The following is a 285,065-nucleotide window of genomic DNA, read 5'->3' as shown; positions in this document are numbered from 1 at the left end:
CACACTGTATAGCAATCTATAACATGTTGCATGGAATATTTTTGCATGCATTGCTTGTACAGATGTTCTTTTACTAACTTCTTTTAACATGAATTCATTTTAACATGATTCTGTCAATCCAATATACTTCAGGGCATATCGCAGCTTTAGTCTTTATCTTATTTATTTAACCTGCATTTCCTTTAAAACTAATATATTAGGATTCTTCAGTTTTACTTCTATCTAGTCCTTTCACGCTCTATGTGCTCCTTTTGCATATCATCAGTATCACTCTCATCCATTCACTGAATTGGTATGCAGTTTTTGGATTCAAAGGCTTTTCAATTTCATTTCAATCTGATCCCCTAGCAGCACTTTCATGTATACACAATGTTACCTAACATCATTTTTCCCCTAGCTTTCATTTTGATATGACTGCATCTTGGCCACAAGAACGCTGCAAAGCATGAATTGACATTTGCATACACATTTAATATATTTGGCTAGATTAGTATTCCCTTTCGTTGCAGATTTATGCAAAAAAAATCATATATATGCTTTCCATCTTAACCAACTTCACCATATTCTGTGTGTGCTGATGTCCTTTCAATAAAAACAGAAAGATTGAGAGAGGGAGGAGGACTGCACTACAGGATGAATACAAAAGAGGAGGGCAACCGGAAGTGTTGCTATTCCCAGTTCAGCCTGAGAGGGGCAGAAGAGGGCTGGAGATGCCCTCTCTGAGCCAGCACTGTGAGTTGCCTGAGGAAAGTGCAGGTTACTAAAGGACAGCTCAGCTGTTTAGTCATAGAGTTGCAATTCTGATAGTAATTCCAGAAGTTTCCTCAGGTATCTCTAAAAGTGGTAACTGTCAAACTATGATTAGATAGACATAAAATGAAGCATCAAAGCCTTAATCTATACATCAAAGGTTTTCTGTTAATATATAAGTATCGTGTCTTTACCTTTCATAAGCAGTAATGACTTTTATGACTATAGACATTATTGCACGTGTTGATTAAGATACACATGCATGCAGACACACACACATTTCATGCACCAGATGTTCCTGTCTTAAGCCTTGTCCCATGACGCATACCTTTCTGCACACTGTGGATGACATCAGCGCTTTCAACAAGTCACACACCAGTCCAACAATGATTCATCACATCAAGGTCTTCTCACTAATCAACTGAAAACCGGATTAAAGCAACCTTTCAGCCCGTCACATCACTCTCAGAGGATTGAGATGTGGCACTACGATCAAGTGAAAGGGGACATTCCACACAAAATTGTTGCCTTCTTTAAGACATGTGTACAGGCAGAACACTTGACCCTCTAATGAAAGCTTGCTTGTGCATAAAGGTATAAAAATCACAAGGAAAATAAGTAATTAGCTGAACAAAAATACCAACAAATTATTTTGTGAACACAATAAATAACGCCCTGATTCCCACTTGCAAAAACTTGTATTGGCTGCTTAGCAAAAATAGCTTCTTGTAGGCGTCTTGCGTTTAACCAGGCTTTGACACTGGCTTGCAGAAATTTTTGACCACTGCAGAGTTCCTGCAGTTTGAGAGCTTTTTCTTGCATACCAACTATTTCAAGTCCTCCCACAACATCCCACAACATTTACTGTTGTGCTTATGATTATTAATTTGTTCAAAAGCTTTCTTCCGGTTCAACTTCAGCTTCAACTTCAGGCACTCTACTAAACATTTTCTATACTGCAGAATTCATTGTTCAATTAGTCATTGCAAGTCCCTGGTATAATGAAGCAACCACCAAATAATTACCCGTTCACCACCATCATGCTTCAGAGCATGATGTTTGTTCCCTTCAGGTCAGATTTGTGCAGTCTTTGTCAGTTTCTAAATGTTTGCACTTTGGCAAGTTCTGGGGTTAGAAGTGTTGGGATGAATCTGTTGGAGTGGAAAGTCTTGAAGTAGTGTTACATAAATGCAATGGTTAGCATTTATTAGCATAGCAAGAAGATTCTGGATTCTTGCGCGATGATCAGCTTGGGCCTTTCTGTGTGGAGTTTGCATGTTATCTGTTTCACAGTGTGGGTTTCTTCCAGGTGTTCTAGTTTTCTCCCACATTCATTTTAGGTTAATTGCAGAGTCTGTGTTGGCCACCTGCCTCTGGCCTTATCACATCTTTCACCACACATTTCTACAGCCATTAGGACAGAAGTCGAGGAAGTAAGTAAGACATGCTCCATATGTCACTCCCGAAAGAGGTACAAATCACTGACGCCTCAGCTGGAGCCCTTGATTTTAATTTCATGGCTCTGAGACTGCGAAATATAGTTGTTTTCTTTATCTTTGTGTCTGATCAGTTCCATGAAAATGAAGAAACTGACCAGTACAAACTAAAGTTTTTATCAAATATGTACCAAACATAGTCACTTGCCACAATGAAACATTTTTACTTCACCTTATTGTTAACAATGATCTTTATCCCTGCAAATAAACAAAACTGGCCTTAACTTGGTGAAACAGTGAGGGGGAGTGAGTGCGAGGCTATCCAGTCTTTGTGCGGGGGAGTGTGACAGTTTTCAGTGTTTGGGCAGCAGGTTGGAATCATTTTTAGCCCAGAAAACTCATGCTTCAGACCATCCCACAACCTACACTCAAAGGTAGGAGTGGACCGTGTCTCAGCGGTTACTCATTCTACAACTTGTAGTCATGGATCAATAATCAAATAAAAATATGACTTCTGTCTTTTGTCTTATTTTGCAAACTGGGCCCTATTTCCTGCCCCCTACACATTTATTCTCCTACTAAGAAGTGGTGATATCCCAGTGGGCTGGTGGCATTGGTAATGTTTGTATTAATAGTGGCAGCGTACGGACTAAACTGTCTAGTGTGTTTGACGCACTGTTTTGTAGTGACTGAGCATTACTTGTCAGTGCTACTCAGTAGAACATTACACAGGCAGATATTGATGGACCGTCACTATTCTGCTGCAGACAAAGTGCCATCATGGCATTATAAAAAGAATAAGACAAGACTTAGAAGACATTTTGGCAAGAAAAGAGCATTATAGACCGAAAGAAAAATGATTGTTCATTAAAACTGTTAAATGAGAGCTAAATCTAAAAATTCCGCAGCCAGCCGATGAAGTTGAGGAACAAACTGAGTACTTTATGAATTTAAGTGGCTGCAGTCGTAAAAGAAGCTGTTCCAGTTGAAATTTCGTTTTTGAAATGATGGTGGAAAAAACACACAAGAAATTGTCTACTTTAAACACAGTATTTTACAGTTAATGCAAGTTTGAAAAAACATTGTAAGTAAGATAATCTCTTTGTAAACCTTAACACATCGGATTTACTTTTCTAGGTTTTACTTTTCGAGGTTTTACTTTTCCATTTTGCATTTTCCCAGATGAAATATAGTAAATAAGTGGATTGGAATTGCCATAATGCACTTGTGTTGTGTAAACACATTGAGGCTTGTTTATGTGTTTTTTGCCAATAGAGGACAAAATGAGTCATTTGATGTTTGGAGTAGGTATACATAGATTTGTCTTGACAACAAATGCATGTTGGATGGATGGAAAGAGAATAAAGCAATGAAGGAAAAGAAAACAGAACAAAAAAGCCTTCTGCTTAATTTTTGGTTCTCTGCTTTCCTTTCCATTCATAATGCATAGCGAGACCTGAATTTTCACTAGGAACTCTAACACAGCTTTGGGGAATGGTGTTACAGTAGGGCTCTTTCTTAGCCCTTAAATAGTCATGTGAAAAACTATGTACATCCTTACTACAGCCATAGAAATAAAAGAGGGTAAGTAGCAGACAGGTGCTGCTAATGAAATCCACTTGATTAACTGATCATCAGCAAGTGTGAGCACCTCTATAAAAGTAAAAGTTTTTGCAGTTTGCTGGTCTGGAGCAGGTGTGCGTTAACACTATCTTTTGATGAGTGGCCTTCCCAGCAAACTCAACCCAAGGTCAGATTGTGAAATGCTCAGTGAAAAGGTCCACACCTTACCATCTGACCAAATAATCAAGTTGTTCTTCATACCATAAGTGTTGCTGGAGCTTCAACATGTTCGGAAGGGTTATCAGGGAAAAGCCTATTCTCTCTAAAATGAACATGGCAGCATAGTTTAGATTTACCAAAGCTGCATGTGAACGTCGCAAGACTTCTATTACAATGTCCTTTGGACAGATTAGACAGATGAAACCAAGCATGCGTGTTTAAATGTGCCATGTTTGATACCAAACACATCATGTCAGCACAAACACCTCATACCAACTGTCATGTCCAGACCTCAGCCTGGCTGAAATGCTTTGTGGTACATGACAAGAGCTTTGCATAAACAAATTACCACAAACTTCAATAAACTGAAGCAATGTTATAAAGAAGTGCAGGCCAAGATTGCTCCGCAATAATCTGAGAGTCTGATAAAGTTATATAGAAGAATTTTAGTTCATGGTATTGCTGTTAATGGTGGTTCCACACGCTACTGAGCATGGCGTGTACTCAGTTTGCACAGGACTGCACAGAATCCTGTGCAAACTCTCTTCCATGACTGCATGTATTCAAAATACTCAAGAAAGGGGCACTGAGTAAAAAGTAAAGTTGAGCCAGTAAACATGTGTGGTCCTTAGACAGAACATTTGCAAATCTTCCAAGACATGTTTTAACTGTGGACTACACCATCCATACTAGATGCTACACAAAGCATCAGGAGGTTTTAATGGTGAATGTATTGTTCATAGTGTCAGTGAACCCACAGGTTATAATCCTCTGACTGTGCAGTTTCTATCAGCTGTATTGAGTGTCTTTTTCATTGTTCTGTTCATTGTGATGATTCTAAAGTATGAAACTTACTTGTTGAGTCTCAAAACTCTATCAACCTTGCTTTCTAGCAGACCAGGAAGCTGCTTCTGCATTATCTATAGCCTCTTCCAAAGCACCAAACACCTGGCAGACAAAGGTACCAATCCTGGCTGAGCTAATTGAGGTAAGCATTTCACTGCAAAGTGCTAAAACAGAGCTAAATGGACAGCGCATTTTCAGCTTGAATCATCAAGTGGCCAGAAACATTCCTCCAAATGAATGCTGTTCTGTTTATAAGATAATTAATCTGTGTTAATCACGTTGTACTTACCACTTATTATTGTAAGTACAACAAGTGCCCCAGCACCATTTAATTCTGCTTTAAAAAGCATTTCTAACTCGAGCTCTTGAAACTGCAGTCATTAACCATAAAGCTTGCAGTCATTAACCATATTGCTCCTCTAAGACAACTTTGGTTTGTTTTGCCAGTTGTAATGCATACTCATAAGCCTATAAGCACAGCAGAAACAAAACACACTAATAGAAATGTACTGCCTCTCACATATTACATAAAGAAACACACAAAAATAAAATCACACAAGTGATTTGACTTCACAACATGCTGTTTAAGGTCTATTTGTTGCAACCATAAACTGTTGCAAATACTCCCTGCCTCCTTGTTTTTCCAGATTTGTACTGAAATGGCCGGTCAAGCAAAAAATAGCTCCCAAATTATGGCCACCACTTTGTATTTCAATTTTCCGTGCACAATCAATTATGTTGCATTTATCTAGGCTGAGATTGTTTGATGCGAAATGAAAACAAATACAGTCAGGTTAGTGCTTCTATAAGTGGCTCAATCAATGTGTTTTTCAAAGTAAAGTATGCTGATATACACAGACTATTTTCTTCAAACATGAGAAATAATTGAATGTCTTAAATTTGAAAACCCTCTCTCAGAACTGGGTTTGCTAAATGAACTCTATTTTTTGCTATGTTGTAGCCGTGACTTTACCTGAACTAAAAGTTAATGAGTGTCCCCATGCAGTTCCATCTATCTCATCCAAGAATAGAGTTTTTATTATAGGACGTTTGCTAATAAGGGGGAAATATACAAATATTTCCTGTACAGACATGCTGTGGTTTCCTTTTAAAGAGGTTGTAAAAACCTAAAAAGCACTTTTTTTTCCTCCCGGGAATATGATCAGAGCTTCGGCTTTAGACTAAACCCACCTACTATTGCATGTATTTAGTGGACAATTTTTTATGATGCTTTGAGAGTTAAATCATGACCAACATGCAATTTGCTGGTGCATATTTAGAAGAGAAGAAGCAGCTGCAAATATGAGTCACTGGGACGTCACTTTGCTCCTGGATCACTGCTAGAGTACAGATGGGTCAGGCCTATTGTAATTGTTCAGAAGAGGAGGCCCAATAGCAAGATGAGTGCATCCTGCTTTTTTTTTTTTTTTTTTTTGAGAGGAAGCTAAATTCTTGAGCGATGATAACCTCAGAAGAAATGCATCTTCATCTTTTTCTGTGAGAGAGTGAGCATAAGAGGCAGATGGAGAAAGATGATTGGCATCGGAGTCTGCAGAGCTGCCATGTAATTTGCATACTTTTTTTTCATGGATCCCTTTAGTTACTCACTTTTAATCCTCATTCATGGACAACAAGGCTGCAGAATATGTTAGGAAAGGTACTTTTAAGAAAACAGTTAAAATGTCTCATTGTGCATTTGTTTGACTGTTGTCTGATAGTTTGCTGCAGTATAGTTATTCTTCCATCTTCCTGGTATTGTGTTACCACCATAATGCAAGTATATTAATTTCAATTTCAACAACTTGATGTTGTTTGCAGTTGTATAGAGTGTCACATAACACTGTTTGAATGCAACTTTCTGATATTTTTTAAGGAATCAGACATTGACAGCAGCACTGCAGTGCTCCTTTCACATGGAACACGTCGACTGCAAATATTCTATTGTAACTCAGTGGACCAGAGAGACACAAAAAAGCCCGGTAGCTTGTCAGGAAAGGCCAATACTTTCTCACAGCAGGTATTGGATTTTCGAGTTAGGTATTGAACATTTTCTTCGCAAGCTTTTCAAAACCACTAGCAGACACAGAGTGTAGAAAGAACTGCGGTAAACCTTTGGTTCAATTTACTTCGGGTTTATTGCCAAGTCTTTTTTGCACAGACTCCTAATTTCGTGTCTACTTTTTGCTTTCAGTCTCATGTTTGTTAGTTCCCCGAGTTTGTTTTTTCATCTCAGAAACTGCATCACTTCACTTCACTTTAATTACACAGCAAGAAAAAGCAATAAGACATTGAACAAGAGAAATTTGAATAAAAAATAATATACACCTTTACTACAGCTATAGGAATTAAGAGGGTTAGTAGTAGCCAGGTGCTGCTAATAAAATGTACTTGATTAATTGGTCATCAGCAAGCCATTAAGTAATCAACACAATGCCAAGGATGGACAATATTAGCAATGATCATAGAAAAATAGCCTTTGCTGCCCATCAGTCTCACCATTCTGAGACTGATGGTCTCTATGATTATAAGCTGATTTCCAAAGAATTTTAAGTCCATCACTCTACAGTGAGTAACATTATTCAAAAGTGGAAATATTCATGACAGTCTGTCTATGCAAGATGGTCATCCCAGCAAGTTCATCCTAAGGTCAAAGTGTTAAATGCTCAGAGAAAAAAAAAAACAAGAGCTACATCTCAGATTCTGCAGGCCTCAGTTAGCACGCTGACTGTCTGAACAAGTATGGCTTGTTTGGAAGGGTTGCCCAGAGAAGGCCTATTTTCTCTGAAAAGAACTTGGCAGCATGGCTTCGGTTTACAACGGTGCATCTGAACAAACCACAAGACTTCCAGAACAAGTCCATTGAAGACAGGAGACCAAAATGGAGATTTTTAGCCATAATGCACAGTACCATGTTTGTTTGTTTTTCCCAAACATAGAACTGTGCATTATAACTAATCATGGGCTGTAATTTTTTTGTTTTTCACACACTGCTTCTGTATTTTGGCTTCAGGTTATTGGTTATTTGAGGTTAAATTTAAACCATTTTAAATGTTTTTTGGGTTTTTTGGTTTTTTTTCAAAGATTTTTAGCATGTTGTAACACATAAAACCTTTGAATTGAAAGAGTAAAAGAGAGATCATTTGATTTTTTTGCAAAAGTAACACAAAAGTATTCAGAGACCGAGTCTCTTTCAAAAAAAGGAAGGAAAAAAGCAGAAAATCAGGGGTGGAAGGTTTGCAACACTCACAAAAATGAATGTGTGCATCTGTCTTGGTATCTGGTAAGCTGCTCCTTTAATTGACTTGCTTTGCATAATGAACAGTACTTCACATATACCATGGAGAAAGCAGAGACAGGGCTGCACATTTAAGTTATTAGCATTAATAGAAGGCAATGTCATACAGCCAGAACACATATTAAATATGTAGTTGACAAGTCCCGCTGCCTTCAGCTGGAACATTCCTTGAATTTCTCTCTCTCTTTTTTTTCATTTTTTATTTCCTGTGAGAAATTATTAACGTGTCGGAAGTGGAAAATCCATTACTAATACAAGTCCTTGAGAATTCACCACCTGCCTACAGAATGATTTCTGTCCCCATGGAAACCTAATCAGCTGAGAGAGAGAGTGATGGGTACAGACAGGGTGTGAGGAGAAGAGGATGGGAGGGAGACGGAAGAAAAGAGAGAATGGTGAAGGTGTTTCTGGGGTGCAAGACCTGAATCGTTGTTCTTACTTAACATCCCTTTACTTCATTTATCAGTAAGGCAGGCAGTGAAATAAGTTTAGTTTGATGTTTATTTCAAAAAGGACGATGTAAGGGTGCAATAGCCAAGTATCCATAATATGTTATCGTGGTTCCATCTTCCCATAACGTGATACCCCATGTGGAGGTGCTAATGATTACTTAAAGCATGCAAAATCAGTGAGAGCTGTAATGTTTAAAGAGTTTTCAGATAATGACTTGAAAGAAAATATAGCAGAATAATAGGTTAATATTTATTCACAACCTAATCACGATCAGCTGTTCAGGCCTGTTATATAAAGACAGCCTATTGAAGGCATGGCTCAAACCCTTTGGAGAATAGTTGCACCACTAATAAGAAGTCACACATCAATGGCTGTGTTATGAAACTAACTTCACTATCTCCACAATTTGAGTGAAAGGGTGAAGTTTGTTCCAAAGGTTAAGATGTATTTAGAAAATCATTTATCTAATGGTTTCTTCAGACTGCAGGTGGAAAGTCAAATGGGTACAAGCCAGTGTCAGTAGAAGGTGGCGGCTTGAAGCCTGACACTTGTTGCTGAATGACGGGTGTGATGAACAACAAGTCAAAGTTGAGCTGGCCTCAACTTTTTTTAGCGTGCTGATGATGTGGTGGATCATCAGCCAATCACATGTTTCCATGTTTGTTGGAATGATGCCAACAAGTGTTCAAGTAATTCTGACTTGGCAACAATGTAGCTAGCTGTGCTAAGTTGCTGTAGTGGGCTTCATTTGGCCTTTTCTTCTTGTAACTGTTTCTAATTTGATCTAAAGCTTTAAAGAAGAGCTAAAGCTGCTGATTTAATATAGCCAGGTATCATTAGGTCTGTCAAGGATGGTGAGTGCAGTGGTTCATATAATAAAAACACAAAGGCACTAAGATATGAAATAACCTCTCCCCTTTTTTATAAGTCTTGTCATCAGACTACTAGACTGTTTTGTTGTCTGACGTAATAGTCATTGTTTCTACTCTAGCAGGCAGAAAAACAATGTGATCTCTACAAATGGATCCTATCATAAAATTCCTTTAAGCCACACATTGTGTAATCTGAAAACATCAAAACCATAAATGATAATTTTCTCATTTCCCTCTAGGTTTGGTTACAGACTTCAACTTTCATACCTGCAAAACATTACATGCCTGCTCAGTCTCTTCTTTATTCAATTGATGCCAGTGCATAATGCATCTGTTATTGAGAATGGGCTCTTTACCAGTGTGCTGCTCTCTTGTCCTTGATTAGCTCTTTTTTTGCTCCTCTGAGGCCAATTTTTCATCAACACTCACTACATACTTTTCTCTCTTCACATGTCTCTCCTTCCTCCCCTGCAGCAGCTCTCCATCTCTCTTATCAGTGCTTTTCTATCAGTCTTGCACAAATTCAACGTACTGTCTGCCTCAGCCTCGCCCACCACTTCCGCTCGCTCTCGCTCGCTCCCTGTATCTCCTCCCTGTATCTCCTCCCTGTATCTCTCTCTTTTTTCCTTTGGCTGTTGTCTCACAGCCAGGTTAACGTCACCAATAATGTGAGGCTATTGTGTTTCTGCCCACTGCTGAAAGCTGTTTCTTTCTGCTTGTCCATTTCTCCCTTTCTCTCTGACATAATGGTTTGCCTGTCAGCCTGGGGGTCAGTTGGTTTTTTTCTGCAATCTCTGTCTCTCTGATGGTCACTCGACTGACATCTGTATACTTGCTCCCTGAGAAAACATCGTCCCTCTGGCCAGAGTGATTGGAAAGCTATATTCAGGCTATCAGCATGTACTGCATTCAACTAAACAGAGAATATAAATAATAATTTACATTATGTCCTCGTGTGCTACAAATTTGCATTGATGAATTTGTGTGTCAGTGAACCTCATCTTTAAGTATAATCTCAGAATTAAACTTTGTTCCTCATTTGCAAGCTGCAATTGATCTACATCTAACAAATCAGGAAACCTGAGCAGGTGTGAGCTGGGACATGCGAGCAAACACTAGAGTGTAGGATGTGTTAATCTAAAAAATATTTAAAATGCTTATCAATAAATACCATTTGAAGCCAAGTAGAAAGCATATTTATGCAATTCAATATCACACTATGTGTTTAAAGGAAGGTTATTTTGATGCAATCCTGTGCAGCAGGTGATTAATAGCTGCAACAGTGTGCCTGGTATTTTATGTTTCTGCCTCTGCGTGTGTGCGTCATTGTAGCCAAATGTGGCTCTGGAGACCTACTGTAGCAGAAAATGCCAGAAAGACTGTACCTATGGCTACTTTTATGCGTAATCTATCTGTCTGGACTGTCTAGACTTCTGTCAACACAGCATTTCAACTGTCAAAGATGTGTTTGTGAAACTTTATAGGTGTATCCTGAACAATGGGCCCTTGAAGTTAAACTGGGGACCCCCGTCTTTTATATGTATTTGTAACTCCTCACATGTATTTTCATCTGATATATTAGCCTAGCGCAATTTTTCCTGTCCATCTGGATTTACCCAAGTTTCTCCTAAAGGTGCCCACTGGTAAATGTAATAGTTCTGATGTTCCGCTTTTCTACTCTGCTAGTGGGCTCAGAGCGCTCAGAAACAACATGCCTCATTCCCCTTTATACACACACTCAATCAAGCACTTTTTTCTATGCTTAAGTGCTTTCTATCTAACATTAACATGCATTTACACTTCCATGAGCAAGTTAAGGTTCAGTATCTTGCTTTGGCTTGCAGACTGGTGTAGCCAGAGATTGAACCACCTACCTCCTGATCCACAACCACCCCACTAAAGAGTAATGTTACTCTTTAGGGTGTGCAAATAGTACTGCCTGCATGGATTTTCTCAAGGTGCTCCAGGTGCCTCACACAGGAATGCATTTTAGGTTAACTGTTGTTATTACATGTCTAAATGGTCTATTGTTGTGATGGAGGATTGCTAAGTGCACATTTCAACACAGTGGAGCGCAGTGTCTGAAAAATGTTAAAGTAATGGCCAGTCAGCACTCAATTCATTCAAAGTGTCCATTAAAAACAAAAACATAATGGCCTTAAAAATATAGACTGTGTAGACAAAAAGCACTGGGACACCTACACATCATGATTGCAGGAGCTGTCTACCCATACCATAGAGCTCACGGTGCACAGTTTTCTGCTAATGTTAATGCCAGTAGAGGTCTGGAACACCTCAAGCTGATTTAGTCAACAGAGTGTTAGTGGATTTTACACACTACACGCTTCAGCACTCTGTAACTTCACGTGGCCGAGTTGCTGTGGTTCCCAAAATGCCTCCACTGTGTAATTACAAACGGCAAAATAGGAAAGACATTTTTAAAACTGACTTATTACAACAGGTAAATACTGTTACAATACTATTCTGCCGTTCAGTGACCACTTTAGCACGATCCATTCTTTCACACATGTTTCTAAAGGTAGTGTGCATGGCTAGGCACTTGATTTTATACACATGGGGCAATATGAGTGAAAACACCAGAACTCAAAGATTAATAGGTGTTGCGCTCTGAAAGTAGTTTAAGAAAACTTAAATTTTTCTGAATTGTTGGGAAAATCTTTAAAGACTATTCTTATTTAATTGTGTTTTGTTTTTGGACACATTTCTAGTTAATTTTTGTAGTTTACTGGCTCCAGGAGGTCAGAGTTCATATGTGTGATGTCATCAGTAAGCGCAGAAAAAAACAAACAGTGTCTGAGACGTGAGGAAGCGATGTTTTGCTGATGATACGCTATGCTGCCTGTAAACTCCAAACCTGAACTGAGGAGAATAAAGTTGCAAGAAAAAGGAGAATGGAGTCATGTCTCTCTGAGGGTGCAACATAGGCGTCCATATAGTGCAGCGGTCCCCAACCTTTTTTGCGCCACGGACCGGTTTATGCCCGACATTATTTTCACAGACCGGCCTTTAAGGTGTCGCGGATAAATACAACAAAATAAAACTAGTACCGGTACCGAAATAAAGAAGATTTATTCATAACAGACGTGAAAAGACCCAGGAAAACCAAGTTAACGATAAAAACGATAACAAAATAACGATAAAAACCCTGAAAACCATACATTTCACACCTGAGCCTCAACTCTCGCGGCCCGGTACCAAACGACTCACGGACCGGTACCGGTCCGAGGCCCGGGGGTTGGGGACCGCTGATATAGTGGATCTATAGGTGTACATGCAAAATCCTTATAATGTGGCTTTTGCATTTTACACTTCAGAGTGCAAATATTCCCCTTTTTCACTCATTTATTCACACCAGGAAATAAGAAAAGCTAGAAGTCTACTGATTTAATTCTGTCAGACACTTTATGGATTTATGCCTGTATGAATATTGAAATAAGACGAAAAGCCAGAGCAAAACTCAAAACAACCGAAACTGGCTCACATGTCTTTTCAGTTCCCTCAGTCTCACACTTTTTACTCACATACATCCACCTGCATGGTCACTCCTGCGCATCTCTGCTCTGAACTATTTTCAGGAGTGGCATATTTTAGTGTTCTAATGGATCTCAACAGGGTAGGTGTGTGTGTGTACACATTGTTGCACTTTCCAAGCCACTTTTCAGGGTTGCTAAATGGGGGAAAGGTAGACAAAAAGAGTTCACTTAAGTTCACAAAAAGGTGTTTTAGCTATGAATAGCAACAGTACAGTATGAACAGGATGACATGTAGGAGAGGAGGGTGAATGAATGACACCATATTTCTTTATGTATTTATAGCCTTAAAAGCTTAAAGTCTTAACATTCTTTGTGAGTATTGAGGGGGTGTGGTGGTGGTAGTGGGGCAAGGGCTGGAATAAATACCTGTTTCCTGAAAGCATCTGAGGATGACTCAGGTCTGAGTACAACCTCTTGATAGTTGGATACTGTACATGTTTTCTCTGCTGCTCCCCTTTTTCCAGAACAAAACACTCATTCTGTTTCTGTGAGCGTTCACGAGTAGAAAACTGTGTGCCACTGACGTCAGTAAGACTTACACCTCTATTTCTGTCCAGCTAGCCAAACGCCTAATTATTACACTGATAAAGTAATGTGTAATTTCTTTTTTTCTGTGAAGCTGGACAATTTTGGTGATGTGTCACTCCATTACCAAAGCATGATACATAATAAATATAATTCAATGCAAGTGCAACAAAGTGTGAAACTGCGTATCACTGTGGTACAAATGAGCTGACCTGATGGTGCGGCTGACCCGCTGGTGTGGCTGTTGTCACAACACAGTGTGACACTGAGAAAGTTGCCCTGCTGGTATCCGCTCACAGAAGTGTGTGTGTGTGTGTTGTTCTGGGATAGATTTACTCCAGCCTGGAGTGATGGTGAATGTAGTAGAACAGCAGAGCTGAAGACTCCCTCCACAAAGTTCTGCAGCCTGCAGCCGGACATTAATGATGCATATAGATACTTGCAAGACTCCAAATTCTTTGCTTTTATAAACTTATATTGAAATAAAAATTGTGAGACTTCTTTTTGGCATAAATATAGTTGTTAAAGTGAACAAATACGGCATTACAGTGCTGTGCAAAAGTCTTAAGCCACCCCATATTTCTTTATATTTTACTAGGAAAATGGGAAATAGGTGCAACAATTGCGCTGGCAGTGTGTTTGGGATCATTTTCGTGAAATGAAGCTGCTGTCAGTCACACAGTGGAGGCTCTGTCTGGTTTATTGCTGCATTTCCAGATGGTATTGCATGGTGGATCAAAATCTGACAGCACTTTTCTGTGTTCATAATTCCATCAATTTTGACAAGATCCCCCAACATCACCAGCTGAAATGCTGCCCGAAACCATGGCAGAGGCTCTACTGTGTTTTACAGATGACTGCATCCATACAAAGATCTGAACCAAAAACTTTAAATTCACCACTGCATAAGACCTGTTACCACCGATTTTCAGCCCAATTCTTATGTAATTAGCATACCTCAGCCACCTGTTATGTGTCGACACAACACTAGTTTATCCGTTCAATTACGTGCTATTTTCGGTTCAGTGGTTCAGAGAAAGTGATCTCTTAAACTTTACAAGGACAGAAGTGAAAATATGTGAAAATGAAGGTAAATCCAAAGCAGAACTACGGCCTAATACCACTTTAAAAAACTCTAAGACTCCTTGGAAGGAAACAAATTAGTAGTGACTTTCACAGTGACAGTCCTGAATATCAATATTCAACTTGTATCATAGCTTTAACTGACAGAATAGACAATAAAAACTGTAGCATAACATTATAATTGATTGTTTAATATGTAAAATATGTAGTTTTAAGCAGCTTTAGTTTAGCTCTTTTCTTAAGTGCGGTAACCCATATAGCAAGCTGGTGTGACAGATAATGAAAAATGGACAAAGCCTAATTGTAGTATGAAATGTTATGATTGTAGTTTTAATGTTTGACAATGTTGACAGTGACTGTAATAAAAGCAGCCATCAATTATCTCTTAAAATGTCCATGCATTCCTGACATCATATGCTAATAATGAAGCCCACCTATTTACCCTGTCTTTCTGTGACATGTTTTAACATGTGTGAAAATATGTCATCAACAGAGAGTCATACAAAAGAAGAGACTATTATGCCCTGGTAGCAGTCAAGAGCTAAGGGTATGTTTAAGTAGAACGATATAGATGTACTATAATAGTATAAGGAGGAAACTTGGCTTTGTGGTAAAGCGTCAAATAAGCTTCCCCAAAGTGACAGAAGCAATAAGATGTATTTGAAAAGCTCAAAAAACTAAAACAACAAAAACTAACAATACAATTTTTAACAGCTTTGATTAAAAATGTGGCCATACAGGATTTTATTAAATTTACTGACGATGATTGGCGAGTCAGATCACTATATTACAATCCACATAAATGATGCTAACAACAAAGTTTTGTCTATTTTCATTCTAACACAAAGCACTTCACACCCTCTCACAGTGTAAAAGCATTTCCTGTTATTACCTTTGGATGGGAAAAAGAGCTAAAACTGAAAGGAGCTATAACTGAGCTGAGATGCTAATACATAGGATTGAAACACAATTTTACACCCACAACTATTTCACTCCTCTAATTTTTTTACAGCACTGACGATAATTACTTTTTGCTTTTAAAATAAGCCATAATTTTAAAATAACTTCCAAAACTAGTAATAAAGTGTTTACCAAGGCCTCTTCACGTTCAGAACACGGTGTGATTTCCATTAATTGTAATCTGCATATCACAGGAAGTGCTGGTGTGATAGCTTTAACAATATAACAGTGTTTTTAGTATCATTTTCTTCCTCATCATGATCATTATGCATGACCCAAATTACACCAAAATGTATCTAAATATCTAATCAAAAGCCAATTGTCCACTCACAGAGGTTGGTGATATATGCTGTGTATCATTATTAATGAGATTTAATCGCAGGTTTGAGTAGGAGGCAGATGAAATCAAGATGGAAATGTTCTAAATACAGTAAGTGTATTGATTTACAGTGTGGTTTGCTCTGGACTTCATTCATATCTGGCGTATGGTTTGCTAAGTAGGGACTGACTGAATTTGTTTATTTTCTTTTCATGATGAATCATTGATATTTATGAGATTTTACATTATCACTAAAAACAGGGAGGTTTTTTATGTAGCTATTAGAAACTCTTTCAGGGAGAGTGCGCCTTGGGAAAGTCCTTGCACTTCCTTAGTTGGGGTGCCTGTTTTTCATTGCCAGTCACCTGCAGAATAAAGCTCCCATCCTGATCTCCACTTGTAACCAGTTTGTCGTCGCTCCTTGTGTAGTACAGTCTCTCAGGCACACTATTGTCACACAGTTTTTTGTTGGTGTTTAACCCGTCATGCTTTTCTAACTTTACCTTGTCCACCTTAATCACAGTTTACTCCAGTGTCAGTGATCCATCCCGTCTCAGCCCCCTATGCAAGTCTCATGGACTGCTGAAAACCCCTTGTTTTTGAGCTTAGTTGAAATGTGCACTTAGCTTTGATTTGAAGAATCTCTTGGAGCTGTGGATTCCAGCACAATTCACCAGTGATTAATTCTTCTTTTTTTAAGTTTTGGTTTTAAGAAACTTTTTCTATGTATGTCACTTTGTTGTCCTTCTGGCAAACATCAACAAAATGTTTAAGTTTCATCAGATGTTTTTTATCATGTTTTTTCTCTATAATATACACGTAATCCATTATTTCTATTCCTTTTTAAAGCCTGCCAACAACATGCGCTCATGAGCATAAAATTTTAAGGTAATTTCACTGGACATGGAAAATTTGTTCGTAACAAACAGATTTATTCCCACCAGCTGTGGCGATGTTTGCTGTATAAAAAGTGACGCCTCTCTGTGTGCCACCAGTTTTATTTTTGTCCTGCTGATAGCTCATGCCTAGGTTCTCTGCAGGGGTTGAAGTAGAATTTGGCAGGTGGGGGAACCCTTTAAAGATCTGGTGAAGCCTGCACGGCTTCACCAGATCTTTAAAGGGTTCCCCCACCTGCCGGGAAAAGAATCACTTAGAAATGAGTCACATAATAATTTCCACTGGGAGCTCCAGTAGATTTTCCTTTGACAATGGGCTGCAATCAGCTGACCTGTGCTGCTGGGTTTAAGATTTACTAATCTTTGTGGAAACAAATGAATCGGACAAGATAGAAGCAGATGTCATATGAGCCATAACAACAGCTTTTTAACACCTAACCAATATAAAGCCACCCGGGGGAGAACAACCAGAATTTGGCTAATGAAAATAAGTAGCATGATTACCCTAAATTTAAAAGTGCTTTGAGTGCAGAACAGAGATGGGCAGTAACGCGTAACGCGATTACTTTTTTCAAATAACGATTAAAGTAAGGGATTACTATTGCAAAAACGGTAATTAGATTACCGTTACTTGCCCGTAGGAACACTGCGTTACTGCGTTACTGCAACCATGATTTTTTTGCGAGAATGTCTCATGACAGTGACGTAAGCGAGTTCGACGTTCGTGACAACAGCTGTGTGCAGATCAACAATGGATAATATATCGAGTGCGGGACAGAGTATGAGCGTGCAGCGTTTAAAGCGTGGAAGTACTGACCTTATTTTGAGTTTGATTCCATAAAAAGTGACAAAAACATTACTGTCCATTGTGCGTGGGAAGAAAACGTCTTTTTACCCCTAAACTTCCAAGCAAGCACCGAGTGTGCTACGCCGTAATGGGAAATTCACAGAGAATCTCGTGGATTCTTCAACTGACCGCTGCGGCACACCTGCACCAGGGCAAACCTCCGCCTACCCCACTCCTGCTTTACAGGTGAAAATAGAGCAACAGGACTGCTAGTCTTTGATTTTATTTATTTTCTGCTGTGTTTCACTTGCATCTATTTAAAAGACTGAGTGTAAACACAAAAAAAATATTTTATTTTATGTGCAGGAATGTGCAGAAAATAGGTTTAAATATTAAACAAATTTCTTCCAGTCAGAGAATGTTGCATGCAATTAAATTTTTGCTTCATGCATAAAGTTAAAACATTAAAACTAATAAAACAAGTTTTAAAAAGAGATTTTTCCATTTGATTACATTTTGTATGATGGATTATGCAGAAAAAGTAGAATTGGACTGAAAGATCTATCACTTTATCACCTATTCAGGTTGTAAATCGTGTTTTTAAAAAGTAACTAAGTAATTAATTACTTTTGAAAATAAGTAATCAGTAAAGTAACAGGATTACTTTTTTGGGGAAGTAATCAGTAATTAGTTACTGATTACATTTTTCAAGTAACTTGACCAACACTGGTGCAGAGTTAGAGTGCAGTGCTTTATAAGTACCAGTCCATTTGCTATTTTAACAAACAGATGAATGCTGCCCTTGACCTAACCTGACTACATACAACACACCATGCAAGTACTGCAAACAACCCAGGTTAGCCTGCACTAAACTCTACTAAACTAACCAGTAATTATTCATTTATTTGTTTATTTGTGATTTGTAGTATTTTTTTGTAGTTTTGTCCATACAAAAACATTTAAATAAGGTCTGCAACACATGTTTAGATCCGTTGTCTAATTTTGTTTAGCCATTTGAAGTGTTAGACCAAAAATCAAAGAAGTTGTTGGCTAGATGTTGAATTAATGTGACCGTAGCTTTATTGATGACTGCATTAATGAATGCATGTCAGGAATGAGAAGGAAAAGAAGCATACAAACATAAATTCACTTGATATTAAATATTAAACTGCCTGTCGGATTTTATAACTCATTATTTGAAGGTGCTGGAGTGGCGGATCAATATTTGGCCTAAAGCCTTGAAGGTTCAAATGCACCGCACCTTAAGAAAACATCAGTAAATAGAAGTGGTCAGTGGTCTGGTTAGTCTAGTTAAGGTAAAAGAGCAGTAGTAGTAGTAGTAGCAGCCACGTCATTGTGCCACTAATGACAATTCATGAAGAGAAAGCTGCGCCAATGACACAGATTTATCTTGAAGGCTAAACAAGTCGTCCAGCTTGTAGGCGACATTTCAACTCCCAAATAATTCATCTTTTTTGTTGTTTTCTTGTTTGTTGTGTCAGAGCAGGATGCATCATTGCTACAAATCTGTCTGTGAATACAGTCACGTAGATTATGTAAATAATGTCACTGTGATGTGGAACTGGAGGGTAGCTGAGACTGAGGGTTTTGTTATTCAAATGTCAAAGATCTTTTTGACTCTGTCTCACACCCACGTGTAGCAAAAGCTGACGGTCTGATTAAATCCACCTCTGATGATGAGGTTGTTGCTAAGGATGACTAATCAGCTGATAAATAAGCAGATGTTTTGACCTTAGTGATGTAGTGTAATGCGAAGGTTTCTTGTCCTGTGTGTCAGAAGTTAGTGGCACTGTACAATGTTCTGTATGTTTATGAGGACTTACACGTTTCATCTTGTGATGCTCTATGTACTTTCCCCCCCCCACTTCCATGAAATATTCATTTGCTAAATCACACCAAGGATTTTTAGACCAGGAGGTGTAAAAAAGATGTGAAGATTTTCACATATGATCCATTTGAACTTTTACAGATGGGGGGGTGTAGAGTACAGCCTGGGAACTGCAAAGAGTTACTCACTGGGAGCAGATTGGGTCAGAGGGTAGCGTGTTTTTATGTGTGCATGTGTACGTGATGATCTGCACACATGCATGTTCACACATTAAAGTTTTTCAGCCGAAAATCTCACTTTCTCTCCCACACGCCATCATAATGTCACACACCCTGCATGTTATTTTACCCCCTAACATGCAGGGTTGTACTGTATCGCTCTCTCTCTCACACACACATTGGTTTTCTCCAAATTATACTGTCCCACTTACACCACTCCATCTCCTTGTGAACACTGTCCTTCACACTACCACCATCTCACAGAGACATATGTCAGTGATACATGTGCCCGTGAGTGAGAGTGGATGTTCTTAAAGATGGAAATGGTACTCTGACATAACAAATCTTAACTCTGGTGCCACTGAAGCTGTCTTTACATAATCCGATCATGCACACGACCACATGTATATTCCAAGTATCAGGTCTCATAATGGAAAAGTTCGAGCTCCTCGAAGCCTAACATGATAAAGAGGTCAGTGTTGTTGTTTTAGGCTAAACAGCCATATTTGAAATGGGACAATTTGGCACAGCTCAGAAATTTGACTTATATTAGTGAATGTCAGAGGCAAATGTTTGTGTGAATTAAGACAATACCTGAAGAAAACAGTTTTTTTAAAGACGAGATAGATTTTAGTGCTAAATTCAATAAACAGACAATAATCAAAGGATGCCTAATACAAAAATCTAACTAGGAAACTTACTATGAGCAATGGCAGATAATCTAACATAGGCTGTGAGGAACACCGGGACTATTTATACACATAAGGCAATAAAGCAAATCAGAGGGAAACGGATCAAGTAACAGAAGTAACTAATTAAACACCGAAGCAAGACACCAACCAACACAGAAATTTGATACAGAGTAATATTTGGATGGGGGATTACCCAAAACACAAGGAAGTTTATATAAAAAACAAACTAATAAAGAGAGATTAAGGATTAAGGATCCTTGAAGACTAAACTGAGAGCACATAGTCCAAAAATTACTAATAACAAGGAAGATGATAATACAAAACCTAAAAGGAACTCAAAACCCTGAGATGATTTTTAAATTATGTGGAATTAAACAGAAACTAGGAACAAGACTAAAATGACTGAGTCTGTGGCACAAAGAAACACAATAACATAATCCTTTAACCATAAGAGTCTTACTTATAATTACAAAAGTAAAGCAAAACCCAACTGACAGCTGAACCTGAAAAAGCTTTAAACTAAGGGTGCCAAACAACAAAATCCACAGACCGTGACAGTAAGAGATGTGTGACTGCAAAGGCAAGCCAGAACAGTCAGTAAGAAGCACTAAATATAAACATAATTTTGTTTGTTTACAAGAACACCCTACGGGGTGAAAGATTGGGAGTTCACCGAATGAAGCCTTTAAAATTCTTAATCATTTACAGGAAAAACTGCTGGTAATGCCTTAGCTTCGGGGTGCATTCAGAATCAAGCCACACCGGCTTTTAAGTAATCCCTGTAAAATTTACAGAGATTTCCTTCAACTGCAGTGATGCTGCAGTTGTTTGTTCGGTTGTGTAGTTTTTAAAAAAAGTTAGCAATTAAATTAATTATCTTGTGCAAACATTAACATTTTCTTCTTCGTGTATTCAGGTTAAATCCGTGTTTTCAAACAATTCCATGAAAAATCAATTACTACCTCCCACCCAACGCCCTCAGAATAAGCTGATTTTGTTGTTTATACACTAACAGTACTTATATTTTATATTTTTAACTTAATACTAAGACTATTTTCGAAGTTACAAACCCTCAAAGTGCAAAGGGTTGTTGCACTTTATAATTTGTGGCATTTTGATTCCAGTATTATTGAGACTATATTGATTCATAAGCACAGAACGTTTGACCCGAGTGTGCCCCAGCAGATAAGGACACTGAACACAAGAGTCACAGCAAGTGGATGCCCCCTGCAAAAGATTAGTGAAATGGGTAAAGAGGCATTTCACCTTAAGGCAGCAAAATATGAAGAGCTCATCCATTGATCCTGAGACCATCTGTGATCCAGGCCCTTCTGTGTGCTCACATTATGAGGATTTATAAAAAAGTTTTTGAAGACCTAAAGATGTTTGATGAATGGAGTGTCTCCAAACTATGATATAATAAAACATGTAAACAACACAAATTTTTCTCTCTTTTTTTTTCTCTCTAAGTCGTAGGCTACATTTCACAAGTTTCAAAATATGACTATGATAGAAAATGCTTTTGACACACGGAAATCACAGCTAGAATAAAAGCCTGATGTTAAAATGTAGAAATGAGATGTCAGATGTTATACGTTTTTTTTTTTTTGAGCTGCCATCTATCCACATACTGACATGACTCTTAAAAGTTTACCCAAAATGTACTTTTTCAGGTTTTTTCAACTTTTATGTATTTCTCTACTTCAAAGATTTCAGATTAAACTGGTGCAGCTATGGTGACGATACTGATGCAGAAAGTTGCCTAAGGAGAGAAATTGTGATAAACAAAAACAAGATTTTGGGTTGCAATTTAGTTGCAGTTTCTAACTAATGAATAATCTAATGAACTTTTTTATATAGTTGATTTTATATGGGATTGCGTGATCTCTTCCATGTAATGTGAAGGGATAGTAGAATCTGTGTGGCGCTCACGAGATTAAGATTTGCAGTAGAGTGAGCATAATTAACGGCTAATAACAGAGGTCCACACACCACATTTAATGCTTTTCTGATAAACATGCACTTATTATTTATAAAGGTACAGAAGAACTTGGCAGCAATTACTAAGGTTATTGGGAAAAAATGAGAAACAGGTTTCTTTTGATTGCCTTACAATTAATATCTGTGAATAAATATGCCTTAAAAACTACCCCGAGGACAGATTGTACTCTAATAGGCTGCACATCATCTCTAACTATCATCTTCAAAATTGCAGCATCACATGGTGGGTTTTCAGATCCAGATGGCTTTAGGAGAGGTAATCTCCCTATCAGCTCCCCGACTGTACTGACAAACACGCCAAAGAGCATGTCTGGATCCACCGCCGATTCTCTGTTGACACAAGTGGCCTTAACCTCACCAGAACACTCAATCCTGCACAGAAGTTCAAAACTCTGCACAAGCCGTCAGTTTAAACAAATATTTTGCTTCTTTTGCTTTTTGCAGTTTTGCTCGCTCATGAAATGAGAACATGGAGCACACGTTTAAGTAAGACTTAGTTTATAAGTTGCACTGTAGTAAGTGTTTTGGCTGCTGCATTGCTAGCATTTCATAGTGTCTGATACATCCAGTTCCTTCTTATGTTATTTTAGAAACCATGACAATGGAAAAATCTATCATGTCCTACTTACTAAGTGATTCATGCATATTTATGCATATTTATGAAGGAGTAATCCCATTAAACATAGCGGCATGTCTCCACTGAGGACTATTTTGAATGTATCAACATTAAAAGCCACTTTTCAAAATATGCAACCTTTATGCCTTCTCTGAGTGAATACAAGCGAAGGTTTCAGGCTTGAAAATGACACTTAGCACACTCATCACGCAGAATGTTAATGGAGCAGATTACAAAACAATCGTGTGTTATTGATGGATGATGAGTTAGTTCTCAGTTACATGTCCAGAGACAATGACTACAACTCAATCCTTTTCAAAGGCCTCACCTTTGATTTACTTGGGAAACCAGTATTAGTAGTTTCTTTATGACAGTCTTCCATGTCAGTCAGAAGTAACAGAAAAATGATAGAAAATTATTTGCTATATGGCAAATAAGTATGTTCTGCACAACCATAGTTATATCTCATAAGGGTTTGTCACACAGATTTTAGCTATTTGTTCAGTTTTGCAGCAACATCTGAATAACTTTGAGAAACAGAAAGACTTGCCTGACAATCAACAGCTTATTACTAAAAGTTTGAGTGGACAGAAAGTTTGTGGACCTTTTTAAATGTATAAAGAGGATTATATTCACATAAAGGGGGTATGGGGAAAGCTGTGGACCAGATACTGGGCTAACAAACCAAGATCTTATATGGTGTTGGGATGGATGGATAGAAGGATATGACTAGTGTCTCCATTAAATAATAGCACTCTCACTACACTCTTAATCGTCACTACGATGCACAATTATTTTAGACTTACTGATCAGATTTAACAGAACATCAATGTTGAGTTTAATATAATCAGTTATGAAGAAAATCAAATGCTGATGAGCAAATCACAGATAAATGATTTATTACGCTTTGCAAATATTTTATTGGAAGTTTATAAACAATTTATGTTATTAATCATAAATAGTTGAGTGTAATATCCATGATACTGATAAAGACACAGCTATACAAATGTTATTGAAGAAAATCATCTTTATGGCCCCGTTTGTCATTCCCATTGGACTTGTATTCGTCAGACTGATGCCAGCACTTGTTATGACGCACATGAGCTCCATAGAGCACCAGGAGGTAGGCGCAGACTGATGGTTCCCAGGATGGAAGTCGTAGTCTGAAATTTAAATTTAACACAAGCTTTTTCCCAGTTACCAACTCAGACAAAGTGCGAATGTGTTGAAATTTAAGGACGATGACGTAAAAATGTGGGCTACAATATTATGTGCTGTTCCTGGCTGAGGCCAATATCCTCTTGGCTGGTAATCGAAAGAGACACTAAATAGTAAACAGGATGGTTTATGAGGGTGGCAGATGAAGCACAAAATTACATACTGAGCTTGCTGTCAAATATATCAATTTTTACCAGTCTCTTAACTGGAACAGTGGGAGTGGGAGAAACTTCAATGACAGACTTTACAGAAAATTGTGGTAAATTTACATCGTAGACTTTAAGCATGAATCAGAAAACCAGTTGAAGTGGTTATGATGTGGCCTTTGAGTGTTCATGCAGACATCAATATCAAGAATATCAATGAGTGAATGGCTATTATTAATTACTTTGAAAAACATGTTGAAAAACTTTGGGAAGCATTACTATGGGAATCCAATGCTGTAGAGCACCTACAGTCAAGTTTTCATAAATGTCAACCAAACCAGTGCAATCAAAACACAAATTCACACCAACAGCTTTTCATTTGAGAATTTGAGCTCATTGCAGCTTTTATGTACTCAGCCTGTTGTTTAACTGTCTTTAATTTAGGAAACCTCTGTTCAAACTCATTAACCGCAAATTGTATAAAGCATGCAGTGCTTTATTTGTCTTCTTCTTAAGAGAATAGCTCTCCAGGCAGCTATCACTGGCTATTGTTGGCATCTCATTTGGATGAAGAGGCAAAAGTGTGCCAGCTAATGTGACAATCCTTGTTTTTTATGAATGAAAAATTTCCAATTTTTGCTAAAAAAAAAAAAAGAAGAAGAAGAAGAAGAAGAAAAGAAAAGCAGATGTAACAAATTCAAATGTTGCTTTCCTCACACTATGGTATCAAATGAGAAACTCGGTATATCTCAGCATGTCTTTAAAAATTATGAGGAAACTGGAAAAGTGGAGGACAAAATAAGTGGCAGGCCTAAAAACTTGTGGCATCTGCGGCAGATAACTAGCATTTAGCTTTTATGTTTTTAAGAAATAGGGAACAGCAAAGACCTGATACAGAACCTGAAAAATCCATCTGGCCCTGTTGCCTCAGTAGAAGACTGGCTGTCCCTTCCATTCTTAATGAAGAGAATATCATCCATCCATCCATCCATCCAGCTACAACCATCTGTAAAACATGGTGGAGATCCTGTCATGATTTGGGGCTGTATTTCAGACACTGCTGTTGGGGATCGTGCCAAAATGGATCTAGTTATGCAGGAAAGCATCATCTGATTTTCATACACTGTGCAATACCATCTGGAAAAGTTTGGGTAGCAATGGCTTCATTTTTCAGCACAACAATGATCTCAAACACACTATCAATGCTGTAAAAGCATACATGGATAGAGAAAACACACAATGGTCTTCCCAGAGCCCAGACCTCAACATTATTGAAGCAGTGTAGGATCATCTTTACAGAGAACAGAACAACCAGCCACCCAGACCTCAACATTATTGAAGCAGTGTAGGATCATCTTTACAGAGAACAGAACAACCAGCCAACATCCAACAAAGAGTTTTGAGTATCCTTCAAGGAGCCTGGAGAAGTATTCCTGAAGATTACTTAAAGAAATGACAAGAAAGGTTACCTAAGAGCAGTGGCCCTGCCTAAGAGAGTTCAGGGTGTGATGAAGAATAGAAATGGGCATGCAAACTTTATTGTTGCCGTAAATACTGTATTTTATTATCTTTTCCCATTTTATTGAAGAAAAATAAGCACATCATGCAGTTTAGTGTATCTGATTTTTTTAATTTGAGGTACTGATGAACCTGAGATTTCAGATTCAGCTCTTCTCATTTGTTGAAGGTTAAGGTGCACATGAATACTAATGCCACTCTCATTTCTTTCACATGAACCAACAGACAGGAAATGGTTAGTTCAGTGGAAAACAAGTGGAAAAAAGAGAAATCAGCTCACCCTCCTTTATCTGGAGGTTATGAAACAATTCCAGATCTTAAAATTATTATTAAACAAACCAACAAATAATTAAATCAAATAAAAACTTATTAGGTGTGGGATTGTTTCTCCTGCCTTGATTTTCAGAATTCGTCCTGTAACTTGAAGTCACTGAAAGTAGCACAAAGAAATCTGCAGGCCCTTCAAGTGACCAGTAAACCCAAGTGAGGCACGTGGCTCTCACAGATTTTTTAGTTTATTACATCAGCTGGGTGCATGTCCTAATGGTAATGAGGTAATAGCACCCGACCTTCTTGATCAACCATTCACATTATCCTCTTTTGATCCCTGCACACAGAGCTGTGTGGTTGATCTTGCAGCCCTCCCCTTCAATCTTCTGCTCTGTGTACTTCACCGACATTGAGAGCACTGTGTGTTTCCCCCGCTTCTGACTCATCACATGGCCCAGTGTGTGAGTCGAGAGTATGCATATTAAACACGAGCAAAGACAAGGATCAGGAAAGTCTACACAGCTACCAAATCTTTGTTAATAGGTTTAGTGTCTTGGTGACCCTCGGGCAGCGATATCATAAATATATGAGAGGCTGAATTACACCAGGCTGGCGATGAATTGATAATGACAAAGACCAGCACAACAGAGTTGGACTGAAAACCAATTTCTGAAACATGGCTAAAAAGGAGAGCTCATATAAGAATTGAGAGGACAGGAAAGAGAGTGTTAGTCAGCCTGTTCCCTCTCTGCCACAATCATAATTAGGCAGGCAAATGGCATAATGAATATAAATTGCAGGAGAATATATTAAGGCAGACCATCTATCCCACACACTGCCTATGCTAACCAGACTCTCGAGTAATAATGACAAGAAAACAAAGGTAGTGGTTCGGTGTTTTGTTTTGTCAGGCCAGTGAGTATGTGTAGGGTGTAGGAGGTGGACATTGAAGAGCCTCGTCTTTTTGATCCAGGTGTTATGCGAGTGCCCGAAATCATGGAGCTTTCAAACAAAGTCCTCCGTTTTAATGCCATCTAATATGCTCACCTCTGCAGTCTGAATGTGTGGATGGATGACAATATGCTTAAACACAAATTTTGCACCATTTTTACTTTCACAGCATTTAGTGTTTGGTTCTATGCACTCCTTTTTATCCCCCTTACACATGCAGTCAAATCTCATGACTTCGCCTGATATTTGTGCTATACCTTGGCAAATAATGGAAAGTGCTTCTTGTTTTTTGTCTATTGCCCAACGCACTCAGCAGAAAATTACTTTTTAATATCCTTAATGAATCTGTGACCATGTTAGTGTCGTCTAAATGTCTAAACAAAAAGTAATTCAGTTTTCAGGTTCAACAAAAGCTGAAAATGATATGCTTCATAAGTAAAATTTATAGCTGAATTCTTGCATTGATTTACATTAGGCTGTACAGTACCAGCACAGTTTTCTGGAGCAATTATTTGAACATATGTAGCGGATGCCGAAACAAAGGTGCTACAGTTTTGCTCCCCTTGAGATCACCTCACAGTGTCCATTCCCTGCCTCCAGTTGGATTTCCTGTTGCTGAGGTCCAACCTTCTTGCCCAGTGGTTATTGCAGTTGTTTGTTTGATCTGAGTGCATTCCTTCAGCTAACTGTAGATCTGTTTATTTGACCTCTGGCCTTCAGTGTCTCAGCTGACTGTTCATTCCTGTGGCTTGAAGCCTGAAGTTTAACAGAATCGTCCCTAAAGAAGAAAACAAAAAAGAGAATATTAAGAAGTCAAGGATTAGGCATATTAAGTAGACCTTGTTACTTTGAATATTATGTTTTAATACTTCATTAAAAATACTCGAGTCTGTGGTTCTACAGTTAAGAAGAAGACCCTGAACTGTGAGCATGTACAATTTTTGCCATCCAGTATCTACTTCTTCTCCACAGATCTAAGATTTTAAACTTAACCCTACTGTTTGGAGTTGTTACATTTTCCTCTACCACAGAGTGTGAAGGATAGTTTAGTCAGTAACACTGAATTCAAAGTATTTGTAAATCACTCAAATCCTGCAGAAGAATAACTTGATATAGGTAATGAATAAATGGACTTCCTGCATGCAAAAGCCCTACATTGGGCTTATTGGCAGCAAGGATGCTACAATATATAAAATATTCAAATAATGTAAAGTGCCTGAGAAGAGCTTGTAAAAATTCTTGTAGATTTGGTGATAAAAATGTTACTGTGAGGGGGCAAAATGGTTGTTTTATATGATTAAAAGAAACGCAGCTTGAAAACAGGACCTCTAGTTTTTACCTGTTTTTCAAATAAATAGAAGCCTTATTTATTATTTCATTATCTCAGTTAACCAACTTTTACTTTCAGTAGTTCCTTTTTAGATTTACTGCACTTTGCAGGTGATTTTTCAGCCCCGCCGGTACTGTACTGCCACTCAGCTTGTTTACTGCCGTTCTCTGCGTTCTCTCTGAGAAATTCTCATCTTCTTCTGGAGCCATCTGCTTTCTGTTCATTTCTACCAAACCATGACAGTCTGAGTAGGCTTCGTGATAAGCTTCGGTGATTAGCGTAGGTTAAAAAGTAAACAGGCCTCATGTGTACACACTGGAAACTTGTGTTCTGCAGTGTGAGTGCATGTAGTTATGCAATGATGTTTGACAGAAAACACTGAAACTGAGGTCAGGTGAATCAGACGTGCGGTTTAGAAATGAACGGACTGTGACAGTTTGCAGTGTTGATGATCAAATTTGCAATCATCGACAGTTCAGAATGAGGGGGACCTGACCTGTGAGTTTAGGGTGTTATTCTGAGGGTGTTGAAGTGAGAAGGGTGAGTATACTGAACACACAGTAAGGCTCTAGTCACCAGGCAGAGTGTGAAGGTCTCGTGGGAGTGTCCAGATGTTACTGTGAGAGACTCGAGCCGCCTCCCTCTTGTGCTGACATTTTCTAGAGTCTTGACATTCAAAGCTCCAACAAGAACTCCTCAAAGAAAAATAAAACGATATTTGCCTATTTGCATTTAAACAATGGAAAATAAAACCGTAGTGTGATAATAATCCCTCTTTAAACCCATTTGGATGAATCGTCTTGTTTTTTGTCTTTTCATCCATGTTTTGTTTTCAATGATGTGGATGCTGTAACGCTCCATTGTGATGAAAAGAGAGTTAGAATAGAATAGAATGGAATAGAATTCAACTTTATTGTCATTGCACATGCACAGGTACAGGGCAACGAAATGCAGTTTGCATCCATCCAGAAGTGCTTTAGTGATATAGATATATTACAATATATATTAGCAATAATATAGATATGTAAGTATATTACAGAAATGGGTCTATTATGGTATGTTATAATGTACACGGTATGAAGTATGTTGTGAATATTCTATAACTATAGGTATGTACAGGCTGTAGTGAGTACAAGCTATGTACAGGATATGAACAGGATATAAATATGAAAAACTATACAGAATATGAAATAAATAACTTTACAGAAATCTGAGATATACAGTTATACAGAAATGGGAACTATGCAAGTTGTAAACAGTTGTAGGGTTAAAAATTATCGTATGTACAGAATGATTATTTACAGAGCTATACAGTAGTGCAGTTAAGATAAATTAGATATGTGGATAATTTCTACAGTATCTATATAAAGTGCTAGTGGTTGTGAGTGGTGGTTCAGTCCATGTTATTATTGTGTGTTTGAGGGTACAGTTGTCCATTGTGGGTGTGTGTATGTTCAGTCCATGTGTTAACGTGGGTCAGATGTCAGGAGGCAGAGTTCAGGAGTCTGACAGCTGTGGGGAAGAAGCTGTTCCGGTACCTGGTGGTCTTAGTCCGGAGGCTCCTGTAGCGCCTCCCAGAGGGCAGGAGGGTGAAGAGTCCATGTGATGGGTGACTGGGGTCTTTGATGATTTTCCCAGCCCTTTTCAGACACCGCTTCCTGTAGATGTCTTTTATGGCAGGAAGTGGTGCTCCGGCGATGCGCTGGGCAGTTTTCACGACCCTCTGCAACGCCTTCCGGTCCGAGGCAGAGCAGTTCCCGTGCCAGACTGTTATACAGTTGGTCAGGATGCTCTCGATGGTGCAACGATAGAAGTTCACCAGGATGTCTGAGGACAGGTGGTTCTTCCTCAGAGTCCTCAAGAAGAAGAGGCGCTGGTGAGCCTTCTTGACCAGCTTGGAGCAGTTGGTCGTCCAGGTGAGATCCTCGGAGATGTGGACTCCCAGGAACTTGAAGCTGCTCACACGCTCCACAGCCGTCCCCTTAATGTGGATGGGTGGATGTGGGTCAGCATTCCTCCTGTAGTCCACGATGAGCTCCTTGGTCTTCTCGGTGTTAAGCAGCAGGTTGTTTGTGTCGCACCACTCAGCCAGACGATCCACCTCCTCCCTGTAGGCGGCCTCATCGTTGTCACTGATGAGGCCAATCACCGTGGTGTCATCTGCAAACTTAATGATGGTGTTGGAACCATCAGCAGGTCTGCAGTCGTGGGTGAAGAGGGAGTAGAGGAAAGGGCTCATCACACAGCCTTGTGGTACACCGGTGTTCATTGTGATTGTAGATGAGCAGTGGTTATCCAGCCGGACATGTTGGGGGCGGTTGGTCAGGAAGTCCAGTAACCATTTGCACATGAGGGAACTGATGCCCAGGTCTGTCAGTTTCCTGATGAGTTGTGAGGGGTGGATTGTATTGAACGCTGAACTGAAGTCTATAAACAGCATTCTGGCGTAGGTGTTGTTGTTGTCCAGGTGTGAGAGGACAGAGTGCAGTGCGATGGAGACTGCATCCTCTGTGCTCCTGTTCTGGCGGTATGCGAATTGGTGGGGGTCCAGGGTGGGGGGGAGACAGGATTTGAAGTGTGCTAGGACCAGCTGCTCTAAGCACTTGGTGATGATGGGGGTGAGTGCTACTGGGCGGTAGTCATTGAGGCTAGATGGGTTGGAGTTTTTGGGTATCGGGACGATGGAGGTGGATTTGAAGCAGGCCGGTACCACAGCGTGGGCCAAGGACAGGTTGAATATGTCTGTCAGCACTCCTGCAAGCTCCCCAGAACACGCTCTGAGAACACGCCCGGGTATGCCATCAGGGCCTGCAGCCTTGTGGACATTGATCCTGCTCAGCACCGCTCCTACATCGGTGGGGGAGAGAGTCAGAGGTTGGTGGTCTGGCATCACGTCTGCTTTGGTTGTGGTTGTGGGGTTCCCTCGCTCAAAACGAGCATAAAAGTTGTTGAGCTCGTTGAGGAAGGAGACATCAGAGGATGCGGGGGAGGGTTTGGTGGTCCTGTAGTCTGTGATGGTCTGGAGTCCTTGCCACATGCATCGGGGGTTGGAGTTGGAGAAGTGTTCTTCTACCTTCTTTTTGTAATGGTGTTTGGCTTTTTTGATGCCCTTCTTTAGATTAGCCCTGGCTGTACTGTAGGCGTGTGCATCTCCTGACCTAAAGGCGGTGTTGCGGGCCTTCAGGAGGAGACGAACATCCCGGTTCATCCAAGGCTTCTGGTTGGGGTACATGGTGATCCGTTTCTGGGTGGTGACACTGTCTGTGGTTTTGGAGATGTAATCCAGTACAGATGAGGCGTACTGGTCCAGGTCTGTGTGGGTGAACATATTCCAGTCTGTGTAAAAGTTGAGTGTAAAAGAGAAGTTGATTGCAGTCACAATACATCCCTACCCTTGCCTATGATCACAAGCTCAAGGTAGTGGCTGAAAGAATGAGACAGCAGATACAAGTGGAAGAAATAATCATGGCTTGGATCAGCCTTGGAGATTGGGTGAGAAAATTTCAGTTCTTCAGGAGGGACTCATAGAGCTGCTACTCCTCCATGCCAAAAAGAGGTGTTCCGGGCATGTCCTATTAGAGAGAGACCCCAGGGTGAACCCAGAAATTACATTTCTTGGCTGGCCTAAGAATGCCTCAATGTTTCCTTGGATTGGCTGGGCTTCTCTGTTTAAGATTGTCCTGAAAACAAATGAATAAGAGAATGAGTGGCTGGATGACTGGACAGATCTATTTTTCCATTTTTCCTTTCATCTCTTGTTTCGTTAGGGATCCTTTGTGTTCCTGTTTTTTTCTGTTTGTTTGTTTGTTTGTTTGTAATCATTTATTCTATTTGTCGATCTTCAACTTCATTTTGGCTTATTTCCTGCTCAGCAACCTACAGGTCATCCACATAATTTCAGGGTTAAGCCTGGGTTTTCTGTACTTGTGCTGTAGGTCACACCTGCTTGGGAGCAGGTTATGTTTGAGATCGGAATAAACAAATTCACCGAATCAGTTCTCTAAAAAATAACGCTGCCATTCCTGGAATCCCTGAGACCTCTGTGTATGGGTAGTAGATAGGTCTAAAGTTCTCAGAAACAGACAAACACAAACAGACAGGGGAGAGGAGAGCAAAAAATGAGGAGAGACAGAAGATGATGGACTGAAGGACCATCACACTAATATATGATCCTAAAACAAAGCACCTGGACCTTACATCAGATTTATACATAATCTAAGCTCTGAGACTTGCTCTACTTGCGCTGAGATAATTAAAAACCACCAGGGCAGCAGCTGAAAAAAATAAAAATGTCTTTAAAACATTAATTTCAAATGAAATACTCTAATATAATCCATCAGATTCTTTTCTGTCATAATAATACAGCTGTGGTAAGGATAAGTCTGCTAACTCACACAGTCTGCATATTTGATGGCTTTCTTTCCAGGTTTTAAATACACTGAATTATTATTACAGTGTATCCCTCTCAGTCTCACATATTCATACAACACTTTTACTACTAAACTACGACACAGAGCTTTACCTCTCACACACTCACTGCTGATTTCTGCAGAATGTGTGTTACTTTCAGATGGTTTGATCTTCCTCTGTAAAAATTAGCCCCTCTGCTCTTATCCTGATTATGATTGGTCGTGTGAGTCCAGCACCACTTTTTTCATGCAAACACTCAGGAAACTCTGGGTTAAAATATTGAATTCAAAACCAGCTTAGCATGACTGCTTATTCTAATGGCCAACATTACGGTAAGCGATATTGGAAAGACGCCCTGGGTACATTAGCACAGCTCTTGCTTGTGTCCTTAAAGCAGTGATTCTTGCACAAAAATTCATGCTTACACCTCTCAAATTTTATCAGTAATTTACTTGCTGGGACCACATTTTCATTAAGATTGGACAATGGCAGATGGAGAATCATGAATTCAGGCTGTGGTTTGGGGAAGGCCGGGCGGATCCTCATGTACTAATAAGAATTGAATGAATTTTAAAAGGGGAGGGGAGCGTGGCATCAAAATGAAATGTTTGATGAAAATCTCCATCACTTGCACCCCATAACTAACAATGTACTCCATATACAAAGTGAGCAAGCAGGGAATGGCAGGTTGAAAAGACAACAAAGTTGCCCGTCAGACAAGCATAAAAATTGTGGTGATCAAAAATCACTGTTGAAGTGAAAAAAAATCTCCATAAGCTGCATTTTAATTTCCCCTCTTTCTCCCTGCCATAGACCAGTTTTTAAATAAACTAATAAAGAATCAGAAAAACTGTAACCACTTCCAGGAGTCATGTAAACTGGAAAGAAAATTGATGTATGTATGGAAGGTATTTTCTTACATACCTCTGTGTACTTCACGTTATTTGTGAAAAAAGCAACTTTGGAAATCAGATTTTAACAGCTGACCTGAATTTTATGGAGTTATTTGCAGCTGAAAATGACTGCAAGTATAAAATACCACACCTACAGTTTTCACATCTGGTGATAAGTGCTCTAATCAGGGCACAGACAAGTCTGTTCCCGTCATATCCTGTTCCTGACATAAGATCATGACATGACTCAAGCTAAAAGGAAAGCTTTTCTTTGATTTACTTGGGAAAGTATTGCTGTGCGGCTCAGGGACTTGGTTGACGCCATTACAACGTAGGTACAAGGCGTTGCCATGGCAATAAAAGGGATTTCCTGTTCAGCACTAAGAGCACAGCACATATTACCAACTGAGCCCTCCACATCCTCCACAGGTGATCCCCCAAAAAATCTCGTCCCACGTTCTCGTGCAGAAAAAAAAAGCATGACGTAATACTACCAACAACAAACACTGTTTTTTCACGGGTGCATCACCTCGCCTCCCACTGCAGTCTGCTTGGAAGGCCAAAAGTACCCAATTTAATAATTAGTTGTTGGCTTTACTCATTTCTGACGAAAAACATTTTAGTGGTGCACCACTCCGTTGTAAACACTCTCTGCTGTGACATCATTGCAATTGCAAAGACAAAAAGACGTGGTCCACTTAAAATGTAGAGAAAGTGGTACATGTAAACACATTTTACAAAATCAACAGCCAAGGCCAATTGTGGAAAGTAAAGTATAAAGTGCTGTGTAAATGTTTTAATTCACCCCTCATTTTTTTAGTTTTGCCAGGAAAATGGAAAATACATGGAGCAGGTTATTGAAAAATACACAAAAATGCATGAAAATGCAGTAATTAAGGCAAAAACTGAGTTTTTACAATTCAAGCAAGTGTTGAAAGTCTATATTTGGTTTGACCGCCTTAATTCTTCAACACTTCCAACACATAGACCATTTCTGATCTATCTCTCAGGCGCTGTGTCGGGTCTTTACAGGATTTTATTTTTTCCTATTTCTTAAGGACATCATATATGGTTTTATCTTCTGCAGCAAGCTACAATAGATTTTAATAACCAACCAGTAGATATGCTTCTACCAATTTAGACTTGCAAGACCTCCCATGTGATTGCAAAACTTTCCTGTGTTACTTTTACTGCTTAAAAGAATCAGAGAACTTGTTCCCCTCGTGTCCTCAAAGTAAGAAAAATAAGTGATCCTTCTGACAAGTCAATTAAGGTGTCAGTCAGCATGTTTCATATAATTTCAGGATTAAGAAACCGAGGCCTTTCAAAACTCAAACCTATTATAATTGCAAGTACGTCATTATGAGAGCGGAACCTCTTTTCTGAGAACCACTTATTGTAATCATTACGCTACCGTCATGAAGAGAAAGTAACAGGAAGTGAGTTATACAGCTGGATGACACAAATGTCAGGTCTTTGCTAGATTATGTCATTCACTCATTCCTGAGGCCTCTTTCTTTGCTGTCATGCGTTTGAGAATTTTCTGTGAATACTCTGATTGGAAATACAATGTTCGTATGCAAATCCTTAAATTATGAATGCAACATTCAGCATTCAAATCCATCTGTTGGTCCGTGTCACATTTGGTGCCCGGTTCTTACGATTATCATTCCTAACTGTGCGGTCCCAAATTTTCCCCCTGCTGTCCTCATTTCGGTAGAATAACATTTGACTGAGAGGAAAAGACATCTTGCGACATTTGACAGCATTACATAAACATGGTGAAAGACCAGGGAGGGGGCGTTGTGAAGTTTATCAAAGATGTTGACTTGCTTGTTGCCTGTTGAGATGTAGTTGTCAGCAGGATGTCTGGTGCCAGAACATCAGAGTTGCTGAAAACCAGACAGTGATACCAAATACGCTTGTCTGCAACCTCTATGGCAAAAACAGACAATTTATGCTACAGGAGCAACTAATGACTTGTCAGAGGCTAGATGTGTCTTTGTGCCCGGTGTTCTCATTAAAGCCCTGCTCACTTGCCTCAGCTTTTCTCTCTTTATCTCCTTTTTGTGCTTATCTCTCGTTATTCCCTCAGTAAATCACCTCAGTATCATAGTGCCTTGCAAATTAAACACACATTTAGGTGATTGCACGAGGGAGTCAGCTTCTTGGTTTGGGTTTTGTTACACACACAAAAAAGGGTGTTTCTCCTGCAGAAGACTGGCAACCTGTCCAGGGTAGTACCCAGCCTCCTGCCCTATCATAGCTGAAATGGATAAATTTAGGAACTTAAAGTCAGGATGCTTTCAAAATGTTACGTGTAGTTTCAAAAAATTACATTTTACCAAGGGTAGCACTCATAATGAGGCTCATTCGGTAAAGGTGCACTGAGCAATGAAACTTGCCCCATGCTACAGCTCTAATCTTTAAGTGCATCCTTCAAGCTATGCCTTTAATGCATTTAATAGATCAGTGCCATCTCCATTAACTTCGTGATGATGCGCTGAGTCTGAATATCATAACAAGCATCACAAAACCACAACAAATAAAAAGAAAATTTATTATCCAAGCAGAAAGAGGTTGCTTTAATTTAGGTTAACCAAGAATTTTAATTTTATTTGCATGACATAAATTAAATACGTCGCCATGGTAACTTTTCCCTTTGTTTGGTGAAGATAAACATGGCTTCATGGCTGGATTGCATGGCTTCTTTAATTTAAAAGGGATTGTAACTACAGGGGTCCAACAAAGAATGGCCACACATCATACTGATGTGTTCGGAAATTTATTTTTCTCTCTCTCTTATTGTCTTCAGACACCGTGAAAACTGAAGAAACACAAAGTTTACAACATAAATGTCTTTGATCTTATTAAAGTCTCTCATGTTAGTGTCCATAAACATTCGTGAGCAAGCAGAACAGAAAAAATGCAAATGAATGGATATTACTTTTTACCAATGTAGAACAGGTATGCAACATTATATGAACAATATACATGAAACCATACCGTGTGCGCCTCTTGGACCACATACAGAAGAACATTAATGTTGCGGCTGTAGCCGCATCTGTAGCTCTGTATCCATGGTAGCTCCACAATGCCATGCTTGTGCTCTCAGCCAAACTCTGGTCATGTGACCATTACAAACTCTACCTAATACAAACTTTACAGCACTTTACATCTTTAACAAACCATTACTTTCTAACCACAAGTTTTTTAATCAATGCTACACTTTTATCATCTTATCCAATACATTTTTAATTCTTTCCAACAAATACATGAACTAAATTAAGCATGAATCTATCACAGAAACATATGAAATAAACAACTTTATTTTAACTGTCTCAGGGACAGTGATAGGGATTACTTCCCGAAAAGAAGCCAACACTGCAGTTTCCTTCTGCTGGTTTTAGCTCAGTGCTTTTGTTTACCTTTCTTAATCTAGCTTCAGCCACTATCTTCCTTATCTTTATGGTATTGTTCATCATCTTTATCCCTCTGTAGTTGCTTAATCTGGTCAAAGAGTTCACTGCCCTCTCTCCTAGACATCTCCATACCCTTACTAGAATCTTATTACCGCTGCCACCAGCCGTCTTTCCACTCTTCAGCCACTTCGTTGTTACTAATCCTACTCATTTCCCGATTCCCTAACTGCCTTCCATCCATTCTCCTTTCCCATTCATTTTTTTCAATCATCAGTTCCTCAGAGTAGTGCTTCTATCGTCTAAGCGCACTCTCTTCATTCATTACTACATTTCCATCTCGGTCCTTTATCACCCTTACCTGCTACACATCACTTCCAGCTCTGTCGGTGTCTAGCCATTCAATAGAAGTCCTTTTCACCCTTCTTAGTGTCAGGTCTCACTTCACTTCACTTTAAGCCTCTTCCTCTGACTCTCTTTGCTGAACATGCAGCCTCCCAGTACTGTTGTACTTCCTCATTAGAACACCAATTCTCCTTATCGCCTTTCCTCTGTCCAGAGGATACACCAAACACCTTCTTAGCAGTTTTTCTCACCACTTTTGCTGTACTTTTACCTAAAGCCTGCCTCAGCTTCTCCCTGAACCCTGGGCAACATTCTTCCTTCTTCAACCTTCACCATTTAATCCTTGCTTCTGCCTTAACTCGCTTCCTCGTGTTGATTTACAAAGCCATTCTGCAGACTACCAACCCATTCTGACTAGCTACAGTCTTCCATGTCCCGTTTCTTTTAGCTTTGTTTGCAGCTTCTGCATAAGATACAGTCCACCTGTGTATAGCTTCCTCCACTCTGTCACCCTATGTTCCTCCCTCTTCTTGAAATATGCCATTTCTGTCCTTTTCAGAAAATCCAACCTGTGGTGCAGCTTACGCATGATCACCTCCACACTCATGCTCTCGCTTCCCTAAACACACCTTTCTCCATTTCTCTTCCTGCATCTTCAGCCAAGGGTAGCACAGTTTACACCAGCACCCTACTAGCCAACAGCACCGGAGGTTGTCGTTGTCAGACCTCAACCGATCCAGTATGGAAATCTCATTCTTGATGATCTTGGTGACACAATTTTCAGGTTTGAGGTCAAGTGGGAGATGTACTTCCAGTTCACAAACTGACTTATATTAAAGGAACAAATACTACACCACAAAATAACTCACTAAAACAAACCACAAATAAACAAATTAGCATCTACATTTTCTGTCACCTGCCTCTTCAGCTGGGGGCCGCGAAGCCCAGGACACTGTGTTGGGAAGATCAGTCACACCACCACTCTGCACCACAGATTTCCATCAAATGCTCAGGCTTTTAACAAAGACACCGTAATTTCCCGCACCTGTGCATGTGAATGGAGAACGCCTTCCTACAGTGGTGATATTAAACTCCATCAATTGGACAATATTTACTGCAGGTCCTAGCTTTACCATGGCAACTTTGAAAGTGATTTTGCATAATCCCCACGTGTTAGCTGCGTATCACTTTACTAACTCCTGAGTGATACCTGCTGTTTTAAAGTAGTGCAGAGTGACTCTCTCCTACTGGGACAGCTAATCTTACCAGATAATGTCCCAGCAGTTCTTTGCCATTTCTGTTAGGTTTTTGTTGTTTGGTGTCTATTTTTTGTTTTGTATACTAGACATATTATTTTGTTTGCGCTGAATGGCTGCTGCCCACTGCACCAAAACGGAAGCTGCGCATATCCAGTGTTATTTTGACCGGACACTACAACCACAATTTTATTTCTAAACTTAAATCTATTCAGAGCACTCAACATTACGAAGTTAGCTTTCCTGTTCCAGGAAGTTCTCCTGCTGATTTACCTCATCATCAAGTTTTATTTGTACATTATTTTTGTCCTGGTTGGCTTAGCAACAGGATCATGACTAACATCCTTGCAGTTGTTTTAATGGACCCCAGTGGTATTATTATGTTGCCTAGTGAGAGATTCATAAAAGGGCCAGCGAATCATTTTTGCTCACCAGATGGGGACTCTTAAGAGTCTCAACTTTTCAATTGATAAACCTTTTGTGTCTACCAGCTCTGTGAATGGGAAAACGTTTGGTTAAAGAGCATTGATGGGCCTCCCTTTTAAATCCATTACCTCTGTTTACGTAAAATCTAAATTTAAATGCATCGCTTTATTATAATGAGCAAAAATATTCTAAAAGCTGCTCGGTGCTGTCGTCTGCCTGATGGGGCAATGGATAAATGGTGCTAAGGCTTACTGTGACCTACTGTAAGCTATTCTGAGTGTCTGAGGCCAGCCATTTGTGCTCTGAGGTTACAGGCTGCACCGAAAAAAGTTAAAGTGACATCCATCTGTATTGTTCCACTTTTCCAGTTCAGGGTGACAGCAGCTGTCATGGGGTGCAAGAGAGGGTGCACGGTCACAGTCTGTCTCAGGGCTAACACAGAGACAGACTACTGTTCATGCCCGTATTTGCAACTACAACCAGTTTAGAATCACATAAGGAGGAAGACAAATAATGCAAACTCAACCCAGAGAGGCCTCAGGCGACCAGGATTCAAATTCATTACCCTCTCACTGTGAGGCAGCAGTGTTAATCAGTGCACTGTCATGCAGTGCTTCCTTGCTTCTCTCTGTAAACATTTTAGTTTTATAGTCCATTTCTTAACTATTGTTTTAGAGATTCTGCACAGCAAACTGATGTTTCCATCAGGAGGGTTTTTATTTTCAAACATACGAGCATGGATTACTTCCAAAGTAAAATAAAAGCATAAAAGATGTGAATGAGAGCCTTTTAGGCTTTCAGACACCGTTTTGAATAAAATTCTTATTGGTCCCTTCTTTCATGGTTTTTGTAGGAACGTCATGATTCACACACGCTCCTCTTTGGAAAAATATGAGTCTTTCCTTTTCTGCCTTCTGGCTTTTTCCCACAACAAGCTGCTGGAGCAATCAGTTATTCATACAGCAAACTTGCCAGTTCTTTTAAATCCTGGCATAAACAAAATCAGAAATTTGATATGGCAATATCCGCTTTAAAAAAAAATCTATAAAGTATTAGATATGGCAGCAACCTTTAACATTTAAATGTTCCAAACTGAACTTTGGTAACAGACATCAGAGGACTGCAAATGGGGTTATCACGAATGAGTCACCAGGAAGCTTCTATTCTGCCGTTGGCTGTAATGGCCAATAGCTGTGGGGATAGCGCTATGAGGTCATTAAGGAAGATGACATCACTGGGCAAACCCATGAGACTGCAGCAGGTTGTCTTGCTCTCCCTCAGTCTGTCTCTGATTCAGGCGGTGCCACACTACTGGCCATATGAGAAATTAATCACCAGGTGACCCACACCCTTACATCAAACAACCCTCCCTCTGTTTTGTTTGTTAGCGTGTAATAAAAAAAAAATCAAGAAAAATAATGTATTTTTAAAACAAGACACTGTAATATCTGCTTCATGCATGGAAAATAGGTTGCGCTTCCTGAGCTCCCAGTTTATGCCAGCTGACCCCATCACCTGCTTTCTTTCCTCCTCTCCTCCGCCTACCATTCACTTCAACCTGGTAAGCCCTGCATGCTTGCAATACAGAGTGGGTATCACATGAAGGAAGCCCACACATGAGCCCAGATATAGCAAGCACACGAGCAAGCACACGTCTATGACGAATCCCACAACAAGACTAAGGACACCTCATGATAAATGCATGAATGGAGGAGGGTGAGAGGGGAAAAAAAAAGATGTATCACCCTGGAATTGATAAGAAAATGTGTGAGCCGGATATTTCTTTGTATGGTTAGAGCTCCTACACACAATCTGCTTTAAAAAAAATACACTGAATGACTCGCATTTGTCTGATTGTGGGGAGGGATTCCTGTGACTATTTTGAGATTGTGGTTCAGATTAATCACTAAGTGCCGTGCATGAAGTTTGAAGAAAAATACAAGCTGGAGAATGTTATGTAAATGAACTGCCGACCTACAGTAAGTAGGACAGCATGAAGGAAATGTTAATGGTACATTTGGCTGTTTGTAATGACAAAAAGATTTTCCCTTTGAGAATAAAAATCAGCTGAGGAGGGGGAGTGGAGGATCGCCTTAAGATATTTTTATTTACTTATCATATACATGTGATAGCTACAGTTAATGTAGCAGTGACAATTTACATTACCTACACAAGGAAGAGCCGTTGACATACATCCAAATCAACAACTGACTTTTACTATTAATGGAACCAATTTGAACCAGTACCAATTTTAAAAAGCCATGAATATGAACAATAGGCTTTTTATTGGAACACTTAAATGCCAAGCTAAAACAGCTGGTGCCAGACATCAGTGACCAACCTAAGCAATTAAAATAGACAGAGAACTTATTGCAGGGAGTATTTAAAAATAAATAAATAAAGGCACATCAACCTACACTGCAGCACAAAAGGGACAAAATCTGTCAAGTCTCAAGTCACTACCAGAATTCAGGTCCACCACATTAGTCACAAGGAACGATGAGAAAGCCAAACAGCTCAGCACAACATTTCCTCTAACTGGGACAAAGGAAAAAACAAGGTTGGGCCACTCTAACCTTGTCTGAAATTATGATTCTCCGCGTAATTACTAAAAACAAACAGTGAATTTAGAATCTTTATCTTACAGAAAAGACTAATTAAAACCATTTTAAATATCACACGGCAGATGTGCAGCCTTAGAGCGACGTGGGTAAAGGTGCAGTTCGGCCTGGAAATCTAAAGATTTAAGTATATTTAATGATTAAAGAAACAGAGGGTAGCTTGGAGGGACTATCCCTGCTACTTTACAAAACTCCATTAAAATACCTGTCTCAGCATTAGGTAACACCAGAAGAAGAGACTGTGTCTGAGCTTCTGACAGGAATGAAAAATGGGTCCTTCTCGTAAAAATTAAGCACAGTTCTCAATACCAAGCTCTACAAAGATCCAAAAGGAACTTTTTTCCCCCCTGTTGCCCATCTCTTCAGTGGAAGACTACAAAACCCAACTTACTCTATTGAATTCTTTGGTAGATTATTCACATCACCGCTCTGCACCAAGGATTTCCATCAAATTCTCAGCACTTAGCCGGGACCTTAATTTCCTGCTTGTGAAGGAAGAACAGATAGCTAAAATGGCTACACGTGGTTTATTCACAGATTCCAACGTCACCTGTCACAGGTGTAATTGCTTATGAGTAATCGATATAGCATTTATATAAAAAGGACACAATGTATAACAGAGAAAGTTTGCATCTTCTTCATAAAAAGCTAAAACCTGTTGCAGAAAATGTCTCCATTTCAAAAACATAGTAGCGCACACGTGGAAACGTGGAGGGGAAACAGGATATACAATGCCTTTTGAACAACTCTTAATATTTTTTCAACATGCCTCTTTATTGTTCATTTCCAGATTTTCGTGCTGCATTCGATGCAGTCAGATCCACTGTGAGTCATTTGCCAATCAAGGATGGATCAGATGTTAATTTGGCCAGCACAAACGAATCTGAGCTCCAAACACTCATTACCGGAATGACACATTGTGTTCTCATAATGCCACAGTCTGCAGTTTACAGATGGGAAAAGTAATTGCTCTGAAACTCAAACTACAGATACAGCTGTGGAGCAGCTTTGTAAAGGCATAAAAGTGGCCTAAGATGGTTGCTTAGTTCTTCAGAAAAGATTTTTCAGCAGATTACAAAACCTTTTAAAAATTCATTTGAGTTGGAGTTGATAACCAATAGATACAAAAGAAGGATACAAAACAAATGAATGCTATATCCATATTCTTTAACGGAGAGAAATGTGGGGTTTGATCGTACGGTGGCAGCTTTATTATCTCTAAATCAGAACTGGAGTCACCATTAAATTGAGTCTAGGTTGCAGGAGATGTGAATGACTCAGGCACCGGTCAATACTATAATATCATGTGTGCTGCTGCAGCATCTGACCTCCTCATTAGCTCTTGTTACAACAGACTACTCTGTTGATTGAACAGATCGCATCACAGCACAATGTTAGCAACATACGTCACATATTAATAAGGCTTAGTGGTTGGTTTGGTGGAGCGCTGATGGCAACTATGGAAAAATACAAAAGCTGCGGAAGGAAGCAATAACCAGCAATGCTGTAAGCAGAACTGTCACCATGTGCACCATAAATTGTTTATTTGTCAGAAGAATGGCTCCTAAGATCAGGGCGCAGTATCTTATTGTTGATTTATTGCATACCTTCAAGCACAAAAATCATCAGAACTTCTCACTAAAGAAATCAATCACTAAGCTCTTTTAAGAACAAATTACTGTCAAAACTCAGCTTCCAAAAGCAACGAGGATCGTGATTCGCATTCGGAAATAAACAAGGCCATTACCAAAACTGTGTGGGGGCATTACAAACAAGTAGAAGTCACGAGTCTGGATTAGAGTATGTACCTGGTCTTCATGTCATTAGAGGTTTTGATTTCAGCGCTATGATCTGTAATTCGAATACACAATAGCAAAATCATTACAAGTAATCTCGGTGCAAAGCAAAGGCAGCCGCCCTCGCAAAAGTCCTAAATCTGCTGCTTTATACATCTTATCTCCAGCGTAAATAGCTGTAATTATTTGGAATCATTTGTCCTGAGGTTATTCAGCATAACAATTGGCTTGTTCTTTTGAAAACTCACAGAAAAAAAGGTCTAATTTCAGGCACAGTTTTGTAAGACGTTACATATTTGAAACAGGTTTATTTTTCAAGCCCACAAACTAAACCGTTGTGCATTATTTCAGAAAGCTTCTCGACATTTCTTAATCCTTCCAACTGTAACTGGTAGGGCTCCATCATAAGTGATAACCTGTTTTTTAGAAGGACAGTTAGAGAAACATTCACATTTCAATTATGATATTGGAGAGAGAGGGCTTTGGTGAGTGTGAGACGGAGCAATACAAGACCAAGCAAATGAGAGTACCCAGCTGTGGAAGAAGCCACCAGGATTAGCTAGATTATACTGCTAAGCTGCTTCCAACTGGTTCTTTTCCCAGCAAAAACAACTGAATCAAAGCAAAGTCTCTGCTGCGATGCCCTTTGAGTCTCCGCTCCAGTATGTGTTTGAGTTTACTTTGTACTCTGTGTGTGTGGTTGGTTGCATAAGTGGGTGTAGGTGAATCGTGTAAATACAAATGTAGTTATGGAGGTGTGCAAAGGTGTGGGTGTGCAGGTGGGTACATTTACATGCACCAACTGTCTTTTCCTTTAAGAACAAAAGCAAAAGATATATAGGGGTGGTGCACTTAAATTATAACGAGTGGGTTTTTGGCTTCTTTGGACTCTCAAACTGATTTTAAAGAGCAGATAGTAAAAGAGATAAAGTGTACTAACCTCACAACTCTGTAGTATTTATGAAGCAGGAGCCAGCGGCTTGTCAGCTTACTTTAAAGATTTACAAAAAGGCCTAAATAGATCTAAAAGCATCGGGAAAGAAATAATAAAATTCATCTTTTTTTAGGCATTATGTAGCAGAGTATCTCATATGGTCACAGAGGTCAGAATTGTTTGTGTTTATAGTCTATAAAATTGGGAAGGTAATGGCTAAAAATTGCTCTCTATCAGTCTTTATAGTAGTTTGCTAAACGATCAGAGGCTTGAGCTTCACTTTACTTCACAGACATGAGTGTGATACTAATGTTTTAACTCTTAGCATGAGGGCCTTTTTGCAACAAAGTGTCCAACTGATCCTTTAATTTGTCAGTTTTACTCCCGTATGCATTGATCATAATTTTTAAATCATGTGTGAGGAAATGTTTTTTTCTTTTTCATTACACATTTATGTTAGCAAAACTTCCGTCATGTCAGTGAAAGTTTCGCATCATTTTCCTGCCCAATGGGCAAAGCAGTGAGTGGTAAATGGAGACAAGCTCATGTCCGTATGTTTCGTCATTCCCTCTCCTGATACGTGATGAATACAAATAACATGACGGTAAACCAAATGAAAAGCAGTAGGTGGCTTCCAGTGGCATCCTGTCTGCTCAGATGAGTCCATATTGTAGCCACTCATAGTGATCGTGTGGGTGGGAGACCCTGCTATTGTGTGCCAAACCCACTGATGATTCAAACCTCATGCCACTTTCTGCAGATAGAAGGAAGACTAAGTTGAGTCCTGTGCCTCGTATCGGGGACCTACCAGTCGTCAGCAGCCTGTTCTGGGCGTTTGGCCCAGTTATCAGTCATAAACCACATGTAATGAATGATGGGTGCCGTGCAATGTGTCATACAAGTGGTTTTCTGGCTGAGATGGACAGTGACAGTTAGGCCCAAGCCCTGGGCAGTGTGGGAAGAGGTGTAAACGAAATCATCATTAACTCCCCGCTGTGGTGTTTCATCAGCACACAGACTCTTGAGGCAGACATCGTCGTCACTGGTTTTGTGAAACACACGTCTCAGCATGGGCATGCTGTTATTTTAGGCAGTGATGGGATATTCCATTTACATACTGCACAAACAAAAACAAGAGCAAAGGGGAGAGAAGTAAACAGGTAGGACATTAACACAAATAGGGTAGTGAGACAGTTCTGGGGCCTTACTTTGATGGATTTGAAAACTATAGTTTACAGTTCATACTACTGAATCAGGTTATAAACATAGATTATTGACTTGGAACGTTTTTGTAAAGATTCTGAATCAGTAAATGAGAAATTAACTTGGCAAATGCTTTATTATGAGCTACGCTAATAGCTCACTGATGTAAATATCTATAGATAGATAGCCGGGGGGAGGGCGGGGGCACATGCATCGCACAGTTGCTGCAGAATTGTGTGCTGTATGTCCATGCTGTCATGGTCTGTCCATTGGTTTGTGTGCTAACTCTCTGCAGGTCCAGGTTGGGTTGGGCAGGAAGGCTCCACCCTTCTGGATTTTGAGCCAAGACCACCTGTGCCTCAACAAACAGGAAAGGAGGGCCACCCTTTCCTCCCAGTCTTTACCGGATTATATGCCAATTTGGATAGGTAAACAGGGTAAACCAAGTAGGGGTTTTTTATTTAACCTTTGGTGTTCTAGCATAACATTTCCAGTATTTCCCTGCTGGCTGATGGAGTGGACACTCATACTCACCTGTTTCCATCAGGCTGGATTTTATAACCTCGACCCTTCACTGTTTGCTCACCACTACACTTGTCTGTCCATCTTGCAACATTTCCATGCTGCGGATCCAAACCCTTCCTGGATGTTGCCTTCTAATAAATCAAGTAAGCAATCTGAATCAGCCACCTCTACTCGTGGTGGATTTTTCTCCGTGGACAGTTTTGGAATTAACTTACCCCATTTTATACCCATTTCCTCTTCTCTAATCAACTGATGTCCGTCACCTGTGCATTATCCCAGAGCTCCATGAAAGCCCTTTTGTTGTCTAGAACTATCTGCATTGTTTCTGGATGTTGAGCTCACTAGTTTTGCTGGCCTAGCAGTCCTGACACATGCTGCAAATTTCCCATTCAACCACATCCCAAAGCGTCCTCTACTGGGTTTAGATCTGGTGACTGAATATAGTGAACTCACTGTCATGTTCAAGACACCAGTTTGAGATGATCTGAGCTTTGGTACACTGTGGTCATAAAGGTACGAGCATGGTAAGCAACAATACTTAAGGCTGTGGTGCTTAAATGATGATCAGTTGGTGCCAATAGGGACAAATTGTTGGTAGAGAATATTCCCCACACCATTACACCACGTGCAGCCTGAACTGTTGATACAAGGCTCCATGTTATCATGTTGATGGTAGGGTCTTTTTTTTAGTAATCTTTTTACAATTGTGGTGAGGTTATCCAAACTGCAGCTTCATTTTCCTGATCTGGACTGATAGGAGTGGCACCCGGTTTGCTCTTCCGTAACCCATCTGCTTTAAGCTTCGACATACTGTGCATTCAGAGATGCTATCAGTTCAAAGCAGTATGATAATGTGCAGTTTAACCCGTGTGCCTAATGAAGTGGTGAGTGCATCTTTGATCAATCACTCAGCAAATCCAAAATAATTTGGTCTTGTCCAGCTTTGGTTCATTTTCACTTGTCACTGTGCAGGACCTGTTAGCATCACACTAGCTAAAAACACGAGTATCGTTTTTAACCACACACTCTTCAATTGACTGAAAAAAAAAATGGCTGAATGAGCACCAGCTGTTCGGACAGATGTTCTCTGCTTGTGTCGCCACCGTCACAGAACATTTCAATGTAATAACACAGAAAATCGGGGGGAGCTTGTCGCAGATTGGAGATATTTACTTTGAAGCATGTCATTAACCATATGAGACAGTATAAGTATATTTTAACCAAAGCGCTGATCCTTCCCAAAACAGCAGCTGGAAACAAAGAAAAGAAAAGAGCCGTCCAGCGTTAGATGTGAAGTTCTTCTGTTGTAAGTCCTGCAATTTATTTCCCTCATGCCTCATTGTGGATTTTAAGCTCTTCATCTGGCCATAAGCTGAACTGGAGCACTGTCCTGTTCATAGAAAAATTAAAGCAGGGTCCTAACCAATAATTTATGAGTTGGAAATGAGAATGTGTAGGAAGGCATTAACTGTTACTGAAGCCCTTTATAAAGAGGCCCTCATAAGAAATTGGATCAATATATCAGTGATTGGAACGGGTTTTTTTGGTTTTTTTTAAATGGTGCATTTCGGACAAGTAGATGTCTGAGATGGAGCTACTCATGTGGAATATATATCAGTAGAAAGTCTTTTGTATTTGTACCAGCTTTTTCTCTTTGTTTGTTAACACCCTCATCATCTTGCATAGTGGGATAAAAATGTGAATATTTAATGAGGTCATCCGCTGTTTCTGGCTTTCTATTTAGCAGTCAGTACACCCATCGTCTTAACCTTTCCCAGGTGCCGCAGGGCAAGGCAGGGCACATTCACACAGGCCATCCATCCATCATAGGGCTAACACAGAGAAACAAAACAGGCTCTCATACATACCCATGCACGATTTAGAATCGCCAGCCTCACAGAAAGAGCCCAACTGCTTGTCTTTTTCAGCTTTGAGCAGTCATTCTGTGCATGTCAACGTTCCTCCTGTGTTTTTGTGCCCCGCCGTCGACGGTCGCTAATAATCTGCAGAGACGCCAATAAAACACATTTCTATAATGTGCAAACAGAATGGTCTGTGATCAGCATTTGATGTGTGCCACGAACTACAAAAGTAAACCCAAAAGTACTGCACACCTGACAGAGCTGTGAGTAATTTTTTTCCTTGTACCTGGCAAAGAACAGATGACAGCTTTTGCTGACTGTGAAACACTTGCCAAAAGATAGAAGGGTGAGGGGACCGACCAGGATCTTTCTTTACCAAGTGTGAGGAGAATAAGATGTTCTGATTTAATGAATTTGACATTACAGGTATGACATAAAAACAGCTTTAAAAATAAATGAGTAACAGTGAAGTGGTTGTCCACGGGCAGCAGATGTACTAGTGTCCGTGGTTGTCTATCATATTTCCCTTTCTTGGGATTTTCAGCCTTTATTTTTTTGTCTACATAAGTCCTATGTATGGGTAATTTTTGTCATCTTTATATCTTTTGGGTCGAAGCCAAACAGTAAACTAATAGTTTTAGTACAGCATTTCTACAAATACACTGGTAAGCTGTTGAGATTTTATAAAAAGAGTCACCCTTTGAAATATATATTTGGTTGTTAAATGTGTCTGATATTGACCAACATGCAGCGAGAATAGTGGTCACTCCTGTGGACCTTTTGTTTGTGAGGATAAAAGTACTTTTAAAGCCATGTTGGCCAGACTTTCATGACCTTTGATATGTCTGACTAAACAGCATGTGCTGCTGTAACACAGGGCACATACTGTATGTTGTATATTGTGTATGTATACATATATGATAAATGAAATTTCATGTAAAGTTTGTGGGGGGGTTGTATTAGCATTTTTCTGCAAAATATGTAAACAAGGACAGGGCAACATGACTTCAGCTGCAGTTGGGCTTTCAAGAACTCTTAATCAAGTCAGACTGGAGTTGATCTTTGATATAATCTCTTAACAATAGAAAAGCTTCAGTTTCTATTAATCAAATTAAAACCATCATATAGCAGCGACAAAAAGATCCTTCAAAACCCTCGAGACTCTAAAATATTTTATAGATGTAAGATTTTCTGTAATTGCAAATTAGTATACAAGTGATTGCAGAAACCCTGAAATTAAGTACCAACAAGAGCACTTGTCCCCCCCCCCCCCCCCCCCCCCCCTTCAATTATAAGCAAAGAAATTTGCACTTTATGGGATGTGATGGAGTCTCTGACGCACGTTGGCACAACCCGATGACACATTTTAACACAGAAAGTCACGGTGATCTGCATCTGGCCACAGAAGTAAACCCCCCTTCTTGCCTCGTTTAAAGATGCTGTCATACATTTACTGCTCCTGCCTCAATAAAAAGTCTTTAATGGCCAAAACAATTCCCATTCCCCTGCATGAGTCTATGAGCACAGGAGCAACTTAATGACTCAGGAAAGACCAGGAGAGCCATTCAGGTAGGAAGCACATTTGCTGACATTATATTAAAAGGATTTAGTCCCAGTTTGTATGTAAATGAGGGTGGAAAAGATATTTTGGTAACACTTTTGAGTATAATAGCCACCAGCACCTACTGTCACAGAAATTACTGTCGAATTAAATGAAAACCTCCCTGATCCTGCCTCATTTATTCAATTTCTATTTATATAGCGCCCAATCACAAAAACAGTTGCCTCGAGGTGCTTTATATTTTAAGGTAAAGACCCTACAATAATAAAAAGAACGCATTCAAACCTGAGCACAAGCTTCACAGAGGCCGGACTGATTATGAAGGTGTTCAAAGTTTTATTTTTACATTGTGGAAGAATTCCTGTTTTTTCAAATACATGACAGTAAAGCCCTGGGCCTCCAGACTGATCAGTAACACTCTGGCAACCACTAGTTGCTAGGGAAAAAAGTATGTTCCCCAAAGCCGACCACCAGAATTTTGGGTTGCAAGGACATCACTGACCAGCATGTTTGACTGGGCCTTAGATGACAGTGTGAGTTTGCACTCTATTACAGTAAAACAACAAGTGAAGCATATTTTCATTTCATTTACAGCAGACTTTTAACTGAAGTCAGACCAACAACCTACAGTAGAGAAAGTCATGCATGCTTTTATTACATCTAGACTGAATTACTACAGTTCATTACATGTTGGACTGAGCAACACATTAATATCGAGATTGCAACATGATCATATTTTGCCCATTCCTGAATTGCTGCACTGGTTTTCTGTGAAGTACCAGATCAGTTTCAGAATATTGCATCTTACGTATAAGTGTTGCATGGACGTGCTCCTATATACCGTACCATTAGATCCACTGATCTGCATCTCCTGGCAATTCCAAATTCCTGATTGGCGGATACAGCAGGCATTCTTAATTGCAGCTCCAAAACTCTGGAATTGTCTCCTTTTTCAGATTCGGTCAAATCCCACCTAAACCCAGTCCCAACAGCCTTATGTCACTTTCCCCAGAACATCTCTTTTACTAGTTTTACTCTCCTTTCTCATTGTTATTTGCTATTATAACTTTTATTATTTATTTATTTGTTGTTATTGTTCTTAAAGTATTTGTATTGGTGCTTTTATATTGCTGCTGTTGTGGTTAACTGTCCTATATGAATAAGCTGTCTTGACTTGAGTTGTTTATCTTACAACAACAAGCAGTTGTAGCTCCATTGAGACCCACTTTCACCCAGTTTTCTTCTGATTGGCTACCACTTGCAAACAGGTTTGAACAGTAGGTGGGCGGAGCTTATGTGTTCTCCACCACAAGTGTTTAAGCTTATTAATGATATCCAATCTATCTGACATCATGCAGAGCCAAGACTAGAAAATACTGCCTAAAACGGAGTGTTTAGAGCAGGCTGATTGTACTGTGCATACACTGATACACTGTCTTCATTGCTTGAAACTTTATTCTTCTGCACATAGAACAATATGTATCCCAGTGTTGACTGTATGATTTAATAGTGCAAACTGGATGCTTTCCAACACCTTTCCGTGTATTGAGTTGAAACTCTTTGACCTTGCACCCATTAACTCCTTTATCCTATCAAGGATTTAAACAGTCAATACTGAGGATCTTTTATTAGATTACATTGCTCATGCTTTGGGTTAAAAACGGCAAGCCCATGTCTGCATTTATAAACCATGTCTGCTATTTAAAGCATCTTCTCCTACTCCCCTCCTCATCCAGATTTAGGATGTGACTAAATTTCATTCACATTGTGTCTCCATGCAGCCTGACATAGCTGAATGATGAAAAGCTGTGTGGTAATAAGTGCATCACAGATAGAAGCATGTCAGAACGGTATATTTCAATAAAATTGTGACGTGACCATGTTTTTTTGTGAGTTTTTTTTTACAAAAGTGTTTGCACCAAGACTTCAGAAAGCTTATAAATACACATTTCATTTAGTTGAACATGTGATGTTGCAGAAAGAGAGGCGTTTGTCTTGTACAGCAGTGTTACACCACAAGAGGGGATTTCTTAGTAAAAAGAAATCATCGTGAGAGAGACGAATAAACAGAGATAAATGAGGAAAAAAAGAATGTTTTGTAAAAGTTAGATAAGCCCACTGCCCATCAACATTTTTACATCTACTGTTGGCTGATATAAGCCTTGTTTTTCAGTCTCACGCCCCCCTGGTGTTTGTTTCTTCTGATTTTTTGATCCTTTTTTTGAAAACACAAATGTGTGTTGATGTCTTCACAGGTTGTTTTTGTTTTAGTTTTGCATCGTTTTTGTAAACTAAAAACATGCTATCTTAAGTACCGGTTTCAAGGATCCTATGCCTGTCTCTGAAAAATAAGTACATATAATGACTGAATTGCTGCCGCTTTGTGTTATCAGGAGTACTGTTTGTTTTTTGCTTCTGGAAATGGCCATTTTATGCAACTACAGGACATGAACTGAGAATACTGAGAATTGTTGACTCCAGGTGATGAAGTTAAATTCAGTGTTGGCTGACTTTGGTTTAGCCATTCAGGGGTAAACAGCTAAAAAAAAAAAAAAAAAAGTCTAGCCTTACTTTTACATCTTATTTGAGCAGCATTTAAACAGTTGCACCAGTCCATCCACCACTGATGGAGCACTGAGAGTGTTGCACCTGTGACACTTCAGATTTCAAATAAAATACTTGAATAAAATGTCCCACCGCAAACTATATGAGTGAATTCCAAGCACACAGACCAAATTCCCTTAAATCTGGTAAAGCAACAAAACAATAATAAAGACTACATCTTATAAAATAAACCTAAAACAATGCAAATTTGTCATTTTTCATGTATATCATTTAAAAGTTATCAATCTCTTTTCATTCTTCTAAATACAATGAAATTAATGGTCACTCGGTGTGTGTACATACTGACAGTATGCAAATAATAAAAACACAATAAAAAACATAAATGATTAAAAAGAACCACAGGTTTGGATTATAAGAGCAATCATTGTTTCATTTTCAGCCACATGGCGAGAGATTATAAAGCGCCATAGTCCGTGTGTGAAGGCAGGCAGCAGTCTCCACATCTGCTGGCAACGAGCCTAATTAATAGTGTGCGGCCCTAAACGATTGTTGGAATTATGTAATTCTCTTAACAATAGCAAATTAGAAAAAATGTCAGTAAATTTATATTTGTGGATGCAGTGCTGTGCAAAAGTATGGAGTCGAGACTTTCTTGTGGTCTTGAGCAAAAGTTCTCCAGGCTGTATGAAAGGCTTTTCTTTGGACACTGGCTGCTTTTTCATTCGTTTTCAGTCCGGTTCGTGTAACTGAGCATGTTCATAGGAATATTTCTTCATTTGTTTTTTAAGAGACTTAATGCTGATCTCAAGCATAAAAAATGAACCTAACTGAAAACATTAACTAGTGTTGTGTCTACACATAACAGACAAGTTAACAAAGAGCTATTATTTGAAAAGTTGACATATATCAGGTGGGTGTGCGGGGTTTCATTTAGAAATTTTCAAGGAAATTGGACAAATGGGGGACAAAAAAAAAAAAAAATATTACAGCTATAAAACTATTAAACTAGCAGTATGTGAAAGTCATGCCCTTAAGAAAGAGGACAGAATCTGGCCTTCAGCTGACCCATCTATTGCCTCGTCAAAAATGATCTCAGAGGACTGAAAATCAGCAGCAACAGGTCTTACTGATTAATGAATCTAAATTTGAAATGTTTGAGTCCAGTGTCAACAATATATACATTGGAGGTCGGGAGAGAGATGCAACAGTGGAGTTTGAGATTCATCCAAAATGATGAAATTATGAGTTCAGAAAAGCACTACCATATTTATCAGAGCCACCTGGAAAGCATCTGATTGTCAGCTGCTTAATTTTTAGCATAACAATGACCCCAGACACACTTCCAGCCCTGTAAAAGCATACCTGAATAGAAAACACATGATGGGACACAACCAGTCATGGATTGGACCTCAACGCTATTGAAACAGTGTGATATCATCTTGACAGAGAGCAGAACCAAAGGAAGCCACTGTCCAATGAAGAGCTTTGAATGTCTTTAAGACAGATAAGACAGAACAAGTTGGTAAAAACATCTAATATTAAATCACGCCAGCAAACACACAGAAAGGTCACGATGGCAATAAAGCCAGCTTAACAATGCAAGTAATGACTGCAAAACTCAGCAGTTGCTGTGGAGGCACTGAGAAAGACCAGATAGGTACACAACTGGGAAATAAACAGTCTGGCTTATTCTTCAATCGTTTCTTCTTCACCCACTTCACACCAGTATCTGTGAGTGGGTTTAGCAAGGGAGAGCATGCCAGACCGATTATATTTTTACCTCACAGACGTAAAATAATCAGATGACTAAATGTGATATAATCACAGTGAGGAAAATTATGAGTGAAAGTGGGTGTTAGTGGGCTTCAAGATAACAGAAACTGGCATGAACCAAAGTATCACGGGGATACTGTCGCAACACGGGAACACGTGGATACAATACGTGTGCTTAAAGCTGCACTGATCAGTACTTTTTAATCATCAGTGGATCGTATAAACGTGTAAGTCGTGACTGTGGTTGCTCATAGTGACAAAGTGGAAATCATCACCAAACTCTGAGGATTCCCACAGCTCTACACTGAAAAAAAGGCCATGTTGGATTTACTTGATTCAATAGTGGACATTGGTTGCACACAAATGTTTTGCTTTGGCAGAAACTTAAACAACTGAGTTAAATCAACACAACTTATTCATAGTCAATAAACCTGGGAATTTATTGTTCATAAAACGTGACTGAAACATGTTTAGATGAAGTAAGTTGAGCTCTTGGAATATTTTAATCCTTCACAATTTTGTCATTTTATTTCAACACTATTCAATAACCTTTAAAAGTTGAATGGATCTACAACAACTACCATCCTCCTATCTTTATCCTGGTTGCAGGGGGGCTGGGTTAGGAGGCAGGGTACACACTGGACAGCTCACCAGTCAATCACATAGAGACAAACAACCATTTGCATTAGACTAAGGAGCTTGGAAAGAAAAGCGTCTGGACTTCTTTGAGTTGCTTGAAGACGTTTCACCTCTCATCCGAGAAGCTTCTTCAGTTCTAAGGGTCAATTGGTGGAGAGTCCCAGATTTAAACCTAGTGGGAGTTTCCCCCCCAAAGGGGGACAAAGGACCCCCTGATGATCCTCTACCTAATCTGTCTGGGGAGGGAACTCAAAACTGGATTATAGATGGCAGACAGTTGGTGTCGTAAACCACCGCCTCTGTTCAAAGATGGTCGCTCACAGTGGACGTAAATGGCTTCTTTCACTCCTCTTTCAAACCATCTGTCCTCTCTGTCCAAAATGTGAACATTGGCATCCTCGAAAGAGTGTACTTTGTCCTTTAGATGCAGATGAACTGCTGAGTCTTGTCCTGTGGAGGTGGCTCTTCTGTGTTGTGCCATGCGCTTGTGAAGTGGCTGTTTGGTCTCTCCGATGTAGAGGTCTGGGCATTCCTCGCTGCACTGTACAGCATACACCACATTGTTAAGTTTGTGTTTAGGAGTTTTGTCTTTCGGGTGAACCAGTTTCTGTCTGAGTGTGTTGCTGGGTCTGAAGTACACCGGGATGTCATGCTTGGAGAAAACTCTCCTGAGTTTCTCTGATACACCGGCTACATAGGGGATGACAATGTTGTTGCGTCTGTCTTTCTCATCCTCCCTCGCTTGTGTCTGATCTTCTTTTCTGTGCATCTTTGCTGACTTTATAAAAGCCCAATTAGGATAACCGCATGTTTTAAGTGCTTCCTTTACACTTCTTTTTCCCTTCAGGCTTAGAGGGAACATGTTCTGCCCGGTGGTGTAGGGTCCTAATTACTCCAAGTTTGTATTCCAGAGGGTGATGGGAGTCAAAGAGGAGGTACTGATCCGTGTGTGGGCTTCCGGTAAACTTCAATGTTGAGGTTGCCATTCTCTTCAATGTGCACAGCGCATTCACATTCATGTGGAATTCAGAATCACCAATCAACCTAAGCTAACTCTAATAACTGCATGACTTTTAACTGTGGGAGGACACCAGAACATCCAGAGACAAACCAGTGTAAACTAGCCAGATTGTGGATTTGAACCCAGAACCTTCTTACTGTGAGGCAACAGCGCTAACCACCATGTCACCAATCCAGGGTTAACAAATGTAGGAAAGCTATGATTTCAAGGCTTGATGCAGAATTTTCTGTGTTAAACCACAATAAAAAGCAATAGCATACATGTTGTGTGTGTGTAGTTGTCTGCCTCTTATAGCTCCAGTGATTTTCCTGCAGTTTGAAATCTCATGTGATCTTGTTAATTTCATGAGTCCAGCAACTAACCACTCTTACTAGATTGTATTATGTCATCTCAACAAGAATAAATTAAGTTGTTAAATTTCGTACAGATCCTACATGATTTAAATACGTTCAAGATAGAAACATGAAAATTTTGTGTTCAAATTACAAGGTAAAATTTTTTAATGTAACAACCACCCAATTTACTTCTTTCGGTATACCAAAAAAAGTAGAGGCGGCTGCTCGACTTGACTGAGATGGATGCCTTCCTCAAACCACGATCCAAAGCGTGCGAGACTGAAATCCCGTGCAGTGTTGCGAGATTTAACATTGCATTTAACATCATATCATTGACTTACTTCACTCGAACATGATATGAACAATTTAATCTACCCGCCCTGCATATTATGTCGTTTCTACATTATATAGTTACATTTAACTTTAAACCATGAGGCAATTGTGTTAAATACACGCAAGATGCTTACATAAATCCAAGAGCTGGCCAGTCCCTTTTTTTCTTTCTACACTGAAAACCAACACAAACTTTTTGTGTTGGTTTTTCCCTCCACCCTCCCTGCTTTCATCTTCTACATTTAAGTAGCAACAGGCAGCTGCTTTTAAGCTCCAACACCCCGCTGTTCTGAACTTCAGTTTATCAGACGGACAGACAAATAAACTGTAAATCAGCAATTGTTTGCACACTTTTTCCACAGAGACTATTTAAAATGTAAATGCTGTTTGTCCAACATGTTCCACATATTTTTTTAAGTACATGAAATAATTGCTTGGTGCGATGTTTCCTGTTTTCATTCACTCAGAAAACATTCTGGTCTAGTTTGCCAGATACACAGCAAAGTCATCACATCACCAACAAAAAACTTAATAGCAGGACACAGCAGGGAAGAGTTCACAGGTTTCATGAAAAGGAGAAGAAAATCTTCCAGCTATCAAATCCAAGACACGAACCAGACAAACTCAGACAAGTCACTACTTCCAGTAAATTCTTAACTCATCTTTACTCCACAAGGCCAGCTTCCTGATTCCTGTTCTCCTGAAGGTAGTGAGCAAGGCACTACCTGAGGTATGCAGGATGAAAAAAGATGTGCTTCATAGTGTAGTGGCAGCAAGTGCAAAGGTGGAAAGTAACGAATTACATTTACTTGCATTACTGTAATTGAGTAGTTTTTTTGTGTATTTGTACTTTTTAAAGTCATTTTCCAAGTCGGTAATTTTACTTTTACTTAAGTATATTTTTTAAAAAGTATTGTACTTCGCTACATTTTCAATCACACCCGTTACTGAGTAAATTAAAAGAACAAACAAAAAAAAAACAACAACATTGCGCTTCGGAAATACTGCAGGGAATGATGGGTAGTAGAACAAATTAGCGTTGGGTCACGATAAAAATGGAGTCTGACATCGGTGGTACGGATCCAGCGAAAAAAGAAACCCCATCGAATTCTGCTGACCCTGAACTCGAAGAAACCGATGAGAACCCCTGGCCGTATTTAAGGGACCATTTCGGCTTCAAGTGCAAGAAAGGCAACAGCTTTATTATGCAGTGTAAGCTGTGTTTGCCCAGAGAGACCGAGTTAGCAGCTTTTAAAAATTCCACATCAAACCTGCGCAAGCATGTAGAGGTAAGTTAAATGAAACTTGTACATTTATTTTAGCAAAAAAGGCTGTGCTCAAGTTAATCACATTAAGTTAAGACATAAGCTGTTATTGGGCACATTGTTGTCCACGCAACTTAAAATATTTTTACTTGATTGGTAAATTGCCAAAAGAAAATGTGTTCACTTTTCCTGTTTGTTAATAATAATAATTTATTTTTAAAAAAAAAATTAGTTAAATTAGACAGAAGACAGAAGCGGCTACTGTCTTACTTAACCCACATATGTTCACACTGCAGGCAAAAGAATAACATGTGCTATGTGCAGAGGTGTTTTTTTTTCTGTTCTCAAACTGATCTCCCTGTTGGAGCTCAGTCTAGGGGGACTTATTTTTTTCTCCTTATCTTTCCTCACGTGGTGCATTTTCCATCGTTATACCTCTCTGACCTGTCTTCCCCATGTGATGTTTGTGTAATGTATGTATAGTCGGAGGGTAAGATGACGCTGGCAAAGGTCGGCAACCTTAACCCAATTTCCTTCGGGGTCAACCTTCAGGATCAATAAAGTTTTATTGAATTGAATTGCTCCTCAAAATTAACAGAGCAGGGCCAAGTTTAAAAAATTAAAACACATTTTTATAGCAGCTGCCGTACAGCTCAATTCAGTACTTGTTCTCTTATTTGACAGTTTAAAACACATTCACATGTAAAAGAATTATATGGTTTTGACAGTTTGGTTGGTTGGTTTGGTGACCATTATCCATTTTGATGTATAGACTTGCAGTTTAACTGCCACTGCGCTTTAATTTGTAAAGTTTTTCTTTTAATTAAAAAACAACTACTTTGAGATTTATCCCATTGTCTTTTTTGCACTACTCAGAAGAGGCTGTCCTCCTGCTGACAAAAAAGTAACTATGTAACTTTTACTCTGAGTAAATTTTAAATGAGCTACTTTTTACTTTTACTTGAGTAAATTTTCAGCAAAGTAATAGTACTTTTACTTGAGTAAAATATTTTAGTACTCTTTCCACCTCTGAGCAAGTGAAAGGTTGCTGGGTCGAATCCAATCAGGAAGGGCATCTTGTGTGAAACTGTGACATAAACAGTCTGTGCTAATGTCATGTTGATAAAGCTAGTATGCGCGCTGTCTTGTTCTGGGACCAGGTTAGACAAAAAAAAGTGTTTCCCATAATAACATTAGATCTAGGCTTCATTAGTGATATTATATATATTGTAATAATGGGCTTGTAAACTGAAATTTAGTATCATAAAGTCAAAATTGAGTGGGTTTTTCTCCTTAATAAGTACTTGTCTTACTTTGTGTCCTTGGGCTTCACTAATAATCCAAGACAGCAGTAATTTGCCACCTTGGAGATTTAACTTAAGCCTCTAAATTGTGAAGAAACTGTAATAATTCTTCAGGTATTCTGTTTTGTTAATTAAAGATGAGGTTGAATCCAGGACTCCCACAAAGCCTGTCAAACCTTTTTCTTTTTTCTGAGTTAATCTGGTTTAACAGGACACTTTAATCCTTAACAGACATAATTTTTGTCTTGGAAACTTGCCCGAACTATTTGAGAGGAAGCCAAAATTTAACCAAGCAAGTCACTGCCTACTTCTGCTTATTCATGTGCAATGTGGTAGGGAAGATGGAGTCTGCACCAGTGTGTTGGCATATACCAGAATAAGAAGGCATTTAGAGCCTTTGCTGCCCCAGCATGTCTTTATGCTGCAGGTAAGTGGGCAAAGAATTATGAAAGACCTGGCACAGATCAAGTATTTTAACACCAGGCAGTGTAACCATCATGCTGACTTGAATTAAATAATGTTATTCACGACTTATTTGATATTTAACAATCCCATTTAATTCAAAAAACTTACCAAAGACACTGCCTCGCAGGGCATTGATGATGAAATGTTTCATCCGATTCTACCTCCATTTTTCTTTCCGCATTGTTTCGATACCCAACAGTGTCTCTGCCACACACACGGAAGCTGTTTCTGTTTGTTCCACAGCAGGTTGTCTCAGCAGCAGCTTGTTTCTGCAGGATGTATGTTGTGGGTTTTTGAAAACACTGCGAGCTGCTGACCTGCAGAAACTAGGGCAAACCTACCGAGACATGATGCAGATGAAAGTGTCTGATCAAGCTGTCATTCTGACACAAATGTCCTCCATGGTGGGCGCAATGAATGCAAATATGCACAAATAGTAATAGCCCAAAGGTGTAACGGTGCCTTTACTTTTGAAGAGGGAAGACTGCTGGGAGAGAATGTCTTAGATGGAATAAAAACTCAATTTTTGTGTATCTGTGTTGATATGGCACTCTGCCACATATATTCTGGGGACAGCAAAGAAAATCCATTTACACAATCACTTTATGAGGATCCGCCACCCTTTTGGTGACAATCAAGCCCCCATTAAGTAAAAAATCATATTTATTATGAGCGTTAGTTCTCAGTTAGTTAGTTCTCAATGTAAGTCGATGGCATGTCCTCTGAAGTGATGGGAATGCAACTGTGTTTTTGTGAGTGCGAGCATCTGCACTTGCAACAGAAGCGGACAGAAAAGTAAAAGTGAACAGATCAATATGACTTTAGTGCTAAAATCCTTTTTTGTCCCCGCGTCAAGTCCCAAAAATCTTTTGTGTGTGTGTGTGTCCTGTTACTGAAAGAAATCTATTAACTTGCATATTTTCCACCCCACCTTCCTTTCTTTGCTGTCTCCACTGTGTGTGCACACCAACATATATGAGCACAAAAGAAGCTGCATTTCATTTTTCTGTGAAAATCACTGAAATATGGCACATCACTTTTGTCTGCAAGAGCTGAACGTAGATTAATACCAGGCCGACAAAGTGTAAATCTATGAAATGTGAGAAAAGGAAACACTGACGAGTAGGAAACCTGTTGTTTTGTCAAGTTAATCTGGCCTAATGAATACAGTAATACGGGTATTATGTGGTATTAGGTTCATATGGTGTGTGAGTGTGTGTGCCGGGTGGGGTGGGGGATAGACTGAGAGTGTTCATATCTCTGAGAGAGGGAAGATACACATATCCATGACTGATTGATTGTTCATGAAATCTAAAAATGTGAATAATGAAAACCGTGAGGAGCACATGTAAAATTAGCCCCACATTTGTTCACGTGATGATGAACAAACCGGGGCACTTGAATTAGAGGACCATGCTTTGAAAAACAGTACAGAAGAAAAAAGAAAGTAGAAAAGAGCTCATCATGTTGTCTCTGCATTGCCTGCTTCTCTCTGCTACACCAGAAAAATGGATTTCCGGGAAGCCCAAATATGGCCAGGCAACGATGAGGTGTGCAACAGATGAGTCATCCCTCAGACTCCCACACTCCCTAGCCTTGCATGTGTGCAAGTCAGAGAGGGAGAGAAAGCAGAGTGAGACAGCAAGCGACTAAAGAAATAAAAGCACTGCAAAAGCTGTGTAACAGCAGACGTTTAAAACAAGTAATGGTGTTCACATTATAACAACCGCACATTCCCACTGAGGAAGTAACACCGCCAGAGAAGAAAAGCAGTGACTGTGCAAACATTAATCTCTGCACTCTGCAATATAAGCCAGTTTCCTCTCTCCAAATCCACGCAATGCCCTACCCACAGCCCTCAACAAAGCACTGCAGCCTGCTCACACCTGTATGTTTCATGTGTCGTGCATTGAAAAATGCATTAAAAATGTGCATTAAAAATGTATTCTGCAAGTTCTGCACGCAGGGTTTGAAATTAAAAAGCAAATTTTACATTTCTTGATATTTATTTTTTACTTTTACTGCATTATACTGTACATGCAATGGCACATCTTTCAAATGCACAGACTGCAATATACTAACCTTATGTCGTCCTAGAGGCGCTGTGAATATGTTGTTCACAGTGATATTACAATTGAGTGCTTAGAAATAAAATGCATTTACTGAAGAAACTGAAAAGCTGACTCCAAAAAGTGTTTTTTGTACAATCACATGCTAAGCAAGAATCAAACACCACTCGCATTTTTGCTTCATTTGTCCACCCCAGAGGTTGCAATTAGCAAATATACAAAATAAAGCTATTGCTCTTCAGATTATCTGGACCAAAGTTTATGCCAATTCATCTAGAAGTTCCTGAGACTTTCAAACAAAGCAGTCAAGATACCCACTCTGGTCCACGACTAACCTTTTCTTTTATCATGCTAATAGCCATGCTACAGACAGAAAGGTTAATGGAAACATTCAGGTTATAGACTAAATTTATGCCTCTGTGACAGGGAGCAGGGAGAAAAATGAAGTAAATGTATAAAGTAAACAAATACTGCCAGTAAGTGTTGCACAATTAAAACTGTTGCAACACTTTTTACACAGCTTAGCGTAATTCAAGTCTATAATTCAAGTCTGTGGACCCCTCATTGGGAGAGAAGGAGTATAATCCCCTTTAAGACAGAGCTGTTTATCTCTCTGCTGTCTCTGTGTGAGGAGACAGGATTTTACCGAAATGTTAGCAGTAACAAATGTTAACTATATAAGAACCGGGAAAATTACACGGCTGTGACAGGGACAGATTATGCACTCATTAGTCTATGACATTGTGTTCCAACTGTAATCCAGTTATATTCGTTTAAACAGGAGATGCACTTTGAAGACAATGATAAAGGTGTGATATGTGTTTTTTCACTGTATGAAAGCCAAGCAGCACGGGGGGCCGGTTTTAATGTTTGATCTGCAGGTAGCCACCCATAGAGACATGGAGCTGTGTGGGAAAACTCATTAATGGCATTCTTACCACATTTGAATGTTGATATGTCTGTAATATTTTTAGGCTGTCATCGCACCTTCCGTTGAGTATTTTTACTTTCTTGAGAACAAACTGTAAACTGCAGAGAGTTCATAAGATGGAAATAATCTTATGAAATGCCAAATGCGAAGTGCGATGTTCATGTTACGTAAAACTCTCTTTACAGGTTTGCATAAGACTCTTGAACTGTTTTAACTCGAGAAAATGATCTACAAAGGAAAGATTTGACATTTTAAGATAAAATACATTCTCACATTTTCTCGTTTGTCTGATAGAACTTGAACTTCTCAAAATATGTTTCACAGAGGCATAAATGTGTGTCATGTAAAAGGATCATACTCATTTTAAATCATGTAAACATTACACTGACCAGTCACTTAATTAATGCTTGTTATTGTGAAAGTCTAGTCAACCAATTACATGGCAGCAACTCAATGCACTTGGGCATGTAGACTGAAATTCAAATTTGCTGAAGTTCAAAGGCGATTTTAGTGACTTTGAACATGGCATGGTTGTTGATGCCAGACAGGCTGGTCTGAGTATTTCAGAAAATGCTGATCTGCTGGGATTTTCCCACACGACCATCTCTGGGGTTTACAGAGAATGATCTAAAAAAGTGAGTGGCAGTTCTCTGGATAAAAATATTCTGTTGATACCAGAGGTCAGAGGAAAATGATTAGACTTTTCAAGTCAGCTGAATTCATTTCATTTCAGTTATATAGGATTAGGAAACAACAGTCTCCTCAAGGTGCTTTATATTGTCCTGATTTGGTGCTTTATAAATAGAATTCATTTTAATTTAATTCAGCCTCACAGGATGGCAATAGTGGACAACTACAGTATGCAGAAAAGCATCTCTGAACACACAACATGAAGCTTAAATCAAATTGGCTACAGCAGCAGAAGACCACACCCCGCATCACTCCTTTCATTTACGAAGAGGACACTGAGGCTGTAATTTGCACGGGCTCACCAAAAGTGGAAGATTGTGAAAATGTTGCCTGGTCTAATGAGGGTCAGAATTTGGTGTAAACAACATGAAAGCATGGGTCCCTTCTGTCTTACGTCGATGTTCAGGCTGGTGGTGCTGGTGGTGTAATGGTGTGGGGAATATTTTCTTGGCACACTTTGAGCCCTTTAGTACCAATCGAGCATCATTTATAGACCACAGCCTGGATGAGTATTGTTGTTGACCGTGTCAATCCCGTTATGACCACAGTGTTCTCATCTTCTGATGGCTGCTTCCAGAAGGAACATGTACCAAGTCACAAAGCTCAAATCATGTCAAATGTGTTTCAGGGAGTTCACTGCACTCATGTGACCTGATCCTGTTGCGTTTATGCCACAAAGAATTAAGACACGTGTACCTAATAGTGGCTGATGAGTATATGCCATATGAGTCTGTCTCTGCATGCAAAGCTCAGCAAACTGTCCGATGACTGTCGTCTTATATTTAATGGATCGGCATGAGCTTCTCATATTAGTCGTCATAGGATAGCAAGGTTGCATCTGTCCTAAAACCGTCCCTTTAAAGCTACTTACAGTTTCTTTAGTTTCTGTACATTCTTGATTTTTTCTGATGTGGTTAGTTTTACAAGGTAAATGAGAAATGTTATGTCAGTGTCGCTTTGATTCCTCTACATTTATGTCACTCTTTTCAGCAGCTAAGCAAGAAATGAGTCAGACCCTCAAGGCCAGCCTGGCTTTTGTATTATCCAGGTTTTTCATCCTCTCTCTACTTGTTTGGGATTCACCGCACTACTCATCCACAGGTAACACCATGTATGTCTTTCCTGTGGCCAAATCTGTTTCCTCTGAGAGGACCTGTTGTGAAGAGGCCTTCCTCTGGCACTCAGTATAACGAAACTCCTGTGAGTCATTCTCCTGCATGCCTACATCTCTTTCGCGCTCTCTCCCTGGTGTTTATTAAATTCACACCACCTGCCCTATCAGTGCATAATGAATCTTGGCTTTTTCACAGACGTGACGATGACAAAGAACAGTTCAGTGCGTGCTGTTAGCTCACTGTAATTGTTGTCGCTGAGAAAGTCATGAACAGCGGGAAAGCTTCCACTGGATCAAAATGAACATTATGTTCCATGCATATCATTCATTTTGTTGGTATGATCCAACACAAACACACAGTTTTCTTGGGTGCACGCCCTGCCTGTCCACCTCGGTTTGACACGTGGACAGGCAGGGTGATTTTGCTTCTGTTCTTGAGAAAAATCTAGGGGGTTCAATTCAGCATGCGCTAAATGGTAAGGGAGGGGAATCAATTTTCTGTCTCAAGTCAATTTTTTATTCTCTGCCTCCAAATTGATGTCTAAAACGATTCTACTGCCACCCAGTACACTCAGCCGTTGCAGTGAAAAACGGGAAGTGGACACAATGGGGGAGTTAATGACCAGTTGATGAGCCCTGAGGGATATTGATTGTGAGGAGTGAGACCATCTTAGTGTAGTTGAGTGTGAACTGTAAGTACCTTGAGACCTTTAAAACGTTCCTTCATAATCTTCCGTCCTCTCAACCTTGTCTCTTAAAAAAGTATTTATCTACCATGCTGCCATCCCGGATATGTTACTGAAATTGTGTGGAAACTTTAATTAGTTTATTTGGTTAAAGTTGGGGGGAGATTGTTGTCTTGGTTAAATAAACAGTGCGTATTTAGTTTTCTAGTACATAATCTTTCCTGAACTTCAATCTTCCTCTATGACATCTGCGTGTGTCCATGTGTGTGTGTGTGTAGTGCAATATCTAATGAGATTATGCTCTCATGACTACAGAGCTACCCAAATCAAAATAACAATAATATGATGTTATGTAAGGTAGATCACCCAAACAACAACAGCCAGCTTGTGTTTGTTTTCATGCTGCCACTTATTGTCCGTGCGGTACAGTATGTCCTGGTACATCGTACAGTTTTTTCCCTGCTCTAAAGGTGAGTTATGGTTTGTGTGTGAGTGTAGCAGCTTTTGACCTTTAATAGCTATGTTTTATACAGGTTCAGTGAGTTTGTGATGCGCTTTAGAGAAAGGGATGTGAGGTTAACATCCTGCCATCAAACACAAGATTAGCTTTGACACGTGTCCACTCACTATGGTGACCTGTCAGGGGTGCACCCCGCCTCTTGCCCTGTGATTGCTGAGATAGGCTCCAGCACCCCCTGCAACCCTAAATGGGATAAGTGGTAGAAAAAGTACGGATGTGTCCACTGACTGATAGCGGCAATTGTTGCTGTCTTGTCAATCAGTGTTTGAAGGATGAAGACAAAGAAAAAGGCGAGAAAAACGATGAGCAGCAAAAGTCTGACTGGCACATGGCGATAAGAGTGAAAGTGTGGCATGAAAGACACCTTTGAAGATATTCTTTTCTCACTTTTTCTCAGGTTTAGTTGTAAAGGGAAAGGGGTCTCCTTTTGTCACTGAAAGTAGGTCATCGTGTGAAAAAAAAAATTCAATTTTCATGTTTAAATGCAAATTTACACGTATTATATCAAGTACGATCTCTTTTATTTGTAGATGTAAGCCAAATTCTTGAATTGAGAAGTGAGTTTTCCTCACATTTTGCTTTCCTTCACTTTCAGGGCAGCTCTTATCAGTACTCCCACTAATAACGAGTAATTGAAACCATTACTTTAACTATCAGTACACATGAAGTGGCAGTAGATAAACAATGATGGGCAAGTAGGCAAGTAGGTGGTCATTTAGAGGGAAATTATGCCACACTGCAAGCGTAAAGACGTGTTTTTTTTTACAGCAGAACTGCTCATTTTTATGTTTTATACATGTATGTGTGTGTAACTTTTAACCAAGATTTGAAATAAAAACTATCTTCCAGTGATTTTAAGAGCAAGTAGAGCATCGGAAATATCATTAAAGCTACTTTAGCAGAATTTCAAATCCACGCCAAGCATAGCTGTTGGAGGCCTGCCTTGCTCATGCCAGCAGACACCCACCAGGATTTCTGTTTTTGCCTTTTGTTTCAAGCTACTTTGGCCAAAACCACACATACGCAAAAAGAAAAAACTAAGAACTGCATGTCTGGCTGACTTTTAAAAGTGAATTCACACCGGGTGCCAGTACGGCTCACCGGGTCGAACAGGCGGCCTGCACATTTGCTAAAAAAGCTTCTCCAGGAATCCCAGTTCAGGTCTGCCATGGGCTATTTCCCTTTGCTCTCTCTCTTTACTCTACCATTCTGATCAGAATAAAGGCCAAAACATACAGCAAATCAATTTAAAAGCTAGTTTACACATGTGCCAGATTAATGGGCTCAACTTTGTTTTACCGGATGAAAATATGAAAATATTTATTTATGAAACCTCCAGATTAAGATTAAACACCCTGGTTAGGAAAGTGTTCTGTGAGTTATTTATCTGTATCATATAGCAGATTACCAGCTACATCTGTACATATAGTTTTGGATTTGTTTCTGCTATAGTTGTGTTTTATTCTATTTTTTTTTTTACAATAAGAACTACAGCATTTGCTGAACTGTTTACTCTCAGGCACTAAGCATTGTGGGCTTTTTGTTGTGTTTTGTTCTGTTCTGTAAATGCACTCTTTCCACAACTTTTCCAGGTGAATCAGGTGAGTTGAGAAAAGATGAACTGCAGTAGTTCATCTGTGTTGTAGCGTCCACAGGATGTAGACCTCTTTAACAGAGTGGTGTGCTGTCTGCTTTGTGAGGGGTGATTTGCAAGCCCAGGTCATGGTAATTGGTTTTGGACGAGGACCAATCCACCGTATCCTTTTTTCACCCTCTACTGTGTCTGTGTCCTACTTTTGCTCTCCACTGTGAAAAAGGAAAAGTAAATAAAAACATCTGTATCTCCTGTTTTGTGTTGTTCATTGCCTTTCTTTCAAGCTGTCAGGAGTATTAAAGCTACAGCAAGTGTGCAGCATGAAGCAGATCATTTGTGCAGCATCTTATTTAGTTAGAGTCTCAGCAAATACGCTAATTGTACGTGGCAAAAAGCTTCAGCACACAGGCACAGCTGTCTTGTTATGCAAGTACCTGTAGGATGCATGAGATGTTCTTCTTTCAAGCAGACTGCAGCTGAGCACATTTCAGACTGAACGATCAATGTAAGCACTGAGACCAAAGAGTAACAGGGACAAAAAGCCTCTTTAATGTCTGTCTCTCCAGTTTCATCCAAATTTTTGCAGTGCATGTAATGTACATGGATGTCAAGTAGTAACCGGTTTTCAAAATCTTTCCTTTATTTACATATTTACAAATTTTTTAGTATTTGTTTATATAATTTGAGCGTTGCCAATGCAGAAGCCCAGCTCTGTGTTCTCCTGGTTTAGACATGAACAGGAGGCCAGCACAACATGCTGCAGCTTCATCTAAAGACAGCACCATCTAGAGTCCAGACACCTTCATAGCTGCTGGTCCATGAAGGCAAACCAGGAGCTGAGCATGAGAAATAACCTCAGTCATTTTGGTGTAACTAAAGCTGGGCTTAGTCAACACAGGTGCAAAGCTGAAATGGCTGAAATTGGGTAGAAATAAATACCTTTCTGACACTGCTGTGATCTTTGAAAGAGTTGTAAATGTACCTGTTGTAGGTCTTAAAGTACAATCAAACCACCAATTTTTTTAAAAATCACCTGGTTCCTTGAGAAAACTACATCCTGTGAGTCACCTGCATGTGGGGATTTGCCTCTGTTTGGGCGTGATGCTTTTTCTGGGCCCATGCGGTCCTCTCGCCTCTGAAATACTTGTGTAGTAAGAGGGCTGTCCTGGCTCATGTGGAACAGAGTGCGGAGGCGAAAGGTAGAAAGGTGCACTGGTGTTTCCTCAAAACTTTTTTTTCTCTGTTACAATGGCATATATGGGCATTTGTTTATATAACTGTGCCTGCAGCAGCCCACGCCTCCCTCGCAAATGAGCGCCGGCAAAGCAGAAAGCATTCACAGGTTCAAATAACTAAATGGAGCGGTTTGGGTTTTGAGTTGTTTTGAGCTAGATCGCTGTTTATTAGCCATGGTGCATGCTTGTTAATTACTCTCACATTCGCTGCAGGCATGCACTCATTTGCACAGTTGCGGTTATGGCCTCTGAGCAGCTCTACTTTAGTAGCTGGAGGTGAGGAAAGGTCTGGTAAGCAGTAGACAGTGAACAAACATGCTCTACATTTATTTGCCCAGACTGTCTGGAGTCTTCCAATCAGAATTCCTACCACTGTTTACCCTTTTATTCACAACCAGCATCCACTCATCATCAAAATTCACAAACTCTCCTGGCCCTTTAAGTCTGCCATCCCCAGTAGGCGAGCTTAATGAGGGAGGGTAGTTGTTGAACAATGGGTCAAACTTGTCCCCAGCTTCTAATATGCTGGGACGTCTAATGGCTCATTTGATCACACAGCTGGACATATATTTGGTATTTCCACTCAAAAGCACTCTGCTCAGACAGCAGAAAAAGTATAATCTATCTGAATAAACGTGACATAAATGTATTACTGAAGGGGTGAAAAGTTATGGGACAATGTATGCATAGAGGATGCTTGCTATGGGATACAGCATCCACAGCAACAGGAGAGCAGACAACATGTAGCTTTATGACTAACATCAAGTAAATGCAGGTTAATGACAGGGTTACAGTGAACTCAAAGAACTGCAATTACTGTAGACAGTATGATATGATGATAATGGATAATGTACAGTAAAAGGGAGCCCGACTTGTGTTGTGTAACAAGTGGCTTTATAAATGTCGAACATGGCTCGTAATATGATGCACAGGATGTTGTTTTGCAGTGACAGTTTGTGTCACCCATGTGTAAAGAAATACAAACGCTGTTGTTCCTACTCATAACGTCAGCGTCACAAGCCTGTGTGCTGACTTCAGTCCAAAAAACAAATACAATTTTGCTACAGCTGTTCTCGTAACTCTGTGAAATGTCATTAAGTGTAAGTCGCTGAAGGGATTTGGCAAGACGTCCTACACACGCAAAAGAGACAGTTCAGACAGTTTCCGTGAAAAGAAAAGACGCTGCCTTCAAATGTAGAGAGTTTCAAAGCCCTTACAATTAAATGTGTGACACTACACAAAGAGCAAAAGTAGTTTACGAGCCAATTAAAGTCAGCTCGGGTTTTATTTATTGTTGTTAGACGCCTTCAATTTTATTTTATTTCAATTTTATTAGTGCTCTAAAATCCATACATTTAGTTTACTTACATGGAACAGTTATTAAAATTATTCATAATAAAAGCTGAAAACAGAGAATGTTAGGTATTTGTGAGTGGTGAATAATCTGCAAATGATTAATTAAAATTTAAAATTTTCTCCTCAAAAAATTAAAAAAAAAAGGAAAAATAAAGCTTAAGTGATTCAAACAGTGACAAAATCCAACTTTGTCCCAGTTATGCGAAGAGTTATAAAGGTTATTTTTTTAAAAAAAAAAACGTGTTGTTTGGGTTTGTTTTGTTTTTTTACACTGTTTATGATCACTCTAGTCAGTTTTAGTCTCATTCGGAATCCAGTATGTAGGATATTAGTTGCATCATGTCTTTTTAATTGCATTCTGAAAATGTGCAAAACAGACCATATTTCCAGATTACTCATACAAAAAAACACATTCAGCTCTGAAGGTCACCTTAACCACAAAACTACGGGGTCAAGTTGGTCCCTTCCTGACTTGAATATGCGCCAACACACAGCCTTTAAATGTACTACTTTGTAAGTCTGTGGTGACTCCCCACTTAAAGAAGATTCCCATGCCATCACAACACAACTCAGCATGACTCCTCACTCCCACTAACCGCGATGAAACTGCGGGACAGAATTTGAAAAATACAAAAAAGGACAATGACTGATGATCAGTTGTTGTAGCTCCTCTGCTTTACACTTCCTGAATCATGCTGTTTGGGCAGTCATTTATTTATTCCGATCTCTTTTTTTCTGTCATGTAGTTCTGCTAGGAGAGGAATCAAGCCAACATTACACCAACAGGCAGACACCCACATTAGGTTATCCCTTTCACACTTCGAGAACTACCCAGATCCACCCACATCCCCAGAGAGACCGAGAGAGAGCGAGTGAGAGAGAGAGGGAGGGAGGCGACTATTCCTGTGTGTGTGTGTGTGTGTGTGTGTGTGTGTGTGTGTGTGTGTGTGTGTGTGTGTGTGTGTTTTAGCGAGACAGACAGACGGAAAGAATGTGCGCGCCCGTATTTCCTCCTGCATTACCACGCCGTCTGCACCACACCTCGACTTTTAATTGGTCGAGGAGATACCACCGTTTGCATACATCATGTTCGATGCACACGTGAGCTTGCAAAATACCCCCACATGACCGTTTAACAACTTTTACTTTTCCCTTATCTAAAGTAAGGGATCGTCCCTCGATGTGTTTAATGAACGGCTGGATGAGCTTCCGCCACAAATCAAATGTGTCTGACATTAAAAAACATAATCATGTTCGCTATATGATATTAAATGTCATAATATAATATAATTAATATAATATTTATTATTGTAAAGCCACGTTTTTCAAAAACGTATCTTTCAATGTCCAGCGTTCGCGCACACAAAATCTTGCGTTGCGTTCGTGTTTATGTGAGGACAATTCATCTCTTTATGTCGTCCTCGTGGCTGCACACCTATTTCGTTGATCCTCTTTCCGGTACCTTTGGCTCTGCGTTGATATCTGCGTAGTTTGGTGTTCATAATCGTTTGTATCTGTCTCCCTGCACAAATCCCTCCCCTCTCTTCAGGCTCCCTCCCTCCTCCGTGCGCTGACATAGTCACTCTCACACTTTGGCACGAACGCGCGCACGCACACAAACACGTCTCCCCCGCACACTCCCCCCGTCTTGGTGCTGTCTCATTCACTTCAGTACTCCATCCACGCACAAACTCCAACTTGAAGCAGGGGGGGCGGGGTTGGATATATACAACCAAGAGCAGGCCACAAGCTACACTCAGACTGGACCCACTTGCAGTGCAAAGACCACAAGCAAGAAGACTCCGAAGCCGGGAGTAGAAGTACCAACATTTATCCTGGAGCTTAGAGCGAAAAGACAAGCGAGACCACGGCGTTTGGTTCTGCGGACTGTCTGCTGGAGCTCCGATACAACCAATTTGTCACTCCGCTATACACCAGTTTCTCTGGATATAGCAACTAAACAAAGTTGGTAGTAAACTCTTTGGAGTTTGGTTAGAGTCGCTTTATATTTCTTTGCTTGTGAGATTGGACTGCACTGAAACTTGGGATCGACCCTCCTGGGTCGGGCTGGACCTGGCGCATCCTTTTCGCGGCGTCAAACACTGCGAAAGTTTTGGCCAGAGCGCAGATCTCAAGACTTTGAGTCGGGTCAGACTTTGAGATATCCTCAGCAGCTGCTATCCGTGTCCAGATTCCAGATACCTGGGCGATCGGTTAGAGAGCCACTGACCAGACTTCAAAGAAAACGTTTTCAAGGTAAGAAAAGAGCACAAGTTTTTTTTTCGTTCTTTCGTTGCTTCATCTCTTAAACGTGCCTTATGTGAGTGCGGGGTTGTTTTTTCTATGTTTCATAACTTAACATGCTGTTAAGACACTGAACACTGAAAGTTACAAAGTGATTGTGTATGAGTGTTGTCCTCCGGCAGCGGAGTTTGTTGTCACTTGTAAGTCGCTGTCTGTGGTGCTGAAACTCTCGCCTGTCAGTGATCTGATCTGCTCTGTTCGTGCAAAGCGTTTCTGCCGAATCGTTCTGTTGTTGTTCTTTGTAGTTATTCAGCTCTTGTGTGTAACTCATGTTTGTTCCTTTAACAGCCCCTACAGCTGATCCGCACAGCTGCTCTGAACTGTTAGAAAGTTCTAGCTCAACAATCCTGGAAGGGTAGCGATAGTACTATGTCATGCTGCTCTGATTTTGGCAACAGGTTGTTTGACAGAAGTTTCTGGTATAGCTGTATCTTTTAGACTACATGGAAGATTTGGGTGTGGCTGTGAAAGATGTTAGAATCTTCTGAACTGTATAAAGCAGAACAGTTAACTATTGCAGATGCTTTGTAAGTGATGCCCTCAACAGCTTACATCGTCTGACTACTCCATATAGCAGGATTTCAAAGATAACTAAGGCAGAGACTTTGCACAGCAAAAAGAAATGTCTGCATCCCTGAAAAAAGCCTACAGACTGAGTTTATTTAACACATATGCACTCTGCAAACTGTGCCTCCAGGTGCCCAGAGTCCATGTGAGCAATCGGTTGAGTTTCGCTGTTTGATATTTTTACTGTAGCAAAGCCATCTCCAGTGGTCTAGTTTCCTGCACACGTGTGCAACTACTTGCAATGGGTGCAGCAAACAAAAAAGCGAGCAATTTGTGGATGAAGCACAATCAGTAATGGCTTCAGAAATTGCTTTTCTTGAGTTCGGTTCAGCAAAAGACAGCAGCTTGCAAAGAAAAGACAGAGGTCGAGAAATACTGATTATCTGTTTGTTATCCTTCCTCTACTGCACTCAAACATACATACACACACAAATCTACCAGTGAAGAAGGAGACAGATTCCATCTCAAACAGCATTCAGACAGAAAAGCTTAAGTTTCACATTTCAGTTGATACAAATCTAGCTAACTAAACGTATCTGCTTTCAAAGTGTTACATCAGATTAAAAGTAATTGGTTTGTCTTAATGGATTTTAATATTAAATATCTCTTCTGGGAGATAGTATTCTGACTAATTTCGACGCTATCCTCTTTATCACATCTTAACCAAATCAGAACTCAGTGCTTACTACAATCCATGGAAATTATCATAACTTTCTGATTTACACAGTAATACAGTTCTTTATTTATTCAGGTAAAAGTCTCATTAAGATCAAAACTCTCTTTTACAAGAGAGACCTGGCCAGGATGCTCATGCAGATGTCTTAAACATCTGCAGGTGTTTCTTAACAGCCTGTGCAAATGTAACATTTCATCAAATGGATGCTTTTTTGCTTTTTGCATTAATAAGTATAATTGTTTCTTTGCACCTGACACGAGTAATGCAAAGCTTGCTGTATGTGCCATAGAGGAACTGTGTATGCCAGCAAAAGCAGACAGCATGCTGCGGATTGTTATTTTGCACTTTTTATGTGTTTCACACTGATCTGCAAAAAATAACCCCGTCTCCATAACGACAATCTGCCTGCTTTTTAGGCTGCCCGCTATGCAAAAATGTTGTTGACGACAGCAAATGGAAAAAGCAAGACGAAAGGGGCAGAAAGACTGGAGGGGGGGTGGATGGGGAGGGTGAGCAGGGAGGGGGGGGGGGGGGTGTTGAAAAAGAGCAACACAGACTTTTTCAAAGACAGCTGGACCTTTCTTTTCACTCTGTGTCTCATCCGATGCCCATTCATGGAGCTTCCGGTTGTTGGGAGGCGGGAGGGAGACACCCACCTACACAAAGCAGAGGTCTTTGCTGCGCTGCTCAAAAAGAGGAGAGGGAGGGTTAGCGAGAGGCAGGGATGGATGGAGGGAGGTGAAACGAGATGTGAGGAAAGTAATTATGAGTTCTCTGCCTGAAAAGTGCAGGTGCCTCTCAAAGTGACTGCCACTATAGGCATCAATTGTGTGGCTGTGTCGCTGCCCCACCTTTATGATTAACCCTACGGCAACATGTAGCCAATACAGGCTTTTACTGAAATAACATGTTTAGCATCCTGCATACACATATCTTACAATTCCTGATCACAGCTTATGTATTAAATGTCACAGTGGATGATAGCTTCAGTTGGCTGCACTGACAATAATCAGTCAAGTATAGCTGAACATGAAAAAGAATAACCCTGAAAGGTGTTGCTGAGCAACAGTGTTTTGTCCTCCCATCTGAGCTCAGGGAGCATCTTGGCCATTTCTTCTGTGAGTCCAGTCGACTACACAGACTTTGTAGTGACTGTGCACTGCTTCTCCAGGCAGGATTAGTCATATAGTGGCAAAGGTTGGAGTCTCTACAAGATAAAACAAGTTCTGTACAAAGTATGCCTGCAGGATTAGTAAGACAAAATAAAGAAAAGTAAAGAATGCAGCAGATGTCTAATGTGCATGCATATAGCCTTTCAGCAGAGCAGAATTAAATGCTTCACTAGAGTGGGTTTCAGTGATTCACAGGTATGATATGTGCATGCACCTTGCCTAAAATGTATGTTTTTTCCCTAATTATGCACAGAAGACAAGCATTAGTCACCATAGCTGCATAGATCATTTCACATACTGCAATGGTATGTAATGCAAAAGCAATTTTAGAAATGCCATAGCAGGATGTGAAATCACACACAGACTAACCATTTCACTTGTTTACCACTCAATAGCAGGGGCGCATTGCACAAATGATGGAACTAATAGGCGTCTGTGGTTGCCAGTGGCAATGCTTGTATGAACGTCAGACTGACGCACACGATTCGCAGTACAGTTCAGTGTGTGGGAGGAAAGAGCAAAAGCTTGGAGATACCAGCTTGCTGTGAAGGACTGTAATTGCACTGCCTGAGTAATTATGTCCCAAAGAACGGGGCATTTTAGATCACTGAACATACCCCGAAATGCTGTGATACAGATCAAAGGCAGATTCTTGATGGATAAATATTAGTCTGACAATAGGGCCAATTAAAATGCATATCATGGAAGTGGAAGAAATGCATTGTATTTGAAGAAAGCGCCTCTCATGCATACTAATATGTGGTGTTTTGTTTTGATTAGTTAGATGTTAGTGCATACTGACAATTTTTTTCCTCTTCTTCATTTCTCTGTTTTTCTGCAGCTTCCTCTTTGATACAGACATGGCACATTGTCTGACTTGCTAAAACTTAAGCATCCAACAATTCTTGAGAGGGGTTGTGAAGATAAGTAAGAGATCTGAGTGCAGTAACTTGCAACAAAGAAGTCAAAGAAACGACCTGGTTAAACCAGAAATCACAGATATATCAACAACATCCTCTATCTAAGCCGACCCAATGGCGTGGTCAGCTCTTACCGGCCCCTGTGTGGCCCTCGTCCTGCTCTTCTTCGGTTTGACCTCCTGCACTCCTTCTGGACCTGCCTCTCCCACCTGTGCCACCCTGGAACAGAGCCGCTTCTTTGGTGTTTTCACTTCCACGACCACCCTGCACTCCACACCATGCTCCTGGACCCTGCAGAATCCTGATCCTCGCCGTTACACCGTCTACATGAAAATCACCAAGCCCACCGAGTCCTGCGTGCCCCGCCAGATCCGGACCTTCCAGTTCGACTCCTTCATTGAGACCTCCCGTACCTACCTGGGCATGGAGAGCTTCGATGAGGTTGTTAGGCTGTGCGATGGTACAACCACTGTCACCTATCTGGAGTCAAGCAAGCAGTTCCTGCAGATGCGCAAGGTTGCTCCACGAAACGGCCTGCAGATTGTGAACGGTGAGAATGATGTCAGTGAGTTCAAGGCTGAGTTTCTGGTCGTGGGGAAGAGGAACCCAAGTATGCCTGCCTGCCAGATGCTGTGCCAGTGGCTGGAGAAGTGCCTGTCCAGTAGCACCCATGATTACCCCTGTGGCATCATGAACACCCCCTGCCAGTGCTGGGAGGTCCCAAAGAGGAAGCCAGGAAGCTGCTACAGAGGCGGTGTCTATGTTGAGAAATGCCTTCCCGTTCCCAAAGACAATGGACGTGATGCTGAGATTATCAGTAAGTTTGTAACTTGAGTGTTTTGATTTGTGCTCAATCCCCCTTTTTTCCCCAAGTATGTTCTGGCTTGCTTATTATTTGCTTAGCAATAATCAAATAGGTCAGACTGTTGTTGGGGTGGTTAGATAATGTTGTGCAGGATCCCACAGCTCTGCATGCTTTCTACAACTCGTCTGTTAGCGTGTGTGTCTGAAGAGGAGCTAAGGTAATGATCCTCGTCTGCAGAGCGGGGCCATAGGCAGAGGTTGTGTACTTAACCATCGCAGAGTAATGAGGGGTAAATCAAAGGTGTTAGAGAAATTCGCCAGTGCATGTTCACACCTAAGTGGCAGGACCTCCTGAACTGCACACACAGTCAGCTCTTCATTTTATCTAGATGCTTGACAAGGAGGCTTAGTCTTAGGGGGAGATAGAGGGCATGTTTGTCTGTTAGCCCGGGGCAGAGAAGAACACAAAGACCTCGCAGCCAGCTGGCACCAGAAATCGAAGTGCCGCACTTGAGGTTGTCATAGCAACGCACCAGTCAGGCTAACACACACACACTGCTCTGCTGTGGTTCAAAGCAAACATTCATCATTTCAAATTGAACTTGTATTGCTTATAAAGAATCGTCCTTGCTCATTGTCTTTACATAAAACATATATTACTCACTTCCTGTTCTTTTATTGGAAATGTGATTGAAAATCAGCTACATTACAACAGTTTAAGTTTCCAACTTTTGCTCAGTATCTCTCTCCCTCTTATCTCTTCCTGCAGAGGGCTGGTCTGGTTGGGGCCGCTGGTCCGTATGCAGTCAGGAATGCGGTGGCGGAGTCCAGGTGCGCAGCCGAGCCTGCCAGCCTGATGATACCGCGTGCGAGGGAACAGTGGAGGAAGGGCGGGCTTGCAACTCTCAGGCATGCATTGGTAAGCCCAGCTCTAATTTAGTCATGCAACTGAGAACGATGGTGCAGATGATGCAGATTAAGTAGTGTAATGGTGTAATTTTCAAACTCTTTCAGGCAAGGAGCGCAACAAGAGCCAGGGTCTGCGGGCCATAATTGGGTTGAGAAGGGACAATGCTGATGATTCTAACCATGGAGTTGTTGCCACTCAAACAGGTGAGATAGCAAGCACTTGTTAACACTTTTGCACACTGTGATCCAAGCCAAAGGTGTTACTCAGGGCATCTAATTATCATCCTAACATTTCTGAGTGTTAAGGGGCTGTGATGACCCTCTAATATATCATGTTCATAGATGCTACTACAGATGAGTGGACCCCCTGGAGTGCATGCTCAGTGACCTGCGGGGAGGGCTGGCAGGGCCGAAGCCGTGTCTGTGCTACTTCCTCATTCACCACCCAGTGCACCGGACCCCTGCGTGAGAACCGGCCATGTAATAACACAGTTGTCTGCCCTGGTGAGTCCCTGGTTGATCCTCTTTAATGTTGCAGAAGGAGAAAAGAAAAAAAACAGAGAGAGATGTAGAAAATTGGAGAGACACCTGGCGTCTTTGAAGTGTATAATACAAGTAGAAGCCATTATCTCTTAATTAGGTTCCTTTATGCAACATCAATCACAAAAGTAAAGTAGATGACGAGATGCAGACAAGTTATAAAAACATCTCTGAGCTCTCACAAACTGAGATTAAGAGCCTGAAAAAAAGGGCTGACTGTCATTATCAAGGAAACTTCACTATCTTCCACCTAGCTGACTGCCCCACCTAGTGGAGAGTTTACAAAATGTTCCAGGACATTAAAGCTTACATTTTCATCCTGTGTTCTATAATATCCTTCATCAAAATACCCCCTTGTGTTACCTTTGTGCAGTGGATGGTGCTTGGGATGAGTGGACCCCCTGGAGCCTGTGCTCATCCACTTGTGGCCGCGGCTATCGTGATCGTACCCGCACATGCAAGCAGCCCCAGAATGGAGGAGAGCCTTGCCGTGGCCCCACAAAGCAAACCAAGTTCTGCAACATTGCTGTTTGCCCAGGTGAGTCATGAACCTTTAGACTGTAAGTGTTTATTTAAGTGTAAGTATAAAAAATACATACGTAATCCTCATCAAATGAGTTCTACTGGACTGATGTTCATTTACTACCGTCCTTAAAAATCTATGACAACTGACCCTGGATATGTTATTTAACCCCCCTTGGCGAAGTGATTCATAGACGAGAGCTAATTAAGCCACTTATTGGCATCACCACCATCACAAACAGCGACTGCAGTGGCAGGTTGATATTACATCTGACGCATCAGAATAAAATCCTCTGTGGGCATTAGTCAGTAGCTTTATAACAACTGCCAGTGACTCATAATATGCTCACGGTCATTCAGCCACCTACACATGTACTGAAAAGATTTAACTCATTTTGAAGTCACAGCAGCAGTTTGTTAGTTTTTCCCTACTTTGTTCACAGCTGGTTTAGTCTGTGTTTTTCCTTCTATTTTTTAAATCAGAATAAAATCTTATTGCAGTTGCATTTTACTATCAGCAGATGTCTCTGTCGTCTACAGCTAACACTGCTTGTTAGCAAGCAGTGTTTGAAACAGAGAGTTGGCAAAGTCATTTACTGAGAGGATTATAAATTCAATTTGAAACTGAAATGTTTAGGAAATTAAGTCATCCTTAGCTGCCTATTTGCTGTAATTTAATTCTTTATTTTGACCAAATTTTCTAAAGACCACGAGGATTATTACATCTATTTTATCATTTCAGGGCAGCATTTAATAACAATTTTGATTCTTTTTTTCCCAGGGTTATTATGCTCTTAAATATAAAAATAGGATGTGAAAATTGGTTTCTGTTGTCTTCAATCTTAGTTGCATTTCTGAGTAATTTATTTAAAAATACATTACAAGAAAGATGGCTTCCCTGGTCAGTGTAATTGCGTGTATTCTATTTAAGGAGAGTGGATCTTAGAGGGTGAAAGGTACATGCAGTCATGCTTGAAGGGCAGATTACTGAGCTCCAACTTTCTGTTTCATTTAAACTCAAAAAAGTAGGTCATGTGAAATGTTAATGTACTGGTGACTGTGCTATGATGCCTCTGGCCTGAGGGCCTGTCATGTCTTCACAAAGTTATAACTTTCCGGCGTACGTGCTCTTCTGCCTCCCTCTAGTGGACGGATTCTGGAATGAGTGGTCTGCCTGGACTCCATGCTCTACCACCTGCTCCAATGGCACCATGCAGAGAACCAGGGAGTGCAACGGGCCATCTTACGGGGGTTCAGAGTGCCACGGCAGCTTTAAAGAGACAGCCGACTGCTTCCTGAAAGAGTGCCCTGGTAAATATATGTATATATATATATATTTATATATGTTTATATCTATATATCTAATTCACTTAAAGAAAAAAAAGAAATGAATCAGGCATTTCACAGTACAGAGTTAATGCTGTAAAATATTTTGTGTGTAGTTGATGGACGCTGGCATGAATGGAGCTCATGGGGCAGCTGCAGCAAGACTTGCGGTGGAGGCAACCAGCAGAGGCAGAGGGTCTGTGAAGGGCCTTTCTTTGGAGGAGAACCTTGCCCTGGTGATTCTAGAGAGCATAAGCGCTGCAATGACAAGAGATGCCCTGGTTAGTGGTCTTGATACAATAAATAAACATAGTCTCAATACAGCGCAGCCCAAATACAAAGAAAATAGATTTCCTATCTTATCTCACTTGATTCATTTACCTGTCAGAACCCCATGAGATCTGCCCCGAGCAAATCACTGGAGATGTCGTGTGGAAGCAAACCCCCGCTGGAGACCTGGCTGCCACTGGCTGCCCTGCTAATGCCTCAGGTAGAGTAACATTGATGTTTGATGTGATTTGTAGTTTTTATTTCCGCCCCTTGGATGCTTAAACTATATAACCCCCCACTATGCCAAAAACAAGATTGTGCTTTCTCTTTACAACAGGTCTGATTCTGCGCCGCTGCACTCTTGATGCTATTGGCCTCGCCTCCTGGGAGAACCCAACTTACATCAAGTGTATCTCCAAGAACTATGAAAACATTCAGATGCTGGTAAGCCCTGAAAAACATGCCCCAGTTAATTAAAATCCTAAATGCCTCATCTGTTTTTTTGGGAGCGCAAAGGCTCAGAGTAACCTCTTGACTCTCTGTTGTAGTCGAGGGACTACAACGCCAAAGCACAGATGGGGCGAAGCGTGGACGGGGTTGCTGAGGTGATCTCACGCCTGAGAACCTCCTCTGATAAAGGGGCAAGTTACAGCGGCGACATCTTGGCCATCATGGAGATCTTGAAGAACACCACCGAACTCTACAAAGAAACTAGGCTGAGACTGAGCAACTCCGATATAGAGGTGAGGCCTTAAGACTTGTTAGCAAGCAATTCAAAAAGCACCGGTGTTGGCACCTTCTTACACCTCTGCCTCTATTTAATGATCTGCAGAACTACGTCCAGACCATCAGCAACTTACTGAAGGAGGAACATCGTGACAAATGGGATGAAGCACAGCTGGTAGGTGATAAGTGATTCACAGTAGATGCGAGCAAGCTGGAGAAAAAGAGTCTATTTTCATGACATTCTCCAGATGGGATTATGTACAAGAAAATGATTAGAATTATGGCTCTAACATCTAGCATTTCTCAATTTGTTTAAATATGTTCTTAAGTTGTTCTTACAACAGACCGGGAAGAACATATTCCCCCCTCCCACTTTCATGACGCTCTGTCAGTGTTCCTGCTAAAGCGAGTGATGAAACAAAGAGAGACAAGACTTTTTAGATAGAAAAGTTCAAAAAGCAGAAAACTCCCACCGCATCTTGCAAACACGTGTTTGTGTACAAACTGAAAAACAGGAGGGTGGATTACTAAGGCCAATGCGACACAGAGAAAAGCACGTCAAGGTGACAGCAAGGGAGAGAGAGAGAAACTGAATCAGGGAAAATCACTACTCCCACTCGGCAATCTGTGAGCCTCCATGCCATCCTACATACTGATGGCTGTTGTAGGGAGACACAAGCTGTACATCTCATGCAAGCACACACCTTGCGCCCACATCGCTGCAGTTGTGCGTCAGAAACACGCAAGTCGGGCAGCCCTCCCTTCCACTGAGAAGGAGAGAGTGGACGAAAAAACCTCAGTATGAATCAACAGCCTGCCCATTTATGGCCTTAAGGAAGTTCCGAGGTTGCATAGCAGCAAGAAACATTTTTTCTTCTTCTTTTTTCAGTCCACTGCAGAGCACTCTGAAAGAATAATCACAACCCTAACAGTCAGAGGGACAGGAAATCTAGATATGAACATGTAATTAAGGAACTGCGACTTTGCCTTTCTACACAATTAAATCCATTTGCACGCTTTTTATACAATCAAACTCAATCAACTGAATTCACCTGTTATTGACTCCTATCCTTCTGTCTTTTGTCTTTTTCTTAACTAGATGGGTGCTACTATTAAGGAATTCCTCCGCCTCGTTGAAGAGTTTGTGAGCATGATTGGGATGCAAATGAGTGGCTTTCAGGAAATTTATGAAACCACTGAGAATTTAGGTGAGCCCCAATTTCCTCTGCCAGCCTCTCTCTGTCCCTCTCATGTCTGCTCAGAGTGATTTGTCCTTTCTCCACCCGGAGAGTCCATCAATCTTAATCTCGCCGCTGTGTATCTGAACATACAAACGGCAGCAGGCTGTCATCTTCATCAGCTATAGCAGAGAATTTGTGCCACCTCCAAAATGCTGCGCCAGTATTTTTGGCATAGCATGCATGTGGTGCCTTTTGCACAAACTTATCAAACTTTCAATTAGCGCTACAGCGTGAAATACAAACGTCACACGCTGAATCACTTTCTGCAATTTGCATGGCTGTTTTGGCTCAGTGAAGGTGACATTCTCACAGAATTTAGTGGGAAGTGACTACTATGGTCAGCTAGCACTACACACGAAACTGCAGTGTCCTTGGCGCAGTTTGCATCAGTACAGTTTTTCAGCTGTTGCAGTATAAAATAAACAGAGTTGAAATAGATGACCTCTGAGTGCTGTTTACTAACAAAAAGCCATAATGTCTAAATTTCTGTTCCTCTCAGTGCTGAGCATTCACAAGCGCTCTCCAGCTACAAGCTCCAACTTCACCTTCACTTTGAAGGGCTGGAGAGACACGTCTGACTGGGTCAGGACCTCTGAGGAGAAGGTCACAGTGTCCCGTGATGCTCTGTCCGTTGAGCAGTCAGGTGAGAATTAACAAACGTGTATCGATATCATTTTTACATAATTTATTTTATGGGTGAGATCAGCCAACATGCAGCCTTGTGAACATGATTTTTTTTTTTTGCTTGTGTTTTTCTAGATGGCAGCGATGCGATTGTGACTGGCATGGTCCTCTACAGAAACCTTGCATCCATTCTGTCCTTCCATAGGTAATACAATCTCTCTGCTTTTATGTGTATGAAACTGGCCTTCCATGAAATACATTTTGTAGCCACTAGATGGCGCCCCTTTGACTTTATCCTCCTGTATTTTCTTGCATTTATGAGTCATTTTTACTGCTAAGCCTTACATCAGACCATACCCGCGTTCGTTCTGCTGTAATGTCTCATTGCAATGTCTTCTTTCTCCACAGCAACACTACCCTCCTCAATTCTAAGGTGGTGACGGTAATCGTCAAGCCCAACCCAACTCTCCTGTCATCCCCTGTTGAGATCGAATTCCCTCACCTTCATAATGTGAGTCCCTAATGGTTCTCCAAACTAATGGAGCCTCACGAATAAATATCACCCCCCTCTGGCTGTTTGCTCACTACAGCGCACAAGGCCTGACATTTTACTGACATTTTCAGTGACACTGTGACTTTTACTTTACTTGTGTCAGTTGAAATTCAAGGAAGATCACAGCACAGCCAAATGGCCGGCTGCTGATGATGATGGTGAATGATGATGATGACAAATCATGCGTAATGATTAGCCTCTTGTGCTGATAAGGAGCTGTTTTTAGTTTCATGCATGCTTTTACAAGAGAGTGTAAGAAATGTGGGCAGGTGGCTGACAGCAAGCTGTTGCATCTCACACATTTATAGTAAGGTGTCCCAACCCACGCGTTTCCCTTTTCTGTAGCGATTCCTCACACTTTCTTCTCCATCTGCCTCTTCTTGCAGGGCACCATAAACGAGACGTGCCTCTCATGGGACGAAAGCGAAACGTAAGTGGTGACTAAAGTTGTTTTTCTTCTTATATGTGCGTCTAACCATCACTCACATCTTTTTTTTTTTAAGTCCTGCATGGTCTCGTCACCTGATCTGGTGCTAGCTGCTGTTTATCTCCTCACGTAGAGCTGACGTCCCCACAATAGCTATTCAGCCCCCTCCACTCCCCCGGCACTACCCACTGTTAATCTTACTCTCACCGCAGAGAGAGCAATAATTTCTCATCCATTTTTCATGTCAATCACTTTGACAGCAACACAGAGGAATGCCACAACATGTTCATGTTTTTTTGAGCCCCATGCCTGAAGCTTCAGGACTCAATCAGCTGTCTTACACACTTACTGCAAAGCACACAGATGCGAGAAATGACAGCCCTAATGAGCCACACTGGTTGCAGCTGAGTGACACTTCACTTTGATCTAACAGTCCCCTTCGTCACTTTAAACTAACCACATCCCGAAGAGGGAGAAATACAAAGGCGGCACCTCTAACCTCATTATTAGCATCACAGTGAGCTCACTGCTGCACCTTTAGGTCAACTGCAGAGTGTCAGCGTAAAGACAATGGACACTGTCCCTCTCCCTCCTCTCAGTTATGCTCATACGCCACCGCTGAGGTTAATGTCTGTGGCATTTGGAAGTTTAGTTTTTTAAAGATGCTTACATCCATTTGAATGACTTGCCCTGGATCAGTCAGCCTCCAGACCCACTATGCCACTCTTGAGCAATACACAGGTGGACAATTTGCATATAGATAGACTTGTATACTTCAGAAAGACTGATAAGAAAATACACCTGCACCTCACATAATAACCAGAGTCTGAGAAAATGTAATTAACTCGTATACTTTCAGAGAGAAGGCATGTGCCTGTAGTCAAATTAGATTCTTTTTTGACAGCGGATGTAATTAATGGCAGGATAGAGACGGTGGAAATGGCAGAAGATGGAGCTCGGGATGATGGCAGAGTTGGGGGGGGTCACTGTTTGCTTACAGAGCTGCATATGTCTGAGAGTGCTCTCATCGCAGGACATGGTCTTTTTCTGTGACATTAATGGGGTCACACATGCTTTTTAAGACCTGCCTTTCATCACAATTCAACATGCAACCTTTAGCCTATCACAGCTCAAACAGGGTGCACATTAAAAAGTGCAGCCCAGCCTACTTAGATGTAGACAGTCATAATAGTTTTACCCTGCAGCTGTCCTCCCATGGCAATCTATACCAGACTGGACCTGCTGGCTATAATACCCTTCTCTGTTTACCACCAAGTCAGAGCCTGAGGGTGCTGGACATTGCCTTAAAGTCCCCTGTGCTCTCTGGCATCTGACATGTGGCGCTGAGGTGTAAGTTTCCTCAAAATTGAGAAAGGATCACAATTCACATCGCCTCCATATTCCTGTCCTTCTATTTCTAAAGAGGGAACATCTTGTCCTTTGTCTTCTTGTCCTCCATAAGTTGGACATCTGTTTGCCTTTTATCTCATGTCTGCTGAAGAAAGATAGTATGTAGCAAGAACTGTTGGAGATTAAGACTTTTATGAAGGTCTTTTATCACTAATTATGTCACAGATGGACCCATCAAAAAGAAAATAACCTGCAAATAAGTCCTAAAATAAAACAGTTCAGTTGTAGTATGTTATAGAAAAAATAATTTATTCACATAAACGGGATTTGAATGCATAGATATGTTTTATATATACATATTTTCCCACCACTTATATAACAAAAACCATAATAGTAATCCATCAAGAGACATTCACACGAGAGATTTCTCTGATCTCTCCTCTCCTAACCCGTTGTTGCCTTCCCTCTCCTTCTCTGTGCAGTTCCTCTCTGCTTGGGTCTTGGTCTGCTCGGAGCTGCAGAGCGGTGCCCGTTCATTCATTCAGAACCAAATGCGTGTGTGACAGCCTCTCCACCTTCGCCATTTTATCGCACGTCAACTTCGACTCGGTAAGTTATCCATCTGATCATAAAATAAGCTTCTTTATTCCCTCCGATGTACATGTTAAGTGTTTAGTGCAGTGTGCGCGTGAATGCGGTGCAGTGCTTGTTTTTCGAGCGCTTTGCTGTAGCGCTGCCTGCCAGCGCTCCTTTGTCTCCGTACAGGTGCCGCTGATCGGAGAAATGCAGCTTTTTCTGGGTTATGTATATTTAGCGGGGGATAACGGAGCAACATGTTGATGTGCGCGGATTGCGTTTAGATTTTGAATTCAAAACCTTGCGAGTTGCGTTTCGGGCGTGCACATTTTTATTTTGCTCGTGCTTGTTAATTTGATGATGATTTGTTTGCTGCAGCTACATAAATTATATAAAAACAATAGAAAAGATATATGTTTTATCTGTAGTAGGAAATACGTTAATGCCTAGCTGCTTGTATTAGAAGAAAGATCGCCTGCGAATGATTAATTCAACACCATAAAATGATTTTTTGCCCGTCGGATTGCATTTATTGTCCGATTATGGTTATGAATAATGCACGTTTGTCCAAACTATACGGAGTTAGTGCAGCTTGCATGCCCGATGCGCTGATTACCAAAATGTGCCCTTGTGCATCGCTTTATTTCATGCGCAAAGACAATGTGTAATTTTCCCCCTTTAGACTGTGTTGCCTCTAGAGCATCTTCCTCTCCAGTTGCCTTGGTAACGGCTTCTGCAGCGCAAACTCGGCCTGTGTGATTTTTGATAACTGAGATGCTGAAGGGGGGAAAAACACACACACAGTCACATCCCCTCCTCCTCCTCCTCTCTCCTATACCCCTCAGGACAGAGGAAATGGTCTGTCCATCTCCGATCTGATAAACAATCAACAGATGTCCATTAGTCTGAGGAAATGTACAGTTTAAATACGCAAATTTTGCTTATTTCCTTAAGTGTGCAGGCAGGAGTAAGACAAACAACCAGTGAATTTGGTATGCAGTGTTTTTCTGCTGCTTAATCCCCACTGAGGATTGTCATTTTTTCCTCCCCAACCTGTTGTTTACATCCTAGATTTGATTTGCTTTGTTGTTGCCAGTCTAAATAGTCCCTCCAATATATGTTACAGGCTACCCACACACACACACACACACACACACACACACACGGCCCTCCCCTCATTCCCCCGCACCACTAAAAATGCAGCTGCGCCAATCATTTCGTCTGCCAATATCTCTGAATTCTCGATTACATCCATTCCCCTCCTCCTCCTTCTTCTTCTATGGCCACAACACCAAGTCTGAAATGCCAAAGAGGCGACCAATGAGAGACAGACGTCTGGTCATGCACTGATGCCCCCCCCCCCCCCCCCCCCCCATCCATCCTTTGATGTTCGCTGTGGACATTTTCAATAACATCTTCCTGCAAACTGTATAAACAACACAAGCGAAACGCACAAGGCTGAAATAGAGAGGAGCGGAAAAACAGCCAGACACTGCAGTATGTTAGCTCTCATTCGATGGTATCGTTTCACGAGTTCTGAGGCAGGTGTTTGAAACACCATGGTCCTGTGGGAACAGCCCACAGCTTGAACAGCCGATTCCCTCGACCACTGCTTAGTGCTAGTAAGAAACACGTTAAAAATGTGCATGAGCTAATATGTTCCACATTTAGATTTCTTCACAAGTAGCTGATGCGATTTGGTGAAGGGCAGGCAGAAGACATGCCTCATATGTAGGTCAAGCTGGCTTTCTAAATTCTAGTCAGTGGCCCATGGTAAAGATTCAACCCAGATATAGAGAATGAGAAAGAAAGGGGTCAGGACAAACTGTATCAACCCTTTTGTTCTCTTTGCCTGATTTAGTAAAGTCTGGGGAAAAAATACAATGCACTTCTATCTGCCATCTGTTTTGGGCCCCTTCTGATGTAGCTGGATAGATTTTGAAACAAATTTGCCACACTAAATTAGTCTTTGGCTGCCACAGGCTGGACTTCATGGTAGTGCTTTAATAACGGGGGGGAAAAAACGCTATGTGGAGCAAATACTGAGATGAAGACGAACAATCCCTCAAGGCTCCGTATTGTACCATTTACATTTGGGGACACAGTGGTAAACGTATTAGAAGCTGTGCTTCTCATGTGCCCTGCAATACAAGAATTTATCACCATCATAAATCAAATGAAGGCCAAAGCAGACTCTATCTCCCTCTCCTCTATCAGGGCTAATTTGATACCTGCAGATTTATTTCATTTCAGGGCAGTTTTCTCACTCACCCTTTGCAGCTGTTATCCGTCTTTTCCCTGTCAACACATTATTAAAAATACAATCACAGCATTTGTCAAAGAGAGATTTTTTTTACCAGTAATCACACACTCTGTGGTGATGACAACTTGATCAGAGGTGTTAGATTAACTTAAACCCTTATTAAAGCCACGAGGGTAGGTGTTAGACAGAGATTCCGGGCACACAAATTGTGCGAAACTGCACAATTATCTTGTGGGGGCTTTGCAGGTGCGTTAGCCAAGCAGCAAGGGTGTTTTGAAGTCTCAAGGAGATGAGATTTGTGTGCACAGCGGTGACCCATTGGCCCTCTAGGTGATTGAGCAGCAGGGACGAAAGACAAAAAACAATCCCTCCTCTGTTTCCCCCACCAGAGGTTCGGTGACAGGGCTGTTTGAAACATGGGATGGTCACTGCCGCTGGCAGCGGCAGGCACGAAGCTGCTGTCAGAGATCAGAAGGGCAGGTGGTGGCAGATTAATGCACAGGTGATAATGGTCCACCTGTTCACCCCTCCAGGGATGGATGAGGAGCTGCTGGTTGGCACAAATATGAACCAAAATTCAGAGGCACAGCTAACAGGGGAGAGAAAAGACGAGCGTAGGATGTCTGTCAGTGATTAGACTGTCGCTGTAGCAGCTCAGACTAATGACTGATTACGGCAACCCTACCTGAACTGCCCCTGGGATTTGAGCAACCCCGTTCTTGCCTAATGGAGAGAGATATGTGTGTATTATTTTCACCTCATTTGCTGACTCAAATGCTCAGTGGAGAAATGCAGTGACCCTGACCATTTGTCTAGCTTGCTGCTCCATCTTTCTGACATGTCACCTTGCCTCAGCCGTGGTCTGATTGTGCCATTCAACTGTTTGCCTGTGGGGAGCTGTCTGCTATTCCAGATAGCGCATACCCAGAAGCTTAGTATCCTGAGTGTGTATGTGTGTATGTGTGTGTGGCTTTTATTGCTGGTTTCTTCTCTGCATAAATGTGCATGTGTGTTCATAATCAGCTCTAAGAGGCATGCATGGTCTTGTCTCCTCTCTGTAGATCATGGACAAGGCACTGCTCCCGTCCGTGACTCTCATCGTTGGCTGTGGGGTGTCCTCTCTCACCCTGCTGCTCCTCATCATCATCTATGTCTCCGTGTGGAAGTAAGTATCCCTCCGAGCAATGATCAGCCATGCTAGCCTCTAATATTTTATGCCGTGTTCTGTGTTTTTCCCTTCCTTCTGCCCGCGCGTTGCCAAACTCACTCTTTTTTCCTTTCACCTTTCCCAAACTCAAGGTACATCCGCTCAGAGCGCTCCGTTATCCTTATCAACTTCTGCCTTTCCATTATATGCTCCAATGCCCTCATTCTTGTTGGACAAACTCAGGCTCGCAACAAGGTAAGGCACTTTTCTAAGCAATCCTACCCTCTCTTTTTCAAATTTACTGCTTGGGGATTGACACAGATTTCTCATCTTTCTATCTCTCCCTTCCTTCCGGGCTCCCACAGGTGGTGTGCACTCTCATCGCTGCATTTCTGCATTTCTTCTTCCTCTCTTCTTTCTGCTGGGTGCTGACAGAAGCTTGGCAGTCCTATATGGCTGTCACTGGTCGTCTGCGCAACCGCATCATCCGCAAGCGCTTCTTGTGCTTAGGCTGGGGTAAGCGTCTTCACGCTCGTCTCTCTCTCTCTCTTTTTTTTTTTTTAAATCTGTGTTGCATCATTTGTTTTCTCCATAGCTTTTTATCTTTGATGATCTAACTTTTCTCCCCTTTTTCTGTCTTGCAGGCCTTCCTGCACTGGTGGTGGCTGTGTCTGTGGGTTTTACAAAAGCTAAGGGATACGGCACTGTCAACTAGTAAGTCTACTCTAAGCCTTCTGTTTTTGTCACTTCTCTTTACTCTAGAATTTTTTTTGAGGGGAGATAAAACTCTTATCTTAGCTAAAGAATTAACATCCTTCTTCCTTTTCATTTCTAGCTGCTGGCTCTCTCTTGAGGGTGGACTCCTCTACGCATTTGTAGGCCCTGCTGCAGCTGTCGTTCTGGTTTGTATTCTGACTTTGACATCCCAATCCATCACAATACATAGCTGTTTGTAAATGCATCACCCATGATCACACTGTTTCATCCATGTATTTTTTTTCCTGCACACAGGTGAATATGTTCATTGGTATTCTGGTCTTCAACAAGCTGGTATCCAAGGACGGCATCACCGACGTGAAACTGAAGGAGAGAGCCGGGTAGGTCTTATTGATCTTCTCAACACACTCGAGTATTGTGCTTATCGTCCTTATCAGTGCCATTACAGGTTCATTGATGATGTGCTTTGATATCACGCCGCACAATCAAACAACTGAAGTTGTTACTAATCTGCTGTTCTCTCCCGTTGCAGGGCATCACTGTGGAGCTCCTGCGTGGTTCTGCCTCTCTTGGCCCTCACCTGGATGTCTGCCGTCTTGGCCATCACAGACCGCCGCTCAGCCCTCTTTCAGATCCTCTTTGCCGTCTTCGACTCACTGGAGGGGTTCATCATTGTCATGGTGCACTGCATTCTGCGCAGAGAGGTAAGAAAACAAATCAATAAGACAAGGTAAAAAAGATAAAAAGGAATTGGTTTGATTTGGTTGTTTTTGATCAGGTTACCTAACGTAGAACATAGACAATTTTCTCAATATCTTCCCCCCTTCCATGCATTAGGTTCAAGAGGCTGTAAAGTGCAGAGTAGTCGACCGCAAGGACGATGGAAATGGAGACTCTGGCAGTTCCCTGCACAATGGCCACACCCAGCATATGGTAAATTTCTTGGCTTATTGCCTTTTTAATGTCTTGAGTGCCTCTTGAATTTACCCTTAAATGAATATATGCATACATTAAACACTGATAGAATGTTTTTGTTCTTTTATCAGCCGTCTGATAGTGAAAAGGATGGAGATTCAAGCAGACAAGGTGAGCCCCTTTTTACATCAGCTTTTTCCTTTCTTACCCTTAACCATTTTTCCATTTGCATTTCAATATAAGTGAGCCTTGCACTTGCAAAAAAAGAGACCATTTTTATTGGACCAAATTCCTTAGACGTCCATTATTTTTAACTCTCGCTCTTGCAATTCTGCTTAAAAGGAATGAAGAGCTCCTCCGAAGAGAAGATGCCTCCTCCTCAGATGCCCCTTCCCATGGGCTCAAGCTACCACACCCTGCCATCCAACCCCAGTAAAGGTCACATGCAGGCGGTTCCTGAGTACTCCAGCCACACCCTTACCCTGAAGAGAGAGAAAAGCCGCCTGGCGGGAGGAGTCGACCCATCCTGCGGAAAACCTGTGTATGTCTGCGAGGGAGAGCTCTTCAAGCAGCTGGACGCCGATCTTGCTCAGGCAGAGGGCGGTGTCTCTGATGGCAGCGGTTACGTCCTCATGCCCAACACTACCTCCACCCTGAGGGCTAAGCCCAAAGATGACACGACAAAGTACAACATCAGCGTGGAGCAGCTGCCGCAAGCCAGACTCATGCACCTCGGCGGGCCCTTTGCGGAGCCTCAGGCTGCCTTTGGAATGAAGTCGATCCCCCCTGATCAAGTCAGCGTGTCATATTCAGAGAGAGACTCCCCCATCCAGAACATCCACAACATGTCCAGTGAGTCTCACATCACCCACAGCAGCCTGGAGAACACCTTCGAGTCCATGAACTCAATGATGTCCAAGAGTGAGACCATCTCCACCCTTTCCATGAGCTCCTTAGAGGTAAGAGAAGATGGAATAGTTGCTTTAGTCTCCTTTTGCAGTTTTCTAATAAGTTTCTAAAACTGAACTGACCTTCTTCCTCTCGCTCTTTTTCTCACAGAGACAGAAATCTCGTTATGCTGAGTTGGACTTTGAGGTAAATATTGTTTGGATATTGTCTCTGAAAACATTAGGAAAATGACTTGTATAATAAATGCAATGCAACAATACACTAATTTCATTTTTTTTACATGTACTCTAGAAAATAATGCACACCAAGAAACGCCACCAGAACATGTTCCAGGACCTTAATAGGAAGCTACACCATGCTGAGAAAGACAGAGAATCTCCTGCTTCTGACAGCAAGGTAAGAAATCATGATGTAACCCATCTCCATGCACATTATGTTTCAGGAATTGAAAAACACATAAATGGGAAATGCAGAGGCAATGTTATTGCTAAAAAAAAAAAAAAAAAAAGATTACGTGGTGTGAAAATGACCTTTTAAAACAATGTACAACATAGTGTATTGTACTATGGTTGTAAGTGCCTTGAGGTCATTTGAATAAGGATGTATTTTCTTCCTTCCTTCTTACAGTCTGTGAGATGGAGTGTGTCTTCAGGAGGAAGTGACAAAACGAACCACAGCGTGAGTGTTTATATACAACCTCACACTCTCAAAATTTACAACCTAGACACACTATCATAGAGTCCACATGCCTCAAAGAGGAGTAATTTTCCCCAAATGACAAAAATGACTTTCATTATCAGAAAATCACCTCTGATGAAGCCCATTTCATTTCAATTAGATCAGGAATTGCCCGGAGCTAACGAGTGACAGCAACACTAAAGTGACCTCTCTTTGTCCTCCTACAGGACAAGCAGCAAGGTCCTCTGGAGAGGCCATGGGAGGGAGTCCGGGGAATACCGGCATCACCCCCTGCATGGGTGCGCAAAGACCTGGAGCCCTTAGCTGCCTCGCCTCTGGAGCTGCACTCTGTGGAGTGGGAGAAGACAAGCACCACCATCCCTCTGGTGGGGCAGGACATCATTGACCTGCAGACAGAGGTCTGAGGGGGAGGAAGGGGGCTAGCGAAGCCGCCTAATTTCACCTCGGTCACCTTTTTTGGTTTGGGAATGGGATCCTGCATGGATAGTGTAGGGGAAGCCAAGAAAGAGAGGAAGTGAGAAAGTAGGTCCCAGAATCAATGTCTTCAAACCCTCAGCCAGAGCAGGAAAGAAGGAAGAGAAGGAGGGATGGTGGAGTGGAAGTGATGGTGAAGGGGATGTTTAATGTAGCTTCAGAGTGGACTTATCAGCATCTCTTATTAGAGTGCTGTAAAGGTCATAGGGGTAGTGGAGTGATCAGTGGAGTCCACGGACCAGGACTGTCTGTGGTTCCATTAATGCTTCACTGGGAGTTTCTTGAGCGCCACAGCCTGGGTTTCAGAGCTGTGGTCGACATGCCTGTGCTTCTTTTTCCTTCTCAACTTTGGAGAAAAAGTGAATAATTTTGAAACGGCACGTTCTCCCTGCTTATTGGGAGTAACAGCCGGAACTCCTGGCTGATTTTCTTCCAGCCAAAAAAAAAAAACCTTCCAAAAAACAGGACAAGGCAAAGAGAGCATATGGGACCAGTTTCATGCTCCAATACTCTGATGGGCGCATACATTTTGCTTTTGTGAAGTGGGTTACTTTATTGTTTTTATTAATCTTTTTCTTTTATTTATTCAGCTTGTGTGTTTGTTTGTACTGCTTTACATCTGGAACTGCAACTCCAGAGCTGAAAATGACTCTCTGTGCTGAGAAAAAAACACACTCCTCTATTGGAGAGCTTAATCACGCTGATAGAGCTTCTCACTCTTGTTATCACCATGGCTATTATAATTCCAATTATTATTGCTGGTGTTATGATTAGCATTGTTTCTGTCATTATTGAGTTAATAGCATATTTTGATTTTTATTCCTTCCTCATGAAGTGTCAGGCACAAGATTTATTGCTGTACTGTGACCTATGACATTATTCAAAAAAAGAAAAAGAAAAGAAGGATTCAATGCACCCATAATGTGTTCGGAGCCCATATCGACTGCATCGGGACAAACAATGCTGAGTGGTGATGGAGGTGGTGGTTAGTTACCATTTGCTGGTTTCCTCCAGTATTCTGCTTCGATACCAAAACACCAGCACCAGAAGGAACACAGACTCTCAAGCGGGAAGAGCAGTGCACTCTGGAAAATGCTGGATAGAGATGTGAGGAGGTGGCTGGGGACACCACCCTCCCCTCACAGCTAGCACAAGATGCAGGCTCTTCCATGTTGAACATGTGGATTCAAGGGTTCAGAAAGGCCTTTCATCATCGCCCTTTTGTTTCTCAGCCTTGCAGGACTTTTGGACAGAACAGGAGGCTCCTGGCTCTGAAATGACTTCCAAGTTCAGCGTCAGGTCCTCAAAACTTCAACACATTTGTGTTTTCAGCCATCAGTGTGATATAGTGCAATATGATGGGCGCTTGATGCTCAAGCAAGACTGATAATATAATTTAGGCCGAGATTTTTTTTTTACTAATGTTTCAAAATTTTTATACCATCTTCCTCATATTTACTGAGCATATAAATGCTTTATGAGAATACTGTATAACAAATCTGTATTAGTAATTCAAAGAATTTATTCACTAGAGATCTGTTAGCACAAGGCTCCATATTTGGAGCTCTCTGTGACAGGTAGATGATAGTACTGAGAAAAAATGAGCATTATATAGAATGAATGATAGCCTATGAATATCACATAACTGTGTTCCAGGATGTTTGTTATTACTCTCAGCTGTGTAGCGGTGGGTAATTGAACCTCATGTCTTCTGTAACAGTGTTGGTAACTCAACAGTATGTACTACCAGTCAATTCCCCTGCCCCGTCAAAATTTTCTGCCCCACCCAAAGCCCAATTCATACCTCGAGTTACCCGATTGTACTTTCTCGTCACGATGTTTTTAATGTTCTGTTTTACCTCCTGTAAATGTACAGTTTTCACAGCACAAAATGAATGTGACTTATTTCTAATAAAAAAATATCTTATATTACAATACGTGAAAGAATGTGGCCTTTAATTTAGTTTTTTTGTTATTGTTTTCATTTTTACGGGTAACAACAGTGTAATGTTAAAATACAGTTTTGTCCTCTTAAGATTTCTATTAATCACATTCGCAACAACTTCTACAGAGTCTTGTGTGCCTGCTGTCACGTAGCAGTTCCTAAAACCCAGAACGAAATGCAAGGGAAGCTAAAAATAGAAGTTCAAAAGTGAGAAATTGTAACTAAGAAGGGAAAAATGCTGCAATACTACAAAGAAAGATGGAATACAGACAAGTAAATTTTGAACTCCTGCCACATTAAAGCCTCTGGCAAACATTTCACTCTCTCTCACTTGAGATGTGATTTGCAGAAACATAAAACAGCAATCTCTTAAGATGATAGAAGTGCAATTTTCCTCTGTTCTATTTTCATGCTTTGCAGGAAGGCAAATTATTACCAGGAAAAAAATATTTCTGAAGTTGAGTAATGAGAAAACAAAGATATTTGACAGGCGCTAGAATATGATTCTGACCCCTTTAAAAATAGGAAATGTGCTCTGCAGTTTAAATATAGTTTTGTCTCCTTTTGTCTGCAGTATTCCCGCTCTGATTTCTCTCCTGCCCGTAATCAGTCCTTTGCTTTAATTGAGCCAGTGCGCTGTAATTCTGCTGCAAGGCATAAGCAAAATGAGATTTATATCATCCATTTGTAGAGCACTGCTCATTTCGTGAGGTCACCTGGAGAGCAGACTGGATTATGAGCAAATGGTACTTTACTGTAGGTGCAATTTTCGCTGCATTTTAATGTGTGTTATCAAATCATATGATGTGCACCATTACATCGTTGCTTATGGATCATTTTTGCTTTGTGGAACACTTTGTGCTAATTTATTATCTCGCCAAAAGTCATCTGCATAGCGTATGTGCAGGGTGCTAATGATGATTCACACTGCTGATATAAAGACTGTTTTGCAGCTGCTGTGCACTGTGACCTATTGGTGTTTATATATATATATATATATATATATATATATATATATACATATAAATATTCATGTCATGAGTGTTAGGAGGTTGCAGAAGAAAACAGAAAGAACTATAGAGAGCTATAGAAAGAAAAGCGATGGATTGAGAAAACAAGGAGAACAAAGGGGGGAAAGGGTCTGCTGCTCCATTTCAATCGGTCGCTGTCTGAGTTAGGGCTTGCCAGGGACACAAGTTATACACTCACACAAGCAATTTTAATGCAGCTATAAAGATTAGATGATTGCACATTTCCTAATACCCACTGTATAGGACACAGCCTGTTTCTCCTAATCAGCCATTTAAAAAAGAAGCCAATCCAATCAAAGTCACAATAATTATATGCAGATGCAATGTCTCTCCCAATGCTAATAACATCCAAAAGCTGTCAGTGGCTTCTCATACACACACTAATTCTTTCCCTAATTCTCATTTCAACCCCCAAATGACATGAAATCCAGTATCAATTAGCACCTTGCTGGCTAACAGCGAGATCCTGGCTGTCTCTTAATTGAAGAGGTTACTATAGAAACACAGGATGCTAATCCTCAAGATGGAGAAAGAAGAGAGGGTCTTTAGGCCTCCCAAGAGAAGTGAACATCTTTTCAACAGTCAGTAACATCTTCTTATTAGCTGACAGCAGTACATTAAATTATTAGAATTAGAAAGTGTGAAGCAGCAGAAAAGTTAACACTAAAACCCTTCAGTCTTTTCCAGTTAATATCTTTATTAAGCTTGAGGAAGTAAAAGATCTATGAGCTTGATTATCTTTTTCTTGACTTTTCCCTGTAATTCAGTTTGAAAGTTAATTTAAAATGTTTCAAGTTATTATCCGTGCACATATATTAGTCACAAACAGATATTTTGACTCATCACCAGTTACAGCAGGTATATTAACAATTGCTGCACTCCGCTGCTTTTATGTGTGCTGGTTCTCTGTGAACGTTTACTGTGCTACTTAATGGAGCTCAGCCATTATTATTATTATGCTTATGTTTGTTTTTGTTTTTTTTCTGCTGCCATAAAATAGGTCTGTTTACATAGACTTAATAGACAGCTATACTGGCAAGCATCCTCATGCAATGAGCCACACCACAATTATATGTTTTTAGTTAAATCTGCAAAAAAAGATAACACAGGCATAACATTGGGTATCACCTTGTTGATGCCAAAAAGAGCTATTAGCTGAAGACAGCATATCTGGGGGAGTGGGGGCAGGGATCTTCTTTGGTTCAAGTTGTTGTCACTGTGTACAGAGGAGAGAGGTAAAATACAGGGAGTGCAGAATTATTAGGCAAATGAGTATTTTGTCCACATCATCCTCTTCATGCATGTTGTCTTACTCCAAGCTGTATAGGCTCGAAAGCCTACTACCAATTAAGCATATTAGGTGATGTGCATCTCTGTAATCAGAAGGGGTGTGGTCTAATGACATCAACACCCTATATCAGGTGTGCATAATTATTAGGCAACTTCCTTTCCTTTGGCAAAATGGGTCAAAAGAAGGACTTGACAGGCTCAGAAAAGTCAAAAATAGTGAGATATCTTGCAGAGGGATGCAGCAGTCTCAAAATTGCAAAGCTTCTGAAGCGTGATCATCGAACAATCAAGCATTTCATTCAAAATAGTCAACAGGGTCGCAAGAAGCGTGTGGAAAAACCAAGGCGCAAAATAACTGCCCATGAACTGAGAAAAGTCAAGCGTGCAGCTGCCAACATGCCACTTGTCACCAGTTTGGCCATATTTCAGAGCTGCAACATCACTGGAGTGCCCAAAAGCACAAGGTGTGCAATACTCAGAGACATGGCCAAGGTAAGAAAGGCTGAAAGACGACCACCACTGAACAAGACACACAAGCTGAAACGTCAAGACTGGGCCAAGAAATATCTCAAGACTGATTTTTCTAAGGTTTTATGGACTGATGAAATGAGAGTGAGTCTTGATGGGCCAGATGGATGGGCCCGTGGCTGGATTGGTAAAGGGCAGAGAGCTCCAGTCCGACTCAGACGCCAGCAAGGTGGAGGTGGAGTACTGGTTTGGGCTGGTATCATCAAAGATGAGCTTGTGGGGCCTTTTCGGGTTGAGGATGGAGTCAAGCTCAACTCCCAGTCCTACTGCCAGTTTCTGGAAGACACCTTCTTCAAGCAGTGGTACAGGAAGAAGTCTGCATCCTTCAAGAAAAACATGATTTTCATGCAGGACAATGCTCCATCACACGCGTCCAAGTACTCCACAGCGTGGCTGGCAAGAAAGGGTATAAAAGAAGAAAAACTAATGACATGGCCTCCTTGTTCACCTGATCTGAACCCCATTGAGAACCTGTGGTCCATCATCAAATGTGAGATTTACAAGGAGGGAAAACAGTACACCTCTCTGAACAGTGTCTGGGAGGCTGTGGTTGCTGCTGCACGCAATGTTGATGGTGAACAGATCAAAACACTGACAGAATCCATGGATGTCAGGCTTTTGAGTGTCCTTGCAAAGAAAGGTGGCTATATTGGTCGCTGATTTGTTTTTGTTTTGTCTTTGAATGTCAGAAATGTATATTTGTGAATGTGGAGATGTTATATTGGTTTCACTGGTAAAAATAAATAATTGAAATGGGTATATATTTGTTTTTTGTTAAGTTGCCTAATAATTATGCACAGTAATAGTCACCTGAACACACAGATATCCCCCTAAAATAGCTAAAACTAAAAACAAACTAAAAAGTACTTCCAAAAACATTCAGTTTTGATATTAATGAGTTTTTTGGGTTCATTGAGAACATGGTTGTTGTTCAATAATAAAATTATTCCTCAAAAATACAACTTGCCTAATAATTCTGCACTCCCTGTAGTGTCTAGAGCCAAAACACAGTTGAACATCTTTACAAAATTACCATCATGATAACCCTGCAATGCCATCTGTAAAGTGTCTAATTCACTTCATTCTTCATTTTTTCAGTATAACAATGATTCCAAATACACCGCCAGTGCAGTAAAAGCATGCATGGATAGAAAAGCACACAATGTAAAACTATCACTGAAAGATTTGCCTCGCCAGAGCCCAAATCTCAGTGAGGGATCATTTTGACAGAGAACAAAATAAAAGGCAGCCAATATCCAAAAAAGAGCTTTGAATATCCTTCAAGAAGCCTGGAAAACAATCGTGAAGATTACTTAAATAAATTGTAATAGAGCTTGCCTAAGAGAGTTCAGTCTGCGTTGAAGAATAAAATTGGCTACACCAACTATTAGCAGCTATTTCAAGCTTGTTAGAATAGTACAAATTCTGTTGCTGCCTTTATAGGCCATATTATACAACCCCAATTCCAATGAAGTTGGGACGTTGTGTAAAACGTAAATCAAAACAGAATACAATGATTTGCAAATCCTTTTCAACCTATATTCAAGTGAAGACACTACAAAGACAAGATATCTACTGTTCAAACTGATAAACTTTGTTGTTTTGTAAATCTTCACTCATTTTGAATTTGATGCCTGTAACACATTCCAAAAAAGCTGGGACAGGGGCATGTTTACCACTGTGTTATATCATCTTTCCTTTTAACAACACTCAATAAGTGTTTGAGAACTGATGACACTAATTGTTGAAGCTGTGGAGGTGGAATTCTTTCCCATTCCTGCTTGATGTACAACTGCAGTTGCTCAGCAGTCCGGGGTCTCCATTGTCACACATTTTCAATGTGAGACTGGTCTGGAGTGAAGGCAGGCTACTCTAGTACCTGCACTCTTTTACTACGAAGCCAGGCTGTTGTAGCACATGCAGAATGTGGTTTCGCATTGTCCTGCTGACATAAACAGGGACGTCCCTGAAAAAGACATCGCTTGGATGGCAGCATATGTTGCTCCAAAACCTGTACCTTTCAGCATTAATGGTGCCTTCACAGATGTGCAAGCTACCCATGCCATGGGCACTAACACACCCCCGTACCATCACAGATGCTGCCTTTTGAACTTGCGCTGATAACAATCTGGATGGTCCTTTTCCTTTTTGGCCCGCAGGACACGACATCCATGATTTCCAAAAACAATTTGAAATGTGGACTTGTCAGACCACAGCACACTTTTCCACTTTACATCAGTCCATCACATGAGCTTGGGCCCAGAGTAGCTGGTGGCATTTCTGGGTATTGATGATATACGGCTTTTGCTTTGAATGGTAGAGTTTTAACTTGCACTATAGATGTAGAGCCGAACTATGTTAACTGAAAATGTTTTTTTGAAGAATTCCTGAGCTGCCGTGGTAATATCCTTTACAGAATGATGTTGGTTTTTAATGCAGTGCCCAATGAGAGATTGAAGGTCACAGGCATCTGGTGTTGGTATTCGGCCTTGCTGCTTATGTCCAGGGATTTCTCCAGATTCTCTGAATCTTTTGATGATATTATGGACAGTAGATGATGAAATCCCTAGATTCCTTGCAATTGTACGTTTAGAAACGCTGTTCTTAAAGTGCTGGACTATTTGCCCACACAGTTTTTCACAAAGTGGTGAACCTCAGCCCATCCTTGCTTATGGTTGACTGAGCCTTTTGGAGATATCCCTTTAATACCCAATCATGACAAACACCTGTTTCCAATTAACGTGTTCACCTGTGGAATGTTCAAAACAAATGTTTTTCTAACATTCCTCAAATTTCCCAGTCTTTTGCCTCCCCTGTCCCAGCGTTTTTGGAACATGTTGCAGGCTTTAAATTCAAAATGAAGAAAGATTTGCGAAACAATAAAGTTTATCAATTTGAACATTAAATATCTTGTCTTTGTAGTGTATTGAATTGAATATAGGTTGAAAAGGTTTGCAAATAATTGTATCCTGTTTTTATTTACACAACGTCCCAACGTCATTGGAATTGGGGTTGTACTTTATTTCCAGGTATGTTTCAATAAATCGCTAAACCCATTTTCAATTTCCATTAGAAAATTCTAAATAAATAGTTTTGCACACTCCGGGCAGGGTAAGATTACACCAATAACAAGTGGATAATCAATACCCTGCATAACAAACACTGATGGCAACACCAAAACTAAAGAAAGGCTTTAATACCTGCGCCTATTATTGATGCCACTATTGGCATAACTGTCATTTGCATGACCTTAAAAGGTGACATTTTATCTGAGATAAAACAGTAATTACATAAACCACTTCACAGTTGGACTCATTGAACAGTTGGATTAAATCCCTGGAGCCAGTCACTGTCTTTCAATTAGTGCTTCCTCAACCTGTCAACATATTGTAGAGCAAGACAGTCAAATTGCACCTGCTCATTCACCCTGAGAAGAACATTAGCTTCACGTCTGTGTAACGTTATGTAATGTAATGTAATTTCTGCAGGTGTGGAAACACCTGCATCCTCCACAGTAAATTGTTAGATGTATTGTGGTATTCCAAATGATAATTTGAGATCTGGCAAAATTAAGCAAACTCTGCCTAGTAATAAAATCATGTCATATGAGCAGAAACTGTTATTATAATAGACACCGTGTTGGATCTGTTTTCTACATTTCTGCAGAAAATACTGAATGTTCAGTTTTGTTGGACGTTTGTATATTGAGTTCCTTTGTTAATCTGTATCTTTAATTTAAAATATGGGCTTTATATTTCCATAATTCATTGTCTAAATATGTATTATGTATCTCAGTATTTACAATATAAACTGATAGATAGAAGAAATCAGATTTCAGCAATGATTCTGTTAGTTTAAATGCACTGTGTCATGCTGTTTGTTACAAAATCTGTGCCAGCTTTAAGTCATTAGTGGGGAACAAAAACTCTGCTCAGAAGATTAGCTACATCCATTGTTTTCAGCTGTGGCACAGCATGTCCTTCAGCTCAAATGACACTCGTGTTATCCAGAGCGTAACTGATCCAAAAGCTTGACTCTGAGACGCTTAAACTGTTGGGTTTTTCTGCTTCTGATAGCAGAATTTCTCTTGAATATGAATGCATATTTGAAGCAATCCCATACCACTCAGGAAATCAGCAAAGAGAGCCAGCATGAGGAGAAGTGCTGTAGAGGTTGATATTATTATGGTCTCCCACTGACCTCAAATAAGCACTTCAACCTGCCCGTACAAACACATGCACACATCTGCATCTCTCTCTCTCTCTCTCTCTCTCTCTCACACACACACACACACACACACACACACACACACACACACTTTCTCTCTTTCTTGCACTTTCCACTCTGATTAGGGTTGATAAAGGATCACTGTGCATTAAAATATGCCTACCTCCCATGTGGTTCCTTTACTGCTTAATGGCAAAAGTCCAGGTGTGGTGGATTACAGCTGGCTCGTGCGTCATAGCTAAATGCCACCATTCTCTTGAGAGTGGCTTCATGGTGGGCTATTGCTACTTTCAGATGGTGTGCCAACCCCAGGGCCAACTAATGAGGCTAATGAATGTCTTTGGGACTGGTGGAAAGAGAGCTTAAATATTACAGTGAATATTGACCAGGCTACTCAGCTAGATTGTGGAAAGGCACTGGTACTCCTTTGTGAAGAGAAGATATATATTTTAGTCATGCTAATTGCACCTACAGGTATTGACTGATATTAAAAGGAATCTTGGTGATTTTGGTGTGTCACAACAGGATATCCCCATTTCTTTTCTTGTGAAAATGTTTACAAATATGAAATATATAAGGAATATTTAAATTTGAGGAAGATTATGATGTGACTATTGAATGGATTGCCATAAGTAACTAGTTTTGATCAAGGCTGTTATCCAAAGAATAATTTTAATTGTACATTGTACCTTGTGGGGATAGGTTAATTGGATAATCCAAATTGCCACTAGCTGTGAATGTGGGAGTGAATGTGAGTGTGAATGGTTGTCTGTCCCTGTGTGTCTATTTCACAGATACGAGAAGGCAGTCCTGCATATTTGTTTAATTGCCATGTTGAAGGAAATATACTGGTAAAAAAATGACTCCAAGTTTTCTCACAGTCTTATTGGTAACACCATGTTTTCAAGATTTTGTGGGCCAAATATAATAATATTTGTTTGTCTGAATTTAGGAGAAGAAAATTATGGGACATCCAGGCCTTAACGCATGCTAAACAAATTGACTTGTGTCATTTAGCTTCATACATTGATAAAGCTGGCTGTCATCTGCATAGCAATAAAAATGCATCCAAATATTTTAAATTAATGTTGCCTAAGGGGAGCATGTATAATGAAAATAGTATCGATCCCAGGATAGAGCCTTGTGGGACTCCATGACTAAATTTCACATATGAAGAGGGCTCCCCATTTACATGAACAAATCGGAATATATCAGATTGCACCGCGTTTTTCCTTTAATACAGTGTGTTCTAGTCTCTGTAACAAGCTGTTTCCACAATACCAGCTCCAGTTTCTCATTACCCAATTACATGAATGTCAGTGTAATATAACCCAGCTAAAACTACTGCTGAAACAAGATATTACTAAAGCATTACTTGTGTAATTAAGTGGTAATAACTTGCTATTTACATATTATTACCTTTATAATATATTCTGACTAGAATATTCTCTTCTGGAATATAAAGTGCAAACATATAGAGACATGACAATTTTTTAAAAAGTGTAAAAGGCCCCCTAAGTAATGCCTTGAAGAGCTTTTTAATGTTGCAATGTTGTATGTTTTAGAGAGATCTAATGCTGTTTCTGCCTTTTATTCAAGACTGAATGTGTAACTAGAGACTACAAACCTCTCAATTGTTTGTTAATGGTGCAACAGTGGTTAGAAAGAGTTTGTGCTGCTAATTCAATGCTAATTCTGGTAGTTAGTGTCTGCAACTCTGCTTTGCCAGAAGACCTTGAATGTACATCACACAAAGAACCTCGACCCCTTTATCAGTCCTGGTGGTCACCATGGCAACAGTGTCTGCATCCAGGCAGTTCATGAAGGCTATTAGAAACAAGGGGTTTCTGCATCAGTAGCCCCTGTGCAATAGCTAAGCTCAATGCACTCGAAGGAAACTAATAAGTCTGAGTTCTTGTGCAGAATTTATCGGGAATTATTTTTACAGAATATCAAAGCTTACAGTTCCTCGGAATAGAGGTATGATTATGCAGCAATATAATAGTCATTTAGCAAAGCCTAACTGCATACACTAATATCGATACAGGCACACTACAGGTAATTCATATAACCTCAAGAATACTTTAACAAAATCAAAGTTTCACATGATGTCAGATAATGAATCTACATTTTAAAGTTTTTTTTTTTTTTTTTTTAATTAAATCTGCCAAGGTCAGTGGGCATTTAAGGGAAATGTAGGGTACTCGTGGGTCTTGTAGTTCAGAAGCATGCCAAAGAAGCCCTATTATCTCAACAAAATTTTTCCCCAGAGGTGTGAATGAATTTCTAATTGAACTGCTGTTTGGTGAAATTATTGATGCACTGCTAAACAGGACATATATGATATCCAAACATGAGATTTTGTAATAAGCCCTGCACCAGAAAGGCTGTTAAATGCAAAGGTGATGTGAATTCTCATGAAATGTTATGCAAAATTAAAAAACTGCAAACATGCTAAACGGATATCGTGACAAAATTGAAATAAATGTCCATCGATGCAGAGGGTATGAAAAGAGACTGATCATGCAGCAACATTGTGCCACATCTTGTCTTCTGCATGACCTTACTTTGTCTTTGCTCGGGTTAGTGCTGTTGCCAGGATACAATTTCCTATGGCAACACTTGAGCCGAGGAGGTGAACAGCAGTGAAAGGATTCAGGTAACCGGCTGCTTTGCATCCTGTGGACCGGAAGCCCATACATAGACATATGTGCACATCCGCACACATAAGCAGCCCTCAAAGTTCAATTTGATTCAGCACAGCGGCTGACATTTTTCTCTTGCACATAAAATGAAATCAGACACAATTTGGGCAATTTTACGTTAATCTGTTATGCATATTAAAGTTATTTATGTCTAATATATTGAAAATTATGTGGTTATGGATGTGCTACATCTTATGTCTAACAGAATTAGTCACTTCTTTGTGTCTTGTGTGCAATGATGATCACTGCTGCACAGAAATATTCCCTCAGTTTCTATCCTCACTTGAATAAAATGAAAGTAACACTTATCATGGTGGACTGCAAGAATAGATGAGATTGTTTGCGTGACTGTCGTGTGTTCAGTATATATATGAGCCTTAATAATGGGAGGAGCTGCAGCACAGCTTAAAGTTTGAGAAACTCATTCCCCTGAGAGACTTTAAAGCATTGCCATATTTATATAGTCATGTTTTAATTAGTTGGTAGTGTGCATGTGTGTGTGTGTGTGTGTGCATTGTTGTTTGAGTAAATAAATGTCATTGTGGTGTTGTGCCCTAAAATGTAAAGCATCAATAACTATTTAATTAACTAACTACATATATGAACAGTAGCTTATTGTATATTCATTGCAACAGACAGCAGATCCTCTCCGTTTGTATGAGTGCATACTGCCACCATTCGTTGGAAGGGCATTACTACCTCAGCCGTGCACATCCTGTTACTGATTCTGAAGCGTATTAATATTGAAAAGTATGTCACTTAATTGTCAGATCTAACCAGGAAAAGCAAAACGATCCCCTTTGCCCCGTCCTCCATATTTGCAGACCAAGGCTGTTTCACAGAATAAAGTGTCTCAACAGGTCTGCATGTTTTTCTCTTTTCTCAAGCACTTCCACATCCTCATGGTCATCACTGAACTTAACGGTTTCACAGGAAGCAGCACGTCATTGCAAAAGCACCACGCCAACACTTGCTCATTGACCCTCAACTCTGCTGGATTCAGATGATGAAAGTGTCAGGGATGCTGAGCTTACACTACTCAGTGCTGAGATGAGCATTGTCAGGTGGGGTGAGGTGGTGAGCGGGGCCTCTTCATCAATGGGACTCCATTATGACTCATCTGTACTAAACACCTACAACCTATCCTTGCTGTGCAAAGCTTCCCTTTGTCCTGCCGTGTGTCTCATCCAGCACTTGAGAGATGAGGACTCGCTGTCTATATTTTATATTGTTGCAAAACACATAACTGCATCAGACGGTAAATTCAGTCTTTCACAATTTATGATATGTTTTCCCACTTATGTGCGTTAGACTTGAGTCCAGGAAAGAATTTATTATGTTTGCGTAAATAGACTGAGTGAAACTGAATCAGAATTCTTGATTGAATAGGGGGAATGAATTTCCGGTGACAAACAAGCTGAGGAAGCTTTTCAGTGGCACAAACCGACTGCAGCCTCAGTTCAGTGTAACTACAATTACAAGCGTAAACAGTGAAGCACTTTTCTGCTCAGCTTGAGCACTTAAAGCAGTTTATACAACATGTCTCATTCACCCATTCACACACACATTCACACTCCCATGAATGCACCGGGAGCAGCCAGGGATTCAGTATCTTGCCCCAAGGATACTTCGACATGCAAACTGGAGCAGCCAAGGATCAAACCGCCAAACCTCTGATTTAGTAGATGACCTGCTCTGCCCGCTAAATCGCAGCCACCTCTCAAAGCTGACCTCCTGTGAGGTCAGCTTTTACAAGAACGGGGAAATTTATCCACCAACAAAGTTCAAAGTGCAGTTTTCTGTGTAACTGGTAATGTATTTCTTTTCACAAGCTCTCCTATAACACATGAGAGCATGCCAAACATCAAATTAAGCCAGTCTGACTTCTGTTTGACTGTAATCTCAGACAGTCATCACCTCCTGTACCCAGCAGTCACTGTTCTGCCTTCTCATATCAAAGCTTATGATTAATTCTTAGAAAATAAACTTCAAAATAATTCACCATTATAAATCTGTGAAGAGAAAAATCAGTAAATCTGACACTACCTGGTTTTGTGCAGCAGTACATGTGTCTAAATATTTGCCATCGAAAAAAGCTAACTCAGCGAGGAATTCATAAAATACAACAAAAACAAACCAACATGATCTCCCAATTTTTTTAAAGGTCCCTTTAAAACCTTTTGTTTTCAACATGTTCTTTCTAATCAAACGTTTGACATGATTTGTTCTATTCAGTATGCAAATTTAGTCTATGGGGTTTTTGTTTTGTTTTCCAGAATAGCTGCCAGCATTTTGACTGTTATAAAAAAAAAATGACACTTATTAAAAATTGTTCATTTTTAGTATAATTGTGTCCTTCTGAATACAAATCAATTATGCATGGCTTTAGGCCTTGTTGAATTTCATTTTAAATCTCTTTTTTACCCTCTAATCTCATCCCAAATTGTTTTAATCTTTCTGCCAAGTACAATGAAACAGTTTTCCTCTACCCTCTGTGCATTAACTGCATATCTCCAGTATATTTTTATTACAGCAATTAATCTTGGCTTGGGTTACATATACTTGCATTTTCTGCTAAGATGCGTACCCACTGCCTCCTAGTGTATCCGTTGGATAATAATCAGAACATTGAGTTCATTCTTCTCTGATCATTCTCTTGTAGGCAAATTCATGTGCAGACTGTCTTTGTCTTGCTGCATGACCCACTTTCTCTTGAAACTGTGGCCTGGAATATTTCCTTTAGAATTTGCTGGTATAATTTGGACGTCACTGGTTTGTCAGTAATAGCAAAACAGGTCCAAGTTATGTATATATACACCACCACGTTTCACAGTTGGAGTAAGGTTCTTATCTTGGAAAGCAGAATTCATCTTTCTGCCCAAAATACTTTTCATTTCAACTAACTCTCCAGTGTCACCCAATAATTTTTCCAAGAGTTTTCTGGCTTGGCCATGTATGCTTAACAATTTTATGTTCAGTTGTATTCTTTTTGGAAACTGGCAACTTTCTCCTTTCAAATGTGAGGATGAAACCTGACAAGATGCTCACTAAAACCCCACTGTGATCCCATTAGTTCCTTGTCAAATCCCTAGCAGATCCCATTCCTCAATAAATAAATTGTAATTTATCATGTTATTTTCTCTCATCTTTTAATTATTATTAGTTATGTTGTGCTGAGGCATCCAGCACACATCCTCTCTTCTTGGCCAGAAAAAAACTTGAACTGAAATAAAAGACTTTGTTCTGTTTTCAAAATCATCTTTGGCTGATGTAGATAAATATCAAGGAAATGAGAAAGGACACCATCACAAAATTTAATATATAGATATACAGAAAATACTAGCTTAATTTGGATTTTACCATACCATGATAATTAATCCCATTAATATCTGTGAAACAATCCAGTTGACTTGGATTGTTGAGTGTTATGTGCTTTGTATATGAGAAGCTGTAAATAGGGCGATCAGCTGTCCCTCTTTAAGTGGGACTGCACAGTGTGGGCACTCCTGTCCCACATCTTCAGATCACATCCTACATTTTCACTTGCTGCACAGGATACTATTCTAAAGCCTGGCTCTTACTCAGTGAGTGTAAAAGGAAAAACGTTTTATTTTTATTCAGACGTATGTTAGCCTGCATAATATTTTGCCAATTAGTGGATGTTACAAGTTACCAAAAAGTCTCAGCACTAGTAACGTGCACCACTGTGTTTGTCCCACATTAATTTGTTGGGATTTGGTCATCTCAGCTGTAAATAGAATATCAGTCCCCTACCTGCAAGATGGTGTTTTCTACAGGCCTCCAAATCTGCTGTCAGATAGCAAACATCCAGATATTTTAGGAAATTTAAGCATCCATCATTCGGGGTTAACGTCAGCTACACTCCATAAGTCCATATCCAGAGAGCAATAAAAGATATATATCCTTAAAAATATGAAGGATCGGGCTCAAGGTCATCTAGATGTCTAGATATTGGAATTTCAAATGTCTCTTTTTATTTATTTTTTTTAGATTCGTTTATTTTTAGAAAATTATTGTCAGTAAGGATTTGAAATTTTAAACTTTTCTGCAATTCCTATCCCCTGGGATTATGTCCAGACAAATCGGAAATGTTGTGGTGTGAGGCATTTGAGAAACTGGACTGATCCACTTGAAATTACATTTAATGTGTATGCACGCGATTTGTTTCTTAGATCTTATGCACATGACTTCTTGACTGAAGAGCTAAAAAAAATCACCTGAAAGTGCTGAAACAAGCTGAAATACGAAATTTAAGATGGAGCCATATGGACGGAACTGCTGCACTTCTCCCCCTCGCCGGGTGGTGGCAGCAGCAAGCGCGCATGTGCCACAAGCGGTTTTCTCCACGCCCATACAAGGCGTTTACTTCAAATTTCCGCATTTTGTGCTAAAAGGACAACTAGTCGCACTAAACTTTTCTCTGTTTTGGTGCAGTTGTTTTCGCTGTTATTTGAGTGGCAATGGCCAGACTTCTTCTGGGGGCAAACCTGAGGAGATGCGTCGCCTCTCAGATCAGAATGGCATCTGATCAGGTAAACTTTGGTGGGTTTGGTGACAGTTTTGGACGTTAGTAGCTAGCTCGCTAACGTCTGCCATATCGGTAAAAGGCTCGTGAGGAAGCCAGGTGGTCAAAAATGCGACTTAATTGGTGGAAAAAGCAAACAGTGATGTTTGCAAATAGAGACGGCAGAAGATCCCTCATGGCTGCAATGAAAAACACGCAAAATGATGTATGTGCAGTTTTATTTACCCCCTAAACACTTTACTGACTCACTTTTTTGCGACATGTCAGTTGGTTTATGGCTATATAGACTAAGTATGTGACATTAATTGTAACGCTGTTCTTATGAACAGGATAAAAGAAATATTTTATCCCCTTTTTAGTTGTGTAAATACCTGAAATCACCAGCATTTATGTGCAAAACTGCTGAAATGTGGCAAGCTTTTTATCTTGGAAGGAAAACTTAATTAAATTAAGCTTTATTCATTGTTTCAAACATACATTGTTGCTGAAAGGAGTCCGTGAAAGAAGTGAAAAATCTAACCTTACTGTGTCATTTCAGTTGAAGGTTGGCACACCTTATTCAGACTCCAATGAAAATGGTCAAAGGTCAAAAAGATCACTGTAGTCTATTCCACATTCTGTACACTCAGTATGAGCTGCTGCCTGGCACACTTTCTTCTTCTACTACAACATCCAGCTGCCTCCTTTAGAGGTTGTCACAGCGGATCGATTGTCTCCAGCTCATCTCACCCCATCCCTAAGCATCTTCTTCTTTATTATATTCATGACCCTCCTCTGACATCTTCCTCTTTTCCCTCTGCCTGCCAGCTCCATCTTCAACAGCCTTTATCCAATATATCCACTATCCTTCCTTTACACATGTACAAACCATCTCAGCTTTGCTTCCCTAACTTTATCTCCAACTGCTCGAAATGTACTCATTTCTAAACTTGTCCAATCTGGTCATCCCAGTGAAGATCTTTACATCTTTAGCTGAGCCTTCTGTCATTTTGTCAGTGCCACCATCTCCAATGTGTCAAGATTTTAACTTGTGATGGATGAGCGTATACTTGTGGGTCAGATGGAAAATAAATGCACTTGTCTTGATTTACAGAAATGTTGGTCCTAACATAATAGCACTTGCACTTTGTGATGTCTATTGTTTTGTTTTTTCTTCTAGCTTGGTGAGTTGGGCAAGGGAGCTGGGAAAGGTGGTGGTGGAGGAGGCTCTGTGAGAGAGGCCGGAGGTGCATTTGGAAAGAGAGAAGTAGCGGAAGAGGAGCGATACTTCAGGTAAATACTCCCTGGGATTTTTATTTTTTCCCCACAACACTTTCACCCAATAACTTTTTTTTTTGTTTGTTTGTTTTTTCCGCTTGTAGGCAGAAGGAGAAGGAGCAGATGGAAGCACTAAGAAAGCATCATACGGAAGAGATTGAGCACCACAAAAAGGAGATTGAGCGTCTACAGAAGGAGATCGATCGCCACAAGGGCAAAATCAGGAAGCTCAAACATGACGACTGAACCTTGTTATTTCTCTTTAGGAGTCCAGACGTATCAAAAGGTTAATGGTTATTAGGCATTGATTTTTGTCCAGCTTATGTGAAGCTGAGGTCATGCTAACACTAGAACTTCAAAAACAATAAAATAAAATGATTAATTTTCACATGTATCCAGAATTAATTGCCTCTCCTTTATTGCCTAACATTTTTTATTTTTTTTTACTTTGAGCTTTGATTTGTTTATTAGAAAAAGGAGGCTGATCCTGTATGTAGAAATGTGGCTCCCATTGGATTAAAGCGGTGCCAGTTATAGTTCATTCTCCGTGGTTGGATAGCTGATGGAGGGCTCGTTTTTTATCCCAGCGCTACCCGCTTAGTTTGAGTTGCAAAGCCCTTTTTAGCTTGGCCCCGGTTATCGCCTGGTTTGGTTGGCGTTAAGCTCAGCTCACTTCATTCCTTATAAGCGGTAAGCATACGTCTTAAACTTTCTATAAGCTTCAGGTTGTCCGATACGAGCACGCCCGGCCTGGCCTGTCAAAACGAACATACTCGGCGAGTTTTCGTCCACATCTCGCGATGGTTGCGAAGCAGTGGCGTTGTTCGGGCGAGCCGACGACGAGACCGTATCTGTCTGGAAATTTGTCTCGTGGGTTAGACTCAAACATATTCCGCGCATTTAGACACTATTTGTATGTCCGATAGGCTAGTCGTTTCACGTTTTAACACCCGTCGGAGTTAGTTTCCTGATTCGCTCTGGTGAGTTTCGCTAACTGTGTGTTTGCCCGTGTACGGGGCGCGCGTGTACTTGATTTGCGAAAGGTGTCTTTCTGCACGGCGAGGCCTTCGTATGTAAGCTCGTTAGCCAGCTAGAAAGCTAACCATCATCATTGTTTTGTTTTTTTCCGCAAGGGCAAGATAACGTATTCGGGGATCCCGCTTGACTAAAAATGCTGTAAAATCTATCCAGCGTTGTCTGCTTGTAGAAGAGGGTGTTGTGGGGTCAAAAACATATGGACGTAAATACATAAAAAGAAAAGCATTCATTTCGCTGGCTTGCAAGCTGCATGTGAAGGGGGGCGGGACTGAGGCTGTACGTGTTTTCTTGAAGTGACCAGGTTGTTGTTGTGCAGTATATTATAACGTGTCGACGCCGATTATAGTTATTAAATTACATTTATAAGAACTACAGTTCCAGTGAGTCCTATTTTTTATTTTAAATTAAATAGAAACCATAAAGCTTGTAAATCAACTTGATTAACTGCACTTGAGGTGATGACATGCATAAAGATTGAAATGTAGTTTAGGATCGTGGATCTTTCTATTTATTGGTCTGATTTTAAGTAAAATAACCTGTTAAGAAGAACCATTAAAACATTAAAATTAAGTAAAATGTATTTCTTTTCTTTGCTACTGAAGGAGAATGGCTGCTGCTGAGGTAAACGGTAGTTCTGCCCCGGCAAAGGAGGAGGAAGAGCCTATGGATGTGACCACAACACACACAGAGAACTACCAGACCCTCCTTGATGCTGGGCTGCCCCAGAAAGTAGCTGAAAGTCTAGATAATATCTTCCAGACAGGTGAGTGGCTGTTTGTTTATTTCCACTAAAAGAATAATGTATACCTGCTTTTCTGTAGCTGAGCCTGATGCTGAACGTCCATTGTACCCGTAGGCCTAGTGGCATACGTTGACCTGGACGAAAGGGCTATCGATGCACTGCGGGAGTTCAACGAGGAGGGAGCGCTTACGGTGCTGCAGCAGTTCAAAGAGAGCGACCTGTCCCACGTACAGGTATCCACATAGGAGAAAATGAATAGACCCATGTCTCTTTGCCCTTGACAGGAGTTTTAACTTGGCACAAATTGTTGCAAATTAATTATCTGATTTGTTTTTGTTTTTCATTGCAGAATAAAAGTGCTTTCCTTTGTGGAGTTATGAAGACCTACAGGCAGAGAGAAAAACAAGGAAGTAAGGTACAAGAGTCCACCAAGGGCCCAGATGAGGCAAAAATAAAGGTAAACAAAGTCATTTGGCTAAGCTCTTTTGTGTAGCGGGTCAGATTGAATGTCATATAAACACCCCTCTGCAGCCGCAGTTCAGTTAATGTTTGTTTTGTGTGTGTGTGTGTGTGTGTGTGTGTGTGTGTGTGTGTGTGTGTGTGTGTGTGTGTGTTTCAGGCCCTGTTGGAGCGCACAGGATACACCCTGGATGTCACTACAGGCCAGAGAAAATATGGGGGTCCTCCACCTGAGGATGTGTTCAAAGGCACTCATCCAGGCAGTGGAACTGAGGTAGAGAAGCGATTGACAGATTAAAAAATTGTCTGTCATGATTTCCAAGGCTGGGATTTATTATTTGAGTAAGATTGAGAAAATATAAGCTAAGTGTCATTCATAAAGTCTAAAAGCGTAATGTTTTGCAAATCATTACGCTCTCTCACATTTCTTTCCCCTCTGTCCTCTCCTCAGGTTTTTGTTGGAAAAATCCCCAGGGATTTGTATGAAGATGAGCTGGTGCCGCTCTTTGAGTCTGCTGGTCCCATCTGGGACCTCAGGTTAATGATGGACCCTTTATCTGGTCAGAACAGAGGTTATGCCTTCATCACATACTGCAATAAGGATGATGCACAGAAGGCTGTGAAGCTTGTAAGTAATGTCGCGGGAAATATCAGTCCATATTTTAACAGCTTGAGGGGAAATAGACTTAAAGGTTTACTTATTAGAAAGTGAAATAACTTGTGCTTCACAGTATTTTCAGCTCATTTCACTCATTTGTTAACTTGTCTGGGGTTTTTTTGTTGTTGTTTTTTTACAGTGTGATAACCATGAAATCCGCCCTGGCAAGTACTTAGGAGTTTGTATATCTGTTGCAAACAATCGCCTGTTTGTCGGATCGATTCCAAAGAACAAAACAAGAGAAAGTATATTGGAAGACTTTGGCAAAGTGACAGGTTTGTTTCTAACATGCAGGTTTTTGTTTCTTAGAGACTCATTTAAACAAATTATCAGTGCTTAAAAAGGATTGATAAACACACACAACAATGGTTGTGATAGTCAGATGTTATTGTTTACCTCACAGAGGGTCTCCAAGAGGTGATATTGTATCATCAGCCAGATGACAAGAAAAAGAACCGTGGTTTCTGTTTCCTCGAGTATGAGGACCACAAGTCCGCGGCACAGGCTCGCCGTCGCCTGATGAGCGGCAAGGTCAAAGTGTGGGGGAACCCGGTCACTGTGGAGTGGGCTGACCCTGTAGCTGAACCAGACCCAGAGGTCATGGCTAAGGTTAGCGATTTTAGTGTCTCATTGTTTAATACACATCAGGCACGCTCTGCATTCCAGTGCGACAAACATACTGTTTCCTCTGTTGTTACAGGTAAAGGTGCTCTTTGTGAGGAAGCTGGCAACAGCAGTGACTGAAGAGCTTCTTGAAAAGACCTTTTCCCAGTTTGGAAAGCTGGAACGAGTGAAGAAATTGAAAGACTATGCTTTTGTTCATTTTGAAGAGAGGGATGCTGCCGTAAAGGTGAGTTTCTCGTGCTTTGGCCAAACCTTTTTGCTTGTGTAACGATTCCGTGAGTTTCTTTTATGAGAAACTGATTGTTTTGTTTGATTAGGCAATGGAGGAGATGAATGGGAAGGAACTGGGAGGAGAAGAAATTGAGATTGTCTTGGCAAAGCCCCCAGACAAGAAGAGGAAAGAGCGCCAAGCAGCTCGGCAGACTACCAGAAATGCGGGGTGAGTCAGAGACATCTGACTGGTCAGCTGACGTCTTCTCATTTAAGGAATCAACTGCTTGAAGTGATATCTTCTTCTTTCCAGGTATGATGACTACTACTACTATCCACCTCCACGCATGCCTCCGCCGGGCCGAGGCAGGGGCCGCGGTGGCCGAGGGGGCTATGCCTATCCACCAGATTACTATGGCTATGATGACTACTACGATGACTACTATGGCTACGACTATCATGACTACCGTGGTGGCTATGAAGACCCTTACTACGGCTACGAAGACGTGTACACCATGAGGGGCCGTGGTACTCGTCCCAGCAGGGGAGGTCCACCTCCTCCCAGGGCTCGTGGAGCTCCACCGACACGAGGCCGGGGTGGCTACGCCCAAAGAGGGCCACCCCTCGGTGGTCCGAGGGGTGGCCGAGGAGGGCGAGGTGCCCCTTTCCAGCCTCAGAGGGGCCGCGGTCCTCGCGGGGCCAGGGGCAATCGCGGCGGCAACGTCGGCGGAAAGAGGAAGGCAGACGTGTTTAACCAGCCTGACTCCAAGCGCCGCCAGACCAACAACCAACAGAACTGGGGGTCCCAGCCCATCGCCCAGCAGCCCCTGCAGCAAGGGGCCGACTATTCTGGTAACTATGGTTACAGTAATGACACCATGGAGTTTTCACAGGATTCTTATGGGCAGCAGTGGAAGTAGATGCACCAAAAGGTATTTGGCAACAAAAAAAAAGAAAAGAGAAAAAAAAAGAAAAACAACAATAAAAAAAAAAAACCAAACAAACAGGAGATTGGCCACAATGTTTTTGATTGACTTTTTATTCTTCATCCTTCGTGGAAAAAAAAATCTGTATATATCTCAGAAAAAATAAAAATAAACGGACAGACCCCAGAATTGGCTCAAGATGATTGGCTGGAAAGCCTTTTGGCTGAAGAAATGAACGTAACCGTTGTGGTGAATCATTTCCTACTCCTACGGTTACATTGGGACATGTGTCTTTAAAAAAAGAAAAACACTCAAAAAACGCTTTTATTGTTACTTTTTGTTCCTGGTTCTTTTTAAAGCCAACAATGAACATTTACACACACAAAAAGAAAAAAAGTGGACATTTCCTTCTCAAAAAGTCTGAGACAACATTAAATAATGAATATTGCCTTGCAGGAAGTTTCTGTCCATGCCCCTTTCCTCCCTTCTCCTTCTTGTACTCCCTTTATTTGTGGTTTCTCATAGTTGCTTTAGGGACTTGCTTGTAAATAAATGCATATGGTAGAGCTTTCTTACGTCATTTTTTTTTCTTTTTGTTTTTGCAACGGTGGAGAAAAGAATCCACAGGAAGGAAGAAAAATCAAAGTTTTGTAATGTTTAAAGTGTATGCCTAGCGTTTCTAGATATAGACAAATTGTGTTTTTTTTGTTTTTTAAACTGATACCATAACTTCCTATGTTTTCTTTAAACTTGCCCAGTAGAATTTGGTTTGGCTTACCTTAAGAGCCATAGCAGTTTGTTCTCTGATGTTCTTTGTATTTATAACTTTTACGTTTGTTCCGTTTCAATAAAACTCAGCTGAGCATCAGTCAATTGTCAGATACTCAAATTCCGTGTTGTCATTCAGTATTTGATTTGATTTTTAATCTCAATTCTCACATTTGGATGAATATCTTCTTTTCCAAGTCAAATTCTTTCTCTCTCAAAGGTTAATCACAAACGACTGAAATTGCGCAGTCAGACAACGGGACGAGAATTCGAAAGGTGTCTGGATGATACAAAAGCAGGATTTATTTTTTGTATTCCTTATTCTTCAGACTGCAGTAATATCCTGCACACTGAATTCATGTTGTGAATGTTGCAGCAACAATTAAAGGGACCGCACTGTAAATTGGACTCCTTGCAATTACCCAAGATTGTTCCTGTCTGTCAAACGGTGAACAACCAGCCTACCGTCACTTAATGCTGTCGTTTATGACGAGAAGATGGAAAGCAATTTACTCTTGTGAAAATAATGCAAATGCTTATTGAGCTTTTTATTGACCGGCATAACATTTGATAATTGGAGAGCAGTGGGTAGCTAACACAGGATTTTCACAGGTGTAAAATTCCAGCACCTCCCAGCTCCAGTGTTTTGTTTTTTCCCCTCTTCTTTAGGGCTGACATCTTATGAAACTTAAGCTCTGTATCCACAAACTTTCAAGACAAGGACAGTTTTGGATAATAGTAAAAAAAAATTATTCACACGTCTGTGGTCCTGATACTGACCTCCTTACAACATTTAGAGCAACACATTTGACTTGGAATGGATTTTCTGCAGCTAATTTCCAAAATCTGCACATCATCTCATCGTCTTTTTCTCTCCTTTTGAAGACCCCAAGGATCTGACCATCCAAATTTCCTAAAACGCACCTCCAGCTATAGCAAGCGATCACCTGTCAGGATCTGTTTAGAAAACTTTTTGGTTTTGTTTTGTTTCTTTTAGCCATTGCGTTTTGGTGCCATGGTGTCATTGTATTTTGTTTCATGTGTCTGTCCTCTTATTCCAACCTGCCTAGGTGGAGAAGCATTGAGAGCGGCACCGCTAGAATGAGGAACTCACCTGAACGGTACTCAAGGGTGAGCTAGCCTTGCACAGAGTACTGTCTCCTCTTCTCTAGCTAATTGTAATCACTGGAGAAACACTAGCCCTAATTATACACTATGCTTTTATCATCTCTTTGCTAATATACTCTGCTGTGAATCAACGTTTTTTTTTCCTTGGGTTTTTTTTTGGGGGGGGGGGGGTTCTCTCTCTCCTCTTTTCCAGGCTATCAAGAAGAATCAAAAATTGATTGAAGAATCATTGAAAATAATAATTCAAACCGGCAGATTTCTGGGGTTTAGAGAACATGGGAATAATGGGTACTTCATTCACAATTATAATGCCAATTTTTCATCTAAAGGTCAATGGGAGTCGTGCACAAATTTAGACTGATTAAACAGCCAGAAGGGCAGCCAGCCAAGGAATTTGGTAAGCATTTGTAAACCTAAAACTATGCAAAACACCTGCTGCCTGTCTCAGCTTACTGCACCAAAATCATCTGTTGTCTCCACGAGTTCTTTAATTTGGGCGGTGGGTGCAGAATGGACATTTTTCCCCTTCTGCGCCACTAGAGGTAGCAGCTCTGCACCAGCACTACCAGTGGTGCATTGTTTCCTTAGCCGATGCTGCACTTATTGGCTATTTTCAGAGCTGAATAGGTGTTAATTAGGGGGTCCATATTTACTAGAGAAGTTACTTTTCATATTTATTCAATCCGATTTTGAGCTGCTAACTTAAACATCTGTGAAACTGGCCTGTGTTTAAACAAAGGCTGCACCTCTAAACTGATGTCTTTACCCTTTACCGCCACAAGATGGCAGTAGAAGGGCTACATTATTTGTGTTTCACAGGTAAGCCGGGGATGTAGAGCTAGTTACTGACACACACACACACATTTTGATTAAAGTGCCTGCAAATGCTGGAGTTTCCATAACAGCCTCTCATGTCAGAACTGTGTCTTTATATGTTGCCTCTTTCCACCAGGCAGTAAAGGAGCTGCCCCCATCCATGTGAATGGGTTCACAGAAATGGAAAGGACTGATTGGTAAGATTGTTCATTATCAAGTAATACTCAGAAAGACTAAATATGATTTTATTTTTAGGTTAGTTCATGTTTTAAAACAATGTTGGATGTCCTAGTTCTAAACTTCCCAGAGCAAGTAAGTCTTATAAGGTTTTCAGAATAAAAATATATAAAGTTATGGATTTTGTGGATTTTATAAATGAGCATCATATGACTCTCTACAGTCATGTGCAGGGTTTGATGGTTAATGTTTAAAAATCGATCAACCAGGATTTTTTTAGCAAGCTTTTTGTGTATGTTTTCTAGGGACTGCTATCCCTGATGATAAACCACATACCACAAGATGAGGAAGGTGCAGAGGTCCAGAACCGAGGGGGCACATCAGTCACGATGGGCTCAACAGAAGTCAGAGGTCAGAAAGTTTTGCATCGTAGTAATCGTATAAATGATCGCCTTCTCAGCTAGAGCAATGTTATGCATCAGAGATGTGAAGATTTTATAGCGCTAGATTTTTAAATAAATAAAAACATGTCCTTTTTTTTTGTCTGTGGACAGAAATCGAAGAAAAAGATGGACACGTGACCCACAGCTCCATCAGAGGCCTTTGGCTCCGCCTAGTAGGCTGCCACTGCTCATTCATCCAGCTCAAAGATTTACTGCTGGAAGAGGGAACGATCTATGTATCGGACTGTTTGATACATGTTATTTCACAAATAAATTTGCAGCTTTGTGTGTGCATATTTTTTTTTCTTTTGTATAAACACAATATTATACCACTACAGCATTTCTGAGATCTCATTAGAAATCATTGAGTGCAGTAAACTATATACTGTCTCATAGCACATTTCCAGTCAAACCAGTGGAAATGGGCAATAGGAGAGTGGGCATATGTGGCTCACTGTAAACCTCAGCCAATCAAGCTGACTGTACTCAACTCACTGCCTCACATCACTCAATACAAATAAATACAGGAAGCACAAAGTTGACCTAAGCAAAGGAAATTTCATGCCTTAAACGTTTAAATAAATATTGCACACACACACAGGATGTCTGCACCATGGTACTTATAAATATATATTCTTAGATGTTCAGTCAAGTGTGATACAGTGAATACACAGACGCAGATGTGTACCAGTGGGGGCTGGTTTGGGGAAAAAAGGCTGAAGACATGTTACAACAGAGTCCTGCACCAGCTTAAAGATTTTAGCAAAGCGTTGTGAAGGCGTGACCGCTGTTTGTAATCCTTCGTCGCTAAATGTTAAATGTTGGTTAAAAAAAACGTCGAAGCGGAAGTAAAGTCTTCTAGTTCCTGTCATGTCAAAACATGCCAATGCAATGTTTTTAATTTGAAAAACTTTAAACCTTTCTAACCCAGCACATTCATTCACTTTCATATTTTTTCAATATTTAAAATTGTTATAAAACGTGTGCTTACGTTACGTAGGTTTATTTTTAATCTGTAGTCACGTGATGTCACTACGTCACATGTAAACCCGAGCGAAGATGGCGACCGCCGAGGGAGAGTCTTCTGTGCATAATGTGTCGGATGAATTATTTCAAAATTTTTACACTGAGGTAAAGCAGATTTAAAGTTAGATTATTCACTTTAAAGTATCGGTTGCTGTCTTTGCACCGACTGAAGCCGGTTATTGAGCGATTACCGCGTTTATCACCTACGAGGCCTGCTGACATCAGCTAACGAGAAGCTAACGTTAAACGAGATGTTTGTGAGCAGCTTCAGTCTTCTGTTAGTACGAAAAAAAACACCGTTATTTGGGCTTATTTTATTCATTATTATCAGCAGCTAGTACTACAAGCCATGTTACCTAAACTATGGCTTGCTTAATAGGAGTTACTGCGTTGGCGGGCCTTTTATGAAGCTGCTGCTAGGTCAGTGTACATGTTGACCTGTATTTATTTAATGAGGATAGCTTCCTGAAAAGATTAAGAGCATCCTTCTCGTTCTTCGTATTTCATTCTTCGGAGCTGGCTGACATAATTCAGAAGAAAATAAAAATGTATTCCGGAAGCCTTGTTTGCCAGGAGCTTTGCATTGTGAAGTTTTTCACTGTTTTGTTTTGCTGCTATTCATTTTTAAAGGTGAAGCAGATTGAGAAGCGAGACTCTGTGTTAACCTCCAAGCAGCAGATTGACAGACTGCTCAGACCTGGCGCATCATACTTCAATCTCAACCCTTTTGAGGTAACCTAGTTCACTAATGGTGTCGTTTTTGTTTTGTTTTTAATTATTATTATCATTGTTAAATATGCTACCTATCAATGTATGTATGTAGCATTTATAATAATTCATTCACACTTCACTTCTAATTAACAAAGGAACTGCAATAATGTATATAGCTTTTAGAAGCTTATGTAATTGATATTTATACTTGATGCTTACTTATTATTTTCATATCTGTATCTTATTAGACCTAAATCAAAGAAGAGGAAATAATTTTAAAATGTACCCTTTTAAAAGTTGTGAACACTGATCTTAGGAATCAAATCATGTTTTTTTTAAGTGACAGTCTTCTTTCATTCTGTGCAATAATTTTGACTCCTCATACTACTCACTCAGCCAATCTGAAAGGATCTGTGATTGACCAAAGTCACCTGTCAGGGACAAACTTTTCCAAAGCCTAATAACAGAACCCAAGAGTTATTATTATATTATTCAAAGCTCTAACTGCTTATGATGTATCAATGCTATGAGATCCAACGCTATTAACAATTGTCGATTTCAAATCTCTTTCAGGTTCTGCAAATTGATCCAGAGGCAACAGATGATGAACTGAAGAAAAGGTTTCGGGCGGTAAGGAAGTCTTATGGAGGAGAGGCTTTTCAGTGACCTCATTTTTACAGACATGGCGTGTTCTTTGCAATGCTGTTTTTGTTTTTAATTTTAAATCTCTTTTACTTGGCAGTTGTCCATTTTGGTCCATCCAGACAAAAATCAGGATGATCCAGACAGAGCGCAGAAAGCGTTCGAAGGTAACAATTCTCTCACGTACATCTCTTATGGCTTGTATTTTTGTACAGCTCCAAGTTAATTAAAATGGGTTTTATTGGCTATTTGGACACTCAATAAACTCTGGAGGAAAAAAAAACAAAACCTAAAAAACAGTTTCTGTCTCATTGTTGTTTTTGTACAAATTAAAATAAAAAGCATGAAAACAACAATTTGACTTTGTTAGAGCCTCTGTGATACAGTTATCTGCTAATCTTACATTAAAACCACTCTTTAATCGAGCCTTAATGTTATACTATGTCCAGCTGTGGACAAGGCATACAAACTCTTACTGGATCCAGAGCAGAAGAAGAGAGCCTTAGATGTGATTCATGCAGGAAAGGAATATGTGGAGCATATGGTGAGTATTTTCCACAGTGAAAACAAAAAATCTAATGCTTCCCCCCCTTTCCATGTTACTCAGCTTTCATTATCTGGACTTTTTTAATGCGATGTTTCTTTATATTTTAAAGGTAAAAGAGAAAAGGAAACAGTTGAAGAAAGAAGGGAAACCACTGGATGTGGAGGAAGATGATCCCGAAATGGTAAGTTCTACTGAGGTACTGAGACTTTTATTATAATTTTATTGTAATTTCAGAACCACAATGTTTTAAAGGGAAGGCATGTGAAGAATAGTTCTGTCTTTATCACAAATTACTGGATTAGCAAGATGTAAAAAAAAGAGGGATAATGCTATCACTGCAAACCAATAGCAGAATTTTGCACTAGGAAAGACATTGAAGTAAGTTGTCCCGAATTCAATAAATGTTGAGCAATGGAACAAACCAACAGAGGCCCAGAAGAGTGCAATCAAACAATGAGTTTAGTAAAACACACACAGGAGAAGAAGTATGCAGCATCACATCAGCACATGTCTCCTGGTCCTTCTCGCGTCGATTACAGATCAAATACATTGATTACAGTAAATGGTACATCTTAGATGGCTAAAAACAGACACAGAAGTTCCTCTGTCTATAACACCTTCCATACATGGCAATAAATTTCAAGCCTAGATGGTCCCTGAGGGCTTGTCCTTTCTTGACTGGTCTTCTGTCATCTGTTACCAAGCAAACTGAAATGCAGTTAGAAGCTAAATGAATTTCGGGCCTTTGGCCTGGCAGGTTTCTGGATTATATGTGTTTGTAAGCATGTACGCAATCCTTCTGTGCTCCAAGTCACCTACACAATAGATTGTGAAGACATATCTATTGTGTAAAACCTTCTTTAATAGACTGAGCATCAACTCTGAATGAGCACAAACATGCAATGTGTATAAAACAATTATAGCTGCACCTGTAATAAAAAGGTTAATATGGTGGCAATAGCTTTAATAAACATCTTTAATGCAATATCAATGCTGTAGGATATATTATTAATGCAATGTTAATAATGCAGGTTATATTGTAGCAGTAAAATAATTTCTGTACCTCCACAAAGTGTAATTTAATAGGGGTGAGAGGCTTTTAAAAAACAATATTTTGGGGCAAACTCTGTAAACCTTTATTTTTTTAAATCTGATTTGACTGATGCATGTAGTTTTTATGTGGCAGACACCATTGAAATTAAAGTACTTTGAATAATGCCCAGCAGTGTTACCAAAAGGCAGTGAAGGTGAATGAGTTTAAATACCTGTGATCAACTATCTAAAGTAACAGAGTGGTGAAGAGCAGAGTAGAGGGGGTGATTTGTGACAGAAGGATAGCAACAAGAATGAAAAGGAAGGCTTTCAAGATGGTAGTGAGATCTCCTATGATGTATGAAAAAGCACTGACAAAAAGACGTCCAGAGGACCAGAATAGACAGGATTAGAAACAAGTAGATCAGAGGGACGGCTCGGGTTGAGCAGTTTGGAGACAAAATTAGAGAGGCAAGGCTCAGTTGGTTTGGACATGTGCAGAGGAGGGGTAGTAAATATACTGGATTGAAGATAGAGTTGCCAGGCAAGAGGGATGAGCACAGAAAAGATTTGCGGAAGTAGTGAAGGCTTTATGTGATAGAGGATAATAGGAATAGAGGTAAATGAGGTGGTGGTGGTGATTGCTAAAGGGAACAGCTGAATTCAGTTAGTTCAGAATTGCCAGTTAACCTAACCTAACATGCAAACATGTGTCAGCCCTGGTTTAGTACTTGGGACCTTCTTGCTATGAGGAAACAGAGCTAACTACTGTACTTCATATCGTACATGTGTTTTTTATTTTTCTTTCTCTCCAGTTCAAGCAAGCAGTGTACAAACAGACCATGAAGCTGTTTGCAGAGCTGGAAATCAAGAGGAAGGAGAGGGAAGCAAAGGAAATGCATGAAAGGTAATTGGTGGGATTTTTAAGAACTTGGTTGCTGCTCTGTATGACTAAAACATTCACCCGTCTTTACCACTTGGTAGTTTGTTTTAGAAACAGAGAATGTTTTCATTCATAACATCCTGGATTTTTCTCAATTCACCAGGAAAAGGGCGAGAGAAGAAGAAATCGAGGCAGCAGAGAACGCTAAGCGACAGCGAGAGTGGCAGAAAAACTTTGAGGTGCGTTCTTGTATGCCAGTTGTTACGCATCTGTAAATAGAAACACGATGACTGTGCCATTTGGATTTCTTAATTGAAAAATAATATTTTTATTTTCTTCAGGAAACAAGAGATGGACGTGTGGACAGCTGGAGGAACTTCCAGGCCAAAGGAAAAAGCAAAGAGAAGAAGAACAGGTCCTTCCTAAAGCCCCCTAAAGTCAAAATGGAACAGAGGGAATGATGTAAAACTGGACTTCACTCAATTAAAACCCACTGTTTAAATGAAAGAAACACTTCTGTGTATCCTCTCCTTGTTGTCTGCGGTCATCTGTGTAATCATCATCACAGCCATCAGCATTGTGTCGTAGGACAACATCCCAAGCCCGACAGCTGTAGTTTTGTACTTGGCTTTTCTAATGTACATATTTATGATCTGGAGCTGGAGATCATACCTGCCCCGGTTAATAAAGAAATGATGCATCTTCCATTCGTGTGACAGAGGGTGGAAGCATGGTTTGCTGTCATTTGCTTTCTTGTTCTCCTTGTTTTGTTTTTTTAATAAATCTTTGTCTTAACAAGCCTACTTCACTGTGGTCTCCAAAACTGTTAAAACTCGCAGAAAAAAGTGAAATAACTAGATTATGGGATACAGATATCTATAAGCTATGTGGCATCTATGCTTCTTATTATCTGGCTGTCATTGATTCCTTTTATAAGTAGAATATCAACTAGATACAAATTTACAAATGTGTTGTTGGAACAGGCATTCTTGTTGAGAACCTACGTCTCTGTGCATGTCTTCTGTGTATTCATAATATAAATTTAAGCAGCTCACCATTTTACTCCCAAGTTATGTTTTGGAGAAAATAAATTTTAAAAAACTGCTTAGTTTCTGTTTTGGCTTTTTTTAAGGACAAAATTAAAAAAAGAACTCTGAAAATGAACAGTGGGAAAATAAAATAAAATTTTAATAATTCAGTTTTAAAACATTTCTTTGCAGTTGTGCTCAGCAAACACCATGAAACAATGGCGATAGCTACAGTCTATAATTTGTAAAACAAACATCAAAATAAGCAGTGTTGTCTGCCAAAGGAAAAAAAAAAGAATACTTCAGAAAATACAGAGTAACAAATGTTTCCCGTCCTCTTGAGTTACATGGTGAGAGCCAGTCTCATTTTCTCCATCCAGTCTCATTTGCAGAAAAATCTGCAAAAGCATGTGGCTCATTGAAAAAAAATCTAAACGTCTTTACGCGTCCCATCTCACATGACTTTGCACTGATCTCCTGCACCTGCACCAGGCGCCGTCACAGCAGGGGATGCATTAGTAGCCCCCATCAATCCATCCAGACTGAGGCCCTGAAAGGCTCCAAAGAAGGAGTCGTCCTTGGCCGGGGTCGGTTTCCTCCTGGAAGCGTTGCTCTGCTGCAGGCACAGGTGTTCGGGTTAGATAATGACACGCTGATAAGTCAGTTGCATTTGAATGTAGCTGCTCACTTACCCGTGGGAGGCAGTGATGGCTCCTGAAGTGAGTTTTCCTGACAGCCCTATCAGCGTTCTTCTTGGCCAGCATGGCTTGCTGACGTTTCCTTTGGCAAACAGCAAAGAGCAACATTTAGCGTGGCACATGGGCGAGGAGCTTATTCATGTGAGGAAGAGTCTTATCCTCACTAAGCCAGGTCTGTCTGGCCAAGAGTCTTAGCTTGATGACAAGATAGTAACTGAAAATCATTGTTTTCTTAAAATACAACAGCAACTCTAACTCTTGTTTATTGTATTGCAAAGAAAGCTAAAAGTGATCGTGAAAAACTCCACACACCCTGGCAAAACCACATTAAAAACTGAAAATCAATCAATCACATGAATGCTTCTGTTTAATTAATTAATTAATTTATTTTTACCTTTCCCTCTTCAGTTCATCCTGGTAAGCTCTGAGCCAGGAGTCTGGCACTTTTTGGCTGTTGCAGGGAACGCTTCTCCTCCTGCTGAAGCTCCTCCTGCGGGTGAAGCTGCTTCTGCGGACAGACTGGCTCCTCCCGGCGCCCCTCTTGGTGGTGCTTTTCCCCGACACGCAGCTGGTGAACTGCTTCAGGGGAGCGCCCAGTGACATTAAGGAATCCATTTGCGGCGTTTGTAGATGTCGCTTGATTTATCAGGTAGACTTTTCCGAGTATTTAAGGCAATATCAGCATGAAGGTGCGCCTCTTTGTTTGGGATAAATATTCAGCAGAAGTGAGACTTTTATTGGAGACTGTAATCTGCAAATAAAAAGTACAAGCAGAGAAAACTTTAATGCCTCTATACTGAAATTTAAAAAAAAAGAAAAAAATACTATCCATCCTTTATTTGGAAAAATCTTTGTCTGTGTCCATCAAAAAGAAACACCCTAAAGTCACAATTTTACAAAACATGTTGCACATGGTTTAAAGAAACAATGACTGACCTTTGTGCGTTCTCCTGTAGACACAATGGGCTGATGGTATCATTTGTCAAAGCTGTAAAGCAAAGGATCCATTTAATGCTCTGTTGCCAGCACTTCAGCTTGTGTACCTGTAGACACCTCCGCTCCGCAGCGCTCTGCTCTTATGTGGATTTGACTGATGACCTTGCAGGTCTCCAAATTGGATTAGCTGAGGACGCAACAGTCGCTTATCTCATTAACAGCAGAGTAGCTGCAAACAAATCTGCACATGCAAACAGATGCTTAAAAAATTTACATCCAGGGGACTGACGACGACTAAGCTACACTTAGTTGAAATTTTTCATTGTCAATTTTAGCAGCTGATGAAATTATTTGGCAACAGGGTCAGAGGAAGCCTGACAGATGGGAGCTGATAAAGTGGAAGGCAGAGGATGACGCTTTTATGACGCACAGAGGACGACTTCTACCCAAAGACGAGACAGTTTCATTGACTGGAAGGATCAATTTCATTCACAGATTCGCTTCATTCACAGTGAACTCAGACAAATTCAGGCCTAGAGAGAAACAGCATTCACAGTGTCTGAAATCCCAAACCATGCACTATATACTCAATATTTTTACTACTGTTCATGTCACTTACAGAGCAACACGTGTTAATTGTTATCCAACAACCTGTGCGAGACCAAGCAATCATTAACAAATTGGCACCTTATTTTTAAACACTATAAAGATTTACCATAAAGATTGAGCTGCCAGCTGTGCCTCTTAAATTCTGTTACTGCTGCACTGCTTTTATAGATTTATACGCCAGTGTAGTATCCAGTGCCACATACTCTAATATTTACCTGGAAATAGTATGCATTTAAAGTATTGCTACACACTGCAATTATATACACATACTAAGGGTAAAACTCTCATTATTGAAGCATACTAAATACTATATTAGTGTGGAATTTCAGACAGTCTCAGCCTGCCCACACCACTATGAATCACCTGTGTTTGATGCTACAACAGTGCATTTCTACCATACAGATTATTTCCATTCTGCATATGAAGGTTTTTACATTTAACACAAAGAATTGGACATTCCTCAGGTTGTTAGAAAACGTGAGAAAATGACCAGAAAAGCTACATCCCACATCTTTGTATGTCAGTCAAGCACAGTTTCAATCAAACAGATTCAGTTTTATCATTTTCTCTTAAGGTTAATGCATAGCAGGGTTTCTATTCGGTCTGCTGTTGTTTGAGAAAGAATGGGGACAGCGAGGTTAATAAAGGTACTAATAAAAGTACTGACAGGTGGGGAAGTCTACATGACGATCCATCTATACACCTGTTGCAACAGATCTTGTGCTCAGCTCTCTTCTGCTCCTCAGGAGGTGACAGCTGAGCGTAGACTTTGAAGGGTAATGACAGAGAGATTAGTTAACAAGATAGGACTGGTGGAGGAAAAACATCCGACAGTCGCTGCCAAAAAAACCCTGTCATTAGGGATTTTTTATTTTTTTTATTTTATCAGTGTATGCAAAATGCCTAAAACTATTAAACAGTTAAGATACTTGGAAACCAGGATGAAAATTATCCCATTTTAAAAAAATAATACACTTAAAAAGACCCCGAGTCTAGTGATAGTCTAAAGTGTGGCTGATGATCCAGAGAAGAGTGCCCCAGAATAATTTGCTATAAAATCAGACTTCAGTAATCTGAAAATGCAGGTGATAAAATGTGCAAATGATAAAATCTGATATGAATGAATCGCATGCATCTCAATTAAGATGAAAGCTTTTAGTGCCAGTGGAATCCAAGAGACTATTAAAGATTTAAAGAAATTACTTAAAATTAGAAAATAATACTCACCATTTTCCTTTTGTTAACTCAAGCATCCAAAGACCTGTGTGACAGCTACGCAGGTCATCCAGCAGAGGCATCGCTGAGGTAAGAAACAGAAATGGTAACCACCTTTAATTTTATCACAGGCCCAAACGGACACAGCGGAAACCAGAAGCCTTTGGCAAGGAGGACTTTAATTCTACACAATAATACATATATACAGTTTTATACGCTTTAATTTCATACAAAAAAAACAAGTCATGTACAGGTTGGCGGTGGGGACTATGACCTAGAAGAACTCATAATAAATACCATCAACAGGGGCTGTGTGCTTAACCTCAATAGAGAGACGTCAGGTCTGAAAATGTCAAACATGGAAAAGGCAGTTATTGGAGTTTGAATGAGTGGGAATGTTCCCACAACTAATGCTTACGTAAACCACTGAGCAAAACATAAACGCGTCGCCCACTCCATCCAACAGACACACACTCTCACACCCAGAAATCATTGCATGACAACATATTTATCATATAAGAGAGGCAGCAAAGGCCCATGTAAGCGGAGTGTCCCGTCATTATTATCTTCTCACATTACTGGTGAATAGTAATAAACCCACTAATTTATGGCAGATTCTCCATATAGGGGACATTTCTTTTATAAAACAAGAAGTCTATGTGCAGGTCTTTAATTAACAACGTAAACAAGAAGTTGAGACACTTGCCTCTGCCACAGATGTTTGCAATACTTTCCAATTTGAATGATCAGATGTTTGTATAACAGAATCTCTTCTCCATGTCTCCTTTTTTTACCCTTTCCTTTCACTTCAGAATCGGAAGACTTTTTCATCTCCAAAGCTGATTCTTTTTTTGATGACAGACTCTGGTAGCATTTCCTTATTTTCTTTACATGCTGGTTAAAATGACAGGTAAACAGAAAGAAGGGTGGAAGGTGTTTCAGAAGTCTAAAGGAAGACAGGAGCTGCATAGTGGGCTACTTTGGATACAAACAATCTTCCATTTAAAGATTTTTTTTTTTTTTGCCTCTGCCGAGGTGAAAACTAGAAAAGACTTCACTCTTTCCCCCACATCTTCTGTGGCTTATTTTTAGTCTCTGCTGCAAAAACATGCCTCTTGTGGCTACAGAGATGGACGCCAGAGGAGCGAGAAGTTAAGGTGTCCATGCTTTAATGACAGATGAGGCCCCAATTTATTCAACAGTTCCCACTGCTCCACACAGAAAGGACTGTAAACCCTTCATCATTCAGTCTTTGGAGGGTTGTGGGTCACCGGCTGATGTCCCGGTTGCCCTCCCAGCTCTTGGTGCCTGCAGCCTCACTGATCCCTAAGTTCTCAAAGAAAGGGTGTTTTAGAGAGTCAGCCAGTGCAAGCCTCTTGGAGGGCTCATACTCCAACATGCTTTCGATGAGGTCAAACAGCTGGTGGTGCTCTTCCGCCTCGGACAGCAGATATCGCTGAAAGAAGAAGGAAAAGAAAAAAAAGTGGAAATTAGTGGCAACAAAAAAACTCCAACATGAAAAACAACAAACATCTGTTGCATCATACAGGGAACTTTTCATCCCCGCTAATCATCAAATTCATGCCCTTCCCACTCACTCCACTTACCCGTAATGGTTTGCAGTTTTCTCTAACATATTTTCCCGCTGAGGAGCTCTCATCCCAATCAAGACGACCACGATAGAAGTATTTCTGCTTCCTGAGAGAGTAAGATGAGTTTAAAATGTTGCTTTAAAAATATGTTTGCATCAGGCACATTTTTAATTTTTTCACATTTTTTCCTTTACTTGTGTTTTTATGTTCTCTTACCGAGTCTTACGAATCATCCTGGAGGGCACTGGTCCCAGGATTCTTTCCATCATAGCCAAATGTTCCCTGTTGTCATGAGTCTGCAAAAAATATAAGATAAGCAAGAATGAGAGGAGAAAAGACTCACACAGAAAGGAAGAGAGTGATTCAGTAGATAATCAGGATTTAACTACTTCAGGTTCTGCTGCTGCATATGGTGTCTTTGGTTTTAGAGAGCTCACCAGTGGCAAGGGTTCATTCTTACCAGCACTGAATAATTGTACACTTGCATTTACAAGGACCCATTTACATTAGAGCTTTAGCTAACAGTTGAGATTTCAGCAAATAAATCAGTTTACAAAAAGTAAATAAAAGGCGTATTCTGCTGAAACAAACTGTGTGCTGCCGTGTACCTGAAACAAAGTGAAGCCCAAGTAGTACTCAAACAGGATACAGCCAATGCTCCACACATCGCAGGGATGACTCCAGCCCAGCTCTGAAACACAAAAGTATAAGTACACTAAACCACCACAGGATTACAAGAGGACAGGATTACCACCTTGTGGTTGTAAGCTTCCCACAACCAGCCACGTTTTCATTTACATCCATTTCTGGCCAGATTCACTCAGTGTTTGCAGTGAAGACTGGGAATGAATTTAACAGGAAAGACAGACACACTCTCTACTTGGGACTGGACCAGGTAACCATGAATATTGAGTATCAAGCCTGGTTCTGCCAGAGATTTCTTCCTGTTTAAAGGGTTTCTTTTCCTCCAAAAGTTTTTCTTTTGCACCGTCACCAAAGTGTGTTTTTGGTCATTTGGTCATTAACAGACCAGAAATGATATATCAGCACAATCTCTGTTTCTATCTCCCACTTATAATGCCCGGGAACGTGTTTTTGAACAGCATTATGTTACAGTCAGTTGATCTTTTATCATCAATTACTTATCAGTACATTGTTGAGTTTAAAGCAACATGCACGCTGGAAAGGATTCGCATGCTTGCTGAAGTCACACAAAAAACATTCAAATGATCCAATTTGTTTTTGATGTGAGTCATTTTGCACTCCTTACATCAACCAGCCCCAATTTATCTCAGCATAAACTGCTTTCAGTAGATACTTATTGTACCACTGATGATACACTTGTGTAAAAGTGAATATTTCACATACTTGAATATCACATATCATAAATCCCATTTGTTTTTCCTAACAGAGCAATCAGCCTGTGCCTGTTTGAACCAGTTTCTTTTTTTTTTGTTTGTTTGCTTTTTAAAATAACTTCAAAGTAAACTTTTGGTCTTCCAAGTAAAGCATATCGTGTCAACTGAAAAAGCCACAGCTGCTCATGTGACTGGGCCAAAGATTTGTGGATATAATCACAAAGCCATCTACTGTACATCTATAGCAGTTCTCACCTAATATGACCTCAGGGGCACGGTAATGCCGCGTGGACACAATGGTGCTGTGGTGCTCGTGGTCAAATGTGGCACTGCCAAAGTCCACCACGCGTACTGCCGTGCTCTTAACAGTCCGCTCCTCTCGTTTCTGGAAGATGACAAACATGTTTTTCAGAAATGCCCATCTTTCTCTCAAGAGTAAATCTGTAGTAGAGAAGCTTAGCTTTTTTCCCCTTAAAATATAGCAACACGTGTTTTCATATCTATTCATCATAACTGCCAGCAATAAGTAACAGGAAAACTTTCCTCCACCTACAAGGTGATAAATTTTTATAAAGAACTTTTTTTTTTCTTCATATGTAAAATGAACAAAAAGTAGCCCTTAAGTTTTGGAACCAACCTGCCTATAAACAAATATGATTGTTGGGTTTTGTTTTGTTTTTTAAACTGTTTTCCTTGACTCTTACCTTCTCTACGTTGTAGGACATGGTGAAGTCTGAGTTGACAAACAGGATGTTCTCAGGCTTGAGGTCTGTATGTGTCAGCTTATTGTCGTGGAGAACTACGGAGGTAAAAAGCAACCTTCACTGATTAAGTTATTCAAAATTGTCAGTTACCTTGCATTACTTTATACAAACTGTCTACTCACCATTTATTACAACATATAATACTAATAATCATAATACTAATAGAAAAGCATCAGAAAAGCACTACTAGACTATCTCAGTAAAACCAACATGAGAACATTAACAACAGTAAACAAGTTAAAGGGCTTGGTGAGGATATGTAGCTTTTATTTACTAAAGAGAAACTTGATAAGTCAGTGGGGCCAACACCCTTTTTGCTATGATGCCCTCCTGTGGTAAATGTCTACCACAAACACCAGATGATTTGAACAAGTATAATCATCAAGTCAAAAGCTAAATTACAGCTCAAGTTATAAGAATCAATGTCTTCCCTTTTCACAGTATTCCTAATTCCCATCCAATTTATCTGTAAATTTCACAGACCATAAAGATACAACTTACATTTCACAGCAAGACAGATTTGGTAGGCCATGTGTCTGACCTGACCAATTGAGTAGGGCAGGTAGTTGTTTTCCTTCAGAAAGTCAAAGGTGCTCAGAGCTAGCAGCTCAAAGGAGATGCACATGTGACCGTGGTAGTCAAACCAGTCATACATCTGTACACATAAACTGCAAGACAGACAAAGCATGGGAGGTTCAGGGAGTGAGCTGACAAATTCACTTCAATCACGTAAACCAGCTTAAACCTCGGAGTGAACACAAGACACCAAGTAATACAGGTTTAACCACAGTGCCGCATGACTGAGTCAGAACTCACAATTTGTTATCCGGATCCTTTTCATTGATCTTCTCCAGTACATTGATCTCCAAGCGAGCTGCTTCCTTGTATTTCTCCACATTCTTGATAATTTTCAGAGCAACGTGAGCTCCTCCCCTGTAAAACACAAGAGATTATGAATACAAACACTAACGTGATGAAACACAAAACATGCCTTATTTTTTTTTTATGTAATCCCTGTATGCAGCCCTGAATGCTAAACACTAGCACTTGTTTATTTATAGATTCAAGACAGAGTAGTTAACTGCCTGGTTATGAGAGCAAAGGCTCCAATTATCAAGTTATTTATAGGACGGGGAAAATATATATATATGAGAAGTCACGCAGCAGCTCCAGCTGGTTGGAAGACATTAACCCATAACGACGGCACATCACGATCTTAAGGCCCTGGGCATGAACATGAACTGATGGACATTTCTAGCTCTGTCACAAGAAAATAAATCTTCCGCAGGGAGAGAAGCACAAATAGCCCCTGTTCACATGAGGGGCTCACAGTCACAGGGGACTAAAATACTCTTCAGCTGATTTTCAGTATACATCACGATGTGGTGAACAGAACCAGAATTAAAATCAGAAATGTCTTTCTGCCATGTCTGGTGTGATAATGTGACTCTAAAATTACCGATAATGAACAATCTCAACAAGTTACTTGAAACATAAAACACTGTTTACCTTAATAAAAAAAAAACCTCTACGTGTAAATCCCTTGTGCTGTCATTGATTCACAGTGGTCCGTAAATTGTATTGCACAGGTACAGACAACAGACATAACGATAATTTAAGACTAATTATTTTTCTTATGAAATTTCAGGCTGTTCATCATCACTATCTCTGAAGAAATTCTGGCCAATCAAAAGCCAAACAATAACACAGTGAGACATCAAAAAAAAAAAAAAGAAAATAAAGGTGCACAGCCTGGAAATCAGTTTTTCTTATTCACATGTAAAAGTAGAAACGAACTTCTCAAAAACCTTCAGCATGGCATGAGTTTTTCAAAGGTCAAGGCAAAATGCATAGAAAAGGCTATTTTTGCCAAAATACATGTGGCTGTAACCATAAATAAAAGACATTTAGAGAGGTAGTTTCTTTCTCCTACAGAGGGTTTTATGCAATACTTGTACTGGCCCACCCTGCTCAATACAGGCTGCATGTTGCCCATGTACTAAAAATGGGTTAAACACCTCTGATGTATCCTAATATCCCAGCCCAAAACATGCACGGAGAGGCTCTTGTTTCTTGTTGCTGAGGAAACAACAATTCCCTAATGAACTACTAAGACACCCAGAGACTGAGAGCTCACACACCTGCGATGGTCAATGCACCGCATCACCCTGCCAAAGGTGCCTTCCCCCAAAGTGCTGACAATCTCATCTGCAACACAGTACAAAGAGAAAAAAAAACAAGAGAGGGAGAGCGGGGGGGAAAAAAAGAAGCATCAGAAATGTGGACTCGTGCAGGAATACACAATGCAAAAGTGTAGACAGGCGAATCAGTGCTAGCGCCCATCCCCTTTCCGAATTGCTGCCTACTGAGTCTGGCAGGCTTAAAACGTTGCGCGTAAAGCTATGGTAACTAAAAGGTGCTATGATGTAAAACAAAGGGGGCAAACATAAAGCACTCCCTTCCTTTGATGACCAATTTGCAGTCATTGAAGCTATTAGAGTGCATCCTTTTGTCTTTGCCCAAAACGATACAAATGCTGTATAAACTTGAAACATTAAAAATAATATGTATTGTAATCATTCTCAAATGAAGCGTTTAATGTAAAGAAAGTCTTAAAATGTGCACTGGTTGTTCTAACCTTAGTGAAATTTGCTAAATAAGTGATGTGACCCTGAAACCATCCGAGTGAAAAACATCTAGCTTAAGTTACAGATTTAAAACTGTAACTGAGTTGTAAGCTAAAGCGCAACATAAACAAACGGCTGCAAATTGGATTTCTAAGTTTAGGAAAGTCAAATAACCTGTGAAACATAAAGGAAATGCTCCACAGCTTAAAAATCTTAGAAAAAAAAAGAAGAAAAAAAAGCAAAAAAAAAAAAGCAGATTGTATCTAAAGTCCCTCCTAAAATCTTCAACATTCTTGCAATCCACCCTGCTATTTCAGCTAGAGCGAAGAGCATTCTAGCAAGGCATCATCATCATCATGATCATGATCATCAGGCACTCCCCATGTCATGTAAATGCTCTATGCTTTAATACTCATATGGAGAAGGGTTACGATAGAGTAGTGGCAGTGAGTACATCTCTCTTGCAGGACGTCCCCACTCCGACAGATCAGGTGCCCTTCCTCGTCGTCCCTCACACTCAGTGCACGCGTCCGGCTGTTGCTCCGCTGTATTCACACCCAAACGGCCATCAGCAGGTCACAACACGACCGAAGGGGACAGGGGGGGTTTCAGGGGCAGCCGCAGCCACGGCGTCAGGTGGCACAGGTGGATGAGGAGGGAGGAGGAGGGTGGTAGTTGATGTAGTTGTGGTTGTAGGTGGGTTTCATGGTCATTGGGCGATTCACGCATGACACCACGTGAAGGAAATATATAACGATAGGGATATAGTGCAAGGGAACAAGTCAAAGATCACATGTTGTCCTCTGCTCCTCTCCCGCCCCCCTACCTTTAAACCACAGCTGCTTACAAACAAGGAAGCAACTGGCACATCCATTCATCAACGCAACAACCAATTAAAACAATAATATACATAACTACTTCAAAACTTTGCAACAAGATGAAAGATAAAATAACAACGCCATAAACATTCAAGCAGGACTTCTTTAAAGATAACCCCAGCAGTTATACTACATCAAATTCAAACCTTTTCCTCATTTACGTTCATAATAATACTTAACAGGTGTGATTAACCACACCCCACACAAAAAGAAATAACTAGAGCCAACTCATTTTAAATGCCAATAAATTTTAATAAAAATCTAATGCACCATGGTTGGCAGAACATTTTCACTTTTTTCATCATTAAAAAAAATAATAATAATAATAATTGCAAGAGCCAAAACAAAAATCACAAGGCTTTCTGCCCTCTTATGAATAAAAAAAAATAAAGTAAAATAAATAAATTACAGTAACAATTATCGGTGACAAAATAGTGGCTGAAGTACTAAAAAGTGTCTGTATAAAAATGAAAATGCTCTACCATAAAAAGGAGAAAGAATTTTTGAAAAAAAGAGCCAATTAGAGCCAAACCCACCTATTCACAAATATAATAAAACCCCTGTGACAGAACAAAAATAAATCATAAAGGTTTTACTACTTACCAAATCTAGGGGCTGTAAAGAAAAGGTTAGGACAGGACAGAGGCAGAGAGAGCTGAGCGAGAGAAACAGGAGGTGGAGGTAGAGGATGAGGACTTAAAGCACAAACTCAGGTCTGGCTGTACTCACCGAGGAGGATGCGCTATAGGACCTGGTTCTACGCCGCCTTCGTTTGTGCTTACGCCTGCTGCCTTTCCTCCGGTACGACTCTTCTCGTTCACGCTCCCTCTCACGGCCGCGTCTGTAGTCGTACATGTTCGGCGAGAAGTCACGTGGATAGTAACTTTCGGCTGCTCCGTGTGGCTCCCTGTCTCTGTCGCGTTCTCTGCTCTGATCAAACCGTCTGTATCCCTCGCAGTATCTTCTGTCAAACGGTCGTTGTTCCACTGACCGATTGTCATAGCTGCGACTGAATAAGTGAGCAGAGAAATATCCCGAAACCTTAGGACTGGCAACCAATAATAAAGTGAAAGAGGGTTAAATATAACATGAAAGAGTAAAAGCCCAAGCTAATTTGACCATAACGCACCTCCGTGACCGTACATAGCTTCCTTCCTGTCTGTGTCCACGTCCCCTCCTGTCTCGGTCTCTTTCTCTGTCACTGCTGGAGGAGTAAGTCGGTGTTCTTCTGTGTCGATGTCTTCGCCCTCTGTCTCGGTCTCTGTAACGATCCTGGTAGCTGGCTCGACTGTCTCTTTCCGAGGACGAGTATCGTCTTGTGTGAGGCATCTAGTGTAAAAAGATAACAAATTAGCACAGAGTACCAAAATATGTTTAAGGAAAGTCACTCCTTACATTCAAATTATTGGAGCAGCTGATCACTGCCAAATTCATGGAATTTGAGGGACTAAATACCTGCACATTTCTCGTGTGTAGTTACAGACCCCCCAACAATACTGTAAAGTTCAGTTATTCCCCATAGGCTCAAATCAGGACTGTGTACATAAGCACAGCTTTTCCACATATGGGTTCACAAAGCAAAAATCTGTGTTACCTTACTGAACAATACTCCCTTTCCTTTTTATTTTTTGACTTTTTGCCAATAAAAAGGTATTCAACCTTAAGTAATTTGAACTCCGCACAACCCAGAAGTCTCGCCAGTCTTCTGGGTTCCCCGATTTAACTGTCGTTATGTTTTAAGAATTTAAATTGACAATAAAGTTTGTTATGAAATTGTGTTTTTACTTTCAACTTGGAAACAGGCACTTTTAGCATCATACGTTCAACTGCATGACAAGTGTAAATATTATTTTTACTGTTTAATTAAACTACCCTTAACCTACAACTAGACATTTCTGGCCACCCTCAGAACAACAGTTCAACTTTCCTTCATGCCTAAAAAGGCAACAAATTTTTTCAAAGGACCTAAAACTATGTGCAAAACTATTGCAACGGGTCTGAAAATACTGAAAATAAGAAGAACAGCGTTCAAATGAGATGATATAGCTATAATAACCCTGTTGCATGACCATAATAAACTTGACAACCCCCAAACCACACAGCGGTGCATCAAACCATTGCAAAGCCATTAGTACTGTAGTCAGAAGTAATTATTAGAGGAAATGAGTTCAGTTAAGCTTTATCCAACGCAGAGTGAAAGCACAAGTAAATGCCAAGTTAATAAATTGATCGTAGCTACTCATTAAGCGTTGCCTATGCTGTTTACACACATTCCAAGACGATGCAACACTCGTTAAACGTAAGGCTAAATTACCGTTAAGGTCGTTAATCTCTGCATGGATTAGTAAAATTAAGCATCTTTAACACTCCATCACACTTACTAACAGCACCAACATTTCAAAGCCTGGAGAGAAGTAACTAATCAACAAGCGACGTAGTATCTATTAGCATGCACTGCTAGCAACTAGCTAATGTAAATAATTTGACCGCCATCTTAACTTAGCTACATTCGTCAAGCTAACTTGCTACTTACGCTAGCAGCCGCGCTAACTGCAGAATCGCTATGTAGCTTATTTAAATAAACACGGTGTTTACCGTTTTAGCAGCGAGCCCTGTACGTTTATCCCACAAAAAATCCGTGGTGGCGTTCCACTTTTCTCCTCTACCTTCTCGCCAGCTCGATGTTCAAAGCTCTTTTGCTATCACCTAGCCAGTTTTTTTTCTGTCTGCTTAGTACAGCTAGTTCTGGTTCAATTCGGCGCTCGTACCGCCCTCCTGTGCTCAAATGTGGCTACTCCTGTTCGAAGGTAGACATCCACAAGGAACTAGTGAGGAATTACCACCCCAACCTACAACCGTTACAAGTCCTTATTAAATTATGGACAGCTGATTTTTATCAGCTACCTTTTAACTTTTGTTTTCTCCATGTCCAAATATTTGACTTACTGTTTTAAACCTTTTAAAATGACATACCTGTGGTGGTATACAAATTACTATGGAGAAAGGTCAGTGAACAGATTTAGGAGGAAAGGCTGAGATGGTTTAGACGTGTAGATGAAGGATAGTGGATATAATGGAGGTGAGATGGAGGCAGATGGCGGCATTCTTGCTTTTATAAGCTTTTACATGTTAAGTCACACATTTTTGATTTTAATTCCTTGTAGTTTTATTACAAACATTTTGATTTATTTCTTTGGTAAAACAACTTGAAAATGAGCTGCAGACTTTGCAGCCACACACATATAAAAGATGCCCTCTTTTTCACTTTTTCAGACTAACACATAATAAGTTTGAACCTACTTAGAAATTTTTATTTTCGTTCAGCTATACAAAATCTGTTATAAAATGAATACATTTGCATGATCTGAAGGCATTATCCCCAGGAGTAAGAGAAAGGCACAGTAGGACAAACTTAAAGCATCCTCATAGTCCATCAGTTTGATGATGGTGATGGCTCTAAAGCACACAAAACAGGGAAACAGAGAGACTAGTAAGCCAGCAGGGAAAACCAGGATAACATAATTTTTCTCCACATACGAAAGTAGTTTACCATTGACTGAGGTAGTGTTACTCTTCCGCCCGTCCTCCTTTTAAGTCTTATTTAAATTCTCATTCACACTAATCATTTGTTCCAAGCAACTGGAGCCTCGGTAGATCCACTCCTTATGATCATCATCCTAAACATGAAATGAACACACTACAGTAAGTCACAAAATTGAAATAAATGTAACAGGATTTTAAAAAAACAGGAACAACTTAAGATGGAACAGACCAGAAAAACAACTTCCATCAAACTGCAGTCGATCTCCAGTACTTTACTCTTCTGCAGGAATCCGTTACGTTCCACGTTTACAGTCTGTCCGACATGGTACTGCGTCATGGGTGGAAAAGGCCACTTCTTTATATAATTCTGCATGAAAAGCTTGTGCTTTTCATCTAGGATATCATCAAAAGGGTTCTCCACTGTCATAGAAAATGGAAAATCTTCTTAGTAGCAGTATTATAACAGCAGCTGCTGTGGACAGCGAGTATAGAAGAATTGGGATTCTGGATTTTATAAAATTAGATATTATGGACTTGACGACAGTCTTATGACAGCTGGGACACCAGCTGTCATAAGACGACAGGTGGGGTACACCTGGACAGATCGCTAGTCTGTCACAGGACTAACACAGAGACAGACAACCATAAATAACCTGAACTTACGCGGTTTGCAAACCATGTGCATTGCACGTAAGCTAGCATACACTGGAGTGTGATCATCAGTAAAAATCAGGAACCTGGAATATAAAAATTAAAAGCAATTTTACACTTTTTTCCCACCTTCACAATCTGAATTTATCACCAGAGTAAAACACACTAACCTCATGCGATTTTTTCTGGAGGGGACCTCTGCCATGAAACCAGGCATGAACTGGTCGTCTTTGCTCCGGACCACCACACGCGCACCGACAAGCAACTCATTCACCTTTGGCATGTGTTCAAAGGCAATGTGGTGACCAGACACTAGGCTCCTCCCCTTCTCCTTAAAGTTGACCTTGTATTTCACCCTGCCATCTTCTGAAATGATTAAAGAAACATTGGAAACACTTCAGATTATACCACATTTGCTTCTACATACTGCATTTTCTTGAAAGAAGAAATGTCAAATACAGGTGCATTTGTTAAATGAAATGGGTTTTTTTCTCATATCAAATGTATCTATTTTCTTTGAGAGCGTAATCAAAAGCGCTTAAGCGCCAGCCGTTAAGTTACAGCATCACAATCTGTGTCAAAATGTGCTGTCAGAGGAATTCAGTTGGTGAGGCCCAAACACCAACAAACTTTAAACTGTGGTAATGTCACTCATATGTCATATCGCATGGTGTGTGTAATAACAACAAGCACAACCACAACCACTCAACAAAATAAAGAAGAAAAAAAAAGAGTAGAAAAAAAAATCTAAACGTTGCTAGTCTAGCCTCAACTATGGGACACGGATATGTAAGAAACATACCTTCCTTTAGCATCACATAATTTCTTTTGTTTACTTTGAAGTTTAACATTTTTGTGATCTTAGCTACCAGAGCAACAGTGTGTCGAGCTCTGCTTGCCGTGACATCCTGATGACAATCAGTGTCAACAGAGCTACAGAATGTCTCCAAATAAATGCAATTCATTGCTTAACGTACTAACTACCTCAAAGCCATTTCACAGATTAAACTGATTAAATGTCAACCAACATTCCCAACTACACAAAACAAGACGTCTTTAATCGACGAGTAGCTGTCAAGCTAAAGACAAATGTGAAACTTTACAATCTGCTTTGTGCTTACCAATAGAGCCTTTTCTTTATTATTCTTACCCTTTGTTATTATTTCAACAATTGTCCCTGGATGCCAGCTCAAAGGCCTCTTTCTGGCCAGGACCTTCATGTTCACACTGATCTCTTTTTGTGGCACCGCAGCAGGGGTCTTTGTGGCTGAGGACTGAGAAGCAGCTGATACAGTGGTTACAGGAGTTACTCCTGTCGGTGTAAAAGGAGCAAAATGTCATTTGAATACTGACGATTGGATAGATCTTGTGATTTCTGTGTTTGGAAATCTGGTAGTGATCTGTTCCTCAGTGTACAAAGCAAGATCTTTAAATTTGCCAATATTTTCTACTCTTCAACAATATAATACAGCTTTAAATCAGCTTAAAAACACACAAATCCCCACATAAACCTAAGATCTGGGCAAAAAAAAAAGGTCTTACATGGAGTTTTTTTATGTTTTTCCATAATGTATATTTTGTGGTCATTACCTGAAGCGCTTGCTGTTTTTGTCGATGTTTTCGTTGCCTTGCTCTCAGCACTTGTGTTTGTGTCGGCTTGTGGTGACTTTGCCGTTTTGCCTTTTGCATCAGGAACTGTACCTGCTTGCTGCATCAATGTTTTCACTGGGCTGCTTTTGGCGCTGCTTTCTGCGTTTGTTGTCAGAGTCGATGTCTTTGCTCCGCTTCTGATGGAGTTTCTTCTCTCCTGATGTGTTGTGTCATTCTTAGTGTGTTTTCCATTCTTTTTGGTCATTTTTTTCCTCTTGTTTGAACGTGTACTTGAAATAGAAAAGTCGGTATCACTCGAGTCTCCGCTGGGTTCCCACTGCATGTCAGACCCATCAGTGCCTAAAGACTCAACTTCACTCCGGTGATTCTGAGGCGATGGAGGAGATAGAGAGCTGGTCATTTGAGATCCAGTCATTCTGGTCAGGACCACTACTGGGCTCTTCAAAGCGAGAGGGTGTTTTTTTCTCAGAACTCTTTCTTGTTTTTCGCTGTCATTTGGCTTAGATGAAAAAGAAGCCGAGCCATCAGAAGCCAGAGGTCTGTGGACTTGAGTTTCTGAGGGAACAGACTCGCATGACAGTGGTGATGCTTGTCCTAAAAACAGTAAAAATCACAGGTTAAATTGTAGCTTTCAAACAAACCTACCAAGTGCACATTTTTTAATTCAATTTTGCTTTACCACAGCTTGCTTGGTTATTGTCATCGTCCAAATCTGTGTCGCTGTACTCCCATTCCAACAATGAGTAAAGTTTCTTGACAGTATCCTCACATGCAGCCACAGACCTGAATGACAAAAACAAAGAGAAATGAATGAAGAGAAGATAGAAAACACAGAGAAAGTAACCAGTATACAGGCTCTGATATTTAACATAGCGCATTCATGCCTCGGAAGAGATTCTGGCAAATCATCAGGCGACTCAGGAGGGGAAAGTCGTGCTCTACCTGCACTGTGTATAGTGCAGGTGGAGCACTGCTGACTTTGACTAAGAATATTGTCGTGCGGTGGAAGGAATACTTCTTAATCCCACTGACACATCTTTCGTAGAGGAAGCAGAGTCTGGGGAAAAGGGGGACCACGGTCCTCAGCCGGAAAAACGGTTGAGTTGCCACTCCAGGTCAGAGACAAGTAACTTCCCCGAGTGGAGGTGCTTAAGTATCTCTGGGTTTTGTTCACTAGTGCAGTGACTAAAAGATCGAGATCGCGGATACAAGCAGCAGAAATTAGCTTTCTCCGAAGGGTGGCTGACCTCTCCCTTAGAGATAGGGTGAGGAGTTGGCCATCTGGGAGGGGCTCAGAGTAGAGCCACTACTCCTCCACATCAAAAGCAGCCAGCTGAGGTGGTTCGGGCATCTGACAAGGATGCCTCCTTGGTGAGGTGTTCCGGCATGTCCCACCGGGAAGAAGCCCCAGGGCAGACCCAGGCACGCTGGAGAGATGATATCTCTTGGCTGGCCTGGGAATGCCTTGGTGTTCCCCCATACAAGCTGGAGGAGGTGGCCGGGGAGAGGGAGGTCTGGGCTTTTCTGCTTAGGCTGCTGCCTCGGATAGGAAAATGGATGGATGGATGGCATCCATGCCATCAAAAATACATAAAGAATCATCACATTTAGAACAAAATCGTGTCCTTTAAAGAAAGCCAAAACAACTTTTTTTTTATCTTAAATTTTTTATCTTATATCTTAATATGTTATGCAATGTTCTAATTAGTGTGTGTTGTATAAAAAGTAAAGGATACACTCAGTACACTTAGTGCCCAGGTTGCAAAAAAAAAAGGTTATCTGCTTATCACAACACACAACACACATTGTTAGAAGTCTGTAGAAGGACGTGTTATTGTGGGACAGTTTTAAGGCAAAGTAGGTGGGATTAACTAAATGTCATTAAAAGCTCAGCGGGGACTACCCCATTCAAGCACTTGAATGAAATTTTTATGCTTTTGCTTCCTTGCAAGAATAAATTATTAATAAATTATGATATATGTTAATTACAGTAGATATTCATTTAGAAAGCTAAAAACAGACAGAGAAGTTCCTCTTTCTATCACGGTCAAAGGAGCTTGCAAAGAAAAGCGTCTGGACTTCTTTAAGTTGCTTGAAGACGTTTCACCTCTCATCCGAGAAGCTTCTTCAGTTCTAAGGTCAAATGATGGGGAGTCCCAGATTTAAACCTAGTGGGAGTTTCCCCCCACAGAGGGACAAAAGGACCCCCTGATGATCCTCTAATCGCCTGAGCCAAGGTGTGAAACTGGGTGTGGGTCCCAATCAGCCAGGGTTTCGGGTGAGCTCATTGTGAAACCTGGCCCCACCTTATCATGCGAATTCCTGAGGTCAGATGGCCCAGGATGTGAGTAGGTGTTAAGGCGTCTGGGGAGGGAACTCAAAACTGGATTATAGATGGCAGACAGTTGGTGTCGTAAACCACCGCCTCTGTTCAAAGATGGTCGCTCACAGTGGACGTAAATGGCTTCTTTCACTCCTCTTTCAAACCATCTGTCCTCTCTGTCCAAAATGTGAACATTGGCATCCTCGAAAGAGTGTACTTTGTCCTTTAGATGCAGATGGACTGCTGAGTCTTGTCCTGTGGAGGTGGCTCTTCTGTGTTGTGCCATGCGCTTGTGAAGTGGCTGTTTGGTCTCTCCAATGTAGAGGTCTGGGCATTCCTCGCTGCACTGTACAGCATACACCACATTGTTAAGTCTGTGTTTTGGAGTTTTGTCTTTCGGGTGAACCAGTTTTTGTCTGAGCGTGTTGCTGGGTCTGAAATGCACCGGGATGTCATGCTTGGAGAAAACTCTCCTGAGTTTTTCTGATACACCGGCTACATAGGGGATGACAATGTTGTTGCGTCTGTCCTTCTTATCCTCCCTCGTTGGTGTCTGGTCTTCTTTTCTGTGCCTCTTTGCTGACTTTAAGAACGCCCATTTAGGATAGCCGCACGTTTTGAGTGCTTCCTTTACATTTGTGTGTTCCTTCTTTTTTCCTTCAGGCTTAGAGGGAACATGTTCTGCCCGGTGGTGTAGGGTCCTAATTACTCCAAGTTTGTGTTCCAGAGGGTGATGGGAGTCAAAGAGGAGGTACTGGTCCGTGTGTGTGGGCTTCCGGTAAACTTCGATGTTGAGGTTGCCATTCTCTTCAATGTGCACGGCGCAGTCCAGGAAAGGCAAACAGTTATCCTTTGTGTCTTCCCTGGTGAACTTGATGTTTTTATCCACAGCGTTAATGTGCGCAGTGAAGGATTCCACTTCTTGTGTCTTGATTTTGACCCAGGTGTCGTCTAAATATCTGTACCAGTGGCTGGGTACTCTTCCTTTGAAAGAGCCAAGAGCCTTCCTTTCCACTTCCTCCATGTAAAGGTTGGCTACAATAGGTGACACGGGGGAGCCCATGGCACAGCCATGTTTTTGTCTGTAGAAGCCTTCGTTGTATTTGAAGTATGTTGTGGTAAGGCAGAGGTCTAACAGTGTGAAACTTTCTATCACATTCTTCCATATATGGCAATCTGTTTCACCCTCCAGGTGGTCCCTGAGGATTGACACTTTTCTTGACTCTTCTTCTGTCACCTGTTACTAGGCAAACTCAAATGCAGTTAGAAGCTAAATGTGTCCCAGGCCTTTGGCCTAGAATGAATACTATCATGTATGTTTGTAAGCGTGCATGCTTAAACCTTCTGTTGCTCTAGGTCACTTACACCATGGATCGCCTGGACATTCGCGCCACGCGAAGCTTAAGACCTTTAAATAGACCGAGCATCACTCTATATAAGCACAATCCTGCAATGTGTGTATAAAAATGATTACAGTTGCACGTGCAATAAAAGGTTAATATGTAATTATGATCACATCTGCAATACAAGTTTTAATGTAAGGCCAACCGCTTCAATAAATGTATTAATCAAACGCTGATTAATGCAATGATAATGATGATGGTTATGAATAGTAGCAGTACAATATTTTCCTCATCTCCACACTCCATGTATAACAATTCTTGACTGTTGCTCATTTTTATTACATTTTATTCCAACAATGAACCAACAAGAAAATGAACCCCAAAACCAGTTTTTTGTGTGAGTAGTTAAGCATGTTAAAAGAGTTGTTTGTTAGTTTTTTTAAAGATTGCCACACTTAGTGCTTTCATATTCGTTTACAATGACAACACTCACTCGCAAAGTCTCAGGAGGCACGCGGCCTGTTCCTCTCTCCTTTTCAGCAGAGACTGCAGCTGATTGCATTTCTCCAGCAAATCCGGAGAGACCCGTTGGGTCTCCTTAGCCTTGTCTATTATCCAGCACTCCTCTCTGCTCATCTCAGTCTCATCTCCATCCATAGTTACTGCAACACACAAAGGTTTCACATATCAGAGATTAATTATTACTAATGTTATTCCAAAAAAGCATAGATTTTCTTATGATGCAGAAAAGAAATGAACAATGCAAAGTCCAAACATCTCAAAGACTTACACTTGGGGCTCCTAACACACTAGAAAAGATTGACATCACATCTCTTAGAGGAAGGTCAAGAGCCTTTGAGTGTTTACCTGCATAAATAAAGCACATATTAATAGAAAATGGTTACATTGTGCTGTGGTTTAGCTAACTTACAGCTGAAATGAATCACTAATTTATTGAGCTAGAATGTTTCTAGACAACATGGTGCATTCTTGTGAGAATAGGGAGCAGGTGAACGAGGTGGAGGTGCACTGGACAGAAAAGGAATTGCATTCAGTAGAAGAAAGACAGAACAATTGTTTGCATGACAGGGAGACGGGTGTAAAAATGACGATGCAGGAACCAGATATAGTGAAGAGGGATGAGTTTAAATAGTCAGAAAAGCAACAGAGAGGTGAAGAAGAGTCCTGGCGGTGATTAGTGACAGAAGGATAGCAGCAAGAGTAAAACCAAAGGTTCACAACATGGTAGTGAGACTGGAGATACAAGGTTTAGAGACAGTGGCACTGACAAAAAGACAGTAGGCTGAGCTGGAGATGTCAAAGTTGAAGATGCTCAGATTTTCACTGGGGTGACCAAAAGGAAAAGGATTAGAAATGATTATATCAGAGGGATAGCTCGGGTTAAACAGTTTGGAGACAGCTGAATAGGTGTGGTTAGAGATAGTGCAGAGGAAGGATACTGGCTATAATGGACAACAGATGCCAAGCGGGAGGGAAGGAGGAAGACCACAGAGGAGGTGCATGGATGTCATGAAGGAGGAAATGAAGATGGCTGGTGTGAGAGAAGAGGATGGAAAGGATAGAGTGAGATGGAGGCAAATAATCTGCTTTACTGGCCCTAAAGGGAGCATTTACTACAGGGAATGCTCCCTCATAAAACCTGAGGTATTTTCTCAGATTCTTGGAAATGTAAAATTCACATTTGATAAATTATTCAAACCAACCATCTATTACATGTAATCATGTCTTCATACTGTGTTACCACCATATAACATTAATAATGTTGCTATGAAGAAGATCGTGGCTCAAGAGTTGGCAGTTCGTCTTGTAATCGGAAGGTTGCCGGTTCGAGCCCCGGCTTGGACAGTCTCGGTCATTGTGTCCTTGGGCAAGACACTTCACCTACTGCCTACTGGTGTTGGCCAGAGGGGACGATGGCGCGATATGGCAGCCTTGCTTCTGTCAGTCTGCCCCAGGCAGCTGTGGCTACAACTGTAGCTTGCCTCCACCAGTGTGTGAATGTGTGGAATTGTAAAGCGCTTTGAGGGCCTAGAAAAGCGCAGTGAGACTTATATACTAGCTATAAACTGGTACTGGCTTAAAACAGTAGACAACATTTTTAATCCAACATTGTCTTTATGTTGTCCAAGATAAAGACAATGTTGGATAACACCTCCCACCCACTCCATGACATGCTAGTCAGTCACAGGAGCACGTTGAGTGAGAGACTGAGAGTACCGAAAAGCACCACTGAACGATACAGGAAATCTTTCCTGCCTGTGGCCATCTCCCTGTACAACGCATCCACTTAACACACATATGTGTATATATATATATATATATATACATATTGTACTATTCTTAGTTAGCGTATTGTCTGTCTTGTTAATGTTTGTTTATAATGGAGCACTGTAACAAAAAATAATTTCCCCCAGGGATCAATAAAGTATTCTGATTCTGATTCCTGGCGAACATCTGGTTCCTCTGCATCTAGGTGTGCGGGCTCAAAGAGGGGGGATTAAAAGTAAATCAGAAACACTTCTCAAGCTCAAGCTCGTATATTTTAAAAAAGACGTCCAGCCAGGATAAGGTGTTAAGGGCTTTACTAAAAAATAACTAACTAAATAAATAAAAACCAAAACACCAGCATCTGATTTTGTCTTGAGACTTATTGGTCGAAGCTAGCATGGACTTCAATCAGTTAGCCGTGGAGACCGTTTCATCCTGACTCTGCGCCTCTTTATCGCACAAAGTGTATCCAACCTGATAAACATTCTTTTAATTTCAGCTAGATTAATTACTTTGATTAATTTTAATTTAAAATGTCAAATAAGAAGCAAGCCATACCTTAGCTTTGTTCTAAGGTCTTCTTCTCTTCATGTTGCTGGGTAGACCTGTGAGACTCACTGCCGCCCCCTGCGTCCGGAAATACGACCGACAATCTTCTACTTCTTTTTAAACCGATTGCTATGTATGGAACGCAGAGTTATTATAGTTTTGCATTTTCTTATTAGTTTTACTTTATTTTTATTAGTCTTCCAGATGACTGGAAGTTTAGTTGGTTCCAAAGAGCCTGAGGTGTGCCAAGAAAATATCCCCCACACCATGACTCCACCACCAGTCTGAACTGTTGACACAAGGCAGGATGGATTGATAAACATATGATTACACAACATTTGCCATCCAAAGTGTTGCATCAGAAATTAGGATCGGTAAGACCATGCAACGTTTTCCAACTGCTGTGTTCCATGGAACCTCAATTTCCTGTTCTTAGCTGACAGGATTGGTACCTGGCGTGCTGCTCATCTGTGCATCCAGAGATGCTGTTCTGCATACTTTGATTGTAACATTATAGGAGTTGAGGTTGCTTTTCCTATCAGCTGGTCATTCTCTTTTAATCTCTGCCATGAACAAGGCAGAGACCCGTGGCTCACTTGATGTTTTCAATTTTTCAAACCATTCTCTGAGTAAACTTAATAGTTATTTAAATTGAACAGTGTTGAGCTATACAAGGCTCTCTCGAATAAATGAAAACTAAAATATTAATTTTAAAATGAGTATATTTTGTTGGGTAAGTAAACACAAATATGTCTGTTTAAGACTGATTGTTTTGGTCTTTTTTGAGTCTTCGTCAGTTACATTTTTAAGTACAGCAAATTAATTGTTTGGTGCTTTGCTTCTCAGATAATTCATACTGGTCTAAAATGTGCACTTAGGAGCAAATATGAAACAATGCCTTGCATACATCCATTTCCCTTAACTTTCCTCTCTGCTACATTCCTGATATGTATTAAAAGGTATTTATTTAACTAGTATGACCAGGTCAAAGTGTAGAAAAGATATTAGATAGCTAAACTTCTATGTCAGTCATTTTTATATCAGTAAATTTAGCAGGTGAGAGCTCAGATTTATCTTTAAATTACAATTATGCACTCCAGTAAAGGAAATGAATGAGGCAGAGGGTATTTGCTTGCATATGACAAGCTTACATGCAAGGCTTTTTTTTTTTTATTGTTGAACGACAAAGGATGCAACATAACAGACACCAAAGGCAAAATAAATCAGAGACATAACTGTCATATCAATCTGTAAATATGAAAAAAGGTTTATATGAATTGTTCCCAATTCATAAAAAACAACACTGAAAAAAGTGAATGAACACACATCAGACAAATTTCTATTCATGGCCAAGTTAATAAATGAGGGTATGAACATTTTCACATATAACTGTTCAAAAAAAAAAGTTGAAAAAATACAGCTGCTTAACCTTGCTGTTAAAAGTTGTGCAAAGATAAAGTGCCATTTCTTTAGAAATTGAAAAAGAAAATCACCGTTCGCATGTTTTCTAGGAAAAATTATGTCTTGTTTCATTTGGCAGTGCGATGGTCCACTCAGTCACTTCGCACAACTGTGCAGCAAATTAAAGATTACAAAATTAGCACCCCGTTCAAACAGGTTAAATCTCCTCCTTATATCCTTGAGTCATTTATTTGCACGCTCACAAGCCAATCTTCTTCCAAAGAGATGCAATTCCTGGGGGTTGTGAATGCTATTCCCAGTATTTTCACAGCATCCACTCTCTGTGGATATTTAGTCAGACTCATTCATGGCCTCTCTCTTTGCGCTCAGTTCCAAAAACCTAGCCTGTGCATGTTCCAGGCGTATGGAGCCTCTGTAGATCCACTCTCTGTGATGGTCAGCCTGAGCGAGACATAAAAAAGGCACACCGTCAAGTAAAGGTGATTAGGAAAAGAAACAGGAGCGTTGTTTGTTTGTTTTTTTTAGTTTTGGATTATTTAAACGTAGCCAAGGCAGACTTACACTGGAGATATGTTTTTAGGTTAAACATGCTGTCTGTACCTCATAATTTCAAACCCTCCTGAAATCCTGTGCCACAACCTGACAAGCACCTCTGTTAAATATATTTACAGAAGTATGAATAAGCATTAGATCTGCTGTTGACTGGTTAAAATGTAAAGATTAAAAAAAAAAAAAAAAAAAAAAAAAAAGGACACCCACCTGAAAAACAACCTGTATCAAGCTGCAGTCAATCGCCTGCACCTCACACCTCTGCTGCTCTCCGAAGTATTCTGCATTGAGGCTCTGTCCAACCCTGTATATGGTCAAATGAGGGTACGGCCAGTCCTTCATGTACTGTTTCATGAAATGCTTATGAAGGCCGCCGGGAATGTCGTCAAACATGTTTTCCACTGTTGAAATAATGAATTAAATACGTAAGCGTACTTCAAATAAACACTCTCCTGTCTGCTGCTTGCTGCAACTGTGAGTAAAAGAAAAGCCAGAGCACAGCACAACTTACACGGTCTGCAAACCAGGTGAAAAAAAGGTAAGCCGACATAGACCGGCGTGTGATCATCCATAAAGACCAAGAACCTGGAAAATTAAACAGCGATGTGTGAGACACTCATTTCTTCTGACAAAAAGCCCGTGATTATGTTTGTTCATAGAGGTATGAACACCTGAAGTGGTTCTTTCTGCTGGGGAGCTCGGCTAAAACACCAGGCCGGAACCGGAACTTGTTATCCTGGCACTGAACAACAACCCGAGTGCCAACAAAAAGATGCTCTACCTTTGGTGGGGTGTCAAAGGCAATGTGGTGACCGGATACTAGAATCTTCCCCTTTTCTTCAAAGCTAACTTTGTACTTTAACCGTCCATCTTCTGGTAAAGAGGAAGAAGAAAAAAATTTAGTTCCTACCATTTAAATGCTATTTCCTTTTTGAATAATGGTGGTTCATATTTAAAAGTGAAGTACTGCTGTCTGAACACATGTCAGCCCTGCCTAGATTTTACCGCATGTACGTCACAAATTAGAAAGAAAATGAAAATGCATCTTTTATAAACAGGAATAACGTATTTTAAGTTATTATTCGCCATTTGTTTTTTTTCTAGTGTCTTTTTAACGTTTCATTTTTCTTTGCCTTTCATTTTCAGTTTATTTAACAAGGGTTCAAATTCTTTTAATTGCTTTGGAGCACTTTGGTCAATGTCCTTTTTAAAAAATTTAAGTTGCTGGCTCATGCAGTGACAAACGCAGAAAACTAAGGATAATAAAAAAAATGTGGTTATACTTCATTAGGTCATGTCCACAAGTGCAACAGTTTTTCTGCATGCACCATGACTCTATCACTATCCTAAATATGTCTAATGCATAGGTGTCAAACTCTGGCCCGCGGGCCAAATTTGGCCCGCAGCCTAATTACATTTGGCCCGCGAAGCCATACCAAATTACTATTAGAGCTGGCCTACTGGTATTATACAGCTAATAAATATATTGTTTAGTATTAAGCTTTGCTTGTTCCATATTTAGTTTTTCAGCAAAACGTGTTTGAGTCCATAAGAAAAGATTCATTCTCATATCTGGAGGAATAAATATATTTCAATAAATATTAACGTTAGCCTGCGACTTTGTTCCAGTTTTGAATTTTGGCCCACTGTGTATTTGAGTTTGACACCCCTGGTCTAATGGAAGCAGTGCGCCCTGTAATTGACTGATGTCCAGAGTGTGCAATCCTCTTGCCCACTGCCAGCTAAATATGAGAAAAAAGCTGAAAATCTTAACCACACTGAGGTCACATCCTTAAATGTGTATATTTTGGTGCACAAGAATCCATCGCTTAAAGATATTTTCTTTAAGCGCCTGGTTCTGCCAGAGCCTTGTTCCTGTTAAAAGGGAGTTTTTCCTTCCCACTGTCACCAAAGTGCTTGCTCAAAGGGGGTCATGGGGCGACCGTGGTTCAGGGGGTTGGGAAGCTCATCTTGTAACCGGAAGGTTGCCGGTTTGATCCCCAGCTCTGTCTGTCTTGGTCGTTGTGTCCTTGGGCAAGACACTTATCACCTACCGCCTACCGTCAGTCTGCTCCAGGGCAGCTGTGGCTACAACTGTAGCTGCCTCCACCAGTGTGTGAATGTGAGAGTGAATGAATAGTGGAATTGTAAAGCGCTTTGAGGGTCTCGAAACGCGCTATGTAAATGCAATCCATTATTGTTATTATCATATGATTGTTGGGTTTTTCTCTGTATGTATTGTTTTAGGGTCTACCTTACAATATAAAGCGCCTTGAGGTGTCTGGTGTTGTGATTTGGGGCTGTATAAATAAAATTGAATTGAATTAAAAGATATTTTTATACAAATATACAAAAAAAAAAACAATGAAATGAAATGCTCTCATCGGAAAAGAAACAAAATTTTCTAAACAAACAAAGAAAATCATAATTCCTGGAAAACCTGCAGTGAACCTGCAGTATTTTCTCTTACCCTTTGTAATTATCTCCACTATTTTCCCACGCTGCCACGTCATGCGTTTCTTCCTGGCCAAGACCATCATGTCCACTTTCACTTCATCCTGCGGTAAGTTAGGATGGATGTTCGTAGTTTCATGAGAGCAGCGGGCAGAAGTTGGTGATATCCCAACAGAGGGGTTTATTTCTTTGAGGGCAAAAGTAAGAAGTGCAATTTTAAAGTTATTTGAGAGTTTTGAGAGCAGGATTCAAGTGGTAATGTTTGTGGCCTTACCACTGCTGTTGGAGGGTTTCCTTGTGTCACCGCTGGTGTTCTTGTCAGATTTCTGATTATTGTTCGAAACCGAAAAATCGGAATCAGTGGAATCATCCTCTGGTTGCCACTGCATATCAGAATCGGAGCTGCCGGAGAATTCATCTTCGCTGTAGAACTGTTGAGGCGTCGGCGGTCGCAGGGCGCTGATCTTATAATCAGGCAGTCTGGTCAAGACCACCACTGCTTTCTTTATTAGATTAAGAGAGGCCGAGCCATTTTCCAATTGTGTCATTTGGCTGCTGGTTTCATTTGTGGAGTGAATGGGCTCACATGCCGATTCAGACATAGTGTCTGAAAAGAAAAAAGCATCAGTGAAACTTGAGCCATCGCCATGCCAGACTTTCATCGTGGTGAGAACAAATCCTGACAACTGTAGCTCGCCATCAAAAGAAAATAAAAATGCTATCAATCAAATTCACATTTAACTTTTGTTAAAGCTGTCTTTTCTGTGTGTCAGAGGAGATCGCTTATATAAAGTCCACTGATTTTCACTCTATACAATATATGGTTGCTTAAATATAATTCCCAAGGGGACGAAGGCTTTTTCACCCTCTGTGGTCTGACTCTTCATCGATAATGACCTCAACCTTTTGCCTCAATCTCGAAGGCCATGATTGTAATTCCCATGCTCACAACGGTCCACTTGGTTTTTGTTTGTTTGTTTGTTTTAATTACATAAACCCAAAACCTGTGCTGTCAGGTTAAGAATTAGAGGTTTAAAAACTTCAGAGGTTTTAAAATCGAATTAGGTGCAAAAATCAGCACATTTTTAAACTACCATCTGCCGCTGGTTTGTTTCACACAACAACAGCACAAATAAATTAATCAGAAGCTAGAAAAAAAGCCTTCTGTTTACAGATAAGCTGTTAGATCTTTAAATTTGCCAGATTTCTTGTTACCCGTGCAGCAAATTGACAGCAGCCACTGCATCTCTTTCTAGCAGCGATACTTGTAGCCTTAAGTGGGGCACAGCATTTACTGTACTGCATTTTCAAGCACATACTTAATAAGTCAGTAGTAAATATACAGGACCAGTAAAATACTGATCCAGTAGCTGGGTTGAGCCAGGAGGGAAAATGATGAACATGCCCTGGTTGCCACTGAAATTGAAATTAACTTGGATAATGCTTCAAAATAAGTGGACAACGATGACCCGAGAGCCTTTTCTAAACATCTCTTTAAGACAGGGGTGTCCAACTCCAGGCCTCAAGGGTCAGTGTCCTGCAGGTTTTAGATGGGTCCTTGATCCAACACAGCTGATTTAAATTGCTAATTACCTCCTCAACATGTCTTGAAGTTCTCCAGAGGCCTGGTAATGAACTAATTATTTGATTCAGGTATGTTGACCCAGGCTAAGGTCTAAAACCTGCAGGACACACCTGCTTTAAGACCACACACCATTGTCAAAATATTATGATGAAAATAAAGTGGAGTAAAACATAAACAGAAAGAATAAAAAAATATATATCACTAACATGCAAAATATAACACTCGAAATGGCAGTGACTCAGTCAGGCCAGCCACTAACTGTAGAAATACCTGGTGTCAGAGCTCAGCTCACAGCAGCATGTTTTAAAGGAGTGGCCAGGAGCAGCTGGAGAGTAGACAGCACCTGCTGTTTCATTAAAGCACCATCCAGCTGTACCTGTGTGAGTAACTCAGTTTAACTTAGCAAGTTTGTTGTGTAATGTCTTAAAAGTATGTGACATGTGAGAATGTATAACTTTAATGTTTGTAACAGTACAATCAGAAAAAGAGTATGACTTGTCTAAAGAGCTGCAGGAAAAAGCCTTTTCTCTTTAAGAAAGAACATGGGAGCACTGCTTAGGTTTGCAGAGTTGCATTTGAATGCATGCATAGATGATTTATGGAACAATGTGCTTTAGAAAGATGAGCCCCAAAGTGGTGATGTTTGGCCATAATGCACAGCATATTAGCACAAACACGTATCAGTCAAACTGGCTGAAATGCTGTGGCAGAACTGTGCATAAATGAATGCATAAAAACCCAATTAAACTGAAGCAACATTGTAAAGAGGAAGTCATACAGAAAACATTTGCATTTTCATTTTTTAATATCTGGATCAGCATTAGCACCAATGCCAAGTGGCAACTCCTTGGAAGTGAAACTGTTTTTCGCAAAAACAAACAAAAAACATGTGACATCACTGTGTCCTGAAGCCCTGAGAATGAATCAGAAAATGTGAACTTTTTTGTTTTTGCTGCTACAGCAGTGCTGTAGCACCAGGAGACACTCTGTTTAAAGGGCTACAGCTGTGCCTACTGAGAACGAACAAATAACAAAACAAAGCTGTGTTTAGACACATTTCCTACCTACAATCAAGCTGCGTGGGGGTTTAACTAATTTAAAACAAACACAAATAATTCAACCACTTACCTGATGTTATGTCTTAATTATCCGCTGTAATTAGAGCTAAAGTGAGAGCTGGAGCGGCAGCTACATATCAGGCTAACACTGAAATCACCGTTTTGGAGTTTGCGTCATAACTCCACTTTTTTTTTGTGTGTTTTCTTTCCTTTTTTTTTTTTTTTTTTTTTGATAAATATGTGTTATCCAAAATTATCAGGCAGGTTTTTCCTCCATCTTAACAGACTTGTTGTTTTTCTCCTTCTTCTCGGCGTTCAAAAGTGGTTGTCAACAAATGAATCTCAGAAGTGCTGCCCCCTATCGTCGTCTCCCCGGTATTGTCCTCCGGCACACGCCATTTTGACTGCAGGCTTGTGCTAGCAGTCTACGAAAACTTAAATAATATGATACCTTTTATTATTTATATAATTTTATGTTAAGAAGCAGGTGCAAACAATATTTTAGACATTGTAACACTATAGGGAGAAAAAAAAACTACAATCAAGTCCTCGCTGATTAAATAGTGGTATGTTCTTTTAGTTAATAAAATCAACCATATTCTCAAGTGGACATATATTACACTTCGAATCTATAAATAGTCTTTTTATGAAGGTTGATCTCGCTTACGGCCATACCACCCTGAACACGCCCGATCTCGTCTGATCTCGGAAGCTAAGCAGGGTCGGGCCTGGTCAGTACTTGGATGGGAGACCGCCTGGGAATACCAGGTGCTGTAAGCTTTTTCTCTTTTGTCCAGCAGAGGGCGCTACTGCTCCAGGGGAGACGGTGTTGAAGCAGCAGCCAGGGTAACAAGGAGCGCATTGAGACCACTCATGCTGAATTAAATAATGGTTTGGAGCATAGACGGTCCACACAGAAAAAGTTTTGTATGACAAAAGCTAAACTAGAAGACAGAACTAGGTGAAGAAAAACATGTTAGTTGACCAAAGTAAACAAAAAACCAAAAAACAAAACTAGATTTCAGTTTTTCCCAAATATGGAGGGAATCATGGTAGCCTGGCTTTTTTAAATCTCTTGCCTCTTTAGTTTAGTTTATGCCTCAGACAGAAACTAAATATTTTCAAAACAATGAAAGCTAAACTGAAATGAGCAGCTTCCCCACTCTGGAAATTCGAGGAACTGAAAGTTAGAAACTGAACATATTTGAATACAAACCGGTTTTCCTTCTTTTGCCCTCACTCTGGTTTTGCTGTTGGTTGTTGCTCTTGTGACCAGTCTGTAAAAACCTTCATAGTAACTGTAAGTCCTGCCTACAGCGGTGTTGGAGGACTGTAGGGAAACATGAGCTGCTTTGGATTGTTGATTAATTGTGAGTATGAACACAGAAGATGCATCACATTTAAACCGTTTGACGTACAGAAAAAGAAAACCTGAAATTTGCTAGTTGCTAATTTAATGAGAAATACTTGTGAGAAACATTTTCAGTAACAACCCAACAAAGGCCAAAAGCCTTAAACACGACAGATCTTTGTGTTAATGCTTGGAACAAAGTCTGATTTTAACAGCTCGGTGCTTCGAGCCCTCAGTCTGAAACACTGAAGAGCATCACGATGCACGCCTCACGTCTTCCATGAGACTGCTTGCTTTTTGCTCAATGTCCTGAGGCGTTTTTGTACATACATTATAAACCACATGATCTTAAAAGTATGCACCCACACAGTGGTAAGATTGCACTCTCCCCCCACCCCTTCTCCCTCTCTCTATCTCAGGTGATCTGCTCCTCCTGGTAGGTGGAGGTGGAGATCGAGCCATAAGGGTCCACGACGGTCTGGGCGCAGCGTACCACCGTCACCAGAAGGAAAAAACACAGCAGGAAGAGGAAGAAGAGAGCAAAGCCCAGGTCCACGTCCACCTCGAACTGCGGCACGGGGTGAGACGGCTTATCCATGTGGTCAGCGATAATGGTGAAGGGAGACCGTTTCCGTTTCTTCTCCTTTTTCAGCGCAGCAGCATCACTTTGGGACGCATGCTCGTGTGCTTTCAAGGTGTTGGTGGTGACTTTGCGCATGAAAGAAAAAAGGTGACAAACAGCTTCTGAATACAGAGGCAGCACATAACCAATGAAGTCTATCCTGGCTGCATGGAGGACGACACTTTCAATGCAGAAGCAAATGTCTGGTTTTTATTCCGATCAGCAGCAGTTTGTCACATTTCTGTGTCTAACAAAGGGAGGGAAAAAAACACCTGGAAAAACCGTTAGAATGCAAAATATTCCACCATAGATTTACATGTTGCACGTGCAGGGTTATCTTTTCGGTGAGCCCATAAAAACTGCAGTGAATCACTTCGAATCAGTTGTTAATTACAGTTTATCCAGCAAGTCTTCCCCATAACTTGTTCATTTAAGAGAATTACAACATTTGAAAAGCTGAAGAAGTGTTTGTAAATGACTGATAGACTCTTTTTGTCTTTAATAATCACCACTTTCTAATTTCTCCTGCAGGAACAGGCACAGTAGCTCTCGCTAAACTAATGATCAAAACGTCCACAGCTGTCTGGACACATTTCTTGAAACACAATTTCCAAACTACAGTCGCTAAACTCGTGACTCTTCTGGCAAAACCTCACAAACTAACCCTCACAAACCTCACAACACAAAAACTGCTTTTGTCTGCGTCATCCCCACAACAGGTCATAATAACAACAGTATGGAGCATTCATTACACACAAAGTACAAAAAGGTGTGTGTGTGTGTGTGTTTAGGACACATTTTCAACATCGCGTGCTCGTCTTGTAATTCTGCAACCACCACATTGATGATTTAGTAGGTCACCAAGCTCATGATTCAACATAATTCAGTTTATTGGCTGTAAAGCTACGAATGTGATCTTAACCTTGAGCACACTTTGCTTGTTATGCGTTCGCTGTGTGCAAGTTTCACTAAACATCCTACCAGCGTTCCTGCAGGAGCAGCAGTAATTTGCCTGGATGAGCTAAAAATGACAAAAATATGACATAAAAACACAAACAGACCCTCCCCAACCTTTATATTGTGTAGACGTACCAAAGCACTGGTTTATACGGGAAAGAGAAACTGAGTCGCTCTCTGTGCTACTTCTCATTCACAGTAGAAAAGCAGAACACAATAAATGTTAATGTTTTATATGTACAGCAGAGCTCTCTTACTATATATCAACATAAGAGCAAAATATTGAGACACTTTTTGTAAGTAAATTATTCTCTGAGGCATCCATTTCTTTTTTTCTTCAGCTCGACCTCGCTCTGACCTGTCACCAGTTTGAACAGCAACTTAAGCAACAAGAGTGAGCAACATTTGTTACTGTGTGAAACTCACTGTGCGAAAATGTGTTTCAGCGAACTTTGAAAACAAAGTTGAGTGAGATCTGTAAATCGTGCCTAATGAGGCAAAAACTGCTTTAAAGTTTTCCCCAAAGAGTGACTGAATCAATACATTATCTGAGGACACTGAGGATGAGTAAAGTTAAACATGTATCCAAGAACCCCCCCCCAAAAAAAAAAAAAAACTGAAATAATTCAAACTCACCATCCGTCCCGTGCAGGACTTTTCGCTGCAGATCCTCTCCAACAAAACTTTTCAAAAGTGTTCATAGCATCCTGCTTTCTTCTGAGGCTCCTTATTGCTCCGATTACATGAGCCGGTCCTCAGTTACCAAAGTCTTTATCAGCCTCCTCTTTCGTGATTGTCAAGAAAAATGAGCAGCCCACAAATTAGCTCTTGCACTCAGAGACACATGCATACACATGCAAGATGCACAAGCATGCACTTGCATCTCACGACCTCCCCAGGGCATGTAAAGCCTTATTAATACTTAAGCAGGAATTGAATAACGGTCTACACAGTTCACAAGTGACTCAAACACCCCACTGCTTTTGTTGTCCTGTCAGGATGATCTTCATCACTGTCACCGATTAGACTTCACACCAGCAAAACTCCGGCACCTCAGGTGACACTGAGCTTATTCTTTTCACGGAGCTGAAAAGATAGCGAGGGAAGGAGGGGGAAACTTGATGGTAGAGCAAAAGGAAGAGATTTAAGCAAGAGGAGTAAGATTGTACCCAGAGGAGGGGAGGGTGGGGGGGTTGGCAGCATGGAAAGGAAAGCCAGAGGAGCAGAAACAGGAGATGCATTAGCAATTAAATTGCAGAGCAGGATGCGAGAGAAGGCTGGAAATTGACCCTGCCACTTTAAAATGGAGATTGTTACAGTGATGCTGCCAGTGACATGAACAGTGTCCAGGCTGTAGTGTAGGGCACGGCGGTAAAGTGATCCCACTCAATATGCAATTAGGTAAGGAGGCCTTTTAGACTGAAGCCAAAATACTGTAGGGAAGAGAGAGATGGGCGGAGGAAGAATCCAGAAGTGGTGATGTCTTAGGATTTTAAACTTTTAGATACTTTTGTTTGTTTGTTTTTAGGACAACTGGAAAAAAAAAAAAATCGGAGAACTTTTTTGGCATCATTCATCATCCCGAAAAATGTGCCAGGCGGATGTGTGTCACCAGCACTTTGTGCCATCTGATATTGTAATGGCTCCACGGTGCCTCCGGGTCTACACCAGCAGAACCAGTGACTGATTTACAGTATTCATGCCAGACTGCATTTACTCCACCTACACAGGGCTCCTTAATGATGACCATATCATTTTGTGTTCCAAAGAAAGGATTCTCAGATCCGCACATTCAGATGAGAGAGAATGGGAATAATGACAGACTATGAATGGGACTTTGTATTCATGTAATACAAATAGTTTATGGAAAAGAACAAAAATGAGAAAAGAGAAAAAAACGGTCTGAGTAAAATTTTTAGGACTATCACCTACTTTAACTTTTTTAAAAGACCCCCAAAAAGCTGAAAAATGTCCAGTATGTGTACATGCCGTATAATTTGTGTCAATAACAGGCTTCTGACAAAACTGCACTATACATTTTTTTATGTATTTATTTAATATATATGTATATAAGTGCATAAATACAGAAAAAAAGAGGTCATTCTTGTCCTTTGGTAGGTGGTTGCTAGGCAACACATGGTAACATCATGTGGTTTTCTGAAGATTTTTTTTTTTATATAAATGTTACATTTTTGGGAGGGCTGTCAGTTAGCAGTTTCACGTAATGACAAAATAAATGAATAATAATTTTGATTTACCAAAGTGTTTTTTTTCAGTCAAACATAATATTTGTAAACACACACGCAAAAAATTCCAACTATAAACAAAATAAAGAATTAGAGGAGTTCACCACGGCCCCGGAGAACTAAATATATAAGAAAAACTATGTCAATTGGTCAATTAATTGTCACGTATGCAAGTACTCGGAGGAACTAAAAGCACTGCTCAGGAAAAATAGAAAAACAATATATATACACAAGCACCGATCCACCAGTCTAATCTGCCTGGGGGGCTTCTGTGCGTGGAGGCTAATTATTCCAGTTTTCTTACACTTAAGTTTTTTGTGTGAAAGAAAAACCATTCATTCATAAAACCATTCAACGGTTAATCGTCTCCATTATCATTTACTTTAACCTCAGGTTCTACTCCATTATTACCTCAGTGTTAAAAATGCCAAAACTCTTAGTTTAGTTTGAAATGAAAAGGAAAAAACCCACAGAATTGTTATCCATGTTTATCTTTATCATTCTGGTCATTATGAATTTTACATCTCAGCAGCACATAATGCAGAATAAAAACAACTGAGTAGAAGCAAAGCTTTTCAGAGGGAGCCACAGGCAGCTGAGTCATCGACGGGCTTTCAGAGATCGTGGGACGTCTGTGATGAAAAAGGGACAGAAATCACTTTTCTTTCTTCTTTTCTTTAAACAGTTACTTGAAATGATGAAGGCCTTTGCACATGACAATGAAACAGAAAATGTAAACCATACTCTGGGGTGCAATTCTTTTTCTTTTACTGAAAATTTCCATTATTTTTCTTCTTTTGACAACACAAACAAAAATATTTAGAATAAATATAAAAAAATCTAAATCATACTCCAAACAAAAAGGACAATCAGCTTGAATCAAAACGCCATGGAGCCCATTTACTCCAGTATTAATCAATGTCGATCTACAGAAGAACCCATAAAGTGCATGTTGTGATGGGAAAAACAACACTAAATGGAAATGTTACCGACTTTCAGCTGATGAAGATTCACTAAACAATTACCGATTGGCTTTTTTCGGTTACACTCAAACAAATTGCTCCCAAATTTAAACCATGGACTGGACTGAAACAAATAAAAATAAAAACTGTACAAATCAAAAATAATGTTAGGAAGAAACAAAACTAAGACATAAAATGATCTTGTGTGCGTTTGGCTTCTCAAAAGAAAAGATTTTAAGACACACTAATACAAAAAAAAAAAAAAAAAAAATCATCTGCATGAATCAGAGTGGGGTGTTTGAAACTCAGGACTTCAGTAAATGGACTTAGAGCCCGACATGGTCCACAGAAAGTCACTTCCACAATTCAGAACGGTGCTCATCACAAGGTCACTGACTTCAGTTTGGTTATTTAGAGCAAAAACAGAGGAACAAAATAATAAAGTTGGTAATAGTCAGGAGAGTGTTAACTGACCACAAGGAGGAACTACTACGGCCTCCCCTGAAAACACTTCCAGTATTAAAACATGAAGCTACAAGCAGGTGGGTTTTGGACGTGTAACTTGGTCAACAGCGCAAAATCTTGGCAAACAGCACAAAAAAAAAAAAACAGAAACAAAAAACAAAAATAGAAAAGGGGAGAAGACAGAGGAAACCACTCAGCTGCTCTGGTGTGAAGCACCATCATGGTTGTCTATGGCAGTCTTCCCCACATTTCATTTAGTGTAAATCAAAGATGCGCAGTCAGTTTTCCACTGGACTACCCGGGTTTAAGAAAGGAGGATGGATGTGTGTGTGTGTGTGTGTGGTGCCTGCTGCCCCCTTTCAACCTGCCGCGCTCACGTTCTTTGGCTTTCAGACCAGGGCCTGTCATTACATGACAAGCAGACCTCACAGTCCAATCAGTCCCTCTTACTATGGTTGTTGTTGAGGACAGTGTGGCCGTTCTGCACATGCCCGTTTCTAGCCTTTTCCCTACGCTCGCAATCGCCGTCTTCATCGTCTGACTCAGTTTCCTCCTTATCGCTCCTCTCGTCCTCAACGATGTCCTGATGAACCAAAAACAAAAACCCCAAAAAACAAATTTTTTTTTACAACTGGTAGTGTGAGGTGATTGTGTTACACGGCCGGTTTAATAAATTCAAGAAATGCAAAAGCGGGTGTTTCTCACATTGCCCGGCAGGAATTTGACGACCATGCGCAGGATGAGCACCGCCCAGAAGATGTGCAGGACCTGCAGCACACACATCAACCCGTTGAAGAAGTAGAAGCCGAAGAAGGGGGAGTAGAGAGTCAGCGGGTACACAAACGTCGTATGTATGATCCTGGATGAGAGGACAAAGGCAGAACAGAGAGTCCAGTCAGAGCCACCTACAGCCAGCTTCAACAGCCCATTGAGAGGAGCCAGGAGGCTCCACAATGGCTCTGTTGTTGCATTTCCAGAATAAAGTCAGAGGAAGTTTCGAGCAAATTTAGGAAAATTCTACTAAATAAAGTAAACTACCCATTTACCTGCACAGTGCTGCATTAACTGAAAAAGAGCACCAGTAATGCTTACTCATCACAGTACTTTTTTTTTCCCCTGCTTCCCACCCCAGAGGGAATTTGTGTAAATGAATCTGCCTGTTACGAACGTGTACACAGCAGCTATTGTGACACAGAGAGAGGACGCATGCTAAGAACCAGGGACAATATTGGTATGGACACCTTACACCTCCACTTGTGGGGTGGAGTCCTTTCACAGCGAGGAGGAGCAAAACATGAACATGAAGAACACCGGAACAACCTGTTAGGCCATCTCTCAAAAGTCATTTGTGCTCAGTGACGTAATTTACCACAGTGCCCAAAAGAAAATACTGGAAAATTCCCATCATGATAATGAAGATGCATGGTATCCGCGCAACAGCGCATTTCTCTAATGGCTTTAAAAGTTTTTGGTTAACCTCTGAGGCACAAAGGAGTTACACAGATGATGTACTGTATCCTGTAACTGTATCCTTTACCATTTCTAACAACGGAAAACACGTATTTATAGTCTTTTTATTTTTTACCAGAAGGGGAGGATTATGAGGCGGGTGACAATGAAAACTGCAGCAAACATGGTGAAGATGAAGTTGCAGGTCCTCCTCCAGCCTGCATAGTTGAACATCTTGGCAGACTTTAAAGAGAGAAAGCATTCATTCATTTTAAAGTCACAATTATTCATTCTCATAGCTTTGTATGATAGTAGTGCATTGCTATAAATGTTTTTGCATTATGGATATAAAATCTCAAAAAAGGGACATGAATTGGAAAATGGTATTAGCTAGAAACTACGTGTAGCACATCAGTTTCTCTGTATCCAAACTGTCAAACTGCATTGTCTCTTTAAAATTAATAAATAGAAACAGAAAGATGGAGAGACAGATAGTGAAAATGGAGTGATGAGACAGGTAAACTGAAAGAAAGAGACAATAGAAAAAAAAAAGATGGACAGAGAAAAGTAAAGAAAGAAAAGAGCTGCAGAGAGATGACAGAAAGAAAAATGGACCGATAGAGGTAGAGAGGGGTAGATAGAGAGAGATGAGAGTTAGCTCTTCATGCATTTTCTTCTAGAGGGCAGGCAGTCAACTCAGTGGACTCCAATGCTCTTAAGATTAGCATGGAGGTACTCTGCAGTGTTTGTAGGTATCAAGGCAGAGGGCTGCTTTAATGATGTATACTTCTGTGTGATTACATACATTCATTTTGTACCATTTCCTGCCATGTTAGCAGGTTGTCGTCATACCTCCATTAAATAGTCAGCGGCATCGTGAACCAACATGATCAAAGTCCCTGCCCGGATGTAGTTGACCAACCAAGAAAAACTGATGAGGGCGATGGTGGCCACATGGTGAATTATCTGTTCTTTGAAATCCTGGCGAAAAGACAGAAACGGATGACGCAAGAACTGAATCCACCAGATTTAGTCACTTATTGATCAAGCTGTAAAGATAGGTCACCAATCGACCGCATTTGTCTGGTAGATGCAGCTTTTACAAATCATTAACTTCTTGCACGCAGAGGATTGTAGAACTTCAGCGGTATAAAAAGAAACTAAATACACGTTCAAAAGAGTTCGAAACAAAGAAAGAAAAGAAAAACTCAACTGAAAGTTACAAAACAAATCTTCAAATCGGAGGCTGATTGCAGCTCTGATGCTTCCCAGATAAGCCTAAAAAAAAAAATCCTACATTTCGGTTTAAAAGATTAGTTCCTTGAACTTGTGAACCAGCGTTACAAAACAGGCCGTGGCACAGAGGCCTCACAGTTTGCTTACAACAACATGCAAACCTGTGGATAAAATGGTAAATCAGTCTCTCCACAGTGAGATTTCCACAGAGCTCTGGTCACACATTAACTCAGAGACGCTAAAAAGCCAACAGCATCCAACCAAAGGAGCAGCTCCGTTTGTTGTTCACTCACTATGACTTTAGCAAAGAGACGATAAAGTGGAACCAATCACCATCGATAACGTCGTTCTGAATGCAGAAAGCACCACTCGATACAATAAAGTCAGGACTTGAGGAGAAAATCAATATCCAAACCTCAAAATACATTCTCAGTGTCATACGCACTCACTGGGTGAATTCTCTGGATGGAGGGTTGCTGAGGGGTTTTATAGGATAGACATCTAACAGAGCTCAAAGACAAAACAGTATCGCTTACCTTTCGCTTGACATCTGACGCTACGCTGAAAAGCAGTGAGATGTAGAAGCCTAGTTCGATCATGTAGTACCAGTACTGTGAAGGCAGCAGCGGCTGGGAGAGTAGAGGAAGAAGAGTTAGTTATTTTAGCCATTGCTCATGTCATTATTTGAATGAAAGCAAGGCCACAGAGCAGTTTTAAATACCATTTTTGGGAAGTTCTCCCATATCAGCTTCACATCGTAGAACCATGGTTTCTGAGAGGAGAGACACAATCAGCGTATTAGTGATGGTTTAAGTGTTCAACACAACAGCTCGAGCACTCTAATACACAAATGACAAGCAATACAAGCACAGCATCCCACAGCGTGCAGACACAGTTCAGTTTCTGTCTTTCGGTGTAGCAAAGAGACTTTCTATTTCACCAAAGAACAGAACACATGTTTTCACTCAGCACAAAGGTGTTTCTAGTCATGACGCAGATGTTACATATCCAAACTTGAAGTGAAGTTTCACCTTGCGTTACCCACACAAATACAGTCACCAGAGTGTTTCTGGAATCCCCCTATTATTTGCCCGTAAAAGCCAAAGTGAAGAGGACGACGATAACTGACAGCTGGAATCAAGTTACAGTTGTCCATTTTCAAACCTTACCACGAGCTTCTATGATTTTACTCGCTTTACATGTTAACTCTCCTTTTTTTTCTGTCTCTGTACAAAAAACAGCTCCAGCTGAACACAAATAACTTTAATTAGCTGGTCAGTTCTGTGGCTGAATCTCAGGAGACGCACTGTAGGAAACAATCTTCAACTCGCAGAAATGCATTTACTTCTATTAACCTTTGCATAGTCGTTGTTTGCAGAGAAACTTTGCTTTGTGCAAACATTTCTGACAGTATACTCACATCAATTAGGACTGCCAGGCCAGCAAAGAAAGCAAGAAGGTAAAAGGTAAATCTCCAACTGGAAGAGAGTGCACAACAATCTCAGAAATGAAGTTCTGGTAAAGCGTGACTTCATTACACAATATCGTAACACTGGCATGACACATGCAAAAAACACCAAGACATGTTCCTACTGTGCTAATGTTGCTTCTGAAGTGATCCCCTTAATTCTTTACTTAATGATTATTATTATTACTACTTATTTTATTTTTTACATATAGTTTACATATAAACTAATTACATTCACAAGAAGAAGAGCAATTTGGATGTCATTAAAAAAAAAAAAAAAAAAGTCCTTACACAATAAGCAATGGGCAGAAAACCCCATTCCACTACTGCCTGGAAACACCTGGTTTACATTCAGTGTTTTTTTTAAATCTGGCATCTATCATTTTTCTGCTTGCAGTCAGTATCCTTGCTGCAATATGGGCGGTTTTGCAACAGCATTTAAAAAATGTCCTGCTCCCTTTTTTGTGGGTGTGTCTGGGTTAAAAGTCAAGGTACTCATGATAAAACAGTCATCCGTGCACAATGGATAAGTGATTGATAATATAAACAAAACATTTTTATTGTTGTCGTAGTGACAGCTCATACAAAAAGCTTTGCAAGGTTACATCCAATGAGCCACTCTTACTGTCTGACACAAGTCCATTTTAAGACAGTTGACTGGGCCATTTCTAGATGTGCAACATGTTGGATGTTTCAGCATGCAGAGAAAGCTGTAGCTCTCTACTGTGATAGATGTGCGCTTTAAACACAACCTATTTTGCCATCTTTCAGCTCCATGTTTTTATTCTTAGACTCTACTATACCAGCATTGCACGACTGACAGTTCAGAATAATGCTTAGTTATCTTTTACTAGGCTATTGTGCAGTCCAGCATTCATCCTCTGTGTAAAACAAGTTCCTCGTCCTTTAAGGCCGCTTTCTTCTGATTGGCTGGCTCTCACAAACAGAAGATTTGAACAGCACGTGGGTGGGACTGCTCACAGCCACAGCTGTGTGTCTCAGTTGACTATACTAAGAATATCCTTTCTCTGACGTCACTATATACATGTGCTGACGTCATTATATGAAACTTTTGCCATGTTAAATAGAAGTATTAACCATAGTGACAGCAGATAGAGCTGCTTTATGGTCTTTTTAACGATGCATAAAAAAGAAAAATGCATTAAAATAAATGCTATTAAAAGCCTCCTTCACGTGGCTTTACTGTCATGGGGACCTGTATTGTCACCAAAGCAAATTATTATTATAACATGATACTTTGAAGCTGAAGTGTCAGATTTGGTAGAAGGATACGAAATTGTTATTTTACCTTGCTTCCCTAAATTTTTTGAGCTTGCTGGGTCGGTCCTGGTTCCTCCGGCGCCTGAACCACCTCTGGACCTGTCGCACTGAACAGCCTGTCTGTTTGCTTAAACTCTCAATGGAGCTCTGACATTAAAAGCAGAACAAAGAAGAGCAGAGTCTTTGGTCTCTACTATTTAAACCTTAAACACTAAAATCTTGCATAGAGTACGAATTAAACACCTGTGACGTATGCAAATACAGGTACCTGTTTGGGATGCTTTGATGTGCTGCAGAAATAGGACTCCAGGACTGGATTTGGAGGAGCACGAACACGCTGCTTGTCACTCACTCCCAGAAGAGAGGCCAGAGGAATCGCGACAGTCCTAGGGGAAGAGGAGGAGAAGGGGTACACTTAGGTAGAAAATGAGGCTTACACATCATTTCATATTTGTCAGAAAGAAACATGCAAACCAGGCAGACAGGTGTAGATTAATAGGCAAATGACAGTGTGGGACACAAGTGTTAGAGAAAACTCACCGCTCAAATATCTGCCTGATGACGAGGAAGCAGAAAGCGATGGGTATAGTAGCCCAGAGGTCCTGAGGTTTAGGGAACACTTTGCCATCGTGATCCGTCAAGTCAGCCCAGCCGTGGCCTTCAGGAAACCAAAGCCAGTCCGCCCATATCAGTTCACTCAGCCGAGACAGCATCCTATAGACAAAACACAGAGAGAGAGGAGTCTGCATGTTATGGAAGGAAATTAAGACAAGTATTAAAAAGAATATTTTGTCTGCTTGGTGATCTCCTTTTAGATTTTCTATCAGATAAACCCAGCAACTAACTCAGCCGTGACCGTATCCTGAAAGGAAGCTCTGCAAACTGAAAGCTGAGAGTAATTAGTATTGATTGGAAGTTATTAATCTAACCAAGCGTCTCCAACACACACACACACACCATCTCTTACACTTCCTGCTCTAGATAAATGGGAGTACTGAAGGCAGTATTGTTGTGTGTGTTTTCCAGCACACACAACAATATTTAAAAAACACAAATACATAAACTGTCTGGGTCAGCATGAAAAAACAAAAAGAAAAACAGGTACCATCTCCAGCAGTTGCTATGCTGGATGTCTGACAGCAAAGTCTTATCCGCAGATTAACGCAAAATGCTGCGGCACCCAAGCTCAGCTGCCATTATGTGTTTAATTAAATAAGTACTCACTGATTAATGACATACTGTTTATCTGAACGGCAGACAGGAAATTGCACAACAGCGTGTACTAATAATCTCTTAAGTAGACAACATGATATTCACCATTTGTGGTGTTTATTCATTTCCACTGTAACTTCTAGAGAAAAGAGAACTACACAACTGCTCTGACAAGCTCAGTTAACACAATGATTACGGTGGATTTCATCATACACATGTTAAACAAAGCAATTACAGAAGGCAGGGCAACTTTATTTAATACAACTTTCTAACTATGAGGTTAGCCTCTAAGACAATCTGATGAGGAAATGTATAAAAGGATATGCATTGCATGAATTCTAAATACTTTAAAAGGGATCCCCAACTAAAAATTTTCAGTGCGCTTTCATCATGTGCTCCTTCACTTTAAAAAAAAAACAAACAAACAAACAAACAAAAAAATCTAATTCGAGTTTCACGTTCACACACATAAACATGTTCCATATCTACCTTTCACAGTATAGCAGCATATGAGGGGTTTATATCCATCCGAGTAATTAATCTGAGAAAACTGAGCACTTATGGATGGCTGCAGTTTCTCACATTCCCCTGTGATCAGGGTCATGACTGTTCGTTCTATTTCACAGCAACCCATCCTGTAAAGGTAGTGGAAAGTTTACTACGTTACAGGAAAGGAGTCTTTCCCGTCTTTCGTATTCCTTAGACTCATTCATGCCCTTGCTACAGTATTGTTTTGTCTCTTTGTGCTGTTGGAAAACTGATATACTCAATCACAATGATAAAAGAAAAAGAAAGGGGGGAGGGGATGGCAGATGTTACTTATATGCTAAAAATGGATCATTTTAGCTTGATGTTAGATAATTGCCAGGCAAGGAGAAAACATATTAATAAACCATATATAATTAAACTTTTGTGGCTTTAATTTAGATTATGCCGTTTCGAAAATACAACAGCAGAATGCTCTTCTTCTTCTGCACTAAAGGGACATAAATGCTAAAAAGGGTCATTTTAGCCTGTTGCTAAGTGATTATAGGCACCATGATGACATTGCAATATATATGTAAGAGCCTGAGTTTGCTCACACACACACACACACACACACACACACACACACACACACACACACAATTTTTGCCCCCGGGCCAGTACATTAGACTTTTCTTGCCCCTTGTATTATTATTTTACTTTTTTTTTTTTTTCTCAGCTCCTTTGCCATCCAGCCACTGGTTATGTTGTACTCTGATTTATAGTCAGCTGAATGTACCAAAGGCACTGATCTTTTGGAGGTTGTTTTCATCTACTGTCCTGGTCTTTTCTCCTCTTCTTATCCACAGGAAACCTGTGGGGACCACACTTTGGAGCACAACCAGATTACATCACTGACCCAGCATGCACCTAACGCACAAAGTAATGGTGGCGTTTGTAGGTCATAACATGTTAGGATGTTTATGAAACAGTATTTTGTTGTGTTTTTAGCCAAAGAACTACCGTACAGAATTTTTTTATGTAACTGCATAAAGGCATTAAAGAATCTTCTAATCTTCTTCCAAAGACAATGATGTGACAAGGGAAACCAGTGCTGTCATGAACCAGGTTTCGAGTGAAATCTGGATTGAGATGTCTTAATTTTCGAACTTTTGATTTTAATTTTTGGACCAAAAAGTCAGAAACCTAAAGAGCAGTATGACTGCTTTGTTATTAGAGTGTGCAAACAGCAACATAATCTGCAGTCAAACAAACTGCATGACCTCAGCGTAGTTACTGGCAAAACCTCAAGGGAGGTTAAGTCACCTATGGATTCGGGCCATTTGAGTCGGCACATTGCTTTACTGCTTCACCTTTGTTACTGCAGACAGTGTTTTGTGACAGTGTGAGCAACTTTCTGTTGCTAAAAATTAAAGAGGAAAATCCAACTTTATGTGTGTGTGGACTTTAACCTGCTTTGAATCTGCTCGGTCAGCCTTAATTTGGCTTCAGTGGAACGGCTGTTTCAGAGATACAGCAACTCATCTGAAAACAGCCGCAGTCAAATATCAACTATCTTGTTTGTTAGAGTTACTCAGGTTGATTTGAGTCAACCTGTTTCCTGTTGTTTGTCAACTCTCATGCCTCAGTGAGAAACCCTTCTCTGAAAGTGTCCACAATGTTGCTTAGCTGACTGCAGATCAGGTTAAGTCTTTTGAACTTTACAAAAGGAGAATGGGTTCTCTATAAAACATTATAGATATGTTAATGAGTGCAGGTTTATTCAGTCCTTAGTGATTTATGGAATTTGGGTGAACATGCAGAAGGACTTGCTGTCTAACACGGGGAACTGGAAACCGACCTGCTCAGGCTTTGAGGTACACATTTGTACCTATAGTTGGTCCAAACGAAACCAGCAACATTTAAAAGCAAGTACAAAAAATGCAGCGATAACATGCAATAAAAATCCAGAGGCCTAAGAGTTTATAGGTAAGTGACAGCAGCACCTGCCTTTTTTACAGCATCAGTATCTGCTCTGATGGTGGAACGTTTCCTCCAAGTCTTCCTGACTGGAGATCAATAGTTGGCGGAGGAACACCAGCCGCTCAGCGATAAGCTGAAATAAAGTCGCATATTTTCTTATGCTTAACCAGCTTTTGTACTACTTAAGCTTCAAACTGCATGCATTTGTTCTCACATGATTTTGACTGCTTCATAACAAATCTCATCTCTTCTATCTCTGTGTGAGAGCTGTCTAGGTCTCTTACAGTTAATGATCAATATCTTCTGCCTAGTTTTTCTGCATTTTTAACCACTTAAAAATATTCCTTTGAAATCTAAATTGAGAGAGGTACAGAGAAGACAATTAAAAGTGACACTCAGCTTGTTCTCAAGTTTTCCTTAAGGCTAAAGGATTCACTGGATAATCACAACTTTCACTTTCATACCTTTTCAAAATGGTTTTCCTCCTTTTTGGCACATGCAAACTCAACAGTACCTGCTTATAATAAGACTGGATATGAGATCAGGGCCAGTCACACAGACTGCAATTTGTGCATGTACTATAAAGAATCATAACTCATCTTTCTTTTGTTGTTTTATTTTAAATAAAGTAACCACATTATTGCGGTAGAACTTACACGATATATGATAGATAAAGGATATATTTTCCTACTCTCTTAATAACTGCAACTGTTCAATACTTTGAATTTAAGAGTTAGACAACTGTAAATGTAACTGGTGCCCCTTTAATCATTTTTATTTTGTGAGTTAAGAAATGGTTGACCTTAAATTAAGAATCACTTAAAATAAATACTGTACAGATCTTACTAAATTAATTCCTGTTCAACCACCTCATTTTAAGGTGGACCTAATATGCTAAAGTGTTTTACCGCAGACTTCTGGGTTTCTTGCATGATATCATGCATCACTGCTCAAACGTTGTCCAATATATTAGACACAACCACCTGTTGCTAAGCAAAAAATTGTATTACCCAAAACTGGCCACTGGCTTGAAGTGGTTCCCAAAAGTTGCTGGTTGTTGCTGGTTGAAATCGTTTGCAAAGAAGGTGCTGCACTAAAAACTCCTTGTGATTGCTTTGGTTGCTAGCAGATTTGCCAGGTTGCCTGTGATTTCTGATGTTTGTCCGCAAATCCTCACCAACTACTAGTAGTACAACTTGGAAAAGTGCAACACAAATGAAAATCAAGGAGCCCTGACTTCAAAGTAAAAGTTGTGCCTTGGCGCTAGCCAAGCCAACATGTTGGCAGCTTTTACTTTGCAGCTTTTACTTTGAAGGAAAAGAGTCTCCATTTCCAGTTTGTGTCACACCTTTTCACTACTGCTCAGAGGATAGCTGGAAATTGTAGACGAGTCCATCACTTGCATTCAAAGAACGATCACAGCAATCAACCAATGAATCCAATTACAAGATGTTTTTTGCCAACAAGTTGGGAATATATATTTTATCCTCAGCAACAGGTGGCTTCCAGTGGGTCACTGACCAGTCTATATGCTTGTTTGACTACTGGCTCGATCATATTAATATTTTCCACCCACTTACGACAGGTTGTTGCCAGTCCCCTGTGTGACTGGGGAATCATTCATTCCATCCTACACAGTTGCTATCAGTGAGCTTCTGGTAGAATGAAGGTCTAAGGATTTTTCACAGTGACTTTTTTATACTCTCAACATGTATAATCCATTGGTGGCCAACTAAAAGTATGCAGGTCTAAGGCTCTTGTGCACCGGCTTTTATTTTTCTGACCTGGAAGCTGCATCCATCTTTTATAGCATCTGTGGTTGACATACTGTTAGGTCAAAGAGTCTGTGTCACCTTACTTTACAGAAGTGGCTCTACCCACCAGCTTCCCAAACGTTGTTTGCCAAAGACAAGCCAATCAGAGTAAAGCTAGCTTTACAAATTGGTTTCAGATTATGAATAGAGAGGGCTGCACCAAAGCCTAGTATAAGATGAATAAAGATTATTTTGAATTTGAATCAGGCCTGCAAAGCTACCCTAGTAGCACACAAGAATTGAAAGCTGGAGCTAAAAAGTGAGGTTCATATGTCGTCTGTAAAGTTTTCCAGTTAGTGTGTGACACCGTCTACGCTGTTTGCGTAAGCGTGTGCAGGGAGTGGCTGCATGAGATTAAGCGTAGTGCAAGCGGGGAGTCTCCCGGACATAGCGGAACAGCCTGTCTGACTCACTGAGATGGAGCTTTGAATAAGTTTCCCGAACAACTACTCTTAACTCTCTTATCAGAGAGTGCCACTTATAATACTCAGCCTGATGAGAGTTCTACAAAAGAGTAAGATAAACCAGGCTAACCTCCCCTGAGTGTTTACGTTAGAAAACTTTTTTTTGCGGACACTTAAATTGCACGCTCAGAGATATAAATGGCCGTTTATCTTTAGCAAACAACTTCCTAACGGCGGCTGTTTGCGGTTTGCACACTTTCATGACCTTCTTTTTCTTAATCGCGGTGTTCCCACAAAACAAACACAACCGACATTCGGGACAAGTAAAGGCCTGCTAGCTTAAAGTGTGAGAGCTACTTGAACGTCCCCCTAACTGGTGAACCGGAGACGGCGTGTGTCAGCTAAGTTTCATGGGTATCTTCCCCCGCCCGGCTGAAACTTCACGTAAATTCTCCAGGGAGGGCGACTCTCCTGTTTCTGTCTAAAAATAGCAGAAATGAAAGACAGTGTGTGCGTCCGAAATTAAGTGTAAAGGAATTAAAGTTTTGAGGGAGGCTTTGTACGGTCTTAACCGCATCGTGTAACGGTGCCGTACTCACCTCTCTCCGCTGTTTGTAGTAAGCAGGTCGTCCTAAAATGTATGGCGGCGGCTCTGATGCTGCCGCTTCTGCTTCTGCTCGCCCTCTGTTCCTGTAGCAGCTGACGAGATTTCAGCTAGTTCTCGCCATTAAAGTCGCTCCAACTTGACCGCTCAGTGAGCTGTAATCTACTCTTTCCTCCAACCACAAGTTCGCCACATTCTCAGTCAAGAAAAAAACAAAAGCCCGTGTCGCACTTTTCTTCCTAAACTCTCTCCTGAGGTCGTGATTTTAGCTGGATCCAAAGAGGATGTAAATAACTTTTGTGTTTTTTTCCCCCTCCCCGTTTCATCAAAGTAGTCTAAAGCTGTTTCCGCTGAACTGCCGGGCAGTGTAATTGGTTGGATATGGTAGATATCAAGTAAAAAGAGGATGAGACGGGGGAAGGCTATGTAAAGTGACGTTAGCCTAGTCTACATTCTATGAGGGGTGTTTAGTGCCACACGAGGCAGTGTTGCCAACTCTTCAGTAAGGAAAATCGCTATTGGCTGTCCTAAAAGTCAATGACGTCATCCCCTAATTTGCATAATTTGTCATGCTAATGTAATTGTAACCTACGTTGTTGGAGAGAGAAATAACATCGTGGAAGAGACATAAAGTGAGTAAAAAACATCCTAAATGCAGTTAGAATTTATTTAGAACTACAAATTTAATTTCTTATAGCAATTATTGTCTTTTAATGTCACAATTCCAACCCTGCTCCTTTATCCGGGCCTGGACCGGCAAAAGTGACCCGAAATTGGCACTCTGGTGGAGTTACTTTGTGTGTGAGAGTGTGTGTTTATAAGTAGTTTTAAACCTTGTGATCCACAAAACAGCTTAACAGTAAAGGAAGAACTGACTGCGTTACAGTCAGTGCGGGAGCGGCGTTTGGACGCACAGGTGTGAACGTCTCCTGCCCCGATAGCAGCTGGGGGAGGACTATCCTCCGCTTGTGAGCGCTTTGGCACGGGTGAGGTGCCCACGGCAGCACCACTGCTTGTTGAGAGTAAGAGCGATACGCGTTTTCACGTCAAAAAGTCGTCATAAATAAGTCTCCAATAATACCAGAAAAAGATTTGTCACTAGTCACTTTTTAGAAAAAAAAGTCGCTAAGGGGGTCTGAAAACTCGCTAAATATAGCGACAAAGTCGCTAAGTTGGCAACACTGACACGAGGAGGAAACGCGCCTCTTTTTAGTAGTAGTCATTTACACACAGGCATTCAGCTTTAATGTTTTCTAAATACGAATTACTTGTTTTCAGAAATGCATCTATCTATATTTTTAATAGGGATACACATGAAATAAAAGAAAATTGCTGTAGAAATCAGGTAAAAGGTAGCTATGCAAGAGCCTGTATGTTGTTTTGTATTTCAGGTGGTGAAACAATCATACGTCATAGTTTTAGCACCTGTATATACACTCACCAGCTACATTTTTAGGTGCACCTTTTTAATTTTACTTGAGATGGCGTGTTGAAGTTCAAACTGAGCATCAGAATAAGAGAGAAAGGGGATTTATGTGATTTTGAATGTGGGATGGTTGTTTGTGCATACTAGGCTGGTATGAATGTTTCAGGAGCTGGTGATCTGGTGGAAATGTTTTCACACAACCATCTCTACTTTACAGAGAATAGCCTGAAAAGGAGAAAATTTTCATTGAGTGCCAGTTCTCCAGGTAAAAACACCTTTTTGATTTCAGTGGTCAGAGGAGAATGAGGCAGCAGTAACGCCAAGGCATGCAGAACTACTTCTCTGAATGCACAACACGCTGAACCTTGAAGCAGATGGACTACAGCAGCAGAAGACCAGGACACTGAAGCCTCACAAAAATTGGATACTACAACATTGGAAGACGTTGCCTGGTCAGATAAGACTTAATTTCTGCTTCCACATTCAGATGGTGGCATCATAATTTGGTATAAATAACAGGAAAGCATGGACCTATCCTGCCTTGTATCAGTGATGGTGGTGGTGTAATTTTGCAGATATTATCGTGGCACACTTTGGGCCTCTTAGTATCAACTGAGCATGGTACCAATGTCACAGCCAACCATGTCCATACCTTTATGAGCACAGTGTACCCATCCTCTGATGGCTGTCTCCAGAATTAAACACACCCTCTCACAAAGCTCAAATAATCTCAAACTGGTTTCTTGAGCACGCCTGTACTCAAATGTCCTCCAAAGTCACCATAGGTCAGTGTAATGGAGCACCATGTCCATGAGTCTCATCACGGATGTGCAACTGAAAAATCTACAGCAACTGTGTGATGTCCTTAAAATCTTTGAGAAATGTTTCCAGCACCTTGTTGAATCTGTGCTGTGAAGAGAAGCGTTAAAGACAAAAAGGGGTTCCAACCCACTACTTTATATTATATTATTAGATCATAATAACACGTATCACTTTAATGTGACCTGAGGATTCCCTCGAATCGATAGCTTCACAGTTTCACACACACCACACTCTGCTTAGCAGTGTTTTAGTTGTGACCAGTGCTGCAGCAGACTTCAGTTCAGGTGGAAGTGCTTAATTTTAGTTTGTTGCAGCTGCAAAAATGAAAGAAATTTGTTTTGTTTTTTTAATCTCTACAAAACTAATACTGCTGATTCTGAACTGGCTAGTTTCCATTAACAGTGGTGCTTCAGCTCACTCTGCTGGTGATACCTGGTTACATCATTTTTTTATGTACGCTACATTCATATAATGTTTAAAAGGAAGTAAGATTAATTTTTACATTAGGTGTTTTTCACAAGCTTCTTAGCAGACAAGTTCATTATTTGCTGCCTTTAGGCCATGTTCAGACAGGCAATAGCACCAGCTGAGTGCTCCTGTAAAGATCTCTAGTAGATAAAGAGTTTTCTGTCCTCAGAACTCACAACCGGAAAGCTACACACCCCAAACAAATGTGCACTTACCTCTACATACTTATGTGCCGTCTTTCTACTCAGACATTAGCCATTTTCCCCCTCAACGTTACACTTTTCTCCAGCTTTTTTCTACTTCTCGTCTTTGTGGCATTAATACCTCCTCATAAATCGAAGCATGCCAGAGGGCTGAGGCATGTTTAGACTGATCAGACCAAACCCAAAAGGCTGTGCCAGACAGACTCAGTGCATACCCCAGCTGTGGTTAAACACACACCTCAGCCTCCTCCCTTGCCTTCATAACTGAGCTGAATATTTATGCATGCACAGTCATCAGAAATCACGCTGCCAAAAGAGGCCCGACAAAATTATGTGCATTAACTCTGGGCATTATGTTAATCATGTATATAAATGTGCTTCATTTACCAGTGACGGTCCATTCAAGCAGCCCTACAAGGAAATTAAATGAATGGAAAACTTCCTTTGAGTAGTTTTCAGTCAGTTAGGTCCACAGTGGAGCCACCAAACCTCTGGAGGATTACAGATATTTTTCACTTTCAATTCTTCTTTAGGCCTTTAGAGAGCAGCAAACCTCCCAGAATAACCCATTCACAATCATACGCCCAAACTTGATTTGATTAGTCTCACAGGGGAAAAAAGGGAAAAAAAGAGCTCACACTGTGACATTTCTTCTAAATTGTACTTTATTTTCTTTTAAAGACATATGTTTTAAAACAGCGATTGTAGAGAATAAATAAAGAAACGTTTTTTTTCCACTTCCATAGGTACATTTATGTAATTAAAAACTCTGTAATAGCAGTAGTGTTCATCATCATGAAGACCACAGGAATCCTGTTTTTTTTTTTCTTCTTTCTTCTTCTTCTTCTTCTTAAATTAAAAAAGAAATTGTCACATGTCCCCCGCCGTCAAATTGATTACCAAATAAATTAAAACGTAAAAAATCAAGATAGAAAAATTCCCAGCCCTTCCTTCCGCTTTGTTAATTTTTAAAAGTTGTGGCAGCAGAGAATGTTAACTGGTGAAGTTTTAGAGTCCTCCTTTTTTTTTTTTTTTAAACCAAAGTATTTACAGTGAGAGGAAATCCATTTCTCTTCCAGCTTAAGTACCCCCATTGTTTTTAAATTTACATATAAATAATAAAACTAACTCTACATAACAATATTACCAATGGTAATCATACAGAGTAGTATTTTCTTTTGCCTCCGACTGTAGACTGGCCTTCTGTTAACGCCGCAGACCACAAATCACACTATACAGTAGAACCCTGTTCAGTAGAATAACATCAGTGATATGCTTTTTCTTAACATGTATATCTTGTTGCCAACAATAGATATGTACATATATAAATGAATCCAGCTGTGGAATGATAGGAACTCGGGAGCACTTCTCATATTGCGGATGCTGATTCAGTCAATGCGTTTGTTGCTGATATTACTGCTGCTGCTGCTGCTGTTTGTTTTTGTAAAGCGCATACACGTGATACTGCTTTATGTGAAGTGTTGCTCCTGTGCTATACGGTTGGTCAAACAACCAAAAAAGGCTGGGACATCCCAAGTGGTTTTTCTTGATTGAACACTTTCCTGGGAGGTGAAGAAGGAACAGAGGAAGAAGAAAAGGAAAGAGGGAAAAAACAAACCAAAGTATGAGTATTATTTTTAGATCAAATCACAGAAATCAAACACAGAAGTTTAAGACTTTGGAAGTGGTGTCTGCATTACACACTGCTTGCACTGATGCCTCAGGGGGAGTCTGAGTAATCAACTAGTGTCCATGCAGCTGGAATAGGGACAGTCACACTGCCGCAAGTGTATGCACGCTCTTAGAAAATTGTCTGTCGTCTTTTATTGCAGGCAACTTAATTCAGAACATGCACAGTAAGAATTCTGGTGGGGATCAACTCTTTAAATTTTAGATAAAACAAATAAGATATATATTTCTTCAGAGGGGCATTCACAAAAGAAGTATTTAATTAAACTGCAGTTTCTCAGGAAAATTCATTTTTGCATCACAAATTCATATTTTCTAAGCAAACTGCTGCAAACACAACATCTGCAGGTATGAGAATCTATTTATTATCTTCTGAGACCTTTTCCTTTATGCTTCGTTTATCTAAATTTGAGACAAATTGTGCAGTAGGGCAGTACATGAATGAATATGAGTCTCCTGCTCTCAATCATAAAGGCTGTGTGAAGCCTAGCTCTAATTAAATACAGCAGAATTTCAAAGATATTAACTACGTCAGTGAATTTAAGTGAAGTATGTATAAAACTGTGCACAAATACTGTGGGGTGTTTTACATTTGATACATTGTAGCTATTAAAAACACAAAGACAGTGCAGAGGATTAGAGGGGAAGAAGCGGAAACTGTGTCAATGGCTGTTTAAAGTGATTTTTTTTTTTTTAAATGGAGTGGAATAAAAATTAATTAAAATTTACTGATTGTTTCTGGGGACTAGAAAAATTCTGTAAGCAACATTTTTTTTAACTCTCCTGAAAATTCCCTTTCGGATTTTTCAGCAGTTTCAGACTTTTTACAACACGATAAATTATTTTTTTTTCTTACTTTTGACTTTATGACCTGCAGATGCTCTGGTTGTTGTTTTGGTTTGGATAACAGGTGGACATTTTTTTTTTTTTTTTTTTTGGGGGGGGGGGGTGTTATTATTTCAACCGTATGATTATTTATGGTTATTTCTTCTTAGCTTTTGGAGTCCCAGAATTCCTACAGAGGAATGTAGTTCCTCAGCCAGCAGCACGTGTCACAGGAACAAAACAGCTTTACCCAAAACCTCCTAGTTAGTGTCTCATTTGACACACACACACACACACACACATACACACACACACACCAACAATTTTCAGATTTTACTCAACACAAAAACACTCGCGCTAACACGAGATGTGATCACAAAGTTTTAGGATGCTGCCATCGAGGGCTTCAATAATTCAGATTTAAGTTTGGCCTCTTCAGGGTCACCCGAGTGAGCTCTGGATCTCTTCTAGCTCTGCTGACCTTTCTAGATCGCAATGGGCATTAGAGTTGCTCAATCATTTTCAGTGTCAGGTTTGACCGAATATCCTGTGGACGATCATCACTGATGATTAGAGGGTTGTCGGATCCACTGCAGTTTCCACATTTTCCAAACCTGCATCAGGTAAGGTGTGGAGAAGGGAGTGTGCTTCTTGTTTTGTGAGATTAGGCTCTGTTAATTTGTATCCAATGATGAAACTGACAGGACAGTTTAACTGTAACATTCTGAGGCATCTGTGGGAGAACATTAAAGGCCATGTCCTAAATTTGGGGAGAGGGGCGGCCGTCATTGTGTGGTAGATACACCATGTGGTAGATTGTTTTGGCCTTGCATTCATTAGCCACCCTGCTCCTCAGATTTAGGGAGCACATCTTAAAAATACACATTAAGCCAACACAGAGTGGTAATAAAAATGCTTCCAGAGAGAAATTTCAAATTAGCACAGCAGGAGATGAAAGATGTGCAAAAGTGCACAAGGAAGTGACCTTGAAGAGCAGGTTGGCCATATTTTATCTAGGTATGGTTTGTGATTCATAAGCTTTATGATTGCACCTCGTACAACACTGTGTTCATCTCACACACGATCAGTCAGTCGTACATAAATACTCTGCTGTCAACCATATACAGGGGCACGTATATATTTTCTTTCAGCCTCACAAAAAAATAAAATAAACATGGACAAAGTTCAGGCACAAAGTCACATGGAATTGAATCACGACAAAACGAAAACCTCGCACTCACCGAAAACTACCACACCATCCAATTAAACAGAAGGGATATGTAAGAATGATAATCATGACAGACGACAAAAATGAAACCAATCAAAACCAAAGAGATGTCCGGGAGAGGTCTCGTGTATCCATATTTGATGGTCAACCAGCTAATTTAGCTCTTAGCACTAAAGCTTTTAGAGGACTTTAAAGGCAAACAGCATGTCATGATAATCAGTTGCTTACAGATGCTGAGGTAAGTGACGATTACTGATCAGTGTTTGCAAGGATTAAAACCAGGATAAAATAATAAAAGAGGAAATTCACAGCACACCAAACACAGTTCATGGTCGCCACAGTAACCCGCCATGCAGTTGAGCATGGTGAATCAAGGCAACGGCCCAAAACCCCCCCCAAAAAAGAAATAAAAAACCAAACTGCTAATGGCAACCATCACAGGCAATATCGCCACAGCAACCAACCAACCAACCAACCAACACAGGCCAATTAACTTACAACGCAGTGAGAAGGAAGGGGAGGTAGTAGGTTTTAGCGGTTGCTAGGCAACTGTACCCATAGCGACGCACGTCTTCACCATATATGTATGGACGGGACAGTCTTGAGAGTGGTGTGGCGTTTTTTTGTTTGTTTGTTTTTTCTCTCTTTCTCTCAGGAAAAATGGCACATATGGCACAGCACAAAAACAATAAAATGAAAGTAAAAAGAAAAAAATTAATGAGGGACAGCAGTAGGCATTCAACCCTGTGACAGAACACTGGTTAGACAACATTTGAACCCATTAAAAAAAACCAACTAAATAAATAAAATAAAATAAAATCTACTTCTCAATACAGAGTGAGCAAAAAAACAGAACAAGCCACTTTTACACAACAAAAGGTATCTTCTGATCCTGTTTCAGACTGATGGTATTCTTAGTGCTTTCACCTCATTAAAGTTAATCTACTGTAGGGTTATTGACTTCTTCGGTTCCACATGAAAGACAGCCATTTACCCCCCAATTACATCCACTCTGTCTCCTTAGCTTGCACACACAGTTCCAGCTGTCTATCAATCCCTCCCCTGAGCTTCCTCCTCCCCAAAAAACTCCTCAAATGTGTCGATATAAAGAAACTCACCTCCTTCAGTAAGGCCTGTTGGCATCCTTGGGCCTCTTAAGCTGCACTTTCAGTCTCTTCATGCCAATCTGGAAGCCGTTCATTGCCTGGATGGCAGTCTGGGCGCTGGATGGGTTGTCGAAACTCACAAACCCTAAGAAGAAAAAAGAAATAAAAGGTAGTGTTATATCACAGCAGCATTTCTTTCTGTGCAGGAAAGAAAGAGACACCTGTGACCGTCACAGTGACTCACCAAAGCATTTACTCTGATTGGTGGCACGGTCGACGAAGACCTTTGCAGAGATGACGTTTCCAAAGGGCAAGAACATCTGCAGTATCTCAGAGTCAGTGAACTCCTGTGGCAGGTGGTAGATGAAGATGTTACAGCCCTCGGGACCTGTACACAAAGACAGGGCAGCCATAGAGACGCACACAGGTTAAGCGGTCAGTGAAAATGGCAGTTTTTTCCCTCTGTTTTCATATAATTCTGTGCCAAACTACCTCCAGCTACACAGACTTTGTCTGCAATGTTTATGTCATCCTTTTTTGTGTGCATATTAAAACATACAGATTTAAGGAGCAGTCTTTACAAATCAGATTTTTTGCTGCAACACACCAATGTGCTTTCAAAGTTTATTATATATCATTATTTTATATAATAATTTCCCCAATGAGCCTGCGTGAACCGTACCACATAAAGGTTGCCTGATGAGTCTTGATTTCTGCTCTAACTTTCAGTTGGTAGGTTTCCAGTGTACCCATCTTCTAATGGTTGCTTCTAGCAGGATCACACACTAGTTATAAAGCTCAAATTATAAAATGGGTGGACTTCAGTGCACTCAAATGACCTGCCAGATCCCAGTTCAATAGAGCGCGTCTGGGATGGGAGACTCATCATGGATGTAGAGCTGACAAATCTGCAACTGTGTGATGCTATAATGAAACAAATTTGAGGAATATTTTCTAGCACCTTGCTGATTGTATCAAATGAAGAATTAAGGTAGCTTTGAAGGGTAAACACGGTCCAAGCCATCATTAGCAAGGTGTACCTAACAAAGTGGCCGGTTTAAATGGCTGATAACATTTGGGCAACATTTCCCTAAACAGCAGAACATTTTGGTGGTTTTCTGTGATGTAAAGCTTGTTTGATTTGTGGTAAATTAGCCAATCATGTAAAACCCCATTTTGCGTTTACCTTCTCTTTGCTGCAGCTGCTGTGGCTGCTGAGGTTGCTGGGCCACCAGCGTGGGCTGGTGAGGGAACGGCTGTCCCACCAGGCCATAGGCAGCAGGGTAGGTGGCTGATGGAGAGGAGGAACAGGTGAGCCGAGAGCGGTGGCGATGCAAGCAGAACACTGCACACTAATCATTTTTCACTTAAAACATCTGACAGAGCTGCACCCCCACCTACAGGTTTGCTAAAACTGGGCTATGTTTTGCATAAAGTTTGTGATGTGTGACTCACTTTATAGTGCTGGAGGTTATTTACACTTTGTAATATATGTGCATGTGTTGACTTTGAATGAGAGTTTCTTCTTTGCACATGCAGCAGTTCTGACATCCAAAAGGTACTGCAGCTGCATTTGATTGTAAGTTTGCAATTTGCATTCGTAACCTGAAAAGGTTCTTACTTAAATCTAAATCTACTAAACAGAGTCCAACATCACTTAAAGTTTGTAATTGTCCCTGTTCTAACACAAACAAGGACTTATCTACCACAAATATATTTCTATAAATGCATGGTTATTTATTAAGAATTTATTAAGTTATATTGGACATGCGTGCCACTGTAAATCCTGATTCTCACCTGTATAGTGCTGCATGCCTGTATAAGCTTGCTGCAGGGGGTCCAGCACAGGACTCTGAGCTGTAACACAGCCAACATGTGGTTAACAACTTACAGCATAGTAAAAAAAAAAAATCAGGAATGTTATTTGATATATTTAATGTTATATGAATGCTACACAAGAGGTTTGTGAATCTGAGGATACAGCTATAATCTGTGTAGGATGCGATGCCTGTACCTTGATAGGCATGAACCCCATTAGTGTACAGGGTTTCTGTAGCTGGCTGGCCGTTGGGTGGTGCTGGCACAGAGGGGTAGCTGTTCACTGCGATTGGTGGAGGCAGAGCAGGAACGGGTGTAGCTGCGATGGAGGGTGGAGTGCTGGTACCTGCAGATGATTTCAAAGTAACAGCATTAATTTCTATTTTATAGGTCCTAGAAACACAGTGCCCCCCCCCAGTTTGGACACTGTTAAATATAAATAAAAACAGAATGCAATGATTTGCAAGTCTCATAAATCACTTGCAGTGGAACATACAAAACATCTCATTTTTGAACTGAGAAAACCACTTTAAGAAGAATTTTTGTTTTGAATTTAATGGCAGCAACTTAACAAAACAGGTGCAACAAAAGGATGGAGAAGTAAGTTGTACTAAAAAGAAACATTTCACAACAGGCTAGTAGGCAAAGTTTCTCAGGAGATGGACTGACAGAGGTCTACAAATTGAGGAACAATCTCAGAACAATGTTCCTCAACATAAAATTGCAAAGACTCTGAAGATCTCATGATCTACAGTACATTATATCATCCAAAGAGTCTGGGAATCTGGAGAAATTTCTGTGTGCAAAGGACAAAAATCAGCACTGGATGCCCATGATCTTTGGGCACTCTGGCACTGCATTAAAAAAAGGAGTGATTCTGTCATGGAAATCACAGCACGGCCTCAGGAATACTTCCAGAAATCATTGTCTGTGAACACAGGTTAAAGCTCTATCATGCAAAGAAGAGGCTTGTTGTGAACATGATCCAGAAACACTCATCTTCCCTGGGCCAAAGCTCATTTAAAATGGAAAACTGGACTGCTGAGCAGCTATAATCCTCCATCACACAAGAATGAGACAGCATTCATCTTCCAAATGTCCAACAGCTGGTCTGCTCAGCTCCCAGATGTTTACGGACTGCTGTTAAAAGAAGAGGGGATCCTACACAGTTATAATCATGGCCTTGACCCAACTTTTTTGAGACATCCTGCTGCCATCAAATTCAAAATGAGCTTTTTTTTTCCTTAGAATTTGCACTTTTTGCACAGTTTAAACATTTGACACATTTCATTTGTTCTACTCTAAATAAAATATGAGTTTATGAGATTTGAAAATCACTGCATTCTGTCTTTATTTACATTTTACACAGTGTCCCAACCTTTTATGGAAGTGGATTTGCGGTTACTGTGCATGAAAGATCTCTATTGTTTCAGTGGGTGAGAGGAGGGTGGTGATGTCACGTACTTTCACGCACCAATAGAAACCTTTGACGCAAATGTAATGACAGCTGTTTGACTGATTAGTTACTTTCAATCAGATTTGAGGTTTTGTATCATCGTTACATAGAAACGATTCTTTAAACAGAGTGAACCGTAGCCAGCAGACTGTTACCAGTTTTCAGAAGTCTTAAATAAACCACGCAGCAGCTTTAAGGGTTGAAAATTTTGAATCTAACGACCACTTAAGGTTGGCTTCAAAAGCAGGTGAATCGCTCACTTATCCTGGCAATTTCCACCTTTATTTTAAATATACAGTTTATATATAAACTGTATAAGTAAGTGAAATACACCTCCTACTCCTATCTTACCTTAAAAAGTAAGAGTTAACTTTGAGACAGAATGAAAAAAAATACAGAATAGATGTGTGTAATTTTGTCCTCTCTGGTCCACCTCTCCTTGTATATCCGCCCTCATACTTCAGGCAGAAATCTAATCAAGGCCAGACATCTCTGCCTCTCATTACCTGAGGACGGGGTGATGGATGCAATCGGCGTGGCAATGATGCTGCTGGGGTTGAGGGCAGCGAGCTGCTGCATCTGAACTGCAGCCACGGTGGCGACAGGAGAGAGGTAGGCCGACTGCGCCACCAAGGCCTGCTGCTGCATCAGCTGGAGGACAGAGAGAGAGATGCTGTGATGGATTGAGGAGCAGGAGTCGGGAAAACTGACATTTAGAGTAAGTTCGGAGTCCGTGTTTCGCTGCGCAGAGGCCATTAGTGTGTATTCTCAGACTTGTAAAGTACAGAAACACCAGCAGACTTTCAAAGCATGAAGACGCTGTGCAGAGGCTCGTCATCAGACATTTAGTGAGCGATTTGTGCAGATTAGAAATGACTCACGTTGTTCAGATTTCCCTCATCAACGTGCTCCAATAATGAGATTCAGTCACTAAAATTGATGTGTTTAATATTACTGTGACATCTCCAGACCCGAGCCTCAATAAGAAAACAATAAGCAATATTTGATGATTGATGATGTATATTTTTTTCTCCTGTTTTTCACTATTATTAACATTTGACTGTTATTATTGTTATTAATATTGACATCAATCTAAATTACACAGACATTTATTTTCATTTACTACGAAGCAAAATGTTCAACATTTCATCTCGTGGACTTCTGCAGAATGACAGAGGGCAGAGGTCACCAAATTAACAATCAATAATATTTATCAGATGAAATGAATAAGCAGTAATAGGCCCATAACTCTTCTTTTCCTGAAGTGTTTGTATTATTTTCAAATTAACTGACATTACCAACTACATCAGCTTGGCAAAAGGCTTGTTTATTGCCCTGTACACTTGTCTATATGATAGTAAAATAACATGTTTTACTGCTTTTAATAGATGCATCTGCAACATCGGTCACTTTTATTTAGTGAATTGAAAAACGAGTTATAATAGGGACTCCAATTTGCCCCGTAGGCATTACGTTGAAAATCTACACGCTCAACTAAGCAAGCTAATATTTTTAATTCAATTCCATTCAATTTTATTTATAAAGCACCAAATCACAACAACATTCGCCTCAAGCTGTTTTATATTGTAAGGTAAAGACCCTACAAGAACACAGAGCCTGCAATAACATTTTTAACAGTAGACACATTATATTTGTTGTTTTCTGTATTCTTTTATTCCAACTGTCGGCTGTATATGATGTCAAAAAAGGTTATAGCAATCTTGAAAAGCAAAAAAAGTTCCTGCTGCCCCAAATCATGTGATCACTTGGACAGTCAATCTAACTGAAAAAAAAGATTCAAAGATCAGAGTTAACACTGTTTATGCAAGAGAAAGGAGAAATGGAGAGGCAGCACAAAGCTGCTGTAATAAACTCCAGGAATTAAAATGTGAAGATGGAAATGAGTATAATAGGTTCTCTTTGACTTATTTATTTTAAATGATGATAATTATTATCTCCATTACTTATTTATCTAACTAATTCACCTAATAAATGGATCTCATTGGTGAGACTAAGTCAGACCAGCCTTCAATAGCTTTGGGGGATCCCAAGGGACTAGAAGGGGGACAGATGGGGGACTGATGGGGGTTGTTCCAGAGTCTGGTGACCTCCCATGTGATGGCTTAAGTCAACAGTCTTACTTTAAAGGACGCAGAAATAAATAGGTGCTGTAGAGGGGGAAGAAAATATACTATAACGTTCCCAAGTATCAGTGCTCTGACCCATCCTGACTCCACCAGCAGTCATTGAGAACAAAAAAAAAGAAAAGAAAATTCCCTGTTCTTACTTAAATCCCTTTGTTTCTTCCTTTTCTCTCTTGTTTTTGTTGTTTTATGTTTCCCTTTAATAAAACAGAAAACATGAATCTATATGTTTGATGGGTACATCTAAGCACCGCAGAGCACTCTGCTTAGTGACCTCACTCATCGGGAAAAATCGCTTCCTGATGGTTATAATCCCTCATTACGATCAAATCATGGGAATAATTAGTCTTTAGTTCACGTTGTGTGCTCTTCACCTTAGCTGTAATAAGGATTCATATTGACAAGACTTTATCGATACCCAGCGGCATTATTGATTCTGCTTATAGGTCAGATTCCTTATCGATTCCCTTACTGATCCCTATTCGGTTTCCTGTGTGGGAAGACTGTGGCAGCATCGAGAGAGCTGCTTTATTATCTCTGAGTCTGAACACCGTGTAGAAACAGAAGGCACGCATCTGACTCAGTCGTGCAAAAGCCATGAGTCTGACGTCACCGCTTTGCAACGTGCAACTGTTAGAAATACGCATCAGCCCCGATAAGAGAAACTGACAAGCTTGGAATCAAAACACATTCAGTGGATTGGATCATTTCTTCATTCACATCTCTGAGCTGTAAACAAAGCATTTTATTGAACCCCGCCTTCGTTTTTGTCTAGCTTCGAGCTTTACCTGCAATTTCTCTAAATTACCCTTCCATTGAGCATTTTTTAAAATTTTGTTTTTATGTGACCTTTTTTCTTACTAAATTACAAACACATCAATCATGAGTAAAAGTCTTGAGAGGCCTCGTTAAACATCATAATCTGAACAACTGTAAATGAGGCAAATCTGAAACCATTTGCAGTAAATGGTCAATTAGCGACGATGACTTTATATTGTTATTTGAGATTTCCCCCCCCTCCCAATTATAATCATCTTAATATCATATGAGACATCTCTTTTGGATTGAAATTTTGAGTATAAAATGCTTGAATAGAACATTACAACTCAAGCGTCTCTCGAGTAGCTTTTTCTTTTATGTTTTTTTTGGGGGATTAAAGGATGATTTCTGTGCCTATATCTTCCATCGCACTAAAATAGCTCAAAGACGATGATGAGAAAGCGAGATAGAGAAAACAAAGTGCAAAGGATAGAGCATTAAAAGAAATTACACAAAAAAAGTTCACTTTTGATATTTTGGGATGAAAATAAATATTTTCAGCAACATGTTGTAGTGCTCTCATGACAGATAGTGTGTGTTTTGGGTGAGATGTGTATTTCTGCGGGTCTTCCTCACGGCCTGTGTGTAGGCGTTGTAGGCCCCGAGGTGCAGGGTCATGGGACTGATGACTCCAAGCTGGGAGGCCACCTGCTGCATCCGTCTGAGCCCTCGCTCTTTCTCAGAATCTGCAAACTTTACCACCAAGCTGGACGAGGCGCCCTGCGGAGGAAAAGGCAGAAAAATCAAAACTCCATCTGTCTGATGCTTTTAACATCAACGCTCAACATCAGCAAGAGGTTAAAACACGCACAGTGGTAAGATTGCCACTGTTACCACCACTACTCTGAGCATTTCTTACTGCATCCTAACAAAACTGGTTAGAATCCAATATTTTTACCTTACACATACATTTTCCACAATGAATGCATCACTCAAAGACTCAGTGTAGTGTCTTGAGGGATGTTTGTGGAGCTCAAGGCTAATGACACTGACAAAAGTGGTTTGTGCCATCATCAAATAAGATTGGAGGTTAGAGCTAAGTGAACATTTTAATCTGAAAAATAGATCTCTGAAAACACAAGATCGGAAATGATTGATTCAAGTAAAACTGCAAAAGGCTGCAAGGTAAACTTAGAAAATAAACAAACAAAATAAAACAAAAACAGACATTTATCAGTCCACAGTTTGACAAACCGATGACTCAGGCCTGCGGGTGCACAGCTAAATGACTCCAAAGGAAAAACCCAGAGTAGTCATTGAAGTAAAAAAAAAAAGCCCAAAATAAGAAACTGATGGCTTAAATGAGTCACTGGAGCTGTTTAACTTCTATGTTCATTTCCCATTCTCCCTCACAGTGCATGGCTGCGTGGAGCATTACACAGAGAAAGCTGCTGCCTCCCCCCCCCCTCAACCCATCCAAAAAACCCAACCCCATGGCTCCATGACTGGAGTTTGCCACTTAGAAACTCCAAAATGTTATTGTGGACTAACAAAGAAAACTTTGAAATGTTTCTGAAGAGCAGCCAGCGCTACTTATGTCCTAAAGAGAGGATAATGAATACCAGTGAAGAGATGGGAAACCTGACAGCTCGCCATCACCGAGGGGGAAATAGAAATCCCATGTTTATTAAAGCCTCTTACACGATGGTGCCTAGGTGACCGTCCAGCTAAAAGTTTTGCGATGCAGCAGAACGATGATAACAATCATCAAATTAGATCCTCTACAGATTCAAATAAAGGTAAAACACTCCTTGGAGTGACTGAGTTGGAGCTGAGACAGTACTCTAAATGAGTGAAATGACCTTTTTTATGCTTAAACTTAAACTGCCTGGCTAAAAGCTACCAGAAAAAGCTACCAGACATCATTGCCACACATCACACAGATTTAAAATCCAGTAATTTGCCTAATTCTTTACACAAGTACATCGGTGTAAATATTTAAAGTGCTGTTATGCTCATATTTTTATTCTTGACATCTACTAGACCTGCACTGTGAAGCAAGATTTTATCTTACCTGGGTGACTTCAGGGTTAAGCCTGAGTTTTCAGTACTGCAAAATCGGTTCACTTCTTTTCAGGGGTGCATCGCCATGGTAACTTATTACTGCCAAACCTAACCTCCTCCAGATCAGAGATGAACAGGTGTGAAATCACCACCTACTGATCAATCAATTCTCTGAAAAGTAGCTTTGTCTTCCCCGAAAGATACCTCAAACCCCTGCAGAGGGTTTAAAGTTTTTCTTTGTCTTTCCGTGATGAGCAGGGAACTTAGAACTTTATCCAACATACTGAATGACTGGATTGTAATCCATCAGATTCTCCCATGAAAGAGTTGTGATATTTAAAAGTCTGTAAACTTACAGTCACCATCTGTGCCAGCTTTCTTTCCAAGCTAAACTTTATTAATACAGGAGATTTTTTCCAGTCTTACTGATTAAAAGTGCTTAAAGTGCACACTTAATACTATATTACTGGACAGCTCTTTTCTTCTCACACACAGTTATGATGCTGATTTGTCTGCAGCATTCTGTATTGTGTCGTTAACCTCTTTATATTTTCCCCATAGTGCGGTTTATCTCCCTTTGTGAAATCAGTACGTGTATCCATCATTGTGATTGGTCAGAGGCTGCTGGTCGGTCTTCTATCACAAGAACACGCAGGGAAAGCCTGGGTTAGCTTAGAAGTTGATAACCACCTTTGTGTGATTGGTGAGGTAAAGTGAATGCAGATATCAGAAAAAAGAACTTGCTTCACAGTGCAGAACCCAGCTTTGCATGATCCATAGTCCAAAATAATCCTTATTTATGTCGTCCTTAAGTCTTCCTTTTAGACAACTTTCTGATTGGCTGGTTCTCACAAACAGGAAGTTTTTGTCTGAGCATAGAGACCCAGAAAAGGTCTGAAAAATAATTGCTTGGATGTGTTGGATGGATGTGTTTAATAAAGGCTTACGTTCGTATTATTATTAGCTTAAAGTGTCCTGATTTAGATGAGCACATTTTATGATCCATTACTGACATAAACTAAATAAACAAATAGGTTTTTATTTTAATTTTGACGCCCTACATCAAGCCACACTGCAGTAAGACCTCCGGAGATAAATCATGACCGCATTTTACAAAGTGTGTCCTCTATTGTGTGTGAGTGTGTGTGTGGAGGAGGGGGACAGAAAGGAGAAGTGGTGACCATTAGCTGAGTCACCCTGTGAGTCTCTAAATGACTGGGTTTGGAGCATCTGAGTGCATCTGCTGGGTTCATTTGAATTTGTGTAACCATGCTGCATGTGCAGCATGAGTGTGCTTGTGTATGTGTGTCAGAAAGAGTGTATTTTGTGGACTTACAGGTAGAGTACGACTTCCGTGAAGAGCGTTGATGGCGGCCTGGGCCTCTGCGTTGCTCTGGAACTTTACAAATGCACACCCTACATGAAATGACACATCATTAAGCACAGCCCCTCTCTCACACATACACACACTTACACACACTATAACAAAAACGCTTCCCTTTAAATATACATTAGAAGCCATCTTGCATCTAGCATTTCATCTGTTACCGTGGCACCATTAAGCATGGTCCACAGAACATTCATTGCTTCATCAATCACAGCCCGTAAACCACCAAACGCATCATTAGCTATGACCAATAAAACCTACTGCACTATTAGTCGTGCCTCGTGCAGCAAACGCAGAAAAGTCAAACCTCTGTGTTTGAACTGTCGCGGACTTTGATTTACATGGAAAATATCATTAGCATTGTTGTTACTGACAATAGTCATTTATACGGTGGAGTTGCAACATGCTGCGAGCTTTATTCTTCGGATTTAAATACAAACGGTAAAAAAAGTCAGTCCACACTTCTACAGTCCTGACCGGGAATCTGGCTGCAACCAGTGGCTTTAAAGGATGCTCGACTAAAGGCTGCTTTTGTAAATTGTGGAGGGCATAGCTTGGCAAAATCATCTTACTGCTGATGATTTTATTCAGTGGGACAAATATGAATTATTGCTTAGGTTTTTAAGTAGCTAAGCCATCGGGGGTAATAGAAATAAGATGATATGACACGGCTAATTGCATCCATTTAAGCAATATTTAAGTATTTAAATGTTTAAACGATGAGGTTTCAGACTATTTAGAGTAGAGTAGTAGAGTTTGTGGACAGGGGAGGACCAGCAGGGAGTTTAAAAGTAAACACAGTCAAAATTCATATTTGTAGCTCTTTAAATGTGAGGAGAGAACAGTTTTTACCTAATGAACATAGATGGATGAATGTTTTGCTGCTAATGTGTTGTTTCTGTGAATAATACTGTATTTTTCTGTAATACGTCTGGCGTTTATCAACTAAACAAAGTCCAGGAAGTCTCGCTAGATATTAAATGATGCAGGGACAACCATGGAGACAAAGAGTGGTATAATAAAAGCAGAATAACATGTAGCCATTGCTCACCATAATTTTATATTTAGTTAGACTTCCTGGACTTTATACTTCCACCTGTTTAGCTGAGGAGCGCCGGTCAGCCATCAGAGCTTTGCATAGGTTGTCTGTTATCTTCACCAAGGATGTAATGTGCATGGTTGCATTAGTTTGCCTGTTTGTTTGCTTGTTATAAGGATTAATCTAAAAATATGAGCAGATTTGCATGAATATTTTACCAGAGCCGTTCCTTGGCTAGAGTATGAAGTAATTGACGTTGGAAGTTAGTTCAGGAGTTTCTGAAAGGACTCTTGAGTACTGTGATGCAGGACATTTTCTGTCATATTTTCAAATATGCTGCTCAAATGTGAAAAGAATAAAATAACAATGCTTCCAAGAAGAAAAAAAACTAATCCAGATTCAGATATCCTTCTGGGACTGTGCATGTTGTGGAGGGAATGTTCAGCCTTGATGTTGGATGTGTTTCACATGAAATGATTTCACATTATTACCTTTGCTGGTACCGTCAGGCCCGCGGAGCACCGTGCACTCCTCTATGCTGCCGAATGGCTCGAACATTTTCCTCACATCGGTGTCCGTCTGCTGCTTTCCCAGCATGCCCACAAACAGCTTCCTGTCTTCTAAGGGGAAGGAGATTACCAGGATGGGAGGGAGAAAGGAGGGTAATGTGTGGTAATGTGAGTGAGATTAAAGACGGGGGGAGAAAGAGATGTTTTTATGAGAAAGGTAATGCAAGTGAAAGCGTGCGGGGAGGGGTGGAGAGGGTGGAGAAGGGGGAGAAGCACCATGTCACTGTACATGCACGAATAACAGAAAATGACAACAGGGTGACAAGCAGTTACAAAGAGGGCTGGACGTTAGCCTGCTGTACTTCGGAGCGCCACCAGAGTGCAGTAACATGAACGGCACAACAAACAGCATCTGGCGGTGACTCAAATGTTTGTCACCCTCTGTGTGGTCAGAGAAGCTGCTCCGTCTGTCCCTGCCTGTGAAGGATCAGACCAGTGATTCTGCATGTTTGAGCCCATTCACTACAAATTGCGTGTGCCTTACATTCCTGCAGATTACTCTCAGAAAGAACAACCGAGTGATACATGTTTTGTTTTGTTTTATTTTTTCCCCCCCAAAACTGTTCGTGATGCCATTTCTTTCCAATTTATTTCCGTATGATAATCAAATGTCAGAGACTTGAAGCTTGAGATACAATCAGTCACAGCGAACGTGCCATTATCCTTATTGCAAACCTACATACAGCCTAAATGTCAAGGAGATTGCAGACGATAATGTGGTTTGATTAGAAACACCTGCCTGGGTGGTGTGTTGATGGGGAGGGTTTGGGTATTGGCTGATGAAAAGCACAGAATTTGCTCACTACGCTGTGAGCCAATCAGTGTCAGAAAACGCATAAAAAACTGAAAAAAAATCACGCGTTTATATATATATATATATATAAAAACAGCATATAAACAAATGCCTGCATCTGCATGCTTCTTGTCTTGTGATACTAAAAGGAAACCAAAGGATTTCTATTACTGTTTTGTGAATTTTAAAGAGCTAAAAAAAATCTAAAGTGTTGATCCTTCAGGCTGCTGGCATAGAATCTAAAATCACATGCTCAAAATGTTAAAAACTTGGACTGACTTTTAGGAAAATGGGCCCTTTTCACAGCAGGCGTTTTGATTTGCCACAGTGTGACAGGGAGCCAGCATGCACAATACCAGAACCCTGAAACTGAAGCAGCTAAATGGCATTCAGCCATCATTAATTTTATTATCTACACCTGTGCTTTTCCTACTGTGGCACGTCAAACTCCAGTGAAAACAGGCCTATTAGAGACAGTGGACGCTGCGAGAAAGAGTCTTGGATTATTTCCTGGATGTCGACTCAGATGTGAGAGCTTTTCCAACAGCACATAAACTGGAGCGTTGCATATTTTAACTTCATTCTTGCAAAAACCTAGCACATGTGATGCAGCGGCTACTGTGTCTGAAGCAAATTTCAAGTTTTAGTTAATATCAGGATCCTTTAAGTCACGTGTGTAGGGTTAGGGGTAAGTTTTATTTTAGCCCTAAGCTAAATAGACTTATTTTATTTATTTATCTTTTTTTTTTTTACCCTTTATTGTGATAGAACAGTGTAGTGGAGAGAAGACAAGAAACCCAGCATGAAGATGCACAAATGGCCCCGGGGCAGATCTGAACCCAGGCTCTACGTCATCCCCACAGCACATGGGCAGCCCACTCCACCCAGCTAAACCAGTGCGCAGATAGCCAGATTTTAATAAAATAACAGATTACATTACATTTTAAATGCAGTCTCACACATTTTGACATGTTTGTTTTTCCTGTTCCTAAATGTTTTATAGGTAGGTATAAAAATGCGTGGACACTGAATAAACCCAAACCAAAATCACCAACCTAACTCAAGCTGGGTGTCTCGATGGAGGGTAAGAGGTTAAGTGATCAGATGCTTATTATACCCTTTGTACGTTTCATAATTACTAGTTTAAACGTAGTCCTGCAGTCTCTAGTGATTTGGTTATCTTTAAAATTTGCATCTGGATGAAGTCAGATGTGACACATGTGAGAGCGTTTACCAGGTCACCGGCAGCCCATCTGGGCTTAGGGTTTGGTAAACATTACAGTCTAAAAATCAACAAGAAACATCTCTTGGTTTCTGAAAATTCTCCATTCAGATTATGACTAAAAACAAACCCAACCCTAAAGGGAGAGTGAGCTAGTGTTATGCTTTGAAAATCAGCAATGGTAATGTAAAATGATATGAGGTATGAGAGATGAAGTATCTTTAATACCTCCTGTCAAAACCTACCAGTGTTTTCTTTTATGATAGCGTAAGTGGCTGTGTGCAGTGTGTGATGTACAGGTGTAGTTTGACAGCAGCAAAACATCCATCTTGACAGGCAGCTGAGCCGACTACTCAGTCTGAACAATAATCTGCTGAAGGGCTGATAAAATCTGTCATATTTTCAGTGCAGATTGCATCTTTTAGGAAATAAGGGGCCTTTAACATCAGAAATTTAATAAAACATCAGCTCCACTGTGTCCATGGTGACGGTGCATGACACTCTGGGTTATGGCAGCTTGTCTTTGTTTAGTGTGGCTGGAAGAGGCACATTTTTAACCAACACCACAGGACACAAACCATGATCTCCTGGCTGATAAATCTGAAAATTATGGCGCCGCTAACTGCCTCAAACTGTGCCGTTATCGCTGCGTTCGATTTTGCGGTAACCAGTGCAAGGCCACAGTGTCAAAAGACAATTTGTGATTTATGGTGAGGCACAGGAGATCTATCACATATACAACTGTCATATTAGCGCACACCATTTAAACCATCTATCCATTTTTGTAACCACTTATCCTGCTAACTATGCAGTGTGAGTGAGCGAAACCCTAAAACAAAGATGTTCAGAATCACCGATTGACCTCAAAAGCATGTCCGTGGGTGAAAACCAGAAAAACGTGCCAATCGTTTACATCTTGCTGTCAACTTACAGTCCCAATCATCGCGCTGCACCGCTGTACTTTCCCTTAACGCATCCTCCACTCAAGCACTTACCTCGTGCAGGTGTTTTAATGTCACTGCAAGACTAACTGACATGTTATCGCTGATATTTCTGGAGGTGTTTATGTTTGAACAGGTGTTGTGTGTCTGGGTTGGGGACAGGTGTCTCTTACCCCCTCTGCTTTCGCTGTCTGCAGGCTTCACTTGGATTGGGCGGTTCATCTGGAAAAAGATGACATAGTCGGTTTAAATGCAGGTCAGGGCTAATCAACAAAAAGAAAAACGCATTCATTTTAACATGGCAAAAAGCATATAAGCGTGGGACAAACTGGCACAAATTGGAGTTTTAATGTGGCAAATGTGCCCCTTGCTGTTATGTAAATGACAAAAGATGATATTCATGTTTGTGTGCTTTATATAACCATTTATGTAAATGCAATTATAACTGTAGTACACATTTGTGCTTGTTTAGATGTTTGCAAATGTGGCCTGTACTCCAGTCGTTTATATTTACACACCAATTTCTCTCCTTTCCTTTTATTGGGCCAACTCGACTCCAGCAGGCCACAGCTGACACTGATATGTGTGATATTACATTTGCAGTGTCATACAGTCTCTCTTTCTTGCCCCACCTCCTCTCTCCGAGTCTCTCTCTCAGAATCAGCTCTAATCCTGCCGTCTATCGTTCCCTCTCCCCCTATCACACAAAACCAGGAAAAGCACACACCCACGCGGGATTGGGGAAGTGATAAGATTAAGAACACTCGCCAGCTAATCTGGATTAAAGGAGCACGCAGCATCAGAATAGAGAGAGATTCTGAGCCTGACAGAGGCAGAGACGGATGTCGAGAGGGAGGAATATCAAACAAAAACGCGAAAGAAAAAGCAGGGAACACACACACACTTTACATTAAGTGACCTTTTCGCTATTTATAAAAGGCCCGTCCTCTTCCTGGCTATCCGACTATTCAACCTCCAGACGAAACAGCAGCTTGTCCTTCAAATGTATCAAGCATGAAAAGGACCATTGAAAGAAAGCAAGAAAAATAATGTACAAGGGAGAGCAAAAAGGGAAGAAGAGTGGGATTGGGTTTGATTTGGGAGGGGGGGGGAGCATATGGAAGAGAGGAGTCAGGTGGGGGATGTGCATGCGAAGAGAGGAAGGGTGAGGAGTCGAGGTGAGAGCAACAGAGTGACACTCTGCTAACTTTGGCTTAATGAAGGTCTTAATTATGGAGCTGGTGACATTTCAGCCAGTCGCTGATCCTGTGTCACTGATTGATCCACTGTGATCAGTCACCAGGAGACACTATTGATTGGTGTCGCGAGGACCCGCATGAACAAACATCTGTGCTGAACCACCAGCTGAAATATCCCCAGCACCTGCTATACAAGGCTCCCGTGTCTTTTCATTCAGAGCAGTCTAATCGAGTGTACCAATTAATAGGATGATGGAGTAGATGGAGGGGAAGGCTCAAAAAAACCATCTTCCAATCAGCTAAGCAAATGGAGGTCTTGCTCTGGCGGTCAGTGAATAATAATTTTTTAGTTTAAATTTTTTACAATATGCTAAAGAGAAGATATCATCATTCCAACCGAGTCTGCATGCTAAAATTCATGTGCTCCGGGTAAAGCTCGACAAATATACCTCACAGTATGTTATCGGCACAGTTTCTTGTTTATACCAGCCAGTTCTCAGGCAGGAGAGAGTGCAACAACAGCCTGTGCAAAATAAGTATTACCTTATTTACCACTGTGAAATATTACCACTGTTTTTCTTCACTGTTGTTGCCCATGCTGTGATTTAATCTGTATTCTTGCTTTATTCTTCACACATACACCTTTCTAAAGAACGCACCATGCTATTAATGGATCTGTACTGTTTTAGTGTGAACTGCCCAGTTACTGAGATATCAGCTTTGGCCTGGTTATTATAAGAATCCACAAACCTTATTGTGAGCAGTTTTATGTTGGAAGCATTTTCTTTTTACTGTCTACATTCACTACATTACAGCCGTAAACTTCATAAAAAGACAAGCATAGCCTTTATGATGCCACTGTTTGTTTGTTTTTTCAAAAAATCCCTGCTTCAACGTTCTTTTAGATTTTAATAGAGACAAAAATCAAAGTCATGATGATCATCTTGTGTTCAGTAAACAATGAAACTAATGACTGAGACTATAAACTCATCAGGAAAGCATTTACTGAGTTCATTAATGCACACATCCTGTCAGATGCTAGTATGCTAGTGTGAGCATCTCAATGTGTCAGTAGTCATCCGTTAGCACTGGCTATAGCTTGTCAGACTGAAAGAACATCAGTGTGTTTGTGCATGTGCATATGGAAAAACTTGTGAAGGAAGGAAAACTGATGGTGGACCAACATGCTAAACAAGGTGCTGCTGCTTGTTTTGTTTTGACTGATCTGAGATCCATCTACATCTACAAGCTTCTGTGATTCTCACTATTATCATCATTATCTTAACATATAACCACCCAAGCCAGTATGTGCAATGTAAGAAACTCCTAATAACTCCTTTGACATGTATTTAAGGAAAATCTTGATGCTGGATAGGCGATGTCAAATCCTGAACAGGTGCAGGCTCCACCAGGATTTTCAGATTAGCATATATAAGAAAATGTTGTTTGACCAGACCAAAGTTTAACCAGCTGTTCTACCAAAACTCCACCTTATTTTTTTTATTCATAATTTTAATACCCTTGTAGATACTGACAGTCACTCAGTGTCTGAGCTATCAGTTATTGCACGCCACTCAATCATAGCAGGAAGGATTCTTCCACACATTGATACAGTTGGTGGGTCTATTCTGGCAGAAAGAAAATAGTTCCTACAACAAATGCTCACAAGAACATTTGTAGATTGTTTTTTCCTCTCGAGTAACCAGGTAATAATTTAGGCATGTGCCCTCTAGCACCAGTATATTCAGGAATCTACAGACATCTATAGATAGATAACTAGAAATATAAGCTATTTTGGGGTTAGCTCTCTCTTAAAGCACCTTAAGTCAATGCTATGAATTAATGGCATTAAATTAAGTGGCAACTTTGATTGACATGTTTGAATGATGCTTATAAAAAGCCGCATGGCCCATATTTCACTGTGGGAAGACAAATAGTGAAGGCCGTGGTGGTGGTGGTGATAAGGAGAAGCACAGCAGATGGCTCAGGAGATTGGAATTAGAATATACAAGAGGAAAAACAGTGAGAAGTGGAGGCCATCAAGGCTGTGCCACTTCAGATCTGCACAGCAACCGGCTGCCGGTCTGATAAAGACCATGCTCACATGGCCATCGTCATGACAACCCCAGAGATGAGAACCCCCACATCAGGTAAACAAGGTTGCCCTGAACAACCTGCAAAAGAGACGGGTGGAAAACAAATGAGGAGGACAAAGGGTGCTTCTAGGTCAAGAGATAGAGGGATTAGATGTGCAGCGGAGGAAGGGAGAAGACGAGCAGGGGGAGGAAAAATGAAAGAATAAAAAAAAGAAAAAAGAAAAAGGGATGGTAGCGGCTTCGTTCGTGCCTGTTGAATGTTGGCGCTGCCTCGAGAGCAGATGCAGAAGCAGGGAGAAAAATATCTCCCTCTAAACCTCAACCACTAACACACACTTTACAGTAATTTGCTCTCTCCCCTCCTCCTCCTGTTGCTCCCCTCCCCTCCCCTTTCTCTCTTAGGCTTGTTTACAAAAACGGTCCCATACTGTGCACAGACAACACGCATTCAAACCTGCCTGATCAACAGCCCATTTCACCACTGTGTGTTTTTGCTATTGGATTTTTCTTGCTCCCCCTGCGCTCCATATCCAAACACGCCATGCAGATATTATATATACAGTCATCCAAACAATGCTCCGTCGGCTCCTGACGGTCACAGTGACGCGAGCGCACATCTACACATACTTAATCTTTTCTTTCTGTGATGCCGCGGGGGATTTCACGAGCATTATGAAATATTAAATCCACAGATTATCCAATCAAATAACAGCTCGACCCCTTCGCCATAATGCATGACCCCCCCTCTCCATGCCATCAAAGTTCATACACTGCAACAACAAGCCCAGAGAATCGACATCGTCAAACTGATTTAACAATTTGGACTAAATCTGCCGATGTATATTCAGCATCATGATTGGATTTAGGAGTATCTACATTTAATAGCTTTAACCCATTAAAAGAAATAGGTAATACAGACATTGCAAGGGCAGAGAATTTAGCTGGGACTGGAGGGACGTGTCCCCAGCAGTGATTTGGGTAATTTATTTTAAATATTGTGGCGAGCAGAGACGCACTATGATAGACATCAGCGAGACTGATTGAATTTCCCTTTTCAGCTACTTATTTTATTATTTTGGGGGCATTTTGATTTTATTACAAAATGACAAAAGAGAGAACAGAGAAATGTGCTCAGGAAGCAGCTCTCTCTTTGATCTTTAACAAAGCACAGAGCATCACACTGAATCTAAGTGGTCTCATCCCAGGGCATCAAATACTGCCGTGCTGTCAGATGGTGCTGGAGTCACATAGATATGCACAAGGTATGCTTTGGGATCAATCCCGTGACGCACGGACGGCTATAATGGATGCCAAGCATCTCTGCATCCAGAAGTTTGTTACCCTGGAGACTACCTCTTGCTTCAGATTTTGTGTTTTTAACTAGATTTAACTTCTTTTTAAAACTCACCAATTAGTTTTGATTTCTCTCGCTTTTTACTTTCACCTTTAGTTGGTATTTAGGTTAAATATGTCCTTTCACACCATTAACCCTGCAATTGGAAACAAGAGGCTTACCCAGTATGTTTAAATGTGATACCAGGCTGTAACGTACAAGCTGGGAGCACCAAAGCCAAAGGCTACAAAGTGAGTATCTTGACAAGATGTATTTAAAGTCTTGGACATGAAAACAAGCTGACTGAACACACCTACACTATATGGAAAACAGAATTAGAGCACAACAGCTAATTTTTTAATTTAGATGTTTTCAGTCCCATGACCACAGGTGTATAAAATCAAGCACATAGCAACGCAGTCGGCTTTTTCGAACATTTGTAAAATAATGTGAGCATGGTGCTGTAATAGGATGCCACCATGGCAACAAGTCAGTTTGTGAAATTTCTTCCCTTCTAGATATTCCATGAGCAACTGTAAATGGTATTATTGCTAAGTGAAAGTAACAAAAGTCACAACAACTTGGCCACAAAGTTGCAGACCATGTAAGTTACAGAGCTTGGTCGCTGAATGTTGAGGTGCACAGTGCGTAAAAGTCACCAACTGCTGAGCTCCAAACCTCCGCTGGCATTAACATCAGCACCAAATCTATGTGCCAGAAGCTTCATGGCATGGGCTTCCATGGCTGAGCAGCTCCTGTGAGTGTAATGCATAGGTGGCCCGGTACGTTTGTCCATAGTGTATCTGTCCTACAACAGGGATTATCATCAGCACAGCACTCAGAGTCACAGTGCCCCACATAAAATAAAAAATGCTAAAATAAAAATGTTTAATGCTATGCAGTCTTATTAATAAGGTTTTATTTATCCAGGGAAGGCTAACTATATATGAAAAAAAAATTGTCAGACCAAAATCGCAGCTGTTAGTTTAAAAAAAAAAAAAAAGAAGTGCTTGTTTATCATTGCATATTTTACTTTCTGACTAATGTGCTTAAACACAATCTATGCAAATCAAGTTTACTTAACTCTCTTCCAAGCGAATGGAGACATTTTAAGCACAAGGATATTTCTCAGACTTTGCACAACAGTCCTTGTGCTTAAAATGTCTCCATTCACTTGGAAGGATGTTAAGCACAAACAGATTCACAACCTTAATAAAACACACAAAGCTCACCTGTTGTAAATACAAGTCTGAATAAATGGCTTTTATTCTCTAAAAGGGCTCAAACTAAGTAGCCTGGTGTATTTAGGTGTATTTAACACACTCCGCAATCTTTTATTTAACAGTGTACCGATTGAGGAGTGGCCATCGCCACCGTGGAAATGCATTTTCATGTGCTACAGCAAGGCAAATGTGTTTTAGATAGAGTAAAGCATACTGATGATGACATTTTTCTCGCCTTACTATTATGACCTGCAGAGCTGATGATAATCTGTCTATATAGTAGGCTGCTACTGCTGTGTGAGTGGTGGGGAGGGGGCCACATTTCTGCTGCCTGTTTTCTCTCCAATTTCAATACATTCTGCTTGTACGCCCGAAAAAGCTGCCACTCTGAATGGTAAATATATCAGCGGAGACCGTCACCCCGCTCTTTCAAGAACATTTACAGCAGGGAGGCAGAGCTGGAGGGGAAGAGGAAGAGGGAGGGGAGGTGTAGCTGGGTGGGGCGGGGGGGCACAAAGACAATTTTCCATCTTCGCCTCCCCTCCGCTCCATCACACAGCGCTGGTCATTGCATCGTGCTGGTCGCCTAGCAACCTGGCATCCCTCGTCCCAGCCGTCTCCAGGCAACCAGACCTGCGACCGTAATCAACCTGCCACCTCCCACCTCCCCGCGCCGCCTCCTCCTCCTCTCCCCCCGTCTCTGTTCCCTCTCCTGTCTCTGCTGCTTTTTGCTCCCTCGGTTCTCCATCCACCTCCTCTCTATCGTTGCAAATGCACTTACGCTGAGACGCACTTGTGAATTCACCCCATGGGGAGAAGAAGAAACACAGGTGGAAATTGGTATATTAACAGGCATAAAAAAAATAAATAAATACATAAATAAAATAAAGGAACGGAAAAGAGAGATTGCAGTTGATCACACAAAGAGTTGGAACAAAGCGGCACACAAAAGCAGAGATGCACAAGTGCGCTCCGTTAGCTTTTCCACACGTGGATGCACACACAGATGCGCACACACATGGGCGGGCAGCCACATAAAGCGGAGAGAAAACTCAACCTTCTCCTGAATTCAGTCAAACACAAAGAGACTGACAGCACTTGTGCAGTTCGATAATATTTAAACAATGTCCCAGTCTTCAGTGTCAAAGCCGCTTCCCGGTGTTGTCTCCGTCTCTTACAGGGTTCACCAGTCTGTCCGGCGCTGACAGTGTCTCGAAGCTGACATTCAGCCGTTTAGCCAGACAGCCAACAAAAATCCTTCAAAGTGAAGAAACCGAATATCAAAGAGTAAATTCCTAACAATACTCGAGTTGACTCTCAATTGTTTTGTCTGTTCTGACTGTTAAATATTCATGTCAAGTGTTGTTTGACTCGAATCAGTGGAGCAGAGGGGGAGAAAGAACTGAATCACAGGCAGATTTCTGTGTGTGTGTGTGTGTGAGAGAGAGAGAGAGAAAGAGTGCAGATAGAGTCCATGTCCTACTTTTTTCCTTTTTTTTTTTTAACTTTAACTGGCACGATTTACACATTTTAACTCCACTACAGTCCATGCATGCTCATTAGATAACCAGTCCTGCACCAAAGTTCAAAGAGCCTAATGAGTTTTGTGGCAACAGCCCTTCTCTGCTTTTGTGTGTGTGTTCGTCTAGCAAACACACACTCCCCAACCCCCAAAAAACACACAATTCCTCAGTAACAGATGTCTGTATTTAAGCTGATAAACACACTGCCTCAACGCACCTCCAGCCTTCACCACCCTTACACCACCCACTGTTCATTATGTCAAACTTTCATTCAATCCTTCCTCCCCTCCCCCTACCCTCTATTATTTCTCCCTCCCCGCTCCAACTTCATTTATCCAATTTCTCTCTAATTCACACCCATTTACCACCTCCATAAATCCGATCTGCATTCATCATTACAGTCGCCCCAGAGTGACGTACAGAGGACGAGCCCTTTTCCCCCCCTCTGTTGTTGTCACTCTGCGCCGCCTGTCCTGCCCAGCCGTGCATTTATATGCATGCATATGTAAATGAATCGACGCGTGAATGCACACTTAACTCCAGATAGATTCATCAAGTGAACGCACTCGCTCCGAGGCGCGCTAATTGCTATCATCATCAGCATCATCCCCACAACTCGCTGGCATCAAGATATAGGTTGCATGTGGAGGTGCCGATTTATCTCCGTATTGTCAGTGGAATAAAAGAGTTATCATGTTCACATCACGGGAGCATGTTTAAGCTTTCAGACTTTCTGTTTTTGTCATTTTTTTTTAAATGCACATGAAAATGGCAATTTCTGATAAAAGTGAAGCTGAAGGGTGGAGGCTAAGCAAGTGTACAAAGCTAACAGGTATACAAGAGATTGTTAACATAACCCTGCAACCCACCATAGCTCGTGTGCATCTACAGTAGGAAGTTTGCTCAAAGATTAAGGGCACAAATTACAGCACTGCGCACTACAACTTCCTATCTCATATCCTGTGTAAAAAGCCGGAGCTATATTTAGTACGTGCATTTTTTTCAGACTATTGATAAAACCCTTCTGTCTGCTCCGTCTGACTCCTTATGTCTGAGTAAATGTCAAGCTTAGTCAGATGTTCCACCACAAAGACGGCTCTTTCCTCTCATACGGGCAGCTTAAACGCAAAGAAGGCCTCGCAGCGCAGATTTCCCTCTCATACACGCGGCTGATAGTGAATGAAGAAACCCGAGGAGAGCTCATAATAAACCCTGCAACTTCCCTCCATCCATCCATCCCTATCTTTGGATGTGTACTCCCCCAGGAAACACGTGCACACGAAAGCAAACAGACAGTTATGCACACTCGGGCACACAAAAGCACGCACCCTTCATTAAACCGTGTAGGTGTGAACACCTGCCCTCCCTTCCCCCAGCTGCACATGCAAATACACTCCAAGTACACACACGGCTGCTCCCCCCACCCCAAACTTGGGCACAGGCTCACTATTAGATTTAGATGTTATTCATTTTAGATATTAGATTTAAAATGAACAGCGAGGCATTGTTGCAAATATTACTTTAAGGAAGCATTAAACAGCTTCGTGACTATCCAAATGCATATGATTCTCATTAAATGAAGGAAAAGCTTGACATTTTGCCTTCTTGTTGAGATTTGATGAGAAAAATCACCACGGCTGTCATATCTATGCAGCATTTATAAACTAGAGTTTGAAGCTTGTTAGCTTAGCTTGTTAATCCGGCTGTTGAAACAAGATGATGTGATATTCAGAGGCACTGATAGGTGCATTTTATTCCCTTTGGAAAGAGATAGATGAAAAGAGCTAAGCTAACTGTTTTTATACACAATTTCAAACTAACAAGGTTGTTTTTTTCTTTATACAGCACACAGCAGGAAGTAATCCACCGTACTCCAAACATGTTTGTACTTCCTGGACAAAACATGTTGGAGGAGAACATTAAAAGATGCCAGTGCCTTAAACTTGTATTCCATGTGACCATCAGAAGGTGAGATCTGTGGTTGCAAAATGACTTTCTGTCCTATAGAAGTTTTGCACGTGACGTCATGCACACATTACCTAAGAGCTATCTGCCATATTGGATGTGATACAACCACCAATGGTTGATTGGGTGACTTCCTAGAAATTGCTTGCTGTCGCTAGGTAAAATTGGTTGCAAAGATGGTGCTGCAGCAAAAAACCTCCTTGCAATTGTTTTGGTTGTTTGCAGATTGCCACTGTTGATTGTACTTTTGATGGAAATTGCCAACTTGCCTGCAAACACTCACCATGTACTAGCAGAGCGGGGAGAAAACATTTTTTTAAAAAGACACCACACAAAAAAGAAAGAACCTCAAGCTACAGAGTAAAAGTTGTAAAAATAAAAAGACACAAGTTTATTTTGAAGGCAAACAATTTACGTTTTCTGTTTTTGCCACACTTCTCACAGTTTTCCAACTACTTGGTGAGTAGTTGGAGAGTGTTTGCAGACAACTGGGCATCTTCCATGCAAAGTACAAGCAACTGCAGCAATCTACTACCAACTGGAGCAATTGCAAAGAGGTTTTTGGTGCAGCATCCCCAGATTCACCTCATGACTGGTAGGAACCTCCAGCAAACAGTTAGGGAAAACACATTTTCCCTTGTCAACAACTCAGTGAGTGCATGGGATCAACCAGTGGTTGCAGTTTTAGCAACTGATTTCTCAGCGATTGCCATCAACCTCCAGTTACCACTCCCCAACCGGTCGAGGAATGCTACATTTTCCCTAATGACCGGTGGTAACCAGAAGTTTGCAGAGCAGTCTCTTGGCCTGTGTGATTCTACATTTTCACATATTCAAAATGGTGCACAAGCTATCACATGATCACTGCAAAACCTTGCAGAAATCTTGACCTCTGCAAAGACTTTCATTGTGAGTTTTTGGGCTTAATAGTCACTCATATTTAATAAAAAAAATGTAATATTGTAAATCTTGGCCATACTATGTTTAAAAAGTAAGAATTATCGGTGGTACACATACTGTTTCTCGGTCAGACCTTCCCATCTTGGTTGCATCAATTTTTTTTTATTGTGTTTTTTTCATTAGTTTTTTTTTAAACCGGACAAAGTCACGGCATCAGTGAAAAGGCTTATCTTGAGGTACCAAAAAAGGACTTCAGCTAAGCTAAGCTACGTTAGCCTGCTGCCTGCCTGCAGGTTAATATTTACTGGACAGAAATGAGAGCAGTATTGATCTTCACATTCCTCTTGACAAGAAGACAAATACATCCCAATATGTCAAAATGACTTTTCCTTTAATCTATTGATTATTTTCCTGATTAATCACGCTCTTTACAGCCCATTGTGACATTAACATTATTTTTGTTTCAGACAAAAAGTGACAAACACATTCAGTTTACTACCACAGAGGCCCAAAAAAACCTGAATCTTTGCTGTTTTTGCCAAAAAATGACATAAAAAAATTAATGCATCGTGAAAATGGTGCTGATTCATTTTCAATTATTTTGATTATTTCAGTTCATTTCAGCTCGACTGACCTTATTTGACATTATTGAGATCTAAGTTCAGTTTTGGAGGCTGCTTTACAAAATGGCTATGATTAATGTGGCATAATGTGGACGTTATTATCTCAGAGTGCCTCACAACAGCTGACCAGACCAGACAAATGGCCTGAGACAGTGCAGAGATAAAGCGATAAGAACAGAGGGGACAAGAGTACAAGATGTCCAAACAGGACAGAATGAGTGCAGCTCAGGAAGCAAATCTTCTCTCTCAAACCTCCATTTTCACACTCAGAGTGAATCTGCTGTTTTTTTTATTTATTTTTTTTTACTCGTGCCCTTTTCCCCCCTCCTCCATTCTCTCGCTTTCTTTCCTCGCTTTCAGATGAATGTGCTTTTGACACTCTTCTTCCACCTCACACTTAGAGACGGACTCTCTCACCTGAAATTAAACACGAGGCCAGGTGCCACTCTGATACAACCATCTGTTCTACCCTGTTCTTTCTCTCCCTTTTTTCCCTTCTCATTGTTAGCAATGAGAGGGGAAAAAATAGTACAGAGGGAAAAAAGGGCTGTAAGACTGACCCTTTCTTCTCAGAGAGGAAAAATGCATTTTTTTAAAATAAAAAGCAGTCCTGACTGTTAATGAGATCTTTCAGCTTTCTGTACATTCAGGTGTGCTTTCATTTAAGCTCTCTTGTCTCAGTCCTATAATTGCTATCATGTTTTTCCTTTTGTATCACCCTGGCCATGAGATGCCAAAGTTAATTATTCTTTGGCAGTGCAGGTGCAATTAGATGACAATTACACCACAGCTGGTGGCAGGGGTGGGAAGCAGATCTTGTCCGTGTGGGCGTGTATGGAGCTAATAAGATGGTTTTCCTCTCGCTCTCTTTTTTTTCCATGGCAAGGAGGGGGAGGGCAGGGAAGGACTGGGAAAACACTTGAGGGTTTAGCTTGTTCCACACGGCTTAGAGGTAAGAGGTTGTGAGGAAAAAGAGCTGCTAGAGTAGCAGAAAGAGGGGGGGAGGCTTTATCATGGAGCATTGGGCCCTGCTGATCAGCCTGCGAGAGGTCAGGAAGGTCACGCTACTGTCACACTAACAACAGGATCTCTTTTGTTGCCACGTTAATACCATCCTGCCCCTTCAAACTGTCCCTGCCTGCCATTACAATGATACCCTACTGCTATAGTATTTTCTCCCCCGATAGAAAATGAATGTTTTAAATAATCAAACAGGCATTTATATTTTAAGAACAAAAAATGTGGTTTGAGCTCATAAAAATCTGCTTTTGGATTTCATCTCCTTCTTTTGTAATTTAGACGTAATAAAGACAGCATTTGATGGCCTCCCTGTACCCTTAATGATGAGTTCTGACACAGTATATATAAATAAAAATGTGGTTTAACAATCATTAGAATAGTTTCCCTGTTTTTTCAAGGGTAGCTGCACAGGCAGAGACCACCCTTGCAAATGTCTGATCCACACCCAGTCGTTTTGTTCTATTTGCAGTCCTGAAATATAACCGAAATTACTCAGAAAAAGAGCTTCAAGGGATACTCCTATAAGCTTTCAAGGGATAAAGAGTTAAAGGTTCTCAGCAGAAGAAAACACTTATCAGTAATACCTGCTGTTGTTTATAAAAGACTCCTCCATGAATCAAAAACCCTGCTGATTTAGTCCTCAGTTCTGTCCTGAAGTTGGTCATGTTCATTATACACACCTGGCTTTTTCTTTTGGGTGTTAGCGGGTAAGCTAACATCAGCTAACTCGCTAACGTGTTTGATTTACTAGCTAACCTCGGCTTACATCCTTGCTAACGGTGTTATGCAGAAGCTTAAATAGCAAAATATTTCACATCAGTTTGAAATTTTTCATCTTTACGTGAATTGTGGCGTCTTTATTGTTGTCTGTTTGAGTTGCCAATTTGTCGATGTTAGTGATTTCTTCACTAAAGCTTTAAGTTAACTTTTGCTAGTATCTAAATACTAGCCTCAATCTTACATGATAGAACCCTGAGCACTTGACACAGAGGTAAGACACTTTAGAGTGAACATCTTTTACATTTTTATACAAATTTTTTTTTTTTTTTTTTTGTATTTAGATTATTCAGCAGGAATAAATATACAGTAAATAAGCTGTACCAGATATAGCTAAAACTTACATTTGTTTACATTTCAATTCAACGTTGTACTGGATTTGATACCTTTACCAGTCATTAGACAATCCCTGACTGGTTGGTAAGTGATCAATAGAGGATGCGGGGTAGTAAAAACCCCTGCTTGCAATTGTTTTGGACAAGCATACTGCTGCAGTCGCTTGTAGTTTATATGAAAGGCTACGACTTTGTACCAAACGCTTGCTTGAAAAAGTGCAACACAGTGAAAGTTGTACCTCAGTGCTGCTCAGTCAACACATTCACTTTGAATGCAAACAGTCTCAGTTTATGGATTGTGTTGCACTTTTCAGTTTTACTATCTTGTCCAAAGTAGTTGGTAAGTGAGTGCAGATAAGTCAGCATCTTCCACTGCAAGCTACAGCAATATGCACGTAACCAAACATATCACAGCACTGTATACCTCTTTGCGACAGATTTCAGTGGTTGCCAAATGGTTGCCAACCAGTCTCTAAGTCTGTGTGACAGGGGCTTATTCACTAATGGTCACATGACTGCAAAATCTGAATAGTTCCTAGTCAGATGCCAGTTAAAAAAAACTGTCGAGCTTCAAATATATGAGTTTACAGGGCTATTACCAAGCGAGAGATTCTATAAAGGTTAAAAGATTTAAAAGTTAACCAAGTAACACACTGAAAAAAAACTGTACAACCAACCACCTATAAAACTGGATAAGTATTTATAAAAAATTCTAAACAGTCTTTATTTCTGTTTACCAACACGTCATGGATGGATTACTTTTTCTCTGTCAACTACTGGTTTAATAGATGATCTATTAATAGTTACTGTCTATCCTCTACTTAGAGTCTCTAAGCTTGTCATATTTTGACATTTTTAGGCTAAAAAAATGTATCAATTATGAAAAAATCTTTATCTGCAGAGTTACACTTTTCACCTGCTTCTTCTCTTTTCCCTTAAAAACTACAGTCATGAGCTGCCATTCAGAAGAGGGGGGAAAAAAGAAGTGAATGATGTAGATTTCAACAAAAATAACCAAAAGGAAACAGCGGTGAAGCTGTCTTAGTAAAAGAGGAAGCAGCGGTAAGTCTGGGAGCACACTCTGTCTCAGTAATTCCTTGCCTTGTCGCCTTGTCTCCCATATAGTTGGTTATTATAGAGACGCGGCTGTCATGTCATATTTAGCTCTGGAAATGTCATTTGGCAGCACACCTGCTGCCTGGCTATGCTAATAAAGCTAGGTTTAACTTTGATTAGAATTCAGTGAGAGAGATGGATCGAGAGGAGGGGGAGATGGAGAGAGAGAGAGAGCAAGTAAGAAAGACAGAGACACGGAAAGGAAGAGAAACATCAAAGAGAATAAGAGCTGGCAAAGTCACTTCAGCAGCGAGCCTCATAGCTGTCTCTTCCGACCCATGACATGTAGCAAGATGACTCATGCCTTAACTGGATGGATATGTCTGGATGCATCACATATGAAACATAAGAGGAGGGGAGGGGCAGCCTCTGACCTTTATTGGTGCAGATTAGCTAAAGGGGGAAATCAACCCTACATGTCAAACTTGGTTAATTTTCCCAGGGTCCTGTGCGGCATGGTCAGATAGCCCGGCGTGCCAGTTATTCTGCTTCTTTGATGTAAACACATACACGTACGCCGTCAAAGACTCAAAAAGACAGCCACACACTCACCCCCGGTAGCGTCTTCTGCTCGTGCAGTGCATTCTGGGCTTTCAGGGCAGACTCACGTGCACAGTATGTCAGGAAGGCACATCCTGGAGAAACACAAGGGGCACAAGATCACTCATATGAGTGCATTGATTTTTAATGTCTATATAACGTCAGCTGGCAGCCACCCTATTATAAATATACCATTCGGTCATGTGTGTTCTTATTTTATTGAGATTAATAAACACTAAGAACGATTCTGGGTCAACGTGCGTTCACATTTTCTAATAAATGTACAAATAAAAAGCCCCCGTGCCTTTAATCAGACTGTCATTTTTTGTTAAGCAGTTCCTCCTGTGGCACCAGAGATCTATGGGATTATTAAAATAATATCTATTCAGACACAAGCAGCCTGAATGAGTATTTAATATCATGCTGTTCAGGCAAAAATGTATGCAGTCCTACATAATAGAGAAAGGCCTTCATTAACCTTTAGGGCTCCACACAAATCATGAATATGTAAATGTATGCAGAATAGGTGTTATAGGTGTTAGAGGACCCAAACCACCTGGCCTATATGTCTCCCCAATGACTGATGGTTTATGTGGATTTATAAAAGCTTTTGTTTTCTGCCCTCAGATTTGCATTAGGAATGACAGCACGGATCATTGTTCAGCTTCGGATCGCTCTGCCAGCTTCGGTCCATCTGTCAAACAGGATTTTGAACGCGTCGAGTTTTCCTCCTAAATATACGGAGCCTGCCCACCATGTGACGAGGGGAAGTAGTAGTAGTAGTAGAAACAGTAGTGGAGGTGGGTGGCACCAGTTCTTTCAAACTGAGCGATATCGCCGTATGATACTAATTAGCGTCTGACAAAACACTTGGTTTTTTTTAGATTTATCTCAGACAAATGCCTTCCTGCTGATGAGAATTTACCAACATTTAAGTGAAAAAGTACACTCACATCTGAACTCAATTCAAGGAGTTTGGAGATGACAATTTTGGCCCTCTGTGAATAAAAATCAAGCTGGCAGGAGGGAACTTTTTTTATAATGTTTGTGTCTTTAAATTCAGATTGTAGCATCAAGAGGTAGGCGTAAAAGGAAACCTTCCAGCGTACCCCGAAGCCACGTATTCATGGAGTTAATAGTCATTTTATGTTTGTTCTAACTGTATTCAACAGTTTCTCTGCTGCTTCCTGTTGTGTAGTTGTTTCCACAGTGGGCCTAAGGTTTAAAAGCACATTGGCCTTGGTAAACCTCAGTCAGAACCACTGTTAATGACAGACGATAAAAATATGATATTTTATTTGTAACTGTAGCAAAGTCTATGTGGCATGAACGGCTATTTGTTCATGCCAGAGAGCGAGTAAGATAATCTTTAATTTTTTTTATTTTAATTTGTATTTTTTAGTAGAAACACTAAACAGGATCTACAACATAAACCTTCCACCAGCTGTTCATCACAAAGGCTCCAAAGGGACAACAGCTCGATGAAAAATCATCCCACCTGACTCACACTTATTGGAAATCAAATCAGAGCATATACAAGAGAAAGCTTTCCCTGTCACTGCACAACATGCTATAAACCAACAAATTCACGCCTCATTTTATTTTACTCCTTTAACTGGACACCTCCCTTACCTTTGTGCATCCCCGTGTACTTGTCCTTTATCACCGTCAACTCATAGATCTTGCCAAACTGCTCAAAGATGGGCTTCAGGTCCTTCTCTTCCAGGTTTCGGGGTATTTGCCCGATGAAGAGCTTGATGGCGTCAGGCTCCTTCATTGAGAAGTCTGGGGAGGAATAATAACACACACATACACACACACATATTCAGAGACACATATAGAGTGGAGGCGGTCAGGAGGAGCAGACAGGAGCCTGCAGGCTTAAATTCACACTGCACAGGAGGTGCAAACAGGAGGCCGAGGATGGAGGTACAGATGGGAGCGTTCGGCGAGAATGGGAGGCTGAATTAATGGTTTCTACACCCTCTGAGATGTGACAGCCCAAATGCTGTGGTAGATTTCACAGAAACGCAGCACAGTTGCATTGCTCTAAAGATTGTGTGTGCTTGTGTTAATTTTAAATCTAAATTAAAATGCTCACAAAGTCCATGAGCTCACTCTTGCCAATGGATACATCTAAAAGATGAATTTTAAATAAATGTATCAGCCTCCCTTTATTTATTTATTTATTTTTATTTTAGAAAGAAGATATAGAGCAACTGTTTTGTCGTTTACTTGCTCAAGAAAATGAAATTCAAAATGTAAATTACCCCAAATGACCTCATAACTTTCATATTTGTGGCGTCACATGGACACCTACAAACACGACTCACGGCTACAGAGCTCAGGTGCACTGCTTTTGCCTAAAACTGGGAGAATAATATGCAAAAAAAAAAAGGGGGGGGAAAGGAACGTGATGCTGTTGTAAACGATAGTAAACAAATTCTGAATTGCTCTCTGGGCCGCTTATATTCGAACCCCCTTTTTACAGAAACATGACATTGTGTCTGTCAACACAGCTGGAGACCTGCGCTCTCTTTGTCAAAGACGCTGGTGACAACAACAATGACCCGAACATGATGTATATATAATACACATATATATAAATATATATTGGGTTTTTTTTTATTTACACCACAAACAACAAAGGGATAAAAAAATAAAAGAAGAAGAAAAAAGAGAGATAATACCTGTGGTGCTGTTTGTGGCAACGAATCGGCGCGATCAGTTGATGCCTTTCTTCTTCTTCTTTTTCCCCCCTCGCTGTTGTTTACTTATCAAACCTCAAATTACTCAGTTCATGTGTCTGCCAGAGCGTCTTTGGATCCTGTAACAAGTTAGGCCCGCACGCCCCCTAAAACAACACAAGTAACATCCAGCGACGGTCCTTTATTCGGCATGAGCGTGCTTTTCTAGCTCTGCTTGTTGTTTTTTTCCACTGCTCTTTCCTGACAGATACTCCGTATTTTTTTCCTTTCAAATAAATTTGGTGTATTTAATATATATATATTTATAAACAAATCTCTTACTGGCTTGGCTAAACGGAGAGTGTTGAGATAGGTGGATATTTAGGCTTCCTTCAGTAGACTGTGGGGAATTGGCAGTCTGGCTGGCTGGCTGTCCTCTCCCTCTCCCTCTCTATGTGTGTGTGTGCGTGTGTGTGTGTGTCTGTACTCCTTTGACGTCGTAAGCCGGTGTCTCCCTCCCTGTCCATCTCAGCTCCATCCCTCCCCTGGGCCGTGATGTCTGCCGCCAGGGACCGTCGCTAACTTACCAGCCCTGTGACAGCCGGAGAAAAGGAGAAGAGCGGAAAAAACCTACAAAAAACACAACTATATATGTTTATCCTACTGTACTCCCCTCAGCGATTTGGTTATTGATTGTCTAAAATATTTTATTTGTTATTGCTACAGCACAAAAAAAAAAAAATATATATATATATACATATATACATATATGTATATATATATATATATATATACATATATACATATATGTATATATATATATATATACATATATACATATATATATATATATATATATATATATATATACATATACATATACATACATACATACATACATACATACATATATATATATATACATACATACATACATACATATATATATATACATATATACATATATACATATATACATATATATATACATATACATATATATTACAGTGTTTGTGTCTGTATTGACCTTTTATCTTTGGCTATTAGTCAAGGCTGGAAGGATAAACTTATGACTTTGGTTTAACACCACACACTAACATAACAGAAAAGGTTATTTTTTAAGTTCCAAATAGATTTTTTTCATCACTTTATTTTTCCTGGTATGTGGCTGTCATTTGTGTCACGGTCCCAAAGCACATCCACTCCTTAAAATTCAGCTTGCAAAGACAATTATTTTCATTGCTTGTTATCTAAAGAAACTGGATGAAGCTTCTGGCCTCAAGGGTGCCTTCTATGTGAGTTATTTTGGGCATGTCCAGCTGTGAGGAGACATTGCAGGAGAGTCTGGACACACTGGAGAGATCATGTCTCTCTGCTGGCTTGAGAAAACCACAGAAAACCTGGAGGCGGTGTCTGGGGAGAGAGCGGGTCTGGACACCTCTACTTAGGCTGCTTCCCTGTAACACAGGCTTGTATAAGAAGTAGAAAATGGATGGACGGTTTGTGATCTCATGCATAATGAACACGTTCACAGAAACACAAGTGTTTGCACTAACATTCAGAGCTGCACAAACAGTGGAAAACACAGAAATGCATTAATGACCCTCCGATAATAAGCTGCCAGCTCATCTCATCTACTCAGAAACCTAAAATCAGGTTAAAATAAAATGCTGTGTATTTTAAAAAAATCAGATAATTCAAGGTGAAATAAAGGGAAATTCTTTCTCTTCAAAATAGAAAATATAAGGCAGCAGGTGTTTGTTTTCGGGATATTCGTTTTTCGCGTGGAGATTAAAAAGCAGACAGTCCCTGACATCAAGAGACGCAAATCCGCCTTTTGTTCTCGCTGTGGAGCTGGCCGTGGTCCTGAAAGCTATCGGCTCAGTGTGCTCACGATACATTTTCGGGGATACAATGTAGCCTCTCTGAGTAGGGGAAAGGGCGTTATATTCATAAGTATATTCGTAAATGCGGGGGCCGATTTCACAGGACACACGCACACACACACACGCCCTCTCTGAAATCTCGGCAGCATGTAAACAATGAACCCACATGACAGCAGGCTGCACACACCCGACATGCGCACACGGCGCTACTTCAAAGGAGTCACGATCTGGACCTGGTTGGCTTGAGCATCGCAGCAGCGTTATAGTTATTCTAAGCATACCTCTGGGCACAGATTTCTCGGTGGCCTCACCATTTAATACTTTATATTTCCAACAGCAGAACATCTCCTCGGCTTGTGTTAAGACTGCCATCTGCCATCATCAGTCACTAAATCCTATCTGCCCGCCGCCAGTCAGCCCCTCTGTAAGCCCGTGGTGCAGGCGTGGCAAAAACTCAATTCATCTGGTGTCGATCGGGTATAAATGGGTGATAAGGAACAGCGTCGGGTACGTGATTTGTGTCATTTTCACAATGGATGACAATTTTATTTTTCGGAATGTAACTGACAACGACATCTGGTGACAAGCCGCTAACAAATGCGATGCCAGCAGGGGTGCTTATGTTTCTGCTGTGCTCTAAATGTAGGACTTTAGAAAAAAGAAAGATAAATCTGTGGGTTTGAATGTGCTGCTGTACAGATAGACAGACAGATAGACAGACAGACAGACAGACAGACAGACAGACAGACAGACAGACAGACAGACAGATAGATAGATAGATAGATAGATAGATAGATAGATAGATAGATAGATAGATCGATCTGAATCTTTAATAATACAAAACCTCTAGTCTGCTAATATACAGTCACTGCCACTTTGTTAGGTATACCTCCTTAACCTCTCCTTAACGCAAATAGACCATGCAGACACGGTCAAGATGACCTGCTGTTGAGATCAGAGATCAGAGAAGAATGGTCAGACTGCTTCCGGTCGATAAGAAGGCAACAGTAACTCAAATAACCACACATCACACCCAAGGTGTGCAGAACAGCATCTCTGAACACACAGCACACTGAACCACACTGGGTGCCAACGTGTCAGCTATTTCTGAGGAACGTTTCCAGCACCTTGCCATAAAGAATTAAGATAGTTCTTAAGGGAAAAGTGAGTCTAACCGAGTACTAGCAAGGTGTACCGAATATTTATAAGTAAGTATAAATACTAGGTAAATAAAGGTTAGTTTGAAATACATCACTATCATTTAACCCTCTGCTGTCTGAGGTGCCACAGGGTTAAGGTGCAAGAACCCCACCCTGTTTTTTAAGGAAATTATATACTTAACTGTATTAAGTAAATATAACCATTTTCAAAAGCCAAAAACCCAAATATTCTTATAGCACAGGGTCAGTGATGAGGGCGGTTGCCAAAACTGATGTTCTGAATTAGATGTTACTGGATTAAATAAACAAAACCCATTAAAAAAACACTGTTTTAAGAAGATAAAAAGGTTTGACTATAAAGAGATTTTTGAAAAAATGTAGCAGAAATAAAGATGTTTATGTCTTTTGTACCTTTTATTAGAAAAGCAGAGCCGTTATATGAATGCTATGGTACAAAGGTTTCACCAACAAATACAAACTAGGGGTCAGCTGGAAAGTGAAAGCAATCTGAAATGGAAATACTAATTGATCCAATCAAAATTGTCCTTTCGTGCAGGTGTAATGGACTCCCACAATGACTGTAACTTAATTACACAAATGTTTCCCGGAAGATTTAAATGCTCCAGAAATGGGTCTTAAACTCAATGTTCATTAAAGGTCATAAGAGACACTCTCTTTGAATTTTGTCTCTTACAACAAAATTTCAAAGTCTGGTTAAAATTGAGACATTTTTAAATTGAAGTGCAACTTTCTTAAACTGAGCTTATGGAGATGCTCGTTTGTTAAATACTGTAAGGAAATGACCAGACAACGACGCTGTGTTTTGTTTTCATTTGCACAATGATCATTTATTCCACAAAAACATGCATTTAATGGGTATCTGTACAGGTTGGAAGCATGAAAAGCACAGATTTGTTTAAAGCAATGTAAAGAGAAGGCAATAAAATAGCTGTAATTATTCATAAGGTTATTAATAATCCTGGCTGTACTCACATGGTCCTCTATGTCCAGCCGTCCTCCTTTCCTGTGTTTCCTCACTCACACACACAGACACACACACACAGGGACGGAGAACAAATAGAACCATTTTCAACATTTTATTTTCCCCCCACTCTGTATTGATTGTTTTGATTTCCTGCTGGTGGCACTTAGTTTCTGATGTAGCTATTAAACTGAAAGCCTTACCGGTGCACAGCGTTCATAACAGGCCGTGAAGAGCCATCACTGCGAGCGGTGCAGGATTCAAAGAGAGGAGCCGCCACCATCTTCATCAGTTAACATGTGGGGGAAAGGTTTCCATCACATCAGACACATCAAAGTGTGGCTCTGGATCCCTGAGGATGAAAACAGGAGCGAGGAGGGGAGGGGATGAGAAACGGGGAATGAGTTCAAAAAAATTCAGGGGGAAGGAGGTGCGTGTGTGTAGGTAACGTTCACTCACTTCATCCTTTGCGTAAACACAAAGAAAAATGCGTACACTAAGGTGACCTGACACATTTACACACGTCCCCGATATGAAGGCTGATAAATGCTGAATAATTTAGTTATTTATTGAATTTTTCGTGCTATAGGCTACCCCTCCCCTCTCTAACAAAGTGACTCTGGGAAGCTGTGCTGACATCTGGCGACGGCCGGCTCACCTGTGACTATGTTTAATTTCCAAGTAAACTCCGCAGATTAAAAACTAACTTCTGACCAATAAAGATGTCGAATGGGAGCACTCGTTTTCTATTTGTTCCCTCCAATTGTTTTCACCTAACACCGCTTTTTTGTTTTCGTGTTTGTGTGCGCGAAGGGAACGATTTATTGCTAAAATCGAAACTCATTTCCCTAAACGACCTCCGTGCTAATTAAAGTAGACCTAAATTAAGGGCAGTTTTAACTGCACGGATTTATCAGTTAGGAGCCCATTCACATCGACACTTTTAAAAGGAACAAATTAAGCTGTATTATTTGCCGCTTACGCACTTAGAAATAAAAGTCCCAATAATAATGTCTTTTTTAACTTCTCATACTTGATTTAATGCAATAATTTAATGGCCGCACTAAGAAACTGCAAATGAATTAAGGGAAGTGGGTCTTTCGGTACTCGATTATAACTGCCTAATCAATCCAACTGATCACCACTTTTGTCTTTTAGAGTGATTCTCACGCTGAGGCTGTGTGTGTTTGGCACCAAATCGATCTGGACCTCTTCAATTAAAGAGAATATTTGCGGAGACAAGAGAGCCTTACTGAAAACGTGTTCGTTTCAAATTAAGCCAAACTGACTGCATTAACGCTCCCTGCACAGTTGCCTCACATGGAGACACCTAACAGACCTTTAACTGCTTTAAGGATCCAGTTACGCGTAAAACCGCCGCTACTTTATTTTGGATCTCAGCCAAACTAATCTTTTGCAAATTTATTCTTGTTACTAGGCAACTTTTCGGGCATCTGCCCAACAAAGCAGAGCAAATGTGATTCGATTAAACTAAGTAGCCTATGCACACAGAGGTACACACAATCAGCGTGGACACTACTTCTTTAACCGTATTTATATTAACTACCGAAAAACTTAAAGACCTAATGTAATAAAAAAAAGTGACTCAGAGCAAAAATCTGACTTATCAAGTTAAGATGTTTTTCTTTAGAAATGTCTATCCCTATAAATGTAACAAATGTAGTAAACGGAGCTTTTTCTTCTAATATCACTTTTATCTGGTCTGATGCAGCAACTTATTTTAAACCTAATGGGATGCTGATACATTGATGAACACATTTCCCAAACAGTATTATAGATTTAATCCTTAAATTATGAACCATAGCTTAAAAAAAAAGAAAAAAAAGAAACCCCACAACACTCTTTAGTGTTACCTGCAGTCGTGTTCATGAGTAATGGGGCCAGTGGCGTTATAATTTCTGTGTGAATAATTAGAGGTCCTGGCTTAGGTGCTTTTAAATGTGATGCAGAAGTAAAGGCAGTGATGCAACAGGTCAGGGATCAGAGATAATAAAAAAAAAAGAATAAATAAATAAACAACACTTTTTTCAAACTCAGATTTTTATTGGTCAGTACAAATAAACGAAAGTGAAGCCGACTGTCTTCATCCTCCTTCCAGAAATGCACTTCTTCTGCGTCGGTGTTGGAGGCTGGAAAAAAAAATCCCCCCCCTTGACTAGACTTGTGTCGCCTTCCTAAACGGGACGTAAAAATTATCGCCGAAGGGATCTTGCGCATAGGTGGGGAAAAGCAATGCTTCACAAAAAACAAAAAGACAAAACACAGAACATTTGGAGCTGGAACAATGAGAAATAATTCTGCCAAATATGCTAATGTGTACTGTAGAAGAAACAGAAATTCCATAGCATACACTCGGTTTGTCATACCCAAAGACAAGTTGAAATTAACGATTTTTCAAACGCTAATGGGATCCTGCTGATACGGGACTGAAGCAGTCAAAACTGCTCACTGAAAAACTAAATAAGAGCAGAAACACTGCACCAACTACACTCTTTTCTCACCGTCTTAGCAAAAATAACTGTCTTTCAAAAAAAGTGTGGAACTATCTGTGTCTAGTTGGTTTAGACTGGACTGCATGCACACACACGTACCATGCACGCACTCTGACACGCTTACATTTAATGCAGTGCTTCATATTGGAGGAAATGATACAAAAAGTGAATTTTATATATATATATATGTATATATATCCACCTCTTATCTTCTTTAATCTTCTGTCTTCGCTCTTCAGCTCAGCAACCCTCTCAGAGGCACCGTGTTCTTTATGTCTCTTGGTGTTGGCTCTCCTCAGTCTTCCGCACACCCTTTTTTCTTTCTGCATTTAAAGTTTTTTCTTCTGGAAGCTGCTGAATTAATTCTTCTTCAGCTCAGCTTTGCCACATCGTGCCCACCCCAGTGCAATAACTGCACATTCGTCCACCTGCAGTCTCCATTTCAGTTTTTAGGAGGCTTTTATGACCTCCAAGACTTTTGACTGTGAGCAGTCTCAGGGCTACATGCTCAGTCAGTACCGTGGGGGCATAAAGGGTCTCTTAGGGGGGAACATTGGGCCTCCTGGTCTTAGACCTGGACGTTTGCCTCTAAACCTCGGGTCAGGACCTTGAAATCGAGGAAATGGGGGGCGAGGAGGTCCTCTGGGGTGTGGGTGATGTGCAGGGTGAGGAGGTCGATGCGGAGGTCGTAGACCGGGATGACGGATTTCGTGATGAGGCGGTGGTCTCCTAGGAGGGTAGTGCGGAGCAGGGGGGCTGTGATGTGGGTAGTCGTGGGCGTAGTAAGGCTCCTCTGAGTTTGAGAGTGGAGGAGTGAGGCGGCCTCGAACTCGGGGATAGTGGTGTGGAGGGCTGCCTGGTCTGTAATACGGGTCATCTGGGCCGTGATAAGGGATGTCTTGGAAATAAGGGGGCTCGTGCTGGAGGAGTTCGTCGTGGTGCCGCTCGAGGTCCCCCTGGTAATGCCGGTCATCTGACTGGTGATGTAAATCCTCAGGGTTATGTGGCCGATGCTGGTCAGTGTCATACAGATGTTCATCAGGATGATACAGGGATTTGTGTTGATGATCATGGACCACCATCCCACTGATGACACTCTCAGTTCTGGCCCCGAGCACGTCCCCAGAGTCTGTGCCGGGAATCGGCTGCTGCTCCGGAGGAATCATCGAATTGCTGGCCGATGAAAGGGAAACCTCAAAACCGCGAGGAGGGGGAGGTAATCTTGGGACAGGAGGAAGATTGCTTTTAAAGAAACCATGCAATGGGGTGCCCCCTTGCTGGGAGAGCAGCTCTTGAGGTTCACGAGTTTGCTCAGCTTGGTATGGATAAAGTCCGGATGTCTTGTTTGCTTGAGCCCCTCCAGGCATATTATAGCCGCTGGGCTGCTGAGAGCTCCCCTCTGGGTAAGTGTCACCGTACCAACTCCTTTCACTAGGCCCATGAAAGCTGTCAGCAGTCTGTGTGTTACCGGCACTGCCTGGGGCTCTTTCTCCAGGCACTGGCCCTCCTGTCTGTGCAGAAATCTGCTGGTAATGTCCAACCGGGGCAGTAATCCCATGTTCAGAGATCTCCTGTTTGCCAAACGGGTACGCCTGGTAGATCTGCCCATTCTGAGCCACACCTGGCTGCAGGTGAGCAGGCTGTTGAGGATTGTTGGGGTTCGGCTGTGTGCTATTCTGGTATGCAACAGGAGCCATTATTGCAGATTCAACAGATGACTGACTTAACTTGGGAGCAAATGGAACCACCATTGGCTTGTCCATAATCTCATCTTGAGTAGGCGTGCCTCCCCCCTCGTCCCGCACAGGTGTCCCATCCTGGGTGTCTGTGCAAGTAACCGGACTATGATTATTGCTTCCGAGAGCTGGGTTTGTTGAAAAAACCAAGTCAAATGCACTAAAAGCAGGGTTTCCCTGCAAGAAGCTGTGTATTTTAGACTCTAAACTTGTAGAGGATGGTTCAGGATCTGTTGTCAAATCCATGTCTCTATGAAGAGCCTGAACCAGGGCAGAGGCAGGGTTGGAATTCTGGGGGGATGCTTGGGTGCTTGAGCTCTGCCTTGCAGTAGAGCTGGATAGGGGAAGCACAGATGTGCCAAAGGAGTGAGGCAAGCTCTGAGAGGGTACCGCTGATGAAACTGTGGATGAAGGAGAGGCAGTAATCTTGCCTGTACTGGAGGAGTCAGCTGAGCTGCCCACAACAGAGGTGATGCCTAAGGGGCACAAGGAAGATAGAAGAAAGATAAGCAAGGGTGCTGCTATAAATCAAAATTTCTTTGAATACTTTAAGTAAAGGTTGATTCTCACCTTCGAGGCTGCTTTGACCCTGGACTTTGGACAGAGCACTGAGGAGGTCTGCAGGACTCACTTCTACCTTGGAGAGGATACTAACCAGTGAACTGGGGTCCTGTGCTGCCACAGGAAGAGCAGGCGTGCTCTTAACTGAGGAGACAGCGGGGGCAGCTGCAGGAGGAGTCTCCACTAACGGCGCTGCAAAAAACAAAGCTACACTCACTCACAGAGTAACCCACCATATACTAACTTTTTATTAGACAGTTAACAGATCTGTGAAGGCCAAATGTTCATTCATAGATTTATGCATTATGAGGTATATTTAAAACAAACTAACTTTGACATTTGACAAACCTACTGGATTAACTTAAATACTCTGTTAAATCTATGCAATCTAAATGCACTGAAAACATATATGCAGTTTAAGTACATACTCACATATGCTCTTAAGATCTTTTTGCTTATCTCTACATTAAAAATTAATGACACTGCAAAGATATTAACGCTCCAAACACATTGCAAACCCAGTTGGTTTTTCCATAGCAGAAGTCGAGACACGCTTAATGACGGCACGTGGAAGATTTTATTTTATTTTATTTTGAAAGAACCGAAAGAAATCATCTATGTGCATGTCACAAAAAGGCCCTCGCTACTCACCTGTGTTCTTCACGACTGAGCTTAAGCTGTTGAGGATGGAGCCAATTTTATTCATGTCCACACTTTCCAGAGCGGCCGCTGGAGCGGCAATGGGAGACGCGATATGTGCGACGATGGGCTGCTCTGTCGCTACTAATGGCACGCTTTTTGCAGGCATCGGTGCGGGCACCTCTGGGTGGAGAACGGGTTCTGTCCGCTCTTCAACTGAGGAAAGAAAATATGGCAGCGATAACAGTGAGAGAGGGCCAATGTAATGGTGCAGCTAAGTGCAGTTCCTCTACATTTGGTTTTTGTGACTAATTTTGTTGCTGTCACCTGATTTCCAGGGCAAATTTCTCAAAAGTTACTCAAATAATGGTTGCAGGAAGGAATGTGGTGCAAAAAAGAGAACAGAAAATATATTTATGACTCTAGCTGTATATTCACAAGTGTTTTAATATTTTTAATATTAAAAATGTTTCCTAGAGATGTAGGGTACTGAGATTTGCTTTTGCAGAGACCTGATGCTCAAAGTAAGCTCAAGATGGATAATTACATTAGAACATTTTCTCTTTAGCGGTAACCAAAGCTAATTATTTACTTCTATATCATCCTATCCCTACCAGCTTATACTGTCATCCCGACTTTCTCCATGTCCTCATTCACTACATCCATGAACCTCCTCTGCGCTATTCCATATTCAGCATCCTTAGCCTTGCTTCTCTAACTTTGTCTCCAATTTCCTCGACCTGAGCTGTCTCTCTCTCTGACGTACCAATTTCTAACCCTAGTCACTCCCAATGAAAACTTCAACTCTGCCACATCTGGCTCCAGTTTTGAAATGACTCCATTTGGTCAGTGTAGCCACTAAAACCGCTTGGATGCTTCAGGATTAATGAATTCCTCTAAATAACAGGTGTAATTTGTAAAGCCTGATTTATCTTTGACGCAGAGCTTTAACAGATGTCCACAGCAGGCGATGGTTTCACCTGTGATCACAATGCATCCATCTAAGTAAATGCATACTCTGTGATATGTGATGGCGGTGGGCTGGGCACACGCTAGAACTCAAACTACATTGAGGAAGAATATTCCTATTTTAACATGCAGGTCAATTTAAGAATGTGCACATCAGCTACTGCGCAGATGCTGTTTCTTCCATGGAGTTATGGGCTCAAAATGTGGTCATAAATATTTTGTACTTGTAAACAAGATTTGTATGTGTAAAAAAGATTTGTGTGTGCGTAAAAAAGATTTGTGTGTGGACTTAGCCCAAAAAACCCCCCTGCAAGTTACAAGTACGAATTTTGACCCTATTTTTCTTCCTTTCATCTGATTGGTCAATGTCATGTCAATCACAAATGTAACAATCCAATCAGAGAACAGATGGGTTTGGCTGTCGGAGGGGCGCTTTTTTGAACTGCAGGTCCTTGAAGGGTGATACAGTTTGAAGCTGGAGGAGCTCTATATAAATATCCGATAGCAGCTAGGTCCCCTAACTTTCAGCAGCTGTTGAAAGGGTAAAGTTGTGCTATATCAGTGGTTAGAAATACCATTATTACTTTAGGATTAGTTTAACACAAAGTCAGGGCTGACCCGGGACCATTGCTGTGAGTCACAGTGCGCAGCATAAAAGTCCTTTCACATCGGACGCAGGATGTGCTGCTAATGCTAACTAAAAGCAAAGGATCCAGAATTTGTTGTGCTGACTGCTGGGCTCTGTGGGTTTTTTCAGCAGCTCTACCTGTACTAGATGCACCTGCTCCTTGTCTTTTCTATCTCTGACTTTATGTCCTCTACAAGAGTTTCTGTTTTTTTTGCTGGTTCTTCAAATGTTCAATAAAAACATGTATGCTAATTCATAACAAAGAAAGCTTTGTAATGAAGACTGTCATTTCCAAAACACTGCCCGCCCCCACCCCGCGGTCTGCAGCGCTGTTGAAAAGGCTGTGTCACGTAGACCTGTGACACAAAAATCACCAAACTCGGACGACCACAGACTGTTTTCCTTCGTGGTGATGAAGGAAAACGCTGGGTTGGCATGTAAAAGGGCATTTATTCCCTTCAAAGACCTGCAGTTCAAAAAAAGCGCCCCTCCGACAGCCAAACCCATCTGTTCTCTGATTGGATTGTTACATTTGTGATTGACATGACATTGACCAATCAGATGAAAGGAAGAAAAATAGGGTCAAAATTCGTACTTGTAACTTGCAGGGTTTTTTTGGGCTAAGTCCACACACAAATCTTTTTTACGCACACACAAATCTTTTTTACAAGTACAAAATATTTATGACCACATTTTGAGCCCATATGGAGTCTCATCAGATTGTGTATAACAGACATTTTGTCTTCATTAAATGGTCAGAAATGAGAAGAAAACTGTCAAACTTCTGTCAAATAAGGTAACACAGACTCATCACCTTTCTTATTTCGAACGCAGTCAAATCCAAAAGGCCCTTTTTTTTCTTCCAGGAAAAACTTTAACAAGTCAGCTTATCTCAAAACAAACGAAATATGTAAAAAGACTGCTTTTAAAATTAAAACTAGGAACATTTGAACTAGTTAGATGACACCATGTAACATCTGTATTAACTACTACCGACAGCAGGTTCAAAAGATGCTACTGCAAAAGTTGAAACAATGATTGTCATGCAATGCTTGAGAACTTTTGTGTCATTACGGTGCTTGCCCAGCTCTCCTGTGTTTGTCATTTCATTCTTTTTAGTAAAGTACTGAAGACCAATATAAAAACCACACAGCACTTAAAAAGCATTGTAGAGGCTTGAAATCCCAAAACATTACCCCCTCCTTACCTATGATGCCCCCACTCTCCATTTCGTCCTCAGACAGCTCCATGTCCTCCACCTCGCGATTGTCATTCTCACCGAGAGCCTCTGTGTCTCTGGGAGACCCCCCCGGGGAGGACAGAGGGCTCGGGGCTGGGGGCTCTGCATCATCGTCCATTGCAGAACCATCGAGGTCTGGATCGGGGTGGGCCATTTCTAGACCGTGGAAAGGAGACTCTGAGCCTGTTGGAGATGGAGCGTCTGCCGAGGGAGAGGGGATGGGTGACTCGTCCAGGTCGGGCAAGGTGGACTTCAAGGTGTCCAGCTTACGCTTGAGGTGGGACACCCGGTTAGCAAATGTTTGGTAGGCCTTGAGAGGAGAAGCAACGGAGTTTAAATACATGAAAATGGAAATGTTAAGTCTATTAGCCAGTTTTAATACAGACTTCACGCAAATTCAAACAGCAAGATAGAGAGGCATAAGGTTTATCTACAGCTAGCAACAAATAAGAGTCTAAAATATAATGTACCAAAATGCCCAACACAAGCTGGGTAATAAACCTACAGGTAACTGAATTTCTTCATGCTTTAGAACAAAAAAAAACCAAACAAATTAAAAATAAACCTCTTTCACTTACGTTAGCTACAATCTTCACTTCCTTGTACTGCATCTCATAGAAGATATCTGCGTTGGTGAGTGCCTCCATGAGTTGAGGTAGGATTTTGTTTTGTTTATCAAAGAACTTCACGAACTCCTGTAGCTGTGCGCTTCCTTCCTCAAAGTCCTTGGAGAACTTCTTTCCTCCTGCCTTATCTGCAAGAACCAAGCAGTAATGTGAGGAAATCATCAAAGTCATAACCCATCCTTCCTATCGCTCCAGGTTAGACTGTATAGCAGCAAGAAGAATAAGACACCTTTGAGTTTCTTGAGGGCATCAGAACTGAAGATGTCAACCCTCATAGCTGCCAGCTGTTTCTCTCTGAGGTCGACCTCCTCCAGAGATCTCTTGTACTTGGACAGCTGGTCTATGAGTGCCTGCGGCTAAAGCAGAGGGAGCAGTCAGTCATATCAGAAGTGCAACAAAGTCTGATCACAGTGTTTGAGTCAAAGACAAGACGATAACAACCGTGCTTGTAAAACGGCACAGCTGGAGTTTAGTGAGGAGTTTTAAACTCTAACATCACACTTACCACGAATTCAGCAACGACCTTGGATCGTAGATCAGCTTTAGACTCGACTGGAGCTTTAAAATAAATAAAAAGCCCATAAACTCAAACAGCAAAATTAACTACAAACACCCAGAAATCTACACAACAGAATGAAATGCAACATTATTTAAGAACTGAGATCATAATTATTTAACGGAATTATTCCTAAACTCTGGGAAAACTGTGGATGTATTAAACCTAATAAATAAGAAATTTGTCTTAAAGCCAATTAAATTAAACATTAAATAAATTGTGTTTTCATAATCACTGACAGCCAAAACTGTAACTACAATTAAAATACAATTAACTGTACAAGGTGCCACGACTGGTAACGACAAGTTTCATGTTAAGATGGCGCATCTAATAAAATTAAAAATTATATAAATAATAAGCAAACTTACTTTTTTGCTCCACAGGAGTGACAGGAGGGGACTCCTCTTTGATCAGGGCGTTCTTAAGGTCGGCAATGAGAGTCCCTGAATACACACCTCTCTCCTCCCAGATGGACAGTATCCTCTCTGCTGATTTTATCACCTTCGAGTCACCTTCACAGCTACAGAGAGGGGAGATGATAAAAACTATAATGATGGCTGCTGGATTTATGTGTCCGAATGAAACAAATGAGAGGAATGATGGACAAGAAACACTGAAAGGTAGAGAGTAGCAGAAAGAAACATTGCACCAGTATCTCTACAAAGCACTTACTTAACCAGCTGGAAGGCGTCTGGAAGCACCTCGGCGAATGCCATTCGGTAAACGATGGCATTTTTCCTTTTACAGTTCTGGATGACGTCATTGGCGAGGTACATCAGGTTGAGCCTGTGTGAGGCGTCAGCTGTTGGAGGAAACAGAGGCGCTGATGTTAGCTTGTTTGAACAAGTTGCTTCTAATTATGGTGCTTTTATCTGCGGCTTTTCATTCCCTTAAATCTTTCATTGTTTTTACTGTTTTTGTTGCTGCACAGCATGTGTCCCATTTTTAAACGTGCATATGAAAAAATCTGACTTGAAACCTGTTGAGCCTAAATATACAGAGAAGCAGCTCAGCTCTCTTTCACCTATTTTATTAAATATTGGTCAAAATCAGTAGTGGTCCAACATACTGCTTAATTTATTATCAATTTATAATTTTTGTACTTTATAAAAAGGTCAACATTTTTACTTAATGCCCAGTTAAACTAAATAAATGACAAAAATCCATTATAGACATGAGTGATTAAGTCTGAAGTGATAAATCAGATTCATAAACAACACAGAAAAGATAGCATGCAGTCAACAGCTACCAAGAATATTTAATCAGCTGCTAACTGTTAAACATGACGTGAAATCATTTACACAATCTTTGTTCACATTTTATGACCTAAACAAGGAGTTTTAAAAATGCCTTTTTTATAGTTTACACACACCATGTGTCATTTTTATTTGCAGTTTTTTTTATATTTATGATATGATATCAGCTCATAATATCTCCTGGTCAATAGTTTAATGAGTGCTTGATAAAATAACCAACATCCAGATGCAAAATAAGTCTGCAGTGCAACTAATTTCAACTCTCTGTACACAAATAATTTTGCTTTAAATAATCAAGTCTCTATTAATTCTCTAATTGTCTAGATGACAGATGAAAGCCACGCTTCTTACTCATCAGGAGTAGAAAAGCAAAAGGCTGTTGTTTTCCTTATAATGCTGAGGGTTTGAACCCTAAACACAATCACTACAAAACAGTTTACTTTGAAATTTTTCCTGCAGCACTGAGATCCACGAGTGCGATCACATTAGAAGAACAAAGTTGATTAAACTGTAATATGCTCAGAGATCACTCTAAATTCTCCAAAGTCAAACACCGTTTCAGGTAACTGTAAAATCACTGCGACCAAGATTAACAGCGAAACAGACAAGCGAGAGCCAAAGACATCCATCTATGAATACCTTCATTAAAAGGTGGAAACAATCAGCTCGAGGCTTCAAAATATGACATCAAAACCAATCGGTGACATCACAGTGGCTAGTCATCTTTTACATACAGTCTATGTTTTAACTAGAGATACAGTGATCTGGGATCAGCTGATTTTCAAAATTTTTAGACTAGTGACTAACTAGTCAGCCTCTTGTATATTAAATTACAAAGCGGCCCGTTCAACGCATGTGCAACACATGCACAGCAGTGCAGGCATTATCAAAAGGAGCCTATCCTAGCTACCATAGGTCAAGAGGCGGGATACATCCTGGACACGAGTCCACCTCGCTGCAGGCCTAACACACAGAGACAGAACTATTCAAACACACCTCACTACAACTCACAAAACCCACTAACTGCATGTTTGTAGGAGGAGGTCAGAGTATCCAGAGAGGACCCACGCAGACAACAGAAGAGCATGCAAACTCTAAACAGAAAGACGTAACAAGATGATGGATTTGAACGCAGGACCTCTTGCTGACGGGCAGCACTGCTAACCACCACCCCCTCACCCAATGAAGAACGTCTCCAGTTGAATCAAGCTTTCCAAACAGTAGTGTATTTTACATTTTTATTCTCTTTCTGTCTCTCACACACTCACACACACACACAATTAGTAGCCAAGCCAGCAGAAGCTGAAGAAATTACTGCAAAAGACGTCACCAAAAGGTCAGTGAACCCCATCTGGTGATGGATATTGATACAACTTCATTGATTCCAATGCCATTATCGATTCTGCTTATAGGTCAGATTCATTATTGATTCTTTTACTGACCTGATCCATGTTTGGATGTTTTTCAACATCAACACGACTGTTTTAAAACATTTTTACGTTTAAGATCCCTCCAGTTCTTGGGCAGCCTAAACCGAATACAGCATTTCCATTAGTGAGAACACGTCTTTTATGTGCTATAAGAGATGAAGGGCATCTACAATCTGATTTTACACGTTTTTTTCCTCAGTTTATGTGTGAAATGCTTGAAAGTGGGTGTGCAGAAGCTCCACTGCCATGCTTGACATCATTGCTCTGCAAAGTGAAAGAAAAAAAGATTCCTCTTATCAGGAAGAGGAACTGATACAACTTTGATAAACCGGAAATTTTGGTATGGATTCTTCACTGGAACTGGTTTTTAATTACCGTAATTGTCGGGCTATAAGCCGCTACTTTTTGCACAAGCTTTGAACCCTGCGGCTTTTATTCAGGTGCGGCTTTTCTATGGATTGTCCATGATTTTTGTCATATCATAAGACGATTTGTTTTATTTGTTCCGCTGTTGTACGGCACTACGTTGCCTGGCGGAAGGGCATGTGATCAGACACACAGTATCGGGGTTCAAGAGTGGTATGTTGGTCACATGTCCATCCGCCAGGCAACATAGTGCCGTACAAGCAGCGCGAAAAACAAACTTCAAAGTAGCGCTACGCGTTCAGCAGGAGGCGTGGATGATGAGTGGCGATAAACTTGCGAAAAGCAAGTTATGCTCAACTCCACCGGTGGAATCTGACAGCGTGGAAAAGTGTGAAAACATCCATGATCACCAACGGATTTCGAAGGGCTGGACTGCTGCATGATGGAGAGGAGGACACCGCCACGGCCCTTCTGAGGGTGTTCGACTCTGACAACGAGGATTTGTTTGGTTTTGAAAGTGACAACGAAGGAAAGAAGCTGAGAGTGGATGACGTAGCCATCCTGAGCCTGTTCGTATCCGACACTGGAGAAGAGGACTTTGGTGGTTTTAGTGCGCAGGAAGAAGAGAAAGATGGTGGTGAATGACTGACTTTTCTTCTTGTTAAAGCCGTGTCGCTGCACCTGAGCCTAAAAGGTAGTCCGAATCTATTTTTCTGGTGTGCTGTAGGTTATTGTTATGTACTACATTTGTTACTCATTTATGAAGCACAGTACATGTTTCGTACTTGTAATTACCGGTACTTGTACATATACCTAAAAAGTTATGCAAATATGTACCCATAACTTGTTTTTCAAAATATTAATAAAAGGGGTGTGTCTCCAAACAGCCATCTCTTTCCTGACAATTCCCTTTGTGCATATTCTCTTACATATGATAAGTCAACATTGAAACACCTGCGGCTTTTAGTCAGGTGCGGCTAATGTATGTACAAAACAGGATTTTCCCCTGATTTTAGCTTGTGCGGCTAATATTCAGGTGCGCTTTGTAGTCCGGGAAATACGGTACTGTCCCTAACTCTGTACAGTGATCTGTGGTTTTACTATTATTGTTTAAACATAAGATCTGGGATCTTTTTTTTTTTTTTTCTTAAATCAAGACATTTCTGTTGGACAATATTAATGTTTTCCAGCTTATCTCCAGCCAATCTGGTGCACTGACTTAATACTACTTACAATTAGGGTGCAGTTAGTAAGATGTAGGTATATTAAAAATACCTTAGTGCAGTAGTAGTATTAAGTAAGTTCGACTCCACCCCTGTTGTTTTGTTTAGGACAGAGGTGTCAAACATAAGGCCCGGGGGCCTGAATCGGCCTGACAAAGGCTCCAATCTGACCTAATCTGACCCCCAGCTTTGGAAAATGCGACAAAGGGCATAGGTTTTTAACCTTTTAGCTATATTTTCACAGGTTTGACAGCTTTTTCTGCTGATAAAGATGTCCCCACAGCCATTAATACCACACCAAAGTAGTTAAGTAATAGATAAACAATTAGATTCGTCTTTTATTGTCATTGCACGTGCACATGGGTGCTCCATACCAACTGTGCAGGAATAAAATATAAATAGTAAGACAACAGAAATGCCTAACAAGCAATAGGAATATATACAAAACCAGAGGAAGCCCTGCAATAGAAAGACACTGTCTGTTAAATGACAGAAACAGAAGTTCCTGTCTCACTGTCTAATATTGACATTTCTATTAAAAAGGAAACAAAATCTTCATCAATTAACAAACACTTTGTTTTATAAACACAGGAGAGTCTGGAAAGTGAGCTACCAGAATGTTTTCTGGTGCTTGTGTTTTCCTACATTTATCATGTAGAAAAAAAACTAAGATATGCTGTTGAAATTGCATTATTTATCTAATATTAAGATATCTCTGGGAATAAACGTGTAGTTAAAGTTTCACTCCACCAACCCACCTAAGAACAAAGTGGGCTGTATGTGATGGTCAATGTAAAATGCTCTTGGCATCACTGGTTCAGAACTTTTCCAAAATAGTAAAAAAAAAACAAAACACAAAAAACCCCAGATATGACACTATAGAGACAAAAATGTCCCCTTGTTTTATCAGACGAACACAAGGTTAGATTTAATTTACAACACCTTTTTGGCATTGCTGGCTCTCCTTTTACAAAACAGAAAAAGGAGAGCCAGCAATGCCAAAAAGCTTGATATACTTTCTATTAAATTACTGTAACAAATCTGATATATTAATCCACGCATTTAACAATTTCTTTCTTATTTTCGTTCTCAAGTTCATCCAGAAAGCTTTGGTAGCTTCCAGTTAATACATTTAAATGCTATGTTTTTAAATGTATTTATTAAGTGTTATTCAGATGTTTAAAACATCTGTCTTCACGGTACACCACTAAGCCTAAATCCCTAACAGGCTTTAAACTGCATAAATACAAAACTCAGGTGTCAGATATAATGAAACAGTCATATCTTTAATGACAAAATGGAGACAATGTCTAAAAGAGGATAACACTATACTGCAATCACAGAGGGAGAACCACAACTCTCTGCTGTTAATAAGTCTCCACACTAAACATACTTTGCCGTCTTCGTCAGCAAAAGATAGCGATGAACTTTAAATTGACAGCAAATGCTAAAACCTCACTAGAGTACAAATTAATGAACAGTAGGTATAAAGGTCTCAATAGCAATGGCCTTTGTTTTAAATTACTGGACAATTCCAACTATATGAATGATCCTTAAGCTGCCAGTCAAAATAAATTACTCGAAAACTGTTCAAGGGCTGTGCATGAGATTTATTCACCTGCTCTGCAGAGAATCAGAAACAGACCACTATTCTCACGTCTGCAAGAAAAAGTTTGTGAACCTGTTTAAACTACTTCTGCACTGATTATTCATAAAATGTGAGCTGAATCTAAATCACAAACATAATCCAATTACACAAATAAAATACGCACATTGTACTTTTGTTGATATAATCTCACAGTGAAGGCTTGAAAATGTAGATTCAACTGTTAGGAGCTCCACTTAATCAGATGCTGCCTGAAGCATGGATTGTACAGGGGAACATTTGATACATAGAGATGACACTACCCAAGTGAAAACATGTATAAGGCAAAAGGATTGGTCCTAGCAAGGATTAAGATTTAAGATATAAGATTTGTCTTCTTAGTGTAAGACTGGTTGGTGGGAGCTGTGTCTTAATTACAGTTACTAGAAAGCTAGACGTGTGATCAAGACTGCAAAAGCATCTCCTAATACCTTGGCAATAACACAAAGTACTGACTGATTTATTATAAAATAAATAATAGAGCCCCACTGAGAACCTGGTGCAGTTTGACAAATTTCCAAACAAATATGTAAATAATCAAAGTGTCGGTGACAACTCCAATACTTAAAGTGAGTTTGTGTACTCGGTAACATTAGTTTACTCCAGCGGGCCACACGAGGAACTAAAACTGCTGTGGAAGGCCGCACCTGTACTGAACTCATTCTGCTCATAGTTACTTTTTATTTCTTTATAAACTGCTTCTGGTGAAAGTAGATTTTTAGACCCCCAAAAAAATCAAAAAGACCCCAATTAGACCCCAATTGTGGCCCCATGGATAAATTAACTGCCCAGCGCAGGTTTACGGTAACAGAATATATTTTGTCTACATCAGGGTTTTCAAGCAAAAGTCACCGGGGGACAAAATTGACCTGCCAAGGACTCCAATACGACCCACTTTTACAGCATTTCCTACTGAGAAAGACCTTCCCCTCGGCCATTCATACTACAACAGTGTAATATGTAAAGGACAAAAAATGATGCAGAAATTCCTGTTTTTTTTTCACTATCAACAAAAGAAAATTATTTTTGTTTGTTTATACACCCTGTCCAAGGTAAGAAAAAGAAAGAGAAACAGAAAGTTTACTGTGAATTAAGAAAAACTTCCTGTTTTGTAATTATCGGACAGTCTGGGCAATGAGTTACCAGAACTTTTGCTAGAATTTTACATATTAATTTCTTACAATGTAAGCACAAAGAATCATACTGGCAGGTTTACTAGAGCAACATTTCTTAACGTGTAGAACAAATGAGATGAACTGTTGAAATTGCACTTTTTAATATATTAAGATATCTCATTATTTAATGTTTATTTAAATTTGTTTACATTGACAGAAAGGAGGGTTTCACTCATCTGTCCCAATTACAATCAAAGTAAGGCGTATGTGGCCCTCGATGTAAAAAAAAGAGTATGGTATCCCTTGTCTAGACATTATGGATGGACATTGGTGTCCAGCCCCGTCCAAAACGTCACTGTTCCCCATGAGCTGATTACAAATAGCTCAGTCATACAGTTTGGTAACAAAACTGTCTTTCCAGTCTCATAATATGTTGTGATGTGGTAGGCTGTTAAATCTTGAATTTCCCGTTGTAGCCTGTAAAGCTGGCACAGGCTGACCTCTTGTAGCACTGTCAGAACTGTAAATTTGACAGGTTCACTACTCTGCACATTAGTTTATAAACTATTTGTAGACTACGCGGGTAAACGCAGGCTATAGTGTGCACATGGATGACAGCTTGAATGTCCCTGCTGTCAAAGGAGCGCCAGTTTTAAACTCCACCGTTTCCCGGCATTTCAACCTAATGCTGGGCTTACACTGTGCGATTTTTGGCCCATTTTGAGCCGATTTTTGAGTCGTGCGACCGTTTTGGCGATCGGCGATTGGCCTTCATCGTGCGTCGTGCATCGTGTAGTATACGTGGGGTAACGAGACGCGATTAACACCTCACGACCAGCTCCCGATCATCAATCGCTTGGTCGCGAGGATTTCAAACAGGTTTGAAATCCTCGCGACCGTCGTGAGGCTGTCACCGCAGTTTGTCACACTGCGCACGCGCAAACACAAATGTCAGCGAAAAAGACGGCGCAGCACGGCAGTGCAGCGTGTGATCTGGACACAAGCGATGGAGGCACAACTTGTAGAACTTTGGAAAGCTCATCCGAGCCTTTTCGATGTGGCCTCACAAAATTATCACGACCACAACAACCGTGAAAATAGTTGGATCTACACTGCTGCTCAATCACAGCTGCCTGATCAATGTTTTTCATTAGCAATTTAGCAAAGTTGATGGTGGTGGTGTGCGTGTCTGTGTGAGTGAGCGAAAGACAGAGAGGGAGAGCGAGCGACAGAATTTCTGTTATAACCTTCATTTTATGTACGCACAGTGTGAGCACTCAGGTCGCATCAGAGCATCGGGCCGTATAGTGTGAGACCCTGCATCGTGACCTATGAACTTCTAACCCCTGCGAGTCAACCGTACAGTTTGAGCAGGAGCTGAATCGCGCGACTGAAAAAATCGCACAGTGTCTGCCCAGCATAAGGCAAATAGGACAAAGACCTTAACGCGCCCGGATAAAGGTATGATTCGTCAAACAGCAGGAATCAAAACTATATTTAAAACATTTATAAGCACAAACATCTCATTGCAACCATTGCGATCGTTGAGCTCAAACGAGTTCAAAGGTGCAGGCAGTAGGGCTACTTACATTTCTTCAAGCACTTGATCCAGTGTCGCACTATCACACTGTGGTACTTCTTGTTGTCGATGCACCACGCGGACAGTCCTTGAATCGAGTCCATGGTGTTGGTCACATTTTGTAACTTTCTGTCCAAAGTGGACTCCAGAGAGCCGCTGGTAGCGGCTCCGGCTCCCGCTGCCATGTCCGGACGAGTTTGTTGGTGAAGGCTAGCACTTAGCTTAGCATGCTAGCTTAACGCAGCACAGGCATCCTTGCACTCAGAAGCCTCTCAGCCTGCTCCGAGATGCTAAAACGTCTTCAGTGTTTGCTAACCCGTGTCCCAATCCCTGTGTGTGTACAAATTATTCACGGTGAGCTTTCTTGTCGCGGCTAAACAGTCATATCGTTTCACATTGAAAGACTAAAACTCAGCGCCTCGCGGCATCCTGTGGATCTGTTTACTCGTTGTTGGTGGGGTGATGAAGAACACTTCCGCAAACACTGCTCGGTTATGGCGCCACCCAGTGTCACGGAAGGTGACTTTTCTCTTCTTCTTTGTTTTTTGTTAGCGACACCAGCTGCGCGTTATTGGTAGAGCAAGTGCACTGTTTGCTGTTTGTTGTGGCAGAGGAGTTTTAATTCTGTTTTAATATTTAAAAACTACTAAAGTGCTGTGCAAAAGTCTTGAGTCACCTCTCATTTCTACATGTTTTGCTTCCAAGGAACCAGACTTTCTTGTTATTTTGGTAGTCTTGAGCAATAGTTCTTCAGGCTTTCCGAAGGTCTTTCAAAGTTGCTTGTTTTTTCACTTATTTTCAGTTGAGTCATTGCAGCTAACCATTTACAGATGAATATTTTCTTTTGTTAAGCCAACACTGACCAATGAATCATTGGAGCAAAAACGTGGCCCTACACATAACATACAATTTAAAACAACCTGCCAACAAAAACACACAATTTATTTCCACTTTGTTAGTTGAGTCAGTAAAAAATGCCAAAAATTAATACTTATACACCAATGAGATGATTTCCAAATTAGCCATTAAAACTTGGAATTTCTCAGGATGTTGTGCAGTGTGTCCTCAAAAAAAATGCTGAGAAATCTACAGCAGATGGTTAGTTCATACCAGTGTGAAGCCAAATGTTGTGTTTGTACCATTTAAAGAATGCAGAGTAAATAAGTTCATAGTGTATGAGGTGTTCTGGTCAGAAAAAATACTTTGCTGTGAAGAGAAACTTTCCTTTTTTACCAAGCTCACAATTGGGCCTGCTGCTGGATCGGGTGACCCTGAACCAAGAATAATACAAGAATAAAAACGCCTTTATATAACCCACACATAGAAAATACCACTCTTGTGCTTTGTGTTTTCTCCTCTCTCTCTCTTCCCTGTGTCTTTCTGGTGGGATCTCCTGCTTTGGAGCAGCATGTTCCTGACCTGCAGTTACTGGCCCCACCTTGTTATTTGCTGTGTTACTCGTGGCCTATCTGCACCCTTGTTTTTTCCTTTTCAATGCAGCCTGAATGTGCCATGACCGGTTACCCTAACCCCAATGATGTAGTGTGTTCACCTTCCAATAATATGCTCTAAATTGATGCTATACAAGTAAAACTGCACTTATCTAACCCATGGGATAAATAAAGGAGCCTTATAAAAATATTTACGGGGTAGATTTAGTGGCTGGAAAGCAGAAAACTTAAACATCAATGCAGAGAAAATGTCCCATATTTTTCTGATTCATGTCATTCTGTACTTATAAAGAAATCACCAGCAATAATTTCATTATAAGAAATAAATTTTCTAAAACAAGTGAAAATTAAAGACATCAAACTGTAAAATCTGATTTTTTTTCTTAACTCCTTTATCACAAATAAAAAGTGTAACCCAGCACAACAAAAAGTGTACTCCAGGATGCTACATCTTAACAGACTAACACAACACACCGCTGCACTATTGTTCTCCGCCTTGTGCTTCAAATTTCTGCTTTAAATAGGAAAATTCATACACAAGTAAGGACAAAGCCTGAGAAACATTCGCTTTTCAGTGGCATATGTGGCAAAACGATGTTACCATCGTTGGTTAAAACAGTACACTTTTCGTATGACTTTTTCTCGTATGATTTAATGTCAGGCAAGCTTTATGTGATAAAATAAGGCTCACTGGTTTAAAAAAAAAAAAAAACCAAAACAAAAAGATCCCACCAGAGATGAAATGTCATTCAACATGAATGATACCTTATTATAAAATATGGTGGTACAAAAAAAATATTAAGGTATTTAATAGAAATGGAATGGAAAGTGTTTTGTTTATCGTATTCCCCCTGATATTTCTTAATAATGACTCAATAGTAAAGCACTTCCAGGGTTACAAATCCATTTAAAACAGGGCACAAAGGGATGTCTTTTGCCCTCATGATGACACAATGCATTTGGAGCTTTTTTTGTATGAATAATAAGCTAGATTTGCTCTACTGCAATCAAATGACATGTCCTCCTCCCCCACCCTTTCCCCTACAAAAACCTGTAAAGCGCTCATCCCAGGCGTAACACACACCAAGTCTGCTGAATGGAATTAAGGTTTTCAAGTACTGCTTTCATAAATAACATCATAAACCCTTTAGTGTGTAACATTTCCTCATTGTCATCCAAAAGTGCAGCTGCATCAATTCAAAGTCACACAGGATTAAATATTATATTATTCCTGTTTAATCACCTAACAAGGAAAAAGTGACCCCTGCCCAAGGTCAAGTGTAATAAAATATTTCATGTCCACCTATCTACAGCTAGCTCACAGAATAAAAACCAACTGAAAGACCGAGCTTCTTTGGTTTTTAACTCGGCTCAGTGATTACTAGTCAGTCATGTTCTGTGTGGGACTACATCTGTTCTTAATAAGTGCAGATAAAAAAACAAAGAGCGTACATTAAGTGCTGTGACACTAGAGTAAGCTGCTTGTGATATGATAATGCAACAAGGTTTAATTTGGCACATTTTGGCAGCGGCTACATGCCTTTATTCTACTGTATGCTACAATCAGACAGCTGGAAAAAATACTTTTTAAACTTTCCTAAATAAAATTTCGAGTCATCTGAGTTCAATAATGAGGTATATTTGTAATCAATTTGCGAGTTGCTTCACGATAAACTAAGCCGCTAATTAATTTGTCCTATTTTCTGTGGGAAAATAGTGCAAATGCAAAAAAAATGTAAGCAGCCGTGGAACCAATCGTCGCTTCATAAAGTATTTTATATTCAATTGACTCGTTTTTTTCCCGCTACAAACACGTTTTTCATCAATGGCATGAAATCCTGTACTGCTACTGCTTAGAGCTGCGTTCGATGATATGAAAACGTACAAAGCACAGCACAGACTGTTTTAACACATGTAAAAGTATTTTCAACATTTTTTAACTTAAAGGTCAATGTATACAAAAATCCATTCAGACAAACACTTTGAAATAACTGGTGTCATTAAAAACCCAACACTGGATAGTTAGGGGTTAATGACCATCTCTGTACAGTTCTCCTCCTCCTCCTCCTGGTTTAATGTTCCTTATAAGCATCACAGACTGGCTCCACGCCCAACTTTATTCTTATGTAATCGAGTCCGCCCTCTGCTTTCAGTCTCGCTGGCATGCTGAGGCACCTCCATGTGATAGCGAGGTCAGCTAAGGCCAGCTAAGGTGAGTCACTTGTAGTAATGATGTTGCTTGAAGACACCGAGCTGTCTTGTGTAGCTGGGCTGCCACATGAGGAGGAGGGCGGAGAACTCTCAGGGTGCTTCCGATTGTCATGTGCTCTCCTGCTACATAAATATGACGGCCTGCTTAAAGTGCCAGTCCTGCGTGTAAACTCGTGTTCAGAGCTACAGCTGTACCCAGCTGCTTCGTCTGCTTCTTCCTCTGGAATTTTCTGTTCTGTACGGGATCCGCGCCAACACGTGGAAATGGTGTCTAGTGAAGAGGCAGCATGGCAGCTCCCGTGTTTTCCGTGCTTGGCTGGGACTTTGCCAGCCTGGGTAGAGTCTGGCCAGCTCAGTTTTCTCTTCTGCAATGGGAGAGCAGAACCAAAAATAACAACACATCAAGGCCATCTTGGAAGAGAATTAAGATCTTTGAGCCAAAAAAGGACAATAAAGCATATGAGGTTGACCTTGGGGAGACAGAATACTCTACTAAATACTAAGATGCTTTCTAATCATTTTTAAATGTACATTAATTTGCTTTTTTTTCTTCTTCATTCCTTAAAATAATACTATTACATTAAACAACACTGTCACAGATATGGCGACATCCAGGAGGAAGCTCACCTTTACTGGGATGTGGAGCTGATTTTGGCTCCAGTGTGCTGCGACTCTGGGTGTGGTGGTCTTGTTTGGTGTGTTTGTGGATGTAAACGCCTCCCGAGGGAACCACATTTTGAGCAGCATCTCTATTTGCAGCAGATTCTGAAGATATTTCTCACTGCAGAAACAAAAGAATTGTACAATTACCCTGTGGGGTAATAGGGACAATGATAACACTGTTCATGCTGTTAACACTGCTATTAATATTAGGTTCTCTTTTTAATAAAGTTATTGTGAAAGGCATTTTAAGTCTTTATTAAACAGGACAATGTGGAGAGAGGGTAGGAGCAGTAAGGACTACAACCTTTGACATTTCAATCAGCTGCTAAACCAGGTGAGCATTAGGTATCATTTTTGGTGGACTTACCCCATTTCAGGTTTCTGTAGGATTCCAAGAATCCTCTGCAACCTGTCCATAGCAACACTCTGCTGGAAACTGGTTAAGCCTATCAAAAACACAAGCAGGTACCTGGATATAACTACCAGATTGGATGCACTAAATAATGAAGATCATTTAGGATAATGGTCAGACACATACCTCGGTCAAATCGGCCAGTCTTTAAACCATGAAGCAGCTCGAGGAGAGGATGGATAAACCTGTGCAAATCTGCACACTGTAATATTAAAGACAATAATAAAGACTGTTAATATAACTAAAATCTGCTATTTACTAAAAGTTAACACAGCTAAAAACTTCTGTTTACTAAAATAAGACCTAAAGATTCCAAAAGAAAAGTGCTCACCTTCTGAGCGAAAGCGATGTCCCCTGGTGTCACTGATGACGATAATGTGTGGTCTTCAGGAGAAGGGGCAGAACCTGGAGGTTTAGTCTTGTCAGAGCACTTTTCAGACCGGTCACACTGAGATCTCAAACGCAGCTGATTGGTATGAGGAGGTAAACCAATGTAGCTTCCAGAAAGTGAGATTCCTTCATCGGCGGAAGGCAACTTTCCAATCCCACTGTCCCCCTCTCCCTCTGAGAAGGTTTCAGCCTCATCTTCAGTCTGCTCAGTCTCACTGAGCAGAAAGCTTGGAGTGGAGGGTAGCGAGTCATAAGATGGCCATTTGGAGGAAATACCTAATGAATTCATCTGTGGAGACAGTGTTCAGGAAATTCTTTTAAATCAAGATTATGAATAAAAGTAAAGTAATCAGTAGCACAGCAAGAAGATCCAGGGTTTGAATCCAGGCTTTTTGCATGTTCTTCCTATGGGTACTCTGGCATCCTCCCACACTCCAAAAACATGAATATTAGTTAACTGGTGATTCGGCCATAGGAATGAATATGAGCAAATCTGTGTTAGTCAGTTAGATAGACTGATAACACGTCCGGGGGTGTATCCCACCTAGGGCCCCGAGACAGCCCTAGGTGGGATACATAGAAGAAAAAAGATGACTGGAGAGTAAAGCAATCTTCTTCTGGGAAATCTGCTCAACTTCCTAAGAAGTTGTATCATAAGAAGCTGTACAAACAGTACAATACGTTATCAGTAACCTACTCACTTCTTTTGTGAAATCTTTTGTGGTCCAAACCAAAGCATTTATAACACATTTACATACTCATTTTTTACAGTGTGATGATGCCAGGATCATTTACACAGGAGGTTATATTACCTTAAACAAATGATCAGTTTTGATGCTTCTGGGGATACATCTCTGAATTTTATGTCTCTTAGTTAGCCTTAACATACCTGCCCTTCAGCATACAGTTAAGAGTCAGGCAAAGAGTCTTTTTATTGTTACTTAATAGAAAACTTTGCATTTTACTGCTATTCAAACAATATTTTATCACAGTCTTAATGTTTTTACTTTGGCCAAAGACCTGGATTTGTTTGGTGGGCACCAAAATGTTTTAAATGCACATAAAATAGAAGATCACTTGTAACATTAACATGAAAAAAATACAAGGCGCCTTAGTTATAATAGCTGCGTATTTCATTGAGTAATACAGTCATTAAATGAAAATACTATCCATATGTTACTATAAAACACTTATCAGCCCTCATGTGACTGCAATGCTGCAGCACGATGATTTCATCACTTTTATGCAATATCTATTAGGAGTGCACTTGTTGCCAAGAACAGGGAGTTACGTGTTCGCAAATTCTCAGCAACCGCAATAAAATCCAGATGAGGACAGAGCCAATAACGATCAACTCTGATAGATTATGACCCTGGAAGAACACGAAGGCTCTCCGACCGACGCAATCGCAGTTATTCACTTTAAAAAACGCGCAGTTCAATCGCACGAGCCCCCTTAAATTTTCGCAAAGGCCTGTTACATAAAGTTTGTTATAGCACGTGTTGCTGCAAATGTTAGTTGCCTTGAGCTTAGTTTGTTTATATCTGCACTAGATTTTTTTAATCACTGCCTCTTAAGGCTGGATATTACGTATTTAATTTTAATGGTTAAAACTGGAGACATATGGGAATCTGATTTATGTAAGGACACACATATGTGTACGTCTGCAGCTGATAAGCTGGTAAAACGCAATAATCATCTTATATACCAGTTATAACATGTTTGCGATAACTGGGAATAGTCTAGAAAACCGTATCTTACAAACTGAGTGATTGTTAGCTGAAAATGTTTTTAAGAAAAAGCATAAAAGCAGTATTAATGCCGTTTTCATTCTGTAATTAATACCCGTGGTCAACCAGCTAACTGGAAATTTGCTATGTAAAGGTGTAAATGTAAAAAGTTACTGTTTAGTCTATCTGAGGTAAAAATAAAACGCAGGCTTTATATAATAAGTGAGGAGCCACCTTTCCTTAAAAAACGTTAAAGTGTAGGAAAAGGACGGAGCTTCTTACCTTTTGGACGGAGGAGAGTTGGACTCTTAAAAAAAGGACAGCTAGCGCTATTTGAACTAGTTTAAAAAAATTAATCAAAGCTCACAGAGGGGACTTCCACAAAAACTAACGGCTCTACTTGTGAGCACAGCTGTAACTCCTCTTAGCCAGTCCCTCCTTGTTTCTGCTACCTCCGCTCGTGGCGTTTCACTTACATTGGGAGCTCTCCGACCCGCACGCGAACTACCCACCGAGCGCAACTGCCGCTACACGTGCTGGAGCGTGTACGGAGCCGCGATTGGCTGAGCCCAGAGCTGCTCTTTTCCTCATTGGCCGAGAGGCTTGGCCAATCGGCGGGACGCACAACGTCGGTTGGTTGGTATAAGCGTTTGGATCCCTCCGATCCTTCAACGGCCGCACGTGTGGTAGGTGTGGATGCAGAGCGAGAGGAACAGCACGAGGCAACTGGCATCTAAAATGTTGATATGCAGATTGAGTCACATTATAGAGCCAACGCGTAATAACAGAACACGCTGCTGGTCCCCGCGCGCACATACACGTACACACACACCTCTACACTCTGGAGTCTTCTCCCTTTTCAGTGGGGGCTGCACCCCCCCCCATACTCTCGCCACATTCTTCCAAATCCGTCATGTTACTTAACTGAAGCTCTCCAATAGGCTTGCATGTGATGGACCAAGACATCCACGTCACTTGATTAACATCATTAATCAGAGAGATAGATAGAGAGAGACATGCACAGTTCACAGCAGGGTCTTTCCGAAGAAGATTAATATTATTTAAAGGGATTTTGTGTCAGTCTTGCGTTGATAGCTTGCTTTCTGGGGTCACCTGCCAAGATAACACCTGAACATCTTCCATGCATACAACAACAAACCAAACCACTAATTGGGAGATTTAGATTTAAATAAGCATGCGATAAAGGTCTATTGAAGCAACAACATAATTTTGGCTTCAGATTACAGTGCAATCTAATATAACCTTTATTAAAATAAACTCTAGAAACAATAATTTTATTTATTATTAAGTTAATGTCAACAAGCTGGACAAGATAAGAAGATGTGGCAACATAGGCCTATTAAAGCCACAGAGGGAGAGAGAGAGAGAGCCCATTGGAAGGCAGGCTTACATAATTATGTAATAAGATATATGCTTGAGGAGTGAATCACTTGTGTCACATGCAAAAACAGGGCTGTTAACCTGCAAGTGTAGGTGGGTTTAGTTGATTAAAATAGCTTTTACAGACAAAAAACTAATGTTTATGATGATTTCGGTACAACACGGGGAACAGGTGAATAACATTAGAGGTGTGGTTTAGTGAAAAAAAGAGAGTGACATAGAAAGCATGGCACAAGCCAGATTCAGCACTGCCACAACTCTGGGTGTGGTGGAGGGAGTCGAATAGAGTTCGAAATCTTTTATTATACCGTTCAAACAAAAGTGATGCAGTGCCATTGTGAACAGAATGCCTAAATTACGTAATTTAACCTGGACCAATGAGAGCGCAGACTTCCCAGGCAGTGCGTGCAGGTTCTTTATACAAATCAGCAGATCAGTAATGCTCTTTTTATGGCACATTGTTGGTATCGCTCTTGTCACACTGGCTTGATTCATGTTCCTAAAGTTTGCATAGGTACACTTAGTTCCAGACTTTTTGATTGCGACACAGGTACTGTAACCATGCAAACAGCACCAGCCATCAACTGATAAAGAAACCGTGCAAACAGTGGAGCCTACTGCCAGCAGCTGTCTATGCAGACAACTGAAGGCAATTATAATTGAATCAAGGATGCAGATGTTCAACATATGCATGAACGTTCTAATAGCTTTGGCCAGGCATGTTTTCTTTAAAGCTTATGTATATGGGGCTATAAAAGTATTTGACACGAGCTGCACTACAATCAGACTTCTTAAGTGTCACTGCTGGCTTCTGGTTCAAATTAGAAGCCATGGGTGGCAACATATATTATTCTAAGTGTTGACATGCCCTCTGTGCAGTCGATACTTATGAGTGGAAAGGAAGCTGGCAGTGTGTTTATGTTGGATGCAAGCCAACAAAAGTGTTTGCGCCTGTCTCGGTGATATTACTTTACCAAGTCTGCTGGATGCACAGTCTACATCATAAAGAAAGCCACAGATTAAACCTTAAAATAAAAACTGAACTATGGACCAATCACCTATTACTTAATACTGCCTGTACCCCATCTGATCCACCTCAAATGTTGTTGGAAGAGCTTTTCTCTTATTTTGATTGAGCCTTGTTATCTATTACCAATGTTCCCCAAGCAGTGACTGCTGCCTGTGCGTAGTTATACGTGCCCAAATACACACAGGCGTGTTTGTTTGGTAATCTTTGTAATAACCAAACATGATACCTCCCAAACCCTTAGCCTAACCCAGGGATTCCTGAGAGGTGTGGCGAGGCCTACTGGTTTAACTTGGAGCAGGTCCAGGTATTCCTTCGGATCTTGTAAACATCCTGTGAAAGAAAACCCCCGATCCAATGTTTGACCTAGTCCTGCAGTTGTCAACTGGTGGGAGTTTTGAAGCAGCAGAGGTGGTTAATAAAGGTGGTAACATATCAATATAACCACCTTTGCAGATGGCTCCATTCAGTGTGGAGCAGCAGGCCTACTCTGACCTTACAGTGCAATCAAAAGAACCAAGGTTAGATATGATTCTTCCTTTTATCATTCCTGGGACAAATAACGTCAGTTATTCACTAATGTCGTTTTCAAAGGAGTGTACTTGTGACCAAATACCCCGGTTTACTCCAAATCTCCCCTGACAATAACATCAGCCCAAAGCTGCACGCCGGGAACTTCATGGCATGGTTTTCATGACTAAACAGCTCCTGTAGGGTGGCCCAAGTAGTATATATGTTTGTAGCTATGCAGACACTCACTATTTTAATTTGGCCATGTTTTACACATTACTCTGCCAGCATGGAGTTAAAACTTGCAGCATTGTTTAACAAAATCACCAGTAACAAACTGTAGCTGTGGATAATCCACAGGACAGTTCCATGGGAACAAAAAAGTAGTTCCAGTTAACCCTCCATAACAGTTTTTTTTCTGCTTTTGAGGGAAATTTGTAAATACTGCGAGGATTAGAACCAAAACGCTTTTCACTACTATTAGATCCACTAGTCATACAAATTAGCGTATCCTTTAAAAACAGTTATGTTGTGAGGATAGTCAACCTTTTACAGTGTGAAATATACGCAGGTCATCTGTCAGAGCTCTCCCCTCAGTCCTTACAATGCCACCCACTTCCTGAAGACAGAGGACAGGATATAAACATGACCTGGTAACCTCTGAGACAAGTAAGCGTGGTGAAAATGTTTAACTTTCCCTGCGTGAGTGAGGAGAGGGCAAGTGCACACATCAAAGCCCCCCGCTGGAAACAGCCGAGACAGACGTGAGCGGCCGACGCGCCTCGCTTAAGCAGCATTGCAGGAGGTGGCCGACATTGTCGGTGGACATTAACGCCACACTGTGCATTAGTGACCTTGAATTAATTTACAGCACGATGCTGCTGAGCCAAGACCTCATTCACACACACACACAAAAACCCAAAGCATCGGCAGCATTGTTTCCTTCAGAAAATGAGGTCGCGTTAAACTACTTCCAGTACCATATATGGGCAAAAACATCACCCAATACACACACAGCAGAGTTGACAGAATACACCAGTTTGTTATTCAAATAAAAGATCAACTGTGATAAGTCCTAAGTGTCTAATTTATTAGAAATGTTCAAAATGGAGACAATTAAATCACATCTTTTGTGTTTACAATGTGACAACATAAACACCACTTTTGTCTGCGTTTGCCTGGTCCTTTAGGCTCAGGCAGCACCATTATGTTGGTCTTGTTTGCTTCTTTCAGCTTCGCTTCCCCAGTCTTATCCAGTCCATCATTCTTTTTCCAACGGGAGCCATCTCCCTAGCAGCCGAGCCAGGGATCTTCTCTGTTTGTCCTGGAGATAAAGGCAATTTTTCTGGCCATCTCCGTGTGGTATATACGCCTGCAGTTCTCAAAGTTCTTCCGCTGTCGTTCTCGGCAGGGCTTCTCGTAGTATCGTTTGCGCTTCACTGTGTCAACAATGCCATCCTGAGTCAGAATCCTGGAGTAAACAGAAAAAAACGTGTGAACAGATTAGACTTAGTAAACAGAAAGAGCTGTAAAAGTGACACAAATGTAGTCCCAAGTGCATCGGTTCCTATTAGATGTCAGCCTCTGTTTATAAGTGCTTAATATGCTAAAACCATTACTTTTTTTTTTTTTTTTAGACTAATTGGTAACTCACCCAGACAAAATGTCAAAATGTAAGAAGTACAACAGAGAACATTACATTTTCAGAGTCTGAGGGCATGCAAACACAGTCAGCTTCTAATGAGACTGAAGCACGGATTCATGGGTAAACTGTAACCAGAACTGCACCTAACCACAGCACAAACCGTAACTGGCTCCCAGCCATAGGATAAACTGTAACTGGGACGTAATGCCAAGATAAACTGTAACTTGTTCCTGACCACAGGACAACATATACCCTTTAAATATGTATTTAAAATAGTCCAAATAACAGAGAGGACCAAAAATAAATAGATCTTGAAATGTTAGTCCTTCAAAAAATTGTGCGTGCTCTGCTTTTGGATCCAAATAAACATTTAAAAATTAATCATCTTGAGCCATAAAATCTATGCAAAAATAATGTGCGAAAGTCTTGGGCCACCCCTCATTTCTTTATATATTTTGCTAGTAAAATGGACAATAGTTGCAGTGATTTACTGACCATTTCTCAGCTAAAAAGGCAGAAGGATCTCTCAAGTTCTGTGTCAGGTCTTTGCTGGATTTTTTTCAATTTTTGAAGGACATGACAGATATTCAGATATTGTCCATTTGCTGTAGATAGGTTTATAGGCCTGCAACCTCTCCACTTTTTAAAGAGGACACTGCACACCATGTTGAGATATGCCAATTTTCTGGCTAATTGTGCTTTGTGACTCACCTTATTGGAGAAAAAGGACATTTTTTGTGTTTTCTTTGCCATTTTCCATAAAAGATAAAAGTTACTTTTCAGTTGCCCACTTGTCAAATTTTAGATTATTAACATGAAACTGAAGATAAATAATTTAAATATCTATCTACCTGTATATTAGGTACCACCTGTCTCAACATTAAAATGAAGAAAAAGAAATCATTAGTTTAATAAAAAAAACAAACATTATACAGAATTGATCGAGGTGCATAGTGACTAATTTGGGTTTACTTAAAGTACTTTAATTATTTTTGTACTTTTACTCCTAGAACTTTACATGTAGTGTTTTAATTTGGAAACGCGCATTTTACAGAGAAGTACTGCTACTTTTAAGTTACTTTCAGATCTAAAACCTTCTTCTACTACCATGCAGTACAGTCTTTTAGCAGTTCACTATACAGACTCTTGTGCACTGTAATACCATCTGTATCGGGGCAAAGGACTCTGCACAAAGGCTGGAAGATCATGGCTAATATCTTTTAAAATCAGTCCTTAACACTGTATTTATTCTTTATGATTTTCTCAGGGGTCACACAGTTAATTCATGGTCCCGTCCAACTCCCCACCCCCCACCGAGAAAAAAAACTAGAATTCTCCCTGCTTTTACTTTGAAATCCAAATGTAACAACTAAACAACAGAGCTAAATAAAATTGTCGAAATGTGTGAAATTACTGTTTTTTCTAGCGCAATTTTAAGTCGAATGTTTTTAAGTTATGCCCTTTAAAAACCGCGAATGATGCTAGTATGCTTAAAATACGCAGACTTTAATCAATTTCAATTTAAAGGTGTAGTGAATTCAGCTTCTTGATTACGTGTATATCTTAAAAATTAAAAAAACAAAAAAGCCTCAGAAAAAGCGTATTCTGTAAACTGTGTTGTCCCCACTGCGCAGGCGCAGCTCTGTGACATTGAGCAACAAGCTAGCCTGGGCCGTTAGCGCGTCTCTGGTCGGATAACAAACACATCTGACAAACAACGTTAAATTCAAAAACCTCGCAGTGACCTGTTTAAAGTCTTGTACGCAGCATCCACATCCCCGTTTTGGACCATCACCGTCCGGGAAATGAAGCGAAGGTGTCTCGCCATGATGAGACCGGTGCTTGCTCAACTTTCGTTCGGCTGTAAACGCCTAACGACAAAAGGTTCCGGACACAAGAAGCGCCGCATAAACACAAACACTAGGGGGCGCTTGACTCAACAGTTTTAGTAAATGGCATCTGTCCCGTCGTAAAGGCTTTTCTGCCTTTTTTTTCCTCCCAGATATTTTATACTAAAATTAAATTTTCAGTTATGTTCGAGACTCTACTTTACTTTAAAAAGACACGTATGCTTCATAAACCCTTTTGTCATTTTGAAATATTTCTTAAAGGTGAAAACTTGAAGTGAAAATGTATTTATGGTCATCTGCCTCTGTCTATCTTCACATCCTCCTTCACTTTATCCCCGAATCTCCTTTGTGGGCTTCCTCTTTCCCCCCTGCCTGGCAGCTCTTCAGCAACCTTTGCAAACATATCTGCTATTGCTCCTGTGCATGTCCAAACCATCTCAGCCTTACCTCTCTAACTTTGTCTCAAAATCACTTTACCTGAGCTGTCCTGATGCACTTATTCTTGTGTATCCTGGCCTGTCTCAATAAAAACTTCAACGTCTCCAGCTCTGCCTCCTACAGGTAAAAACAACACCCCTTTAGTTTTATCTACGGTATTTAATCTTTTATCCAATGAACTTCTGACTCCATGCTGTTGTTAATATTTGTTATTTGTTATTTTGTTATTTTGATGAGTAATGATGCAGGAAAATGCTCTGTTCTACTTATGTTGGACCTCACGTCAGCTTTTGAGACTGTTGACCACCACATGCTCCTTGAAAGGCTAAAACACTGGGTGTATCTGGAACTGCCTTTGAGTGGTTCTCCTCATACATCACCGATCCTTTTCTGTGGTGGTCTCCGATTTTAGGTCATCCTCTACCTCCCTTACCTATGGTGTCCCTCAAGGTTCGGTTTTGGGGCCTTTATTGTTTTTAATATATCTTCTCCCCTTCCAGCATATAATGGGCTCTTTTGAGGAGATTTCTTATCACAGTTATGCTGATGATATTTCTTTTAAGCCCCAGGATTTATCTAAGCTTCAGCTTCTGAATGACTGCTTAGATTCTATCAAACGTTGGATGGCTGCAAATTTTCTCCAACTCAACGAGGGGAAAACTGAAGTCCTCATGTGTGCTCCAGACAGATTATTATCCCAGATAGTGAAAGCCCTTGGTCCTCTCTCGGTCTATGTTAAATCCTCTATCAGGAATTTAGGTGTCACTTTTGATTCGACTCTTACATTGGATGGGCATTAGAATTCTCTGGTTCGTTAAGCCCTATTTTATCTCGCTCCGAACTGGAGATTGTTATACATCCATTTATTTCCTCACGCTTGGACTATTGTAACTCACTGTTTATGTGTCTAAGCAAAGGTTCTCTGGATCGTCTGCAGGTTGTGCAAAACGCTGCAGCTAGGCTTTTGACAAAATCCTCTACGTATTCATATGTGACACCATTGCTATCTCAGCTACACTGGCTTCCTGTTGAATTCAGAGTCCATTTTAAGATCCTGGTCTTGACTTATAGAGCTTTGCATGGACTGGCACCAGCCTACATCTCTGATCTGCTACAGCCCTATGTCCCTAGCAGGTCCCTGAGGTCATCTGATCAGGGCTTACTTGCTATAAAACAGACTAAGATGAGAACTAAGCTTTTGCCACTGTGGCCACTAGCCTGTGGAACTCTTTCCCCCAAACCTTAAGAACTGTGGACTCAATAGTTGTTTTTAAAAAACAATTCAAAACTCAGTTCAACTGCTTTTGGTTAATTTTTGCCTGTTTTTACCTTTTTATGACTTGTTATCTTATGTGCTGCACTTTGTGACTCTGTCTAGAAAGGTGCTATATAAATAAAAAAAATTATCATTCTTCTTCTTCTTCTTCTTCTTCTTCTTCTTATTATTATTATTATTATTATTATTATTATTGACAGAGTATATATGCATTGATGGATGCTGATTAGTTATAGAACCCATGCACACAGTCATGTGTGCATGGGTTCACAGCCTCCACCCAGGAACTACACAGCCACACACACACACACACATACAAATAAAATAATCTGAATTAATCAGAGAGAGAAAATCAAACAAACAAACAATCATGTCTCTCTAGAGCAGGGAACCAAACTGCTGCCATTAGAGGCTGTATAAAGGGAGATAGCTTTCAGGGGAATCACAGCTTCATGGAGTTACATCTGTTGTCATAGCAGCAGTGAGAGCAGTGTCCGGTGTTATTCTTTCATCAGGGCTATTCTCCTCTCTTTCTCCTCATCCCCTGTGCTCTGCTGTTGTCCTCTGTCTGAGGTCAGCTAGCGGTGAATGCTGCTGTGTGTAAGGTGGGTCTAATTAATCTGCCTTTTCTCTACATAACATTGCAGATGAGGTCAACTCCCATGTTTCTGTAACTCTATAGGCTACTGTATCTGCATGGTGCCACGGGGAGGAATGCTTAGACAGCCTGCACAGATAACATCATGACTCCTTTTGTTGGGTGAATGCAGTGCATCGTGTTTCCAGAGGCATCCCGTCTCATCCAGCGCTGCTGAAACCTTCTTGGCACTGGGTCACTCTCTCTCTCTCTCTCTCTCTCTCTCTCTGTGTGTGTGTGAGAGAGAGAGAGAGAGAGAAACATAAAATGGAAGTTTGCATCTACAAACTCTGCCAGTAAGTTTCATCCACATCCGAGTGTTATGATCACACACATCCCACTGATGATACTTATGTGAATATTTAAATCGTTTATTTATTTATTAGTTTCTGCTGATTTCTGCTGATTACTGTCATTGCATTGCCCAACCTGCGATCACATTAATTTAACCTGTTTTTAAATTATTATTATTTTGTCTGTTTTCCCATGCACTCTCTTCTTCATCGCACTTGTACACTGTGTTTGGTTTGGATTGTTGAACCCAGACATTTAAACTCATCCACCTTCACTCTCTCTCCTCTTTGCATCTTTACTGTTCCGTCTGTCTGCTCTCACAACAGATCACAATGTTGTCTGTGAACATTATAGTCTGTGGAGACTCCTTCCTGGCCTCATCTGTCTGCCTGTCCATCACCACCACAAACAAAAGTGGCTCAGAGCCGATCCCTGATGTAATCCCACCCCCACCTTGAAACCAACTGTCACTCACGCTGCACACCTCACTGTCTCACTGTCCTCATACATGTCCTGCACCACCCTCACATATTTCTCTGCCACTCCTCACTTCCTCATCAGCACCACAGTTCCCCTCTTGGCACCCTATCATATGATTCCTTTAGATCCACAAAGACACAGGACAACTTCTTCTGACCTCCTCTCAATATATTTAATGCACAACAAACCAAATGTGTCTAAATGTGAATGACCTTTTTTATTGTGTTCTTGTATAAAGCAACTATAATTGTGGTTTGCATGCAAAGGAAAGGAGCATTTGAACTGTGATTCACTGAGCAGATAGTAACCAGCCCCTGTCCAGTTCAGATAAAGACCGAGTGAGATGATAATATAAGTTTTATCAGGTATATTAAATATAAGCTTTTTCATTCACATAAATAAACCTGTTATCAGTGAAACATGAGTCTTATTGGCCACAAAAACAGTCCAGGGCATGTTTCAGCATCTCCTTTCCTCCCTTGTTGGTTGATTCTGTTCATTCTTTTGCTTTGCTTTGATAGTTATTGCTTTAGATTTTGTCTGCGTTGATCACATGCACACCGGGCCACCCTCTCTGTTTATGTAGTCCTGCGCTGCTCTTGTGCTCAAAGAAAGGGAGACACATTTTTTAATGGGCTATTAAGCCTTGTTTTTGCTGGTCCGATGCACTTGAGTTTAAACTGGGCTCTATGTGGACGCTGGATTAAAATGAGTTTGACACTCATGCTCTAAAGTTTTAATTGCAGGGTGGCAATGCCGATGGCATGTTCCTGGATGGATGCCTCCAGCTGGCTGTCTTATCTTTTCCTTTTTCATTACCAGCCTTTCCAAACCAGCTTTGGAGCTAAACACATTAACCTGATATCTGATTTCACATTCCAGCCCTTTAAAACCAAACACCCTTGCTTCTTAGATAGTCCTAAACTTAATAAGTAATAAGTTTCAGCCTCATTCCATGTTTTTTTTTTATTATCAGGAGCTCTTGTCAAATATCTGGGAGTAACATAGTGCCATCTTAAAAACAATTAACGCTTCTATTTAATATCCGAGCTGGCAGCCCATCAACATCAAAGGACTTACTGGAAGTGAATTCTCCAGCTCTTATCCAAATCTTTCACCATGCTGACAGAGGTGGAGGGTAGACTTGGAATCGGGGAGCGAGGGGGGAAAGTCCCTCCCTGCCACTGGCTTCTGCATTGGCTGGACCGGCATCAGATCCAGGCGAGCAGTCAGCCAATGAATGGAGGCTCAGATGCAGGCAGAGGAGACGACTTTACCAACCGGTGAACGCGGGAGGACAGACATATAGAGAAACTGCGACCAGAATAGGCTTATAATCCGCTGATAATCCAATAATATTAATTTCTGCAAGTGCTTGCACAGAAATGGAGAATAAAGTCACCGATTTCTCTGGAAAATGGAAAATGAAGTCTTCGGAAAACTTCGAGGAACTTTTGAGAGCGCTTGGTGAGTGAATGGATTTTTTTTTTTAAAATTATTATATTTGGACCTTCCCACCAATTAGCTCATTTAATTTGCTTTCTTGAAAAAAATGCAGAATAACTGTATTTATGTATTACAAAAGAGGAACATCTTATTTTTAAGTATAAAAAATTATTTACACGCGGAACGTTAAACATGCATGTTTTGCACTGATTTTAATCATGAACTGTAAAACAAAAAGGAAGGAGGTGGGATGCATCTCGATAAAAAAAAAAAGTCCTGTCAGTCATTTTGGCATTATCCGTTGGGCTCAGAAATCAGCTGGAGAGCCGAAGCGGTCTGAAGTGGCTCTGCATGTGGCTAAACTGGCTTGCTCCTGCATAGTGGCTAATGTGGTCCTGGGAATATTGGTTCTGTTAAGCCACACAGGCTTTCTACTGAAAACAGGAGTGAGAGGTCAGGCGAGTGCCATCCGGTGGTATCCCTTAAAAATGTGAAGACAAATATCCTTTGGAGGACGATGAGACTAGGCTCATCTGTGGCAAGCTCCTGCTCATGCGGTTGTAATTAGAGCCACTGTAAACGGAACTAAGCCTCGACATGGGCCCCAGCAGACTGCCAGGTCTGAGACTGACTTTCCTACAATGCCTGGGGCCTCTCTGGCTTAATCTAGGGCTGTGTGTGTGTGTGTGTGTGTGTGTGTGTGTGTGTGTGTGTGTGAGAGAGAGAGAGAGAGAGAGAGAGAGAGAGAGAGAGAGAGAGAGACTCTGAGCGCCTGCTGCTTCTGTTATCCATGAGCAAATCTGGTCTGAATCAGATTTTTTGGAGTGTTTTTTTTAATCGCTGAAGCCAGTCCAACTCACACAGCAAAAGGTTACATTCACAATAATTTACATCTCTACTCACAACACTTCCATGGTGCTATTCATTCAACCTTTTCTTTTCTTGCTGTATTTCTACAGAACAAAAGTCACAAAGTGCTTTATAGAAACATAGAAAACGATACAAAAGAATAGATGGGACTACTAGAGGAGTTTAAACTGATGCAAGTAAATAAAAATGAGGTTGCACTGGTGGGTCTTCTTCAGGGTATCAACAGTGTCTGCAGATCCAGTTTAAGGACTAAAGGACTCCCCCCAAAACCCCAAAGCACGATTTTCTTTGCTCTTCATCCTGGACCAGGTACCATCAGGAAGATTTTCTGGTTGAAAAAGCTCCCTAATATAGACATACGTCTGATCACAGTGATCACCAAAATCTTAAACTGAACCCAGTGTAAAGAAATCAGAAGTGGTGTCATATGGGACCTGGTGAGAAACCTTCCAGCTTTAGCAGATGTGTTCAGGCGAAGGAATAACACATTACCACAATGAAATAAGAAGCCTGTATAAATATTTCTATTTCAGATTGAGAGACAATATTCACTTGAATAACTCTGTTAATATTTGGGTGGCTGTAGCTCAGGAGGTGGAGCGGGTCATCTACTGACTGAAAGGTTAGTGGTCTGATCCGTGCTTCAGTCTCCAAAGTATCCTGGAGCAAAATACCGAACCCCAAGTTGCTCTCCAATGGGTTCATCAGAGACGGAAAAAAGTGAATGGTTGAATAAAAAGCTGTATAATAAATATAAAGTGCTTTGAATGGTCAGGTAAAAAAAAAGAACTGTATAAGGACCAGCCCATTTACCATCGCTCTTTGAGAAGTACATCAAAGAACTGCAAAAAGAAACATTCACACCTACCCCAAAAATGACTACAGAGACTCAAAAATGACAACAAAAAGAGAGACGCAAAACTGCAAGACACATTAAGATGGATTCATTTTCTACAGTTTTTCCAGTTGTCTATGCACACGATGCGTCATACCTTATCTGATTCTTATCTTCAGTGATCACTATTAGAAATATTTTTCTAGAAAACCAGACTCTTATCTCAAATCTCAAAAAAAGCTGAGGATTACAAACCGATTTCTTTGAAAAGTGGCTCAGGCTGTGAGGATGAACAAACTTCAGGTTGTTTTTCATTTGACAGGCTAATGAATTACTTTTATTTTTGCAGTGAACTGTGCCTTTAACAACAGAAATAAGTGGTTTCATACCAGTGGTTCTGTATGTTGTGCCTTTTTAAGAGGAAATCCCATGTGCTCTTCATTAGCAGGAACCATTTTCTGAAGCTTGCCATATGTCTGTGAGATTAATGCTCTTGGTTTTTTACGTCATTCACTATAGCCTGCATGTATAGACTTGAAAGAAATGAATCACAATGAACATTTCACTGCTTTATTTTTTCAGACTTGGGTTACTGTGTGGCAATGCAACAACGCGGACTGTTTTGAAAATGTTTAATTTTGTTGAAGGGCATGCAATAAAACTTCCCAGCACTGTGTCCTATAAAGACGTTGTAAAATTAGCAGAATGTGGGGAAATCAGAGTAAAACATGCATGCCCTTCAGATAAAGTTTGCCTGTTTAAGCTGACAACCACTGGCACGCACAGCTATGATTATACTCATTTCCACTGTAAAGACCAGCACTGCACAGCTCTGGTTTCACATTTGGTCTGTGTGTCTGTGGTCAGGTGTCAACGTGTTCTTGAGGAAGATTGCAGTGGCAGCGGCCTCCAGCCCGGCAGTGGAAATCACCCAGCAGGAAGAGACTCTGTCCATCAAGACATCCACCAGCGTCCGCACCACCAATGTCTCCTTCACCGTGGGTCAGTCTTTCAGCGAGACCACGGTGGATGGACGTCCCTGCACGGTACATGTCTCTTTGCTTCAAATTAACCAAAAAACACAAAAACTGTGTAATGTTAGTACATGCATACCAGGATTTGGCCAAGGACAGCATAACTAGCCCCAGCTCTGTGCAAAAGAAACATATGGAAATAATTTCAATGCAACTCGAAGAGATCTGTTTTTCATCTTCATACCAAGTGGGTGATGAAGGACAAGCCGTGAAAACATTTTGACGTGCAGCAACCAGCACACTGAGCTCCGGTTATGACCAAACCTGAACTTTGCTATAACTTCATTCAGGCATTGATACGTTTTCTCATGTGAATCCCTGCAGAGTTTTCCTAAGTGGGAAACAGACAGAAAGATCAGCTGCGAACAGACTTTACAGAAAGGCGATGGGCCGAAGACGGCGTGGACCCGAGAGCTGACCAATGATGGAGAGCTCATACTGGTACGTGCAATTGGAGTTAAAAAATAAGTACAAAATGAACAGTGCTATCAATTAGAGTCTCAGTGTAGATATTTTATGACCCCCAAGTAAGATTTGAATTCATTTTCAGTTTTATTCACAAGAGGACAAAGAACACGTCAAATCTCTAAAAGGAGAAAAATATTTGCTCATTTTGAATTTCATAACAAAAACATTGTCTTGCTGAAACATGAAGGCCCTCCCTGGAAATGCTGGATGGGAGCATATGTTGCTGTAAAACCTGAATGAGCCTTTCAGCACTGATGCTGCCTTTCCAGATATGCAAGCTGCCAATTTCACAGCCCGCTGATTTGCCTCCATGTCATCTGTGATGCAGAATTTTGAACTGAGTGCTGATAACAAGCCAGAAAAGTCCCCCTCCTCTTTAGTCTGCAGGATGTTGTGTCCATGTTTTCCAAAAAAGAATTTCAAATTTCGGTTCGACTTACTAAGGAAAGGTCTTCCGCTTTGCCTGAGTCCAGTTTAAATGAAAAGATGCCTGTGTTTGTGCATTAGAGGGCTTTAATTGGCATTTGTGGATGGTACAGTGAACTGTGTTCACACAGTTATTTCTGGAAGTGTTCCTGAGCCCATGCAGTGATTTTTATAACAGAATCATGTCTGTTTCTAATGTGATGCTCCCCGATTGCCTGAAGACCACAGGCCATGTGATTTCTCCAGATTGTCAGAATCTTTTAATAATACAAACTACAATGATGAAATATTCAAAGTTTATTATTATATTATTCTGAAATTAGCATTAAAGTTGAATATACTGGGAAAGTTCAGCCTCTTCAGAGATGTAATCATGAGACTGTCAGCTGCTGTCCTAACAAAGATTTCACTTTCTTATCGGCTTTTCAAAGTTTATCCACACTTTTTAAGAATGACCAGTGTACAGAACTGGAAGTATTGATGGTTTCAGATTTTGCATTAAAGCAGACATGTATTGCTACATGAGAAAAACATTATATTTTACTTAAAATGACAACAATCAAAATTCAGGAGGAAAGTCACCCATATTTTAGTGGGATTCATCTTCTAAGCACCATGAATCTAACAGTTTTTTCTTCAGTCATGTAACTACCTTTAAAAATCTCTGTTTTTTCCTTTGGGTAAAAGAAATTTTGACAAAATAAGCTGACTTTAAAGACATCCTGCTGCAGGACACCTGTTCTCAATCTTTTTCTTGCTGACTAAATGGTTGTTAAACAGCTTTAAAAAAGAAAAACATGAACTGTGTCTTATCTGTGTCTGTGTTGCTGTTTTCTTTCAGACAATGACTGCCGGAGATGTTGTCTGCACCAGAGTTTATGAGAGAGAATGAAGATTTTTTTTTTTCCCCAGGACTGTCATACAATACTTCTGTTTTGTGCCTCACGCATGGTTTACATTTACTCGCCTTGTTTTTCTTCTTCTTCTTCCTCTCAGAGAGTCGGTGTTGGTCAGGTCAAACAGTGCTCAAAATGCTTCAGCTGGTATTGTTTTTATAACAGTAAACTTATTCATCATGTATCATACTACATTCCTTTTTTTAAAAACAAATAAAGCTTTATAGCTGTGTCTAAATCTTTTTTAAAGATGTTAATAAACAGTTTTATATAAATCTGATTTCTTTTCAAGCTCTCATTCTTTATGTTGTCCCCTCCCGGCACCTCCTATTCCCGTCTGCATATCACTTTACATTACTGTCTGCCATTTGTACACCCTTTCCCCCAAAAGCTGTTTCCATTTGCAAACCCTTGTCCTCTGTGTGCTCTCTTTCATCACTACAATATGCATTTGATTAGTTTGAAAACTCCCAAAGACAATTCATATTTCATAAACTCTGCTTTGAGAGACACTTGGCAAAGACGAGGGGGAAAGAGGGAGTGGAGAGGAAAATGAAATGAGTGAGGGGAAAGGGAGAGGGTGGCCATGAGAACATTAGTTAGCATCAGGGGAGTTCATACACTCTATGCTCCGCTTTCCAGCTGTGCCTACATGCAGAGCATGCTCATTAAAAACTCCCTGGCTTTCTTCTCTCTGGTTCTGTGTCCAGTTACAAAGTGTTAACCGACTTCCTGTTATGTTGTGCTGGGACACTTCCAGTTATTTCCTCTCTAAAATATAATTTGTCACCATATTGGGGTGCGAACAAAACGAGAGCCAGTAGTTAACAAGAAAGTCTACCCTTTGCTCACCTAAAACTCAGCAGCGTGGTTTAGTCTGAGCCTCACCTTGCTGTGAAAAATGGACCTCCGGGGTCTCAGGCACTTCCTGAGAAGAGAACAGCTATGGTTCACAGGCAGTGATGGTTTTTCCAGGTTTGCAAACAGTGTGCAGACAAGAACCCCTCTGAAGTGCTTCCCAGTTTATATACACATTGCTGAGCAAGCAGCAGGTGGACTTGGCCTCCTTTAGGATGACTGTCATTAATAACCTCAGTGGAAACGTGTGTGCATTTGGAGGAGAAAGTATCAAACCTTTTACTCAAGTACAGCCATGCACCTTACATTTTATCTCTACTAGGACTACCCTTGTCTCTTTTTTGAACTGAGGGGTTTCTGTCATATTTCAAGTCTGCTTTGAAAACAAAATGACTGAGTGTGCATAAGAATTTTTCGACTTTTCGATCAATCCTGATCATTCATGAGAAGGTTTGGCTCCAATTCATCCCAAAGGTGTTCTCTTGAGTTGACTGAGTCAGCACTCAGCACAGGCCAATTCCTTTCACTGGAGTTAAGGGGGCGAGCCCCACTTCTAAAAAAACAAACATCCCTGCACTATAATCGCCCCTCTACCAAACTTTACACCAGGCACAAAGCAGTCAGACAAGTACTGTTCTCCTGGCAATCACTAAACCCAGACTTGTCCAACAGATTGACTGAGGGGAAAGCGTAATTCGTCGCTCCAGAGAACACGTCTCCACTGCTCGAGAGTCCAGTGTAGGTGTGCTACAATGCTTTGCATTGCACTTGATGATGTAAGACTTGGATGCAGCTCCATGGAAACCCATTCCATGAAGCTCTCTCTTCTTGAGCTGATCCAAAAACCACATGAAGTTTGGAGAACTGTAGCGATTGAGTCTGGAGAAAGTTGGTGACATCTGCGCACTATGTGCCTCAACATCCGCTTATCAGATTTGGATGGTTGACTGAAGCTGCAAACGGTGCACCGAAACCACTGAAGCAAGCATTAAGAATGGGATGTCACTCAAGTTCATATGGATTTGAAGGCAGATGTTTGAATACTTTTGACAATATAGTGTGTATACTCACTGTTTGTTAACACAAATGCCAGCCAATCACACGACAGCAGTTCAGTTCATAGGCATGTAGTAGGGATGCAGATATGGTTGGATGAACAAAGCTAATTTAAGTGACTTTGAACGTGACATGGTTGTTGGTGCTAGAAAAGCTGGTTTTAATTTTTCAGAAACTGGTGATCTGCTGGGATTTTCCATCACTTGGGCTTACAGAGAATGGTGCAAAAAGAGAAAATATCCAGTAAGCGCCAGTTCTCGGGGAGAAAATATTTTGTTGATTTCCAAACTCCTTTGAATGTTAGGAAGGCAACAGTAACTCAAATAACCACTTGTTACAATCACGTCGCCATTCAGATTGACTGCAGCAGCAGAAGACCACACCAGCTGCTGCTCCTGTCAAGTAAAAACAGGAAACTAAGGCTACAGTTCACATGGGCTCATCAGAACTGTATAACAGAATATTAGAAATTTGTTGGTTGGTCTGATGAATCTTGATTTCTACTAGTAGGGTCAGAATTTGGTGTAAACAACACCAGTGCATTGATCCATCCAGCCTTATATGAACACTTCAGGCTGCTGGTGGCATAATGGTGCGGGGGATATTTTCTTGGCACACTTTGGTCCTCTTAGTAGCACTTTAGCTTGATTTAGGTCAGGGGTGGGCCTCAAGGGCCCGTGTCCCTGCAGGTTTTAGATGTATCCTTGATCCAACACAGCTGATTTAAATGGCTAAATTACCTCTTTAACATGTCTTGAAGTTCTCCAGAGGCCTGCTAATGAATTAATCATTTCATTCGGGCATGTTGATCCAGGGTGATATCTAAAACCTGCAGGACACCGGCCTTGAGGTCTGGAGTTGCCCACCCCTGGTTTAGATGCAGGCCAGCACGGTGGCACAGTGGTTAGCACTGTTGCACCACAGCAAGAAGGTCCTGACAGATCACCTTTGAGAATCGGTGGAACAGGAGATTCACATAATGGATGTGCAGCCAGCAAATATCAGTATAGACCAAAATCTCTGCGGAATCTTTGCCACAAAGAATTAAGGCAGTTCTGAAGGCATAAGCCTAAATATAAAAGTCGTTTGTTTTTTTTTTGTTTTTTTTTTTAAGGCAAACCTGTGGCATAATAATAGCTATCATGTTAAGATAGTCCAGTAAAAATGCCTGAAATGCAGAAGATTACAAGTGTACAACAGCATAGTGGAGATAAATTAGATGTATTTAAGCAAAGTACCTAAAAATGTGTACTTGAAAAACATTGAAAACACTGAAAGTATTATGTGTGACCAAGTATTTATGGCTTACACAACCTCAGCCATGATGTACGTGCTTTTATGTCTCACAACCAGAATGTGTCTTTTGAATGGCCTCAATGAAACCCACAGTATTGTGTAAGTGCTCAACAAAACCGCAGCACTTTAACTGCACTCAGGAGAGGCTGGAATGTCAACAAGAAAACTGGCATTGCGCAAACACACGCACACATAACATGCCCAGAAGTCTGCCTAAATGACCCCTTTGACTGATGGTTGCAAGCCTCATAGGAGCAGTCCAAACTGGTCCCTCCTTAGCTGGGTCACTATCCAAACAATTCTTATGCCAGTTCATTCCTCAGGCAGTGATGTCATGGAGTCTCGCATTGCTCGATTGGCTGAGGAATTCTGTGGTTTTGGACTGGGAGGCACCCGAATCCAGCTTTTGATTTGGGGCCATTTGGACCAATCATGACGAGACCCATTAGAGGAAATGATGAGTCACAGAAGTCAGCTGACAAACACAGATGCTGCTAGCTGTGACCATAAAGACAAATGAAGCAGAGCCTGTGAGTAGGTTTAGGAGCAGCAGTTAAGCTACAGAAGTTGCTGCTAATAATTCTGCAACCTGTAAAGAATGTAAATATGGCACTGAATTATATATTATATTATATATTATTAATATTAACTGTTCCAGTCAATATTAATAATATATGTGTTATAGACATTATTAAGGCTGTCAATGAGGATTTCTTTTCAGTGATTCCCCCGAAACCCCAAATTTTTCAGTCTACAAGAATGTAAAATGAAGAAAAGCAGCACATCCTTAAAGTCGACCATTTCATAAGGGGAATTTCTGGCCCTTTCTTAATGGAAATATTCCCAAAATTTTGGATGCATAGCTGATGACCCGCCCCCCCCCCCCGAAAAAAAACATAGTTCATGTTCATGTGTGAGTAAGAAGGGTCCAAATGCACCGAGCCCTCCTTAACATAGCTCAGTTTACATATGCTAAATATTTAGTCGTAATTAATGCATGCCTATTCATGCATGTAGACAAATATTCATAAAAACTCACTAATGTACAGTAACTATATCAGAGTGTGTGCTGTATGTGTGTGTGAGACAGCCTGTGTGTCTGTAAGGAAACCCCATGACTGTCCTCTCCCACGTGACCCCCAACGTGATTTGCAGGAGCAGATAATGAAAAGAGACGAGGCTGGATTGTCCAAACTCATTAGGCCATGAAATGTGGATAAACTGGTGGAGCTAAGGGTCCTCTCTGCTCCTGACAACAGGGTAATATGTGAGAAGTTAAAAAAAACCCCAAAAACTTTAAAGTATTGCTTTAAAGCATCCTGCAAACGAGCTGGGATCAAAGGAGAAGCACAAGTGTCCGTCTGTGCCAGAGTATGACCTGTAAGAAACTCTGAAGAAAGCATGTTTGGCGTAAAAATTATAACCTTTAATTTTTACTCCAAAAAAAAAAAAAAAATGTGTAAGAAGTTTTTTTTTGTCCCAGCTCTTTAAAAAAGGTAACTGAGGTTAAATCTGCCTTGTGAATCACATTCAGCTGAGATCAGCTGTGTGCAAGAGTGACATCTAATGGAGGAACAAGTAATTACCTTTTTATCATCAAAGGAGAAGTTCAGGTTAGCAAAAGTAGTATCAGAGACTGAGATGAGCCATTGATGTAAGGGTTTGTTTTGCACAATTTTTAGCATGCAGCTGAAATTTCATAACAGCACAGAAAGATTCATGGATGAAGTATTTTGGTTAATAATTTTAAAGGAGGCTCAGAGGCCATCACCGGGCATTTTTCAAAATGTCTTTGACCAGTCTGCATAAAAACTGTGCTTCTACCTTTGATGGTCTGGAAGTTTTAGCTGTTAAACTCAAAATTTCAATTAAGCTCATTCCAAATGGTCTCACTGTGATGAACACTGAGGAGAAGAGCAAAGTGTAAGATACACAGGCAAGCAAGGTGAACAAAAAGAGAGCCTTTATTGGCCAACGTATGCACACACAAAATACAAACGGTTCAAAGCAAACAGAAAATCAGGAACAAAGTGTCACGGTTCCTGGACAGATCTCTTTTGTTGTGGAATAACACATCTGCCTCCTCTGAATCAGTGAACAAAAGGCAAGTGTTTATTTTCACTATAGCTTTAAAGAAAAACCCTGGGCCAGAAAAAAAGGGCCCACATTCAAAACGCAAACACCTTCCAAAGCTGGCTGGAAAAAAACTGAAAAAAAACAAGAATTCAAAACTGGAACGGTAAAGCATCTTTAAAAGGAACGGAACGATCACAAACTAAAAATGAACCACTAATATGATGAATGCATAGCTCTTGTTAGAATGATAAATCTAATAGAAAACATAAATCAAAACCATAGAATAAGCAGCAGCCCAAACCTGAAAACAAAAACTTAAGATTTCAAAACTCAAAAACACCACAAAACTGCAGAGCATGACACTCTATATATTTTGCATTATAGACATTTTATATTAGATTTATGCTCAGTAAAAATCTGCAAGAGAATATCAATAAAGCACATCAATAATCTGTAAAAGAGCAAAATTGTGCAATTGTAGGTTAATGATTAAACCTTTGCTACTGGTGCTGGTTTCTAACTGGGTGAGATACTAAAGACTGACAAGACTTACCTGATAAAAACACACCTGTGAGTGTTTGACACAAAAATATATTTTTAGAGGTTTCTTACCACTTTAAAGAAAAGTAAACATGACTAACAATTATTTTAAATTATATTAAGTTAATAAACAATATGCAGCTCATTACCACAGGGGGGTCAAACCAGTATACATGATTAACCCCAGTTCTATTAAGATAGAGCAAGTCCAATGTTCTTTATTACTGATTTTTAGTACATTAACTCTTTTAAAAGTCAGACTAAGCTAATAATCCAACCTTTAACCCCTTTATATAGGGTGCTGTACCAGAAAGTATTATTAGTTACCATTTAAGGCCAGTCACTTTAACAAAGCTGCCCATTGTGTCACTGCATAGCGTAAACGGACATTTGATTGATTCCTAAGTGGATTTGACTTAAAGCCAACTTCAGGCTTTACTTCAGGCTGACCAGGTCTAACCAACATCACTAACCAGACTGCATAGACATGAAAAAAAGGAAGATGCAAATAAGTGTTAAATTAACAACACATTTTAATTTTTTCAAAATAAAAGAAGAACCTAAACTAATCATAGTGTATGCTGTCAGAAAATCACTGTAAGAGAGTGCATGAGAAAAGAGACGGTGTAAATTATGTTAAGTGCAAGAGACCAAACCAAGAAGCAACTGTCTTATGTAGTGTCCATTACTTTGGATGGATGATCCCAGGTATGTATTCTGTCCTCCACCTTTTCCAGCCTCTCTTCCACCCGCTTCCTACTCTGCCTGCAAATCGCACTGTCATCTGCAAACATCATACTCCACAAAGACTCCTGCCTGACTTCATCAGCCAACCTGTCCATCACCACTACAAACAAGAAGTGGCTCAGAGTCGATCCCTGATGTAATCCCACCCCCACTTTGAACCCATCCGCCACTCTTACCCCACACATTACCACTTTGATATAAACGAAAAAGGTAGGTCACTAGGAAACAGCTTTAGTTTGTCTGGCCCACTGAAGATCAACTCTTTGTGCCGGAGTTTCACCGCTTATTATCCAAACACAGGAGTACACTTAAACATAAACAAATATAATATATGCTATCCAGTGTACACCTGATTATCTCAGCCGCGACAGAACCCACGTGTTTCCGCTGCAGCAGCAGTCACATGGCCAGCTTTCGGCTGTTTACTTCCTGTACCGCGGATCCTTTTCCTCCCAGAAAAACTAACGGCTTCGCTCGGCCCACAGCCGCAAACCGGACACTGACAGCCGGCCCCGGATTAGAGAAAGCTCCGGTGAATACACCCATCGACCCGTGTGAAACCCAGAGCCGTGACAGTTGAGATGAGAGCCAGAGGGGCGGGGAGATAGTTTACCTCGATTAAAAACGAGCACACCCTGCCTGTTCTTTCGTTTTTGAAACGGAAACAAACGCAGGGATATTTTTTTCTTCTCTTTTTTTGCTCCAGCGCTGACATCAGCGAGTACGCGGTGGCTTCTTCAAGCTAGCCGCTAGTGAGATGTCAAAATACACGAGCTTCCCAGAACCGATGGAGGACCAAAACCCTTTCCAGGTGAGAGATGTTAGGCACAAAGCTAACGTCAGGGTAATGGATGGATGGATGGATGGGTGGGTGGATGAAAGTGGCTGGTGTTGGCTCCGTGTAATAGCAGGCGTGTTGTTGCTCATTGCTCATGTGACTTATTTCAGGGCCTGCCAGATCCTCCTCAGTGTTCGCCCACTTGTAGCTCTTATTAACAGCGAGCACATGAAAAAATGAGGATTTATTTATGCTGAATTACTCTGTCTTTGTCCTGTCTGCTAGGACCCTGCAGTGACTCAACACAGCAGCAACACAGGATATGCCACACTGGACCTTTACAACCCATTTGATAATACAACTGCGGTGAGCATTATGATATTTAACCATTTTTTTGTGCTTTTGTTTCAAAGAAGACAGAGATCCACTGTCTCTCCTGCTTCCTGTGTATTTTGAAGCATCTGGCTTCTGGTTTGCAGCAGGTTGACCAGCCTGAGTTGGTATCTTATATTTAAGAAAGCATGCTGGCACAGATAACCCCGAGCTCTGAGATGTTATCCTTAGGAAAGCGCAGTTGTTCTTGTGAATAATGGTTAATTTTATTCCTTTTTGTAAGTCGCTGCAGAGTCACTTTGATGTCCTCATAGTGAGGCCGTTCTGTTTCACTTCACTCTTTTTATTCAGTTTGAATCACTGGGCCTGGATTTGTGGTGATTCAGAGGTCTGAAAGCAGAAGGAGACCTCAGGATTATGTTGCGAAACTACTCACATGTTAACTGTTTATTACACACTATTAATTATACATTTTATTAACAATATTATAATATTACACAAGACTGAAGACTGTGTATCAGCTGATATTCTTCATATACAGTGCAGACAGTGTGTTAGAGGACACAGCTCGAGTCCGCTCAGCTCTAAATGAAGACGTTTACACACACTCGTCTTGGACATGATAATTTGGGGGCTTTTAATGATTTCTTTGAGTTGCTCTTTTTCCAGGGTAGAATGATTATACAGCATATATCCTTAATGACTTAAAAAAAAAAACAAGAATTGGGTACATAAGTTTGAATTTGTTTTTGGATTTTCTCTAATCCACAGGCTCAAATATGTACATACAGCTCCACTAATATTTGGTGAAATATTAGCGGAGCTACCTTTAAGCTTAGTCTTAAGACTAGGCTTAAAGGTAGCTGGCAAAAAGAATCTACTAGCTTAGTCAATCATGATCTCTAATGAGAAGTTAATAGGTTAATAGGTGTTGGCCCTGACAAGCTAAAAGAAACTGTTGGATCTTCAGGATCACATTAAAAGATTTAAGTATATTTGAGCCTGTATGGATGAGAGAAAATCTAAAATAATTCAAACTAGCGCACCCAATTCTTGTTTTTTTTAAAGTCATTAAATGTGTATGCTGTATAGTCATTCCACCCTGGAAAAAGAACAGTTTAAAAAAAACATTAAAAGACTTAAAATTTCATGAGATTAATGCCCAGGATGACTGTGTACGTCTGAGGACAACTGTATACAGCAGTCATCTCAAAGGACTTTATACTGTAAACTAAGAACCCAAGAATATTAGAGAGAGAACCCAAGTGATCAGCTGATTCTCTATGAGTAAGCATATGGTAACTGTGGGGGGGAAGGAACTCCTTTAATAGGAAGAGACCACCAGCAGAACCAGGCCCAGGGAGGGGCAGCCATTTATTGTGACTGTCTGTGGGGAGCACAGAGACTATCTGATGAAACGGTTTCTGTGTTACACCAAGCATCTCCGTTTCTGCTTTATATGTTTAGACTGATGTCTGTCAAACACACCTTTTGCCCTGTGAGATGCTGGGCCTTAACATTAGTGTTTAACAGTATGTGTGATACACTTCTCAGCTGCAGGTTTTGGAGTTTAGGGCTTTTTGTTGCTGGGAAACAGCTGAGGTCCTTGCTATATCACTAGGTTTTTGTTGCTAGGAAACACCTTGAGTTCATGAGTACTTCCTGCCTGTCTTTGATACTAGCAAACTCTGCAGCAACAGGAACTAAACTTGGACTTGTTTATATAGCACTTGTAGCAGAGCTCACAAGCTGCATACTTTCTCACAACAATATTTACAGTTGTATGTGGATTGCACCCTCGTGTAACCCTGATTATCCTGAAATGCAGAGCAGAAGCATTTCTGATAGAGAGGCATGGAAATCAGAGAATCCTGATTTGAAATCTGTGGGGGATTTTTGCAACAGTAAAGATGTGGTACAAGTGGAACTTCACAGGGTTAAAAAGGCTTCTAACCCTGAAGCAACCAAGTTGTTCTAGCAATTCAAATATCAGACTCTGGTAATTTATGAGTCGGTTATATATCATAGAGTATAACAGCATAATTATAACATTAAAATATAGATAAACTGGTGATTCTGTAACACTTACATCAATAATAATCATTTTTTAACTGTATACTCAATCAATTTTTAGACTGAAATAACTGAAGAATGTCAAAATAAGATTCCTAATTATGGAACATTTACAAATAAATTACAATAAAGTCTATATTGTTAAACGATGGGAAATAACCTCCCTTAAGCGTCCATGACATTTGGGTCACATTTGCCACACAGATGGGCCACTTCCTGCTTAATGTTGCAAACCCACACATATGAGTACACCGCTGGGGTCTTTTTGAGTCCATTTAAAAACTCTATTGTGAACCAAAGTGAGCAAATAAGTTCTTTTCATCGGATATGGTTTGATTTGTGTGGAAAAAAGCAGGAGTGGGATGTCACAGGGGTCCAACAAAAATAAATTAAATAAATTCCTATACAGTAGATTTCTGAGAAAAAATGTCTACTTTGATGATGGACTTTTCTACTTTTGGTCCAATTTTTACCTTTATCTGCAAATCTCCATGCAGGGAATGAGGAAGCTTAGATTTACTGAGATTAGCTGTGCACTTTCAAGTTTGAGAGTTCATAAATATGTAAAAAATAAAAAATAACATGTTCTGCAGCATCTTAGATGACAGGCTCTAACTTATGAATGGTGGTGAGGCAAATGTTGATCTTTTTACACAGACGTGTGGCTGCTTTTCTCGATTAGGAGCAGTACCCGCAGCATGACAAATTGTGCATGTAGTTCCTTCACAGACACTCCATTATAACGGCAGAACATGACAGACAGCAGCCACAGTAGGAATATTTCTAGGATTTGTTTTTTTTTTTAAGTCTCCTCTTACTCTGAATTTTACTTCTCTTTTATTTAGTTAAAGACAGGGAAATTTCTGATATTGTCATTGTTTGTACTGTTGACTGTTTCATGATGAAGTGCCAGAAATCGGAGGGTGGATGGAATTCCCCATGTGGAAACTTCAAAATAAAATACCTGTTTGGAATCTTAACTTTATTGTCCAGAAAAGCAATTCAAAGAAATGATTTAAACCAGAAATCCCAGGCATAGAAGACTGGTTAAACATCACCTTCTCCATGATACTACAGGTGGTTAAAGTTTAAGCAAACATGAGCATAATGAAGAGAATACATCACTTTAAAATGTTTCTCCTTAGTTAAACCCAGATTTATTATATTATCATACACATCTTTTATGTTAAAATAAATCACCCTGTTCTGGTACCTTTTGACACATTTTTTTCTACTTATAATAACAGAAAAATCACAGCATGCTGTAAAAACAAATTTAAGGGTTTGACTAACTGACTCTAAAGAATTACATTTTGAAAGTAAGGGGGGATGATGATGATAATGATAATGGCTTAAACCGGTGGGGCATAAAAGTCAAATGAGTGAAGCCACCATGAGCAGAGAAGGTTATTGCTCCCCAGGATATTGCTGTGTGTGGGGCTGGGCCATATCATAGCGTTTACGGTAATACCGGTATAATGTCGGGCAACGATAAAAAAAAAAAAAAGAAATATCGCGATAGAATATGGGTGAAACGCGCATGCGCAGTGCCTTTGTTTTCATACGCACATGGCGGAAAAAACGTGCCAGCGACGGAGAATGAGAAGGGCGAAAGCGGATCGTTGAATGAACTGGATGAACCAGAATTAGTTTGTAAAAATGCTTCAACTTCAGTGGTGTAGAACTGGTTTAGCTTTCGTCTATCAGATACACAACAAAGCACTATTTTTGGTAGCGCATGCTAGCGGGCCGTCGTTATTACCGTGTTTTTTGGAAAATACGGCACACTTAATCCTTAATCCTTTTATTCTGAAAATCGACAGTGCCCCTTATAATCCCGTGTGCCTTATGTATGAATTCTGGTTGTGTTTACTGACCTCGAAACGATTTTATATGGTACACGGCGCTCGAACATCTGTCAAATGTTTTAGTACGACTTTGCTAAGCTACGAAGCCGCACCGCTTGATGGATTGTCGGAGCATTACGGCTACCGTAGGCAGGAGCCTGGCGGAGTGATACGTACTGTGCTTCAACATAATATTACCGTATTGCGTGTGTATAATCTCTTTAAGTTTTGTGGATATTCTACATGGTTATGCTGAGGATATGTCGGCCAATTTCCACTGGAAATGCCTTTTGCTTAAACTGTCAGCAAGGAATTTGTATTTGCACTGTTAAATTTTTATGTAACTTTAATGCACATGAAAAACAGCTGCTTGTTTAAGTGAAAATACATTGATATTTTTTTGTTACACTAATAAAGTTGTGGAGTTGTAAAGTATTTTGTCTAGTGTCAATTATATCGTCAGTTATATCATTATCGCAAATTTTCAAATGTATATCATGATAAATATTTTCGGTCTGCTCTAGCTGTGTGTGTGATATGGGATAAAAGGCTTTTCGCTATTAGAACGAAGAGGTATAAATGCTGTTATCTGAAGCTTTGTGCTCAGAATTATCTAGAAAGATCAGCTCACAAAAAGTGGATTGATTTCCTTTAGTTTTTAGAAATGTTCAAGCTTGTGAACTTTGTCTCAAAAGTGCATAGCTGTTAATGATTGTTTAATAATCATGTGTTGTGAAGGGATTGTAAGATATTAGTTGTGGAGAGAAATGTCTTATTTTACTTTTTTGTATTGTTTTAAAATGTGTATGATCTGTATATGTTATACATTAATACTTTTAATTAATTAACAATTAATACTCTAATTCTTAGTTCTTTCGTTCGCTTGGAATCATGTTTTTGTGACCACATTTTTTCGTCTGACTGATGTATGATGTCAGTTTTTGTTTTTTAACCATGCTACAGCCTCCTCCACCATATGAAGCCACTCCTCCATCTGCACCTGCTCCATCTGCACCTGTGCAGACCCCGCCTAGCAGGACAACACCTACCGAGCCTCGCAACTATGGCTCCTACAACTCCCAGGTATACACCCTACAGTAAAGACCCTCTTCACTGTGATTTTGTATCAGCTTACCATCAGAATGTTCAGGGGCTGCTGGATGTATAAAACAGGATTGTACTAAAAGTTTTGTTAGATGCCCTTTAGTGCCATGTAAGTGTTTTTATGGCTATTAAAATGAAGCGTTGCACTAATTCCTGCTGTGTATATCTGAGTGCTGAATGCTTAAAAAGAAACCACAGAAATAATCAGCTTAATTTGCATGATTTCTTAATTCCACCAGCTTTGTGGATCTCACCACAGTTTTAGGAAGACCAGTCTGAATGACTCACTTGAACCAGTAATATACCTAAGCACAACCATTGGAGCAACTTTGGGACCTATATACATAATTATGCAGAATAACTTTGACATAGAGTTCTGATGCCTCATTCTTTCTGTGCTAGCCTGTTGTGAATGCTGCTACAGCAGAGCTGATGAAGAAGCAGGAGGAGCTGGAGAAGAAAGCCCAGGAGCTGGAGAGGAGAGAGCGGGAGCTTGCGGCACACAGCGTTGGACCAGGAGCCTGTAAGACATAGAGGGGATGATGGGATGGGGAGTTAATGTAGACAAGTGAGAGAACTTTAAACCTTTAGATCTATAAGATCCTCGTCCAACTTTATCTTTTATTTCTTACTGTGTACGGGAGTATTGAAAAATATGTTACATTTCAACATTTTAAGTTCCTCCTTTGATTTTCCAAGTTACAGTACCCTGGAGTTTACAGGGTTGGGTTTAGATTTGGCAGATTTTTAATCACAATTTTTTTTGCACCCACAGCTTCACAAATCAAAGAAGCCAGCCACATTAAATTTTTCAGAATCAGCTTTATTGATCAAGTATGTGCACAGATACAACGAATTGTGCTCCAGTTTTTTTTCTTTGCTTTGTGGAACTCAACAGAGTAGATAAACGGATAATAACAACATGAGTATAACACATTTCCAGGCTTATATGTGCAATGGAGCAGAGTACAGGATGCTGGATTCATTATGGAATTAAGGCTGGATAACTGGTCACTCTATATAAAGTATCTGGTGACAACACTAGCTAACCACCATCTGCTTCATAAAAGTGGGAGAAAAATCCAGCAGAACATCTAAGGCAGCTGATAGTAGCTGAAGTTCCCTCTGCACATAAAAAAAAAAGAACTGCCCTGAGGCACGACATTGTGCTGGTGTCAGGAGTAACAAAGGACATTGCAATGTTGGAGCTTACAGTACTCTTTTCAAGAAAAAGGGAGAGGATTGATGGCCTGGACAAGAATGGCCAGAAGCAAGGTGGGAGGGAAAAGTGTTTCCCTGTTGAGCTTGGGTGCAGAGGTTTCATGGGGCAGTCGTTCTGCAGGGCCTGCACTGTGGATGGCATCATAGGAGAGAAGAGGAGACTAGCCATTCGCAAGATCACTGAGGCCACAGAGAAAGCCTTAAAGTGGCGGTGGATGAAAGGGGGACCTAAAGTTTTGCACTGCTATAAAAAATATAGAAAAGTTACTTTGCTAATTAGTCTGCTGATCCACAGGAGGTCCAGTGAGAGGTGGTGATTGAATTTTGTCACGATATGACCAAAATTGTCAGAGCACTATTTTAGAGTTTGCACAAAAACAAGTACAAACCTCCTGTAATATAAATATGATAAGGTTTAATGGACTTAAATGAATCAAATCAAATCAAATGTATTTCTATCGCACATTTAAAAGCAACAAAGTTGACCAAAATGCTTCACAATTAGTTAAGAACAAGAGAAAACAATTTAAAAACAAATGCAGATAAATAAGATGAGGCAATGAGAAAGTATTAACATAAAAACAAAACAAATGTAGCAACCATAAAACAAGCCTGATGGTATTCAAACTGAACTAGAAATAAAAACCAATATAAAGAAGTGAGTTTTAAGACGCGATTTAAAAGAATAGACTGAAGTATAAATATATATCTGTCTGGCAAGTTATTCCAAAGTCTAGGCGCTGCAACTGCGAAGGCCCGATCTTCTTTTATGCTTCAGTTGAGACCTTGGTTGTACTGAGAGGATCTGGCTAGACTATCTCAGTTATGTTGAGGAGTTTGCTTAAATAACTGGGCGCCATATCATTTCAAACTTTGAAAGAAAGTAAAAGAATCTTAAAATCAATCCGATAATGAACAGGGAGTCAGCGTAAATTTGCTGAAACTGGAGTGATGTGTTTATACACAAATAAAGGAAATAAACTGATGACATCCCAGGAACACCAAAGTGTTTTGACTTTTTTCTTCTTCAGCCCGGCAGAATAACTGGCCCCCGCTGCCTTCCTTCTGCCCTGTGGGTCCCTGCTTCTATCAGGACATCAATGTGGAGATCAGCCAGCGGTTCCAGCGCACGGTCACCATCATGTACTACTTCTGGTTGTGTGAGTTCCTGCAACTTTTAACAGTTTATTATTAATTTGAGGCATCAGTGTTAGAATTTAACATCATAATGAAGTTTTTTTTAGCGTGAAGGGAATCTTGTTTTAACACTTAAGACTTCCTAGTTAGAGGCAGTAAACGCTAGCTCGTGCATGCGTGCCTCCTCCTGCACTGTCTGGCAGTAGAGCTTGAATATTTGTACAAAGACTCGCACTTCACTGTTAGATCGAAGACTCTGGGACACTTACACGGAGCGTCTGCACAACAACCAATACAGCTGGTTAAACTTGCACAAGTTCTCGTTTATTTCTTCACGGAGAAACTGTAGAATTTCTCCACACCTTGTCACTTAGATTAGGCCAGGAAAAAATGTAAGAGGAGGCTTTAATGTTTTCAGGGTTGTTTGCATGTCCACAAGTCTTTAGGGCATGAATGAAAGTTAAACCTGACACTTTGAAAGTGAGAGAGAAAGTGAATGTTGAAATGAAATTTGGACAACTGAGTTGTGCTGACAGATTTCTATAATGTACTACAGCTGCATGTTTTTGCCATCTGGAAAAACCGAGATGTACGGTTGAAATTCTTCTTCTTTTTCTCATATTAAGATATCTCAGGGATTAAATGTGTAGTTAAACTTCTTTACACTGACAGAATAATTAAACTGAACTGACCTGATTTGGTTTGGTCCGCTTGAAATCAAAGTGGGTATGATCAAAGTCAAATGTAGCATGTACGTTAATCAGCCGCAGCATTAAAACCGCTGCTAAGAGTCCTTGCATTGTGGCATTTATGTGCATGTGACTTTGGCTGGAAGGTACCATGTCTGACCCACAAAGTGCTTGCCCTGAAACCTGCAGGATCTACTTCAGACTCTCCTGCCATCTCTCCATACAGCCATCCATTTCTTAAGAGCGGATGCAGTTCAGTGTCACTGAGCTGTTACAGGGTGTATATCCTGTAAAAACAGCTTGTAACTGCTCGTATCATTAAAAATTATCATTTCGATTTTTGCAGAATTATCAGATTTTGAGGACGCCTGATCTGTAAAACTGTGAAGGTGTTATTAAGATTGCATTATGCAGTTCCTGTGTGAACATGCAAAGAACAGTGTAGAGCTATTTTAAAAACGGTCTGTCACACTCTGAAATCTTGACCAGGCAGCAGACAACAACAGATTTAGTGAAAATGGCATCATATTGCATCAGCCAGAGCCAAAAGGGAGAAGGATGGGTTTGGTTTTGATCCCTACGGTCAGGCTGCAGTTCTTTTCCTTTTTAGTCATAGCCTATCTATGTCTAGTCTGCACAGGCACACTGGTCTTCAACCTGATCTCTTCCCTGGCCCTGTTCTGCGTCAACCAGTCCGGTGGTGTTGGCGTTGGTCTCGGCCTCGCCATCCTGTGGGTCCTACTTTTCACGCCCTGCTCCTTTGTCTGCTGGTATCGACCCATGTACAAAGCCTTCAGGTGTGTACCTCCGTCTTGGTGAAGACGTTTTGAGTCGTTTTCCTTTTGGGTTTTTGCTCAGTACAGTCGCAAAAATTACACTGAGTTGTTAGTTACTGTGCAGTCACCTTAGTAATTATATTGTTCCCTCTTCTAGGAGTGACAGCTCTTTCAACTTCTTTGCCTTCTTCTTCGTTTTCTTTGCCCAAGTGATCGTCTTTATCATCATGACCATCGGCATCCCTGGATGGGGGTTCAGGTAAGGTTCCTAAACAAATATCTCTGTGTTAGCCCAGTCGAAAACCTCCTAGCAACCACCAGTTACTTGTGAAATATTTATATTTCCTGACTATTTCCTATTTTCACAGTATGCGTCCTTGTATATTTGATCTTTGTGTGTCTCTCTCTGTCCTTCAGTGGTTGGATTGTGAGCCTTTCAGCTCTGAGCCCCCACGTCGGTGTCGGTGTGATCATGATGATCAATGCCGCTCTCTTTACTGCAGAAACTGTTATGGGGGTCATCATGCTGAAAAGGGTACATTTGTTCATATTTTCATGTCTCATAAAGAACTTCAAATCAAGGCTCTTATTTTTATCAGCAGATGTTCAGATTTGTCGTTGGAACAAAAGCACAGGATTGTTCCGCACACTGAGTCAGGGTATTAGCATAGCGGTGAGTTATTTATATCTTTTTATATGTGATTATATCAGGATAAAGTGTTTTAATGCCACAGCATCTTGGTTTCTGAAAGCAGAAACTAGGGCTGTTCGATATAACGATATATATATCAGATGATGATATAAAAACGTCTATCGTTTCATTTTACGCTATCGTTTGTTTCGTGGTATCGCAAAATAAGCTGTTTACGGCAATATTTTTTCATTGTTTTGATGGTCACTGTAGTGGCTATATTCATTTCTTAAAGTTCTCTCTTTCTCTTATATTTAATATAACCACACTACAGACGGACAAGCGACTGTTTTTATGCGTTGTCGTTAGCAACAACGACAGTAAAACCATCGCGTGTCCGCTTGTTTATTTTCCACCTAAACATTTCACATTAAAGCTCAAGATCCTGTTGAGACTTTTCAAAATAAACTGAATCACATGAAAGATGCAGAGTATTTACCGATGAGAAGCAAAAAAGAGCCGCTAGGTGCTAAAAAATAAACCTTAGACTCAAACGTCAGAACAGGCTTTTCCCCGCAGCACGCCATGTAATAAATACTCACAACAAAAGCGGCGGCCGTTACAACTTATGTCTAAAAATGTATCGTTTCATACATCGGTTAAAACACTCGACTCCAGGTACACGATGCCCAGCTGGAAACACTTCACAAAAGTCGAAAATGTGCAATTTTTGTGATTTATATCGTTATCAGGACGATAGATGTCTTATATCGGGATATGAGATTTTGGTCATATCGCACAGCCCTAGCAGAAAGTGTCTTGCACAAAACCAGGATTTTGTTGTAGTGCATAAGAAAACAACTGAGAGTTTCAGTGTTAGGGCATTACTTTCATTTTTGAACTCTAATAGACAAACTTAGCATGACTCCCAGTTCAAAATAACCCTTATTTGTCATATACTGGGCTGGGCTTCTGTGCAGCAGCTAGACCGGAATAGCTGAGATCACCGTTTTAGGGATATCCCTTCCCTGTGACATCACAAACATGCTAAAGTTCGAGCTTTTAGCTCACAGGGATTAATTGCACATACACCACGATGTGAAAACTTTGGATATGTTTACTATGAGAATCTTTCACTGTAACAGTATATAGGACAGAAAATAAGGAGATGCACAACAGGTCAACAATCAGCCTTTTAAACACTCAGTGGACAGCACACTTCACCTGAGCCAGGGTCTGTGCATCTTTCTAGGGAAAATATGAAAGTCTTACAACTTCACTATTTGAAATGTTGAAAATGTCACATGAATATCCATTCAAACAAAATAGATTGTATGCTTTATGCTTGTAAAGCTAAAAATTAAGTGGGTTGAATTTGAGTAGGAAAGTCAAAGGTGTAGAGCAAGAACAAGCTTCAAGTAAACACAGTCCTCTCACCACGTAGACCAGGTGGTCCATCTACCGCGAAGCATTCAGTAGATAAAGAGCCTGAAGAATAGCCACAATATCAGGTTGTGGGTATCGTTTTCACCCTCACAGCGTGCATAATAAGATGATGAATTGCTGCAAGGATCAGGTGTCAGCGTACTCTTGTCTTTCCCGCTCCAGATCCACAGTCTGTACAGGCAAACCGATGCCAGCTTTCAGAAGGCCCAGGCTGAGTTTGCCACTGGAGTCATGTCCAATCAGGCGGTACGCCAGGCTACTGCCAACGCCGCTGCCAACGCTGCCCAGGGGGTCTTCACCGCTCCTCGATAGAGAGAACGAACAGAGACGGTTGGATAAGACGAGGAGGAGGAGGGGAGCTTTGAGCTTGATGGTGGTTCAGTTTGGTATTCATTTCCCCACAGGTGATTAGAATTTGATGGAGGGAAGTGGAGTCTATATAATTACCCCCTACTTAATTTCAGAGCACGTGCATGAGACAGATGTGGGGTTATCCAATTTCCTATGACGTACAGGAAAAGTTACCTATATTAAACCAAAACAGGAATTGACACATTGTAAGTGTTGATTCAAGAAAAAGAAAGATGGAAAATATAATAAAACAAGAAGATGCTGTATGAATTTATATGAAAAGTGATGCTTCAGTGAATAGAGGGACGATGCTTTTACTATGAAATGACAGCTGTGTGCCAAGTTGGATTCTGCTAGCCTTGACATTTTCCACATTTACAGTTAAAATGCAAAGTGTAAGACTGGGGCTGAACACAGAAATGTTGCCATTGCTACATTTGATCCGTAACTAATTTGCTCAACTTTAGCCAGCACTACTTTTTTTGTAGCTTAAGTGCAAACTAACCAGTTTGTTTTGTTATTATGCCAAACGAGAATGCCCGTTTACTGTATTGCCAAAACCTTTCATACTGTAATGATGATGAACATGTGTTGGTTTGGTTCTGGTATCTGTCACTGTTCTTTCAGTACTGCTTGTGAATATCATGACTGTGTCACTGTCCTGGTTTTATTAAAATATATTGTCATGCTTTCACAGTCTACTGCTGCTGTTATTCCCTCATCCTGTTGGAACGATAATAATAATGATGATCACCTGCATTTTAATAGTGGAAGATCCAACCTTAAGCAGGTTCCGGGCTTCACTGTCAGTAACTGACCTTTCATACAACCATTAACCTTCTAACTTTATTAGATTTATCCCCTAATAAGTGGGCCAGAAACGACCTGGCAGAGGGTTCAGTCTGGCCCACTGGATTGGATTACAAAGTGTGAAAATATTTAATCTAGACAAGCTGTTATCAACATAAAGAAAGAGAAACTGAATTTTAATCATATACATAATATAAAGGATGGACATAGGCAATGTGATGTCACTCACTGGTTAGTGAACTCCTGTTCTGAAGCCTCTAGCTGACACTTTTAAACCTCTGGTCACTGAGGTGTAAACCCACAAGCAGCTTCTATTCAGTATCATCTTAAACTAGCAGTTCAGCCCATAAAATCAATTCAACAAGGTGCTGAAAACATTCCTCACAGATTTGCTTCACGTCCATGATCAAGAAACAAGAAATATTTCTGCCTATACTTGTACTACTTTGTTACTCTTTAGAATTTCAGACTGTGTGATCCACGAATTAAAAGGAGTGAGACAGTTTTACACCAAAAATTTAGGGCCTTTTTTTTCTTAAGAGAGAAGCGTCTCTGGCGACACCCAACAAACTGAAAGGAAACTACATCCTTGGTGTCATGCTTACAACTTGTTGCTTAAATTTAAGCTCGGGTGGCTGCAACTTGATCTTTGCGGCTGCCACCAGAGGAAGATCGAGTCCGCCGGTTACGTATTTTTCTAAACACGTTTATTATTGGCATAACCAGTCTAGAGAAACCCTTCATGCGTTTTGCTTATCAAAACGTCAGTGTGAAGATTGTGTCCTCTCAAAAAGGTCTTAGTTTGGTTTTGGGACACATCAACACCCTCCTGGATCGCTCTAATCCGTCTGACAGCCGTCTGAGACTTTTATGGGCTGCCACAGCTACGTCAGGGACTGCGCTTCACCGTGAAGATGGCGGAGGCTGGGGATACGCCACAAGTCCGGTTTTTCTGTCACTGCTGTAAATGTGAAACAAACCCCAAACTCCCGGTGAGTTGCTTTGGAGAGTGTTTTTGCTCCACACGTGCTGGCCTGAGCATCACCCACGATTTCTCCTCCCGGAGGGTGTGGAATTAATATTAACCGATTCTTCAAACCGATTTAACTGATTGATTAGTAACTATTATCTCCAAAACCTATAATAATTGGAACCCTTAAAGCACACATGGGGCTATGGCGGCCAGTCTTTGGCTTTTCGTGTGCACACAGCGAGTACTGAAGTCTTATTAGAGCGGGTGAGGGAGTAAAATGTGGCCATTCACGTTGCCATATTTAGAAGCGCCACTGTTGGCCACTTTGTGTCTAGTTGTCTCCCGTCAGCTGTGTGCAAGAGACGTCAGAGGGGCGTGTAGGTGTCGCCACATTTACCACCAGGATTTAAAAAATAGTTCTCCATTGCTGTTTAATGACACACATTCAGCTTGATGTGGCGGACTGAAAGGTTGAACTTCGTTTACTTTGAGTCAGTTTCTCTTGGAGGTAAAACGGAGAGCGCACAGTGGAGCGCATTTGTTGCGCAGCGTAATTACGCACTGTAATGTGACGCAGAACGAAAACGCACGTTAGCAGGATTTCAGGAATACGCCCGACTTTCTGTTGTTATTCCTTTCGGTTTGAGGGTGTCCCTAAAGTAATACTTTATTTATTAAATCAACGTCTAAATGATTGGATGTTCACAATACCAGCAAACAAAATTCTAAAGTAAATACTGAATCCTTTCTTTTATTGTATATATCTGTTAAAATCGATATAAAGGTCTGTGCTTATATAACCTGTTGTGCTCATTTTGAGCTCTTACTACAAACTAGGCTGATGCATTCACACGCACATTCATACAAGCACTCTTTTCGATGCCTAAGCGCTTTTTGCCTAATATTCACATACACACTTGCACTCCAATGAATGCATCCGGGTTCAATATCTTGCCCAAGGATACTTTGACATTCAGACTAAGGAAAATCAAACCAACAACTTTCAGAATAGTAGACAAACCCGATCTACCTCCTGACACTCAGGAAGAGGGTATATTTTTTTAAACATAGTCTGAAAATACTTCAAACAGACTATCTAATTCAGTATTGAACTGCAAAGTTCCTCCCAGGTCAACCCTGCCAAACAGCATGTGGCTTTCTTATAGTGGCTGCTTGGCATTGTGCTTTTAAAGTTGTGTTTTCAGTTATAAACACTGAAAAGTCAATCACAATGCTGCAGCTCTGGTATCTTAAACAATAGAGACAGTGAGTATGCACAACATATGACCACACTATGACCACTCCTGGATGGTAAAGCATATTGAAGCCCATCTTTGTGGCTGTATTGAGACTGACACTGTCTACACTACAGTGAAGAGAGAGGAAACTTGACTGGCCTACGCAGATCACCTCCAGAATAAAAACCAGGACGTCGGCTGTGTGCCAAAAATTTGTATTCAACTCCAGCCCAATCCCTGCAGCCAGCCTCTAAAATTTTGCGGACAGGCTTGCCTGAGGATTAGCAGATTAATGCCTGTACTTATGAAATGAAATGGCAGTGACAGTAAACAAGCTTATTATAAAAAAGCTTTTCTGTCTTTGAGGATTTCGTATGCCCCAGATGTGACTCTGGCTTCATTGAGGAAGTAACAGAAGACTCCAGGTATGGCTTTCTCTGATTTTTAAAAAAAAAAAAAAAGGAACACGTGAAAGCATTTTAAATATACCTCGTTAAAGAATGATAATGAGTGAAGCATGTATGAATTTTCCATTTAACACCACTGACAGATTTTCTTTACTGTCTAGTCTCCTGCAGACCAGCAGAGCATCTGTTCCCAGTGAAGATTCAAACTCACTGCTCTCAGAAGTACGTCCTAACAAATGGCATTTTAATAGGAACACTCCTCTTTCTCTAAAGCTTTGTTTGACACATTGCTTCTCTGGTCTCTCGCCAAGTTATGGCAGCTGCTGTTTATGGAGCGCTCTGCTCTGCTGTCGCATCCGCCCTCCTCCGAGTCCGACCCTGATGGCGGTGAGCAGGGATCTGCTGGTCAGAGCCGTCTTCTTCCAGCATCACCGGGCCCTGCTGAGGCCACAGAACCAGAGTCTCCTTCCAACCCGGAGCAAGAGACACCGTCTAGGACCTTCGAACAAAGGCCTGCAGTTGAAGGGTGTGTGAACATGGTATACAGAAACATGACCGCAAGGGTGCTGTGTTACCGATACAGAAACAACAGCCAAAGAGAAATGAAAACCAAGATCAATAACAAGACCAAAACTTACTTTAATATCATCCATATACTACCAGTTTCAAACTACGTTTGTTTAAATCTGTGAACAACCTCATTACAGGTTCAAATTTGTGAAAATATACTGACCTTTACCTTCCAATTCACAGGTAATATTTTAATTTCTTATATTTGTGAAGTTTTCACATGTAAGGATACCTCAGTAATGATTTAATATTTCCAGTGATAAACACAGACTCCCAAATGAAACAGATATAACCGCTGTGATTTTGGTCTCTGCATTTTGAATCCAATCCCAGTTTTGTGCAGCCAGAAGTGACCGTGTTTAGATGAGAGAGTGAAGTGCTCATCGACCGACGCTGCAGATATAGTCCACTAATTACTGCATAGTGTAATGGTTTACACTTTTTCTTGGCAAGTGAAAGGTTGGTGGTTCAATTACAGCTGGAGATACAAATCTCTCAAACGTCCAGAGCTAACCACTGTGGTGAGCTCTTGTGAAAAAGCTGCAGCTTAGTCGCTTTCAGTGCTGCATACTAATAAAATACTATTTTGAAGGGCAACACTATCCACAGAAGCCAAAACCAGTTTCTCTATCAGGCTGTAAGCATTCTTTTCAGTGTTGTAAAGTTTGAAATTAAAATATGGGAGTCTGTGGGGACTGACTTGATTTTGGAGTCAAGTGGCCATTAGAGGAATTGCAGCTTTTGGTATTTTCACACTGACTTCATTGTTCAGCCCCTTGGACAGCATGAGCAAAGGGTGGATCTTACTGAAAACCCACGGGACACTCCCCACTCACTGAGTAGTGACTTACCAATCACACAGAAGGCACACCCTAAAGCATACCTTGCTTTTTGTCCTCAATTTTGAGTCATATTGGGTTGATAAAAAAAATCACTTTGTATTCAGTAAGACATGAAAATAGCAAATGAGATCATAAACTCATCAGAAAAGTACTTTCTGAAAACTTTTTAAAGCTGGAAACATTCATCCTTTATATACAGTCTATGCTTTTAATCATTATCCTTCCCTTTACACATGCATGCAGTCAAAAACAGTTCAGTATCAGACTAAGTGTATATTGGATGATACGTACTATAGAGAACAGCTTTATACATCAGTTGATGTTTAAAGCTGTTGACTTTACTAAGTCCAACTAAAATAAAGTGACTGTATGATCTGAAGCTGTGAAAATACAGTAAAGCCTGGTTTAAGCACTCTAAAGCTGTCCGTTTCTGCTCATTTAAGGATGGTGCAGCAGTTCTTGGCTGGCCTGTTTGCCAACAACGGAAACCCCGGCGCTGCACCAGCTGCACTGTAAACGGTTTTAATTTTAGATTTCACATCACTTGCTCTTGAATTAATCTAACGTTGTGTGACAACCGCCCCCTCTCTCACGCGCCCTCTTGTTTTGTTCTGCTCTCCCTTTTGGTTCGTTTCTCAGATCCAGCATGCTTCAGTTGTACTCAAACCCTGGAGATTATGCGTGGGGTCAGAGCGGTCTTGACTCTGTCATCACGGAGGTCAGTGACACCAGAGCTAGTGTCTATGAAGCGCTGCGCTAGCATCGTTACTTCATTGTTTTCTTTTATTGAAACACTCACATAAAATCATTTGCACACAATTCTCCATTCATCTGTTCACCTATTTGTAGTCGTACCACTCATTTCTCTTCCTACTCACACAGTTATTAGGACAGTTGGAGAACACAGGTCCACCCCCAGCAGAAAAGGAGATGATCTCATCCCTGCCAACCGTTTGCATCTCTCAAGAACAGACAGGTGGGAATTCCAGTATGGCACATGTACACCGGATCACATGATCTCTGCAGTACAGCTCAGTAGCTTTTTAAAAAATTTTGACATATGACATTGGAGTTTGCATAAGATACACATACAGTCCTTCTGCATTTCTTTTACTTTTGATATTTTCTGCCCTTCCTCCTCTTTCCTCACTCCGTAATTACTTCTTTACTTTCCTTGTTCTGAGGATTAAATGGTTTAAGTTGAAGAAAGGAAGAATGTTGCACAGAGCTGAGTTGAGACAGGCCCTGGGTGGTAGGGAAGAGTTACCAGATGACTGGGAAAGTACAGCTGAAGTGGTGAGGGAACCCGCCGAAAAAGTGTATCCTCTAGACCAGGTGTGTCAAACATGAAGCCCGGAGACCAGAATCGGCCCGGTCAAGATAAATGTGCCATAGAGATCCAGCCCACTGGACGACTCTGGAAAATGTGAAAGCGTGCAGAAGTGATTTTGAATGTTTAACTGTATTTTCATAAGTTTTACACCTTTTCTAATAATAAAGACCTCCCCACACTACACCAAAGTAATTAAGTAATGGATAAACAGTTAAATCACAGTGGAAAAACAGAAAGCGGTTTCTTTTAATCTTCTATAGAAGTGTCTGACTTTTTTTCTCTAAATTAACCAAAACTTTATACTTTAAACTACCAAAACTTTTTTATCATTTAGTTTTACTGGTCCGGTTAACTTAAACTCAAACTGGGCTGTATGTGGCCCATGGCGTTTGATATCCCTGCTCTAGACACAGGAAAGAAGACTAGAAGACTTGGTGGTAGAATGAATGAAGAAGTAAAGTGCAGTATTTGAAGAAAAAGTGGGATAGTCAGGGAGATTATGAAAGTTTGGAGGCTCGGCATACAGCAAAGAGAGAATAAGATAAGATAAGATAACCTTTATTAGTCCCACACATGGGAAATTTGTTTTGTTACGGCAGAAAGTGGACAGTGCAAAGTTACATGGGATACGGGGAATGGGATACGAATAAGATACTGTACACAATAGAATAGAGTAAAATAAAATACTATATACAATAGAATAAAATAGAATACAACTACAAATAGAAGTGGAAAACGCAAAGGGAAAAAGCTTACAGTGAGTTGTATATAAAGCTGGACACTAAGGAAGGAGAGAAGGACATGCTTTCCTCAAGATGGAAAGGATGTGCAGCAGGTTAGGGTGATCAAGAATAGAAATGGTAATGGCTGATGAATATAGTCAAGGATGAAATTAAGACTTTGAAGAGCTGATGAATGAAGAAAATGAGAAGATTAAAATGGTGGTTTGTCCAGATTACATACCTGTGAAGGTATGGAGACGTCTAGGAGAGAGGGCAGTAGACTTTTTAACCAGATTGTTTAACACAGTTTTGGAAAGTGAGAGAATGCTGGAGGAACGGAGAAGTGTACTGCTAAGTGATTTTTAAAGAAAAAGTCATGAGATGGTGATGTAGTAACTACAGAGTGATAAAGCTGAAGAAACGTACTATGAAGATACAGGAAAGAGTTGTTGAAGTTAGGGCAAGAAGAAAACTGTTGATCAGTGAGCAGCAGTATGGGTTCATGCTGAGGAAGGGCACTGCACATGTGATATTTGCTTTGAGAGTGTTTATTAGGAAATACAGAGAAGGTCTACATGGGTGTAGATAAGATACCAATAGAGGAAATGTGGTACTGCATGAGGAAGTCAGGAGTGGCAGAGAAGTACATAAGGGTGGTGCAGGACTTTTATGAGGACAATGAGACAGTAGTGAGGTATGCAGTAGAAGTGACAGATGGATTCAAGATGGGGTGGGATTACATCAGGGAGCACCACTGAGCCCCTTCTTGTTTACAGTGGTGATGAACAGGCTGGCTGATGAGGCCAGGAAGGAGTCTCTATGGACTATGACGCTCACAGACGACACTGTGAGAGTAGAGAGGCCAGGGAGCAGGTGGAGGTATGATCTGGAGAGAAGATGAATGAAAGTCAGTTGAAGGAAGCAGGTGGGACAAGTGTCAGGGATTTATTTACAGAACAATAGCAGTAAGAGTGAAAGGGTAAGGTTGTGAGACCTGCTGTGATATATGGTTTGGAGACAGTGATAAAAATACAGGAGGCAGATTTGTGGATGTCTCAGATTTGACGATGCTTAGATTTTTGTTAGGAGTGACCAGCATGGGCCAGATTAGAAATGAGTACATCAGAGGGAGGCTCAGGTTAGGATAGTGGATATAATTGGACAAAGGATGCTTAAGATGGAGCTGCTATGCAGGAGGAAAAGAAAAAGACTACAGAGAAGATTCATGGATACAGTGAAGGACATGCAGAGGGTTGGTGTAACAGAAGAGGGAGCTAAGGATAGGGTGAAATGGAGGCAGATGATCCTCTGTGGTGACCCCTAATGAGAGCAGCTGGAAGATGAAGACTTAAATTTCTTTGTTGTGTCTTTCTTGTAATACTCCTACCAGTAATTATTTTACCTTTCATAGGTTTCCTCATGCTGTCTTTTCCTCTTATTTTTGTTTTTCTCACGTTCCTTGCCTCCTCATAGCATTTATTTATTCTTTCACTATTCCTACATTTCCTTTCCTCTTCCTCTTATCACCATCATCCTATATCTATTTTCCCTCTCCTATATTTTCCTCCCTCTTTTATCTTTCCTTTCCTTTAGCTATGTTCCCTTTACGCCTGCTGTGTTTCTGTAATTTATATCTAGCTCCTCTTCCTTCTTATTTCCCCGTTTTCTTTCTGTCGTCTATGTTTTCTTTTCTCCTCTCACTGTGCTTACTCCCTGTCCATTGCAGTTATTTTACTTTTCCTTATTTATGTCCTTGTAGCTTTACTTTCCTTCTCCTGTATTATTTATCTCCTTCCATCTTTCCTTCCCTCATCATATTTCTTTCCTACCTCTTACGTTCCTCTCCCTACTTTTATCTTCTTTATACTGCCCATTATCCTTTCCACTAATCTTTCCTTGTTTCATCTTTGTTGTTAAAAGAGACCACTTAATATTATGTATTGAGAACTATGTTATAAATCATATTAAGTATATAGTCTGTACCACCTTGTTACACTGTAATAGTCTACAGACCTGTCTAATAACTGGATTTTTTTGGTTTTGTCTTCTTCCACATACTCGTTCATACTTTTTCCTTCCATTTCTTCCCTGTTAGATTGCAGACTGGAGTGTCCGGTTTGCAGGGAAGAATATTCATTAGGGGAAACTGTAAGGAAGCTTCCCTGCCTTCATTACTTCCACAGTGAATGTATAGTGCCGTGGCTGGAGCTGGTAAGGCTGCGGTCAGTGGGTTTGAGGGGTTTAAAGGTCTGGTAATAAAAATAAAAGATTTCCCAGGTTGTAGCATGCTATAAAGAGTGTTGTGTCACATAGTTTCTGCTGATTAACAAGAGTTTTTCTACTCTCAAAGCACGACACTTGCCCCGTGTGCCGCAAAAGCCTTGATGGCGTCGACAACAGCCTCCCGCCCACATCGGAACCCGCAGAAGCCCGCTCCCTCAGGACAGAGCAACAGGAGAGGCAGGCGATCTGAGAAACGTGAAGACAACTCTACTTCATTTTACTGTTTTCAGGAGTCACGCCTCCCATGTCGGAAATTTTGCTCCCCACATCAGCTGCTTTTAAATAAAACAGATATGTCAGAGTCATAATTTGCAGCTTTAACTCTCACTTGGTTCATGCATCTCTGCTTAAGGAACTTCTACTCCAGCATAGTTACCATTTTATGCTACATCTGAGAGTTTGCTGACAAAATTCAGAGGTGATGTGTCCTCCTTGTTACGCTGCACTCTTAGGTGGTTTTCCGAATGACTGATTTTGATGTCATGAACTAATCCCCACTGAGCTATCTGTGGCTGTCAAAGAGGAACTCACAGAATTATGCATTATTCTCTTGGTAAGAGAGTTTCTTAATGCAGTATATTGTTGACCTTTTACCTGTGTACAGCCATTATTAAAGCCCAACCCAGTGATCTTTACTGTCCTCTGTCTTTTCTCCCTAACATATCTGAGATTTAGAAGCAGATATTAACCAGTCACTTAGAAAAACATAGTGTTTCCCAAACTTTCTAAGCCAAAAACTGTTCATTCTACAGAGCCCACAGTTTTTATAAAAACGTAACAATAAAAAAGGTCCGTGTTCAATTTTATTTAAGGGCAGCGTAATGGCATCAGCAAGATACGCTTTCTTTATTTTCCCTTAAAAAAGAAGAAGAAGAAGATTCATTTATCTTGGTTTCAGTTCACATTTTCAACTGGTTATGTGCACAGCAACACTGGGGCCTGCCCCACAGCTCAAAAACCACTGGATTAAGATATAATTATGTGCATATCTGCCAGTTCTATTTGTCTCTTTTGCATTTTGTGGTCAG

At 40.5% G+C, this 285,065-nt stretch overlaps 17 protein-coding genes and 1 non-coding gene across 34 annotated transcripts; 8 read left to right on the top strand and 10 right to left on the bottom strand.

The window, feature by feature from the left end:
* Positions 1-71,252: 71,252 nt before the first annotated feature.
* On the top strand, positions 71,253-94,081 carry LOC146363081 (adhesion G protein-coupled receptor B1-like). Its single transcript, XM_084919257.1, has 32 exons — positions 71,253-71,769; positions 75,074-75,969; positions 76,726-76,875; positions 76,971-77,069; positions 77,208-77,369; positions 77,779-77,943; positions 79,074-79,238; positions 79,370-79,534; positions 79,642-79,743; positions 79,861-79,967; positions 80,072-80,266; positions 80,356-80,424; positions 81,349-81,457; positions 81,990-82,133; positions 82,250-82,319; positions 82,523-82,625; positions 83,054-83,097; positions 84,927-85,053; positions 88,345-88,448; positions 88,583-88,685; positions 88,796-88,946; positions 89,075-89,144; positions 89,266-89,332; positions 89,442-89,527; positions 89,680-89,851; positions 89,985-90,080; positions 90,194-90,233; positions 90,405-91,021; positions 91,122-91,157; positions 91,263-91,367; positions 91,599-91,649; positions 91,877-94,081. Exons 2-32 carry the CDS (start codon positions 75,267-75,269, stop codon positions 92,072-92,074), a joined length of 4,575 nt encoding a protein of 1,524 aa, XP_084775383.1. The 5' UTR covers positions 71,253-71,769; positions 75,074-75,266; the 3' UTR covers positions 92,075-94,081.
* A 14,153-nt stretch (positions 94,082-108,234) lies between these two features.
* Positions 108,235-110,067, top strand: atp5if1a (ATP synthase inhibitory factor subunit 1a). The gene is made up of 3 exons (XM_084918430.1): positions 108,235-108,423; positions 109,576-109,688; positions 109,778-110,067. Exons 1-3 carry the CDS (start codon positions 108,352-108,354, stop codon positions 109,917-109,919), a joined length of 327 nt encoding a protein of 108 aa, XP_084774556.1. The 5' UTR covers positions 108,235-108,351; the 3' UTR covers positions 109,920-110,067.
* A 180-nt stretch (positions 110,068-110,247) lies between these two features.
* Positions 110,248-117,956, top strand: LOC146363079 (heterogeneous nuclear ribonucleoprotein R). 7 transcript variants are annotated; one of them, XR_014799133.1, is made up of 16 exons: positions 110,466-110,653; positions 111,314-111,474; positions 111,568-111,686; positions 111,803-111,910; positions 112,073-112,186; positions 112,364-112,540; positions 112,710-112,845; positions 112,974-113,179; positions 113,271-113,420; positions 113,512-113,633; positions 113,718-114,256; positions 116,169-116,229; positions 116,556-116,623; positions 117,179-117,239; positions 117,525-117,630; positions 117,774-117,956. XR_014799133.1 is itself a non-coding variant. In XM_084918423.1 (11 exons), the coding sequence occupies exons 2-11, from the start codon at positions 111,318-111,320 to the stop codon at positions 114,322-114,324; spliced, it is 1,896 nt and encodes a 631-aa protein (XP_084774549.1). In that variant the 5' UTR covers positions 110,248-110,363; positions 111,314-111,317; the 3' UTR covers positions 114,325-115,198. The 7 variants fall into 7 exon arrangements, 2 of the variants coding, with proteins under 2 accessions (XP_084774549.1, XP_084774548.1); XR_014799134.1 differs by lacking the exon at positions 116,556-116,623; XR_014799131.1 differs by having other exon boundaries at positions 116,556-117,239.
* Positions 117,957-118,670: 714 nt separating this feature from the next.
* dnajc8 (DnaJ (Hsp40) homolog, subfamily C, member 8) lies at positions 118,671-123,607 on the top strand. Its single transcript, XM_084918428.1, has 9 exons — positions 118,671-118,793; positions 119,319-119,420; positions 119,973-120,029; positions 120,142-120,208; positions 120,491-120,585; positions 120,698-120,769; positions 122,436-122,527; positions 122,667-122,742; positions 122,845-123,607. The coding sequence occupies exons 1-9, from the start codon at positions 118,722-118,724 to the stop codon at positions 122,962-122,964; spliced, it is 753 nt and encodes a 250-aa protein (XP_084774554.1). The 5' UTR covers positions 118,671-118,721; the 3' UTR covers positions 122,965-123,607.
* A 63-nt stretch (positions 123,608-123,670) lies between these two features.
* LOC146363077 (uncharacterized) lies at positions 123,671-127,019 on the bottom strand. The gene is made up of 4 exons (XM_084918429.1): positions 125,166-127,019; positions 124,624-124,980; positions 124,224-124,311; positions 123,671-124,147 (listed from the first exon to the last, which is right to left on the bottom strand). Exons 2-4 carry the CDS (start codon positions 124,842-124,844, stop codon positions 123,986-123,988), a joined length of 471 nt encoding a protein of 156 aa, XP_084774555.1. The 5' UTR covers positions 124,845-124,980; positions 125,166-127,019; the 3' UTR covers positions 123,671-123,985.
* A 129-nt stretch (positions 127,020-127,148) lies between these two features.
* Positions 127,149-137,870, bottom strand: clk2a (CDC-like kinase 2a). 2 transcript variants are annotated; one of them, XM_084918425.1, is made up of 13 exons: positions 137,759-137,870; positions 135,338-135,537; positions 134,938-135,217; positions 133,785-133,875; positions 132,845-132,911; positions 131,520-131,636; positions 131,205-131,371; positions 130,644-130,738; positions 130,195-130,324; positions 129,190-129,272; positions 128,798-128,877; positions 128,597-128,687; positions 127,149-128,445 (listed from the first exon to the last, which is right to left on the bottom strand). In XM_084918425.1, the coding sequence occupies exons 1-13, from the start codon at positions 137,759-137,761 to the stop codon at positions 128,257-128,259; spliced, it is 1,593 nt and encodes a 530-aa protein (XP_084774551.1). In that variant the 5' UTR covers positions 137,762-137,870; the 3' UTR covers positions 127,149-128,256. The 2 variants fall into 2 exon arrangements, with proteins under 2 accessions (XP_084774551.1, XP_084774552.1); XM_084918426.1 differs by lacking the exon at positions 137,759-137,870 and adding an exon at positions 136,804-137,374.
* Positions 137,494-146,598, bottom strand: setdb1a (SET domain bifurcated histone lysine methyltransferase 1a). The gene is made up of 11 exons (XM_084918427.1): positions 146,527-146,598; positions 144,470-144,546; positions 144,173-144,341; positions 140,693-140,796; positions 139,993-140,607; positions 139,553-139,714; positions 138,573-138,768; positions 138,415-138,488; positions 137,981-138,171; positions 137,759-137,885; positions 137,494-137,664 (listed from the first exon to the last, which is right to left on the bottom strand). The coding sequence occupies exons 3-10, from the start codon at positions 144,334-144,336 to the stop codon at positions 137,799-137,801; spliced, it is 1,593 nt and encodes a 530-aa protein (XP_084774553.1). The 5' UTR covers positions 144,337-144,341; positions 144,470-144,546; positions 146,527-146,598; the 3' UTR covers positions 137,494-137,664; positions 137,759-137,798.
* A 1,044-nt stretch (positions 146,599-147,642) lies between these two features.
* LOC146363074 (histone-lysine N-methyltransferase SETDB1-B-like) lies at positions 147,643-153,910 on the bottom strand. Of its 6 annotated transcripts, XM_084919940.1 has the most exons (8): positions 153,656-153,910; positions 152,798-152,903; positions 151,217-151,549; positions 150,959-151,129; positions 149,160-149,361; positions 149,000-149,073; positions 148,699-148,889; positions 147,643-148,380 (listed from the first exon to the last, which is right to left on the bottom strand). In XM_084919940.1, exons 3-8 carry the CDS (start codon positions 151,542-151,544, stop codon positions 148,270-148,272), a joined length of 1,077 nt encoding a protein of 358 aa, XP_084776066.1. In that variant the 5' UTR covers positions 151,545-151,549; positions 152,798-152,903; positions 153,656-153,910; the 3' UTR covers positions 147,643-148,269. The 6 variants fall into 6 exon arrangements, with proteins under 6 accessions (XP_084776066.1, XP_084776067.1, XP_084776068.1 ...); XM_084919941.1 differs by lacking the exon at positions 152,798-152,903; XM_084919942.1 differs by lacking the exon at positions 153,656-153,910 and having other exon boundaries at positions 152,798-153,647.
* Positions 153,911-154,246: 336 nt separating this feature from the next.
* On the top strand, positions 154,247-154,365 carry LOC146363073 (5S ribosomal RNA). Its single transcript, XR_014799335.1, has one exon. It is a non-coding gene; the product is annotated as a 5S ribosomal RNA (ribosomal RNA).
* A 738-nt stretch (positions 154,366-155,103) lies between these two features.
* Positions 155,104-155,791, bottom strand: LOC146363072 (cortexin domain-containing 1 protein). The gene has a single exon (XM_084920312.1). It carries the CDS (start codon positions 155,652-155,654, stop codon positions 155,352-155,354), a length of 303 nt encoding a protein of 100 aa, XP_084776438.1. The 5' UTR covers positions 155,655-155,791; the 3' UTR covers positions 155,104-155,351.
* A 3,445-nt stretch (positions 155,792-159,236) lies between these two features.
* cers2a (ceramide synthase 2a) lies at positions 159,237-172,556 on the bottom strand. Its single transcript, XM_084919592.1, has 12 exons — positions 172,100-172,556; positions 166,163-166,336; positions 165,891-166,008; positions 165,651-165,769; positions 164,294-164,351; positions 163,595-163,645; positions 163,410-163,502; positions 162,490-162,618; positions 161,774-161,880; positions 160,894-161,047; positions 160,639-160,771; positions 159,237-159,393 (listed from the first exon to the last, which is right to left on the bottom strand). Exons 2-12 carry the CDS (start codon positions 166,333-166,335, stop codon positions 159,362-159,364), a joined length of 1,167 nt encoding a protein of 388 aa, XP_084775718.1. The 5' UTR covers position 166,336; positions 172,100-172,556; the 3' UTR covers positions 159,237-159,361.
* Positions 172,557-175,670: 3,114 nt separating this feature from the next.
* celf3a (cugbp, Elav-like family member 3a) lies at positions 175,671-212,040 on the bottom strand. Of its 2 annotated transcripts, none has more exons than XM_084920326.1 (14): positions 211,404-212,040; positions 210,346-210,498; positions 208,726-208,808; positions 194,237-194,285; positions 191,030-191,158; positions 189,449-189,528; positions 186,685-186,828; positions 183,652-183,796; positions 181,886-182,035; positions 181,669-181,728; positions 181,058-181,162; positions 180,116-180,259; positions 179,884-180,016; positions 175,671-176,585 (listed from the first exon to the last, which is right to left on the bottom strand). In XM_084920326.1, exons 2-13 carry the CDS (start codon positions 210,488-210,490, stop codon positions 179,889-179,891), a joined length of 1,362 nt encoding a protein of 453 aa, XP_084776452.1. In that variant the 5' UTR covers positions 210,491-210,498; positions 211,404-212,040; the 3' UTR covers positions 175,671-176,585; positions 179,884-179,888. The 2 variants fall into 2 exon arrangements, with proteins under 2 accessions (XP_084776452.1, XP_084776453.1); XM_084920327.1 differs by having other exon boundaries at positions 191,030-191,155; positions 211,404-212,000.
* A 3,227-nt stretch (positions 212,041-215,267) lies between these two features.
* Positions 215,268-233,986, bottom strand: rprd2a (regulation of nuclear pre-mRNA domain containing 2a). Of its 4 annotated transcripts, none has more exons than XR_014799320.1 (12): positions 233,521-233,986; positions 225,569-225,698; positions 225,265-225,416; positions 224,846-224,898; positions 224,570-224,696; positions 224,293-224,468; positions 223,682-224,024; positions 220,890-221,093; positions 220,248-220,430; positions 218,144-220,153; positions 215,632-215,780; positions 215,268-215,483 (listed from the first exon to the last, which is right to left on the bottom strand). XR_014799320.1 is itself a non-coding variant. In XM_084920325.1 (10 exons), exons 1-10 carry the CDS (start codon positions 233,693-233,695, stop codon positions 218,454-218,456), a joined length of 3,243 nt encoding a protein of 1,080 aa, XP_084776451.1. In that variant the 5' UTR covers positions 233,696-233,986; the 3' UTR covers positions 217,472-218,453. The 4 variants fall into 4 exon arrangements, 1 of the variants encoding a protein (XP_084776451.1); XR_014799321.1 differs by having other exon boundaries at positions 215,268-215,479; XR_014799319.1 differs by having other exon boundaries at positions 215,268-215,780.
* Positions 233,987-234,431: 445 nt separating this feature from the next.
* On the bottom strand, positions 234,432-240,888 carry ciarta (circadian associated repressor of transcription a). The gene is made up of 6 exons (XM_084920328.1): positions 240,650-240,888; positions 238,579-238,926; positions 238,374-238,449; positions 238,203-238,281; positions 237,800-237,953; positions 234,432-237,537 (listed from the first exon to the last, which is right to left on the bottom strand). Exons 2-6 carry the CDS (start codon positions 238,924-238,926, stop codon positions 237,169-237,171), a joined length of 1,026 nt encoding a protein of 341 aa, XP_084776454.1. The 5' UTR covers positions 240,650-240,888; the 3' UTR covers positions 234,432-237,168.
* Positions 240,889-244,374: 3,486 nt separating this feature from the next.
* Positions 244,375-246,827, bottom strand: mrps21 (mitochondrial ribosomal protein S21). The gene is made up of 2 exons (XM_084920073.1): positions 246,696-246,827; positions 244,375-244,776 (listed from the first exon to the last, which is right to left on the bottom strand). Exons 1-2 carry the CDS (start codon positions 246,776-246,778, stop codon positions 244,596-244,598), a joined length of 264 nt encoding a protein of 87 aa, XP_084776199.1. The 5' UTR covers positions 246,779-246,827; the 3' UTR covers positions 244,375-244,595.
* A 4,246-nt stretch (positions 246,828-251,073) lies between these two features.
* On the top strand, positions 251,074-256,126 carry crabp2b (cellular retinoic acid binding protein 2, b). Its single transcript, XM_084920137.1, has 4 exons — positions 251,074-251,392; positions 253,944-254,122; positions 254,435-254,551; positions 255,846-256,126. Exons 1-4 carry the CDS (start codon positions 251,311-251,313, stop codon positions 255,894-255,896), a joined length of 429 nt encoding a protein of 142 aa, XP_084776263.1. The 5' UTR covers positions 251,074-251,310; the 3' UTR covers positions 255,897-256,126.
* A 6,743-nt stretch (positions 256,127-262,869) lies between these two features.
* Positions 262,870-275,551, top strand: scamp3 (secretory carrier membrane protein 3). Its single transcript, XM_084919271.1, has 9 exons — positions 262,870-263,284; positions 263,537-263,617; positions 268,468-268,587; positions 269,011-269,131; positions 270,861-270,989; positions 272,287-272,452; positions 272,589-272,690; positions 272,849-272,966; positions 274,671-275,551. The coding sequence occupies exons 1-9, from the start codon at positions 263,231-263,233 to the stop codon at positions 274,818-274,820; spliced, it is 1,041 nt and encodes a 346-aa protein (XP_084775397.1). The 5' UTR covers positions 262,870-263,230; the 3' UTR covers positions 274,821-275,551.
* A 98-nt stretch (positions 275,552-275,649) lies between these two features.
* rnf115b (ring finger protein 115b) lies at positions 275,650-284,666 on the top strand. The gene is made up of 9 exons (XM_084919272.1): positions 275,650-276,661; positions 278,247-278,305; positions 278,449-278,509; positions 278,599-278,813; positions 280,143-280,211; positions 280,339-280,417; positions 280,582-280,675; positions 283,850-283,965; positions 284,105-284,666. The coding sequence occupies exons 1-9, from the start codon at positions 276,584-276,586 to the stop codon at positions 284,225-284,227; spliced, it is 894 nt and encodes a 297-aa protein (XP_084775398.1). The 5' UTR covers positions 275,650-276,583; the 3' UTR covers positions 284,228-284,666.
* Positions 284,667-285,065: the final 399 nt, after the last annotated feature.

The sequence above is a fragment of the Perissodus microlepis genome, chromosome 22 (assembly GCF_051167445.1).
Source record: "Perissodus microlepis isolate ML-2025 ecotype Zambia chromosome 22, ASM5116744v1, whole genome shotgun sequence".
Lineage (NCBI taxonomy): Eukaryota > Metazoa > Chordata > Actinopteri > Cichliformes > Cichlidae > Perissodus > Perissodus microlepis.
The sequence above is the reverse complement of the archived record's forward strand: the minus strand, read 5'-3'. Positions and strand labels throughout refer to the sequence as shown.

What these genes read in the sequence shown, in the direction of transcription:
- celf3a (XM_084920326.1), bottom strand. Translation starts at nt 210,490, where the DNA reads ATGAAGGAGCCTGACGCCATCAAGCTCTTCATCGGGCAAATACCCCGA. An exon ending in GCCTGACGGTACCAGCAAAG is followed by an intron (nt 189,529 to 191,029) that starts GTAATAATGTGA and finishes CATTTCATGTAG; the next exon opens with GGTGTGCATTTGTAAAGTTC. An exon ending in ATCCATCACCCCGTCCTCAG is followed by an intron (nt 182,036 to 183,651) that starts GTAATGAGAGGC and finishes AATCATCTGCAG; the next exon opens with GTACCAGCACTCCACCCTCC.
- LOC146363081 (XM_084919257.1), top strand. Translation starts at nt 75,267, where the DNA reads ATGGCGTGGTCAGCTCTTACCGGCCCCTGTGTGGCCCTCGTCCTGCTC. An exon ending in ATCTATGTCTCCGTGTGGAA is followed by an intron (nt 88,449 to 88,582) that starts GTAAGTATCCCT and finishes CCCAAACTCAAG; the next exon opens with GTACATCCGCTCAGAGCGCT. An exon ending in AAACTCAGGCTCGCAACAAG is followed by an intron (nt 88,686 to 88,795) that starts GTAAGGCACTTT and finishes GGGCTCCCACAG; the next exon opens with GTGGTGTGCACTCTCATCGC.
- crabp2b (XM_084920137.1), top strand. Translation starts at nt 251,311, where the DNA reads ATGGAGAATAAAGTCACCGATTTCTCTGGAAAATGGAAAATGAAGTCT. An exon ending in TGGATGGACGTCCCTGCACG is followed by an intron (nt 254,123 to 254,434) that starts GTACATGTCTCT and finishes GAATCCCTGCAG; the next exon opens with AGTTTTCCTAAGTGGGAAAC. An exon ending in ATGATGGAGAGCTCATACTG is followed by an intron (nt 254,552 to 255,845) that starts GTACGTGCAATT and finishes GTTTTCTTTCAG; the next exon opens with ACAATGACTGCCGGAGATGT.
- LOC146363072 (XM_084920312.1), bottom strand. Translation starts at nt 155,654, where the DNA reads ATGCGCAAAGTCACCACCAACACCTTGAAAGCACACGAGCATGCGTCC.
- LOC146363077 (XM_084918429.1), bottom strand. Translation starts at nt 124,844, where the DNA reads ATGGATTCCTTAATGTCACTGGGCGCTCCCCTGAAGCAGTTCACCAGC. An exon ending in GATGAACTGAAGAGGGAAAG is followed by an intron (nt 124,312 to 124,623) that starts GTAAAAATAAAT and finishes TGTTTGCCAAAG; the next exon opens with GAAACGTCAGCAAGCCATGC. An exon ending in GCCATCACTGCCTCCCACGG is followed by an intron (nt 124,148 to 124,223) that starts GTAAGTGAGCAG and finishes CTGTGCCTGCAG; the next exon opens with CAGAGCAACGCTTCCAGGAG.
- mrps21 (XM_084920073.1), bottom strand. Translation starts at nt 246,778, where the DNA reads ATGGCGAGACACCTTCGCTTCATTTCCCGGACGGTGATGGTCCAAAAC. An exon ending in GCGTACAAGACTTTAAACAG is followed by an intron (nt 244,777 to 246,695) that starts GTCACTGCGAGG and finishes TGTTTACTCCAG; the next exon opens with GATTCTGACTCAGGATGGCA.
- atp5if1a (XM_084918430.1), top strand. Translation starts at nt 108,352, where the DNA reads ATGGCCAGACTTCTTCTGGGGGCAAACCTGAGGAGATGCGTCGCCTCT. An exon ending in TCAGAATGGCATCTGATCAG is followed by an intron (nt 108,424 to 109,575) that starts GTAAACTTTGGT and finishes TTTTTCTTCTAG; the next exon opens with CTTGGTGAGTTGGGCAAGGG. An exon ending in GAAGAGGAGCGATACTTCAG is followed by an intron (nt 109,689 to 109,777) that starts GTAAATACTCCC and finishes TTCCGCTTGTAG; the next exon opens with GCAGAAGGAGAAGGAGCAGA.
- rprd2a (XM_084920325.1), bottom strand. Translation starts at nt 233,695, where the DNA reads ATGGCAGCGGGAGCCGGAGCCGCTACCAGCGGCTCTCTGGAGTCCACT. An exon ending in AGGTCGTTGCTGAATTCGTG is followed by an intron (nt 224,697 to 224,845) that starts GTAAGTGTGATG and finishes CCTCTGCTTTAG; the next exon opens with CCGCAGGCACTCATAGACCA. An exon ending in GGGTCAAAGCAGCCTCGAAG is followed by an intron (nt 220,154 to 220,247) that starts GTGAGAATCAAC and finishes TGTGCCCCTTAG; the next exon opens with GCATCACCTCTGTTGTGGGC.
- setdb1a (XM_084918427.1), bottom strand. Translation starts at nt 144,336, where the DNA reads ATGGATGGAGATGAGACTGAGATGAGCAGAGAGGAGTGCTGGATAATA. An exon ending in GCACATGGTTTGCAAACCGC is followed by an intron (nt 138,172 to 138,414) that starts GTAAGTTCAGGT and finishes TTTCTATGACAG; the next exon opens with TGGAGAACCCTTTTGATGAT. An exon ending in TGATGGAAGTTGTTTTTCTG is followed by an intron (nt 137,886 to 137,980) that starts GTCTGTTCCATC and finishes TTTCATGTTTAG; the next exon opens with GATGATGATCATAAGGAGTG.
- rnf115b (XM_084919272.1), top strand. Translation starts at nt 276,584, where the DNA reads ATGGCGGAGGCTGGGGATACGCCACAAGTCCGGTTTTTCTGTCACTGC. An exon ending in AAACAAACCCCAAACTCCCG is followed by an intron (nt 276,662 to 278,246) that starts GTGAGTTGCTTT and finishes TCTGTCTTTGAG; the next exon opens with GATTTCGTATGCCCCAGATG. An exon ending in CAAAGGCCTGCAGTTGAAGG is followed by an intron (nt 278,814 to 280,142) that starts GTGTGTGAACAT and finishes TGCTCATTTAAG; the next exon opens with GATGGTGCAGCAGTTCTTGG.
- LOC146363079 (XM_084918423.1), top strand. Translation starts at nt 111,318, where the DNA reads ATGGCTGCTGCTGAGGTAAACGGTAGTTCTGCCCCGGCAAAGGAGGAG. An exon ending in AGATAATATCTTCCAGACAG is followed by an intron (nt 111,475 to 111,567) that starts GTGAGTGGCTGT and finishes TTGTACCCGTAG; the next exon opens with GCCTAGTGGCATACGTTGAC. An exon ending in ACCCAGAGGTCATGGCTAAG is followed by an intron (nt 113,180 to 113,270) that starts GTTAGCGATTTT and finishes CTGTTGTTACAG; the next exon opens with GTAAAGGTGCTCTTTGTGAG.
- cers2a (XM_084919592.1), bottom strand. Translation starts at nt 166,335, where the DNA reads ATGCTGTCTCGGCTGAGTGAACTGATATGGGCGGACTGGCTTTGGTTT. An exon ending in CTCATAATCCTCCCCTTCTG is followed by an intron (nt 161,048 to 161,773) that starts GTAAAAAATAAA and finishes CCTCTCATCCAG; the next exon opens with GATCATACATACGACGTTTG. An exon ending in TGTCCTCAACAACAACCATA is followed by an intron (nt 159,394 to 160,638) that starts GTAAGAGGGACT and finishes TTTTCATCACAG; the next exon opens with ACGTCCCACGATCTCTGAAA.
- scamp3 (XM_084919271.1), top strand. Translation starts at nt 263,231, where the DNA reads ATGTCAAAATACACGAGCTTCCCAGAACCGATGGAGGACCAAAACCCT. An exon ending in CATTTGATAATACAACTGCG is followed by an intron (nt 263,618 to 268,467) that starts GTGAGCATTATG and finishes ACCATGCTACAG; the next exon opens with CCTCCTCCACCATATGAAGC. An exon ending in CCCATGTACAAAGCCTTCAG is followed by an intron (nt 272,453 to 272,588) that starts GTGTGTACCTCC and finishes TCCCTCTTCTAG; the next exon opens with GAGTGACAGCTCTTTCAACT.
- dnajc8 (XM_084918428.1), top strand. Translation starts at nt 118,722, where the DNA reads ATGGCGACCGCCGAGGGAGAGTCTTCTGTGCATAATGTGTCGGATGAA. An exon ending in AGGAATATGTGGAGCATATG is followed by an intron (nt 120,586 to 120,697) that starts GTGAGTATTTTC and finishes TATATTTTAAAG; the next exon opens with GTAAAAGAGAAAAGGAAACA. An exon ending in AGTGGCAGAAAAACTTTGAG is followed by an intron (nt 122,743 to 122,844) that starts GTGCGTTCTTGT and finishes TATTTTCTTCAG; the next exon opens with GAAACAAGAGATGGACGTGT.
- LOC146363074 (XM_084919939.1), bottom strand. Translation starts at nt 151,604, where the DNA reads ATGAAAGTCTGGCATGGCGATGGCTCAAGTTTCACTGATGCTTTTTTC. An exon ending in AGTGGAGATAATTACAAAGG is followed by an intron (nt 149,362 to 150,958) that starts GTAAGAGAAAAT and finishes CCTCTTTACCAG; the next exon opens with AAGATGGACGGTTAAAGTAC. An exon ending in AGCAGAAAGAACCACTTCAG is followed by an intron (nt 149,074 to 149,159) that starts GTGTTCATACCT and finishes TTAATTTTCCAG; the next exon opens with GTTCTTGGTCTTTATGGATG.
- clk2a (XM_084918425.1), bottom strand. An exon ending in TGTCCTACAACGTAGAGAAG is followed by an intron (nt 130,325 to 130,643) that starts GTAAGAGTCAAG and finishes GTCATCTTCCAG; the next exon opens with AAACGAGAGGAGCGGACTGT. An exon ending in AGGATGATTCGTAAGACTCG is followed by an intron (nt 128,688 to 128,797) that starts GTAAGAGAACAT and finishes TTACTCTCTCAG; the next exon opens with GAAGCAGAAATACTTCTATC.
- ciarta (XM_084920328.1), bottom strand. Translation starts at nt 238,926, where the DNA reads ATGAATTCATTAGGTATTTCCTCCAAATGGCCATCTTATGACTCGCTA. An exon ending in ACATCGCTTTCGCTCAGAAG is followed by an intron (nt 238,450 to 238,578) that starts GTGAGCACTTTT and finishes TTAATATTACAG; the next exon opens with TGTGCAGATTTGCACAGGTT. An exon ending in CTACAGAAACCTGAAATGGG is followed by an intron (nt 237,954 to 238,202) that starts GTAAGTCCACCA and finishes TTGTTTCTGCAG; the next exon opens with TGAGAAATATCTTCAGAATC.